Source organism: Mus caroli, unplaced genomic scaffold (assembly GCF_978045245.1).
Source record: "Mus caroli unplaced genomic scaffold, Mus_caroli_1 scaffold_3, whole genome shotgun sequence".
NCBI classification, from domain to species: Eukaryota; Metazoa; Chordata; class Mammalia; order Rodentia; family Muridae; genus Mus; species Mus caroli.
Genome location: NW_028227258.1, coordinates 96,677,831 through 96,966,188, shown reverse-complemented (window position 1 = coordinate 96,966,188; position 288,358 = coordinate 96,677,831). Strand labels below are relative to the sequence as shown.

At 41.4% G+C, this 288,358-nt stretch overlaps 1 protein-coding gene, 1 non-coding gene and 1 pseudogene across 3 annotated transcripts; 2 read left to right on the top strand and 1 right to left on the bottom strand.

The window, feature by feature from the left end:
• The first annotated feature begins 22,286 nt into the window (after positions 1-22,286).
• On the top strand, positions 22,287-23,917 carry LOC110291614 (D-3-phosphoglycerate dehydrogenase pseudogene; annotated as a pseudogene).
• Positions 23,918-76,006: 52,089 nt separating this feature from the next.
• Positions 76,007-262,803, top strand: Lekr1 (leucine, glutamate and lysine rich 1). 2 transcript variants are annotated; one of them, XR_003836153.2, is made up of 15 exons: positions 76,007-76,072; positions 78,868-78,956; positions 101,540-101,760; positions 143,140-143,259; positions 144,928-145,103; positions 157,641-157,826; positions 197,465-197,546; positions 205,925-206,002; positions 208,343-208,546; positions 226,697-226,790; positions 240,334-240,498; positions 243,746-244,045; positions 255,008-255,289; positions 260,881-261,029; positions 262,384-262,803. XR_003836153.2 is itself a non-coding variant. In XM_029474779.1 (13 exons), exons 2-13 carry the CDS (start codon positions 78,909-78,911, stop codon positions 255,410-255,412), a joined length of 2,079 nt encoding a protein of 692 aa, XP_029330639.1. In that variant the 5' UTR covers positions 76,007-76,072; positions 78,868-78,908; the 3' UTR covers positions 255,413-255,770. The 2 variants fall into 2 exon arrangements, 1 of the variants encoding a protein (XP_029330639.1); XM_029474779.1 differs by lacking the exons at positions 260,881-261,029; positions 262,384-262,803 and having other exon boundaries at positions 255,008-255,770.
• On the bottom strand, positions 195,950-196,056 carry LOC115030838 (U6 spliceosomal RNA). Its single transcript, XR_003836398.1, has one exon. It is a non-coding gene; the product is annotated as a U6 spliceosomal RNA (small nuclear RNA).
• Positions 262,804-288,358: the final 25,555 nt, after the last annotated feature.

The following is a 288,358-nucleotide window of genomic DNA, read 5'->3' as shown; positions in this document are numbered from 1 at the left end:
AAAAAAAAAAAAAAAAAAGCAAGAAACAAAAATACAAAAAGAGATCATCAGGCATATAGTAGTTTCAATGGTGCCCCTTCTGAATTCTACCAAACATTTAGTAATGAAGGATACAAACAAATGCCCTAACACAATTGATTCAGAAATAGAAGAGAAGGAAGCTTTACAGTTCATTTTGAGACCAGCATTGCTCTTGTTTTAAAGACAAAATGAGAATAAAGTGACACACACAGTCAGTTCTAGCTACCTGGAAGGCTAAGGCAGAAGGATTGCTTCCTTGTAACAGTTCAGGGTCAATCCCCACACACAGTGAATCTCAGTCCTCTCCTAACCCCACCCTACCCTCCAATGGGATTTCTTCATAGCCTAGACTGGTCCCAAAGTCACGATTCTTCTTTTTCTGACTTCTGAGTGCTGGGATTCTTGAAGTCAGTATTTTTTTTTTTAAAGCAAAGCCAAACAAAAACACAAGAAAAGAAAACTACAGACAAATATCCCCCATGAATATTTAGGATAGGAAAAATCCTCCCTAAAACATTAGCATATTAAATACAGACTGCATAAAAGTAGAAAGTATAACACAGCATGACCACGTGACACTGATGTAAGCAGTGGACAATCTGATCACCTTTAGAAGACCATCGAAGTACAGCAGGATGTTGGCAGATTGAAGGCTACCGTCTGGGCACCACAGTAGTAGAAAGATCAGGTGTTCTAAGCAATTTTCTCAAACACAGAGTTCAAAGCCAGCCTGGGCTACAGAAGACCCTGTATCAAACTACAGTAATAGTAATAATAAAAATAGGTACAGAAAATGCACTTGACAAGATTGCATATGCATTTGTAATTATTTTGTAAATATCATCTGACCTACAAAAAGAGGCCTAAAAAAAAAAAAGCCTATAGAGTTCACACAAAACAGTGTTAAATGACTGAACACTTTCTTCTCCCAAGTGGTGACCATTATAAGGATATGTTCTGCTATTGCCATGGAAATACTAGAATGTCATTATAATTGGACAAAATATAAAAAATAAACATCTCTACACATGAATAACATAACTATCTACATAAACATTCTTAAGCAACCTACACAAGAGCTCTGAGAACTGATAAATAAGTCTAATAAAGTCTCAGGGTACAGTCAATTCACACAAATCAATGGTATGTCTACACACTAACACTGAACAATTAGAATTCAAAGTCTGAAAAACAATACCATTACCACAGTGTTCGGGTACATGCTCGCATGTTTGCTCTTGAGCACTCGAAAGCACCCACCCACACACACCCCCTCGCACACCTGGGGAGTTAGGGAAATCATGTGGCATCTGGAGGCTGAAAACTATAGAACACTGCAGAAAAAAATAATCTAAGAGGAACCAAGCAAGTCGAGAGAGATACTGTGTGTGAAGACTAGAAGGTTCGGTATTGCCACTACACTCAATTCTTCCAAATTTGTTGTGTTAATTTGGGGACATTGCAAGCACAATCCCAGCAGATTTTGTCACTTTAATGAATTTAGTTATTTACTTATTTATCTGTGTGTGTGTGTGATGTGAGGGATGAACACGTGCTATGGCACACATGTGGAAGTCAGAAAACAATTTGCTGGATTCAGGTCTCTCTGTCTGCTCTGAGGGTCCCAGGGGTTGGATTCAGTTGGCCAGGCTCAGCAGCAAGTGAGCCATCTCACTGGTACCCGCAGCTTCTTGTACGGCTATTATTGATGGTAGGTTTAAATTTTTATGTACAAAGGTAAAGGATATAACACTACTAAAATGAATACTCAAAAGCTCATATTATCCCATTTAAAAAAATTTTAGTGGTGTGTGTGTGTGTGTGTGTGTGTGTGTGTGTGTAGGCATGGGGGTGTGTAGGCCAGGCAAGAGGGCACTGGATTCTCTGGAGTTGGAGTTACAAGTGATGGCTGCCTAATATTTGTGCTGGGGCCTGAACTTGGGTCTTCTGAAAGAGCAGCAGGCACTCTTAACCACTGAGCACAGGAGTAACAGCCCTACATGTTGCCCAACTTTAAGCATTACTGTAATGCTGCAATTAATGGATAAAGGATAGATAAAGCACAAATCAGAAGAAGAAAAGCAAACATAAACCCACTTAAACATAGTTGATTGTTTTTAAAAGATTTCTTTTGGTCGGTTGGTTTGTTGTTGTTAACTGAATTTTCACAGTACTGCTGACGGGACAATTGAAGGTCCGAGTCTTTGCTCATCTGTACTACTCTAACAAAATAGCCTAGAAACCCACTGGTGGCCTGTAAGCAACAGACATGGACTGCTCATGATCTGGAGTCTGGGAAAAGCAAGGTGCCGGCAGATTTAGCTCTCCCTAGGTTTTAGACAGTCATCTTTTCACTATTTGACATGGCTGAAGGCCAAGAAGCTTCCTAGGGTCCATTTTACAGAGAGCCCTAATCACTGTCAATACTTACCTGTAAAACCATCACCTGGTGAGTTAGGGCTTCAAAATTTGAATTTGGGGTTGGTCACAGACATTCAGACCATAGAGCATTCAACATGCAAAAGAAAAATAAATCCAAAAGCAAACACTCAATTTATCTTGTATATTGAATACAAAATTTGTGTTAGAGCTGTGTGTGTGTGTGTGTGTGTTGTATTTTATAAAAAGAAAGAGAAGAAAGAAATATGTTTGGTGGAGGCTCCTTATGGTGTGGGGGAAGGGGGTGCCTCTGTGGACCCATGATGAGGCATCCCTTCCTCCTGAAGTACCAGCCATGCGAGTTTATTTAAGGCATGGGGAAGGGAGTTGAGGGGGAGGGGGAGGAGGAGGAGGAGGGGGAGGGGCTGGCCATGAGTACTTGGAGAGGGGGGAGGAGAATGGGGAGAGAGGGGGAAGAGGGTAAGGGAGCAAGTGCAAGAGGAAAGAACAAGAGAGCAAAAGAGCAAGAGAAGCAGGTGGGGGCACGCAGCCCCTTTTATAGTGAGTCAGGCACACCTGGCTGTTGCCAGGTAACTGTGGGGTGGAGCCTAGAAGGGATGCCAACAGGGGTGTGGCTCAGCTGGTCAAGTGCTTGCCTAGCATACACCACATTGGGGGGGGGGTGTTTAGTTCCAAGCACTGTATAAACCAGATATGGTGGTTTAAGCTTGTAAATATAGCACCTAAAAAAGTAGAGGCAGGAGGACAAGAAGTTTAAGGTTGCCCTCAGCTACATAATGAGTTTGTGGCTACAGGAAATCCTGTCTCAAAAAGAAAAGAAAAAAATCTTCTGGATCGTGGAGCTAAATGTAAAACGTAGACTTAAAAAGTTTCTTAAAACGGGAGAACATGATATGCACAGATATGGCTAGGCCACTATTTCTGAATGACAGCCACCATTATACTAGGGGACAATTGACAGTATCTAAAAACGCTTTGAGTTGCCACGGCTGGGGCCCAGGGATGGTAGGAGGTATGTTATGAAGATTTATGGGTAGAGATCAGGCAGGCTATTTCTAAACACCACAAAATGCACAAGATAGCCCTCCACAACAAAAGCTAACCAGTGAACTGTCTTAGAGGATGAACTATTGACATTTCACTGGTTAACTTGGGGAGCAAAAGTCTGGGATTCATATTGTAACAAATGCATTTTGCTATACTGGTAATTAATAGTACAACCACGCAGAAAGAGACCAGAGAAAGGAACCAGCCAAAGTTTCCAAGGCAACTTAGAAAATGTTGCCTTGACTTAGTGTAAAACTGAAGTCCTGAGCAGAAACACTGTACTTCAGCTGTTTCACATAAGGAGACGGTTAGGAATTCTGGCATGATTTCTATTTGTGAACTGAATTTTAAAAAGTCTGTATGTATTACAGATAAAGGCAGCTAGGTTTCTCACTGTTGGAAAAGAAGTTATAACAAAACAGAGGAACTTAGAGTGACTCCTGTGGGGAACTGTTCAGAGGGATTGATATTGATTCACGTTTTCAATTGTAAAAGTAAATTTCAGATGGGGATTGCCGCGGTTTAAAGGTGCCATCCAAAGTCCACGTGTTGGAACCCGCTGCAAATGTTAGATGCTGTCCCTTTAAGAGATCAATAGGAAATCAAGGTTCTTCTCTCACCCATAGATTAACGCCACAGTTGCAAGAATGGGTTTGTTCTCTTAGAAGTGAGTTCCTGAAAGTGTACGTGCGCATGAACATGCGCGTGCACACACACACACACACACACACACACACACACACACTCACACAGAGGCATGTACCAGCCTGCAAAAACCTTTCTGTCTTCCACCACGTTGTAATCTTGGAGCCCTTGGTCCTGGACTTCTGAGACTCTGTAGCCATGAGGCAAATAAATGTCTTGTTCATTATAGATCACCCAGTCTGTGGTATTAGTAACAGGAATAGACTAAGATACATATTCAAATAGTTATAGCAAGATATGTTTATAGTTGTACACAAATGACCATATTTGGCAATGCACCTATATTTCAATCTGCCTGTCTGTCTAACTATCTATCTATCTATCTATCTATCTATCTATCTATCTATCTATCTATGTATCATCCACCATCATAGCCCCCCACTGAGTGGATTAGAGAGTGTATCTAATTCCCACTTACGTATGATTATTTCTAAATATTATTAACCAACTAAAGAAACCAGGAATCTTTAGAGACTTACCTGATTTTAAGACTGAGATAGTAAAACTAAAAATGAATCAGCATATCTTCTGGTAATTTTCTTCAAGGTAAAAACAATTCTTAAAAAAATGAATATTAATGTTATAAAATGTTTTATTTCCTATGTGTCTTAGTTAGGGTTTTACAGACACCATGACCAAGGCAACTCTTATAAGGACAACATTTAATTGGGGCTGGCTTAAAGGTTCAGAGGTTCAGTACACTATCATCCAGGTGGGAACATGGTGGCATCCAGGCAGGCATGGTGCAGGAGGAGCTGAGAGTTCTACATTTTCATCTGAAGGCTGCTAGCAGAATACTGGCTTCCAGGCAGCTAGGAGGAGGGTCTTAAAACCCACATCCACAGTGGTATACTTCCAACAAGGCCACACCTACTTCAACAGTGCCACACCTTCTAATAGTGCCACTTCTTGAGCAGAGCATATACAAACCATTACAATATGTAATATGTAATATGGTATTTTCTCATAAAAGTATAATATTATATTCTGAAGAATAAACTAAAATCTATGAGTCCATCTATACATACCAACTAATAAATAGTTCAATAAGTTGGGAATTAGACACAGATCTGAAGTAGGAGAATTGTAATTTAAAAGCTACTTTGGCTGCATAGTGAGATCCTGCCTTAAAACAGAATCAGAGAAGAAAATAGCAGCAAGATAAACAATTAAAGTACTGTTTTTAAAAGTTTAAACCAAGGGGCTGGAGAGATGGCTCAGCGGTTAAGAGCACTGACTGCTCTTCCAGAGGTTCTGAGTTCCATTCCCAGCACCCACATGGTGGCTCACAACCATCTGTAATAAGATCTGATGCCCTCTTCTGGTGTGTCTGAGAACATGACAGTATACTCATATACATGGAATAAATAAATAAACCTTTAACAAAAAATCTAAACCAAAATGCAGCTCACAGTCATTTCTTAAGTAGTAATAGTGGTGATTTTGGAGTTGTGTTATTATTGTCTCATTGATTTGGTTATTATACTAAATGCTTATTAGTAATTCTAAAGTTGTCTACCATGGACATGAATGAACAAGTACTTGAAATCAAACATGTTTAACATACTCCTTTAAGTCTGCATTACATTTCTTCCCTATTCTGCATGGTGTTGAGGACAATCGTGGGTGCTGTTAGAAGGGGGTGCTGTGACGCTACCCTGCTACTTCTTTTTGAAGAATTGATAACCATTCCCCTCATTTATATTTGTATATAATATCAGATCTTAATGCTTTCACAAAACACTCAGTAATAGCTGAGCGTCCAATATCTGTATTTATATTACTATATACTGAAGAACACCTGGAAAAATAAACAGTATTTTAAGATCTGGTCAATAGAAACCACTGAAAACAAGAAAGCTAAGCATGTCCTAAGCCTGTTACATATGCTAACGCATTCAGTAACCATTTTAATGGGAGGGAGGGACTCTCATATCCAACAATGTGCACAAGTTCCCCCTGTAGCATGCCTTGAGCAGCTTCACAAATCACATCTGTGTTCATTGTTTCAACAGTAACTCCTTGAGTTAGGTGTCATTGTCCCCAGGCCCCCAGAGTCAGATGGAGAAACTCACAAATCACATCTGTGTTCATTGTTTCAACAGTAACTCCTTGAGTTAGGTGTCATTGTTCCCAGGCCCCCAGAGTCAGATGGAGAAACTCAGCCTCAGAACGGTAAGTAACTGGCTGAACTAGAAGCACGGGAGGGGGGGGGGAGGGGGGAGGTGGTGGTGGTGGAGGGGAACGGGAGGCACACTTGATTTCAAAAGGCGTGAGCTTTGGGTTATAGTGTGCTGCCTGGTTCACTAACATGGAGTGTGCAAACCCAAACAGGAAGTTACTGGAGAACTGTCAAAACACATCTCCAGTGGAGAGCTCTGGAGTGGATTAGTCCTTTCCCAAGTCTGCTTAAATTTCACACCATCCACCTGCATGTGTGTGTCTGTTTTCCCCTTCCCTTTCAGCTAAGGATGGTGACATTTTATATTCTCTGGCTTAGAAAGGAAAATCTTATAGGATGGCAATCACCGAAGAAGAAGATATATATTAGCTTACAGGATTCCCCTCCCCCCTTTCCTTTTCTTTACATTTAAGAGGCAGTGAAAGAGAGCGCTTGCTCAGTCTGTGAGAAAGTGGCTGGGGGCATTTTCAAGCAAAAAGGAAAGTAATGTTGTTTAGAGATTAAATGCCCTGTGGACAAATTGGCAGGGCTGCCTTGTTTGGAAAAGAATGTGGAGAAAACATGAATTATAGTTAGTGTGTGGTAACCTAACAGCACGCGGCAGGGCTACCGTGTGCCTGGCACAAGCAGATGTGGCTACATAGTTCATTAGCGCTATACAGTTTTGTTTAGATCCAGTTTAGGAAACTAGAGAAGGTTCTAGAACTTGCCTAGAGCTCCAAAATAGACGGTCTGACTTTAGTAACAGCGGCTTTAAGCTCCACAGTGGGCCCAGGAGATTAGAAGATGGGAATTCCTCACATATGCCTTTCTTGTTCCTTGACAAATAATCTCTTTCTAGAACATTTTCATCTTTCCTCATGCTGTAGTGACCTCCAACCATACTATGGTTAATATAATTATGTCACTGCTACTTCATAACTATTATCCATAAATGCTGTTATGAATCATAATGTAAATATCTGATGTGTAGGATATCTGATATGTGACCCCTGTGGGGTTCATGACCCACAGGTTGAGAACTGCTCTTCTAGACTGTCCCGATTCATCCAAACTCAGAAGTTTAAAGCTAGCTTTCGAGTGCACTCGAGAATGACTGCATGGCTACATTCACTTCTTCACCCATTGTGCTTGTCTCAATTAACATAACAAGAATTCTTGATTTTCACAGAAAAGGTATATTTTAGTCAAAGTGTTTATGAACAGGGCTGAGGATGTAATTCACTCGGTAGACTGTCTGCCTAGTGTGTGTAAAGTCCTTGGTTTGATTCCCAGCACCATAAAACAATAAGTGCAGGTCCGTGATGCCAGAATTTGGGGAGGAGCAATGGGAGGATCAGAAGTTCAGACATGGAGCTAGAGGTCGGTCTGGGCTACATGAGACACTGTTTCAAAAGACCAAATATAGCATATTATATTTTTCTAACAATTTCTTTTTTTTTTTTTTTAAATGAAGCTATGTTTCACTGGGAGTAAAAATAAGGTGCTAGGCAATGCTGGATGCTTTCTGTTCAGAGACAGTGCAGGGCACCGCTCATTACTCTCCTGACCTTGCGGCACCTAGAAACTGCTTCTGGTAAAAAGCACACAGCCCTCACTTGGCCCACAATGTAACTGGAAGCAGGAAGAAAACCTGGGCTTGACTTTTGCTTTGAACCTGTGCTTTGGCTGAAAACATGGAGACAAACTGTGGTTCTTCACTTCCCCTTAAGTCACCCTGAATTTTAGGAAGAGCTAAAACCTGGCAGGACAGATGCCCCAGCCCCCACAATTAGGACATTTACCCATTAGAGTGAAGCTGCGCCCTTGGTGATTAGCAGCTTAAGAGTTGTCTTTGTCTTAGTTAAGGTTCTGTGAAGAGACACCGTGACCACAGCAACTCTTATAAAGGAAAACATTTAATTGGGGCTGGCTTACCGTTTCAGAGGTTTAGTCTATTATCCTCATGGTGGGCAGCATCGCAGTGTGCAGGCAGACATGATGCTGGAGAAGGAGCTGAGAGAGTTCTACATCTTGATCCACAGGCAGCAGAAGGAGACTGTGAGCCACGCTGGGCATAGTTTGAGCGTAGGAGACCTCAGAGCCCACCCCCACAGTGACACATTTCCTTCAAAAAGACCACACCTATTCCAACAAGGCCACACCTCCTAATAGTGCAGTTTCCTATGGGCCTATGGGGGCCACTTTCTTTCAGACCGTGATAATTGTTTAATGGTTTATTGGCGCATCTTGCAGGACTCTTGTTAAATCTACCTGACACCATGATGGGTCAATGATAAATGAGATGAGGCCTTGACCAAGCTGCTTGATGGTGCACATCCCTTTTGCCCCCTATTTAAACCTAAATCTCACACTAGTACCCCCAAGATGAACTGGAGGGGGGGTCACTGCCCCCTTTTATTTATTCCTTTTCCTGGTGTCATCTCATCCAATTTTAAAAAGTCTGTATGTATTACAGATAAAGGCAGCTAGGTTTCTCACTGTTGGAAAAGAAGTTATAACAAAACAGGGGAACTTAGAGTGACTCCTGTGGGGAACTGTTCAGAGGGATTGATATTGATTCACGTTTTCAATTGTAAAAGTAAATTTCAGATGGGGATTGCCGCGGTTTAAAGGTGCCATCCAAAGTCCCTCTCTCCTCACAGTCCTTGCTTCTTTAATTAGCATATCAGTTTGGGTGCCCAAGTTTAGCTTATTGGGGGAAACCATACTTTTGCCCTAAAAACCTCCAGTAATACTTTGAGAATTTACCTATTTCTGTTTCCTTTGTATCTTTCTTCTTTTCCTACTATGCTGGTTAGTTGTGGTTTTGTTTTTGTTGTTATTGTTGTTTTGTTTTGTTTTGCTTTGTCTTGTTTTTTGTCAACTTTGCCTAAGCTAGAATCAATCATCTGGAAAGAGGGAACTTTGATTGAGAAAATATTTCCATCAGATTGGCCTGGAGGCAAGTCTTTGGGGGCATTTTCTGACTAATGATTGTTGTGGGAGGGCCTAGCCCACTGCAGGCATTGCCACCCCTGGGCTATGTATAAGAAAGCAGGCTGAGCAAGACATGGGCAACAAGCCAGTAAGCTGTGTGCCTTCATGTCCTCTGTTTCAATTCCTACCTCAGGTTCCTGCCTGGAATTCCTGATATAAATTCTTTCAGTGATCTAAGCTGATTCTACTTTGTAATTCTCTTATGCAGATGGGACTACATTGTATAAGTTCACTGACTTTGAAATAAATCTATCACATGAGTTTGTTTAGAACACAACCCTTACACCGTGTCCTCTCAGATTTGAGCCAGTGATGGTGATAAAAGCAACCCAACCCGACCGATCAAACCAGAGGTGAGGGTGCTGCTGGAAAGTTTCCAAAAGCCTTCCTCTATGTGGTTAATTGACCCAAAGGTATTTAAGTGTCTTTGGTTCTCCTTTGAAAAAATTAAATAAGGACATATTTTGTTTTCTAAGGCCACACGTATAGTCACAGAGCAGCACAGAACTATTTATGAAGTGCTTGTAGCCCTTGTCTTTAGTGGAAGAAAGAGAACATGTGTGGCTTTTGTTTACAGCTGTGGGTCAGTGTGGAGTGTTATTGATTTGGTCAGCGCTACCGTGACTGGGCACAACTCCAGCCTCCCAGCTAAGGATTGCTGGATCTTGCCAGGACTCTGCATTGAGACAGTGTGTTCTCTTCTTTTACCTGCATTTTCCTCACTGTCTGTGAGGAGAAACCCAGCTTTAACCCCACTTCAATGTGTTTACACACCCACGTGCATTTTTCCATGGAGCAAGTAAGGCAAAGAACTCTAAGATCTCTCTCCCTCTTCAGACAAGTGCAGACCAACGGCCCCATCATAATGCTTATTGCTGGTGTCAGGACGAGTCTGGCATCTCCCTAGTGAAACCAAATAGCTTAGTGAGAATGAGACAGTCACTATCCAAAGCCTGCTCCATTCAGTAAATAGTGTAGCCTTCCTGGCTTCATTCCTCCAGTTCTGGAGTTCATCATGCCATAAACCACAAGGTCTTTGTCTGCATGTTACTCTATTAGCTCCATATGTGGAGAACTCATGGAACTCACATGCAGAATGTGTGATGTCAGACCAGTTTACATGAGTCCAAATTTTGTGCAGCTGTTAGACTCAGATGTTCTCCTTCATTTTTTATGTCAGCACCATCCCAATAAACGCACTGATCTTGAGACTGAAAAGCAAAGTGAGGTCTCTACACTTGAATGTGTTTCAGAGCCTGAAAGGTCTGTACCACTTTTTGTGTGGGTCTCACCAGAGGGTACATCCGAGTGGTGGCTTCAGTTCTCTTGGAAGCAAAACAAAATGAGGGAGATCAATGGAAGAGTAGGCGCAGAACGTGCGAGGACAGCAGTTCTCAGGCAAACTAGAAACCATTACTTAGAATCATATGTGCCCTTGGAAGGAGATCCCACCAGAGGACATCTTCAGTTCTGCATGGACACTGCAGTTTCTCTAAAAGGCATTGAACTGCTTTCTGACAATGAAAGGCATTGGCTAATGAGTGTCCCTGACCCCATGGTGCTGAGACTAGCAAGCTTGTTTTGGGTTTATTTTCTCTGGAGTAAGACAATTCACTACCTTTTATCACTACAAGGGTGCTCAAAGGTTGACACCCGATTAAAATGACAAGGTATTAAAAGATAAGTAGCCCCCAACATTTATGTGGAATGAAGAACAACTTAAAATATGTTTTTAAAACCTAAAATTAGGTCTATATATGCTATTTGGACTCTCCATAATGTGACTCAATGTGTACTTTAAAATAAATGCTGAGAGTTGTAGGTTTTCTGTTCTTCACTTTGGAGAGACCATGAAATTTCGTGGCTGGGTAAGGAAATCAAACTTTGGGAATTTAAAGGAGGGATGTGGGTGGTGGTAAGAATTGTATGGTCTTATTTTGGGACAGAAAGTAAGATTTGGCTTCACCTTTATTCTTCTACCCTTTGTTATTACTTCAGTGACTCTGGCTGTCACCATCTCCTTCCTTTGTGAGAGAACAGAAGAAACTTGCCATCAGTTTCCTGTCTGAAAGGGGCTTTGGCCCAAGAAGTCCTCTTATAGAATTGTCTTGCTTGCCTTTTCTCCTCATCATGTTCTGTAGTAAAGGTTTTTGAAAACCAGGGAAACAAAACTTCTCCAGCTTATCTCCTGAAGATAGAAAACATTCGGTCGCACCACGCTGTGAACACTTTAGGGTTCCCGTCTCATTCCAGAAGCATGGTGTGCATCGCTACTTAAGATAGAAGTTTCCCTGCTGTGTTCCTTCAGCAAGCAAACAGAAGATTTTGTGAGATCCTGGGCTCCGTTTAGACTCTAGCCTTTAATGCTCAGCGGTTGAAACTGCTATGCAAGAAGTCATTCTATTGGGTGTTTGGAAAAGATCCATTGAACAGCATCTTCCTAAATACGGTTGAAAGAAAGCAGGTTCCAAGTTAACAAGGTCAAAGTATGCTTGGAATGAGGCTTAATCAATTGTTTGGAAGCCACCACTTGCTAAACTGAAGGCTGAGGTTCATTGCATTAGTAGCTTCAAGGGTTCCTGAAACCCTCTGGATATGATGACAGATGTTCAAGAACTTAATGCTTCTTGAGTGTGGTGCTGGTCAGATGTTGTAACTCAAGCTAGGTGAGTCATGTAGCAGCACGTGACTGATAGGCAACTTCTGGACATTCTCAGTTAGGAAAAAAAATCTGACAATTTACAAAAAAAAAAAAAAAAAAAAAAAAAAGAGGCCTAGTGGTACTCACAGTCATTCCACAAACACCTCACGTTGTGAAAGTTTCGGTTCTCAGTGAATAAGACCCTTGTGAATGAATGATTTTTCTACTCCTGTGACTCATACTACATAAGACTATCTGTCATAGTTCTATTAACAGTCATACTGTGTTCTCTGGGATAAATATATATCCATTTAATGAGGGCATGGAGGAATGTGCAGCATTAAACAAATCTATAGTAAAAAATACTCCGTGCCATCTGCCTGCTTTCTGGAGGTGGTTTTATTCTTATATTATTGCTGTTTCCTGTATCTTTTACTCTCAACGCCCCGCACTCTGGGAAGATTACTCATCCTTAACTTGAAATAATCCGTTAACTCTGTCACTGCCCAGCATCTTTTAAGCTTCTCCTAACTGAAGGAATGAGACTCCACAACCAGGCACATAAAATTGAAACATACATAAGGTGATTCTCCCTTTTAAAGCCACCATTGACTTTATGCTGAAAATTACGTGTCTGATAGATAACACCTCACTTACTATGAAAATAGCAATTTCAAATCGGTGATCCTATTTTCTGTCTTTTTCTTCCAGTGTTTCAGTTCTGTATGTGTTATCCATTTAGATACCATCTGCAGCTTTTTAAATGTTCTGGAGTTCTTAGTTCTTTCTTTTGTGTTGCAGTTTGGGAAATTTCTATCTGATCATCTGCAAATCACTGGCTCTTTCCCTCACTGTTATCAGTAGATGTCCTGGAAGGCCAAACTCCTGGAATACAGGCCACTGACATCTCAGGGTGGGTCAGAAAACTCTAGGATTTCCCCTCCCCTATACTCTGTCACCTCACAACAATCCTTTAATGGGTTACAATGGAAAGAAATGTAGGAGCCAGACACTCTCTGAGGGGCAGAGAGAGCCAAGGCTAAGAGAGGACTTAGGAACAAGGGCACTAAAATATCTAAATCATTCGGAATTTATACAAGCTCTACGCAAAGTTCTGCTGTAAGCCAGATTAGTAGAAGTGCTCATTGAAGGCTTGTTTTACCTCAGAACCTACTATAGGTACAACCAGGTACCTGGTGTTTAGCCAGAGATTTCAGGTTATACTAAAAGAAAAGAAAAAAGAAAGGAAAAAGAAAGATACACTGTGAAGACACACAGTAGCTACCAAAGCCAGCTTTAGATATGACATAGATGTTGGAATAACCAAAGAACTTAAAACAATTGATTAACATATCAAGGTCATTACTGGAAAAATGGACAGCATGGACCATCTGGTTAGTAATGTATCAGAGACAAAACTTGGGTTGGAGAGATAGCTCAGCAATTAAGAGCACTGGCTACCCTTATACAGGACCCGGTTCCCAGCACCCACATGGTGCCTCACAACTATCTGTAACTCCAGTTCCGGGGGATCTGATGCCTTCTTCTGACTTTCATGGGTACCAGGCACACATGTGGCACATACACAAGAGAATACTCATATATTCTAGATAGGTAGATAGATAGATAGATAGATAGATAGATAGATAGATAGATAGACAGATAGATGATAGATAATAACATTTTTATAAAAGGAAAAAAACTACAAACAACAAAAAAAAGTCCAAAACTAAGGAGACTTTCCAATTTGATGTTGAAAGGAAATGACTCAGTAAAGTACCTACCTCACAAGCATGAAGGCCCGAGTTCAGTTCCCCATATCCCAAGTTAAAAAGACAGATGCTGGGGTGCTGGAGACAGGTAGACCCCTGTGTTGTGGGCCAGTCAGTCTAACTAAACTGATGAGTTTCAAGTTCAGTGAAAGGTCCTGTCTCAAAATATCAGATGGACAGCAGTTGAGGAAGACACTGAACCTGATCTCTGGCCTCCACATATGTACACGCACGTATACCTATATATACACGCATTACACACAAACAAAAAACAGTAGAAGTAATGGGTAAGTGTTTAGATATAAATATTTGTAGCTACCTAGGGGAAACAATGAAAGTATGGATGTTAAGATGCACTTTCATCTCTAGTAAAGATGGGGGGAGGAGTCTCATTTCATGGGAAGTTATCATATTGCAATTCAAGCATGTCTTATGCTTGCAATTTGAAACAGTCAACACAAAGAAGGTGAGTCTTACTCATCCATGAGAGAAAGCTCTCTGGGAAAAGATCTCCTTTAGTTCTTATTTTTAGACAGTTCCGGAGTTGTTAACACATTGCCTTTTGTCCTTGAGGCCTTTGTAAAAGACCTCTTGGGAAGGTAGCATGGTAGGAGAGTCACCTCTCCACCAGTGGGAAGGTAGCATGGTAGGAGAGTCACCTCTCCACCAGTGGGAAGGTAGCATGGTAGGAGAGTCACCTCTCCACCAGTGGGAAGGTAGCATGGTAGGAGAGTCACCTCTCCACCAGTGGGAAGGTAGCATGGTAGGAGAGTCACCTCTCCACCAGTGGGAAGGTAGCATGGTAGGAGAGTCACCTCTCCACCAGTGGGAAGAGTTGGATAACCTTGGCCTGTGCAAGAGTGAGGGTGGGGACTGTGTCCCATCACTCTGGTTTATCACAGCCATTTCAACGTCCACTCTGCTGGGTCCCTGGCCAAGGCTTGGTATATACTGGCTGAATTAGTAGGTTATCCGAAGGAAGTGTCAGTGGCTCTGTGAGGAATCACTGAACTGTAGGCAGTGGGGCTATCCAGCAAGTAATTGATAGGCAATTTCTCTGTTCTTAATGATTATTTTAGAATTTAAACTCCGAGGTTATTAGCCACACAGCAATGCCAAGGAAATTAACCAGACCTATAAAGAGTGTTGTTCCCTGGTGGAGACTCTCTCTAAGACTGAAACAGCCGTAGACATTATTCAAGTTTCCTCTGCCTGTTCACAAAAAGAGTCAGGGAGTGACCTTAAAATTTAACCTCTTAGTTTCCATTTTTGCATTTTAAGTAAAGCTATGTAGTGGCTGGGGCCAGGATTAAGATCACATGGGGGCTGTGATGGCCCGTGGCTTATTACTACAAGCTGGGGAGACGAAAGGAAAAAGGGATCAACAGCTATTGAGCACCCGTCTACCTCATGGGCTCCTCACTGCTCACCGAGACAGTGTTAGCCCCTGAGTACAAAGTACCTCATCAGCCCCACCACAAGCTGGAAACTGTTGTCAGTATTTAATGGGTGATGAAAGTGGACTTAGCTAACTTGTCTGGGGACGTACAGCCTGAAAAATAGTAGGCCTGGGATTTGGGACAGCTGCACACACCTCTAAAACCGAAGCCTACCCTCAGGCTACTAGACTGGGGCCTGTTTGGCTTATCTAAATGCTAACATGACAGCTGTCTCAAACAGGAGACACCTACATATACATGCATTACACACATAAACAAAAAATAAAATGACTAGGAGTGAAAACTTTAATGATATTTTTCTTTGTGGCAATGCCTTTACACTTGTGAATGAATGATTTTCCACTCATGTGACTCTGCTTCCTAACTGATTAAGTAAGAGCAATATGTCTGTAGAACTAATCCAGACTAGTACAGAAGTCACCAGCCCCTCTTCAAGTTCTACACATTGTTAGGACATAACTTAGAGGAAATAATAATGAATACACACAGGTGTGATCTGCGTCCTCTGAAACCTGTTCCAGAATTTAAACACCCACCACCACCACCACCACCACACAGAGCCCGATTGTAGATCCCAGCCTGCTGCTTAATCAGGTCACCCACGGTGCAGAGATAGCCACTTGTCATGAATGCCCTCATGGACTCAAGCTCTCATTTGCCTGCCTGTTGTATTTGCTGACTCGGATGAAATTATTTTCATCTTCATGTTCACGGGGCCAGAAAGTTAGCCCGCAGCCTTCAGCATGTTTCCAGCACCTCTGAGCCCCTTTCTGCGGTATTTTATAGTTGGCTTGACCTCCACCAGTTACTTCATTGACTCTCCTGGATCTTTTGCTCACTGGAGTGTCCTGTGACCCACATCTATTTGCCACTCTCCTCTCCCCCCACACCTCTGTGTGTACCTATACGCTAATCACACTCATTTTTACTCATCTTTTCCCCCAGCCTCGCATCTCCAGTCTGGTGTCCCGTGGACATTAGCTATAAACCAGAGCCGCAAAGAATCACTGAGTCCTAGCTTCAGCTCTAACCTATTGCTCTTCTCCACCTCAACAATTCAATTCCATATCCCAATACATGCCTCGCCTGACCATCTACCTTGTTATTCAAACCTAAACATTTCCCTGGTTGGAGTTGAGTGGTCTTCAGTGACTTTCATGAGCTCTAAAGTCGCTGTGCCTTCACCGTGCCAGTCTCCGGCACGTCATCACATTTGATTTCTTAGAACGCAGAATTATCTAAATGGAGTTTGTTCAATTATCTATGTACTGTTTCTTATCTGCTTTCCTTCATTGAATGACATCATAGGAACAGGAAGCTTTGCTCTCCTATTCAGGGCGGTATCTTTCCAGTTAAGAATCTCTTACTTAACTAGTAGATGTTATTTAAGTAATTTCCTTTCTGCAAGGCCCCAGGGGGAAAAAGTAGATTGCAGGGTCAGAGAGTGACCTAACAGTATAATGCTTCGGTTTTAATTTTTGCATTAAAAATTAGGTGGTGGTTACAGCCAGAATTAGGATATTGAATTAGAAGCCCCCTTGACCACACATCTGTAAACCTGGCTTTATGAGAGGCTGAGGCAGGACGTTTCCTGGAGGCCATGGAATTTGGAGACCAGCCAGGGCAACATGTTGAGACTCCATCTTAAATTTAAAAGCACAAATAAATTAAAGAGCTGCGAGTTAGAATCTTTCAGCAAAAGTCTGCTGAATGAAAGTTAACTCCTTATTGAATATAAAATTGGATGCACGTGATTGTAGAGAAGTGAACGGTTCCTTTACCTGCAGTTACAATTCTGATAAGTAAACATTGCTCTTGTTTTCAGCAGCATTCTAATTAAATGGCAGATTCCAGCTTGTACTTAAGCTATAAGGTACACTGTGTCGTGACTTGCTGGGTCATTTATGATATCTGTTGAGCACTGTGAGGCATTCTCCACTTGAATCCATGCAAAGCCTAGTGCAAAGGAGATCTGTTCTCCTGACAGCAGCCAGCTGCCCTGACTGAGCATTTCTGTTTGATTTTCCAACGCCTAACATCACTTTTAAAGTGCTGAGATGGCCAAATATGGGCTGCCCTGATGAGGGACCTCTGTCTCCCCTTCAAAACAATCCCTCCCAGTCAGTTCAACTGGATTCTGACGGTACTGGCTCCTAGCCAATGAGCCAGCAGAGAAGAGCACTTGCTACCTTTGAACATCACTCTCCTCAGAGACATCTGCTGGGGTGGTCGCGTCAGTTTTTCCCTTCTGCCTCCCTTTTCGGTAGTAATGGAGTCTTTCCTCTCATCACTTTCTCAAAAAACCCTGTCGGAAAGCAAAGATGCTGAGTGCCAAACCCGGCAGAGCTCGAGATTTACTTTTGCCTCCTAAGGAGAACGTCTAAATAGAGGGATGGTTTCTAACCAGCTGCGTGTTCTTTTAGAGAGCTCTTTTAGAGGGCCAGCCTGGATGAAAGAAAGTGAAGCACGGGGGTATGAATGCCCTTTCTTCTGCTAAACTGTGGGTAGACCTTCAGGAGCTGGGGGAGACAGTGGTCCTTTTATTATCTGCAAACTGAGTCCAAGGCATGCGTGAAAGTCTAGAATCTCCACTTAAAGTAAATATTCCTTAACTCCCGACTTAAACAACAACAACAACATAAAATGAAAATCAAGCCTGATGAGCTGGAAGAGGGGCGGGGTCTAAGCCAGGTCTGTAGGTCAGCTCGATTGGGCTCAGACCCCTTTGCATGTTTTGAGAGATTTATTTCAGAGCTCGATATTGACAAAGATTGTAACATGTGTTCAACTCGGGTTCCACACAGATTTAGAGGTCAGAGAATATATGAACCATAATTAATAAAATAAAAAAGATTCTGTGAGGTGTCACAGCAGTTAACTTCTTAATTTTTTTTTTAACAGAGTATTGGGATGGATATGACATGAAAGTAGTAGGGGAGACCATTAGGGGAAGGAAGAGGCCAGGAAGAGCATGAAGAGAGTCCTCAGGAGAGGGAGAGAAAGACAAGTGACAGAGACAGACGAAAATGCCATCATGAAATCACCAAATGCCAACTTAAAGTAAGAGAAAAATGTGTTTTTTTGTTTGTTTGTTTTGTTTTTATCATTTGTTTTTGCCTTGTGACTTGTTCTTTTATAGCTCAGGCTGGCTTTGAATTCCTTATGTACCAAAGGAAGACTTTGAACTCCAGATCTTCCCGATTCTACCTCCCGAGATTGTACGTGGGTAGGGTTGTTTCATGTTATTTTTCACCATGGAAGGTGAAATGCAAAATGGCTTATATCTCCAGGGCAGTTAGGCTGTGCTCTTTGAATTCAGGAAAGCCAAAGGCTAATTTGGACTAATACGTGTAAGGCCCTGGAACTTAGGAAGGAGTTTGGATGTCTTCTACTAAACTGATGGGTGAGGACGCAGGAGGCATTTGTCACTTCACAATACTCACCTCCTCTCTTTCTCTCCCTCCCCATCTCTCTCTGCCTCTCTCGTTTAAATTGATGGACATTCTATAGAAAGATATTTGAAACTACTCGGAAGTCAGAAAACACTACAGGAAATAAAATGGCCTGCACATCTTACTATAGTTGCAAACACATCTCAAATACAAATACAAAATAAAGGCTGGTTAGGGAGACAATGTCCAGTCTAGGAATGTCCAACTTCAAGAAATTGTCACACATGTGTTGTTCCACGCACCAAGACATTCCTGTATTTTTAAGGAGTTTCCAAATAAAAATACTGAAAAGAACTTTGGTTTGCTTCAAGGTGTGTGATTCAAGTTTTAATTTTTATTCCTCAAACCCTCTGCTCCTCAGCCGGATCTTTCTTACCCATTCCTCAGACGTGCTTGGTCTCCAATGGTCAGATGCTCATCTGACTGTAGCTTCTCTGTGTACTCACAGAGATAGAAGCTGGAGATAATGATAGCTCTGCATGTAGACCTGAGAGATACAGTCATTGGCACTGTGATGTGTACATTATTTAGGTAATAGTTCAGGCTATGTAATTGACCTTCTAAAAATACTATGACCCTTCCCCAAATCATTCTGAGGACTTTAGGTCTCCCATCACTGAGAACCAACTTGAAAAAAAAAAAACTTTTCTTTCTTTTTTTTTTTTTTAAATAAAAAGAACAATAACTCCCTTCAGAAGAAGATACCCTATTTAAGATCTGCCTTGTTTGTTAGAATAGAGAAAACTGGAAGCTATCTTAGTAGCCAATAAAGCCTTATAGAAACCCATTATTTTGTAAACTAATTAAAATATAAAAGTAGTAGTTTGAACACAGATAACCTGCATGACTAGAAACGTCCTAGAGAAGTCATGAGTTATTAAATAAAAATCTTACTACAAGGTAGAGTCTACTTCCCCACAAGTTAGTAGCTATTGACTAGAGAGTGTCTTCAGAAATTATTGATTGGCTTGCTCTTAAACAGGTATCCATAGCTACAGTGAGTTCATAAGGGCAATCTCCATGGCCTATCTAGAAAATAGCATTTCTATAGTACTCCTCCCCTTCTCTGGCCCTACTTTTCTGTCCCCTCCCTCTTCCAATGTATTTCCTGAGCCCTGTAGGGGTTAACACTCAACAGTCACTTATTCTCAGTGCTTTGACAAGTTATGAGTCTCTACATTGACTGCCACCCATGGAAACAGAGGTTTCTTTGGGTTTATTCTACAAAGAGGTGCCATTGAAGAGATAGTGACAGGTGATGGCTGCTGGGGAAGGAGAGTCACTTCTCTTTGTGGGTGTGGCAGCTAGTTAGTTGCCCATGCTCGTGTGGGCTGCACTCGCTGGATTCAGTGGCTTATAAAAGAAGAATAAAGAGAAACCAGTTACATAAATGATGATGGAAGGGACATGTGCTGGGTGGGGGGGCGTCTTAGAGAAAAAAGAACAAAAAAACCCCCATATTTTTAAAAGAAAATCATGGCATATAAACCACAGTAAGATGGTGTGCAAAGATCAAAAAGGTAAAGACAGAAAAAGTAGCAAACTAGAAGTGCTTGTTTAATAATTATGCACTACTATCTATTATACCTAAGGTCCTCCAAGAGAGTGGCAAAAAAGGAGTAGCTCAGAAGCTAGAGTGCAGTGCAGAACCCAGGTATGAATAAAGGTTTCATCAAGAAAGAAGAGGATAAAGGAACAGAGTGGACAGCAAGAGCTTTAAGCCATTCGGAGTGACTGGGTGACAAGGGCAGAAGGGAGAGGAGACCACAAAGATAAGCAGTAATCAGATTAAAGAGGTCTTAGGGTTTATTCCACAAAGAGGTGCCATTGTAAGCTTACAGGCCAAGATATACAGCTGTTAACGAGTATGCATATTAGTAAGGCTTTATTCATTGGCTGCCTACATAGCCATGTATTCCTCAATCCATCTTTAAGTCCAAGGGTCACTTATGGAATATGTACTGATTGCAATCGTCACAGGTGTTATAAAGATACACAAAGCATGAACTATACCTCTGAGAGGTTAACAACTCGGTGGTTAGATACTCATCTGAGGAAGTGATAGGCTGTGTAGATAGTTCAAAGGAGCCCTGTACAAGGTGCTACTGAAGCCCAAAAACAAATGCTTTGGCTGAGAGATGGAAAGGGCCAGATAGTCCAAAAAAGGGGCCGTTATCAGTCAGCAAAACAAAAACCATGGAAGAATTTCAACCAAGTTTAGTAGAAGGCACTGGTTAACCAGAACACTGAGGTCCCCCCCCCAAAAAAAAAAGTTAGCAACTTCGGGAAGAGCTGCCCAAACCCCAGATCTGGGTAAACAAAGGGCAGAGATTGAGGTCACCAGAATTTAGCAACCTGAATGAATACGGGCAAAGAAACATAGTTCAGACCTCAGAGGAGGCTACCTTAGCCAGCTGGCTTCTGAAGTTTCACAGTATGGTTGGAAATAGAAATCTCCTAAAGTAAGGAGGCAGGCAGAAAGAAAGGATATTTCAGGCGGAAGGGGACTGTAAGTACACAGGCATGAGGCTCTCCAGCCAAGTGGCTGGTGCTCTTGGGAATTCTAAGTAGGGAAATCAATAGTAGCTAGAACTCAAAATTCATTGGGAAACTGTGGAGAAATGCAGCTGGACCGCTAGGAAGCCTTGGCACTCGGAAGGGCGCATAATTCCATGCTATGCTATAGGGAAGCAGGATATTGTTTTAAAATCTGTCCTTCCTTTTTAGGAATTCAGAAGTTTTTCACTCTGGCAGAGTTAAGCACAGACGGAATCTAAGGTGTTCGTCTTATAGAAGCAATGTCTGCTGCAGATGGAACAAAGAGGTCATTGCTTGGATTTTTGAATTTCAAAATAGTTGTTTAAATCCTTTGGGGGATGAAACAGCCTGAAGGCAAGCGCTCTGATTTTCAAAAGCCTGATTTGAGAAAGAAAAAGATTGACCCAAAGCTCTAAAAGCCAAGTGTGGAGACATGGTCCGTTCTAAGCAACCATGGAGTAGGAACATGGTGGCATAGGATATAAGCAAGTTCCAGGCTCACAGGACAAATGAAAAGCCGCAGGAGTTGAGAGGTAGCTCCAAGCAGAAATGCCAGCCTCTAGTGTTTACCAGATTTCCTTCCCCATTCATCTCTGAAGTCCACCTGGAGGTGGGGTGGGTGGACAGTTGTGTGTGTCTCCCTCTGAGGACTTTCTGAGACGTTTGCCATGAGGACCCAGAACAAAGAGTTCCATCCCCAGCTCTAGCATGTACAAACTGTCTGCTCCCAAGAGGCTCTCTGTGTGTCTCAATGGTCCCTTAAGATGAATCTGAGATAGTGTATTTCTAAATGACACATTAAGCAGTTTTCTTTGCCGTTGCAGTATGCGCATGGGCCTTGATTTTGTTTTTATATCATTGATTTTGTTAACTATATCATTGCACACAGTTGCATTTTACTCATGTATGCTTAGTACATTGTAAAAATATCATTTTTTTTCAAAGACTGGTGATTTGTTCCCCTTAAAGACTGCACTCAGAAATGGAAGCTCTCGCTGCCCAGTCACGGGAGCCAGCCCTGCCTGCAGTTTCCTGAACTAAGTGCTTCTGCCCACCCAGAGCAACTGATTCTAAGGCCTGACTCTAGTAATGGCCTTCGCAAATCTGCGCAAAATACTCATCAGTGACAGCCTGGACCCCTGCTGCCGGAAGATCCTGCAAGATGGAGGGCTTGCAGGTGGTGGAGAAGCAGAACTTGAGCAAGGAGGAGCTGATAGCTGAACTCCGGGATTATGAAGGCCTCATTGTCCGGTCAGCTACTAAGGTCATTGCTGATGTCATCAATGCGGCAGAGAAGCTCCAGGTGGTGGGCAGGGCTGGCACAGGCGTGGACAATGTAGATCTGGAGGCTGCCACGAGGAAGGGCATCCTAGTCATGAACACCCCCAACGGGAACAGCCTCAGTGCTGTGGAGCTTGCCTGAGGGATGATCATGTGCCGGGCCAGGCAGATTCCCAGGGGATGGCTTCGATAAAAGATGGCAAATGGGACCGGAAGAAGTTCATGGGGACAGAACTGAACGGGAAGACACTGGGAATTCTTGGCCTCAGCAGAATCGGAAGAGAGGTGGCCACACAAATGCAGTCCTTTGGAATGAAGACTGTAGGTATGACCCCATCATCTCTCCTGAAGTCGCGGCCTCCTTTGGTGTTCAGCAGCTGCCGCTGGAGGAGATCTGGCCTCTCTGTGACTTCATAACTGTCCATACCCCACTCCTGCCCTCCACCACAGGCTTACTGAATGACATCATCTTTGCTCAGTGCAAGAAAGGGGTGCGAGTGGTGAACTGTGCTCGAGGAGGCATTGTGGATGAAGGTGCCCTGCTGCGTGCTCTGCACTCTGGTCAGTGTGCTGGGGCTTACTGGATGTGTTTACAGAAGAGCCACCACGGGACCGGGCCTTAGTGGATCACGAGAATGTCATCAGCTGTCCCCACCTGGGTGCCAGCACCAAGGAAGCTCAGAGCCGTTGTGGGGGAGGAAATCGCAGTCCAGTTTGTGGACATGGTGAAGGGGAAATCTCTAACAGGCATCGTGAACGCCCAGGCCCTCACCAGTGCCTTCTCTCCACACACCAAGCCTTGGATAGGTCTGGCAGAAGCAGAAGCATTGGGCACGCTGATGCACGCCTGGGCTGGCTCCCCTAAAGGGACCATCCAGGTAGTTACACAAGGAACATCTCTGAAGACTGCTGGGAACTGCCTGAGACCTGCAGTCATTGTCGGCCTTCTGAGAGAAGCATCTAAGCAGGCAGATGTGAACTTGTTGAACGCTAAACTACTGGTGAAAGAGGCTGGCCTCAATGTCACCACCTCCCACAACCCTGGGGTTCCAGGGGAAGAGGGCAGTGGGGAATGCCTCTTGACTGTGGCCCTGGCAGGTGCCCCCTACCAAGCTGCGGGCTTGGTCCAGGGCACCACACCAATGCTGCTCAACGGAGCTGTCTTCAGACCAGAAGTGCCACTACGCAGGGGCCAACCCCTGCTCATATTCCGAGCTCAGCCCTCCGACCCTGTGATGCTGCCCACTATGATCGGCCTCCTGGCAGAGGCGGGTGTACAGCTGCTGTCCTACCAAACCTCCATGGTGTCTGACAGAGAGGCACGTCATGGCCTCTCCTCCCTGCTGCCCAGCCTGGAAACATGGAAGCAGCATTCATTGGAGGCTTTCCAGTTCTGCTTCTGACCCTGGAGCTCAGCACTCTCAGCCCCACAGGCTCTTCTGAAGAAACCCACTCACTGTGACCTATAGGGAGAAGGGATCGAAGAACTAGGGCATCTGTTTGAACTAATACCTAGTAAAGAATCTTAACTCCAAAAACAAAACAAAACAAAACAAAACAACAAAAAACAAAACAAAAACAAAAACCCAACAACAACAACAACAACACCCCAAAACAACAACAAAACAAAAAACAAAACAAAACAAAACAAAAAAGAAATGGAAGCTCTCAGTGAGGACAGCTTGCATCTCTTGTAATCTGTTCCTGGCATTTTTCTTCATTCTCTTGGACTGAAGTTTAGCACATTCTTTAGTGTCCTCCTTGATTTCCTGGGTATTTTGCTTCTTCAGAGCAGCCTGTCAGCATTTGTATACAGGACATGTGGGGTGGGAAGCTGCTGGATCTCCGGTGCTTTGGCCACGGGCTTCTTATCTTCTTTGTTGGAGGGCTTTCTGAAAACCTACTGGCAGATATCATCTTCTTTAAGAGAGATTGAAAAGCTTTCTGATCCTGTTATCTCCTCTGGGCCCTAATCCCCAAGACACAGGAGTATCTTTCAGTCTAGGAATACCTTTTTCTCGTTTGTTTTCTGTTTGGTTGTTTGCTGTTGTTGTTGCTTTTACGATAGCTAACTTGAGAACCCTCAGACTGGCATCTACAATGCATCTGTGAACAGATTTGTGCTTCCTCTCTCCTGGTCCCCTTGGTCTATAACAAGAATGCCCCTTACTCAACTAAGCAGGCCCACCGTGCCATGGTTCAAGACATCTTGCTTCATGGGAAACCTTGCTTGTCCTTCCCACCACTGATCCAGACCACACAAACCTTCCATTCTTCACCCACAGCATCTGGCTACTTCTGGGGCCTTGCGCTTCTCATAGTAAGTATGAAACTTGTGTCCATCTTCCATCCCAATGAGTTTCTGACAGCCAGTGACTATCTAAGAAGGAGCTAGTCAGCTTCATCTTGACACTGCCGACCTCCTAGGAGATGACACAAAAAGGAGCATCTTATAATTTTAAGATTCATTTGTCTGGTTATTGGCTTCCTACGCTATTTCTCTTATTGTGATAAAAGCAAGGTTATAAATGGGGAGTATTTTATTAGGGCATATAACACAGATGAATTCTCTGAGGTCGAGCTTTATGAGCTCATCCAGTTGCATTAGATAATATGAAATTGTTTTCCAAACTGATATGAAGATTAGAATTCTCAGAATTATTTTAAAGAGTTTATGTCTCTGGCTCAGGGGATGACTTAGTGACTCTAGATTCCTCCTACCAAGCTTGATGACCGGAGCCCAGTCCTTGTGACCCATGTATTGGAAGGGAAGAACTGACAGGAGTTGGCCTCTGATTCCCCACGTGTGTATCGTAGCATGTGTGTGCTCATTCAGATAAATATTCAAAATCAGTGAGTGAACTGTAATGACAAATGAGGTGTGTGCGCGACTAACACTTGCTATTGTTTCATCAGCGCAATGCATGCCAAACGACACCCCAAATCATTTTGATTTTCATTTTTATCACTGAAATGTTGAATGTGTTTTTGAGTATGTTTGCCATTTGAAATGTCTTTTGTACAAGCCTTAGTTAGCCTTTTCTATCAAACCTTTGTCTTTCGATGTTGCAGATTGTTAGCTACTCTAGATTCTTATCCTGTTTGTTTTAATTGTAATCATCTCTTCTTAGCAAAGTCTATCTTTTGAGTTTTCACTTTCTTGATAGTGCCTATTAGGAAACATGTATTATAAATTTTGATGTAGTCAAATTAATTGGTCTTTGGTGGTTAGACTGTTACAAAACTTATTTAAGGCATCCTTCTCTACCTTGGCATCATAAAACTTTCAGCTAAAAATGTAAAAATTGGTTCAGCAGGTGGTATACACCTTTGATCCCACCACTTTGGAGGCAGAGGAAGGCAGATCTCTGTGAGGTCAAGGCCAGTTTGCTCCATATAACATCCACACCATCCAGGGCTACGAAGTGAGACATTTTCTCAGACAGAGGAAAAGTGTAACAGTTGTTCCTTTTACATTCTCAGCCCTTGTGGAACTAGTATTTAAGAATATTGTGAAATAGGAATCCAAATCTTTCCATGTCATAACCAATCACACCTTTTATTAAAAGCTCAGCCACGTACTCTGGCCACACACCCACATGCCATTACCCCTATAGTCTATAAGTATATCTTGATATCTGAAATGGAATATTCCATTGTTATCATTGAAGTTTGGCTTTTACTTTATTTTGTGTTGGTTTTGGTCTTTTGCTCTTCAATGTATAATTTAGAACCATCTTGCAAAGAAATATTTTTATTTTTATTTATTTATATTTTTACCGGAATTACAACAAATCCATTGAGTTCTGACCTACTCCTGTACTTGCTAAAACACCACTGCAAGCAATCATGCCTAAATCATCAAAACCTACACGTTATCAAACCCATCGGCTTTTCCTTTGTTCTCTCACCTTAACTGACCCGATAACATCCTGCAAAGCAAGCTGGAGCCCTCTGCTTTCTTATCAGCATGCGCTCTGGACTTTGGTAGCAGCATGCTGTCCTGATTTTCCTCCTAACCTAGGAAGGGAACCCTCAGTTTTCACAGGTGTCCCTTTACCTCTAACTGACCTCTGAGAGCAGGAGTGTCAACAGCCAGCTGTTAATTTCTCTCTTCCAGTTTACTCTCCAGGTTGTGGTTTTTCAAGTCCATGGCTTCCAATGTTACTATGCATTACAGATCCCTCTGAATATATAGAAACATAGACACAGCTGATCTGACCTTCAGAGTTAAGCACCCAATAGTTTCTCTGATATACTTGGCATTCCCAGCAGACATTAAAAATTTTAATGTGCATTTTTTAAAAAAAAACGTTCTACCCTAAATAATGATCCTTTCTGTGGTAGTTTGAATGATTGTGGCCCCATAGGCTCATATATTTGAATGCTTGGTCCCTAGTTGGTGTTTTGGGAAGGATTAGGAGATGTGGCCTTCTTGGAGAAGGTTTGTCATGAGGGATAGACTTAAGGTTTCAAAAACCCATGACAAGCCCAGTCTGAATGTTGCTTGTGGATCAGATGTAAGCTGTCGGCAACTGCTCTAGCACCAAGGACTCCTGCCTGCTGCCATGCACCCTGCCATGATGGTCATGAGCTCACTCTCTGAAATTGTAAACAAGGCCCTAATGAAGTGCTTTCTATGATAAGTTGCCTTGGTCAGGACATCCTTTTCACGGCAATAGAATAGTAAGTAACTAAGACACCTTCCCAGGCTAAATAAATAATGTCGCCACGTATCTATTTTCCTAACTGAAAGGCTGAATAAACAACAGTAAAAAACAAACAGCGACTATGACATAAATCACTCTAGTCTGGATCCATCCATTCTCTGTACCTAATCAATTTACAGGTTTTGGATGTTACCTCCAAAATCTAATTGAAATCCTTCTATTTATGTCTATTTTATCTGCCATTGTCTGAGTTGAAGCCATGATTTGATTCTCTTTTCAATTTGATAACAGAAATAGCCTCCTGAGTAATGTCTCTGCATGTGATCTTGCCTCCCTGTAACTTACTCTTCATCAGGTAATGGGAGTAATCTAAGAGTTAGGACAGAACCAGTGCCATCTTGGCTTAAAATATTCCAAATAGTTCCCACTGTAATTAGACTAAAATCCAAAGTCCATGAAAGGCCTACTAAGGTGACCCTTGTCTACTTCTTGGGCCTTTGCTCACTAAGTCCATCTCCAGCAACCTCCTTTTGCTTTCTCAAACATACTAAGCTCTTTTCTGCTTACAGCCATTGTATATACTGACCCTGATGCCCTCAGTTCACTGCGTGTCTTTTGTTCCTTAATTTACTATCAGCCCAAATGTCTTTAGAGAAGGGACCTTCCCCTAACCTTCTCAGAGTGCCACCCACCATAAAACTTCTGAAATTATTCTAACGTGCTGGCTTAGGTATTTATTCTAGACTAGAATCAGGATCTTTGAAGGCTGGGGCCTTGCCTGTCTTGTTCATCATTGTTCCAGAATCCTCAATAGTGCCTGTCACCTGAGAATCCCTTGACAAATATTTACCGAACGGATAAGAGTTCTCTTAGCAGGATGTTCAGTATGATAAGGAGAGAGGTCAGGTGGCTATGGTCTAATGACATCTTAAAATTTTAAACTACAATTCAAAAATAGTCATGCAAATAGACTTTATACAGAAAGCAACAAGAAAAACAAATTGCACTACTGTGCTAGGGTGTGAGCAGCAGTGGCATGTCTTTCCAGGTATGGCTGTTTGGCTACTGCTCTAATGAATTAAATTAAAGAAAATCAACTCCGAGTTCGTAAATCCTCAAAGTGAAGCAGAGCACCGTTGACTTGTGAGAATAGTTTATTTTTATGATTTTGAAAGAAGAAATGAAACTCCACATGGGTATGTTCTTTTTTTTTCTCCCCTTCGGTGACACTCAAATTTATGCTCCAAATACTAAACTTACATTTATTTTATCATGTGCCTTTCATTTGGAGGCTGCTGAGGATTGAGCCCAGGGTTTTATGTGTCTACACCTGAGTTGTATCTGCCCCTCCCCCCCCAAGCCCTAGAGTTTATTTTAAAACCAAAAAGAATGATTCCTTTCTACCACTGTAATAAATCATAATACATTGTAGATAGTATACCTGACCTGTTTTAGAGAATGAAAAGCCAAACATTTTCAGCAAGTACATGATTTTTCTCTTGGTTTTAAATATTCTTTGTTTTAGTTGGCTGTATAAATAAAAACCAATGACGACCAATACAATACCCTGCATTACAGATGACAAGCAATAGCTTGCCTGTTCATGTCTCTGCAAATCCAAATGCTGACACACAAGTCTAACTGTGTTAGTATTGACTGGCAAGGCCTCCCAGAGGTGACTGGGGCCCTGGGTGGATCACTCACGAATGTGATTAGTGATCCAATGAGAAAAGCCCAGAGCACTAACTAGCCTTCACAGAACTCATCCACATTCATATTCTGACCCCAGACTCCTATACTCTGAGAAATCTTTATTTTATTTTATTTATTTTCCCAAAGTGGTTTTATTTAAGAAAATAAAAGCAACTGATCATGCTCCCCTTTATCCTCTCGTTATAAACAATGCAGTACACCGTACTTAGTGGTTGGTCTCCATTTCTCTTAATAGTATATGTCAGTGATGTTTCATTTCTAGACATGCCATTTTCCTAGTTTCATACAGTTCCATCCCATGGACTATAATATACTATATTTACTTGTAGATGTTAGACTTAATTATTCCTAAATATTACATGTAACCAAGTTCCTTTGGATGAGTGAGGATTGTTTCTGTCATTACAACTATCTAATAAAAAGGATAATCTCAAAGGAGCATCGCTTTGTACTTATGCAACTGTAACCGAGGCAAACCTAAAGGTGAGATTACTGGGCCTGAGGGTAAATATATAGGTAATGTCTTACTCTTGACTTCTCATCCTTAACTCTTCAGTTACCTGCCTGCCTGAAACTGTCATCCATGCCTTTGATGTAAGTATATTCTTGCCTCCAAACAAGGCTTCGACCTCTCCAGTCACTCCTTGGGCTAAATCTAGACCTTCTCCATATTCTTGCAGTTTGCTGGATTCCAGCTTTGTTTAACTCATAGCTGTGAATCACTGTGTTAGTATAATGCATCAAGATAAAGAAGGGTTAAAAAAAAAGATAAGAAGAATTCAATCTAGGAAGAAGCCAGCATATAACCCTGATTCTGGTCCTTGCACCCTTCCACCTGTCTGCTGACCTGCCTAGAACACAGTGCTAATGACAATGACAGCCATCTGTTTACTATAACACACCTCCATGACTGAGTGCAGGAAGACTTACCAACTGATTTTTAAGGAATACCAGCCTAATATGAACGGGGCATAATAGGAAAAAGTAAGATCTTATCAAGTAGGTTTGGGTTTCTGAAAACTGGTGCTAACAATGCCTGCATTCCCTGATAGGAGCTCTTGGGTGCTAGTGTGTCTAGTGCTTCACACCTCTTTGACACATCACTGGTGTTCTGTAAACACAGGGAGCCCTTGACAGGACTAGGACTTCCTTTATTACCTCTCAGTGGAAAGTTACAGAGGCCAGAAGAATAAGTATATTTCTTATGCATAGTTACATTGAAATCAAGTTTTTAAGGGGCTGGATAAATGGCTCAGAGGTTAAGAGTACTGGCTGCTCTTCCAGAAGTCCTGGGTTCAGTTCCCAGCACCCACATGGCAGTTCACAGCTGTCTGTAACCGATGTACTATGAGATTTAATGCCCTCTTCTAGTGTGCATAGTTACATGCTGACAAAATACCCATATATATAATATAAATGAAGGAATAAATAAACAAATCTTTAGTAATAAGAAAGAAAATCTATAAAAGAAACAAATAAGAATCTTTACTTTTGTGGTCTCTTGGTACCCCTCCTGGGTATGTGCCAGAAGAGAAAAAAATCTTATATAATAGATACGCTTATATATTCAAGTTTAATAGTTATAGTTGCATACCCACATTTAATAGTTATATGTATATACTCATATTTATATACCTGTGCTTAATAGATACACTTACATATCCATATTTGATAGATATACTTATAAAACTATGTTTAATAGATTCACTTATATACACATGTTTATTGTGGTGGCATTCACAATAGTCAAGTTATGGAACCTTATGTTCCTGTCAACAATGAAGAGGAACAGAAAATATGGTTATATATATATATATATATATACACATATATAAATATGTATATATTTATACATATATATATGTATATACACACATATATATGTACACACACACACACACACATACATACAATTGCATATATAGCCATAAAGGGATCTAAATAAATGACTTGCAGGAAAATGGATGGAATGGGAGAGATCATTATATCAAAAGAAATAAGACAGACTCAGAAAGACAAGTATCATATGTTTTCTTTCACACATGGAATAATAAAGTTAAGCTAAGTCTGACTTCCCAGAATGGCTGTTGTCTTAGGGTTTGTATTCCTGCACAAACATCATTACCAAGAAGCAAGTTAGGGAGGAAAGGGTTTATTCAGCTTACACTTCCTCATTGCTGTTCATCACTAAAGGAAGTCAGGACTGAAACTCAAGCTGGTCAGGAAACAGGAGCTGATGCAGAGGCCATGGAGGGATGTTTCTTACTGGCTTGCTTCCCCTGGCTTGCTCAGCTTGCTCTCTTATAGAACCTAAGACTAGCAGCCCAGGGATGGCACCACCCACAATGGGTCCTCCCCCATTGATCACCAACTGAGAAAATGCCTTACAGCTGGATCTCATGGAGGCATTTCCCCAACTGAAGCTCCTTCCTCTGCGATAATTCCAGCCTATGTCAAGTTGACACACAAAACCAGCCAGTACAGCTTGCACATTTCTTTCATTTGGCCATGTGATCAGAGGCTGGATAGTCTCACAATGGCCATCTACAGAGTGGAGGGCCAAGGAAGCCAGCAGCTAATCGGTCCAAGAATCTGGAGATCTCAGAGTAAAAGGTACCAATGGCATAGCCTTGGTCCACAGCTGGAGACATAGAAGGCCCCTGAGGAGTCACGGGTGCAGTCAGTATTCAAGTACCATGGGCAACAGTAACATCAAACCAGTGCAGCCGAGGTCAGTGATATTCCTAAGACTGGGGTGGGCTTCCGTGTTCACACAGAGCTCTTGAGCCTCTAGCTGCACCAGATGAGGTAGACAAGCTTGATGCCATACAGGACTTGTCTCTTCCTCCCCACAACACAACAAAATGTGAACCTGGTCTCAGAAGTGTCAGGTCATGATCACCAGGCTCCACTTCTTTGGACATGAGCCAGAATGTTATGGAGTCAGGAACATGGCAGAGTGTGGGCCATATCATCATAGTGTTTTGTTTTAGTAATGTGAACTGACTAGGACAGCTTGCTTTATTTTTTTTAACTTATTACATAACAAAAGTGTGTATATGGTACTTATGATGTGTCAGGTGCTGCTGTAGGCCCTATAAACCATGACTCATTAAGTTCTCACCAAAAGTCTGTCCTCATTTTTTTCGACAAGGAAACAGACACATCGTGTAACAGACATATCGTGGGTGGTAGCATCCTCAAAGCTCATACCACTAGTTCCCACACTAAAGCTAACACTTAGGTACGGACAGTTTTTGCTCCAGATGCTGACTTTAGCTGGATGTGATACTAATTGTAAATAAAAGTATTTTTATACACTATTGAGATAATATTTATAGCTGTTTCATGTTTTTAAATAGTACGTTGTTCCAAAATATGCAAGCTAGGACCACAGCAGACTTCTGAGGAGGAGGAGGATGCTCTGAAGCTTTGCCTGATATTATCTACCTACTGTTCCTTTGCTTGGGCTCCTGAGGAGCACGTGGCAATGTGTGTACGTCACAGCTCCAGAGAGCCCTGTCCACGAAGACTCAATGAGAACGGCATCCCATGAAGTTGTCAGGCTCTCTTCATCTACAGTGGGCCTGCAGATGGCCTACAGGTTTTCTGGTTGTCTAAGAGCATGACTGTCAACCAGGAGACCTGTCTTTTTGTATAACGGTAGTCTGTTTTCAATTATACCTCTGTCAGAGTTTAAGGCTAACAGAACATAATGAAATGCCACTCGGTATTCTTAAAAGAAAAAAAGTGTTGGTTCTTTGTGAATTCTACACCACGCACCCCAATCCCACTTATCTCCTTCTCCTCTTATACCTGCTTTCCACTCTTGCAACCTCCCCACAATGGAGAAAAGCAATCTTGTTGTAGATGCCATAGTGTATCACAGTGTATCCCATGGTATACCCTGTTGCCCACACTTCTTTGCTTGCAGATACTCATTGCAGTGACTGTTGGTTCAAGGCCCCGGGCTTCTGCTATTCTGTCAATACTGGAACCTGACTGAAACTTCTTTCAGATATCCTGTTGTTACCCTGTGTCATGGAGATTCTGTAGATTTGGATCTATAAGACTGGCCCCTTCATGCACTCCAGCAGTTCATTGATGGGGTAGATGTTGGGGTGAGTCAATACAAAGTCCCGGATCTAGGCCTGAGAGGTATCTGAGCTGGGCGGCTCACTAGCTCTCCTGTTCTTATGCCCTCGGTGCTGGCTCACTTACGGCCCCCACATCCAGGGCCAGCTCTACTGTGCTGCCCAGGTGAGGAGCAGGGCCCACTCTCCTGGGTGCTGTAGCAAGTGAGGGGCAGGGGCAGCTCTCCCACTCTCATGACCCCAGGGCCAACTCTTCTGTCTACTGTAGGTGACAATTGGTGATGGTAGGGGAGGGTATCTCTACCTCACCTACACTGCCAAACAGCAGACAAGTTGCAGGGCCAGCTCTCCGATGCTCACTCTCTTGGGGCTAGCTCACCTGTGCTCCAGACAGCAGGATCAACTCTACTCTGCTGCCAAAGGGAGGTACAGGGTCTGCTCTCTGGTATACTTTTAAATGGTTGTGATACATTTTAGTTTTCAGCCCCATACAAAAGGCTTAAATGTATAGATGTCTCCATACACAGTGAAGATTTTTTTTTTTATTTTCAATTCTATATGGGATGTTATGGTTTTATATGACTTTCCAGCTTTGGGGCAAATATCTGACAACAAAAGGCAATGATAAAATGGGAAGAAATCTAATCCAAGATTCTGTGGATGATTCAAGATTCATTCCTTAATCTGTTCGCCTTGAGGCAGTCTTGATACCATTCTATTAAACTATTATTTGTGTTCCACTATACACATGTAGATGTACAATAATGTATTTGTAAGTACGGAGGCCAAAGGACAAGCTCATACTACATATGTTATTTTAAGATCTGCCATTGGCTTGGAGCTTGCTCTTCACCTCTGGGATAATAAGCACACACTACCACACCTAGCTTTTTTTTTTTTCTCACTTTTGAACAAATTTAGGTTCTCCTACATTTTGAAAGTATGTTAGTGGCTGAAGCATTTTCCAAGCCCTATTAATTCTTAATGCAGTTGAGCAGTACTCAACTGACCCTAAAAGATAGGCACTGTCACTCCCAGACAGAACAGGGCTAGAAGAGCCATGTGGGCGTGGGACCTACATAGCCCTCCGTCCTACCCTTTCTTCAGATCACTGAAGCCTCAGCTCAAGAGAGTTGGTACACAAACACAGCTGGTAGATGAGAAGAACAAGATGAAATCTAAGATGTTCTTCCTGTTATATCTCACGGTATCCTGTCCCTATACAGAAAACACAAACTGTTTTGTGTGGCTACTCCAATTTTTCTGCCCCAGTTTTGTGATTTTTCTTTTGACAGTGTTTACTGGCAACCAGTAGAGCCCTCTGAGCATGAATGCTATCTCTTCTGTCTTTAGGTAATTTTTTTATGGAGTTAAAAGTACTGCTTTGTAATACTTGCCATTGTCTACAAGTGCAGGATCTACTACTACTTATGCAAATGAACTGATCTGTCAGTTCTCTTCAGGGGACTTTTTTCAGTGTGAATCAAAAGACTCTGCTATGTGGTCCGCCATGTCCCTTCTTCTAGCACTTGTGTTCATCCTTCTGTGAACACCACTGTTTGCCAGATCATCTTATCCTTAAGTACGTTTGGAGAACATAACAATCTTTCCAGTTCTTGATAAATGAGATAATGTTCTCCACGGCTTAGTCAGTTCTGCAGCCTTGTTTCTCGTAAGCTGCTGTTTGTACATGGCATTCTGACTCGCTCATGTTCTGTTTTCTGTTTCTAAATCACCGCTGAGTATATTGTATGCTGGCTGACCTGTTGTTCTGTTCTAGCTAGGCTAGGTTTACTTTCTGTTTTGTTTTGTTTTGTTTTTAAGCAAGGAGACATGATTGCTGAAAAGGAAAAGCGCCCAGATGGACTTTTCAGAGTTTCAGGAATCTTTCAAGGGTTAAGCTCTTGTAGCTGTGGCTAAGCCAGGAATTAGCCTGATTCAAACATCCCAGAAACAATCACAGGGGATCTGAACTTAGCCCCCAGACAGATGCTCACACCTGGAGAGGGAACAGTAGGCTGAAATATATCATCTTTCTTGGAGCTTTTGAATAGACTGACAAAACTTGGGCTTCAGGCAGAGAATACCTGAGCCAGAGGCATACTGTACAAAAACGCAGTGCTACCAAGAACTGGGGGAAAGTTGTTGGAAGAGGAAGGAAAATAAATGGAACTTGAGAGCAGCTGAGCTGCAATAACAACATAGTGGATTCACTGGAGCAAGGTGAAGTAAACAAATCTGAGGTGATGGCCAGAGGACCAGATGAACAGAACTCCTGTCGTCAGGGCTTCAGAAGCTGCCGCAGAACTCTGCCTCTTTTAGCTCTCTGTGAAACTCAGCCAGGCACAACGTACTTCTTGTAGCCTCATAGCTTTCTGCCACTCCTTCCAAAGTTTCCATCTTCTGCAATAACCTGATTATGTGTCTGTGTCTTGCTGACTGAAAAGGCCAAAAGAACATGGCCTCCTGGTTGATACACACCTGATGCTCTTGAAGTGCCTGAACGGTGCATGCGTAGTCAGGACTCAGCACTCAGTCAATTTTGCTGAATGAAGGGGGAGGGTACAGGATTACTTGAGGGGACCGGTTGAGGCTGTGTTAGACCAATGAGAGACTACTTTCTTGTCTAGATGAAGGTGAAGCCAAAGTCACCTGACAACTTGCAGACTGGAGCTGAGCCAGACCTGGAGTGGAACACATGCAGTCATTTGACCCAAGTCACATCTATTGCTACTGCTGGCTAGAGATTAGGTTTTTCCATAATCTCATGGGTTCCAGATAAAGGATCTGGTTGATGAAGAAAGGCCTTAGGAGAAGTGAATCAGAGAAGGCCACTAACCAAAGACCACTACTGCCACTAGTTGCAGAGGAACACTCTCCTTCCAAGCAAGACTGCAGAGGCAAAAGCACGCAGACTTTCCCATTGACAAGTGACAGCACATGATGCTTAAACCCAGTCCCGTGTGTCTAATGTGATAGAAACTGACTTTTACCCATAGGCGTGAAGAGCAATCATTAGCCTGAGAGTTCTGTGACTTTTTTTTCTTTCTGAAACATCATATTCTATACCTCACTGCTCTCATGAGGGGAGCTGATTTGTTTATGCATCTGAGCCTTTTCAACATGCTCTAAATTGAAACAGAGAACCTATTCTTTCGATCCCTGCCCCCTGCATCTAGTGTAAAATCCAATAAGCAACAGCACACTGCAGGAAGCCAGTCTAGCCACAGTGAGTCTGTCCTTGTGTTTGTGAGAGAGGATGAAGAGAATGAATATTTGCCCTGTGGCATCAATTTCCTGTATAATGTTCTTCAAGAAGCATTTGGAAAATGCTCAGCTACACAGATGTACATAAATACCATACATAACTTGTTTTTGTCCGTGGAAAGAGGAGTCTGTAAATTATGACAAAGGGGCCTTGCCATCACCTCCTGGTAGCTGATGAGTCACTCCACCATTAACTGTATGACTTAGAGGATGGATTATTCCAGAGTTTTACACTGGAAGGACAAACAGGGAGTGTGGCATTTAACTTCTTTGCGATGGTATTCATTTAAGAGCACTTTCATCTAAAAATTTGCATGTTCCTTCCTCCTGGAGATTGTCAGAAACAGCATTCCCCAACAGAAAGCAATCCACAGTACTTAGAGATACAAGTATTTGTTTTCAAACAACAGAAAAATGTATGCACACATTACATAGCATCTCTTTAAGAGTGGCCAGGTGTGTTCACAGTTCTTAGAATCTTACCCCCAGATACTTCAAACATCATCATTGGCCATCTTGTTTAAAAGTTGATGGCTTGGTTTGTGTTTCTGCCACCAACATGTAGAGATGGGATCCAGCTTATGAACTTGACCCACAAAGAAAAGCTCAGGTGTAAACTAAAGCTCCGCCTTCTAGATCAGCTTTGCTGTTTTCTCATTCAGTGCTTGGGATCTAACCCAGGGCCTTAGACAAAACCTGTGCATACTAGGCACGAACTTTAGCAAGGGAACCACATCTCCAGCTCCAAGTTCACCTACCTCCTAATAAAAGGCAAGAGAAGAAGTAATATCCCTGGCCTATTATTTATCACATACGAGGAGCTTTTCCATGTACAAGGGGTAATTCTTTTTTTTTTTTCAGCTTTTTCAACCACTTTTTAAAATTTTTAAAAAAAATTTTTAATTAGGTATTTTCTTCATTTACATTTCAAATGCTATCCCAAAAGTCCCCCATACCCTCCCCCCCCAACTCCCCTACCCACCCACTCCCACTTCTTGGCCCTGGCGTTCCCCTGTACTGAGGCATATAAACCTTGCAAGACCAAGGGGCCTCTCTTCCCAATGATGGCCGACTAGGCCATCTTCTGCTACATATGCAGCTAGAGACACGAGCTCGGGGGGTACTAGTTAGTTAATATTGTTGTTCCACCTATAGGGTTGCAGACCCCTTCAGCTCCTTGGGTACTTTCTCTAGCTCCTCCAGTGGGGGCCCTGTGTTCCATCCAATACCTGACTGTGAGCATCCACTTCTGTGTTTGCCAGGCACTGGCATAGCCCCACAAGCTATACATAGCTATATCAAGGTCCTTTCAGCAAATCTTGCTGGCGTATGCAATGGTGTCTGCGTTTGGAGGCTGATTATGTGATGGATCCCCGGGTGTGGCAGTCACAAGGGGTAATTCTTATAACTTCTGTCTTTGTTCATATCTCCTTGCTTTATAGACAAGGAAATTTGAACACAGAGAATGTAAGTTACAGCTCAGGTGATCACATAGCTATTAATGCTAGAATTCAAACCCAGATTGATCTGGTCCTAATACCTGTAGTCTTTTCTCCAATTTAGAAATTGTAAATCCAGGAACCATAGATGGCCTCAGGTGATTTTCAAAGCCTACACTTTCTTCGTTTCTCTTCAGACAGGGTCTCAGGTAGTTCAGGGTGGCTGCCTCCACTTCTGGAGTGCTTGTATTATAGGCTTTTACCATTGTGCCCTGTTTAATGTGGTACTGAGGCTTAGTACTCACTAAGTGCTGAGGCAAGCATTGTATCAACTGATCTGTCTCCAGACCCTTAGGAGCCTAAAACAAGTAAATCTGACATTGGGTGTGTCTGTATATATGCTGGGGAGAGGGACTAAAACTTCCCAGGTTTCTCAGCTGCATTCCTAGAGCCTAGCAGACTTGTATTTTGTTTTCTGCCCACTGTCACTGATACGCCATTCCCCTGCCTGACTGGCAATCAGCATCTACTCTCTATTTCAACATATTCAACTCTCTAAGATTCCGCATCTACAGTGAGATCATATTGAACTTGCCTCTCTGTGCCTGGTTTAGTTTCACTTAACATAATCACCTACAGGTTTACCCATGTTGTTCCGAATAGTAGAATTTCCTGCTTGTTTGTCTGAAACAGTTTAATAGTATTCCACTGTTTATGTATACCACAGTCAAAAAGCATTAACTCACTTTGTTTCTGTGTCTTGGTTGCTGTGAGCAAAGCTACCAAGAGGGAGCACTAAGAACTCTCAGGCGTGCTCCACCAGTACACGCTCCGTGCTGGGATTGCTGGCTTGTGGGATTGCTCTACACCAGCATTTCTCTTTGAGAAAGCTTTGCAGTGTTTCCCTGAATGCCCAGGATAATCTGCAATCCGACCAGGCGGTCAAGGTTCTCTTTTTGCTCAGCCCTGCCAACAGGTGTTATCTTTCATCTCTTTATAACAGCCAGTCTAACAGGTGTTCGGGAGCTCTTTGTGGCTTGGATTTGCATTTCTCTGAAAATTACTGATATCGAGCAGTTTTTGCTCATCTGTATGCCTTCTTTTGAGAAACGTCTATTAAAGCCCTCATGTCCACTTGTCAACAGAGTTATTTCCTCATTACTGAGTAGTTTGAATATGATTTCTTATCTGATGCATGATTTGCAATTATTTTCTTACAGTTGTCAGTTCTTTCTTCACTGGGCTGTTCCCTCGGCAGAGCGGGTGCCCCTTATTTTGACATAACTCTTCTTATCTATTTATTAAAATATTTATTTATTTACTTATCAGTGTATCATTTCAGTTTATTATCAATCTGTTATTCATAGATATAAAAGCTGATACAGGTCTCTAAAAATAAATCTGGAGTAATGAATAGCAAAAAAATGCTAATATGAAGCCTAGTGGGGCATGAAACTATGCCTTAAAAAAATAAAAAATGAAACAGAAAAAGATAACATACAGGTACAAATGAATGGCCAATAATTCTCATTCCCAGGAGCATGAGATAGGAGGCTCACTCCCAAGTGATAGGCCAGCCTGGGCTACAGAGATCCTGTATTAGAAAACAAAACAACAAAAGGAAAAAACACCCCACTGTGTTGGTAGTGGTGCACTTGGGAGGAGGAGGAGGAGGAGGAGGGAGGAGGAGGAGGGAGGGAGGAGGAGGGAGGAGGAGGGGAAGGGAGGGGAGGGGAGGGGAGGGGAGGGGAGGGAAGGGAAGGGAAGGGAAGGGAAGGGAAGGGAAGGGAAGGGAAGGGAAGGGAAGGGAAGGGAAGGGAAGGGAAGGGAAGGGAAGGGAAGGGAAGGGAAGGGGAAGGGAAGGGACGCTCAGATAAAATAGCACCATGCTATAGGCCTTGTGTAAGTGTAATCAGCCTTTAGTAGGTAGAGGCAGGAGGATCAGGGGGAGTTGAAAGTTGTTCTCTCGTATATATTGAGTTGATGGGTAGCCTGGGGTACAGGTGACCTCACAAAGAAAAACTTCTACAAACAATAAAAGAAAAGAAAACTTGCAGCTACACACCTCCAACTGACCCAGGGTAATCACAGACAGAGAGAGAAATCACAGAGTCAGCCCCCTGGGACATGATCCTGAGGGGTCAGAGGGAACACCTCCCTATGGATTCAGAGACCCTTAAGGCCTGGTTTGTTGTCTGCCATTCCATCTTAGTCCATGCCTTCTCCATCTTGGTAACCAGATATTGAAGGAAAAACTGAGTCTCTGGAAGGCTTGTGGGGAAGTTGGCCTAACCAGGAAAGACCAGGGGGCTATAGCCCTAGATCTGGGTGGCACTATTAGGATAGCAGAATCAGTACTTGCACTCATGGCTCATGGAGGACTCTGTAGGTTTCATGGAAAAGAGCCTGGTCCTCCAGCATTGAGATGGCCAGCAGACAGCCATATGGTAAGCTAGAACACAAAACAGCTGAGGTGGGCACCTGGAGGCCACTGCTCCTCTTAGAGCATGCACCGGATGTACCACACCACAATTTGCTCATTTTAGGGGCACGGGATAAGTCTAGAAGCCAGAACCTTGCAAGCCTCCTAATCCTAGTAGGGCTCCAGCTTGAAATGCTTTTCTAGTTCCCAGTGCTGCCCCTACTGTACTCCTGGTCACAGGAACCTAGGGTTCTTCTATTTTAGGTGAAGCTCCACTGTGTTGAGATTTGGTTCTTGTGCACAGGCTGCTGTGAGAAGCCATATGTGGGTGCTGGGAGAAGACCTTGGGTCCTCTGGGAGAGCAGCAAGTGGTTTGAACTGCTCAAAGTTATCTGCCAGCTCCTTTGTCTAATTTTTGCTTTCTTTATTTTTGTGGGGGGAGGGGGTCCTAGGCAAGAAGCATTGTACCGAATGGGTGCAATGGGTGGGATGGGATGTAGCTGTCTCTTGTGAGGCGATGCTAGTGCCTGGCAAACACAGAAGTGGATGCTCACAGTCAGCTATTGGATGGAACACAGGGCCCCCAATGGAGGAGCTAGAGAAAGTACCCAAAGAACTAAAGGGAACTGCAACCCTATAGGTGGAACAACAATATGAACTAACCAGTACCCCCAGAGCTCGTGTCTCTAGCTGCATATGTAGCAGAAGATGGCCTAGTCGGCCATCACTGGAAAGAGAGGCCCCTTGGTCTTGTAAACTTTATATGCCCCAGTACAGGGGAACGCCAGGGCCAAGAAGTGGGAGTGGGGGGGGGTAGGGGAGTGGGGGGGGAGGGTATGGGGAACTTTTGGGATAGCATTTGAAATGTAAATGAAGAAAATACCTCATAAAACAAACAAAACAAAACATAACAAAAATTTTGTAGTCTCAAGTTTCCTAGTCTTAAATACAGTACACACACGATATCAGTCCAGTGAACAATACAAACCATGATATGGAGAAGAGAAAGAGTCATTGCCAGCCAGGCAGTGGTGGTATAGACCTTTAATCCCAGCACTCGGGAGCCAGAGGCAGGCAGATTTCTGAGTTCTAGGCCAGCCTGGTCTACAAAGTGAGTTCCAGGACAGCCAGGGTTACACAGAGAAACCCTGTCTGGAAAGAACCAAAAAAAACAAACCAACAAAAAAAAAGAACCATTGCCTTTACTGCGTGACTCTGAGTCATTCCACCTCATCCATTATCAATGCTGTGGTTGAACAGATGGATTCCAGCACAACTGGCTTTCCTTTGGATCCAGTCATTCTTTGAAAAGAAGATTTTAAAGCATAAATCCTGACAGAACCTTTGAAACCATTTGGTGTTCCTGTGCATAGATTAAAGAACTGTAGACAATATTACCCAAGGATTTTTTTTTCTTCAGCAAGCCACACTCCTTGTGCAAAGGAATGCAAACTATTTAGACCAGCGCTATAGAAGAGAAATATAATGTAAACAAGCTCAAGCCACATTAGTGATCTTAAGCTTCCAGATAGCCACACTGTAAAAAGCAAAAGGATAAAGTTAAGCTTAATATCTTTTATTTAGTTTGTTACACCCCAAATATTACTATGCTTGCTTATTCACAAGCAATAATCAAGGATCACTGAGCTGCGTGCATTTGGGTTGAGTTTTCAACATGATGTTTTGGAAATATGCTATGTATTTTTAAGACTGGGGATGCAGCTCAGTGGTGGAGTGTTTGCGTGCACTGAGTCCTGCATTTGATTCCTACTACTAGAAAAAGAAAATTCTACTGACTGTATATTTTACATCAGTGCAGAAGACAGACCCCTGTCTCTTCATGGTCAGTAGCTACCAGGGCTTATGGCTGCCCGTACTAGATGGTGCACCTGGAGATGCAAAAGGTTAGAAGATGTGGGCGAGGCTAATGAAGTTGGGAGGAAAGTAGGGACAAATGCAACAGGTTTGGCACACCAGAAATTCTTTGATGATCCAGGAAATGGTGACGTTACCAGGACATCAGCTCATGCTGTCAAAATGGCAGCTCTGCAGGTGATTATTAAGATGCACAAATAACCCAACAGCATGATCCCACTTCAATAAATGTCTTTTTTACTTCTGTTTGCTTGTTTTTCTTTTTTCTCTTTCTTGAAGCAGACTGACAATCCAGTGCAGGGAAAGCTGGGGTGTAGGGTAACACAAATTACGCCCAATGATTATAATCATCTTGCTCTCATAACCACACCTAGAGCAAAGGATCTGGCAATTTTATGGTGTGGAACTGAAGCAGTCTCCGGCCCCTTGGGGGTAGACACACAAAATAGAGGTTTCTGAGGTACATTCCTGTGTTTTACAGATGGAGGAGGAGGAGGCTGCAGAGAGCCTGAGGGCAGAAACCGTCTGGACAGACCATGCTATCAAAGAGCTTTGGAAAGGCTGCTCTGCATCCTGTCCAGTTTCACACACAGTTCCTGGATGTCTCTCTGGGACCCCCAAAGGGCTCTACCACTGGGCTACTGAGATTCTACTTCTAGCTCCAACCCGATTCTCTGAAGTCAGAATCAAGCATATCTTAAAAAAAAGAAAAAAGAAAAAAGAAAAATCCTTTCGTTGGGTGTGATGGTGCATTTCTGTGATCCCAGCCCCCAGGAGATAGTGTCAGGAGAGCCTGGCCAAGCCAAGCCTGATGTCACATGAGATCCTTTTTCATTCCCACCCCCCCCCAAAAAAAAAAACAAAAAAGAAAAAAGAAAACCTAAAAAACAAACAACAACAAAACCAATCCATCCACTGCCAACACCACGCTTAACTGTCTTGGCCACTTGTCAGGACCACTGTGACCTTGAAATGTGATCATGTGAAGCCTTTTTCAGAAAAGCATTTTTTTTTTTTAAAGTTTTTACTCAACAAACGTTCCAAATGTTGTCTTCTTCCAGAAGATACTTATAATCTCCTTACAAACATGCAGCTGGGTCATCTCCATTGCCACATATAGAATTCCCCAAACTGAAATATTATCTGAATCCATAAGTTGAGATCTTGTTAAATGTTAATATGATAAAGTTAAAGAGACCTACTGGGATAGATGCTTTAAATTTTTTTCCATATTTTTTTATTGGGTATTTATTTCATTTACATTTCCAATGCTATCCCAAAAGTCCTCAATACACTCCCCCACCCACTCCCCTACCCACCCATTCCCACTTCTTGGCCCTGGGGTTCCCCTGTACTGAGGCATATAAAGTTTGCACGACCAATGGGCCTCTCTTTCCACTGATGGCCGACTAGGTCATCTTCTGATTCATATGCAGCTAGAGACACAAGCTCCGGGGTACTGGTTAGTTCATATTGTTGTTCTACCTATAGGATTGCAGATCCCTTCAGCTCGTTGAGTACTTTCCCTAGCTCCTCCATTGGGGGCCCTGTGATCCATCCAATAGCTGACTGTGAGCATCCACTTCTGTGTTTGCTAGGCCCCGGCATAGTCTCACAAGAGACAGCCATATCTGGGTCCTTTTAGCAAATCTTGCTAGTGTATGCAATGGTGTCAGCGTTTGGAAGCTGATTATGGGATGGATCCCCGGATATGGCAGTTTCTAGATGGTCCATCTTTTCGTCTCAGCTCCAAACTTTACTACCACTGGAGGATCCCACAATACCTCTCCTGGGCATATATCCAGAAAATGTTCCAACCGGTAAGAAGGACACATGCTCCACTATGTTCATAGCAGCCTTATTTATAATAGCCAGAAGCTGGAAAGAACCCAGATGCCCCTCAACAGAGGAATGGATACAGAAAATGTGGTACATTTACACAACGGAGTACTACTCAGCTATTAAAAAGAATGAATTTATGAAATTCCTAGGCAAATGGATGGACCTGGAGGGCATCATCCTGAGTGAGGTAACCCAATCACAAAAGAACTCACACAATATGTACTCACTGATAAGTGGATATTAGCCCAGAAATTTAGAATACCCAAGATATAAGATACAATTTGCTAAACGCATGAAGCTCAAGAAGAACGAAGACCAAAGTGTGGACACTTTGACCCTTCTTAGAATTGGGAACAAAACACCCATGGAAGGAGTTACAGAGATAAAGATGCTTTAAATTTTAAAGGAAAACAAAACATACAAAGTCTTCTACCACCTGATGAAAACAGAGATGCTGTTTATTTGAGAATCTCATGGTATATTAGTAAATTTTCAATCATTGATAATATAAACTCCAGCTGTCAAGAGACTAGGATGAAATCCTACACACTGGAGCACAAACAACTGGGTGAGTTTGTATGCTATCCATGTCACTAAAGTGTCCCCACAACCATCACCTGCATGACTGCCACCTTCATTATCTCCACTACCAGCATGCCTGCCTTGCCATTAATCTGCTGTTGGGAAAACAGTCCATGAAAGTAACATTTTCTGGGGGCATTTGCTCTGTACTCAGGTCTCTGTCTTCCCAGCAGGTTGTAGAGTCCTGGGGTGGTATAAAATTGGAAAATGCAACATTTGTAAACCAATGCACAATTTAAACAATTTCTTGCTCTTTTTCAAATGATGCAGCAGTACTTGCTGAGCTAGAATAGAAGGATCTAAGAAAGCAATTAACTTAGGAGGGTGAAAAATGTGACCCAAGGACAACAACAATAGCTGAAAACCCACAGGAGTAACTCGATAAAGACGCCTAGGACGTAATTCATAACGGAGAACGTCGGAGTGTGGAGGAGTGTTGGGAAAGGTGATGACTCATATTCCCTGCACAGGGTACAAGCTCAAAATAGTGAGGCTGTTCCTACAGGCACATGGGAGCTGCAACCCCCAGCTAGGGATGATCTTTTGCTTTGTGCTGTCTGCGTCTAATACTACTTTTCATGGCAGTTGTGTGTTGCCCGTGGTCACTTTACAAGCAGAAGGGGCATTCATCTATGTGTGTGATCTGGAGGAAGTTTTCTAATTCCCTGAGCCTGTGTCTGCAAAACAGAGATGTTGTAGATTAAGTTAGAAGTGAGTAATTTATGAGGTGAGTTCTTTAGTATATGTGAGGAGTGCAGATCTAACAACTCTAAATGCTTGTATCTTTATCCACCCTCTCGACTTCCCTAGCAAATACTCACAATTACTTTCTAAAGTGTAGGAATGAAGACACCAAGGCTCCTCAAGGTTTAAAAAAAAAAATCACACAATTTGTAGAAAACTTTCTAGTGTACAACCAGACATCGTTTAATGTGTGAATTGTGTTTTCCAACAGCTTAACATCAATAGAAGTTGAAAGCTGTCAATCCAAACTACAAACACACAGGAAAACCCACAAGTCTGCAGGAACTGGGCCATTTCAAGAGAATGTAGTCATAGAATTTTCAAGTAATACAGTAACCAGAAAAATGAGTAACAAGGGCTGGCCGTTTAGGCCCAGATTTAGTTAATAGATAAAAATGATTAGCATATCTAAGAAGGTCTCATCTTGCCCACACACTGAATAGATGTTTTATAAATAAAAGAAACCTCCAGTATTGAAAAACAAATTATTTTCTCTGCTGAGTAAACCTCCCTTTCAAACATTCTTTGTTCTTCATCTGCTAACTAAGCCTCCCCTTCATGAATACACTTCAGCCCAGTCTCCGTACAAACCATTTTTTTTTAAAGTAGAGATTTAAAATGTCCAAATTAAAAAAGGTTTATTGTAAAGGTTAAAGTTTATAGTCAGCTTGATTTATTTATATTTTAAGTCTTCAGCAAATAATGCTTTGAATAACTGTAAATTCCTAAATATTTTCCAAATTCTAGTTATCCAACTTGACACAAAAGATCTATTCTGGTATTTACTAAGATCTGTGAAGCGTCTGCTATGTCCTTTGTAACTATGCAGAGTTCTTGAGAAATGCAGACCCTTTTAAATATTTACACAATTTAGAACAGAAAGTGGCAGGCAGCAAATAAAGTGTTCAAGCTCTAGGCTTTGACAGGCCTGGTGTGGAGTCGGCTCTCAGTTACAGACCGGCGGCTCCCATTTACTTGGATGGATCAGACACGGCTCGGCTTGAGTGTGGAATCTTTTAGCTATTGCTGTTAATCCATGGAAAATACTTTAGTGTAATGTGTTCTCTTTTAAAGTTAATGAATTATTGCAAAAAAGAACAATGGGATTTATTCAATATGGTGGCCCCGAACCATGCCAAATATTTTGTGGTTTTCTGGGAACACAACAAGGTAGTTATTGGTATCGTAATAAATGAGGGGCTTAGTGTTTCCCAGCTGCTGAACACATGATCATTACTTGGGAGGACAAATAGCAGGATTTTCTGTCCCTAAAGTGTAGCCTGCTCTAGATCTCCCTGCATAACTATAGTGGACAACTGGTGGAGGTAATAAAAACCTATATTTCATTTATTCTCTTGATCAAATGAAGCTCTATTTAGCTGATATCTGTCCAGAGTCAGATTTTCCACAGCATGCAAGCTCTGTTTCAGGACTTTAGCTCCGTTTTGGTGCCTGTCTTCCTTTATAGAAGCTAATAAGCAGCTGACATAAAATTTTTATTGGTTGGTATTTGGTTTTTACTGCAGGTTTATGGATATTACTAGATTTAATATTCAATAAACAAATTCTAATCACTTGCTTTATGCACAGCGAAAGGAAAATACCAGATAATGTTTTTCGAAAACTTACAGTCCAAATAGAAAGATTAAATAATGTGTTTATTGAGAATTTTATAAGTAAAGTTGGAAGTACAGAAATTCTAGTCTTGGGGTTCAGTATTTTCCTCTGGCAGAGGTAATGTCAACAACCATGCGGCGGTCAGTTGGATAACATGTCATGTGAGTACCCATATCCTATGGTAAGGCACAGCTGCTTCATTTCCCTGTGAAAATCCAGCCACACACAAATGCAGGTCTTTTGTTGTATAATGTTTTGATTTTTTTCCCCCAGAGGCATTAGGATTCCAATTTCTCCAAAATTTTCTAATTTTTAAAATATTGCTAGCTAATCTGAGTCTTACTAAGAACCAATGAAGTATATTGGTGAGCACTGTCATTTTACAGATGTGGACTGCCCCAATCTGGATCTGTCACCCAGGAGTTTAAGGCTTCTGGATTTAACTTTACCTTTTCTCAGCGAGGAAGAAATAAAAACACTGCAGTCATAAAGAATGCATTAAGAAGCACAAGGTATCGAAACAAGGGCAGAACAATGGTAGTCTACTAGTGCTAGGTACAGACAGGTAGGTAGATAGACTTGTATTGACAAGCCAAGATTCAGGTTTGTATATGTATTTATACAGGTGACAGAGGAGATAATAACCAATCAGAAAATGACATACGGTACTGTGGCCAGAATAAAACCAAGGAGGGTAACCGGAATCCCTGCTGGAGAGAAAGACCTGGTCCTGTCTGTCACGAACTACAACTAAGTAGGCAGCAGGAAAAAAGTTTAGTCTAAGGGCCTTGGGTGAGAAGGAACAGTGGAATACACACGGCCTAGGCGGACTGCGGTAGAAATACCGTTACCAAGGTAGGCAGATGCCTCTCAGGTCTTGGTAAGAAGGAGGCTGACTGAGTGAGTGCAGAGTTTCCAGCCAGGAGGCAGAGTCATTTGATAGTTGGCAAGAAAAGGAGGCAGATTATGAAGACTCTTGAACTGAAGCTGATGGAACGCAGTTGGTTTCTGATAACGTCATAGACCTCCACGGGCCAACACGTGATGAGGACGACAGATGAGAGTCACTTCAGGCCAAATGCAGAATAGGTTGGGCTGAGGGATACTGCTGTATGCTGCCGCTCCATTCAGGAACACTCTAAGGAATTTGTTCTCAATGACTCAAAATTGTTGTACTTATTTTTCTTGTGAGTATGTGAGTGGGAGAGTGTGTGTGCGTATGTGTGTGCGTTGGTGGAGTGACTATTGCTTTCGTTTAGTGTTCATTAACAGTGTTCACCATGAAGTGCCACTACATGCGTTGTCATAATTAATAGTAGAGACGTGTTATTCAGACAGGAGAATATACAGGGGGAGGAGCTACCGCACAGTAAGGTCAGAGAGAAAGGCTTGTGTGCAGTTTTATTTTGTGGGGCTGAAGTTGGAACACAGGGCCTCACACATGTTAGGCAAGTGGTCTACCATGGAGCTATGTTCCCACCCCCATGCGATTTTACTGTTTTTAATATAGTATATTACATTTAAGACATGGCTCTCCATAGAGAAGGATAAAGAAAAACACAAATTACTGGGGAAAAAAAAAAGGAAGCCATTGCACTGTAGCGTCTAATGCTTACTACTCTTTCTGATTTAGTAGACATTTATTAGCTTTTTGTATGTTGTGTTAAAGGACATGCTCAACACTTCATTTTGATGTATTACCTCATTAACCTTTCATGGTTGGACCAATTTGTTTATAATATATGAGGCAGCTTTGTCCTGTGAGAATATTTTCCACTGACGCAGCAGATGCTGTAAAGATACTGTAATGTGATGGTTAATATTAATTATCAATTTGACAGGTTCTAGAATCGCTTAGAAGACAAGCCCTGGGGTCAGTGAGGGGGGTTCTGGATTGAATTAGCAGATGTGGGAACCGGGGTCTTCGGTTGCAGAGTGCTGGCATTCTCTCTCAGCTTCCTGACTGCAGATGCCATGTGACCACCAACTTCACGATCCTACATCCAGGACATCCCCCCTGACGGACTGCATTGTCCATCAGAGAGCCGGAACAAACCCCTCTTTTCTTAAACGGTTTCCATCGGGTGTCTAGTTACAGCACGGAGAACAGTAACTAATGCATACCCATTCTCTCTGCAAGATTCCGGTGCATGCGAATTTCAGTTCCACGATTCTTTTCTTTTCTTTCTTTTAGGTTTATTTTTAAAGACAGGGTTTCTCTGTGTAGTCCTGGCTGTTCTGGATCTCAATCTGTAGACAAGACTGGCTTTGGCCTCAGAGATCGGCCTGCCTCTGCTTCTCGAGTGCTTGAACTAACAGCGTGTGTCACCACTGCCCACATTTAGTTCCATGTTTTAACTAACAAATGACATTGGTGAATTTTTAGTTGCCATGGTGTATTTTCTCTTAAAGTTTACATACTACAACCAGCCTTGCTAAGTTTTCACTGTGATTTGTGCAAATAACAGGTGCACCTCAGTATCCATGACCATTCCGGTCTCTTCCTTCAGAGACAGTAACGGTTAGTCAGTATGCATCTGTCATTCAGCTCACAGAGAGCTCGGTGTACAGTTGTATTTTCCTTGTCTCTTAGTGGACAGCCCCGGTGCTGATTTTAAAGCAGAGCAATCAAAACAGTGAACTGTCCCATGAAAAGTGATGGTGATAGTAGACGGGGGTGGGGCGTAGGGAGGAAAGGGGGTACAGACCGTAAGTGCGGTTACAGAACAGAGCTGACCGTGGTTGTATTGACACTGCTGAAGCTTGGGGGACTGTGGGTGTGCAGCCAGAGGAACATCATCCATGGAGATGGAGATGTCCCAGGATGGAGATGTCCCAGAGGAAGTAACAATAAACTAATACTGGTGACATCAAAGAGAAGGAAATGGATTATTGAAAAAAATATAATTAAAGAATTTTCATTTTTGTACACCATGGGCCCATTTTGATGAGGAAAGTTCTCAGTTATTTTTGCATGCTTTTCTATGGTAATTTCCATCATTATACTGGTACTTTAAAAACTTTAATAAATATTCTATTTTATGTGTATGAGTTTTGCCTGTGTATGTCTGTGCACCACTTGCATGCCTGATGCCCTTGAAACCCAGAAGGTTTGGATCTGCTAGATTTACAATCTAGAGTAAGAGATAGTTGTGACATGGGAGCTGGGATTTGAACCCAGGTCCTCTGGAAAAGCAACCAGTGCTCTTAACCACTGAACTATCTCTCTAACCCAAAATGGTTTTGTTGTTCTGTTTTCTTTTTTGCTCATTTGTCTTGTTTTGCCCTTTATCAAAAGACACAATTGGAAGCAGTCAATGGAGAGATACATAGCTGGGCAAAGTAAGGACAATCAGATACTGGGTGCTCAGTCCTAATGGGACATGAATATCACTCCCTCACACTATCCCACACACACTCCCCTCCCTTCCCCCGTGCCACCCTCCCACAGGACGCTGAGAACATCTCTGAAGAGAAGGTAGATCAGACTCAAGAGCTGCAGGATGGAATTCCTCTGTGAAATGCTGTCTTCTACACAAGATATAGCTGTCACACAATGAACTCACAGTAGTTGTGGCTTCCACACCTGCCCCTTCCCCTACTAAGGAGCTATTGTCAGCTGATAGTTTCTGGGGAGGAGAATCATTCCTTTTGAGCATATGGCTACTGAAAGGATTCGCATGATCCAGTGCATAGCCCTACACCCTTGCACATACGAGCAGCACCAACCAGCAAAGTGTATTATTAAAAAGAAAAAAATGAGAAGGCATGAAGTTAGGAGGGGAATGTGTTAGGGAGATATGGGAGGAGTTAGATAGGGAAATGGGGATATGTATAAGCACATATACATCATCATATACATGTATAAATTCTCAATCGTGAAGAATATTGTTTAAATCAAAATAACATACTTCTTGCAAAATTATCTTGAATGAGAGTTGCATAATCATTATTTACAAGAGTTTGTTTATTGTTCTTTGGTGGATTTGTTGGTTTTTATTTGACAAAGTCTCACTATGTAGCCTGGGCAGCCTTAAACCTGATATCTTCCAGCGTCAGCTTCTGGAATGCTGGGATTCCAAGTGTGCGTACCACATCACACCTGGATCAGTTTCTGTATTAAGAGGCCACTTTTATAAAACCCTTCTGCTGTATTATAAAGGTGTGTGTGTGTGTGTGTGATACTTCTTACAATTAAACTGTCCAGATTTTAAAAAGCAATTTGTTTTTCCATGTTCCTGTTACTCTCCACAAATACCCTATAGGTGCTTCTGGCTTAAGGGCCTTCTGATGGTAGAGAGCTCTGTCACCATAGTATCACATACAAAATACTTTGTCTTAATTTTTTTTTTTTTTGCTTTTTTAAATTGTTTGTTTTTTGTGTGTTTTTTGTTGTTTTGTTTTGTTTTTGTTTTGGTTTTGGGCAGGGTCTTCCTATGTAGCCCTAGTTGTCCTGGAACTCACTATGTAGATCAGGCTAGCCTTGAACTCACAGAGCTCCACCTACTTCTGCCTCCAAAATTCTGGGATTAAAGGTTTTTACCACTACACCTGGCTTTTTTAAAATTTCTAGTTTGCTAGAATGATAGCCCATCAGTTACAAAAGGCTCTTCCAGGAAATGCTGTGTGACTGTGAACCCTCCAGGCTGTGATGGAGAAGGCAACCAATCCATTTGCAAGTCCTCCTTGGGAGGGCTGTTGTCACTCTTACTAGAGCAAAGGTAATAGAAGCTTTACAATTGTCTTTGTTGATAATAAAATGTGCTTTTGAGAACTCATTTCCCCAACAAATATATGTATATGTGCTATTCAATGGAAGATTTCATTTGAATCCACTGCCAGAGCAGAAGCTATCATGCTTTCTGATACACCCCTCTGTCCCTCCCTCCCTCCCTCCCTTTGCCTTGATAGCCTGAGAATTATGTGTTAAAACTTCATTTTAAAATGTAATGAGATGGATGATAAGGATGAATGGTGTGAAACACTATCTTCCAGGGCATGGCATAGCCATTGTAACCACAGACTCTCAACAGCTGCAATTTTCTGTACTGGGCCTGCACTAGATTGAATGCAGCAATAGTTAGTCAGGGGTAGGGAAGGGTGCACATGGTCCTGCCCTTCCCCTGGGAACTCTTGCCAATTGATGACTTTTTCTGCTTACAAGCTTTTGTTTTGAAAACGTTGTTCCTTGATTTAAAACTGTTGGTTAAGCCGGGCATGGTGGCGCACGCCTTTAATCCCAGCACTCCAGAGGCAGAGGCAGGCAGATTTCTGAGTTCGAGGCCAGCTTGGTCTACAAAGTGAGTTCCAGGACAGCCAGGGCTATACAGAGAAACCTTGTCTTGGAAAAAAAAAAATAAAATAAAAAACTGTTGGTTAAATAGAATTAGCTATAGCCAATTATTGGAGGGATTGGAGGTAGGTGGGCTAGGAGTGACCTGGTTGGAGGAGAGACCAGGAGGAGGAGGAGGAAGAGCAAGAGGAGAGGAGGAAGCCGCCATGAGGGGAGATGGACAAAGGGCACATGGCCAGGAGAAACAGCAAGTATCTGGGGTACACTGCTAGGGAGGAGCCAGGCCACCAGTGAGAAGAGTAGACTAGGGGTTACCCCTCAGTAATTGTCAGACCTAATAAAGTAACTATAGTCTGAGTCTGTCTGTGTAAGGTAGTCGGGGATAAGCTTAGATTGGTTGTACAACAGATGGATGCTGACTGAGAGATGGCCATTGTCTTCAGTTGAGTACGCACGGGTGAACTCATCAGGCACCAAAGGATAATCCCTTAGCCTGTATTAGTTATTATTCTATCGCCATGATAAAAATGTCATAGCCAAGGCAACTTGTAGAAGAGAAAGTTTATTTTGGCTTAGAGTTGACTCAGTGTCCATCACTGTGGGGTGGGGCATGGCAGCAAACAGAGCAAACTAGAAGGGAGGCAAAGCTATATGTTTTCAGAGCCACCCCCAGTGATGTACTTCCTTCAGCACAGCCAAGCTAAACTTTCCCAAAGAGCATCAGTCACTAGAGATCAAGTTGTTCAAATGCCTGACCCTTTGGAGGGACATTTCTCATTCAAACCACAGTAATAACACTCACAGTCACACAGATGCTCTTGGATAAACTCAGTGAGTCACAAGCCAAATGAACAGACATGAATATGGGAAATGGATTTGTAGGGAGGGGGAGGGGGTTGAGATGGGAGGGAGACCAAAGGTCCTGAGGAGAGAGTAGTGAGACTGCATTGCATTCAGGTGTAAAATTGTCAGAGAATAACTATTTTAAAGATAAAATGAAGAAATATAAACATAAACAACGCCAGGCATGATGGCACAGCTTTTAATCCCAACACTCGGGAGACAGAGATGGGTAGTTCTTTGTGAGTTTGAGGCCACATAGGGAATTTCAGGCCAGCCAGGGACTACATAGAGAGACTTTGCCTCAAAACCAAAACCAAACTAACAAACAAGACACCAAAAGAGGACAGGTATTGTGGTTCACACCTTTAGTCTCAGCACTCAAGAGGCAGAGGCATTACAATCTCTGTGAGTTTAGGACAGCCTGGTCTACATAATAACTTCTAGGCCACCTGGTCTATATAAAGAGACTCTTTGTCCAAAATCAATCAATCATGCTGTTTATTCATTGAATTTAATTTTTTTTTTTTTTTTTTTTTTTTTTTTTTTTGGTTTTTCGAGACAAGGTTTCTCTGTGTATCTCTGGCTGTCCTGGAACTCACTTTGTAGACCAGGCTGGCCTCGAACTCAGAAATCTGCCTGCCTCTGCCTCCCGAGTGCTAGGATTAAAGGCGTGTGCCACCACACCCGGCAAATTTAAATTTTTGATATATGTTCTTATTTTAGATTTCTTGCCTTGTGCTATTTACAATGCCCTGGTTATTCACTTGTCTTCCTTCTCTTTAAACTAAGGTCAATTCATTTAGAAGATCAACTGTACTTAGCTAGTGCCCAGGTAACACAGTTCCTGAAACAAATGTGCTTGGGACCTGAGATGAACAATTCTGTTCATAAATGGGACTTTGTTGATATTAGGTCTCCTCCTAGGAGCTTAACCACTCTGTGGATTCAGTCATTTAACAAATATTTATTGAGCACCTGCTATGTGTGAGAGCTGTAGATATGGTGGTGACCAAGATAAATAACCTCATGTTTTCATTGAGGTTACATTTTTTACTTGGAACAATAAACAAAACAGTAAGTAAATGAAATATGAGCCAGGCATGGTGGTTCACAAATGTAATCCCAACATTCTGGAGAAAAAGGCAGGGGAATCATGAGCTCCTGGACAGCTCTTTCTGAATAAATGAATGAAAGAAAGAAAGAAAGAAGAGAAAAGAAAAGAAAAGAAAAGAAAAGAAAAGAAAAGAAAAGAAATATGAATTCTGATAAATGTTATTTTAGGGCCTCAAACAGGAAATTTTTTTTACCACTAATCTCTCACATTGTATATCTGATACCTGAAAATTATCTTGACAAAAATTAAAAATTAAAAATTAAAAAATAAAAAGGAGAAAATAAATGAAAAAGATTAACAGGAAAACAAAGCACACTTTTTATTTTATATTAATATGTTTACATTCCATAGTGGGGTTCTTATTACATTTTTTTATTTGTGTAGGTGTGTTTATTATGTATATAGGTTTTGTAAGTTTCCTCCAAGATCAAACATTCTATCCCGTAGAGAAAGCTCCTTAAACAGAAAGGTAAACAACTGAAAAATAGCTTTAGGAAGTCCCTGAAACTGACTAGATTCACTAGGCCCCCTCTTTGCCAGAGGAAACAATAAAAGCTGAGAGTCCTGCTTAGGGAAAAAACAAAACAAAAAGCTGAACTGAACCGCAGACTCTGAGACACCTTGAGCTGCAAAGAAGACTCTTGAAGCCACACCAACTGCCTGGAAGAGATTTAGACCAACTGAGGCTCCTGGAGAGACTATTCAACATGTTTAGCAGCCTGCAAGCTGTGCAGTGTTCTCCAGGTTCCCAGCTGTGAGCTATCAACTGTGCTGGGTGGGCTTTGATATGCCTCTGGCTTTGAGTCATTTCGGCTAAAAGTAAGTATGAACATGTCTTGCTGATGAAGTAGATACAGAAGAAGAGGGAAGAATAAAAATGCTTACCAAGCTTTTGGCTTGCCTGTTGTGGTATGACTACTAAGATAGGGAGGATCAGGGAAAGACCAGGTCAAGGTCTGAGCACATTCCACAGGAGATGGTTATTACATCTCCTAAGGTAGTGTGAATAGCTTGGAGTTCTCAGGATGTTTGTGTCTCTTGATTTCTGGTTTGGAGACAAAGTTAAAAGTGTAATCAGATTAAGAGAGAGAGAGAGAAAAAAAACCTTCTGTATTGAATGGAGAGTTATACCTTCATTTGTTGATGTTTGAGTCAACTCTCCTTTAGGAGGAAAGGGTGACCTGACCCATTTTGATATTTGACCATCATGATAGACAGTGCTTTCAAAGCATGTGCCTAGGAATGTAACATTTTCCTGTGGCCTCGGAAGCTGGACTGATAGGATTTAATCACAATCCCATCACTTACTTTGCGATTATAGAAAGTCACTTGATAATCCAGGTCTCAGTTCCCTTGTGGCTAAAACGGAGATAATATTTATCTTTTAGGGTAGTTTTCCTCATGAACCCCTTATAGTCTAGATGAAAATTACAGGAAGGAAAAGACAAGAGAGTTGAGGAGGGTACACTGTCTGTGGCTTCCCAAAGTGACCCAGACTGAACTGAACTGGCTCAAGAGGAGCTCACCAGTGTGCTCAGTCCAGTGCTGCAGGAGAGACTGAACCCTCTCTATATCACTTCCATTTGGAGATATACTTAGAAGATAGTAAGGCCCAGCTAGCAGCCTGGAATAGATGGTTTAGCCTTTGAAGCCTTCCTTGGGATACTAAGATTTGCCTTGCATGTCTCACTATGGCTGCTCCTCCTAGATCTTTTCAGAGCCTGTATTGTTCCCCCTGGGAGTGGTGGTCCTTGATACTGAACTGAAATATGTTTTCTGTCTCACTGTGTCAAAAATCCACTTTAACCCTTCTTACTCTGAAATATATGTATTATTTCCCCCTCACCTTTCTAGAATGTGTGATTGCCAAACTAACTTGCAGTAAGAAGCAACTCTGACTGTAGGGTAAAATGTCTCAGCTTAATTCTGGATTTGTAAATCCTTCAAGACCAACCAATCCCTAAGCTTGAAAACCCACCAATCCCAGTGTTGGTCCCAAGTTCAGGATTTGAAGTCCCACCAATCCCCACCTTAGGAAGCCCCCCCACCCCAAGAAACCCTATATAAGCATGCCTCCTGCTCAGTTCCTTGCTGCTTCTCAGGCAGAGGCAGCCATCCTCTTGTGTCACTGCCAATACCCTCCTATATGAGGTTCCTGGTGGGGTGTGACTTTGTGTCATTTTTTTGGCCTGGAACTGGCCAGATACCTTTCCCTCCAGAGCTGTAACATGTGCATAGAGATGTAATCTGTGTTCTGGGGAGACTTTCTACTTAGAGTTGTAACACTTACACTGATATTTTAATGTTTTGTGATGTGTTATTCTCTCATTTATGTGGATTTTTCATTCATGAGAATAGCAGATCAGCTTCGGTTCTGTTTGGGTATAGACATTTCCCCCCTTGTCATCCAAGCCCTGAAACCATCCTACACTGAGAGATAGATAAAGAGAAGAAAGAAGGAAAGAGCACAAAACTAATGTACTCACACAGACATCAGCTAAAGTGTGTTTCTAAGGTAGAATTCATCTGTCACTTGGCACAGACAAATGGCGTTACCAGACATTGCTGGTCATTTCAGCCATTAGTCATGTTCACTTATGACTGGACATAGACTTGGGGAGGCAAACGGACATTTAGCTCATTGTATCCAGAAAGTATAAAGGCCATAAAATTGTGAGAGTTAGTAAGAGGATGCATATGTCTGTGATGGAAACCGAAGTGGCGAGAATAAACATTTTTAAATGAGGAGGAAATGATGAGAGCTGCATGTGTACACAGGATGACGGATTGTTTCACAGAAGGAATGGTTTTGAGGGACAAAGAGAATCAGGCAGCAATTGAAGAGCTGGGCTTTTGCAATCAAGGGTAATCAGCAAGAGATGAGACAAAGCGATTAGCACACTGGAAAGCCTGGCCCAGGGGGCGAGCTGATCAGAATCAACACAGATGTCCTTTAGCCTGCGTTAATGCAGGATGACACCAAGAATTTGTTTGTAGACTTAAAGGCTAAGTATGTTTGTGGTAGGCCAAGGCTGGGCCTGTCTGCAAAATAAGAGGAAACCTCCTACACGCTCTGCCCAGGTGTGGATAAGGAAGAGCTGCCGCAGGCTGGGCACTGGAGGCTTTTCAAGGTCTAGAATCTAGATATTAACCTGAATAAAGTTGCTGGCTGGGTAAAGTTTTTGCCTTATATGGTACTATAAATTGTTTCTGGCTGTTAATGTGGTTGGAAATGTGAAAGAATGAGCCCACACTTTTGAGCAACCCTGACCTCCCAGGACGTCTCACTCTTTGGCTGCCATGATGGTCAAATTTATGGTCACTCCGTGGAAAACAAAGGGGCAATGGCCAGCCACATCTGCCTTCATCCATGCCTACCTTTGGCCCTACTTCAGTGTGGCTTTGGAAGCCAATCAAAGTAAAGCGTCATTGAACTGAACTCCAAACATCATTCTTGCCCATTCTCTCACCTGGACCAGCCTCCGTGGTCTCTATATGTGGTGTGAAAATGCTGCCAGGGAAGCACTTGTTCAAGCCATGAGTGACAGATCTGGCCTGATCGAAACTGCCAAGTGGATAGCAAGTGTGGTTATTATATCTGCGGAGGCCAGTGATTGCTAGCTCAATAGATTTTTTTTTTTCAATGATCTATTAGGGAGGAGAAAATGACTACCAGCCTATTTTTCAGTAGAGAAAGGACAAATACATCTGATTTAAAAGTTTTCACAGCGATCTAACTCCTATTAGGTACAAGTTAGTTCATTTATTATAAATTTAGGCAGGGTTTTTTTTGGGGCGGAGGGGTGTTACATTATACAATGGCAATGAGGATTAAATCCCATGTCCCTCTGTGTGTCTCTCTCTCCCAGGCACATTTGCCTAAGTCTAGGATTCCTTACAGAACTGTCCCATCTACACAATTTTACCCAATTGTGATCCAATCCAAGGGAAGCACCATTAATAACTAAGCCACACAGAGATTGGGAAGGGGGCTGCCTTTATAGATATGCAAATCCAGGTGACCTAGTCACCTTCCAAAGGGAGCCAGGTAGAGAGGCAGGCATAAGCTTATCAAGCTAACCCAGGTCAGCCGTCTGTACTCTATTGAGCATGTGACTTACATGATAATAACCCTGGGTTAGAGACTGGAGAGACCCTGAGGAGACAGGACATGACCTGACAAGCCTGGCCAAGCAAATCTCTTTTGGCTAGAAATAAAAGGGATCGCAGTGTATGTGTGTGTGGGGGTGGGGGGAGGACTGGAAGAGGGGTGGGGGGCTGAGGGTAGTGCTTCTATTTTTTTCCTGCCTCTCCTCTTTACACATGTGAAATACACTCCAATTGTCAGTATCATATGCCATTGCAATCTAACGATTCTCCACCCCTACAGAATGAGAGAGGAAACCAACAATTTGCAAGTCTCCAGCAATGTCCACCTAGCTGGGGGGGTGGAGTGGGCTAGACATTTATTTCACAGATGTGCTTTTACTCTTGTCAAATGATGGACGCAGATGTCATTGATTACAGTAATGTTTCATTTACAAAAGATTGGAGAGGGGGATGAGCAGCAGCAGCCAGAGAAGAGAAAAAAAAATCTAAATGTTGACTAACAAGGGACTGAGCAAGTAAGCTACATAGTGAGGCATGTCCGTGAAAGGTAAAACATGAACGCCGTGAATGCTGTGACTGTCAAGATATGTGACAAAAGCAAGACTCCAAAGAACACGTGTGGCAGTTTACACTTGTGTGGAAATGGGTCCCAGCAACTGTCCACTTTGTTTACACATGGCTAAAACATTGCTGGATGTGAATCAGAGTTTTCAACCTTCCCCCCCCCCCCCCCTGCCACTTGTGGAACATTAAGCAGCATGACTTTAGAATCTATTTTAAAAATCAATAAATCAAAATTAAAGCTATGAGATGTATGACAACTCTTTTGACATGCTTGGAGTAATTTGCTTCAGGGGGGGGGGGGATGACTTTTGCTAGCAGGGATATGGAGAGCCCTTGGGTGAACTGTGGTTAAAGACACCTTTGGGATGTGACATAATGTTCCAGTATTGTGGTCCCCAAAATTCATATGTTGAAATTCTAACCTCCCAGGAAAAGGGGTTAGAAGGTGAGACCTTTGATGTGGTGTTGGTACAGGGGGGACAGAGCTAACTGTCCTGTCCTTGCACTGGAGGAAGCTTCACTCGGAGGTTTCCTGTCTAAAAGCCAAAAGTCAGGCACTGTTAGATACGGAATCTGCAGGAAACTTAATGGACTTCCCTGCTTCCGGAACTGTGAGAAATAAATATGTTGTTTATAAGTTAGCCCCGTTTATTGTATTTTGTTATAGTCATCTAATGGATTAAGACAGATGGTAAACTCCCCCACCTGTCAGCAAACATCTGCTAGGTACTGTGGGGCTTCCAAATGTTAATAAAATAATTTACAATTGCACAGCAAAGTGGCTCTACTTAACACCGGCAAGCTGTACACTTTCAGGGTGGTAAATTTTATGTCTTCTACCACAACTTTCTTTTGCTGTGGTTTGCTAAGGAAAAACCACTGACCTACATCTTAGCCCTACCACAGTTTCTTTTAAGTAATAAAACAAAACAAAAGAATTGCCAATAGAGCTTTTCAATACTTTACCTACAGGAAATGCTCAACTAGCAGCTGGTGAAAGGAACATTGCCATTTGAAGAGCAAAATGAAGAGCATACAGAAGCAAATGAACTCACTGCTGTTTTTAAAACGGGGGTCAGGGGGTAATGGGGGAACAGGACAGTGTGAATACTGGCTCTGTAAAAGCTGGGCCCTGACTTCAGCCTTCGGTAATGAACGTGCACACACACAGGCACACATGTACACTCGAAGGCACACGCTCCAAGACAAATGTCGGTGATATTTCTGCACCCTGGGTGATAGGAAGGAACAAAGTTGACTTTGGATCCTAAGTCCTGGGTTCCATTCATGGTTTGATCCATTGTCTGGTTAAGTGATATGATTCTTGAATTGCACAAAGGGAATGATCACATTCTATTTTCCAAGGCTGACGATTATTAAAATAAAATAAGTCAAGCCGTGCACTTAGGAAGATGCTGGGCAAATAGTAAGTGTTTTCATATGTAGTGAGTCAACAGAGGCGTGTAAGTGCAACCTTGAAAAACGGGTAGAAATTTGGTAGCCTGGAAAAAGCCTAAAATAGGGGATTTCTATTTGAAAAATTATTATAATTAGATTACTTGTGCAAGGGAAACCTTGGGATTAATTAGAATTTTCATGAAAATGGTTCAGGGGAATCTTTTAGTAGCCCTTTAATATAGCTCAGAGGCAGTTCAAAGACCTGGTTTTCCTCTGTTGTTTTGTTTTTCTGTTTGATTTATTTCTTTTAACTTCTTATGGCCTTTAATAATCCTCCTCTTCCTCTTCTTTTACAGTGCTGGGATCTAACAAGAGCCTCAGGCGCAGCAGTAAGGGTTCTATAAATGGGCTACATCCCAGTCTCTCTCTCTCTTTTTATTTTAACCTTAAAAGATAGATTCTATTATGAGGATCATGGTTATTTTTCCAAGACAGTCTTAGAATGTAATCTGGGTGACCGGAAGGACAGCTTAATGGATAAGAGTATTTGTTGCATGAGCATCAAGACCCCGAGTTTGGACCCCAGACCCTATGTTTTAAAAAAAAGAAACTGTCATAGCTTTATATGTGCCTATAACTCCAGAGCTGGGTGAGATAGGGGGAGAGAATCCCTGGGGCTTGCTGGCCACCAGCCTAGCTCCAAGAGCAGGGAGAGAACTACATCTCAGAGGGTACACACACACACACACACACACACACACACACAGGAGAGAGAGAGAGAGAGAGAGAGAGAGAGAGAGAGAGAGAGAGATCCTGTAAGAATTCAACTTTTTCAAATTTCAGCACAGTTGCACATTTTTATTTATACGTGTGTGTGTGTGTGTGTGTGAGAGAGAGAGAGAGAGAGAAATGAACATATGTATATTCACATGCATGAGGTTGCTTTCCACCTTGTTTTTTGAGGTAGTGTCTCTTGCTAAACCCAAAGATCACCAGACCTGTCTAGTGTAGCCAGCTTGCCCCACCGGTCTCCTGCTTCTTCCTCCTCAGTGTTGGCATTACAGTTGTCTGCATTTCTACTCACTTTCATGTGGGGTCTGAAGATCCACACTCTGGTCCTAACCCTTGATACCATCAACAATGAAGACCTGAGCTTAATCTCAGGACCGACATGGTAGAAGGAGAGAACTGACTCTTGAAAATTGTTATCTGCCTTCTGTACCTCTATCACAGGTATGCCCCAGAGTCAGACAAATAATTGAATGTAATTTAATTTTTTATAAAAGCAAGGAGAGTCGTTAGTCCCACCAGGACATTATTTAAAACAAACAAACGCCATGGCATTTGCTTTGTAGCTTGGTAGATACCTCTCCTGCATTTATGAGTGAAAAGGAAGATTCATTAGCCGTTAACTCTTAGCTACCCATGCATAGAGTCAAACCTGAGAGTTGCAGTAAAACTGAGAACTGTTGTTGGAGGATTTCACTTTAAAATGGGAGCTGAAGAGATGGCTCAGCAGTTAGGAGTGATTGCTGCTCCTCTTGCTACGTTTCTATTGTTGAGAAGAGACACAATGGTAAGGCAACTTATAAAGGAAATAGTTTAATTAGGCTTCCAGTTTCAGAAGGTGAGTCTATGATCATTACCGTGGGAAGCATGGCAGCAGGCAAGAAGACATGGGGTAGTAGCTGAGAACTTACATCTTGTTTGCAGGTTCAAAGAACAGTTAGAATTAACTGGAAGCCTCAAAGCTCCCCCTCCCTGACACACCTTCTCCACCAAGGCAACACCTCCTAATTCTTCCCAAAAGTTCCATGTGATTTTCATTTCACCTCCTGCTTTCCCCAAAAGCCCGCTGGCTGGCCATCATCCTTTTACAAATTATGGTAATGAAGCCAAAGCTGTGAAGGTTATGTTAATGTTGTCTTAAGTCACTATTTCCTAGGTGATGTGACAGGTTGGGTCTGCATGTGAGACCCTGTCATGCATACTGGATAGAACTTGACATGTTTTAGATCGTTCAACTTTGTTAGTACACAATTGTTTATTTTATTTTTATGAAACGTTTTTTCTCTTACAGGAAATGAACAGTGCCTGGTTGATTAATGAGAAAGCTGATATCAATGAGAAAAATCAGCTTCCTCATTTAAAATCCTAGTAGGATACTCAACTACCCAACCCACAATCCCAGAAGAGGTCTCCTCCTGATCCTGTGCTCCACGGGGTCAGGAAGTACAGGGCCAGGAAGTACAGGGCTGAGCGAGGGTAGGATGATGATAGCTAAGGTCCATCCCACGCTGTGTTCCCCCCTCCTCCAAAATGAGAGAGAAGGGAAGGGGCTAGATCACATATGAATTTTTTTTTTTCAAACAGAGAAGTCATTTTCCCTTTGGACAGAGAAAATGAGGCAGTTGAGAGGAGCCAAGAGACCCCTGGAGTGGGAAAGCAAGCAAGCACGGCTAACCTATGACTTAACGCAGGTGAAACACTTAAGGCTTGACAGAGTTAGTGTTTGATTAGTGGATGCTGTTTTAATTAGAACTCTGCAGGCTCCTTTCTAGTTCCAGCGCCTCCATTAATTGTGTGATTGGGGCAAGGGAACACATCTGTCTTGTTCATTGCTGAATCTTTAGACCAAGATTAGGGCCTTGCAAATTATTAGTGAGAGTCTATTGCAGGCAATGATCAAATCTTAAGATCTCAGGACAGTTAAGTTTCTTCTAGGTTCCAATGATCTAACCCTGAATCTACTACAAGTCTGAGACTTTGTTTTGGTTCTAACATCAGACAAAAACATTTACAGCCACATTAGTACTTAGTGTTACATATTGAACCCCAATATTCAAAAAGGTCAGTTCACTTAGGAGAGCAATATGTAACTCTTCAATCATGTTAGTGCTAATTAATTTTTCTCTTTTCCACACATGCTGGTCAATTCTATTAAGAGCAACAGTACTCTCCCCCTCCCTTTTATGTGGTTTTAGATATTTCATTTGGGTTAATAAAAAGCCCGTGTGTGTGTGTGTGTGTGTGTGTGTGTGTGTGTGTGTGTGTGTGTTTGCGCGCGGGCGCGTGTGTCAACAGCAACATTGCACCTGAGTCTTTTATCTTTACGTTTTAGTATTTGTAGGGAACAAGTTCAATGTTGTTATGTATTCCCTCCCATTGCTTTGGAAAACAAGCTCTTTCTTACCGAAAAGCGAAACTTTCCCCCAGTTCTTACTACATCAGGACAGAGAAAACAGTCTCAGACTGCCCTGTGGTTGGGTCACAAAGCTAAAGAATTGCACTTTTGAAGATGCCTTTGTGTGGCATCATCATATTAAGGAGTTGGCGCACAAATCATAGCACCCACCATCCCATATTCAGGCAGCCAGCGGGCTAATGTGCTCCAGACACTCCAGAACATTGCCTGCATATAACAGTAGGCAGTAGAAGGTTCTTATTAGAAAATATAAACATTTACATTGGACAATGAAAATGAAATCTAAAGACAAACAAATACTTTTAAAACCAAGTAAGAAAAAAAAAAAGACAGGACCAAAAAAATTAAACCATCTAAAGCAATTTAAAAGGCACCATGAGAAGTATTTCATTTGGGGGAATGACTTTAGCAACTCTCAAAAAGAAGGTTTCTTCGAGACTCAGAAGTCCATTGTGTCCTGCTGTTTCAGTCCACAAGATTCTCTCCTTAGCGTCTGACTTATTTTCCTGTTAAACAGGAACTGGAATTTGAACTTTGCTCTCCAAAAGCCAAAGGCCAACTAATTTAGGAGACGACTCTCAAAATCAATGATGCTTTCTTCTACTTTCATTAGCTCTGTCTACAGTGATTAAAGGATCTGATTTCCAGATAAGCAATGGTCCTGATGGCTATTTTTACAAATCACATTAATTTCGATACTCGGATCTGAGCACCCGCAGCATTGCTGAGGCAAGTCTGGATCCATGCAGCATTCCGACCTAGAGTGCTGTTCAAGTTTCCAGCGGAATCCTGTTCAGATGAGTGATGACGCCTTTATTGTAGTAGCCTCAAGGTGTGGAAGTTGTTTCCTATGGCTTAGGTATAGCCCAGCCCCTCCATTTGGTTGAAACATCTGCAAATACTTTGTTCATTTCAGAGACATCCGATGGAGATGCTGCCATCTGGACTACTTCCTTTTTCCTTATTGCTCACTTAAAGCAAGGACGAGCTGGCAGGCACTCATCAAGAGAGAAATGGGGAAGGCCTGGGGACTATACTGTCCAGAAGTTAATTCTGAAGGGTTTTCTCTCCCACTTACTTAATAATTGATTCCCTCAAGCCATTATCACTCACAGTGGGGTACTGGGAAAGCAAACAGTAGTAACAGTCTCTGTCCTCAAACAAGGACCAATCAACTACAGGCTGTATTTGTCTCAACGTGATAAATTATATTTACTTGCTCTTAGCAGTGAATCATATTTAAAAGCATCTTTTGTGTATGGAGTTCTACGACTGCTTTAATTCCTCCATATCTCTTATTTTCGGTAGCCACAAGGTTTATGGACTACTTCACTCAAACTCTTTGTTCTGTTTCACATTTCTAAAACTACCGAACCTTGAAAGCAACATTCTACCAAGGCTTTTGTAGATGATAACCATTAACATTTAAAACTCCATGGGAAATCAGGAGTAGTGGTTTATATCTGTAACATCTACCCTGAGGAGGCTGAGGCAGGGGGAATTGCCAGGAATTCAAGACGTGGGTTGTGTAGCAAGGCCTAGTTAAAAAGGTAGAGGTAGGAAGGGAGTTCTAGAGAAATGGCTTAGTGGTTAAGTAAGAGCTTTTGCTGCTCTTGCGGGGGACCAGGGTTTGGTTGTTAGCATCTTCACTGTGGTCTACAGCTCAGTTCCAAGAAGATCTGATGCTTTCTTCTGGTCTCTGTGGGCACTGGGCAAACACATGGTGCACATATGTACAAGCAGACAAACACTCATACATATAAAATAAATTAAGGAAAAAATGAAAATTCACTAAAAAGCATCTCTGAGGAATCTTTGCTTGATAAGCAAATGATGAACGGTGCAATGCACCAATCAGATCCCTTCCTGTGCTTTATTTGCTTTCGGCCTAAATGTCAAATTACAAAACCGACTCCTTAATTACCTGCGGGAACTATTTCTTTTAAAAGATGTTAATTCAGTTGGATAATTTTATGCTCTCAGAACATGGCATTAATTCCACATATTTTATATATTTATATATTTACACCATGCACATATTTTAATAAGTTACATAGAAATTCTTCTTTTATGCTAATTAAATCATAAAAAATCAAATTAACTGTTCCTGGAGTTGCTAAGCAATAAATTAAACTTTCAAAAAAAAGTAGGAGATTTAAGGTGCATTCAGGGTGTGGCCCATCCAGAAAAGATTGCACAAGGTCCTGTTGGGGCTCATCTGTTTGTGCCTCATTCCCACAGTTTAAACTAATCAGGTCACTACATCCTGACACAATAGTCTCTGACACTCATTGTTTGGACTGTGACTCAATGTCAGTAGGCTTCAGAGATGTTTGCAACAGGAAAAAGAAAATACTTTAAACTTAAGGCAACCTCAAGGTGCAGCAGGTCATGTATCATGCGCAGATAGCATCATCCGATGGCAGATCCCACCAAAGAGTTCAGCCAAAGGATTGAGGCACACTATTATTCCCCAGTGCAACGCATGGCTCAGACAATGGATTGGTAGCTAAGGCTCTTCTGGTTTGCCCTGTCATTGCTCTTTATTGAACGATCTACACATATTGTCTTGCCTGGGCGGCAATTCATAATGAGACCTTGGAAGGTGACAGCGTTCGATGCACAGCTCCATCAGCCTGGGCCCCTGCACATTTCCGGTCCTAATGTCTTCCTCCCCCTCTTATTAAATGCAATTGGGAACTAAATACAAATCAACCAGCAGAAGGAGCAGATTTGTTCCTGAGGACAAATCACTCTGCTGCAAGCTTCGAGGCGCCTTTGTTCACATTATCAAGAGAGACTTCTCTTCTTGGGAGGAGACTGGAGATCAGTTCCTATTCGCCTCCTCTCCAGGTGTCAGCGTGCAATCCGTAATGTGAACAACAGTGTAGGATCCTGGCCTTAAAGTGACGACAGAGGACATTAAGAAAAATTAGGGTAGCTATGAAGAGAAGAAAGACAGATACTATCATGTGCTTTTTGCTTTGTATTTTAGATTTGACTTTGAACCCAAAGCTCCCCACGAACAGTGCAAGTGTTCCACCAGTGAGTCAAATCCTTGCCCTGCTTTATAATTTTCTAAATGGAAGAGATTGGCTACAGTCTATGGTATCCTCTTTCTGATTCCAGTTAAAATTGGCTAACTACATTGTCTGACGCTTCCGCTCCATTTCAGAAAGCTCCTCTCTGTTGACTGTCCTTTTCTTCTCAAAGGTCCTCTACTGAGAGCTTCAAAAGGAGACAAGATTTTTACATTTACACAAAGATGTGTGCAAGGCATTAGTATTCCTTCTATGCTTTGCATTTCAATAGAGACCATTTACACATTGAGCAATCGGTTTTGTCTGCAAGACGCCCAACTTTAACAATCCCTCACACAGTCAGTCTCAATGGATTTAATACATTTCTAATCCTAGAATTCTAATCCTGATTCTGCTGCATGAAGCAGCAGAAAAGTTTATCAGGAAGGTCTCTTTCCTTTAAGATTCTATGAATCAAAAGACTGATCAAAAACTTGACTGTAAGTCAAATATTTGATGTAATGATATATTCAGCTTCTTATTCCATAAATCAGGTCTTGATAAACCCTATCAAATAAAATTGACATCACAGTCTTAAACGTTATACTTTTTTAGTTTTTTTGAACAGTTTGTAATATTGAATATATGCCCTCTTTCTATAAACATCTCAAAGCACCTGTAATAGGTAATAGTTGCGCCGCCCTGGAATGCTGGGAGTCTAATTTACACTTTACCAGAGAGGCATGATTCACTTACTACAGAGCTGCAATCATCAGAGGGTATCCCCTACACATTCATTCATTCATCCAAGATTTTATTTTGATGCTGTGAGCTAAGCACTTAGGTTCGTCTTTACTGAAGTCGCATCACGTGAACTCGCATCACGTGAACGTCACATCTGCAGAAGAGTCTTTCGAAATTCCAGGTTGCGATTTTTCATGGTGTTTAATCCTACTTCATAACTGACTGACCTACCAGTGAACTGTTAGTATACTAAGAAGATGCCTGAAGTACAAAACTGCCAGATACACTACTTACTCTATGTGTAGATGGTAGTCACATGTCTATAACATAAGGCATTCTTGACGTTTTCCTGGCGTAGAATGCTAGCGTTTTAAAATGCTTAATTAGAAGTTTCCGCCACGTATTGTTGAGCCTGCACAAGATGTTCAAGACCGTGAAAAGCTGAATGTAATGGCCTTGTTAGTTAGAAGCTGGAATTTTTTTCCAGTTCATTGTTCTTTTAAGTAATCCGTTTGTACCCATACGCTTAACTGAATTCATAATTATTTCCTTTGCTAAACCAGGACTCCAGACTTGAGTGCATAAATTAAATTTCACGCACACATCCGAAGGACTGCTTAGCGAAATAGTATAAACAAATTAAAGGCCCCCTTTAATGATCTTTGATTTCCATGATAGTAGTCTTTGAAGTTACCTACTCGGCACAGTGGTTTTTTTCAGCGTGACTAGAAAGCTGCCTAATAGAATCCAGCTTGCTAACTCTGCAGGTTGCGCTTTGTGTGGCTTTCTTCCCCCACTGCCTCACCACTCCCTTGGAATAGTTCTGACGCCTCAGAAGGCCGGAGCCTGGAAGGGGCAGGACCACCCCAGCTCCTGCCACCCGAATCCCGTGGGGCAGCCGTGGCCACCCGGGCAGAGTCTGCGCCGGGTCGGGTGGTGGCTGCGTGACTGGCTGCACTCCCCACCCCGACGCTGTGGTTATGCAAACTGATCTCATCGCTGTTGCTCACGACACGCGCTTCCCGTCGCCTGCACGCGGCGTAACCAGATGCCCGCCCCTGGGTCTCAGAGCAGCGAGCCAGAGCTGCAGATAAACCCGGCCGGGTCGCCACGACCTCCCTCGATTCCCTTTGTCATTCTTCAAGTTACCTCCATCCCGCCCCAAAGGTCACAAGGACAGAAACTTCCCCACCCGATCCTGGTGCTCAGAGATCCTCGGCCCCTCCCCCTGCCCCCTGCACTCGCACAGCTGCCACCCTGTCCCATGTCTGCAGGAGCTCCTCCGGGTTTCCGGGTCCGTCCTCCCTGCCCGTTCTGTCCTTGTCGCCGACTTGCGTGTGCCTTGCAACTTCCGAGCCGGAAACTTCCTGGCCGGCCAAGGAGCAGGGCACCCCCTCCGGCTAGAGAAGGCGTCCGGAATAGGATTCCTCCGCGGATTACGCGGCGCCATCGGCACGCAAGGCCAGCCTGGGCGGCCAGGAAGCCCCGGGAGCGCACGCGAGCGGCGGCTGGAGGCCCTGGCTTGCGTGACCCGCCGGCTCCCAGCTGCACGCACTTCGTGCTGGGGGCACAGGTGCTGCAGGGCGGAGCCGCCGTCCACTTTACAACCCGGGGACCACAGTCACGATAGGTTTGTGGGTGGGGCAGCCAGTTCACCGTGTCTCGGTGTTATCGGAACACCGGTAACCTGGGCAGTAAAACCTGCTCAGACGGATGCAGTAATCCAATCGGGAGCCGGGCTGCTCTGTCAATAGCAATGAGCCGCAGAAACTTTCTAAGGAATGGGTTAGGCCCAGAGGCACAGTTCACAAGTGCGAGTCCCGAGACGTGCTGACAAAGGAAGCAGAACAAGGCAGAGGCGTTGGGATGCAAGTGTTGCTCATTGGGGCAAAACTTCATTTCAGAAAACAGTCGTGATCCTTTGGTCTCATCCCTCCCAGAAGCACTCCACCTCCACCCCACCCCCCCCCCCCCCCGTGCGCCCATTGCCATAACTGGAGAACTCTTCAGTGTGATGACTCAAAAGCTCAAAGGAAATTAAGGGAACACACAGGTTTTAAGAGTGCTGAATCTAAGTAAACTCTTAGGCAAAATTATGTGACCAAAAAGTGTTTTTCATGCAGCTGTCTATTTATGGAGATTTGAAGATTTCAGAAGGAAAACATTGACACCCAGTTTAACACAAAACCACTCCATGAAACTGGAAACGTGGAAAACCTCACACCAGTCTCCTTTCTATAACTTTGACTTTGGTGAACTTGTCTCTTTATTCCCCTGGGGTAGCATTAGGGCCCTATGGTGCCCAGTCCCTCATCTCCCATCCCCTCCACACACACGCATTACTAAGGAAGCAGGGTTCTCCTGGGCTGTCATTAAGTGAACGTAGGTAATGTTTGCCTTCTCCTGGGCACAACTGATCCCTTCCCTGGATTCTGATTCTCCTCTAGCTATGTAATTAGAAGTGTCCGTGTGTCTGGTCTTGCCTTTCCTGGTCCCAAACACTTGGTCAAGAGTTTGACCAAGTTGGCTGAAGTTGAACCAGTTGTGTCACCCAACTCCTAGCCTTAGTGATGAGGTTAAAAGGCCAACATGTGACTCAAAGTGTGTCAAAGAAAGTTACTAAGTTACCTAGGTTGGCCTTGAACTTGTGATCCTCCCAACTCAGCCTCCACTTTACCTGTCCCGCACCAACACTTCTATCAGCTGTACAATCTTGTGGTTTGAACAAGTTTATTTCACATTTTAGTATTTCTAGTTTCCTTTCTCTTGTACTTACTGTTTCAACGAGGCTCGTGTAGCCCAGGCTGGCTTCTAATTTGCTGTAACCTTGGACTTCCGATCTTTCTGCCCAGACATAGATGACTCAAATGACAGACTTGCTATACTATGCCAGCTTTATGTGCTGTTGAAGATCACTCAATCCCAGGGCTTCATGATGGACAGGAACTTAGCTACATGCCCAGACGGTAGTATTTCCAGCTCTAAAGCTTTATAAATAAGACTCTGATGGACACCGAATAACCCTTCCAATAACTTCTTGGAGCTTCTTTATCAGAACTGGGTGGCTGATCTCATAGCAGAGCCTTGTGGAATTGACCAGATCTGAATCCATCCCTGGACTTGGGAAGCCTAAGGGGTGTTTGGGAATCGGCAGGGTAGAGATGAGGGTAAAGAGGCCTAGGTCCTGGAACAAAAGGAAGATGGCAGATCAAATGTCTACTTCCATAGTTTTTGAACATTTCAAAAATTTAAATCCCTTAAAAAGTAATAAATGTGTTAATTCTTTAGCAGCAATGTTGAGGAGCGCTAGTTGCTCTATATCCTGATGAATTGGGCTACTACAGCTATTTTAATAACATCGGATTGATAAGCTGAAAATGATGCTTGGCAATTTTTACTAACAGTTTCCTAGCATGTACTTACGGTGGTATAACTATTTTCCTTTATGGGTCAGAATTTTATGTGGCCGAGGATGGCTTTGAACTAACTGTGGAGCTGAGGATGATCCTGAACTTCTGGTCCTCTTGCCTCCACTTCCCAAGTGCTGGGATTACAGGTATGAGCCAACGCATTGCCATATGTGACATTGGGAGTTGAACCCTGGACCTCAGGCATGCTAGGTAAGTACTCTTCCCTACTGAGCTACAACCCCAGCTGACAATTTAGTGAACGGCATTAAGTCTTTAGTAGAGATATATACAACATCAGGAAAATGACTATACCTCATTTCCTGTAAATTTAGAAGCTATCTAAAATCAAATGTACAGATACATACTTCATCATATAAGGGAAAACAGAATCACTTCTGCCAGGCACACATCAAAATAATGTGACTTAAGGTAACTGTGGACATCTCAGAAATGAAAGTTTTTTTTTTTTTTTTTTTTGTTTTGTTTTGGTTTGTTTTGGTTTGTTTTGGTTTTTTTAGATGGCGTCTTGCTATGTAGTCCAGGGTGACCTACAACTCAAGGTTACCCTGCCTCCTAGTCCCAAGGGTCAGAACTGCAGGGTGCATTACCACTGCCAACGATGAAAGGTTTTGTTTTTTTGTTATTTTTCTATGTATAAGCGACTTCCTAATTTTTGGTTTAGGGTTTTTTTTTTTAAATCCATTTTAATTATTGATATGTGTATGTGTCTCCCTGTGCATTTCTATGTACACGCAAGTGAAGGTGCCCTTGGAGTACAGAAGAGGTTATGAGAGCCTCTGGATTTGAAGTGACAAGTAATGTTAACCTGGCCTAAGTGGGTGGCAGGAACTGAAAGAGGGTCCTCTGCAGAAAGAGCTGTGTGTGCTCTTAACTTCTGAGTCATCTCTCCAGCCCCCAGTTTTCAGTTTTTTTGAAATATCTAATATTTATGAGGTGTTTACTATAGGCCAGATTGGGATCCTTTGAGTTTAGTGGAAGGAATTTGAGTTACTGGGAAGATTAATTTTTAAGAAAGTTATCACTGCCCTAGTTTTGAGTATCAAATTTACAATGGGGGTTAAATTGCTGTCAATAGAGCTTATACCTTCATATTTTAAAAATATATGGATGTAACAAATATTGAATTATATTGACACAATACATTTTTTAAAAAATGAAACACTTACCATTAGTGAGGAGTCCAAAGGAGATACATTTATGGTCATAAAACATTTTGCTGTAGTCTCTTTTTAAAAAAGGATTATTCATTTTTATTTTATGGGCATTGGTGTCTTGCCTGTTTGAACATCTATGTGAGAGTGTCAAATATCCTTGAGTTGGAGTTACAGAGAGCTGTGAGCTGCCATGTAGGTGCTGGGAATTGAACCTTGGGTTCAACTGAACTGAACCTCTGGAAGAGCAGACAGGGCTCTTAACTGGTGGGCCATCTCTCCAGCTCCTGTAGCGGGTGTCTTAATTTTCACATTTGAGAGTAGACAGTTATCATGTAAGGATCTAACTTGTCTCATTAGAAATATGTTCAAAAATTAAAGTCTAAGACTGAAACAAATTCAAATTTGTTACACAGTTTGTTCCTGTACAAACAGCAAAGCCTTGGAAGTTTTTTCTAGAGAGATGCCACTCAAACTCCATGACCTTTATTGTATCACATACTCAACTTTATATTGCATCTATGGGATGAATAAAAAAGATTCAGAGCTCAGGCTTAAAAATAGTATTTTGTGGTCTAACTCATTTCTAGACCGCAGCTTTTGGGGGCTCAGTATGCAAAGCAGCTTTATAAGGCAAGCTGCAGCTTTAAGTGTGACAGCACAGTAGAGGCAAATGTGTTGGGGCGTGTAAAACAAAGCCAAGTGGTCTTTGCAGCTAACCTCTTTTGAAAACTAGAAGCTGTATGGGAAACGTCATGAAGAAACCACGTTTGAGACATGTGTCTCTAACCACAGTAGGCTAACGTCCCAGGAGGACTAGCTGTCTGGCAGAGACAACTAAGACACACGTGAGGCCCAGGTGCTTCCACGTGCACTCACCCTCAATCCAGGGCACTCTTGTGTTTACATGATGGGCCATGCCCTTGGCCACTTCTATCATTTGGGTGAAAGTAAACAGTAAGTAGCGCCTGACAGCATTAGGTTTGGAAGGGTTCTCAAGGAAATGGAGCATTGTGTATGAAGTGCCTGGCAAACAGAGAGAACCCAATAAATGCTGGCGTTTTAAAAATTCTGCACTTGCACTGGATGAAACCCAGAAATAGCAATGAAAGCAGCTGTTGTTTCAAACCTGGGAGGCCCCGTTGGAACCATTTTATTCAAACTTACAAGAGGACAGAGTTGTATTGTACTGTGACTTGCAGGATGAAAATACTGTTGGACTTCAGTGTAATTTTATCATGCTACCTTTGTACCAGCTCACATTGACTTTAAAATCAGCCATCTTGGGTGGACTTCCTGCTGGTTTTTAGCAGATTTATAAACAAAGTACCTATTTTCCTATACTGCTTTTCATAGGTGCATGGGAAAGGTGGGGAGGTTGCATGACACAAGTGTCCCCAAATGACTGTCCCATGTGATAAGTATTTTTGGGAAATCCCTATGACAACAAACACATGGGAGTTCTTATAAACTGTAAGACACCTACAGGACACGTGGAAAACTGAGTCTCATTCATATACAGACACTCTATAAACTAGGAGGGCACCCCCTGGGGGGTTACTGACCCTCAAAGAGAATAACAATGAAAGGTCACAAAGAAATTAAAAGGAATTTAATTTTTAATTTTCTTTTTAAAATGGTGGTTTGTCTTTGAAAGTCATGGTAAAAAGTGAAATAGCTGCCGGGCGTGGTGGCGCACGCCTTTAATTCCAGCACTCAGGAGTTGGAGGCCAGCCTGGTCTACAGAGTGAGTTCTAGGACAGCCAGGGCTATACAGAGAAACCCCGTCTCGAAACAAACAAACAAACAAACAAACAAACAAACAAACAAACAAAAGTGAAATAGCTGACTTACAGTGAGCTGACTGACCAATATAGCTCAATACTAGAGCACTTGCCTAGCACATGTAGGCTCTAGGTTCATTTTGAAGCACAGCACACAGACACACACACAGACACACACAATACACACACACACACAGAGACACATACACAAACAGAGACACATACACAGAGACACACACATACACACACACAGACACGCATACACACACACACACAATACACATACACACAGACACATACACAGAGACACATACACAGAGAGACACACACATACACAGAGAGACACACATATACACACACACTCACACACAGACACCAAAGAACTAAAGGATAGCACAAATTTATATTCAATACACCCTACAATGGGAATATTTTAAATTTAGTTATAGAACAGGCAGTAAAGGGATGGGAAAAGAAAGATGGGAAGAGAGAGGGGGAGAAGTTGAAGTCAATAGATAATAAAGAGAAAAAAAATACCAACACAGAACAGTCTTTGGATCTGTCATTAAAAAAAAAAATACTGAGCCTGGCGTGGTGGCGCACGCCTTTAATCCCAGCACTCGGGAGGCAGAGGCAGGCGGATTTCTGAGTTGGAGGCCAGCCTGGTCTACAAAGTGAGTTCCAGGACAGCCAGGGCTACACAGAGAAACCCTGTCTCGAAAACAAAAACAAAAACAAAATCCTTTTTCTCCAGTACTCAAAAGTTGACCTGTGCTAACCTGATAACCTTTTTTGAAAGTGTACACACACACACACACGTTTAATTTTAGAGGATTTTAAAATTTGCTTTTATATTAAATTACAGCATATAACTCTCTCCACTCTCCTTCAAATTCATGGCCTCTTTTTTCTCTATTCTTCTCTCATACATCCTGACTGCAACCTCCCCTTCCTCCATCCTTCCTAGCCCCTGGCCTCAACCTCCCCTCTTCCCCAGACTTATTGCTCCTCCATTTCTCTTCAGGAAGGAGCAGGCCTCCCAGTGGTATCCACCGAACATGGCATAACAAGATGCAATTAGATTAGGCACAAACTGTCTTTCTTTTACCCAATTGTTCTTGGATTCAAACATGCACTTGCATATACACATGTATTTCCAAATACAACCTGTAGAGGCCACATACTGTTTCTTGTATGCATGTTTTTTTCAGGGCTGACCATTTGGCATAGGCCAATTGGAAATAAACTTATTTCTGTTCTTTCCGAAAAGCTATCCTTTCTTTTTAAATTCTTACTGGGTCTACCACTACCTAAACTGGACTTTATATAATAACGAAAACTTTCTGTAGGGGTGCCACATGTGGCATTCCTACAGAAAGTTAGGCTTGTGGCTAATTAGCAATGGGACTTAGGTTTGAGGGGCATTTATAGTGTCAAGGAAAATGGACTCAAGGTAACGTGTAATGAAGAGGCATAGATGAAAGTGAGTTATAGCATTCCCATGGGATTTCATCCCATTTTCAGAGGGTTGCCTTTCTTTTTAGATATGTGCTCGGTAAATAATATTATTGCCCAAACTGTAGTTATGTGCCCTATAACAATACTTTTGGTATAAAATTCCTAATATCTAGTGATGTTAGTTACCGAGACATTTTGTGTAGTGTATAACTCAAGTGTTCGTGGTGATGCTGTCAGAAGCCTTCTGTTTCTAGCCCTCTAGTATATATTCAATGATATACAGTACATAATACTAGTTACTCAATAATAAGTAACTGTTGTTAGTTTCTGCATTAACTATACCTTTCATGACTTAGGGGAGTATTCACTATTTTCATGCGGTTATTTTCATACTAGGTATAAACCAGCAGCTTCAATAGTTCTGGCACTATTTCAAATCACCTGTTCACCTTCCTCTCTTCAGTGCCTTTTCTTTCTATTCATGCAAACTATTCTTTAACATCAATTACTGTTCTTTTCTCCTAGGAAACCGTGTTTTCTTTAGTTCCTGGAGGATCAGAACTTTGGACCTCAGATGCTCCTGGAAAAGGAGCGGACTATGAAGACACTAATCATACCAGTGACCTGTGTTAGTCACCAAGCATCATCTCATCCTGCTTGCTTGTTGCGTAGTAGGTCATCAATATTTGTTTCATGAATAAAGTATGAATAAAGGGAAGTCGTCAGTGTGTAAAAACAAGAGGCCTTCCATTACTTGAGTGTGCAGTAGCACGTCTCATTAATACTTCATGAACTAAACCCTTCATCTTGACTTCTTTGGACCAGAATGAAATTCTAAGCAAGCCTTCCCCAGTCAATTCCACTTAAAAGCATCTTTTCCTTCCGTTCGACAATAATGATTGCCCCTGCATAGAGCACATGGCCACCCACTTCCCGCCTCTTCATCAGCCTCGGCTGCCCGTCGTCCCCGCCGGTTCCAGAGCCCCCATCCCTGTCCGTCACAGAACCGCGCGTAAATCCGCCCTTTCCTCCGACCCCCGCCACCCTCGCCAGCTTCCGCCTAGCTCGCTTTTGGGACAAATGATGCAAAGAAGCTCCGCTTCCGCGTCGGCGTGTGCTGTGACGTCACCGCGCCTTGACGTCAGGCCAACGTGCAGCGCGGTCGCCCGGGAGACCAGGGAAGCCGTTTTACACCCTGCGGATTCCCGGGCTAGGTGAGGGTCACGGCCTTCCTCAGTCCTCAGAGGACCAGGTCGGCGGGGAGACCGTTCCGGCGCAGAGGCTGGCGGCGCGGGACGGCGGGGCGGCGGGGGCAGGAGGAGGAAGGCGGGAAGGTGGGGCGGCCTCTCGGCGCCCCGGGCGAGGCCTGAGCCAGCGCGGTCCGGTCGGGCGGTTAGTTTCCTGCAGTGACCTCCCGCTCTCTTGCCCCCGACCTGCCCTCCTGTGAATCACGCCCCCGGAATGGTACTTGAGGAAGGGCCTGGAAGCAGAACCAGAGTTAATGACCGGGCGTGACACCGGAGTAAGAATCGGAAATGAACCACCAAGGGCATTTCTGCGTTTAAGAACACACACGTCTATCTCGTGACCAGTGTCACAGAGAAGGTTCTCAAACACGCACGTAGCAGCGGCCACGTACCTCTCTGTACTTTTGCCAAGGACAGTTTCCACATATATAATGGGAAAGACCAAAAGGAACTTGTTTGGTAAAATAATGAATGGGTAACTTAAAAATCACGTTTTCTTCTGCTAAAGAGCAAACAGCTCCACACTTCTTGAAAAGCGGAATTATCCGTGAATTCTACTATTCTTTTCACGAGTAGTCACATCTTTATAAAGACCCAATGGACTTTTCTAATCGGCTTACAAGCTGTTTCCTTAAAATATAGGCAATAACAAAAATAAACGTTAAAGAAAGTAGTGCCCTTCTAGTCACCTTGGGAATTTTAGGTGCCCACCTCTTAGTTGTAACCATCAGCATGCATTGTTTGCAGAAAAGCACCTAGTTACTACAGTCTGCACTCACAGTTTACATGGGTTTACAATGACGTGTCTTTATATGAGGACAAGTTACACATGTTCTTGGGATGAGTCCAATGAATGTATCTTGCCTGTAATCTTGTCTTCTGCGATGTGGGTTGACATCAGTTTCTCCTCCACTTCGTTTTAGAGGTCTTTCAATTTTACCAGGGTGCTTTTTTTTTTTTTGAAAAATTTTCTTTCATAGCCAGAAGCCTGCCACTTCTGGTGACATAGTAATATGTTAAGAGTAGTCACAGCGAAGGCATTAAATAATAAACATCCCACTGGTACCTTGAATTTATAACATTATTTAGGTCCATGCTTGCTAATACTTTTGTGGATGGTACTTTAAGAGGAGATATAGTTGGCTGTTTAAGGGAAAAATATTCCTGTGGAACCCAAGATACTATCATTTCCATTCACCAATGATGGCTTAACTGAAGACAATGAGCCTTCTGGTTTCTTGCCATGTGACTATGACAGTATCAGATTATGTACTTGGTCGCTTGGACCCATGTCCACATAATTACCTTTACTCCCGTGGTTGGCCTCAGTTAACATTACCAAACACACACGTGGGAAGACAGCTCACTAGGTTTGTTTGTTTTAAATAGTAGCTTATTGAAATGAGGGATATTTTGGGCTAACGCAGGGTTGAGGAATCTCTCCTCCACTGATGGTTGCATAGTTTACAAAAATAACACCAGCATTATTTTTTCCTTCAGTCTCTTGCCCTGATTTAACTCAATCTTAGGAAGCCTTTGCTGATTTCCCATCTCCCACCCAGAAGATAGATAGGTCATTATCCTCTCTTGACTCTCACATTGCCTGTGTTTTGCAGACATGTGCCTTAGACCACCTTTTCTACTGTGGAATCTGTGTTTCTTTCACTTGAATCTGCTCCACTCAACCATTCTGGTCTCTCTCTCTCTCTCTCTCTCTCTCTCTCTCTCTGTGACATTTGGTTAGTATGAATCCATGTGTATATTCATGTTCATAGGCACACCTGTGTATGCATGTTTTTGTATGTGTGGAGGCTGGAGTTTGATGCCCAGTGTCTTCATCACTCTCTACCTTACAGGAACTCTCACCTGAGTTCTGAACTGGTCACTCAGTTCAGTGAGCCCAGTTTCCCAGCTTGCTTCTAGGATCCCTGTCTCTGCCTGCCAAAGCTGGTATTTCTACATTTATGGGTACTGGGATTACACTACATGGACTTTAATCAGTAAGCCTTTCTTAGTTCCCTTTACTCTTTCCGTGGACTGATAGATAGACTCTTCATCAATAAGATTGGATTAGGTATTCTTTGTCCAATTTGGAAAAACTCTGAAGAAAGAAAATAATGTCTCTGTTGTCTGTGGTTTCATGAAAGTAATTTTAAAAAGTTTTATATTGAATTGTTGGTATTAGCAAATGAAAATATGTTAAAAGTAAAATCTAGATAAATTTATGTGGATCTCCATCTCTGTTACAGTTGGTATGTTGTCTCTGATGCTTTGGTGGCTCTTCGGTTCAGTGCCTGTATTTCATAACTTAGTAACTCTATTTTTTGTACTCTATAATTTAAGCAAGCCTCGATGGCACAAGCATTTTTTTTTTCTTATCCTGCTGAGCTATAATACGATATTATTTGGTCTTGGTTTCTATAGTTTTTCAGAACAACACCGAAATAAGTCTACTTAAAATCTTATATTTACTCTGCTGCAAAACAAATAATTAGTAAAGCACTGTTGTTATTTTACTATTAGTTTATACATTTCTGAAAGAAAAGGTATATAAGTCAATAATTGAAATATATATCTTTCTGTGTGAGTGGCTTAAAAACTAGCTGAGGAAACTTAAATTGTACCTTCTACTGTGGAGCTGGCGAAACAAGCACCTGTTGAAGCGTTTCTTGCCAGTTCGTCCTCAGATACTAAGAAAGTTTAAGTCATTGGAATTTCCTTGTCATTAAATGAATTCTGACTAAGGCCATCAATGTTTTCAGGCTGTTTTTCTGCAGTGCTCTCTCAGTACGTTTCGGGAACTATGGATCGTCACATTCCCATGCATGCCTTACCTGAAGAAATCCAAAAGGTATGATGTGGCATTATAAGAGTGTAACATTAGGAGAGTCTCAGCGGTTAGATCATTGTAAAATACTGGAGAGTGAACTGAGAAAACTAGAGCAGAACCAGGGATGAGTCTGCGATGGGAGAAGGAGTAACCACGCTGGAACGTTGACTGCACAGAATGTGTAATAAGACAGATGCAGAATCTCACTTCTGGCTTTAGAGTCTCAGTGGAAGCAGATTCTAGAATTGTTTATAACCTTTTGTGATTTTTTTCCATAATGCATTTTCACATACTTTAATTCTCATCAACCACTGTGTACCAGGTGCTGCTTAATTGTGTTTTGTTTTAGATAGGATCTAATTGTATAGCATTGGCTGGCTTAGAACTCATGCATAGACCTGCAGGCCTGGAATTCACAGAGATCTGCCTCCCTTTGCCTCCTGAGAGCTTGGATTAAAGGTGAGCACCACCATAGCTGGTTTAGATACGATTGTAATCAGTTACCAATCCGTGTTGTCCTTTGTTCTATCCAGATGGAGATTGTGGTGGGCAAGGAGATACTTTTCCAGGATTCCTTAGTATTTTGAGTGTTAGTAGCAGGCAGGTGGGAACAAAAGCAGGTAGCCCTCTGCAGTATTCAGCTCTCAGGAAGGCCTCAAGTAGCAGGAGCCTTAGCTTTAGAAGTGTTAGAACTCCTGTACAGGCTTAGAGGTCCAAGACCTTTGGCTTTACAAGTATTTCAGCTCTTGTGTGGACCTAGGGAGTTGGGATTCCTAAGCCCTTGGTGGTAACCAGTTTTAAAACTCCTAGACCTGGGGACTGTTTTGAGGACCCGTGGCTCTAAAGACACTCTACTTTCTGAAACTCTTTGTGACCAAGGCCTGCAGTTCCTCTTGCTGGTCCTTCACAGGCTCCAGTTCTTCAGCTTCCTGCCTTTTCTGTGTTTCCACAGTTCCTCTCATTTTCACTTTGACCACCTTCTTGGATTATCCAGTTGCCTCTTGTTGCTGTGGCCTCTGGTTGAGTTACCACTGCCATTTGGCAGGCCGTATGACCAGACTTTTGCTGCTGCCCTGGGCACATGCACAGTTCAGTGGCTGCACATCTTTGACAGCTGCCACTCTGCAGCTCTGCAGCTTGGCCTGTTGGCTGCCTGGCTCTGCTCTTGCCGCAGTTGTCAGCTGGCTGGCTGCTCTGCTACTTCTGTGGCTCAGTGTGCTCACCTCCCAGCCATGTCTGTGGCTCACTGTGCTGGCTGCTCAGCCGTGACTGCTGCAGCGGGTGAGCCACCGTCTCCACTGTCTGGTTACCAGCTTAGCCTGTGTTATCAAATGTGGGCAAGAAGTCACACAGGGAAGAAACCTTCTCCTGAGCATAGTATTACAAAACGAGGGAGGAAACACAGGAGGGTGTTTCCTATCCAGCCCTCCTAGTGAGCACACAGCCAGTTTATATAGCCAGAGAAAAGGTGTTTACAGGAACCACAGCCAGCCTTCCATGCACCAGAAAAAATGCCCCCTTTGTGCCTGTCCTTAACAGTCACATTACTAGCTAGGACACCATGGAAAATGCTCCCCTACTCTGGTCTAGGTAGAAATAGTTGCAGGGTCATCTGGAGTTTGCTTAGGCCCATAACAGCAGAAACTCTGATACAAATGGTTTCAAACAGTGCTGGCTGTGGCTGTGTATTCAGGGGCCAGAGCAGGCAGCTGTGATGACTGTGTCATTTGTTCAGGGCCTCTCAGAAGTGTTCAGCATGGCAGAGGCTGGCCTAGCTGGCTATCTGACCAAAAGTCCTTTTAACTCAAGGCAGCCAGGACAGCAAGAGACTATCCAACAGCTGCGTCTAGAGAATCAAATGACCATACCCCCACAGCTTTGCTTATTTAATAAGAAACCATACATTTTAAAATAAGAACTTACCATTAACAACTGGTAGTGAATCCAGTAGTACTTCAATAATACTTAGTGCCTGTATAACATCCCAAGAAGTAAATCCCATTTCTCTCAATTTTACATTTAAAACACGGTGTGTGTACTCTTGGGCATATACCCAAATAACTTTTCATTCAGCCACAGAAAGACTTGCTCATCCATGTTCACTGTGGCTCTATTCATAATAGCCAGAAATTAGTGACAGCTTCGATTTCTATGAACCACTAAATGGATAGTGAAATGTGGTACATTTACACAATCGAATATTATTCAGCTATTAAAATATAATGAAATTTGCAGGTAAATGGATGAAGCTAGAAAAAAGTCACAGTGAGTGTCTTAGTCAGGGTTTCTTTTCCTGCACAAACATCATGACCAAGAAGCAAGTTGGGGAGGAAAGGGTTTATTTAGCTTACATTTCTTTATTGCTGTTCATCACCAAAGGAAGTTAGGACTGAAACTCAAGCAGGTCAGGAAACAGGAGCTGATGCAGAAGCCATGGAGGGATGTTACTTACTGGCTTGCTTCCCCTGGCTTGCTCAGCTTGCTCTCTTATAGAACCAAGACTACCAGCCCAGGAATGGCACCACCCACAAGGAGCCTTTCCCCCTTGATCACTAATTGAGAAAATGCCTTACAGCTGGATCTTGTTGAGGCGTTTCCCCAACTGAAGCTTCTTTGTCTGTGATAACTCCAGCTGTGTCAAGTTGACACACAAAACCAGCCAGTAGAGTGTGTGTGCGCGCGCGCGCATGCGCTTTGAACCACAGCATTTGGGGGACTGGTGGGAGTTGTTTCTCTTGTTCTACCATGTGGGTCCTAGAGCTCAAACTTAGGTTGTCAGGCTTGGCAATGAGTATCTCTATTTGCTGAATTATCGTACCAGCTTTGATTTTTTTAATTTATAATTTGTTTACTCTAGTTAACAAGCACTCTATAGCTTTTATACTACCCTCCACTGTATTAGTTTACATCTGTTTTCAGGTAAAGGCATTTCTTCTATATTTAGTTTTTCCAATCCATACATTATAAATATAATAACTTTAACCTCTTAAAAATTGACATAAATTGTGTTACAACTGTATGCTCTAGCTGTCCCTGTTGACATAGCTTCTGTAGCATCATCAACTCCTTCACCCTTTATCCTGCTAAGAAATGAATGTAGGACCTCAATGTGTCTGTAATTTAGCTGTATCCCCAGCCTTACAGTCAGTTCTTCATTAATAATAATTCATTACTCATCACTGGAAGCCATGGTCAGTTCTCAGTGGTGCTTTTGCCTGTGTGTGTGCTGCTGTGGATGGCCTGTTAGCATTAGTCATGGCGTTGACTTGACGTGGTGCTGTTCTTGCTGCCCACCTTCCAGATTTATGGAAACTTTAAAGGGAGTGTGGTTACCAGAAGAGATCCTTTAAATCACCCCATGTCATTCTCTTTACCTCTGAAGTTCACTGTAAAGTGCTAAGCATATAGGAAGCTCAGCTGTGCTGCTGCTTCAGATATGGTACTTCCATGGGTTTGAAAAAATTCAGCGTCTTCTCACCTGAACTGTGTTCCTTTCATGAAATAGCTTGGCTATAATAGAGGTTAAAAGAAATGGTAAAACAAAAGAATATACTAAAAACAAAAAGCCCATATTTCATATCCTAATCACTTGTCAGGAAAAAAAATTAAGTAACATTAAAAGTCTATAAGACAGTGTTATGATTTAAGTTCCATAAGGCAGTGTCCAGGAGGCCAAAGAAGTTGTTCAGCTGGTACAGGCACCAGCTGCCAAGCCTGGTGCTTTCAGTTGGATCCCTGGGACCTATGATAGCGAGAACTGGCTCCTACAAGCTGTGCTTCTGAGAACGAATCCCTGGGTACTGGGCATCATCAAAGGTGGAGTTTTGTATAGAGCAGGACTCTAGAGGTGGTTCCTGAAGCCGAGTATTTCAATAGGCTTAGAGTTGCAGAGTGCTGCTGTTATGTTGGAGGGAGTCGGGAGTAAGGATGGCAGGTACTGTCTTGTCACTGCAGAGAAGGGGACAGTAGGAGAGGGTCAATGTCTAAACCCAGGGACGAGGATACTAGTTATAGCCCTGTCCTGCACAATGGGTAGAAAGTAAAGTATAACTTTGTGCTTTTTCTCAGACTCAAGTTAGATACTCTTATAAGAGAATACTTTTATACCCATTAATGTCTGACGGTTTGACTATAAAGAAGCCAAGATATATATGTGGACATCCCCAAACTTAGGAAATCTTTAAAAGTAAGCATTTATCTTTCAAAACTTTACCTGTGTGTTATCCGCACTGTCCACATTAACTAGTTTAATTAACTAATGACCAGATTGCATCATTCTAATAGATAGAATCATGTTAAATATTTGAATATACATATTAAGCATCCCTAATCTGAAATGCAACATGCTTCAAAAGCTGGAATAACTCAGTGCTTATATTGTGCTATAAATGTAAATGTTACACTATGAATTTGTTACATGCATACATTTATTAAGATGAATAGGATCATATTTAGGCTAGGTGTTTCACACAGATAAAACATGAATGAGGATTGTATTAGACTTGGGTCTGAGCTCAGAGATCTCATCTTATATGTGCATATATTCCAAAGCCTGAGAAAATCTGAAATCTGAACCTCTTGTGTTTGTAAGCACTTTACATAAGGGATAATTATCATGAATAATTTGTAATTACAATAGTAGCAATTCAAATTAGAATCAATTCTTTTTTAGGATGGAGAAAAGGCTATGTTTCATAATGGCTTAGAAAATGTGTTCCACTTTTTTTGGGGAGGAAGAAAGACTGGAGGTGGATGAATCAGTGTTAGTGTACAGTGACTGCCATGGCTTTCAAAGCCTTTTCCTTTTTCCTTCTTTCTTGTCTCTTAACTTTTGTATTACTTTATAGGCTGGTCCTTCTTCCTAAAGATGCCCCTGCTGTGTTTCTTTATTTTCTTTTTCTGTGTATAGGCAAGGAGGGTTTCTGCAGAAATCAGAGAGGAGAGGTGAGAGAGCCCTTTCTTCTTTCTCTCTGTTCTTTTGCTGTGTGATATGATAATGGATGTTCAATGCATTAAAATGTGAAAATGGCTGTGCTTCACTGTACCATTAATAGCAAAAGGAGCAGTAGTGGAGAAATGACAGTTGGAGGAAACTAAAAAGGAGGTGAGAGAGGAGGCCATCAAAGGAAAGAATGGAGAAGAATGATGTGTAATAAGCTGAAGTGAGAGTCTATTGCCCGCTCAGAGGCAAAGATTAAGTTGCCTCTCTCTGATCTTATCTCCTCAGGGAATCTTGGGGAAAGAAGAAATAAGATAATCTTTGACTTTCATTTCCTGGTTCTTTTTGCTTTTTATCATAGTTTCTGGCTGAGCACACAGCACTTCCCAGACTTCCATCTCCAGAAGTGACAAAGAGTGTACAGGAGGCCCATGGGGCATATATGTCCCTGCTGTCTTTTGCTGAACCCTACATTTCACTTCTGTGTGTACTTAACACTATCTCCGAGTCTGTTCTTTCTCTGGGCCGAGCAGATTCCTACCTGTCTCTGGCCTCGGATAACCAGCAGTGTTGTTGGAAGCTTCATCCAGGCTTCTGCAAGTAGAACGCAGTGCAGTTCTGCATTTTTTCACGCTTACAGTTTAAATTGAAAGCAGCACTTAGAGATCAGCAGTCCTAACTGTGTATCTCCTCCTCTCAGAAGTATCGACTCATTTTAGAGACTGATGTCCTCTTGTGAGAAAAAAAATAAAACAAAGTTTTGCTGTTTTTGCTAGGGGATATGAGTAGGTCAAAAAGAACAGCAACAAAGTAGTGGAAAGACAGTTCCCACAGGCAGAGTTAATCCCTTGTTTTTAAAATGGTGACAAAATGAAGACATTACATGATTTTAGCCAGGAGATCTTGATTACCACCCAACACAAAGTAAAGGGAGCAGGGTTGTTTATTTTGCAAAACAGAAGTGTCTGTGCAGGGGCTGGAGAGCACACTGTTCCTTCTGGGTAACAAGCCTTCCTCAGTACTAATGGCTCGTGTTGTCCTGTTTCAGTAAAGTAATTTTAGTATGTTGGAACTTTGAAATTTATTCAGGACAACAGTTTTATATTTCCAAGCACAGGTTGTCACTGCCAGAGAAAATAAACTTAATTTTTCAGGTCCCTTTGGGCCACTGTGGTTAGCTTCAGATTTTGTATTCAGTTAGAGTGGAGAAAGAAAGAAAGTGGTCTCAGAAATGTTAGATTGAGCATTCTGGAAAGGTGTGTGTGTGTGTATTGTGTTATGTATGTGTGTGTGTATGTTGTAAAGCACTTGCAGTTCTGACACCTTATGATGCAAGCTGTGTAATTTATGGGAACATTATTTACTTAATGCTGTGATCCAAAGTATTTCATTAGTAAAAATATTTTGAAAACATGCAATCTTGAAAAATCTTCATTTTGTGATTTGTGGTTAAAAAGTTCTTTTGCTGACTGGCTGTAGAAGGTTATAGAGGTTCCTGGGTTCCTAGGAGAAAGAGAGCTGTTGGAGGAAGTAGGCCTTGCCCTCATGTGGAGGTGGTCATAAAGTGGCATGCATAATTTTTGTAGCACAAATCCAACATTTATTTACTTATTTATCTATTTACTGTTCAATAAAATGTCTTTATATTGATCTGGTATTTTAATTTAAATCAGATTTATTTATTTTTATGGCTTGAAAATTAAACTTACATGCAATTTTCAGAAGTAATATGGAGAGGTTTTATGGGGTAACATTTGGCAGGCTAGAGGGTGATATTATAACCAGAAGATTGACAGTTGATGCAGTCAGTTCAGAGCAGTGATTCCCCACTTTGTCTTTTAAAATCTGTACTTATCTTAACTTTCCCGTTTCTCTTTCCTCCCTCCCTCCATGCTATGACTCCTGGTAACTGTTGATCTGATCGTCAACAATTTAGTTAATTTAAGAATGTTATATAAATGGACATCACATAATATACAACAATTTGGGTGTTATTTTTATTAGGCAATATTTCAGAATTAATTCAGGTTGTTTGGATGAAAAGTTCACTCGTTTTTAATTAAGTAATTACTTTTGTTTGTTTGTTTTTCCTCCTTCCTATATTCCTTTATTTGTAAATTTGCCCTTTTATTTGTCCTAGATTTCCTGGATGTTTTGAGCCTGGATATTTATTTATTTATTGTTTATTTTAGGTTTAATATTACCTTTGGCTGAGGTGTTCATTTCTGGCACCCTGTCTTTAATGCCTGAGATTCTCTCTTCCATGTTTTGTACTATGTGGTTGGAACTTACTTTTGAGGTTTCTCTTTGACTTCCTTTTTTTTTTTTTTAATATTTTTATTACATATTTTCCTCAATTACGTTTCCAATGCTATCCCAAAAGTCCCCCATAGCGCCCCCCCACTTCCCTATCCACCCATTCCCATTCTTTTGGCCCTGGCATTCCCCTATATTGGGGCATATAAAGTTTGCAAGTCCAATGGGCCTCTCTTTCCATTGATGGCTGACTAGGCCATCTTTCGATACATATGCAGCTAGAGACAAGAGCTCCGGGGTTCTAGTTAGTACATCATGTTGTTCCAACAATAGGGTTGCAGATCCCTTTAGCTCCTTGGGTACTTACTCTAGCTTCTCCATTGGGAGCCCTGTGATACATCCAATAGCTGACTGTGAACATCCACTCCTGTGTTTGCTAGGCCCCAGCATCGTCTCACAAGAGACAGCTATATTTGGGTCCTTTCAGCAAAATCTTGCTAGTGTATGCAATGGTGTCAGCGTTTAGAAGTTGATTATGGGATGGATCCCTGGGTACGGCAGTCTCTAAATGGTCCATCCTTTCATCACAGCTACGAACTTTGTCTCTGTAACTCCTTCCCTGGGTGTTTTGTTCCCAATTCTGAGAAGGTGCACAGTGTCCACACTTTGGTCTTCATTCTTCTTGAGTTTCATGCGTTTAGCAAATTGTATCTTAAATCTTGGGTATCCTAAGTTTTGGGCTAATATCCACTTATCAGTGAATACATATTGTGTGAGTTCTTTTGTGATTGTGTTACTTCACTCAAGATGATGCCCTCCACGTCCATCCATTTGGCTAGGAATTTCATAAATTCATTCTTTTTAATAGCTGAGTAGTACTCCATTGTGTAAATGTACCATAATTTCTGTATCCATTCCTCTGTTGAGGGACATCTGGGTTCTTTCCAGCTTCTGGCTATTATAAATAGGGCTGCTATGAACATAGTGGAACATGTGTCCTTTTTACCGGTTGGGACATCTTCTGGATATATGCCCAGGAGAGGTATTGCTGGATCCTCCGGTAGTACTATGTCCAATTTTCTGAGGAACCGCCAGACTGATTTCCAGAGTGGTTGTACAAGCTTGCAATCCCACCAACAATGGAGGAGTGTTCCTCTTTCTCCACATCCTCGCCAGCAACTGCTGTCACCTGAATTTTTGATCTTAGCCATTCTGACTGGTGTGAGGTGGAATCTCAGGGTTGTTTTGATTTGCATTTCCCTGATGATTAAGGATGTTGAACATTTTTTCAGGTGTTTCTCTGCCATTCGGTATTCCTCAGGCGAGAATTCTTTGTTCAGTTCTGAGCCCCATTTTTTAATGGGGTTATTTGACTTTCTGGAGTCCACCTTCTTGAGTTCTTTATATATATTGGATATTAGTCCCTTATCTGATTTAGGATAGGTGAAGATCCTTTCCCAATCTGTTGGTGGTTTTTTTGTCTTATTGATGGTGTCTTTAGCCTTGCAGAAGCTTTGTAGTTTCATGAGGTCCCACTTGTCAATTCTCGATCTTACAGCACAAGCCATTACTGTTCTATTCAGGAATTTTTCCCCTGTGCCCATATCTTCAAGGCTTTTCCCCACTTTCTCCTCTATAAGTTTCAGTGTCTCTGGTTTTATGTGAAGTTCCTTGATCCACTTAGACTTGACCTTAGTACAAGGAGATAGGAATGGATCGATTCGCATTCTTCTACATGTTAACAACCAGTTGTGCCAGCACCATTTGTTGAAAATGCTGTCTTTCTTCCACTGGATGTTTTTAGCTCCCTTGTCGAAGATCAAGTGACCGTAGGTGTGTGGGTTCATTTCTGGGTCTTCAATTCTATTCCATTGGTCTATTTGTCTGTCACTATACCAGTACCATGCAGTTTTTATCACAATTGCTCTGTAGTAGAGCTTTAGGTCCGGCATGGTGATTCCACCAGAGGTTCTTTTATCCTTGAGAAGAGTTTTTGCTATCCTAGGTTTTTTGTTATTCCAGATGAATTTGCAGATTGCACTTTCTAATTCGTTGAAGAATTGAGTTGGAATTTTGATGGGGATTGCATTGAATCTGTAGATTGCTTTTGGCAAGATAGCCATTTTTACAATGTTGATCCTGCCAATCCATGAGCATGGGAGATCTTTCCATCTTCTGAGATCTTCTATTATTTCTTTCTTCAGAGACTTGAAGTTTTTATTATACAGATCTTTCACTTCCTTAGTTAGAGTCACGCCAAGATATTTTATATTATTTGTGACTATTGAGAAGGGTGTTGTTTCCCTAATTTCTTTCTCAGCCTGTTTATTCTTTGTGTAGAGAAAGGCCATTGATTTGTTTGAGTTAATTTTATATCCAGCTACTTCACCGAAGCTGTTTATCAGGCTTAGGAGTTCTCTGGTGGAATTTTTAGGGTCACTTATATATACTATCATATCATCTGCAAAAAGTGATATTTTGACTTCATCTTTTCCAATTTGTATCCCTTTGATCTCCTTTTGTTTTCGAATTGCTCTGGCTAGGACTTCAAGTACAATGTTGAATAGGTATGGAGAAAGTGGACAGCCTTGTCTAGTCCCTGATTTTAGAGGGATTGCTTCAAGCTTCACACCATTTACTTTGATGTTGGCTACTGGTTTGCTGTAGATTGCTTTTATCATGTTTAGGTATGGGCCTTGAATTCCTGATCTTTCCAAGACTTTTATCATGAATGGGTGTTGGATCTTGTCAAATGCTTTTTCCGCATCTAAGGAGATGACCATGTGGTTTTTGTCTTTGAGTTTGTTTATATACTGGATTACGTTGATGGATTTCCGTATATTGAACCATCCCTGCATCCCTGGGATGAAACCTACTTGGTCAGGATGGATGATTGTTTTGATGTGTTCTTGGATTCGGTTAGCAAGAATTTTATTGAGGATTTTTGCATCAATATTCATAAGGGATATTGGTCTGAAGTTTTCTATCTTTGTTGGGTCTTTTTGTGGTTTAGGTATCAGAGTAATTGTGGCTTCATAGAATGAGTTGGGTAGAGTACCTTCTGTTTCTATTTTGTGGAATAGTTTGTGAAGAACTGGGATTAGATCTTCTTTGAAGGTCTGATAGAACTCTGCACTAAACCCATCTGGTCCTGGGCTTTTTTTGGTTGGGAGACTATTAATGACTGCTTCTATTTCTTTGGGGGATATAGGGCTGTTTAGATCATTAACCTGATCTTGATTCAACTTTGGTACCTGGTATCTGTCTAGGAACTTCTCCATTTCATCCAGGTTCTCCAGTTTTGTTGAGTATAGCCTTTGGTAGAAGGATCTGATGGTGTTTTGGATGTCTTCAGGATCTGTTGTTATGTCTCCTTTTTCATTTCTGATTTTGTTAATTAGGATGCTTTCCCTGTGCCCTCTAGTGAGTCTGGCTAAGGGTTTATCTATCTTGTTGATTTTCTCAAAGAACCAGCTCCTTGATTGGTTGATTCTTTGAATAGTTTTTCTTGTTTCCACTTGGTTGATTTCACCCCTGAGTTTGATTATTTCCTGCCGTCTACTCCTCTTGGGTGAATTTGCTTCCTTTTGTTCTAGTGCTTTTAGGTGTGTTGTCAAGCTGCTAATGTGTGCTCTTTCTAGTTTCTTTTTGGAGGCACTCAGAGCTATGAGTTTTCCTCTTAGAAATGCTTTCATTGCGTCCCATAAGTTTGGGTATGTTGTGGCTTCATTTTCATTGAACTCTAAAAAGTCCTTAATTTCTTTCTTTATTCCTTCCTTGACCAAGGTATCATTGAGAAGAGTGTTGTTCAGTTTCCACGTGAAGGTTGGCTTTCTATTATTTATTTTGTTATTGAAGATCAGCCTTAGTCCATGGTGATCTGATAGGATGCATGGGACAATTTCAATGTTTTTGTATCTGTTGAGTCCTGTTTTGTGCCCAATTACGTGGTCAATTTTGGAGAAGGTACCATGAGGTGCTGAGAAGAAGGTGTATCCTTTTGTTTTAGGGTAAAATGTTCTGTAGATATCTGCCAGATCCATTTGATCCATAACTTCTGTTAGTTTCACTGTGTCCCTGTTTAGTTTCTGTTTCCATGATCTGTCCATTGGTGAAAGTGGTGTGTTGAAGTCTCCCACTATTATTGTATGAGGTGCAATGTGTGCTTTGAGATTTACTAAAGTTTCTTTAATGAATGAGGCTGCCTTTGTATTTGGAGCATAGATATTCAGGATTGATAGTTCCTCTTGGAGGATTTTACCTTTGATGAGTATGAAGTGTCCCGCCCTGTCTTTTTTGATAACTTTGGGTTGGAAGTCAATCTTATCAGATATTAGAATGGCTACTCCAGCTTGTTTCTTCCTACCATTTGCTTGGAAAATTGTTTTCCAGCCTTTCATTCTGAGGTAGTGTCTATCTTTTTCTCTGAGATGAGTTTCTTGTAAGCAGCAAAATGTTGGGTCTTGTTTGTGTAGCCAGTTTGTTAGTCTATGTCTTTTTATCGGGGAGTTGAGTCCATTGATATTAAGAGATATTAAGGAAAAGTAATTGTTGTTTCCTGTTATTTTTGTTGTTAAAGTTGGCATTCTGTTCTCGTGGCTGTCTTCTTTTAGGTTTGTTGAGGGATTACCTTCTTGTTGTTTCTAGGGCGTGGTTCCTGTCCTTGTATTGGTTTTTTTCTGTTATTATCCTTAAAAGGGCTGGATTCGTGGAGAGATAATGTGTGAATTTGGCTTTGTCGTGGAGTACTTTGGTTTCTCCATCTCTGTTAATTGAGAGTTTGGCTGGGTATAGTAGCTTGGGCTGGAATTTGTGTTCTTTTAGTGTCTGTATAACATCTGTCCAGGATCTTCTAGCTTTCATAGTCTCTGGTGAAAAATCTGGTGTAATTCTGATAGGCTTGCCTTTATATGTTACTTGGCCTTTTTCTCTTACTGCTTTTAGTATTCTATCTTTATTTAGTGCATTTGTTGTTCTGATTATTATGTGTCGGGAGGTATTTCTTTTCTGGTCCAGCCTATTTGGAGTTCTGTAGGCTTCTTGTATGTTCATGGGCATCTCTTTCTTTAGATTTGGGAAGTTTTCTTCTATAATTTTGTTGAAGATGTTTGCTGGTCCTTTGAGTTGAAAATCTTCATTCTCATCCACTCCTATTATCCGTAGGTTTGGTCTTCTCATTGTGTCCTGTATTTCCTGGATGTTTTGAGTTAGGATCTTTTTGCATTTTCCATTTTCCTTGATTGTTGTGCCCATGTTCTCTATGGAATCTTCTGCACCTGAGATTCTCTCTTCCATCTCTTGTATTCTGTTGCTGATGCTTGCATCTATGGTTCCAGATTTCTTTCCTAGGGTTTCTATCTCCAGTGTTGCCTCATTTTGGGTTTTCTTTATTGTGTCTACTTCCCTTTTTAGGTCTAGTATGGTTTTGTTCATTTCCATCATCTGATTGGATGTGTTTTCCTGTTTCTCTTTAAGGACTTCTACCAGTTTGGTTGTGTTTTCCTGTTTTTCTTTAAGGACTTGTAACTCTTTAGCCATGTTCTCCTGTAGTTCTTTAAAGTCCTTCTTGATGTCCTCTACCATCATCATGAGATATGCTTTTAAATCCAGGTCTAGTTTTTCAGGTGTGTTGGGGTGCCCTGGACTGGGCTAAGTGGGAGTGCTGGGTCCTGATGATGGTGAGTGGTCTTGGTTTCTGTTAGTAAGATTCTTACCTTTACCTCTCGCCATCTGGTAATCTCTGGAGTTGTTATAGTTGTCTCTGTTCAGAGGTTGTTCTTCTGGGGATTCTGAGTATCCTCTGTCAGCAGACCTGTACAGACTAAGTTCGGCGGAGTCCCGGAGCCAAGATGGCGCTCCCTGCAGGGCAGGTCACTGTTCTCCGGCTGGGAGGGTGTCGGATGTCTGCGGCCCCAAAAGGGTGCTGCCTCAGCGGTTCTGTGGCTCCCGCCTGTCCCAGAAGCTGTCTGCCTCTGTGGTCCTCACTCTGACCTGTACAGACTAAGTTCGGCGGAGTCCCGGAGCCAAGATGGCGCTCCCTGCAGGGCAGGTCACTGTCCTCCGACTGGGAGGGTGCCGGATGTCTGCGGCCCCTAAAGGGTGCTGCCTCAGCAGCTCTGTGGCTCCTGCCTGTCCCAGAAGCCGTCTGCCCCCGTGGTCCCCACTCTGACCTGTAGAGACTAAGCTCGGCGGAGTCCCGGAGCCAAGATGGCGTTCCCTGCAGGGCAGGTCACTGTCCTCCGACTGGGAGGGTGCCGGATGTCTGCGGCCCCAAAAGGGTGCTGCCTCAGCGGCTCTGTGGCTCCCGCCTGTCCCAGAAGCTGTCTGCCTCTGTGGTCCTCACTCTAACCTGTAGACTAAGTTCGGTGGAGTCCCGGAGCCAAGATGGCACTCTCTGCAGGGCAGGTCTCTGTCCTCCGGCTGGGAGGGTGCCGGAAGTCTGCGGCCCCAAAAGGGTGCTGCCTCAGCGGCTCTGTGGCTCCTGCCTGTCCCAGAAGCCGTCTGCCCCCGTGGTCCCCACTCTGACCTGTAGAGACTAAGCTCGGCGGAGTCCCGGAGCCAAGATGGCGCTCCCTGCAGGGCAGGTCACTGTCCTCCGACTGGGAGGGTGCCGGATGTCTGCAGCCCCAAAAGGGTGCTGCCTCAGCGGCTCTGTGGCTCCCGCCTGTCCCAGAAGCTGTCTGCCTCTGTGGTCCTCACTCTAACCTGTAGACTAAGTTCGGTGGAGTCCCGGAGCCAAGATGGCGCTCTCTGCAGGGCAGGTCTCTGTCCTCCGGCTGGGAGGGTGCCGGAAGTCTGCGGCCCCAAAAGGGTGCTGCCTCAGCGGCTCTGTGGCTCCTGCCTGTCCCAGAAGCCGTCTGCCCCCGTGGTCCCCACTCTGACCTGTAGAGACTAAGCTCGGCGGAGTCCCGGAGCCAAGATGGCGCTCCCTGCAGGGCAGGTCACTGTCCTCCGACTGGGAGGGTGCCGGATGTCTGCAGCCCCAAAAGGGTGCTGCCTCAGCGGCTCTGTGGCTCCCGCCTGTCCCAGAAGCTGTCTGCCTCTGTGGTCCTCACTCTAACCTGTAGACTAAGTTCGGTGGAGTCCCGGAGCCAAGATGGCGCTCTCTGCAGGGCAGGTCTCTGTCCTCCGGCTGGGAGGGTGCCGGAAGTCTGCGGCCCCAAAAGGGTGCTGCCTCAGCGGCTCTGTGGCTCCTGCCTGTCCCAGAAGCCGTCTGCCCCCGTGGTCCCCACTCTGACCTGTAGAGACTAAGCTCGGCGGAGTCCCGGAGCCAAGATGGCGCTCCCTGCAGGGCAGGTCACTGTCCTCCGACTGGGAGGGTGCCGGATGTCTGCGGCCCCAAAAGGGTGCTGCCTCAGCGGCTCTGTGGCTCCCGCCTGTCCCAGAAGCTGTCTGCCTCTGTGGTCCTCACTCTAACCTGTAGACTAAGTTCGGCGGAGTCCCGGAGCCAAGATGGCGCTCCCTGCAGGGCAGGTCTCTGTCCTCCGACTCTCTCTTTGACTTCCTAAATTGTTCATTTCTAGTTTTATCTCAGTTTGAGTTTTTTTTTTTTTTTTTTTTTTTTTTTTTTTTTTAGTGATTCTGTTTCTTTGTTAAATTCTACTTTCATGTTGTGAATGGTTTTCATTATTTCATTCTACTGTGTTTTTATAGACTCCATTAGGCCTCTCTAAGGTCCTTGAACATACTCATAATTGCTATTTTGAAGTCCTTGTTTTGGGATTCAGCTGTCTTGCATTTCTCAGGGCCTACTGTAGTAGGGTTACTGGGATATAGTGCAGACATATTGTCCTGGCTGTTACTGTGTTTTTGCCCTTGGTCTCTAGGCATCTAAGGTTGAGATGATTGAAATAATTTTAGGAGTTGATATCTGGTCTTTCCTTTGTTTGGCAGGTGTTCTGTTCCTTCATCTCTTTGACCTCCCTGGATCTTAGGAAAGTGTGATGGATGTCAGTTGCCTGGTAGTAAGTGCTTCTGCAGGTCCATGGGTGGCAGAGAGGAAGAAAGATGAGCTGGGAGAAAAGGCTGAGAGGAACTTCAAGAAAGAGCTAAGGGGATCCTGTTCATACCTAGAGGCAGGGTCCCCTGGGAGCTGGAGGTGTAGTGTGACAAGGGAATACTACAAATAGGTTGTAGTAAGGTAAAGAATCTTCTGAAAGCCAGGGATGAAAGGGCTAGGGGACTGTGGGCCTGAACCAAGAGCTGGGGTCCCTAGCGGTGGGAGGAGGGGCATCTGTAAGCAGGTTATCACCATCAGGCTGTGGATGAGAATAGATAGAAAGATGGTAAAGGAGGAGAGGAAGGATAGTGTTTTTCCTTACCTTAGTTCCTGCCGGGTGTGACCATGGGGATCCTGTGGAGAGTGTTTCTAGGTATTTGTAGCTGATGAAAAGTGGTGTGGGGGCGGGGAGGGGGAGAAAGCTGAGTCCTCTGTGGAGTCCCCAGTGAATGGAGGTAGGAGAGGCTCCAGCAAGCAATTACAGGGCTGGGATGAGCCTGGAGAGATAAGAGTGAAGGCAGGAAGGAGAATGGAGGTTCTCTACCCAAGTCTGGTTCTAGTGTGTCAGCTGGAGAGCCTAGGTAGACAGTGTTTCTAGGTATATTTTAACTACTTTGAGTCATTTACATAAACCTATGAGCACAGCATGTCTTTATGATTCCCATATAGCTCAGGATAGTTATGAATGTAGTCCAACACAAAACTGTAAACTTATTTAAAATGTTATGGAAAAATTCCAGTTTTTTTTCCTTGTAAGTCAGTTGTACATTTCTCAAGTATGAACTTTGTAGAAGACCATTTTGTATGACAGTGTCAAAAGATTGGAGAGCCATGATAGTGCTTCAGTTTATCCAGTCAGCATGTTGTGGTTTTCATCATGTAAATCCTGTGCACATTTTGAACAACATTTGATATGTGTGGCTCCACCTTACTCTGCTAGTCCTTCCAGCACTGTATTGAATAAAGACAAGGAGAATGGACGGCTTTGTCTTCTCCCAGTCTAAGGGACAAGTGCTCAGACTTTCCTCCTCCTCCTCCTCCTCGCCCCCTCCTCCTCATCTTCCTCCTCCTCTGCCTTCACCTTCTCTTCTTCCTCTTCCTCCTCCTCCTCTTCCTCCCCCTCTCCTTCCTCTTCATCATCATCATCATCACCACCACCATCAAGTGCAATGCTGTTGTGAGGTCCTTTTATACCTATGCTATGAAATTAATTATAAAGTTGACTTAATAAAGAGGAGTGGTCCCGATTGGTTTAGGAAATGGCCAGCTGGTTTGTCTGGCTAATGGTCACAAGAGCCCACTGTCTTTTTTTTTTTTTTTTAAGCCCACTGTCTTATCTCAAAATTTTTTTGCCAAAAAAATTTGGCCAAAATTTACTATATACCCATGTTTTTTGCTAAAGGCAAAATTTAGTTTACTTATTGTGTTTCCTGGCAGTTGTGCATGTGCCATGGTGTATGTGGAAGTAAGAGGACAGCTTTCAGTAGTTGGTTCTTTCCGTCTACCATGTGGTCCTGGGAATTAAACTCAGATCTTCAGGCTCTGCACCTGGAAAGGCATTTACATGCAAAATATCTGAAGTTTTATACTGCTTATACCTTTGTCTAAAGTTTGTTTCTTTTCTTTATACAAGCAAACTAGAAAGGGCAGCGAATATGCGGTATATTTATCAGAAAAAAGAAAAAGGAGGCCAAGCTTTTGTAGCAGGGAGTGCTCCATCGAGCAGCAGGAGGCGTTAGATGATTTTATAGTTAAGTATGGTCAGGAACGCTGACAAAGGTTTAGCTTAATTTACTTCTTAAAAGTTATCATGTTTTTTTTTTTTATTAAGTAACTATAATTTTAGGACTACAAACTACATTTAAGGAGGTTGTTTATAGTATATATTTTAGGTGGTTCTGTCTCTGTTCTGTGTACTCCACTTGTTAATACTTCCTCCAGCAGAAGAGGCAGAAACTCCCTGGTAATGATGGCCCCGATGTCAGGAATGACAGCGTGCTATTATTTTACTTTGAAATTAAAATGATAGAACACTGAGTTAGAACAAGGAAGCACAAATTATAATTCACAACAAATAGATAACTGACTTCATGTGGATCCATAGTTACAACATCTCATAACTTGTCCAGCTTCAGAAAAGGGTGCCAAGCAAAGTCCACAGACACTAAGACTTGAAAAAGTTATATTCTTTCTGTTACAGTTTGCCTATAGAAAACTATTTATAGTTGAACAAAACTGAGAATCTATGTGCCATATGTGTATTTAGTAGATAATTCAGGGATCCTGGTTATACTTGGCCCAGTTTCAAGACCATTCTTTTAGGCCTATGATTATTTTATTATTTTGTTTCTAGATCACAATGACTATCATATTTTTCCTTGATGAACATTTAGAAAACATCAAAAATGCACTGCTTTACTTATTTTAGCTTTTCATCTCTTTTTTTTTTTGTGATGAGTGCTATTTATTTTAATACCTTTTACAATGTGAAGTTTATGATTTCTGTTTCATACAACCAGCTACAAATCTACTTTAACTATCAAGAATTTTCTTTAGTGCAAAGATAGGGCATTTTCCAGGAGTAGGGAAAATGACAAATGGACAAAGTTTAGGGATAAAGTACCTTAGAGTAAGCAATAGAATGCTCTAATCAATGAGAAGGAATCAAAGGGACTCCAAGGAAATGCCCATCTGTTCTGAATGAGCTCAGGTCTCTTGACTGGGTAGGTGAGCTTCCCAAGGGCTCATAGTATTCTGAATGGGATTGCAGTCACTGTTATCTCTGAGGACTGCTGAGAGGGTAATATGTAAATGTTGTTTCACGTAGGAAATGCTATTGGATAACTCCAGCCAAGGCTTTACAGTATATTATTAAAATGTGGCTTTCAAGAGTTAGGGTTTGTTTGTTTGTTTATCTACTTCGATGGGGTCATAGTGAATAGCCCTGTCTAATCTGGGAACTCAGTCTGTAGAATAGGATGGCTTAACTCATGAGAACCACCACCTGTGCCTCCTGACCGTTGGGATTAAAGGCCTGTACCATTATACCCACACTAAGGTATATTAGTGAAGGCTGTAATCCTTGGACTAATTTTATATTCATTAAGAGATAGCATATTACCCTTGCTATTTCATTTAAACATTTCTTTATTATACTACTTTATTTGTGTTTATGTGCACCTCAAAACATACCCTGATGTCAAAGAATCACTTACAGGAGTTGGTTCTTCTGTCATGTAGGTGCAGGGATTAACTTGAGCTTGGGAGGCTTGGCAGCAAACATCTTTACATGTTGCACTATCTTTCCCATTTCTATTTCAATTCCTCTTAAAAAGGATTTTAAAATTGTACGCATATACAATTTCTGTATAACTATGCATTGCATTTGTTCCTGACTCCCATAGAGGTGAGAAGAGGGCCTCCGATGCTTTTGAACGAGAGTTACAGATTGTTGTGGGTCACCAGTTAGATGCTGAGAACTGAACCTAGGTCCTGGAAAGAGCAGCAAGTACTTTTAACTTCTGGGCCATCTCACCAGCCCTCCTTTCATTTTTGTGTCTGTGGATACAAGCTTTTAAAACTATTTTAGGCATAGAATACATGAACTTTTAAGACAATGGCTGATAAAGTTTGTCTTACTATTATTAAAGTAGCTTTAGGCTATTTGCAGAAGTAATTAGCAGTTTCTTAATGAGATGTATGGGAACAGTATTTAGTAAGTGGAACTAGTACCAACTAAGGTGATGTGGTGTGTGAAGTTCCAGCCTTGACACATATTGAATATACATTTTATATGTGTGTGTGTGTATGTAAGTATAAGCACACACATGTATAATTTATGTACATATACCTATGTGTGACACATGCTATTTTATATGCAAATGTTCGAGTATAGATTATGTAAGCTATATACGTACATGACATTTGTGGCTCTGTCCTTGCATCTGAAAGCAAGTACTCACAGAAAGAATGGGAAACACTGGTCTCTGTAAAGGAATAAGTACAGAACGTCTGGGCAAAGATCCCGAGGTGCGCGTAGGACAGTCAGCTGTCAAGAGGTACTGAAGTTGCCGGGTGTGGTGGTGCACACCTTTGATCCCAGCACTTGGGAGGCAGAGGCAGGCAGATTTCTGAGTTCGAGGCCAGCTTGGTCTACAGAGTGAGTTCCAGGACAGCCAGGGCTATACAGAGAAACCCTGTCTTGAAAAACCAAAATAAATAAATAAATAAATAAATAAATAAAAGAGGGACTGAAGTGAGGAACTGGAAGGCCATCAGGTGTAGGGCATGAGCTTTTCCCACTGTTGTTTCTCTCTTTAGAGCCATAATTTCTTACACTCAGCTTCCTCTGCGTGTATTTCACCCCAGTAGTGTGGCTAATTCTGTACCACACACAGGATGCTTTACCTTTATGGTTGCTAAGAATACCGAACTGCCTAACTCTTCATTACTTTCAGAACTTGTTGGCTTAGTCCTGTCTAGAGGTTGGTTCTTCTGTGTCCAATATCTAACTTGAGGCTCTCAGTCAACCATGGGTAGGGAGGATGGGTAGACAAAGCCATATTATTAAATAGTAGCATGTACAAAATTAAATGGGCATTAATTAACATGATAGTATAACAAAAAATTGCTAAAATATGGAAGAGTGTTGCAGACTTAGGCTCTACTAGAAACTATTGGTAATATTGTGACTAATAGCATGATTAAGTCTTTTCTTGTTCTGTTCTCTATTAGTGGCCACACTGAGCCATTCAGTTCTAGCCATCCTGCAGGAAACACATAGGACAAGTTCAGAGCACGCTAGGATGAGATGGAGACTAGAACGTTTGCTATGTGTGATGGAACTGGAGGTGGTTGTCTGAGGAAGAGGAAATATGACATGTTCCTGATATCTGTTAGAAGACACATGCAGTCTTCAGATCTTAGAATGAGCTCTGTGTGAGAGACAGGTTGTTTTGTATGGTTACTGAGGATTGTTGATGTTGTGGGGAGTGATGGGGTGAACATGAGAGGGTTTCCTAGGAGACATAACTGGCAGAGAGTGGAATAGGCTGCATTGGAAAGGAGTTTCTCATCCTTTGGGATGTCAGGATAGAGGCTGAACAGTATGTCTCAGTCAGAGTAGACCCAAAGAAACATACAAAGCTTAAACCAAATTATTTATGATTTCTTTGAAACCTATTTTTGTAAATCTGTATATTTAGTATCAGTAGCAGGGGATTGACATAATCATTCACCCATTGTATTCTGGCCTTTGAGTTGAAATTGTTAACATTTAAGTGAAACACTTTTATTTTATAACATTTGTTACTCACTTGTTCCAAGTGACACTCATGCAATGGGTTTGATAAGTAGATGTGCTATAACAGTTACAGGGACACTGTCTACCTCCTTGTGCTATAATAGTTACAGGGACACTGTCTACCTCCTTGTGCTATAACAGTTACAGGGACACTGTCTACCTCCTTGTGCTATAACAGTTACAGGGACACTGTCTACCTCTTTGTGCTATAGCAGTTACAGGGACACTGTCTACCTCTTTGTGCTATAGCAGTTACAGGGACACTGTCTACCTCCTTGTGCTATAACAGTTACAGGGACACTGTCTACCTCTTTGTGCTATAGCAGTTACAGGGACACTGTCTACCTCCTTGTGCTATAACAGTTACAGGGACACTGTCTACCTCTTTGTGCTATAGCAGTTACAGGGACACTGTCTACCTCCTTGTGCTATAACAGTTACAGGGACACTGTCTACCTCCTTGTGCTATAGCAGTTACAGGGACACTGTCTACCTCCTTGTGCTATAACAGTTATAGGGACACTGTCTACCTCCTTGTGCTATAACAGTTACAGGGACACTGTCTACCTCTTTGTGCTATAGCAGTTACAGGGACACTGTCTAACACATCAAGGAAGGCTGTATTAAGAAGAAACACTTTGACCACATGTGGTGTGTAGCCTTCAATCCTAGTATTGGAGACAATAGGTAGAAGGATAGTGGGTTGGAGGCCATGGTAGACCAGTCACCAAATTCCAAGCCATGATGAGACACATTTTTTAAAAAGTCCTTATTGAATAATCTAAGAATTAATTTCACTTTGGTGTCCTGGAGGTCTCTTACCTTTATGAAAAGCCAATCAAACATAGACTACCAAGGATTATTTATTCTTAATACAAAAAAAGGGTCTTTTTCCTGTCCTGCTTTTCACTGCCTTCATGTTGAGCAGAGCCACACACACTTTGTCTGAAGGACATGAGAACCCACATACCCATGGTAGGTAAGTACACTATGGCACATAAATACGTAAGTATAGCGTTTTAAAAGGACTTGGGTTTAGTTTTAACATTCTCACCTTTTAGCTGGCCATGGAACTGCAGGAGTCTCAGTTTTAATCTATGATATGAATAAAATGAAGAAGAGAGTAAAGTCAAAATGCTTTTCCTGTTGTAGGTTTGGACAGAATATTAAAATTTCTATTCTATAAAAATCTTTAAATATTGAAGCATTGAAGCTGAGTAAGAGCATAGAGTTCATTTGGTTCAGTACCATAATTTTATAAATGAGTGAAATAAGATCTGAAGAAGTCAGAGGTATCTAGAGCAGTGTCTCTCAGCCTTCCTAATGCTTCGGCCCTTTACCACAGTTTTTCTTGCTGTGGTGACCCTCAACCATAAAATTGTTTTCATTGCTACTTCATAGCTGTAATTTTGCTATTGTTATGGATTGCAATGTAAATATCTGATATGTGGGATATCTATGCCACTGCTGTGAAAGGGTCATTTGACCCCCAAGGGTGTTATGACCCACAGGTTGAGAAGTACTGATCTAGACGGTCAGTGTTGGCAGCAGAAGCCCATGGGTTCCTTTAATATTAGAGACGAAACTTAGAACTAAAGGTGTAAAAATGCTCCCAACATTTTTAGTTTTATCTTGTGAAAGATATTTCTTTTCTTTTTTTTTAAAAGATTTATTTATTTATTACATGTAAGTACACTGTAGCTGTGTTCAGACACACCAGAAGAGGGAGTCAGATCTTGTTACGGATGGTTGTGAGCCACCATGTGGTTGCTGGGATTTGAACTAAGGACCTTTGGAAGAGCAGTCGGGTGCTCTTACCTGCTGAGCCATCTCACCAGCCCGTGAAAGATATTTCAAGGGTAAACAATTCTCAGCTATACTGCAGAGAAATCATTTCTTTGAGAAACTCTTTTCTCTTTCTAAGATTTTGTGTTGGTTTTAAAACTTGTACCCAGCTATAGACAGTGTCTGTCATAGTGACTATCCCAGTGGCTAGCCGACTGTGTATTCCTTTGTCTCCACAGCATGCTTGCAAAACAACTTTGGTTGAACTTTGTCTTTCACAATTAAAAACATAAATTTCAATAAATATGTGTTCTGTTTCCTAGATGTCTCCTGAAGAAACAGTTTGTAAATACTGTGGCGTCAGCTATCTAATTCTTCATGAATTTAAGGCTATGGAAGAAAAACTGAAAGCAGTGCAAGAAGAAATGAAATTTTATCAAGGAAGTGTAGAACGAGAAAAGAAACTTCAAGAAAAGCTGCAGTCTCTTAGCCAGGAGTTTGAACAGTATAAAAGTGCCAGCGAGTCCAAGAAGGCAAGGTCGGGGTATGTTTCCTGTCTCTTATTTAGTTTCAAGGCAAACAGTAGATTTGGGTGGCATGGTGGTACATGCCTGTAATTCCAGTAGTTGGACCTGGGGCAGAAGCGCTGAGAATTCCAGGCCAGCTATATATTTCTCTATATCCTTTGCTGCGCCTTTGCTTACCTTCATTATAAGTAACTTTCTGCTATATTTGTGGCTTAGTATCTTTTGATAGCTATTTAACAATAAATAAAATAGTGTGTTCTGTGACTTTGCCACTTACATGTATGCGCTGGGATTGTTGTACATTGATGCACACACCTTGATCTTTTCTGGGGCAGTGGTTTTTGTTTTTTGTTTTTTGTTTATTTTACATATTTATTTATCATTTCACTTTTCAATATTGATACTATTTCTATGTATTATTATAGGTACTATTTATACTTACGTGCCTTTGAACGTGTTTTTCATAGAATAAGTTCTCGGAAACAAAAATAACAAAAGTAAATTCCAGTTTACAATTTTGATGATTATTAAACCAAAATATCTTTTGAGAAGACAGCATTAATTATGCTTGATGAAGTATTTAGGAATTGTCTATCTTTTACAGCTTTTAAACATCAATATCCTTTTTTTTTTTAGTTCATGAAACCAAAGTTTCCTCCTGGATATTTAGCTTATATATATTTGTTAATGAAAGATAGCCTTTTTTAAAAACCGTGGAAATTGGTTCTTTCTTCCGGTGACTACTTGCACACATCAAGTATCCAATTTTCTACTGGGTCATGTGTTTCCATGTAGCAAAGGATGATTTCGAACTTCTGAATTTCCTGCCTCTACTTCCAAGTGATGGCATGTGTCACCACACCAGGTTTATTTGGTGCTGGGGAATCAAACCCAGGGCTCTGTGTATGCTAGGCAATACTCTACCAATCTGCGGTGTTTCTAATATAATACTGTTCTTACACTTTATATGTGTTAATGTTTTTTCATGGTTGATTATCTTTTTGCCTTGTCTTATAATTTTTGTTGGATGTTTTTCATTTTTAAAATTTTCATACTGTGCCAAATTCTGCCAAGGTCTGTGTCATGATACACAGCCTCAACACAAAAGAGTTCATTGAAAGAACATGGGATGGTTACCTGTTAAAATAAAGGAAAATTCAGGTCCTCTGACTTTGTAAAGGATGGGAAACAGATCCGTTTAAGTCTTTTGCAGTAAATATGCCTCCACCCCACTCTTTCCTTTTTCTGTTCTCTTCAAGTCTGACCACGAATTAGAGTCTCATTATAGTTTCTTTTGTGTTTTGTGACCATCCTGAGCCCCACCTCTGTAGTCTGAGAGAGGAAAGAGCCTTGGCCATCAGTTCTATGAAGACTTTTATAACAAAGGAAGAGAGATCACTAAGAGAAATTAGATTTCTGTTATTAGAAGTAGAAATGTAAATCTGATAAGGAAAATACCCAATTCTGGAAAGAAAAATAGCAAAAATCACAATTTAAAACAACAAGGAAAATGGTATTATTTTATAGTATTGCTTTAGAGTTAGCTGTTTGGTCTATTCGCAGAGAATTTTTATATATGATGTGAGGTAGATTTTTAATTTCATGTTTTTTCTTGTTTTCCAAATGTCTGCTTGGTTATCCTGACATCTTTGATTAAATATGCCCTCCTTTGTCCCCTAATTGGAAATGCAGCTGACACATTTCTGGTTTAATTTGGACCTTCTGTTTTGTGCTAGTGATTCACTGCCTCCCAGTCACTCAGCACCACGCTTTATCTTCAGGATAGCCTTACTGTGATACTTTGCTGGAAGAGTCTCCCCTTTTTAATGTAGTGTGTCTTCTAGAATTCTAGAATCAGCTATCTGATTTTATGTTAAGATTTAGACTGGGGCTGCATTTACTTTCTTAGACTATCTTAGATATCTTCAGATTTGATATTTTTATAAAAACCTTCCTATTTTCCCTCTAATTATTCAGTTGTTCTTAAAACTTCTTAATAAAATTTTATGGTTTTTATACATTTGTTTAATTCTTGTCAATAAAAATTTATATTTACACATTTGTGTGTAATTATTGTTGCTATCGGGGAATGAGATATTTTTCTGCATAATTTGTTCTACTATATCTGAATGCAAGTGATTTTTATACATTGATTACATATCTAGCTCCCTTGCTTAGTTTTATTAGCTGTATGTTTTTCAGTTGGTTTTCTTGAAGATATATAATATGCATAAAACCTCATCATATCATATCCAATGAGATCTTTCCTTTGATTTCATCACTCTTTCTCCCTGTCCCTCCCTCTGCCTTCGTTACGCTGAACTGGTACAGGTGAGTGCTAAACTCGCAGGTGCATGTGTCTTCCTTCTCACCCAGTGTGGAGTTGTCTGCTGGGTTCCTGGGCTATAGATTTTTAAAGATTCTGTTTATCAGGTGAGAAATCCTTCTGTTCCTTGCTTTTTAAAGGTTTAAATCAAGAACGATTACTGCGCTTGAATGGGTGCTATTTGTTCCTCTTTCTTTTGTATGTTGGGGTAATAACGTGATCTCCCCCTCTATGTTGGTTAGTGGTTTTTGTTTGTTTGTTTTTGTTTTGTTTTGTCAACTTGAACACAAGAAAGGGAACTAAACCTGAGGAGCTGTCCCTATCAGAATGGTTTGTTAGGCAAGTCTCTTAGGCAGTTTCTTGACTGATGATTGATGAGGGAGAGTTTAGTGGACAGTGGGTGGTGCCACCCCATAGCAGATGGTCCTGCATTGTATAGGAAAGCAGGCTGAGCAAGCAGTAAGCATGAGTAGCCTTCATGGCCTCTATTTCAGTTCTTGCTTCTAGGTTCCTGCCTTGCGTTCCTGTCCTCCTGACTTCCTGTCATAATGGACTAAACTATAGACTATAAGCCCAAATAAACCCTTTTCTCCCCTGTATTAGTCAGGGTTTTACTGCTGTGAACAGAAACCATGATCAAGGCAATTCTTATGAAAAACAACATTTAATTGGGGCTGGCTTACAGGTTTAGAGGTTCAGTCCATTATCATCAAGGTGGGAGCATGGCAGTATCCAGGCAGGCATGGCGCAGGAGGAGCTGAGAGTTCTATGTCTTCATCCAAAGGCTGCTAGTGGAAGACTGACTTCCAGGCAACTAGAGTGAGGATTTTATACCCACACCCACAGTGACACACTCATTCCAACCAGGTCACACCTATTTTCCAACAAGACCACACCTCCAGATGGTGCCACTCCCTGGTCCAAGGATATACAAACCATCACATCTCCCAAGTTGCTTTTTGTCATGGTCTTCATCACAGGAACAGAAAGCAAACTAGAACTGTGCGTTTTACAGTGTCTCCTATAGCCCATGTTGGCTTCATTATGTAAACCACGCATGACTTTGAACTCCCAATCTTCCTTCTGCTTCCCATGCCTGGTTTTAATTTGTTAGTGCAGTAAATAAAAACATGTTTCCTAATAAAAAGCTATACTTAAATTTTTAGCAAAAAGCATTTTGATCTGGCATATTTCAGGATTTCCTAAATTTTGGAGGTTTACCCTTTGTATAATATATAAGTTGTATATTTTGGGGACCAAAATATATGTATATACAATTTATATATACATAAAAATAGACAAAATATGTTTTTATTATATATATATTATATATATTATATAATATATATATAAATTATCATAGCTATAAGTACTCTTTCTGAGCATAATCACTTAGATATATACATTTCTGTGAGCATAGTAAGTGTAAAAGCATCACTTTCCTTGAGAGTTAAATTGAAAGTTAAAAAATAAATATATAGGGCTTGAGAGATGGCTCATTGGTTAAGAGCACTGACTGCTCTTCCAAAGGTCCTGAGATCAATTCCCAGCAACCACATGGTGGCTCATGTAATAGGATCTGATGCCCTTTTCTGGTATGTCTAAAAACAGCTGCAGTGTACTCATATAAATATAATAAATAAATTCTAAAAATAATTAATTAATACTGGACATGGTAGCCCATGCCTTTAATCCCAGTGCAAGTGGGGGATGCAGTGAATCTACCAAACCAGGGCACTAAACTGCTAAGGCTATCTATCTCTCAGCTGCAAAGAACAGCAGAAGCCTGGCCAGTGTTAAGGAGACATGCTGTGGCAGAGGGATGTGTGTGTGTGTGTGTGTGTGTGTGTGTGTGTGTGTGTGGTGATGGTGGTGTTGGTTGTATGGGAGCCAGAACAGCCTGGAGACTAGCAGGAGGACTTTGATTTGTTGCAGCTTATTTGCTTTAGTCAGGTGCTAGATGCCCACTTGCTGGAGGTAGTAGGGAACAGATAACAGAAATAATGGGTTTTCCTGACAAACAGAAAACAGCTTTCCAAGATTTCTGAGGAATGCTGAGTTTAGGGAGCAATCCTTCTGTTTACTGGTCAGAGTCCAGAGCTGAGCCCAGACTGTCCTTTAGGACATTATCAGCCACCATTTTAGAGGACCACTTTGGTCCTATCACTCAGCACTAGGGAGGCAGAGGCAGGCAAATCTCTGTGTGCCAAGAGGGCACAGGTAAGAAAGGGGCAGTTTGGATTATATAGAGAAGAGCCTCTGGCAGAAGGGCAGTTGGGGAGGGTAAGAGGGCTAGCATGCCTCCATAGCCCTTAGCCATAGCTAAGGGATGCTGGGAAAACTCGGCGGCCACATGTGCTTTGTATGGGAAATAGGCACCTGAACCATTTGTCCCAGGGTTTGAGATTTAACCTGCAGACATGATTGCAGTTGGTAAGATGGAACTTTTGATCACAAGGTGCAGGAAGTGAGAGTATCTTTACTGTCAATAAAACTAACAGTTCAGGGGACTCCCAGAAAACACCTGGGAGAGGAGGGAAACTCTACTCAAGACATACACTTCAGGCCTGAAGCCCTGCTTATTGCTAGGTTAGCATCTTAAGTTTAACATAGAAATCATTGTCCTCACGTTGGTAACTTATAGAACACATGTTAGTTGAGCTGAGATGCTTGATTTTAGCTGGCATGAAGCTTCAGTCCAACTTTAGCCTGGCCTCCCTTGCCGACTCGTGTTTTTGTAATTTCCCATTTTCTTATCTTGCCTTCATTCTGTTCTTTCATTTTATACTGTAAATTTAGTTATAAGCTTCAGTTTTATAACTTCTATTTGTTTTTTTTATAACTTGTATTTCTTTCAAGATTTTCCATTTTGTTTGAAGACATTTTAGATTTTTTTCAGAAGTGTTTTGTATTGGCTGCTGTGTAACTCTTGTCAGATCATTCTAACATCAGTGTTCCATCTTTTCTACCAGTGCTGTGGTTTCCTGATTGTGGCTTGATGACAGATGTCTATAGAGTTGATTTTTATGTCAAACTGACCAATATAGGGGTTATCCTGATAGCTGGCAAATATTTTTTTGATGTGTTTGTGTTTCTTTAAGAGATTGGTACTTGAATTAGTAAAGATGAGTCTTACTCAAGTGTGGTTGCGCCATCTGTTGAGGGTTCACAAAGAGTAAACTGAGAAGAAAGAGCCTTCTCCATGCTTGAACGGTGTAACATTTATTCTCTGCCTTTGGACCAGTGCTGCAGCTGCTTATGCATGTGCAGAGAATAAGAGGGTTGGCTCTTGGTTTTTGGCTCAGACCAGAAGTAAATATACTGCCACCTTCCTAGGTCCACAACTTAACAATAGGCATTATTCAGAAATGTTGAAAGAGCCAGAGGATGGTATGGCAGAGCTGTTACAATCATAAAGACAGAGCAGTTATGCCTATTGCACAAGCACTGTGTGTGTGTGTGTGTGTGTGTGTGTGTGTACATTCCCCCCACCCCGTCTCCATGGGGGAAAGAAGGGATCTCATTGGGAAGAAGGAACCAGAAGAGGATGGGGAGAGTAAGGAGTTGTCTTAGTTTCTTTTCTGTTGCTGTATAGATTACTCTGATAAAAGGAAGTTATGTTAGCTCACTGTTCAAGCTGCAGTCTGTCATGGAGCTTAAAATCCTTAGTCACATTACATCTATAATCAGATGTATATAATGGGATAGATGTAAGCTAGTGCTCAGCTTGTATTCTTCATTTTATACAGTTCAGGCCCCTTGCTGAAGAAATAGTCCTACCCACAGTTAAGTCTTCCCATGCTACTTATCAAAACAAGATAATTCCCCACAAGCATGCCCAGTAACCCATCTCCTAGAAAACTTTAGATTTGAACAAGGGGCAAATATGGTCATAGTATATTTTATTCATGTTGTAATTACTAAATCCCATTGTATCTGAAAAATCCATTTTTAATCAAAAACCTTAAAATATCAAAAAATACTTTAATCATAGTTGGCAGTTATCGTGCTAGACAAACGATAAGGAAGGAAAGCAGTTAGCCCAGGAAAGTACACAGGACTGTAGCAGCTGTCCAGAGCCAGACAGAACCTACAATGTGGGGACAATTAACACAGGAATACTTTTAGTTTATGGGCAGAGAGAACTGGAAGAGGTATGCATATATGGCGTTAGATACTGTGGATCTGGAGTGGCATGTGTGTGCTGAACAACATGTGAATGCTGAACCTGTCCTCTGCTGCTGAGCCATCTCAGCCCCTTAACTTGGGCTTCTGCTGTTTGTATCTCTGAAGTACCTTTTGGCATTCACGGATATAGCAAAGGGACTTACATGTAAAAAATGACAGGACAACTCATTTGGAATAATCAAGGGTACAGAACACAGAACTGATACAGAACTGTAGTTCTCACAGGGTGGGGTTCTAAGAGAACCATTTCAAATCTCTGGTCGTCCTTCTGTAGGGCAAGGTAAGAATCTCGGCAGGAAGATGCAAACTAGCACTGGCTCATGTGTGGCCATGCTTATACAGTTGGGAACCATCTAGAAAAGAATTCATTCCTTTGATGTTGCTCAAAACTTATTCCAGTAGACACATGATCATAAGAACATAATTTAAACCTAGAAGTTTATGTCACATTTTAATTGTAGGCATATAAATATGAACCTATTATATTTGTATTAGCACTATGCATCTCATGAACTCTGAGGAAACTACATATGTTTTATTCGTATGTAGTTCTCAGGTCAGCTAACCCTTTATTATTTCTTAGTCTTCATCCCGTATCATCCACAGGTTGTGCTTCTGAGTCCAAAGGCAGAGAATATACTGTCTTCCTTTATCCCTCCTCTCGGGGGGCACATCTAACCAATAAGCAGAAAGTGACAGGTATTTTTATGATCAGTATAAATAAAGTTTACATGGGTTTCCCCATCACCAGATCTAGCAAGACTATGCAGACTGATATTTATTCACCAATATTAATAGACCTATGTATACATGTATTTATTTTATTACTGGTATAACTGTGAAAGCTCTCTGAGGCTGGTAATGATGTTGCTATAGCAACATGGTTACTAAAATAAACATTTTCCCTTCTACTTCTGTCTTTTTAAAGGTATTCTTTTATCCCTCAAAAATTTAAAATCAACAGTATTTTATATTTTTGTATTTTATATTTGTTTTTATATTTTTTTACCTTAGATTTCTTTTATTTAACCTTAATTATTATCACAACAAAAATATAATTTTTGTTAGGCTGATTCCTACAACTTTTATTAGGTTAAATCTAATTTATTCTGAGAACACAGTAGAATAGAATCAGTGCACGGTGTGAGGTCAGTAGTGCAGGCTCTGCCTTTGCCTGGGCTTAAGATTTGCTTCTTAATTTTTCTGGGCCTTGATTTCTTCATCTTCAAAATCATCAAAGAATAGACCCTTTCCTAGAAATGGAAGGCAGATTGCTTAATGCTTGGAATTCTCACCTCCCTTTTTTTCCTTTCTATGTTTCCTTAAGGTTAATAGTGTGGTGTCTGTGGTAGTATGAATGAGAAATGTCTCCCATAGGCACAGGTATTTGAACACTTGGTTCCCAGTTGGTGATGTTGTTTAGGGAAGTTTAGGAGATGTGGCCTTACTGGAGGAGCTCCGGTGTCGAGAATTTAAAGCCCCACATAGCTTCCAGTTTACTTGCTCTGCTTCAGGCTTGCAGTTGAGGATATAAACTCTCAGATTCATGCTCTGATGACTATGCCTGCCACTTGTTACTGTGCTTCTCCACCATGATGACTCTAGTCTATCTGGAACTGTAAGCCCAAATAAACTATTCCTTGCCTTGGCCATGGCGTTGTCACAGCAATAGGAAAGCAACTAATATACTGTCTTTCTAGTATTGATAGTATCACTTCCACACCTCCTTTCATTATCCAATTATATATTTATACACACAACACACACATATGTATAGCTAGTCACTCCAGGAAAGTTGTAAAACATCTCAGCTTCAGGCATGCACCACACTTCTGTTGCACTTGAGAGGCTGTTCTGCTCTGGCTGTTTCTCTACACACGGTGATCCAGCTCCATGTCACATTAGTCTCGCTCCAGCTCACAGTTCTTGTGGGAATTGTGTCTAGGAGGGGACAGCACCTCCCTGGCAGCTACCGATGACTTTAGTCTGGCAAGCAGCATAGTGTAGTGTGTTTGAGCTTGAATCAGTGGCCATTACTGGCTGTATTTCCCCAGAGAAAATGGTAGACCTCACTTGTACTTACTTTTCTCTGTTACCTGTTTGTATCTTCCCTCACTGTTCTGCCATCCTTGTGTTCCTCATACTGTTAAGCTTTTCTTCTCACAGGAAGTGTCTGGTATTTTTTATTCTGACTTTTCATTTGCTGGTGTTTTAGTTACTTTTTCTGTGGGTATGGTAAGATACACAAGCAGCTTTAAGAAGAAGAGTTTATTATTGGCTTGCAGTTTGAGAGTAAAGTCCATGATGGTGGGAGATCCTGGTGGCAGGAACTTAAAGGACTGGTCACTTGACCTGCAGCCAGGAAGCAGAGGATGATGAATGCTTGTGTTCCTCCTTTGTGTGCAGTCTAGGACCCAAGCTCAGTGGATGTTCTACCAACATTGAGGGTGGGTCTTCCCATCTCAGTCAACCTAACTCAAATATTTTTCTCCAAGGTAATTCTAGATCCTGTCAAGTGAAAATCTGTAGAGGAGTTTTAATCCAGCATCATGGCTGCTCTGGCAAGGTATCACATCCAAAGATATGATCTAGCTGGAATTCAGACATGCCCTGGATTATAGTATGATCTAGTTGGAATACAGACATGCCATTAGTACATACCTTTAATTCTTAACAATGAAATTTGTAGAAGGAAGCAGCCATGTTTAAAATGTGTAGTTGAGGGGCATAAAAAGTAACAAATCAGGGAAAGATTTGACAGAATGTGTCAGAGATAGGATACACCCAACTCATAGAAGTCAGGAAAGAGAGGCTACTTAAGAACAGAGAGACACTGTAGTTTTCTTCAATATGTTTTGCAATATGGAGCTGTATGGTTTATTATTATATTTTTGAACTGTCATTCTTTAGTTTGAGTCATCTTCAAATTAATTTTATGTATATCTTGTCAATCTCCTGAACCTTGCTTGATGTTTAAGGATCTCTCTGTTGAACCAATGGTCAGAGTAATAGATTGTTTGGCATCAATGAAATTTTCAAAATATATAAAAAAAAAAACAGAGAGAAAGAGAGTAAGAGAGAGGTGGAGGGAAAAGGAGAGGGAGGAAAGAGAGAGAGAGGGAGAGAAAGGTTTTGTGTGTGTGTGTGTGTGTGTGTGTGAGAGAGAGAGGGGGGGGGGGAGGGGAGAGTTTTACAGAGACAGGTTGTAGAGAGAACAAGCTAGACACAGGTGAAGAGAGAATGAGCCAGAGTGTGAAAGAGCCAGAAGACTAGAATATATTGCCAAAGTTAGTACGAGGCCAAGCAAAGCAATTCAGTCAGAAGCCACGAGAAGCCAATTGAATTGGTTGGATTGGAAGATTAGATTTTATGGAGGCTAGAAACTTCCAAGCCTAGGCCTAGGGATAGTTAGAACAGAGAAGGCAATGCTCTGGGCTCAGCCCAAGCCCTGCATTTGCACAGCTTGGGAACAGCTCTCATCTCATTACTTCATCTGAGGAGATAAAAGCAGCAATCAATATAAACCATCAATGCTGGGTCACATAAAGACAGCTTGTTATCTGCCATCTTATCCAGTAGTGGGAATTCCTGGTTTTCATCTTAAAGTCTTGAATCTGTATATCTGCTTCCTAGTCATGATCTGTTTAGACATCTGCAAGCCTTCTTGGATGACTTGGTACCCCCGTCCAAACCAGTTCTTACTTGGCAGTCTAGATGACTGAGTACAGTGTACCTGGGCATTGCTCTTTGCTGCTGTACCTGCTGCATGTATACATTTTCTTTAGACTAAACACAACTATTCTCCGTTTTCAGGGCTTGGCTGAGGTAACAGATCCTCAAGAAGACATTTGCCAATTCTGGTGTTTCCCGTGACTTCTTTTGTTGTCCCTTTATGGTGGTCTTTAGCTGTACTTGTTCCATGTTTGCATTTCTGGTTGCAATGTAAGAACTTATGTATGAACAGGTATGAAAGCATGTGATGGCTTGCTGTGGGATTCTCTATTGTCTGCTTTTTTAGTGGGCAGCAGAATGGAACCTTCCTTGTGCATCATGTAAAGCCTGCATTCTTCCCATCTTGCTTTGAAATTAACCATGATTTTCTGTAAAGATCTGACATAATATGTAAGTTAAAGTCTTGGATTTCCACAAAAATATTCACCATCTTTTTCCTTCCTATCACATGTCAAGATGAGGGACATCAACCTTCTTGCAATGGTGAGGTTGCTGTAATGATGACAGTGACCTTCTAATAAAAGAACCTTAGGGTCTAACATCATATCTGTCTGCAACCAGCCCTGAGATGCCTCCCCCTTGAGGCATATATAAGTAATATAATATAGTCACTTTATATGTAATCAAACTATTTTCAGATATACACACTAACTACCTATATGACTTTTTAACAATCTAATATGTGATATTTTGTGATCATGGATTGGTAACTCCTGGATTAATGGCTAACTAGATTGAGAGGTGAGTAGATACATACAAGCAGTGTACTGTAAACTGTTGGAGAAAAGGCTGCACATTATAGAAATGGGTAGCTGCATACAAGCAGTGTACTGTAAACTGTTGGAGAAGAGATCGTATGTTATAGGTTTTTGTTCTTCCTTTCGAGACCTAACTTTATCAATTGGAGCATTGGTCTTTATAGGGCAGCTGCCTGATACGTGTTTGCTTATTCACCCTTTTCTATTTTTGGAGACATGATCTCACTGTTTAGCTTAGACTGGCCTTGAACTTGTAGTGATTTTCCTGCCTCTTCAGGACTGGAATTAAAGCGTGAGCCACTGTCCTCAAGAATTGATGATTATTGGTGATGGTGTTAACTGAGGTAAGAGAAGGTTATTTTCATTAAGGAGGTCTATAAACGCTAGGTTTATTTTGTGTTTGAAAAATGAAATCCCATAAAAGGGTAGGCTTTGGATTCTCATAGTTTAAAGATTCATATACATTTGAATCAGTGTGTGTTATATCCTTTTAAAAGAGAAAATTATTTGTTTATATTTTATGTGTATGCATGAGTGCCTTCATTATGCATATGCCTAGTGCTTTCCAAGGTGAGAGGAAGACATCAACTCCCCGGGAAATGGGGTTACTGCGGAGTGAGCTGCCTGGTCAGTGTGCTGGGAAGATTCTCTGTAGAGATAACTTACTATAAGTGAAATGACCCTGGTTTATAATTCAATTTGGAATGTTTTGAGAGAAAATGGAGGTTCTACTAATAATGATTTGACCAATAGGCTTAACCTGAAATTGTATTGATAGAACTAGCTTTAAGAAAATAACTAATTTCTCTGTATAAAAAGTATAATTCTGACATAAGTTTTACTTAATATGAGGAGGCCATTCTTGTTTAGTATTTTTACAGATCATTTTTTGGCGTTTATTTTTTCCCCCTAACCAAAATAAACTACCCATTTCATTCTTTCCTGGTGGTTATTTATACACTTCTAGAGCTGTCTTCTACATGATGTTATGTCTGGTTTTTGCAACACATAGTGATGTCCTTTTTGATCTTCTATAGCACTTAACAATTGAAAACAGCTGAGTAGTTGAGTGTGTACTACTGAGTGAGTGTTTTGTTTTTCTGCTTGTTTCTATTGTAATAAAGCCCATGACCAAAAGCAATTCGGGGAGGAAAGAGTTTATGTGGCTTACATACCCATTGAAAGAATACAAGATAGGGACTCAAGGCAGGAACCTGGAGTGGGGAGCTGAAGCAGAAGTCATAGAGGAAAACTGCATACTCCCTTGCTCCCTATGGTTTACTTGGCCTGTGTTCTTGTATTATTCAAAACCATCTGCTCAGGGAGGGTACCACCCACAGTGGGCGGGGCCCTCACATCAATCATTAATCTAGAAAATTCCCTACAGTCTTGCCTACTTATGGAGGCATTTTTTTTTCAGTTTTCTTCTTTCCAGGTATGTCTGAGGTTTGTGTTATGTTGATAATAACTGATCAGTCCAATTGGTATTTGCTAAATCTTTTTTTTTTTTAAATTTGTCAGAACTTTTAACAACGAAACTGAAGCTTTAATCTTTCCTTGTGTTATCTACAGGGCGTAGCTCAGTGGTGTGCACATGTTATTTACCAGTTGTTCCATGTTTTGTATCAAATTATAGCTATAGGATTAAAACACAAATGAATCATGAAGCCAAGATTTTCACACTGCATTTCACTGCGACTCTAGGCATAGCTTAGAAATGTTTATCCATCTCCTGGAAGGTACTCAAGCTTACGAATTATATTCTATACTTTAAATGATTTCTATGTCAAGAAAGAAGAAATGGAAGCAATATGTCTCTTGCTGTCACCCGTGTTTCCTATTAACACTAAATGCATGTATGCCTACAGATGGCTCTCTGCCGTGAATTACATCATTTGCACGGGTTTTAACATGTCTCCTGGCTCTTCAGATTCTGTTCTCAGCATGCAGCCTTACTTACGATGGATCATGTCATATTTGTATTCAGTGAATGCTTAGAGAACTGTCTAAGGTGTTTGTGAAAGGTGTTTCTTGCTTTGCATCTTTGTGGATCCAGGTGAATGCCAATGACATTGGGGAATGTCACTGCACTATAATTCAAGGTTGAATCATAATCATTTCCTGGAATTTATATTCCACTTTTCTATGAATGGGCATGCACTTTGTCACCTGTATGTGACTGCTCCTCAGTTTTGTCATTGTCTGTCCTCTGAGGAAGAGGAGGCATGTATTTTACCTGCTGCCAGCCGGGAGCCACCTTGTGATGACTGTTTGACTTTGGAAAAGATCAAAGAAGCACAGAGAATGGGAACATAGAAAATTATTTATTGATACTTCACTAGCATAAATCATTGTAAGATATGACAAGAAGGCAGGAAGAAGGGAAATGCATATTTAAATACAGGATTAGCCCTTATTTCATCAAGAGCAAAAAAGCAAACACAATTTCACTTTGTCATGAATATATACTTTTCTTTTATCTATACTTATATGGGTAACCTTAAAATTTAAGAACTTTATTGTACTGGCTAGTTTTGTGTCAACTTGACAAGCTGGAGTTATCACAGAGAAAGGAGCTTCAGTTGAGGAAATGCCTCCATGAGATCCAACTGTAAGGCATTTCCTCAATTAGTGATCAAGGGGGAAAGGCCCCTTGTGGGTGGAACCATCTCTGGGCTGGTAGCCTTGGGTTCTATAAGAGAGCAGGCTGAGCAAGCCAGGGGAAGCAAGCCAGTAAAGAACATCCCTCCATGGCCTCTGCATCAGCTCCTGCTTCCTGACCTGCTTGAGTTCCAGTCCTGACTTCTTTCAGTGATGAACAGCAATGTGGAAAGGTAAGCTGAATAAACCCTTTCCTCCCCAACTTGCTTCTTGGTCATGATGTTTGTGCAGGAATAGAAACCCTGACTAAGACATTTATGTTTGTCTGTTTGCTTTAAAAAACTTGTACATGAGATAAAAGTTAATAAAAGCCACATTTATTTTCATAGAGAATCTTTATTTTAGGTGGGTTTTCTTTTCTTTTTCTGTCTACAGTGTATGTGTATATGTATATGTATTTTCCATATGTCAAATTCTGATCATGTTTTACAGTTCCCCAGTTGCTACCCCCACACACCATCTCACCTCTTTACCCACCTAACTGTATGTTCTGTTTATCTCTTGTCTTTTAAAGAACAAACAAAAACAAGAAACACACAAACCCTCCATAAAACACAGAAATGGAAATAAAAATAAGCAAGGAAAAGACCAGTAGGACAAAAAAAAATCCTAAACAAAGCAAAATGAGACAAAAAGTCTAAAAAATTATCATTGAGTATGTTTTGTCTTGGCCAACTCCTCCTCTGCATAGGACCTGCCATGAAGTATGGCTAATACACCCAGAGACACTCCACTTTTTCCCTTTGCCAGCAGATAATGAGTTGCAGATAGCTTCTGGGTTAGGGTCAGGAACCTGTGCTCCCTTTCTTCTCACAGTGCTAGCACTGTGTCAGACTGGAACCTGTGCAGGGCTTGTGCATGCTGCCATAGTCTCCATGAGGTCACATGTGCATCAGTCCTGTTGTGTCTGGAAGAGTTTCTTTGGAATCACCCATCACCTCTGGCTCTTGCAGCCTTTCCATCTCCTCTTCCCATGGATCCCTGAGTGGGGTGGGATTTGATGAGGATTTCCATTTAAGACTGAGTGCCTCAAAGCCTCTTTCTATACATTACCCAGTTGTGGGTCTGTGTGTTAATTCCTATTTACTACAAGAAGAAGCTTCTGGGATGAGGGTTGAGCAAGGCACCGACTTACGTGTATAGCAGCATGTCATTAGTCATTTTATTGCTCTGTTCCTTCAGCAGAATGATTGTATTATGTTTTCTTCTAGGCCCATGACCTATCTAGTGTCAGGTTTTTGGCCACTTTATCAGTGTCAGGTATGGATTCCGTCTCACTGAGTGCGTTAAATCCAATTAGAAAGTGGTTGGTTACTCCCATAACACTTGTGTACTATTGTATCAGTTAGATTTTCAGGTAGGTCACTGTTGTAGGTTACAAGGTTTAGATGGGAGATATTGGTAGTTACTTTTTGCTTCTGGTAGTGTGCAGACTAGCTGCTAGTTCCATGAATGCTAGTCGGTAGAGGTAAAGCTTTTAGACAGACACCAGCTCTATTTTTCTGTGTTTAATAACATACGTTAAAGCTTGTCTTCTGGAAGAGGACCAGCAATAGGCACCACGACATGCAGTATTTGTCTTTTAGGTTCTGGGTTGTCTTACTCACTGGTTTTGTGTCAACTTGACACAAGCTGGAGTTATCACAGAGAAAGGAGCTTCAGTTGAGGAAATGCCTCCATGAGATCCAGCTGTAAGGCATTTTCTCAACTAGTGACTAAGAGTGGGAGGGTCCTTTGTGAGTGATGCCATCCCTGGGCTGGTAGTCTTGGGTTTTATAAGAAAGCAAGCTGAGCAAGCCAGGGGATGCAAGCCAATAAGTAACATCCCTCCATGGCCTCTGCATCAGCTCCTGCTTCCTGATCTGCTTGAGTTCCAGTCCTGACTTCCTTTGGTGATGAACAGCAATGAGGAAAGTGTAAGCCGAATAAACCCTTTCTTCCCCAACTGCTTCTTGGTCATGATGTTTGTGCAGGAAAAGATACCATCCGTTTACCTGCAAATTTCATTATATTTTAATAGCTGAATAATATTCGATTGTGTAATTGTACCACGTCTCACTATCCATTTAGTGGCTCATGGAAATCAAAGCTGTCACTAATTCCTGGCTATTATGAATGGAGCCACAGTGCCCATGGATGAGCAGGTCTTTCTGTGGCAGACTGAGAAGTTATTTGGGTATATGCCCAAGAGTAGTTTGATCTTGAGGAAGATGCATTCCCAGCTTCCTGAGAAACAGCCACCCTGATTTTCATTGTGGTTGCACATGTTTGCAATCTCACCAGCAATGGATGATTGTTCCTGTACCCCATAGCCTCACCAGCATGAGCTGTTATTTGTTTTATTGATTGTGTCCATTCTGATTGGTGTAAATTGATGAAATTTCAAAGTAGCTGTTATTTTTATTTCTTTGATGGCAAAGATCTTGAATACATGCTTAATGTTTCTTTGCCATGTGTGTTTCATCTTTTGAAAACTTTCTACTTAATCTCTAATCTACTTTTAGCAGGGTTATTTATTTTCCTGTTGTTCAGTGTTTTTTGTTTGTTTGGTTTTAGTTCTTGTTATAGTTCAGATACTAAACCTCTATTGGATGTATAATTCGTAAAAATCTTTTTTTCTGTAGACTGACACTTTGTCCGAATGATGGTGTCTTTACCATACCAATGCTTTTCAGTTTCATGAGGTTTCATCTATTAATGGTTTATATTAGTGCCTGTGCTAATGGTGGTCTGTTCAGAAAGTCTTTTCCTGTGCAAGTGAATTCAAAGCTATTCATCAATTTCTCTTTTATCAGGTCTTGTTTTATGTTGAGTTCTTTGATGCATTTGGAGTTGTGCAGAGTGTTTAGTATGGATGGATATATTTGGAATCTTTTTTTAAAATTAATTTATTTATTTACTTATTTCATGTATGTGGGTATATTGTCGCTGTATTCAGACACACCAGAAGGTGGCATCGAATGCCCATTACAGATGGTTGTGAGCCACCATGTGGTTGCTGGGAATTGAACTCAGGAACTCTGGAAGAGGAGTCAGTGCTCTTAATCACTGAGCCATCTCTCCAGCCCTATTTGGATTCTTTTAATTCAGTTATTCAATTTGACCAGCACCATTTTTTGAAAATATTTTTTTTCCCAGTGTGCAGATGTGGCTACCTTGTCAAAAATCAGGTATCCATATGTCTGGGTCTTCAATTTGATTCCATTTTACATGTTTGTTTTTATGGGAATATTATGCTATTTTTATTACTATGACACTGTAATGCAACTTGAAATCAGGGATGGTGCACCATTTTCTCTCTGGTGACTGTCTAAGGCGAAACCATCTAGGAGCGCACAGGCTGCAGAAGTGGAAGAGCAGCTGGGTCAGGGTCCTTCCTGACTCCATCTGCACCCAGGAGGTTCTGTAGCCCTCTGTGCACTAGTCTTGCTAGGAGAGAGCTGGTCTCCCAGGAGTGCTGACACAGGTTTACAGATCCACAGGAGGAACAAGCTCCAGCCAGAGACAGCAAGAACATCTAACACCAGAGATTACCAGATGGTGAAAGGCAACTGTAAGAATCTTACCAACAGAAACCAAGACTACTTGGCATCATCAGAACCCAGTACTCCCACTACAGCAAGTCCTGGATACCCCGACACACCAAAAAAGCAAGATTCGGATTTAAAATCATATCTCTTGATGCTGATAGAGGATTTTAAGGAGGACATAAATAACTCCCTTAAAGAAATATAGGCGAACACAGGTAAACAGGAAGAAGCCATTAAAGAGGAAACACAAAAATCCCTTAAAGAATTACAGGAAAACACAACCAAACAGGTGAAGGAATTGAAAAAATCATCCAGGATCTAAAAATGGAAGTAGAAACAATAAAGAAATCACAAAGGGAGAGAACTCTGGAGATAGAAACCCTAGGAAAGAAGTCAGGAGCCACAAGGATCACCAACAGAATATAAGAGATGGAAGAGAGAATCTCAGGTGCAGAAGATAGCATAGAAAGCATTGACACAACAATCAAAGAAAGTGCAAAATGCAAAAAGCTCCTAACCCAAAACATCCAGGAAATCCAGGACACAATGAGAAGACCAAACCTAAGGATAATAGGTATAGAAGAGAGATCAGGGATGGTGTTAACTCCAGCAATTCTTTTGTTTATTCAGGATTATTTAGCTGTCCTGTTTTGTTTGTTTGTGGTGTGTGTTTGTGCTTCCATATGAAGCTGAAACTTGTCCTTTCAATTTCTGTGAAGAATTATGTTAGAATTTTGAATGAGAATTGTGTTGAATTCGTAGATTATTTTTGGTAGGATGGCTGTATTCATAGTATTAGTCAGTCCTACTGACTCATAAGCATGGAAGATCTTTTCATCTTCTGATATTCTCAATTTCTTTATTCAATGTGATGTCTTGAAGTTTTTATTACAAGTCTTTTATATGGTTAGAGTTATCCCAAGTTATTTTATTTTATTTTTTATTTTATTGTGAAAGATGATGTTTCTCTAATTTCTTTCTTTGTCTGTCTGTCGGTTGTAGGAAAGCTGTTGATTTTAGTGTGTTAATATGTACCGCACTACTTTCTTTGTTGGAAGTGTTTTTCAGCTGTAGCAGATTCTTAGTGCTGTTTTCAGGGACATTTATGTATGAAATCCTATCATCTGCAAATAAAGGTAATTGTCTATTTCTTGGGTTCATTTGCTTGGAATATCTTCTTCTGTCCTTTCATATTGAGATGATTCTTATCCCTGATGGTGAGGTGTGTTTCTTGGATGAAATAGAACCTCCTTTCTAATCCAGTCTATTATCTGTGTCTGCTTATTGGGTAACTGAGACCATCTATATAGTAAGAGTTATAAATAAACAGTATTGATGTTTGTTATTTTGTTGTTATGGTGTAGGTTCCCCTCCCCCCTGCTTTTGATTTGATGGTACGGGATTATTTTTTCATTGTGTCTTGGGTATGGATAACTGCTTCAGAGTGAAGCTTTCTTTTAATGCCTTTTGTAAAACTGGTTTAACAGATAGAAATTGTTTAAATTTGGTTTATTATAGAATGTTTTTCTTTCTCTGTTGTTTGTGATTGATAGTTTTTTTTTTAAAGATTTATTTATTTATTATATGTAAGTACACTGTAGCTGTCTTCAGACACTCCAGAAGAGGGCGCCAGACCTCGTTACGGATGGTTGTGAGCCACCATGTGGTTGCTGGGATTTGAACTCTGGACCTTCGGAAGAGCAGTCGGGTGCTCTTACCCACTGAGCCATCTCACCAGCGTGATTGATAGTTTTGCTGGGTATAGTAGTCGGCCTGGTCTTTATGTTTAGAGAATCTGTTCAAGTGGTTTTGGCTTTCAAAAACCTCCATTAAAAAGTCAGGTGTTATTCTAATGCAGCGGTTCTGAGCCTTCCTGATGCTGTGGCCACGTTAATACAGTTCCTCATGTTATGGTGACTCCCAATTATAAAATTATTTTTATTCCTACTTCATAACTATATTTTTACTACTGTTAGAAATATCTGTGTTTTCTGATGGTCTTTTGAGGGTTGTGATTCGGATGTTGAAAACTGCTGTTCTAGTGAGTCTGCCTTTATGTTACTTGGTGTTTTTCCTCTGTGGCTTTTAAAATTCTATCTTTGTTCTGTATATTCAGTGTTTTGATTATTATGTATCATGGGGAATATCTTTTATGTTCTACTCTTTTTTAAGTTTTTTATGCTTCTTGTAGTTTGATAGGCACATCTCTTTTAGATTGGGGAATTTTTCTTCTATGATTTTGTTAAAAAATATATCCTGTGCCTTTGACTTGGTTTCTTCCCTTCCCTCTAGTCCAATAATTTGTAAATTTGGTCTTTTCATATTTTCCTGGATTTCCTGGATTTTTGTGCCTGGATTTTTTTTGTTGTTGTTGTTTTTGTTTTTGTTTTAGTAGACATATCCATTTCTTCTACCTTGTCTTTAAAACATTTTTAATACATATTAGTATAATAGTTTTCTTTTATGCAATATAACTTTATGTTTAGGAATACATTCATAAACACTGCCAACTTTTTTAGGTGTTTGTATAACCATTAGAATGGTGTTTTGAATTCTTTTTTTTTTTCTGGTTTTTCGAGACAGGGTTTCTCTGTGTAGCCCTGGCTATCCTGAAACTCACTTTGTAGACCAGGCTGGCCTCGAACTCAGAAATTCGTCTGCCTCTGCCTCCCAAGTGCTGGGATTAAAGGTGTGTGCCACCATGCTTGACTCAGTGTTTTGAATTCTTGATCCTCCACTGAAAAATATTTGGGTGATTAACTAATATATTCTAAATAATATTTTGATAAAAGTTCTTTGCATTTGATACTAAGCAAATAGCAACTGTATAAAATAAGCTTTAGTTCCACAATTGATCTAATTTGGAGTCATTTTTACCAGGTAAAACATAAAAGCATTTAAACTCTGATACATGTATTGTGGTGAGATCCTGACACTAGTGTAATCTTTCTGTGCTTGCCTCTGCTATTTGAACAAAATTCCAAAGAAATATAAGTTAACTCATTTGAAAATATTTAGTAATTTTTCTAATTTGTTCCAGATGATGTATAAACCTTTGAACAATTGAAGGAAGTTGTTTTATCCATAATCTGTTCTTAGTGTTTGCTTACACTGGTGATACAGATGCTGGGTGTTATGGTGCATGCCTTTGATTCCAGCCCTTGTGCAGCAGAGCCCGGCAGATCTCTGTGATCCTGAGGCCAGCCAGAGCTATGTGGTTAGATCATGTCTCAATAGAAAAAGGAACAACACATCATGCCATAGGGAACATTATGGGATACACTATGGAATGTGAAGAGTGTCTCTCTTCTTATTTTAGTGTTCTGCTTAATTTGTGGTTTCAGCTTTTATAGTTCTTTGCAATGTTTAATGAAACTATATGAATGAACATGATTGTGGAAGAGGTGTTGAAAGAGAACCAGGAGTAGGGGAAGTTTAGAGACAGGTAGGACAATGCCAAATGGCAGTTGGTGATCCTTTCTTTTTAAAATGTGTAATTGGAAGACCATTATTGTAAGACCAGTTTTATCAACAAAATGCACTTCAGCTGCACATTGTTCAGCCTTTCCTAGAGTATTGTTCACTACAGACTAATGTTAAATGCATACTATTCCCTTAGTGAGCCACATAATGTGTCTGTTATTTAGATTTTCCTTTACCTTTTCTTAGTAAGTTTACTTTTGTAAAATAAATAAGTGAAGTTAGTGGCTTTCTTCTATGTTAAGTTTTGAAGAAGCACAGATAAATAGAAATGCATATACTGAAAATGTCTGGCTAGAACTGGCCAGCAAGGGTGGAGGACTGCTGCTGCTGGCTGGAAGAGAGAGCTAACTAGACAGGCTGTATCTGCTGCTAATGTTTGGTTATTTTCTTTGCTGATGTTTGTTTTCTCTTTCCCTGCCCTCTTGCATTTAGACCATCTTTATTTTTTCAAGGTATCTGTTAAAACATCGTTTTCATGAACTATTTACCAACATCATTCTTCCTTCAGTAGTCCCAGGTGTTTGTAGCATCACATGTAAAACATGAGCTCATGTTAGTATATGAAGAGAAAGAGAAAGAGGGGGAGAGGAGGAGAGGGGGAAGGGGGAGAGGGGGAGAGGGAGAGGGAGGAGAAGGAGAGGGAGAGGGGGAGAGAGGGAGGGAGAGAGAGAGAGGGAGGGAGAGAGGGAGAGAGGGAGAGAGGGGGAGAGAGAGAGAGAGAGAGAGAGAGAGAGAGAGAGAGAGAGAGAGAGAGAGAGAGAGAGAGTTTGAGCATAGTGTTAATGCCTTGGAAAAATTAACTCTAGGCAATATGTTCTAATTCTAAATATGTTGTAATATGTTCTAAAAAAGAAAGTTTACTTTCTTGTAAATATGGAATCACAGAGTTCTTTGTTACTAGTCTTGATTTCCTTGGCTGGATATATTATTTCTCATTTGCTTATAGCTAGGAAAAAAGATTAGAGTTTTGTTCATTTCAGGCCAGAGAGATTGTCCAATGATTAAGATCATTTACTGCTCGTACAAAGGAGCTTAGATTCCGAGCACTAACACTGTCTTAGTTACTGTTCTGTTGCTGTGAAGAGACACCATGACAAAGGCAACTCTTACATAAGAAAGCATTTAATTGGGGCTTGCTCATAGTTTCAGGGGTTAGTTATTTCATGAGCATCATGGTCAGAAGCAGGCAGACATGGTTCTGAAGCAGTAGCTGAGAGCTCCACATGGAGCAGGGAGGGAGGGAGAGAGGGAGAGAGGGAGAGAGAGAGAGAGAGAGAGAGAGAGAGAGAGAGAGAGAGAGAGAGAGAGAGAGAGAGAGAAGCTGACAGAGACAGATGGCCTGCTGTGGAATTTTGAAACCTTACAACCCACTCCCAGCAACCGACCTTCTCCAACAAGAACATACTTACTCCAACAAGACCATGCCTCCTTATCCTTCCAAACAGTTCAGCTCCTGGGGACTGAAATGTATGAGCCTGTGGACAGCATTCTTGCTCAAACCACCACAAACACTAAGGGGTTCACAGCCAACTATAACTCCAGTTCCATGGGACCTAATGCTCTGTGTTCTCCAGGGTACTGATGAGGGTAAACTCACAGAGGCACACACATATACACCTAAATAAAGAAATCCTTTAAAAATTGTCTATTACCTATTTTCTTTTCAACTTTACATTTTCTTTAAATTTTTCTTTTTTCTTTAAATTTTTAAATTTACATTTTTCTTTAAATAATTGGTATTGAATCAAAACTTAGACTGTGACTGAATTAGAAAGCAGTCACTTGGCCCAAGGTGGTAGCACATGCCTTTAATGCCATCACTTAGGAGGCAGAGGCAGCTTGATCTTTGAGAGTTCCAGGCTAACCTGATCTACATTGCAATTTCAAGTCAGCCTAGGTTACACAGTGAGACCCTACTTGAAAAGGAAAAAAGCAGAGGGTAGAGAGATGGCTGTATGGTTAGGAGCACTCCCTGCTCTTCCACAGGATCCTGGTTAGTTTCCCAGAAACCACATGGCAGCTCACAACTGTCTGCAGTTCTACTTCCAGAGGATCCGATCCCATCTTCTGTTCTCCTTGGACACCAGTCAAGCACATGGTGTACACATAACCATGCAGGTAAAACACTCATACACAAAAAATTAAAATACATGATTTTTTTAAAAAGCAGTCACTTTCTGGTAAGAAGTGGTAGGTAACTCATGCTCTTAATCTCAGCATGTGGGAGCCAGAGGCAGGGGGATCTTTGTGAGGGCAGTTAGGACTATAGGAGTACACAGAGAAACCCTGTCTCAAAAAAAAGGAAACAAACAGCCGTGGCTTTCTGTGGCACCTAATTATAATATTAGCCTGGTGTTTCAGGCTCCGGTGGGAGTGAAGACTATAGCTATGAAGATTTTAGGATTTGTAGCAAGGATTATCCCCAAAACCCTGTTTTATCGCACATAATTACATTTGTGTTTTGTCTGTTGTAGTGAAAAACAAAGCAAAAGGAACAAATCCAAGCCTTTTCAGCTTACTCTGAAACACAGCAGCAACCACCTCGCACCTCCTTATTCCTTTTTAGTTACTTCCTCTCTCCTGCTTGGCTCGGGAATCCGTTTGGAAGCAAAGAGGCCTGAGAGTGGTCATCTGTGGAAGCTGTTAGTGGTCTGGCAAGCATTTGAGTCTCAGGAGAGAGGCTGAGGACATACCCACTGGGCTTGATTCTGAAAACACCCGTGCCCCTGCAAACAAATGCCTCAGAGAATCACCACAGAGGTCTCTGCTTCTGTGAACCTCTTGGTTTTGCTGTGCGATTTGGAACTGTATTTTGGGAACTTGCTTAGCTTTCCTTTATGCCATAACATGGATGGTGTTTATAATATAACATGGATGGTGTTTATAATATAACATGGATGGTGTTTATAATATAACATGGATGGTGTTTATAATATAACATGGATGGTGTTTATAATATAACATGGATAGTGTTTATAACATAGATGGTGTTTATAACATGGATGGTGTTTATAATATAACATGGATGGTGTTTATAATATAACATGGATGGTGTTTATAACATGGATGGTGCTTATAACATGGAGGGTGTTTAGCTGCAATAGCTCACCTCACGTGCTTTCTGTCATGGTGCTGTTACTTCCTTCTGTGAGTGTCTGTCAGTTCCCATTGGCATTAATTTAATCAAGTAGAAATCAAAGTGCACGATATAAAATGATATGCAAAACAGTAACACAAGGCTCAAAATCAGAGCAAATTGTAGCCCAACCATACAATAGGAGCAGGATAAAGGCATGCTGGCTGCACTCAAAGCCTGCTTTAGTCTTTCCCAGACTGGGTAGCCTTGTACGTTACCTCACTAACTTACCTTTCTGTCTCGTCCTCCATCTCTCAGGTGAAGCTGATAATGATAGCAGAAATATTCTCTGTATCTGAGAGTCAGAATATTGCAGTGTTTAAATATGGCACTTCGTGTAATTCATTCAGCACAGTGTGCGGCACTTAGAAATGTTCAATAGTTGTATTTTTGTTATTTAATATTGTTATAAATTTTTTTTAGTTGTAGAAAATTGATTTGAAATATTTTGTTTGTAAAAGCTGGAGTTGTAGCTCAGTTGATAGAGTTGATAGAGTGCCAACATGCACAAAGCTCTAGTGTTGTTACCTAGTGCTATGTGAAAGTGGACATGTGTCACTGAAATTTCTTCTGAGGGGAACAAGTAAGCAGTGTCTATTTCTTCTCCTATGATCACAACAACAACTACAAAAACAAAAAACTGAGGCTTGACACTGCCCAAGTTCACTCTGGGGAAACAATGAGGATTAATTGATTGACTGATTGATTGATTGATTTGGCTTCCTTACCAATAGGTAAGGTGTGTGGGTGCCCCTCCCTGCAGCAGGCCTCCCTGGGAAGCCTTTACCCTGCAGTGAAGAGGGGTTCCACATAGCTGCAGAGTGGAGCCTCCTCCCCTAGGCTTCCCTGGCTTATATTCTTTTAGGCCTTCCCCAAGGCCACATGCAATAAGGTAGAATTGGGTACAACAGGTGCTAGCTGAGAGCCTTGTGATCCTCCCCACTTCTCCATCAGGGCATGTAAACAGTCACTGGGGCAATTGGGACAATCCTTTATAAGGGGGCCCTGCTGAACCTCCCAAGCGGAGGCCGCATTCCTGGGAGACCAATCACAACAGCACAGAAGCACAGAACTGCTATCTTGACATTTGGGCAATGGAATAGGAAGTTCGGACAGTTCAAAGTCATCTTCACCTGCATTGTAAGCTCAGTCTGGGCTACATGAGGCCTTTTTTCAAATAATCTGAAAAGACAGAAAGGAGAGAAAAATAGTCATTTCTAGTCCCTCCGTATCAGCGAAGAAGTATCAGCAAGCATGCCAAGCACATGTGGAACTAACTTATTTATTTAACTGCCAAAATAAAGGCAATAACGTTTGAAAAGTCACAGCACAGTTGACTCCTTCAGTACTGCATAACCTTTCAGCCCTGCTACTTCCCAAATCTGTCAATATCAGTATTTGACTGAATGATAGGATATTGTATAAATCAGATGTAGTATAAGTCCATACAATTCATAAAATCCAGACAATGAAGTGCTATGTGATTTAATACGTCAAGGATTTGCTTTACTAAGCTCCTAAATCTAATGTTATTTCTATTATAATTTACATTATTTTTCTGAAGTGGATAAACAGAAATGTTTTTGATATTTCTGTCATAAACCATGCACACAACTTCAGTCTGTCTTTGGTTCTGTTGTCTATAATTCCCCATTAGTAAATTTGCAGTAAGACACATAGTGAGGTAGCCTTGCCTTTATCAGCAAGTTCTGATGTGTCTCTGTACTGCTGGTTGAGAATGATCCGATCTGTCTGCTTTCCTTCAACAGAAGGTAGAAGAGAAAAGAGCCAGTGACTTTGGATGCAGACAGTTTTTCCAAAACCATGTTTCTATATAACAAATTGGTCTAAAGGACTTGTGGGAAAGTTGTTGAGCATCTTTTTGTATTTGTGTATACAATGATATTTCAGCAAGATTGTGATTTTGGAAGATATAACCCAGGATTAATTAAGGGCGAGAACAAAGTATATGTGTTTGTCTTTGGGGCAACATGATTCCATATTAAATAAATACTGTAGTAGAGGCCCAGTGCTATCTAGTTTCTCAGAGTAGAGAAATTGGAGGATTTATTATTACTCCTTTTAAATATGGACAAGAAAAGGAAAGACTTAAAGAGCTTTTAAGAGAGAGTTGTGAAAAATTGTTTAGGTATTGGCAGATATCATTCCTGAGAGTCCTGGTCATCATTCTAAGAAAACAGTTAGGGGATTGAGAGATGACTCAGCAGCTAAAGAGTACTGTCTGCTCTTACAGAGGTCCTGAGTTCAATTCCCAGAAACCACATGGTGGCCCACAACCATCTGTAATGGGATCTGATGTTCTCTTCTGGCATGCACTATATATGCACACAGAATACTCATGCATGAATAAAATAAAAACCAAAACAGTTAAACCAAGTGAAGAATTTTTGACACTTCCCAAAATTCAAGTGTATAGCTGGAATTATACGCATCAGTTGCCTGAGGACAGGTGCCAAGATAAAAGTTTTTAGTCTTTTTAGTATTAGTCCATAGTTCATATAGCTACAGTCTTCTTCCTTCCCTTGAGGAGTTGATACAACTACCTTTAACTCCTCCACTCCTAGGAAGGTCTGTCACTCTCTTTTGGCCTCTACAGGCGCTGGACATGCACAAGACACACACACATTTAAGATGATCTGAAGGGATGGATGGATGGATAAATGAATACATTTCAGAAGGAATGAATTAGTATTCTGAAATGAACAAGGACCACTGAACTCAGGATTGGTTTTAGCAAGCAGGAGAGAGGAATGGAAGGAGGGAGGCTGAGGACAGGGGTCTATATGGAGGGTAGAAAGTAGTTTTCAGTGAGAACATAAGAGAAGTCCACTGTTATGGAAAGTTTTTTTTCCTTATAGTTTCAGGAGTGAAACCAAGGGCTTTATGTGTGCCAGGCGAGAATTCTACCCCTGAGCTACATGGCCATGCCAGAAGATTTTTAATAAGAATATTCACTAGGGGATGAATGAATAAAGGAGAGATATTGAATATGACACAAATATTCTTGGACTTCTAATATAAGTGGAAGTTTTATTTCTTGTCGAAATATCTTTCAGAAATGAAGACCTGATTCATTCTTTAGTCATCCTGGAGTCGCAAGGCACTGAGTCATAACTGACAAACATAGTCTCGTTTTCACTAGCTTCTTGTCACTGTCCCTGAACCACTGAAAGCCCCATGCTTCAGCCACTGCTGCTCTGGAGTCGCTCACTTGTTGTGCAGCCTCTTCCTTCATTCTGATTCTGAACTTGGTCTTGACCACTCTGTGCCCTTGACTGAGTCCACTGTACTCAAACAGAACTGTTTACACTCAATGTTAGCACTCACCTTAGTACTTGCCAGTCACCCAGCCGCTCTTCTGTACTGAAGAAGTACTGTACTTTGTTGATGAATGGGCAGGTGCTTAACTCACCTGAGATTGAGAAGAAAAAACTATGCTAGGATTTAGTGTGCCTTGGTAGTAAGACCTATTACTGATGACTTCCTGTTTGAAATGAAGAAGCTATCCAGAAACTTCCAAGCAGCACTTTTTTTTGGGTTTTTTTGTTTGTTTGTTTGTTTGTTTTTGAGAAAGGGTTTCTCTGTGTAGCCCTGGCTGTCCTGGAACTCACTTTGTAGACCAGGCTGGCCTCGAACTCAGAAATCTGCCTGCCTCTGCCTCCCAAGCAGCACTTCTTAACTGGCTTGTATTTCTCAATAGAGCTCTTTGTGGAATAATGGAGCCTTGTAAGTCCTGGATATGTAGGAGACTGTATTCTTGAGAGGCTCTGGAATTCTAATTATACCTTGGGCTGTCAAAGGAGCTTTTACTTTGATATCCTTGAGGGTAGAAATATAAAAAAGTAATGACATAGTCTCTGTCTTTACACTGAGGAGACCTTTCTGGGTGGGAATCTGTATTAATGGCTCTTAAAGTGCACCACCTGAGCTTTTTGGCTGATATCTGAAGATTAGATGACTCAGACTCTGTGAAGTTGATAGTGTTGTGATTAAGGGTATGAGGAAACCCAGCTTCTTAGCTCTTGATGTTTCTTCTGACTTGGTGTTACTGATTTCTTGTGAGAAAAATAATAGCATGAAACAAGATGGTATCAACAGAGTTTTAGGTTATAGGTTTGTCAGTTTCCTCTCAGGGAGGCAGAAACCATAATTGTTTTAGGGGTAGTGAACATTCCCCAAATCTCCCAAGTTGAGATACATTGGCTTTCTCAGGGAGTCTTCTACATTCAAAGCAATGAGCTAAGGGTACACTTAAAGCTAGATAGGAAGGATCAGGAGCTGGAGCGCAAGAAGGTTTGAAATGCCGTGCCCAGGACTGTCTCCTGAAACTGTAGGAAAAGGAAGCCATGGATGGAGCAGACTGTCATGGGCTAAAGTCCCCACTTGAGTCTATAGCTTATGTCCATAGACAGAAGTCTCTATAGGACTCAGGAAGAGTCATTCCTGCTCTTCTTAAGAGTAGTAGGGATTCATTTACCTTTTCTCCTTTCTTTATACTAGCTTGATGGGATTAACATCTTAAGTAAAAGACTTACATAGAACTCTTATAAAATTAATGATAGGAAAAAGCATTTCAACATGTTTCCATAAAGATTCCCAGGATTATCATTTGAGAAAAGTGTTCTCTGGTTAAATCTTGTCTGGAAAATATTCTGTCTTTACCCTCCTCAAGAGTGGCAGTATTAGTAGGGCCTGCAGGGCATGAAGGCTGTGCTCCTTAATGGATTAGTACACTAGAGACTCAGAGCTCTTTTGCCTATACCGCCATTCGAGAAGAAGGCCATATATGGACCAGAAGCAGGTTTCCACTAGATAGTAATTCTGCTGACACCTTCATCTTGGACTTCCCAACCTCAAACCCGTAAGCAGTTTCTGTTGCTCATAAGCCACCCTGCCCATAGTATTTTACTATAGCCCGCAGGCAGTTAAGGCATATATTAATAGTAAAAGTTATGGACACACTGCAGTAAAGCAGCCTACTATTCCAGTTTGACTGAGGCGAGAAGCCATGTCTGGCCAGTCGGGCAGCACTAAGATGAGAGTGAAATGGTACTAAAGCACCTTTTAGTGTCAACAGCGAGGAGAACCCTCTTACAGAGGAAAAGGAAACCAACAGTGGAGCTGGGATTCCTCAGCAGGCTTTAGTGGAAGGACAACAGTAAAGCCTTTGCATGGGCGTTTTCACACAGCTAAGGCAGCATCTGCCGCTGCTGTTACGTCTGCTCCTCTTGTGCTATGGGGAAGGAGACATTCATTGTCAGTTGTGAGATGGAAGTTGCTGTCAGTAGGGTAGACATCAGCTAATCCCAGACAAGAAACGACTGCATTTAGGACAGTCATAGTTTTTTCCTGCATTCAAACTTTTGTATCTTTGTAAGTGTTGGGATACATTGAATTTTTTTCTCTATGATGTTAACCATTCTCCACCTACGACTTTTTCTGTGTCTTTCTATATATTCTTGATAGGCAAAATAAAATAGAATTAATTTATCTTAAAAAACTTCTCAAATGAAATGAATGTCAGGCAGGTTTACTTTTTTAATTTCCACAGAAACAGTATTTTAACTGGTCTTTATATGAATTACTAAACCATGTAAAATCTGGCTAAATTCTAGAAGTAGGTGTGGTGGTGAACTATCTCATGGAGTCAAGTATGCGCCTTGAATAAGGCAGCTGCTTTGTGAGATTAACGTTGTTAGGAGGACTTTATCAAGTTTATTTTTAAAGAGTTGAATTTAATTTCATTATTGTGGCCATGGTGGATGGCCATGGAGACGGAGGACAACTTTGTCGAGTTGGTTCTCTGTTCTCTCTTTCCAGCTTCACATGGGTTCCAGAGACTTAACTCAGCTTATTAGGCTTGCATTCTTAGGTGGCAGGTACTTTACCTCCTAAGCCATGTCACCATCCTAAATTACTTGGTTTGTAAAGATAGAGAATCTAGATTCTTTTTTTTAAATAATAGTAACTTTTCTTCTGATCACATTTTATTTTTTTTGTAATTAATGAATATCAATTGTGCATTTTTTAAGATCTGTTTTTTTTTTAATTGTGTGTATGGGTGTTTTGCCTTACATACATCATGTGTATGTGGTGGCTGAAGAGCCAAAAGAGGACATCAGCTCCCCTCGAGTTATAGCCAGTTGTGAGTGACCATGTGGGTGCTGGGAAATGAACCCAGGTCCTCTGGAAGAGCAGCCACTGCTCTTAACCACTGAGCTATCTCTGCAGTCTCCAGTTGTGCCCGTTAATGTGTTTTACTAGCATTTTTATATGCACATATCTTAGAGAATCTGGGTCTTTATGCAAAACATCTTAAGGTTTAAATCTTGGAGTTTATTTTAAAAAATCTACTCTGCAAATCAAGTAAAACATGTTCAAGGACCAGTTTGTGACTTTTTGTAAGCCATCACATAGCATGACCCAGGTAAGTTTCCTAGCGGCCCATCTCTGGGTCCTGTCTATCACAGTGAGGGTCCTGGTGTTGCTAACTGGCTGCTCACCAGCAACTTTTCTGAAAATTGCTCGGTGTCCACCACATTTGAGATTATGATGCCATTGTTTGATGATCTAGAGACAGTCATTGCTTTTCATATGTCGTTGGCAACAGGCATGAAGCATTGCTGCAGGGTCTGAGTTGGACAATGTTCAGTTAAATTGTGATGACAGGAAGGCTGGCAGTGTAAGGTGGCCTCTCGGCTGCCTGTAGGAGCTCTCCATCCGAACATTATTGCAGGATTTCACAATCTATAGCTGAATGCTTTCCGCAGAGTTTGGCAAATGATAATTTGAACTTTGAATAAATATTTTATCTTCCTTATTCTTAGTTTTGAAGGTGAAATGAAGAATATGTAAATATTTTGTTGAATTATTGTTTGGGTATTGTTGGGTGGCATTTTAAAATGTCATTACAATACTACTCCAACCCTGAAGCATGTTTGATTTAGAAGTAAATATACTAACTCAGATTTTTCCTTTATTATGTTTTAAGAAGGAAATAAAAGTATTTCTAGCAACTTTTCTTTTCCTGTGCTATGCCTGAATAATGCCATTTCTCCTTTTCTCTCCTTGGGCTTCCTTGGCTGCTTGAACAGACCGTATGTTACAAGCAGACCCTTGTAACCAGGAAGGTGTTTAGATCTTCCCAGCAGTACAAAGGCACAGTGCACATGCCTCTTTCTGCCTTCTTCACCAGCATCATCACTCTGTAAGGTGGCTGTCTTCCTCTTTGTTCTCTTTTCTCCTAACCATAACCTGCTTGTTTTCAAAGCCATCATTTCTTGATGTGGCACTGTACTCATAATGGCATGTCATGAATATTTTTTGTTTAAAACATTTACCTTTTTCTACCTACCACATTACAATTTTATCAGAAGGTAAAGATACAGACTGGAAGCTGCCAAATACTCTCTTTTCCATTTATTAGATCAGTTATTACTGCTTCAAATAAAAAGGTAGGGGAAAGAAATCACACATTTTAACAGTTCTTTGAATACTATACAGTTAATTACCTGCATGTTTCTAGAAACTCATGAATCCTTATATTGAGACCATTCAAGGAAAAGAATACATGTTGTTTGGGTTCATTAGCAATTGGCTCATCATATTCTATATCCACACATTCATTTGTTTTCCATAATTTGTGCTATAGTTTGACTGTACCCACCAACATAATCATTGAAACTAAATCCTCCTCCAAGGCATTAGCAGGTGGGACCTTTTAGAGAGTAGTCCTGAGCACTCTGCCCTTGTAAGGAAATGAGCCCAATGGAGGATTATTTGGAGAGTGTGTGTGTTACAAATGCCAAGTGAGACTTCACTTTCCAGGTGATGTCCTGTGCCACTTCAGGGACTTTGTAGTGTTTCCACCACCAAGAAGGCCCTCACCAGATCTGAGTTCTTTACCTTGAAACTCTTAGCCCCTCAGTACCATGAGCTGAGTAACCCTTTATTCTTTATAAATCACACAGTCAGTGGGATTCTCAAAAATGTGCTAAGATATGAAATCGTTGTCAAGAGCAAATGAGCAGAGACTGGAAGAATCTAGAAGAGCACAGAACTGAATGACCTAAATGCCATGAACAGACAGAACAATTAGGTCGACTCTGACGAGGGGTAAGAGTACAGACAACTAAGGAAAGATTTGTAAAGTTTTAGATGGTTCTTTGTTGTGATCATCAGAATGCTGATAAATGTGGAAATGAGGAGATTCCCTAGTTGGAAATTAGAGAAAAAGCTACCCTGAATAACAGCAATTGTGCGTGTCCTGGGATAGTAGAGAAGGCTGAATTTGAGAGTAATGAACTGCTGGAAGAAATGTCTAAACCCCAAGCCATTGAGCTGCTATGCTTACTTCAACCATGCAGTCACTAAAGATAGGAAAAGAATCCTTTAAAGACAGCTTTTAATTTATACATTAAGAAGGGAATGGTGTAAAAATGGGGAACTATGAGGCCACGCCAAGGGTGGAAGCACATTCATTCAGCAGGGAACCTCAGTGTGGTCAAGGACTGTCTAGTAAGTGATAGGTGCCCTTCCAGAAGCAGGTATTTACTGTCATTACAGTAGAATTGAGGTCTTAAAGAGATTCCAGGGGTTCTCTGCAACCCCTTTGTGCTCACTGGATCTGGGCCAAGGTGGAAAGACTGGTTTGAGGGAACAGGCCCATAGTGCCCTTCATACATAGGCTTCTTATTCAGAGCTGTCAGAGAATTCTGTTCTTGCACCTCAGTACAGTGTTGGCCACCCTCTCTGTGGCTCTAACGCACCAAAATATGGCTGCCACTGCTCTCCAGAGAGCACGCAGTCAACCTTGATAGCCATGCTAGCTTCCTACTGTGGCAAAAATTGAATATAACTTATAAGAAGAAAAGTGTTGCTTTGACTTGGTTTTTGTTGGCCCCTCTGCTTTGGTCCTGAAGTGAAGCAGCTCACTATGTGAAGAGAGGGTGGGAGAACAAGGCTGAGTATCTCATGGCCAGAAAGTGGAAAAGAGAACCAGGACATGCCTATAAGGCCTCATCTATTAAAGTGTTCCAATAGTTCCACACTAGTGAGCCCTATTCTTTTAACACATGGACCAGATCTAAACTATAGCAGCAATATTTACATCCATATGATGCTAATTCCATAGAAAAACAGACTATAGGTTATAGGGGTCCATCAACATTTTTGAATGTTTCCCAACTGCCTGGAAGACTAGGCCGATACTGAGTAAGAATCTTTGTAAAGATTCACTACTATGGTGTCAAGAGTTTGACCATAAAGTATCCTCCTTTGGCTTCTGTCTTAGAACACTGGGTGCCTAGTTGATGGTACTGTTTGGGGGAGGTTCTGGCTCCTTTTGGACTATGGCCCACTTGGCATAAGTAGGTTGCTAGAAGGTGATGGATGCCTGCTCTGGCCCACATCTGTGCTTCCAGATCTGCCTAGTGTGAGAGCCTCTCCACATGCCTCTGCTGGCACATACCCCACCATGCTTTGCTTACCTTCAGTTGTCTCTGTTGGGGAGCCAGCACTGAGGGCAGTGCTGTGCAGTGGGATCCCAGAAGCCATAGCCCTGGGCACTGTGTGGCAGCAGCCTAGAAAAGACAGCCAGCCACAGACAGCCTGTGTTACACTGCCCAGGAGTCTGATCCCAGAAACGCTGTGAGGGCAGGGTGCCCAAGACCTTGAAGCTTCATCTAGGGTGTCATGAAATGAGATATGGAGTGAAAGATTATTCTGGAATTCTCTGATTCATGGTCTATCCTGCTGAGATTCAGACTCGCTTTAGCCAGTTATTCCTTTGCTTTCTAATCTTTCTCCCTCTGGAATGGATGTTTATCCCATTCCTGCTCCACTGTTACACATAGATGCTTCCATTGATTTCACAGGTTCAGAGCTGGAATGAGCCTATCATGAACCACTGAGTGGACAGGTAATGTTTGAGTTCATGTTGAAGTGAGTTAAGACTGATGCTTGGGATGGAAATAAATGGCATGTACTTGAGGAGGCCCAAAGTGTTGCCGGCATGGGTAGAATGCTGAGATTTCGATATGGATTGCCTGTGCCAAAACTCAGTTGTGTTTCTTTATTGAGAGGTGGTTAGACAGTTTTGCAGGTGAGTCTTTTGGATGTAATTAATATTGAATTGGTCCCTGAGGCTGGGCTCCTACTTCAGTGGGACTTGTATTTTATCAGCAGAAGAGAAGAGACCTGAGCCAGGACATTCTGCCTCACTATTCCATTCCTTCTAGTACCGTGAGACCGGAAGAGTCTCCACGAACAAGAAAGACCTCACCAGATTTAATAGCACTTGACCTTGAACTTCTCAGAAGTTCAAAGAGTTCTCAGAAATCTTTGTTTATGTGTACACAGACATGTAGTGCACATGCATGCTCATGTAAGTGCACGCTCATATGTATGCACATGGCTGTGCATAATACCCGTGGAGGCTATAGGTGGTTATCAGGTGTTGGATATTACCTACTTTTCTCTCTGTAAACCTGGAGCTCAGCAACTGAGGTGAGCTGGCTGGCCACTGAGCTCCTGTGTCTGTCCCTCCTGCTCAGCTCCCCAGCACTGGGTTACAGACAGCCATGTTCAGCTGTTACATGGATACTGAGTATCCATCCACACTTAGGTCCTCTTGCTTGTTCCACAGACACTTTAGTAACTCCTCTCCCCAGCCCCAGAAATGATTATTCTTTATAAGTTACTCAGACTTGATACTCAGTTACAGCAGTAGCAGCAGCAGCAGCAGCAGCAACAGCCACCAAATGGAACCTAGTTTCAAACGTGATCTTATCCATATTTGCTTAATCAGCATCTATCCTTTAATACAAATCAACATTCTTATTGTTTTCGTGAATATTATGGGATGTTTTGAAATAGATGAAAAATTTCCTTCATATTATTTTCTAAGTGGATTGTTAGTTTTCTAGAATCAGTCTTTTTGAAGGTCCTCATGAATGAATCTCAAAAGTCATATGTGGTTTGGTTTTCTTTTGAGACAGTCTTGATTTGTAGCTGTGCTGGCCTTGAACTAACTGGGTAGGCAGACTGGTCTCCAGCTTGCTGTGGTCCTCCTGCCTCAGCCTCCAAACATCTGTTTCAATAAGAAAGGGCTTTGCAGTCAGAGGGCCTGGCAGCTAAAATAAGTGATTTTCCTTGATAATTTTGTAGTTTTTAATATTGTAAGCATAGTAAACAGGTTTAGTTAAGGGCCACATATATGTATGTATATGTATGTGTATGTGTGTGTGTATGTGTATGTGTATATGTGTATGTATTACAGTGATATCCTGAACAGGATTATAAAATTACATAAAAATTGGGTTTCTAGAAACTCTTATACATTTCATAGCCATCAACAACAAAGGAAAGACAAGGCAGCTAAGCAGGATCCTTAGAGAGCAGCTGTGCTCATGTGGAGTCTAGTAGCCTTTGCTCTTCCTTTAGGGTTCCTGGTAGTGATCACCTCCTTATTAGGGGAAGCCTTCAGTTACAACCCATCCCTGTAAACTATAGGTGATAGATAACTTAAGAACATTTCTGTAGGGGAAGGCCTGAATTATTTTTGTATGTATATACAATCTAAAGACATGTATGCAATTTATTTTAGCTTAAAACGTCTTATACATAATATAAAGATCTACTGTGTTATTATAGAACCACTGTAAATACTATTTTCAATGACAATGCTGTATTGAATAAGCCAGTCATTTCCCAGATTTATTATCCCCAGATTTTCGCTACTGTGAGTTACTGTGATGATTGCCTTGCTTCAGAACCGACCAGGCACCAGGCTTCCAAGTCTATTTCTGTGGGCTAGAATCATAGGACTAGAATTACCACGTCAGAGAATTTGAACAAAGATTTTAGGCTTCTTGATGATAATCTCAGAATGTACTAAGAAGTCTCTGTATAAAAACCTCTGTTTCTTACGAGGAGGTGAGAAAACACTGCTCTGTTGTATTTTGCCAATATTAGCTGTGCTCACTGTTAAAAAATGATCATATTAAGTTACTATGTCAGTTTCCATTTCTCTGCCATTTAGTGATTATCCTCCTCCAATTTTTTATTTAGAATATTGTTTCTCTGAATTGCCTACTTGTCATTTGCTTATTTAAGTAAGTGATTTCCATTCTTTTCAAAATCAAATTTAATGTTTATTTTATTTTTATGTATATGAGAATTTTGTCTGCATGTGTGTATGTGCACTATGTGTGCTCAGAGGTCGCAAGAAGGAGTTGGATTCCGTGGAACTGAAGTTACAGAAAGCTGGGAGCCACCATGTGTCGCTAGGAACCTAGCCCAGGTCCTCCGCAAGAGCAACAAGTGCTCCTAACCAGTAAGCTATCTTGCTAGCCCCTGCTTTTCATTCTCAAGGCCTAAGAGACACATCTAGTTTTCATATGTATAGCAGGACTTTCTCTGACCCACAAGCAGTAATGTCAGAGTCTTCTATATAGTTTAAAGCTTGGGCCTTTTGCTAGGTCAGTCTCCCAGCTACTCCAACCTTAACCATTCTAGCCTACAACCCACCATGTGGCCAGCTCTTTATCTTTCCACCCATCCCCCAATCCATCTGTTCCCTCCCTGTCTGCTCTCTAATCTTCCATCATCGCTTTTTTCTCCCAGCATCCCTTTCTATTGGAAGTTCAGCCACCCTACTTCCTGCCCAGCTACTGGTCGTCAGCTCTTTATTACAACCAATCAGTAGCAAGAAACATCTTTTAGATTGCCTCTAGGCCTAGAGGGGTGGCCTTCAAGTATCTGAGCAGGTGTGGAAAGGCAAGTATTCTCAAATATAAGGCTGGTGCTGGGCCAAAAAAATGACAAGACCAAGCTAGCTTTTTGCTCTCTGCTGACACAGCAACCAACAATTGAAAATACAGAGACATACCTTCATACAAAGTAAAAAAGGTTACCCCAACACATACCAGCCTTTTGTAGTTTAATTGTAAGATTTATATGTGATAGATCATCAACTATGCAGTTATTTAGAACCCTTGCTTTTAAGTAACTAAATACTTAGCTTGAACTAGTGTAGACAGGTATTTAAATGGATCATAGATTTCCAGGAAAAGTTGATTTATGGGATAGGCCTTTGAAGCTGGCCTCAGAATAATCTAAAGGATGCAACCATCCTTCGGATTTTCACACTGCCCTTCATCTCTGCTTCTCTCTGCATGCTGACTTTCTTTTGTCAAACTGAAAATTTCTTTTCTCACAGTTTCTAATTTTACTGTCTGTTTAATGTCTCTACTGCTTCTTGAGAAGGACTGTCTGCTCTTTTCTCAAGGAAAGATTCCTGCCTCCCCAAAATAAAACAAAACCCCCCCAAAACTCTGATTGTCCTAGTTTGGGGTGAGTAATCTGTTTAGCCTTCTCTATTGAGTAGGAGATGATGGCCCTTTCATATGATTGTTTGGAACTGGAAGTGTGGAAGGAAAGAGCTCTTGACTGAAGGATTCATTCTTTTCCAAAGGGAGATAACAGTTGATAGATAAAACACTAGGCACTAGCCAACTACTGGTGGCACTCACCTTTAAATCTTAGCACTTGGGAAGCAGAGGCAGACGGATCTCTGAGTCCTAGGGCAGTCTGGTCTACAGAGCTAGGTACCTGGTGCATGAAAAAGGCTGTCTATCCACCATGGTTGCTTTATGCCTATAATCCTGGCACCTGGGAGGCTAAAGTGAGGAGGATTTCTACATGTTCAGGACCAGCCTTGGCTGTGTAGCAAATTCAGGCTAGCATAAGCTTCAAAGTATCACTGTCTCAAAATATTTTCAAACCCCAGGGATTCCCAAAGAGTATGTATATACACGCTTTCCCACCCTTTATAATTAGTAGATCATTGCTTTATCAGAAATGTGAGAGAACAAGTAGAGACATAACAAAGGTCCTGCTATTGAAAAAGAAATTATGTGATATTGAGTATAGCCACTCCTTGATATCTTGGGGAACTGGTTCCAGGGCTATACTTTGAGATAATGCTCAAGTTCCTATGAAAAAGCACATCTTACTGACAATGTTGCCCAAGTACACCTTTCTCTAAGCTTTAAACTATACTCTATTATATAACTAGTGTAATATAAATGTCATTGTAAGTTGTATTTTTTAGAGAATAATAAGGAAATATATGTATAAATGTTTATATATATATAATACATATTATATATACATATATATGGATGCAACCTGGCAAATATACATACATACATAAGTACATACATACATACAGACAGAAAGACATTATGTGCTGGGAATCTAACCCAGGGCCTGAGCATGCCAGGAAAGTACTCCATTATTCAGATATATTTGCAGTTTACTGAAATATAGTATGATATGAGATTGACTGAATCTACAAAATAGAGTGTAGAAAAAGAGGCCTAAATGTCCCCTAAAATAATAGCAATATTTGAAGAATTGTTTTATATGAACAATGTGATTTTATTAAGAATACTTTAATGTAATAGGGATTTTACTTTCCCCTCAAATTTTCTTCCATTTATAGTAAGCTATTTTGCCTTCAATTTTTGTGTGTAAAATTATCACTCAGTCTCATGATACCAAAATATTTATTTTTAAATTACAGTTAATATTCTAAAACTTGTTTCTACATTGATAATATTTAATTAAAGAAAAATCAGTTATTTTAATAGCCTAACCACATATTAAAGAGATAGTCAAAAAATAAGTGAATAATTTAAAAACTGTCCAGAGAGTTTACATGAAAGAGGTATACTTAAAAAGCAGTATGGATTCAATCCCATGCAAGATGCCTTTCTCTAACCTTGTCTGGTCTTTTAGCTATGTTATTAATATGTGGGAGAATGATAAGGATGATATACTCCACAGTTATATAGGCAAGTTCCACATTATTTTTTTTTAAATGAAAGCAGGTAACATTCAAAAGGGAACTAAATGCTTTCATTATTTAATTTTGTTTAAAATGTTGCTTCTGTTCTCTGTACTGTTGTGCCTGAGACATTTCTGGCCAAGTGCATTCATCCAGATTTTGAAGGTTCAGTTGCTCCTGCTAATATGTAACATGGTTTGGTTTCTGCCCCTAGAGTTTCTCAGAGTGCAGCATAAGTGACTCCTTAGTGACTTATCTGTCTGTCTGTACTCCCCTCTCTCTAGTCCTGCGTTCTTGAAGGGTCATTTAATGCTCTGGATGTACTTAGGTAGGAGTTAATTCTAGAACAGTTCAGACGCCGCTTTTCATAACTGGCAGCTTGTATCCCCTTCAGACACTTGTTTCCCAGGCGCTGAAGACTTGCTTGTTTGATGGGTTTTGTTGCTGTCCTAACTGTCCCCTTGATATTCAGACGCTTGGGATCCTGGGAGCGAGCGTGTGAGCCTGAACACTCACTACTTCACGTTCTTTTCAGGCTCCAAGCTCCCATTTGTCATCTTTGATTGCTGCAAAATCAGTTGGAGGGGAAGAATTTAAAATAAATTAATCTTTAGACTCAAAAGCTTGACAATAATAGAGTGTAGATTACAGGTGGCAAACCCCCCACAGTTTTCTTATATTTCTTGTGTGTTTTTTTTACAGGGTGGAGATAAGTTAAGGGGAATTTAAAAGTACTTTACTTGGAATTGTTTTCATTATGGGTGATATTAATAAGTAATCCAAAAAAATAATTTAGAGGCTAATCCCATTCCCTTCTTTGTTTTTATAACCCAGTGATGCTCATACAGTTTAGTTTAATCATGATGATGAGGGGAAAACTTGGACATAGACAATGGTAATAAATCTGTTCATGGTTGCATAGGCAAGAGGCTTATAGCATAAGTCACCTGTCTCCGAGTTAAAGGTTCTCTCTGTTAGAACATGCTGTTAGTCTCCATTTGCAGGAACACTCTATGACTAGACAACATCATGGCCTCACAACCACGTAGTGTTCAAAGTCTGTGCAGAATTATGACTGCTGGAGAAAACTCTGTGCTTACACAGTACATCCTGTACGGTATCCTGTGACTAATCTTACAAAATGATGTATACAGTAAAAGTGAACACTCATGCTTTTCTAGGCATGTAATGTTTATGCATATTAGTTCTATTTGAAGAGAATAGGTACTGAGCATAGCCAAAGCACCAATCTTCTCAGGGAGTATAGCCAGAGGGCTCCACATATTTACATATAGCATCCATTTAGGAAATATCTTAGAAGATATGATTTTACAAAGGATTTTATCATTTATATTTTAATTAAACAATAAAATATTTTATAAAAACACAGGCTCAGAATTCTTTTCCAGTTGATTTTTGGTAGTTGAAGTGATCTATAAATCAAGACATGTTTAAAGCACATTTTAAAAATATCACAGCATTGTCTTAAGTAAACGTAAATTACTTCTTCATGTTTCTAGGCATTTTCCTGTTTATAAACCCAACTTTGCCTATATACATATAATCTGTAGAACTTACTGTGTATGTTATCAAACTCTCTAGTATTTTATTTTTGAGCAATGTGTAATTATATTTTCACTGTAAATAATCTAAATATTGTAGAAAAAAATCCTAAAGTTTTCTTGTCCATTTGTCTCAGTTCTGGTTCTGCACCTCAGATAACCCTGTTTTAACATTGGCAAAGGTTGTTTCCATTTTTTTTCTAAAGTTTTAATTAGTATACTGTTCTGTAGTTGTGTTAAAATACTATGGCCAAAAGCAACTTAAGAGAAGAAACAGTTTATTTTGCCTTAAAGTTCCACAGGGACAGAGTCAATACTGGAGGGAAAGGCATCCAACAGGCAGACTTGGCAGGAGTAGGCAGCTAAGAGAGCATGTCTCAGCCACATATAGGAGACAGAGTAAGAACACTTATACCGGGGCAAGGCTATGAACTCCCAAAGCCTTTGCCCCGTGACATTACCTACTGTTATACCAGCACATTTTGTTGGTTTTGCAAAAGGTCTTTCTCTGTACCTGTGACAGGCCTAAAACTCACTGTAAAGAGCAACTCTGCCTTAGACTTACTGTGATCCTCTAGCCCCAGCTTCCTGAGTTGTGGGAGAATAGGTATGTGCCACATATGCTGCACGGTTCATGAGAAACTCTGTGTGTGTGTGTGTGTGTGTGTGTGATCTTCAAGTCTTAGTTATATGTAGCAGAACCATTTCTTAACTGTTTTGTATCTAAATTAAAATATTCATGTTACTTAGTAGCATAGAAGTACATACTAGTAAGAACAGGAAAAAAATAAAAGTAATTGCCTTTGGTAGTGGGAATTGGTATAAAAGCAAATGTTACTGTTTTTTCTTATACTAATTTCTGTAATATTTAACATTTTAAATTACATACATTATTAATAAAATTAAATGAACTTTTTCTATTTTGATTAATATTTTATATTTATTGTGCACCTATAAATGCTTCTCTTTTTACTTGGAATAACAAATCATGATTTTCTGCATATTTTTTGTATACAGTAATTTTCTTAGTATAGTGTATATGGTTTTCTTCATCTACTTATTTTTATTAAATTATACTCAATTTTAAATTTAAAATGATATTAGGAAATATTGAAACGTGCAGTGGTATTATTTTTTTATATTTTTAGAGTTCAAGATGCAAGCATGCAGTTAAAAAAGCAACAAAATGAATTTCAGAGTGTACAGAAAGAATTAGGTCATCTACAACTTGAGTTAAAAATTAAACAAAAACAATCCCAAGTCTTCAGGTAAGATTATCTTTAAGAACTGAAAATTATAAATACTAAAAGCACATAGAAAATGTTTACTTTATAAATTAGACATTTAGCAATATGGCTTCTTATCGTGAAAAAAAAATGGAAATGGCTTTACTTTCTTTTTGTCATCTCAACAGAATTGTTTTACTAATGAATGTAACTGAACAGCTTATTGTGTTAACACCTGAGTTTGTTCTTTCTCTGTAGTGCATTTAAAATGAAAGCATAGTAGCCAATGAGGTTTGTGTGTGTGTGTGCAGAGTGTGGTAATTTGTATGTCCGTGTGCCTGTTCACATGTTTGTGTCTACACTCTCTACTGTTCTCTGTGTTATTTCTGAGACAGGTTTTCTGACTAACCCTGGAGCTTACATTTGGCTAGACTTGCTGACCCCAGGCTCCATCCAGGGATCTTCAAGTCTCTGCCTCCCCTAAGCTGGGTTTCTGGCCATGCACCATCAGGCTGGCTTTTTACAGGAGTACAGGCATGGATGGATCTGAGCTGAGGGCTTGTGGCTGTGTGAAAGCTCTATACCTGCTCAGCAGCCCCTCCAGGTTCCTCTTGATTAATAGTTCTTAGTCATTTGATCTGATGGAACAGAAAATCTTTCTGTGTGATAATACAGACCCTTACATTTGGAACTCTCCAGCATAAATGTTAACTTCCTCCCAGAGAGTCTCTGGAAGGTTTATAATGCTTAAAGATAAAATCCAGAGCACCCCCCCCCCCAAAAAAAACCCTAGGATTATATACTGAGAACCTCTGTAAAAATGATCCTTTATTTTGTGTCAGTTAACTTTTAGTACTTAGAAAAAGAAAGATAGTTTAAAATAATATGATAAATGACACAGATTCAGAGTAACTAAAAAAAAGATGCTGAGTAAGTAATTGGATGTTGGGTTTTTGTTTTTTAATTCACTCTAATACCACAAACATTTTTTTAATCTTCTGATTGTTTAATGTATCTGTTAATAATCTGCTGGCCACTTATCTTCCTTTTACAAATGTCTTATGTATAACTGGTAGTCAGTAAAGAATTGTTGAATGGATGCATGAAGAAAGTCTACCTATACTTGTATGTGTGTGTGTGTGTGTGTGTGTGTCTGTATACCACATGCATGTGGTTTCCCCTGAGGTATTATATTCCCCTGAGACTGGGATTATAATGATTGTGAACTAACATGTGGATGCTGGGGAATGAACCTGGGTCTTCTGAAGAGCATCCAGTTCTATTAACCACTTACTCACTGCTCTAGGACCCCAGATGAACATTTTTACCATTACAATTCTCCTTGGCCCATTTTAAGAAAGTCAGTAGTGATCCAGGAGATTCCTAGCACCAGAAAGCTCTGACTTCCAGTTGCTTGGCTCCTGAAGTATTCTTGGCCCATGTCTGGATTGCTGCCTATAAAGATGTCTGGCCTCTTTATAGTTAAAGTAATGAACTAGAAGACCTTTGGCACTGCTGTATACTTGAGTGTGCTCTCACTGTTTTCAGATGATATCTGCTGTCTCTGCAAAGGTGTTGAAGGTTTCCTTTAACTTTCAAAATTACTTCTATTAAACAGTGGATTATATGATCATGATAAACCACTTTTGAAGAAATGTGTTGTTGTGCTTTCTTGTTTAAAAATCCTAATTTTTTGTTTACTAATTGCAGTCAAAGATTGTTGGAACACAAACACTTCTGGAATAAGACTCTTTTATTACTTACTTTCACTAAGAGGGAACTAACAAGTATTAAATATGAGATAGATGATAATTTTCAAAACTGGACTGCACTGAAAGGAGAAGTTTTGCTACAAATTAAATCTATAAGTGATACAGCTTTGGCAGGTTTGTTACATATATTTACAGCCTAATTGCTTTGTCTATAACTGATACATCATAATTTTGCAGTCATAATATTTCCTTGTCTTTTGGGAGTTAGGCTCCACTTTTTAAGCTAATTGCTAGTTGGTACTGTAAATAAACATTAAGGTCCATTCCCTTCCTGGAATTCAGCAGTTATATACTGATCTAACATAAGCTACAATACATCTGTTTTAAGTTATAGTCAAAAGTCTAATTACTCTTGTTAAGCATATGAATTTGTTTAAAATTTTTCTCAGTGGCTGGGTAGTAATGTTAGATCAGCCTCCCTCAAATAATAATTACAAATACTAAACAAAAATACTCAACATTGCTGAGAGACTGGAACCAAGCACAGACAGGTGGAATCGTCGAACATTAAAGATGGTTACCCCGTGAAAAATGCCAGTCTGAAAAGGCAGCATGGTGTATCACATTCATGTGACTGTCGGAAAGGGGAGAACTAGAAAACAGTGAACTTCTGTGACTGAGAGGGGTTAGGAGCAAGGATGAATAAACACATGATACACAGAGGAATTTAAAGATATGGAAAGTATTCTCTAAGATGTGTAGTGGCACACTCACATCATTATGCATTTGCTAAAACTTATAGAACATACAACACCACGTGTGACATCTAATATAAATGGTGAGCTCTGGCTAAAAGTAAAATGTCCCAGTTGATTGTCTTGAAGTGGATATACCCTGTGGTACGGCCTGCCAGTGAGAGGAGGCTGGGGTGGTCTGGGGCAGGAGGCATGTAAGAACTCTCTGCTCTTTCCTCACTTTTACTGTGAACCTAAAACTGCTGTAAAGAATGCTAAGATTATTTTAAATATTGAAAAGAGTATGGAACGTGATTCATTCCTTTCCTTTTTTATTTTTTAAAGGCCAATAGGCTCAGGTCAGGATACTGTTTATTCTGAATAAAAGCAAAAGGTATGAAAGACAAATGTGTTCTTTTAAACCTGAGGATGAGAGGACAGAGATGAAGGTGGCCCCGGCCTCTGGGAAGAGGCAGGTGCAGAGACAGTGGGGACAGCAGGTTCCGCATGGAATGAATGTGTTCCGAATCCTCGGCTGCTCTCTGGAGTGCATGTATACAAGGAAGACTGAGCAGCCCATCGGAGACAAAAGTGATGATACTTAACAGACACCTCCCCTGGGAACAGCCTTTATAGTGTGAATGTAGCTATATTACCTGCTCATTAAACCAGAGCAGAACCAAAACCAAAACAACAAACAAACAAAACACCCTTAAATAATTTAAAAAAAAATTATGTGCATGAATGATTTACTCTGAATATCTGGCACCATTTGTGTGCCTGGGGCCCAAGGAATCTAGAGAGGACTTTGCATGCCATGAAACTAGAAACTAGGTACAGACAGTTGTGAGCCACCATGTGGGTGCTGGGAATCAAATCTGGGTCCTTTGTAAGAACAATCAATGCTCCTAACTGCTGAGCCATTTCTCCAGCCCCTTAATACTCTTCTGAGGAAGCAAAAGGAACCCAGTCTGTGCCATCCACACTGTTCGGTATACAATTCCAATATCTTAATATTTCTGGGAAGAAATATTAAAAATATGGTCCATGTCTCCCCAAATAGAACAGTCAGTACAGAGCAACTCTGAATTTCACTGGACAATTTGTGGGAAGGCATAGCTCTTCCTGTCGTACTATGCTTTGCAGACCTTGCATCGTTTATAGATGGAAAGATTCTGGCCACCCTGGTAAGTTTCTCTGGGTCATGTGCTAATGATATGTGCTCACTTTGGAAAGCACACATTTTCTCACATTTTGGTAATTCTTACAATACTTTTTTTATTTTATCTGCAAACAGTGTTACTATTGTAACTGTTTTAGGACACTATGAACCACACCCATATAAGAAGGTATACTTAGCTTTAACAAGTATTCTGTGTTCTGACTTCATTAAAAGCAGCCATTCCCATGTCTCCCACTCACTTTTGGACCTTCCTAAAAAGCAGACATCAAAATTAGACCAATTAATAACTCTACAGTGGGTGTAAATCTCTTTCCCTTAGATCAAGAGCTAAGATGATTAAGCTTAGTGAGGAAGTCAAAAGCTAAGACAGGTGGGAGGTTAGGCCTCTAGTACCTATGCAGCCCATTATCTTGTAAAATCGAAGGGAAGTTCTTGAGAGAGTGAGGAGTGCTTCTTCAGTGAACATACAGAAGAGAAGAAAACAGCCTTGTTACTGATGTGTTACTAATTAAGCTTTCACCCATAACATTCTCCTAAGTTAAAGGTTAATTTAGAGAAAGTCCCTGACATGGATTCATGAAGGTTGAAAGAAGTGAGAAGCTACAGAAGAAAATGGGAGCTCCCAGAAGTTAGTTCAGGAGGCTTAAGGAAGAATGTCTTCATAAGATACAAAGTGTGCAAGACAAAGCCACAAATGCTGACTTAGAAGCTGCATCAAATTATCTAAAACATCTGCTTAAGATAATTGATGAAGATAGCCTCATTAAGCAGCAGCATTCTTTTGGGGGGCAGAGTTTCTAGCTTGTGTCAGCCCTGAACTCTCGATGTAGCTTAAGGATGGGCTTGAACTTCTGGTCCTCCCTGGTGTACCGTCACACCTGGTCCTTAATACCAGGCTTAAAAGGACTCCATTTAGAACTTTTCATAGCTAGAGAAGACATCGCCTGGCTTCAAAGGCTCAAAAGATAGGCTAACTCTCTTGTTGGTGCCAATAAAAGCTGATTTGATATAGAAGCCCCCTTTCATCTGCCATCCTCAAATCCTGGGACTCTAAGAATCATATGAAGTCTACTCTGCCTGTTCAATATAAATGGAACAACAACAACACCAGGATGACAGCACATCTATTTACAAAGTAGTTTACTGACTTTTTAAAGCCCTCTTTTGATAACTGCTGCTCTGTATAATATCCTCAGCCTGGTGGTGCATGCCTCCTGTTCCAGCTACATGGAGGCTTGGGGAATGATAACTTTATTCAAGGAATTCAAGGCTATCTTGGATAGCATTCTGAGATCCAGTCTTAAAGGAAAAACAAATTCCTTTCAATATAACTTCACCTAAGAACTGTGGTGGAGTTTAATGAGATTAGTAATGCTTTCATGCATGTTAACTGAAAGCCATTTTATAGCCTATGGATTAGGGATTTCGACTTAAGTCCCACTATCTGTATACTTTATATGTTTATTTGCAGATAGTATCCACTATCAAGGATGGCGGTTTCTCCAATTTATCTGGACATAGTAAATTGAAAACCACTGAAAATGATTCTTTACTGTAGATGCCATTAAGATTAAATACTATCATTAGGATTCACCAATATAGACCTCATTAAGAGCATTCATGATTCATTTTTATTGACAAGAATTTAGAAGAAGTTGATTGTAACCAGCATGGCTTTGAAGGCTCAATGCATTAGTGGATAAAGTAGTTGTAGACAATGTAGAAATAGCAGTTGTTCTAGTTTGCTTCCTGTTGCTGTGATAAACACTGTGACCAAAGCAACTTCAAAAGGAAAGGCCTTATTTCATTTGATAGCTTACAACTTCTTAGAAAGGGAAGGAATTCAAGGCAGGACCTCCTGCTGGTGTGGGTCTTGGTGATAAAGCTTCTGCTTTACCCCAGTAAAACTCATGATTCATCAGTGTGGACTTTGGTGGTATCTGTTCTTGGGAGTGCGGTAGCCTCTGTATCTGGAGTGAGACGTGCATGTAACATCTCCCCTGAAGAAGTTTGGTCACACAGCAACCACTGAAACTTGGTGAAAGAAAAGAGCCAAGTTAAATCACAATAAGCGACTTCCTTACTAGAGACAGGGTCTGCAAATGAACTCATTAAGCCAGGGGAGATCTCCACAGGGAAGCAGGCTGGGGTGCTGAGAATCAGACCCAGCTACAGGTCTTCTGTCTTCAGTGACCATCTGGCTGAATCAAGTTACCCCGGGTAGAAGAGTCAAAAACTCAGGGAAATGGCATTCTTCACATAGAGCAGCCCTGGGGCATCAGAAGGCAAGGTGGAGTCATGAATCTGAGGAAGCCACCAGAAAAGAACTGACAACCTCTCCTTTATCACATACCAGAACTACACGGGACACCAAGGATACAGAGGAAATGGCTCCTGCTTGACACAGTAGCATGTGAGTCCTGCTTGAATGACAACAATCTAGGAAGGTGACTTTCAACAAAGCCCTTGTCAGGGATTAACTCCCTAAGTATTCATTTTATTTTATTTTTTTCTGGTTTCTATATTCCATGCCTTCCATTATGTCTCACGGTAGTTTTGCTTTAGTTTGTCTATTGTTTGGTTAGTTTTTGAGATTATTCTGTGTTTCCTTGAGGAAATCAAGAAGTTTAAAAAGCTCCTAGAATTAAATAAAGTAAGCATAGCAAAACCTATAGGACACATGAAAGCAGTTCTGAGAGGGAAGTGTGTATATACATATATATATATATTTTTAAATACATTCATGTATATACATATATATGTGTTTGTATAATATATGTATATATATGTGTATATATATATATACACACACATATACACACATACATTTTAAAAATCAAAGAGTTCAGGTAAATAATGTTCCATCTTAAGGCTTTGTAAGCAAACCAAATCCAAAGTACTAGGTGGGAAGAAATTATAAAGATCAAAGGAGAAACTAATGAAATAGAAGTGAAAAAAAAAATAGGACTCAATGAAATAAGGATTTGGATTAAGTGTGGTGGCACATGGACACATCACATCTCTCTGAGTTTGAGGCCATCCTGGCTTATGTATTGAGTTCCAGGCCAGTCAATACATAATGAGACCATGTCTAATAATAATAATACTTAAAAAACCAAAAAACATAAAATAGACAAAATAGATAATTGTTTCACTTAGTCAAGAGAAACAGAGAAAAATACCCAAATTAATAAAATAATAAAATTAGAGATGAAAAGCAATACATTAGAACAAAAAGCAGTGAGATTCAGGATCATAAGGACATACTTCAGAAACATATATTTCACTAAATTGGAAAAACTTGACATCAATGAATTTATAGACAAGTCTGGCATATCAAAGTTAAACCAAGAAGAAGTCAGTTATTTAAGTAGAACTATACAAAAAGTAATGAGATTGAAGCAGGCTTAGAAACATGTTAAAAGTCTCCCAATTTTTTAAAAAAAGTGCTTAGGTCTAGATGGCTTCACTGCAGAATTCTACCAACCTTTAAAGGAGGCGAAACCAGGGCTTCTCAAGTTCCATAAAACAGAGGAAGCATTTGAGAGTAAGTACCAAAAGAGAGAGAGGTACAAATACAACAAATCTCCCTCATAATAAAACCAGTCCTCCTGATGAATATAGACAAAAAAAATTCTCAATAAAATCTTGCAAACTTTAGACAGGAGTTCCTGAAAAAGAAATCAAATTGAACTCATTCCAGAAATATAGGAATGGCTCACCAAACACAAATCAGTAAATATAACACACCACATAGATAAACTCAAGGCCAGAAACCACATGGTCATTTCATTAGATGCTGAAAAAGCCTTTAACAAAAATTTCATGACAATATGGAGGTACTAAGTAGGGGTTGGAGGACATAACATAAGAGGGAACATAGCTGAAAGGTGGTGTATGATAACGCTGAGCCAACATTGTGCTCTAAGGGGAAGCACATGAAACTTTCTCACTCAAACCAGAAGCAAGACACCGCTGCCACTTCCCCACTCCCAGTCCCTGCAGTGCCCAATCTCAGAGCAGTAAGACAAGAGAAGGAAATGCAGTAGATACAGAGGAGCCCCAGAACCCTTCTTTTCAGGAGATAGAACTACTCAGAAGAGACTCTAAAGTTGTCTCCAGAAAACTCCTGTACCTGATGAACACTTTCAAAAGTGACAGGATGCCAGATTAACATGCAAAATTCAGCAGTAGCCTTTCTATAGACCAATTACAAACATACTGAAAAAGAAGTCAGGGTAGTGACCATGTGCACAATAGATTAGTAACCCACTGGAATAAATCTAAGCCAGGAAGTGAAAGACCTCTACAATGAAAACTTCCAAATGCTCTGAAGGAAGACCTTAGATGGAAAGACAAAAGATAAGGACTGTAAACAAACAAAATTGATAAACTCCGAGAGTAAGAACACCTGCTCATCAAAGGGCGTCATTAAAAACAAGTGTGATGGATAGCTGTCCCAGAGGGAAGCATTGCAGGTTCACGAGGGGGAACTGGTAATGCCCTCCCAACTCTTAGGATTTATGTTTCAGTTTACATGTCACTTCCTCCAAGAGATCTTTGCAGATTATCCCGAAGCCTTCTTTGTCTAAATTTCTTTATCCTTTGCTTCATACTAAATAATGTATGTCACTATTGGGAGTATTCGTGCCCATTTCTTGATTTTTGTTGTTTACTGTCTATCCTCTGGCACCAGGCTGTAGTTTCTTTGTGGAAAAGCACACAGGATCTTCTTCCAAAGCTGAAGGCAGAAATGCACACACAAGGACTGCAGACTTAGTTCTCAAACAAGGAGTGAGTGCGCCCAAGAAAGACATGGGCATATGCAGCTGAGATCCTGCTATAGTAAGAGGTTTTTCCTCCTCACTCCCTACTATCATCCTGATCTCAGCCCCAGGGCACAGGTGTGCCAGCTGAGACAAGTAGGTGCAGAACCTGGAAGGTGCTGACGCTGGTCCTTTACTGCTTCTTTGAATGTATCTCAGACCTAGCAGAAGTTCTAGTGGCTACAGGAACAAACAACTTTCACATCATCAAGCTTTAGAAAATAAGTTGAATATAATATCCTCAGAAGCCAAGACCAGGGAGGCCTGAAAAAGTTTTACAACCACAGTCCAGTATGGTAGCCGCCAGGCACATGTGGCTATCAGTATTTGAAATGTGGGTTTAGCCTCTTAATGAAATAGGGCTGTTTATATAACGAGTTAAATATACCATTAAAATTAATTTCAAATCTTCAAGAGAAAATTTGAATTACACGTATAGTTTTGTAGTATATATTGCTTCAGTGGATATTGCTAGTCTAAATTAGTAGTGAGGTGAACTGTTCCATGCTTTAAAAACTACAACTATTATAATTCTAGCTTGATATTTACAAGATGGTAAGGGTAATGTGAGTTGTAGCAGGGGTGCCTTTGTCACCGCCCCCCATCTCTTTCTCTCCTTCTCTCCCTCCCTTCCTCTCCCTCAGCCCATAGCCCAGATTGTATTGAAACATGTTACCTGTTTTTAAATGCTTATAACAACTCGCAACTGAAAATAGTCCAGATATCTTTCTGTGGATGAAGGACAAATAGTATTATATCTATTCTATATAATCCAAGTCAGCAACAAAAAGGAAAGAATTAATACAAGCAGTAACTTGAATGAACATGAAAGAAATTTTTTCAAGTTTTTTTTTAAAGCCAATTTCGGAATCTTTTCTCAGGGTTCTTTTTTTTTTATGGTTTGAGAATTTCATAACTCATAGTATGTTTTGATCAAATGTCCTCTCCCCTCCAATCTCTCCACTCTCCTCCTCGCCACTGTCCTTGCCCAACCTCAGATACTTTTTGTGTTAAAAGTCACTCAGTTCACTTGGTGCTGACTGGGTATTTGTGGGCATGAGACCATCTACTGGAGCCTGGGAGCCAAATCCCTAAATTAACCTGACTGTCCCATAGAGACCAGTTGACAACAGTTCCCCAGCTTGGATGGGACTTCATAGCTCATCTCCCATTCCTACTGTGCCTTTGCCTGTCCTGACTTTGTCTGTCACAGCCTCTGTGAGTTCATGTGTACAAAGGCCCTGTTGTGTGTGTCTGGTAAATATCTTTAGCTCTTGTAAGTTCTCAACTGCCTCTTCTGTTATGATTCCTGAGTCTTTGAGAGAGGGAATATGACAGAGATGTCTCACTTATGCTGAGCTCTCTACAGTCTCTTATTCTCTTCACACTGACCAGTTTTGGATCTCTGTATAAGTCACCATCTGTTAAAAAAAAGCTTCTCTGGTGAGGATTGAGAGGTGGCACATAGAACTTAGGAAGCAGTTTATTACTACATCAGTCTAGCATAATAATAGTTGTAGGTTCTCCCCTAGGGTTTATGACCTAGCCAGCCATAGGTTAGCTGGTTGGTTTTGGCTCTGCTAATGGAACCAGGCATGAATTCTGTCTTGTGGATTGGGTTTAAATCCAGTCATAAAATGGTTCAATATCAAAATCTACATTTATTGTTCCATTTATACAGCAGTCTTGACATAATGCCATTGTCGGTGTAAACAAGAGCCGAGGACTGTACTTGTAGGCTGGAGAATGATTATGACAGTAAGGAGCGGGGAATGAGCTTAATGGTATACCAACAATCCCATATTTTGACTGCGGTAGTAGCTATGTGAAACTACATGTCCTGGGTGGGTTTTTTGTTAACTTGACATTATACGGTCACCTAGGAAGAGGGAACTTCAGCTGAGGAATTACTCCCATCAGACTGGCCTGAAGCCAAGTCTGTGGGGGCATTTTCTTGATTGTGGGTTGATATGGGAGGGTTCAGCCCACTGAAGGCACTACCATTCTCGGGGCAGTGGTCCTGGGTTGTATAAGAAAGCAGGGAAATGTAATTGAGGAAAATACGTAATAAAAAAATATATATATATAAAAGAAAGAAAGCAGGGTGAGCAAATTATGAGGAGTGAGCCTGTAAGCATTCCTCCGTTCCTCTCTTCAGTTACTGTCTCCAGAATTGTGTGTCAGTTACCCTGCCCTGATTTACCCTTATGATGAACTGTGAACTGTAGTCTGAAATATGCCTTTTCTTCTTCAAGCTGCTTTAGGGTGTTTATCACAGCCATAGAAAGCAATCTAGAATGCTGTTTTTGTGCTAAAATTGCATAGAACAAGCACTCATACGCAAATGAGTTTTGCACACTTGGTTAAAATCAAAATGCTTCTCTGGGGAGTAGAGTGAAGGGGAAATGGAACTTTTCTATACATCTATTTGTTACTGTCTGTAAACTATTTCAAAATAAAAGGTTTTTTTTAAAAAAAATGTAATTTTGTGTTATTCCTCCATTTAATACCTATAGTTTTAAGGCCTTTCCTATTAATGTAATAAAGTTTATGAACTAATGGTCGCATACTGTAACATTGTATTTCCCTGATAATAAGGTTCTGGAACTCTTGTAATAATATAACCCAATACAATTGTATACTCACTTGCCTAAGCTTAGGGCTACAAAGAACAGAAATAAATCTTAATAAGATAAAGAAATTGACTTGTATGAGATTAGTATTTGCTTTAGCTAATGCATTTTGTTGCTGTTCAGTGCTAAGAATTAGATCCAGGACCTCACAAGTATGTACAATGTCCCACCACCAAGCCACAACTCCCCCTTAAGTATCTTCCCTTTTCACTCCTTTGGTTTTTCAAGACAGGGTTTCTCTGTGTACCCCTCAATGTCCTGGAACTTGCTCTGTAGACTAGGCTGGTTTCAAACTGACTGCCTCAGCCTCTCAAGTGCTGGGATTAAATGTGTGCACCATCACCAGGGAATCTCTCTCTCTCTCTCTCTCTCTCTCTCTCTCTCTCTCTGTTTTTCTCTGTGTCTCTATCTCTGTCTCTTTCTCTATTTTATGTTTGTGAGTACCCTATTGCTGTCTTCAGACACACCAGAAGAGGGCATTGGATCCCATTACAGATGGTTGTGAGCTGCCATGTGGTTGCTGGGAATTGAACTCAGGACCTTTGGAAGAGCAGTCAGTGCTCTTAACCACTGAGCCATCTCGCCAGCCCTGAATCTCTTGACCTTTTAGAAATCAAGTACAAAATTATGTTAGAGTTCAGTTTTAATGTAAACAAACATAAATTTGATGACATTAAGAATGAAATAAGCATATTTTATATTACTAAAATTGGGGGGGTGGTCTGTATGACCTAGTCTGACATTAAAAGCATATTCAGCTCAAAATGCCTACCTCCAAAATGAAACTGAAGCAAACACTTACTGGGGATGTTCAAATCCTGGCATATTAGGAAGCAATTGAAGCTCTGCTGTACGAGAAGCCTTTCTGCATTTAACATCTCCTGTTATCGCTAAGGCATGATGGCAGAAACTAATGGAGAATAAAATAGGCTGTTATCTGTGGCCTAATTAACCTATATTCTAATACTAGGTCATGATGCTTACATGTGGTCAGTACCAAGTAAGTGTGCAGATTGATGTGCAGCATCTAGGTTGGCTCAGAAGAGTCTTTCCCAATGGGGTGGAAGATAGCTAGCTATGCAGACCGGATCCATGAGGATGGGATTCTTCTTCAGGCTGTGCTGAAACAAAGAAGTCTCAGTTTAGGTACAGTAACCAGTGTCGGTTGACCTAGTAGGGGTCATAATTCTGAACCCCGGATTAGGACAAATAACTGACAAGCATGAAAGTATATAATGGCAAACTGTAGGATTGTAGGTTAATGCCCTGAGCAATTGATAGAGGAGCATTTAGCTCATCCTGGTTGAGTTAATTCACTGTTGCTGAGTTTAATCTCCTGATACCATGCTGGAAATGTTTAGTTCCCGTTAATTCAGAAAGCTTGCCGTACTTTTCCATGAAGACATGGAAATAGACTATTTCACAAATAAACTTTTATTGCAGATTCTGCCTCTTAATGTCAGATAGAAAGTCACATTGACATTAGTTATTTTAGAGACGATAGTGTTCACTAACAGAATCAGTCAGCTAAACCTAAGCAGAGCCACTTTGGCAAATGATAAATAGGTGGCAGCATTTGTGTCCTGCTCAACGGTGTCATTCTGACTTAAACACTGGCAGGTGTTACAATATGGGACAGTGCATTCAGCGTACAGCAGCCTCTGTGGCTGTAAAAATAGCCAGGGAGCATCCGTACTTGTCTCACTTTGTTAAACTGCACTGCTTTTTGTTCTTGTTCTTTTTAGCTTTATATTACTAGTGTGCTGGTCATTACTCTCACAGAATCAGGCTCATAGTCATACATGTTTATAAGCAGATTAGCTCTTCTCTGTGGGTGAAAAGCCAAGAATGTAACTATTGGACCATGGTAGAAGCATGCCTTTGATCCCTGCCATTTATTTATTTGGGTTTTTCCATTGAAAAGGAACCAAAAGAGAAATGTTAGTGGGACCTCCTGTCCAGCCCCAAGCAGTGGTTAGTGTTGCTTTTTCTTTCCCTCCCAGACATGCTGTGTACCCATCGAAAGAGCACGTCCGTTTCTTCCTTTGGACCACATTCTCCGGCTCTTTCTCACTCACATTCTTGAGCCCCCTCAGGTTTGCTCACTCTCTTACTATCTTGCTCTCTCCTCTCACTAGGTCACTATGTCCCCTCCCATTGGCCTGGAAACTTGCTATGCAGACCAGGCTGGCCTTGAATTCACAAATATCTGCCTACTTTGCCCTCTCAAATGCTGGGATTAAAGGTGTATGCCATCAGCCTGGCTGGATCACATCCTTGGCTGTACTCTGTGCCATCCTTTAAGAGATTCTCTTTCCTGTGACCTGCTGTCATCATCTGCTGGCCATCTTGCTTCTGCTCCCAGGTCTGTCCTGTGCATTTCCACTTTGAGCTTTCCTTCATGTGTAGATGTAGTAACCCCCAAGAGCAATAAACCAGGCCAACATGATGAGACACCCAGTCACACCTGAACCCACTACACAACTTAGAAGGGACTAGCCAAAGAAGGCAGCAGCTCGTAATCGTTCTAGAAAACCGTTGTCCAGAGTTTCAGGGAGGCCACACCCTCATCAATATAATTAGTTGCAGTGACAGTCTTTTTTAATTGTGTGTTTGCTACCTTAGTGGCGGCTTATGTTGGCAGTGCGGAAGACATTGGTGAATGGAAAACTTGATAATTTTTCTGATGAATCATGTGCTCTGGGCCTTCTCCGGGAGGTGATATGAAATTAGCACGTTGAAATGTAAATAGAATCATAAAAAGCCATTTAAAAATTAAATGGAACAAGAGGAATGATATTGAATTGCTACAGTAAATTCTGGTTTCACTTCAGGGGACAGAATACCATTAGAATCCTTAAAATATATTTGTTAAGTATTAAATACTTCCTACTAGCTTGCTAGTTTTAGGTGTTCCATCCTTCCAGTGCTTTCCGCACTTACCACCTAGAAGTAGGCCAGTTGCCATCTTAGAAATACTACCCAACCAGCTCATGCTGTGCATTTAAATTTGCGTTTTCTGTCATACAATGCCAACAAACCCTTCATCACCCCACAGGTATTATAGATTTCATATTTATATGACAATGTAAAAGAAGTCTGTGTTACAGTTTAGTATAATTTAACGCTTTACAAAGTGCATCACTTATCAATCCAGCCCTCTCCTCCTTTCTTTCCAGACTTGCTAATGCATATGAATCTAACTTTTAGCTAGGAGTCATATTCTCAGAAATGTCATCTTATTTTCACATATTAATTTTCTAAAGGAAAATCAATTTTTTTAGAGGAATGTGATTTAATGTCTCCTGCTTATAAACTTTGAATTTTCTTTACAGAGATAGATATGTTAAATAAAAGTCTAACAGTGTCCCAGAGAAATAAGGTGTGCCTGGAAGAGGAAATGAAAAGTCTCAAATTGTTGTCAGATGCAGCCATATTGAGGTCTCAGCAGATGGAGGCATCCAAACAGCATGAAGTGAACTTGCAAGCCAGGTGCTATGAGCTGCAGAAAGAAGCACTAGGTAAAGAGAACCTTCTTGATGTTAGCAGCTGGCCGTAACATGGAAACGGCTGCTTGTTCCTGATGTCCTAACCCATCTTGGGCTACTTAACTTGTCTGCCAATATGCCTAACAGTAACTGCAATAACTGTTTTCTCGGGAGTTTGTGTTCACCCTTGTAGTCTGGTCGTTTAAAGAGGCAGGACTAAGTGGGTATGTGAGAGGCCTCTGAAATACAAGGTAAGATTTCATCAAGACACAGTGGAATTTACTTTGCTATTTCATTATCTCTAGGGGATTGTTGGCTTTGGGGTGCCAAAGAAAAACAGCATTTGGTGTTATGTAAGATGAATCCAGATTTTATTTTCATTTTTAAATGTTTTACTTCTAAAACTTTAACAGCTTATGGAGAAAAGTGTTAAGGTTTTTACAACTTAATGTTGAGTATAAAGCTTAATTGTAATTTTTATTTTTTATAATTCTTGTTGTGATAAGCCATATTACCTTAAATGTACCACTTCAAGCCTTTCTAATTATTTAGTTTAGGAATGTAAAATTATCTTTGCATTTTCTGCAGTAGATGTGTGGCACTTTTTCACATTACAAAACTGAACAGTGATAACCCCTGAGCTCCTCCCCTGCAGCTCTGCAGCTACCTGTCCACTTCGCCTCTGTGAGTTTGATTCTTCTAACATTGTACCCGAAAGTGAGGTGGTACGGTGTTTTATTTTTGTGTGTCGGGGGTGGGGGTAGGGGAAATTACTCAGTGTAATGTCATCTGTGTTGTTAAAGTGTTAGAATTCTCTCAAGTCCTGACTAACCAGTGCTCCAGTGTTTGTAGGCAGTCTTGGGTTACACCTCTTACCCGCTGCACATGGGGCTGTGGAGAAGAGGATGTGTAAGTATCTCCTCAAGCCCTTCTGGATTCTCTGATGAGCACCCAGGGAGGCCGGCTAGGTCACTTAGGCAGTACTGTCTCGCTAGTGACCGTCTCATGTGCCATTCCCAACATAATGGTGCGGGTTGCTGTCTCTGCACCATTAGCATCATTTAATGTTTTGGGTGGTCATTTGTTATCTTCCATAGGGAATTGTCTTTTGGGTCCTTTGCCCATTTTTAATATGTATATTTTATATTTTCACTGTTGAATTATAGAAGTTTCTCATAAATTGCACAGCTTATTATGCATGTGACTTTTCCATGACATAAGTTGCCTTCGCAAACCTATTTATTGTTTTCTTTGAGACACAGATTTTTTTTCTAGTTAACTGGGTTCCCTTCCTGTGTTTTGCTTTTGTTGACTTTATGTCATAATCAAGAAATCATCGCCAAATCCATAGAAAATCTAAAGTTTTTTCTTTCCTTTCTTTTAAAACATGAATTTTAGACAGTTTGGGAATAAATCAAACAAATACATGATTCTACCTGGAAATATCAAAAATTGTTTTATCAAGATAATGATAAAAATCAGTATTTTAGAAAGTATTTTGAACTGTGAATCAATGTGTTATGATGGAATGAATATGGAACTCTAGAGAGAGAGATGAGTGTTAGAAGAAAATAAATGAGCTGTTTATACATTCAGTATTTGGTAGCACAGGGAAGTCAGAAAAAAATGTAAAATTTAATAAAAAATTGTCATTTTTCTGTGTGTTTGATGTGTGTATATGTATGTATATGTACATGTATGTGTGTTTGTGTTTGTGTAGGAGATCAGTTGTGTGCCACAGAGTATATGTGGAGGTCAGAGGACAACTTACTAAATTTGGTTCCATTCTCCTCCTATGTGGGTCCTGGGGCTCAAACTCAAGTAATCTGGCTTGATAACAGGTGCATTTACCCTCTTGCTAGTCCAAAAAACTGTAATTTACAACACTAACACATTATTTTTATTTTGTCTTTAAGTTTCCTATTTAAAGTTGACTTACTGAAGGTTCTCTTGATAGCATTTTATTTTGTTGGAGTTGAGGCTGACCTGGAACTCATGACCTTCTTGCTTGAGCCCCCTGCATGCTGGGACTCCAGATGTGTGTGAACGTTCCAGCCTCTCTTAATTATTTTGTTTGTTTTTAAGTGCTGGCATTAAAAATGGCTACCACCATTACCAGCCTTCCTTTAATACTTTTAGAGAGCTGTTTGTATAATGCAGATGTTAATTTTTTTATATATTCAGTTTTTCCTTTTTTATTTCTTTTTTACTTTTCAGATCTATTTTTTTATTAAGGCATTTTTTATTAGATATTTTTTCTGTCCTTATTTTTCTTTTTTTTAAAATTTTTTATTAGGTATTTTCCTCATTTACATTTCCAGTGCTATCCCAAAAGTCCCCCATACCCTCCCCTCCACTCCCCTACCCACCCACTCCCACTTATTGGCCCTGGCGTACCCCTGTACTGAGGCATATAAAGTTTGCACGACCAATGGGCCTCTCTTTCCACTGATGGCCTACTAGGCCATCTACTGATACATATGCAGCTAGAGTCAAGAGCTCCGGGGTACTGGTTAGTTCATATTATTGTTCCACCTATAGGGTTGCAGATCCCTTTAGCTCCTTGGGTACTTTCTCTAGCTCCTCCATTGGGAGCCCTGTGATCCATCCAATGGCTGACTGTGAGCATCCAGTTCTGTGTTTGCTAGGCCCCGGCATAGTCTCACAAGAGACAGCTCTATCTGGGTCCTTTCAGCAAAATCTTGCTAGTGTATGCAATGGTGTCTGTGTTTGGCGGCTGATTATGGGATGGATCCTCGGATATGGTAGTCTCTAGATGGTCCATCCTTTGTCTCAGCTCCAAACTTTGTCTTTGTAACTCCTTCCATGGGTGTTTTGTTCCCAATTCTAAAAAGGGGCAAAGTGTCCACACTTTGGTCTTCGTTCTTCATGAGTTTCATGTGCTTTGTATCTTGTATCTTGGGTATTCTAAGTTTCTGGGCTAATATCCCCTTATCAGTGAGTACATATCATGTGAGTTCTTTTGTGAATGGGTTACCTCACTCAGGATGATGCCTTCCAGGTCAATCCATTTGCCTAGGAATTTCATAAATTCATTCTTTTTAATAGCTGAGTAGTACTCCATTGTGTAAATGTGCCACATTTTCTGTATCCATTCCTCTGTTGAGGGGCATCTGGTTTCTTTCCAGCTTCTGGCTATTATAAATAAGGCTGCTATGAACATAGTGGAGCATGTGTCCTTCCTACCAGTTGGAACATCTTCTGGATATATGCCCAGGAGAGGTATTGTAGGATCCTCTGGTAGTATTATGTCCAATTTTCTGAGGAAACGCCAGACTGATTTCCAGAGTGGTTGTACAAGCTTGCAATCCCACCAACAATGGAGGAGTGTTCCTCTTTCTCCACATCCTCGCCAGCATCTGCTGTCACCTGAATTTTTGATCTTAGCCATTCTGACTGGTGTGAGATGGAATCTCAGGGCTGTTTTGATTTGCATTTCCCTGATGATTAAGGATGCTGAACATTTTTTTCAGGTGCTTCTCAGCCATTCGGTATTCCTCAGGTGAGAATTCTTTGTTCATTTCTGAGCCCCATTTTTAATGGGGTTATCTGATTTTCTGGAGTCCACCTTCTTGAGTTCTTTATATATATTAGATATTAGTCCACTATCTGATTTAGGATAGGTAAAGATCATTTCCCAGTCTGTTGGTGGCCTTTTTGTCTTATTGACGGTGTCCTTTGCCTTACAGAAGCTTTGCAGTTTTATGAGGTTCCATTTGTCAATTCTTAATCTTACAGCACAAGCCATTGCTGTTCTGTTCAGGAATTTTTCCCCTGTGCCCATATCTTCGAGGCTTTTCCCCACTTTCTCCTCTATAAGTTTCACTGTCTCTGGTTTTATGTGGAGTTCCTTGATCCACTTAGATTTGACCTTAGTACAAGGAGATAGGAATGGATCGATTCCCATTCTTCTACATGATAACCGCCAGTTGTGCCAGCACCATTTGTTGAAAATGCTGTCTTTCTTCCACTGGATGGTTTTAGCTCCCTTGTCAAAGATCAAGTGACCATAGGTGTGTGGGTTCATTTCTGGGTCTTCAATTCTATTCCACTGGTCTACTTGTCTGTCGCTTTACCAGTACCATGCAGTTTTTATCACAATTACTCTGTAGTAAAGCTTTAGGTCAGGCATGGTGATTCCACCAGAGGTTCTTTTATCCTTGAGAAGAGTTTTTGCTATCCTAGGTTTTTTGTTATTCCAGATGAATTTGCAGATTGCTCTTTCTAATTTGTTGAAGAATTGAATTGGAATTTTGATGGGAATTACATTGAATCTGTAGATTGCTTTTGGCAAGATAGCCATTTTTACTATATTAATCCTGCCAATCCATGAGCATGGGAGATCTGTCCATCTTCTGAGATCTTCTTTAATTTCTTTCTTCAGAGACTTGACATTCTTTTCATACAGATCTTTCACTTCCTTAGTTACAGTCACGCCAAGGTATTTTATATTGTTTGTGACTATTGAGCAGAGTGTTGTATCTCTAATATCTTTCTCAGCCTGTTTATTCTTTGTGTAGATAAAGGCCATTGACTTGTTTGAGTTGATTTTATATCCAGCCACTTCACCGAAGCTGTTTATCAGGTTTAGGAGTGCTCTGGTGGAATTTATAGGGTCACTTATATATACTATCATATCATCTGCAAAAAGTGATATTTTGCCTTCTTCCTTTCCAATTTGTATCCCCTTATTCTCTTTTTGTTGTCGAATTGCTCTGGCTAGGACTTCAAGTACAATGTTGAATAGGTAGGGAGAAAATGGGCAGCCTTGTCTAGTCCCTGATTATAGTGAGATTGCTTCCAGCTTCTCACCATTTACTTTGATGTTTGCTACTGGTTTGCTGTAGATTGCTTTTATTATGTTTAGGTATGGGCCTTGAATTCCTGATATTTCCAAGACTTTTATTATGAATGGGTGTTGGATTTTGTCAAATGCTTTCTCTGAGTCTAATGAGATGATCATGCTTTTTTTGTCTTTGAGTTTGTTTATATAAGGGATTACGTTGATGGATTTCCGTATATTAAACCATCCCTGCATCCCTGAAATAAAACCTACATGGTCAGGATGGATGATTGTTTTAACGTGTTCTTGGATTTGGTTAGGGAGAATTTTATTGAGTATTTTTGCATCGATATTCATAAGGGAAATTGGTCTGAAGTTCTCTATCTTTGTTGGATCTTTCTGTGGTTTAGGTATTAGAGTAATTGTGGCTTCATAGAATGAATTGAGTATAGTACCTACTGCTTCTATTTTGTGGAATAGTTTGTGCAAAACTGGAATTAGATCTTCTTTGAAGGTCTGATAGAACTCTGCACTAAACCCATCTGGTCCTGGGCTTTTTTTAGTTGGGAGACTATTAATGACTGCTTCTATTTCTTTAGGGGATATGGGACTGTTTAGATCATTAACTTGATCCTGATTTAACTTTGGTACCTGGTATCTGTCTAGAAATTTGTCCATTTCATCCAGGTTTTCCAGTTTTGTTGAGTATAGCCTTTGGTAGAAGGATCTGATGGTGTTTTGGATTTCTTCAGGATCTGTTGTTATGTCTCCCTTTTCATTTCTGATTTTGTTAATTAGGATGCTGTCCCTGTGCCCTCTAGTGAGTCTGGCTAAGGGTTTATCTATCTTTTTGATTTTCTCAAAGAGCCAGCTCCTTGTTTGGTTGATTCTTTGAATAGTCCTTCTTGTTTCCACTTGGTTGATTTCACCCCTGAGTTTGATTATTTCATGCCATCTACTCCTCTTGGGTGAATTTGCTTCCTTTTTTTCTAGAGCTTTTAGATGTGTTGTCAAGCTGCTAGTGTGTGCTTTCTCCAGTTTCTTTTTGGAGGCACTCAGAGCTATGAGTTTCCCTCTTAGAAATGCTTTCATTGTGTCCCATAGGTTTGGGTATGTTGTGGCTTCATTTTCATTGAACTCTAAAAAGTCCTTAATTTCTTTCTTTATTCCTTCCTTGACCAAGATATCATTGAGAAGACTGTTGTTCAGTTTCCACGTGAATGTTGGCTTTGTATTATTTATGTTGTTATTGAAGATCAGCCTTAGTCCATGGTGATCTGATAGGATGCATGGGACAATTTCAATATTTTTGTATCTGTTGAGGCCTGTTTTGTGACCAATTATATGGTCAATTTTGGAGAAGGTACCATGAGGTGCTGAGAAGAAGGTATATCCTTTTGTTTTAGGATAAAATGTTCTGTAGATATCTGTTAAATCCATTTGTTTCATAACTTCTGTTAGTTTCACTGTGTCCCTGTTTAGTTTCTGTTTCCACGACCTGTGATTGATGAAAGTGGTGTGTTGAAGTCTCCCACTATTATTGTTTGAGGTGCAATGTGTGCTTTGAGCTTTACTAAAGTTTCTTTAATGAATGTGGCTGCTCTTGTATTTGGAGCATAGATAGTCAGAATTGAGAGTACCTCTTGGAGGATTTTACCTTTAATAAGTTTGAAGTGTCCCTCCTTGTCTTTTTTGGTAACTTTGGGTTGGAAGTTGATTTTAATCGATATTAGAATGGCTAGTCCAGCTTGTTTCTTCAGACCATTTGCTTGGAAAATTGTTTTCCAGCCTTTCACTCTGAGGTAGTGTCTGTCTTTTTCCCTGAGATGGGTTTCCTGTAAGCAGCAGAATGTTGGGTCCTGTTAATTAGGATGTTAATTAGGATGCTGTCCCTGTGCCCTCTAGTGAGTCTGGCTAAGGGTTTATCTATCTTTTTGATTTTCTCAAAGAGCCAGCTCCTTGTTTGGTTGATTCTTTGAATAGTCCTTCTTGTTTCCACTTGGTTGATTTCACCCCTGAGTTTGATTATTTCATGCCATCTACTCCTCTTGGGTGAATTTGCTTCCTTTTTTTCTAGAGCTTTTAGATGTGTTGTCAAGCTGCTAGTGTGTGCTTTCTCCAGTTTCTTTTTGGAGGCACTCAGAGCTATGAGTTTCCCTCTTAGAAATGCTTTCATTGTGTCCCATAGGACATACATTGTAACAGGACTGTTAACAGACTGTTGTAGCCAGTCTGTTAGTCTATGTCTTTTTATTGGGGAATTGAGTCCATTGATATTAAGAGATATTAAGGAAAAGTAATTGTTGCTTCCTATTATTTTTGTTGTTAGAGTTGACATTCTGTTCTTGTGGCTGTCTTCTTTTTGGTTTGTTGAAGGATTACTTTCTTGCTTTTTTTTTGTTTTTTTTTTTTTGTTTTTTTGTTTTTGTTTTTGTTTTTTTTTTCTGTTATTATCCTTTGAAGGGCTGGATTCAATGAAAGATAATGTGTGAATTTGGTTTTGTTGCGGAATACTTTGGTTTCTCCAATTATGGTAATTGAGAGTTTGGCTGGGTATAGTAGCCTGGGCTGGCATTTATGTTCTCTTAGTGTCTGTATAACATCTGTCCAGGATCTTCTGGCTTTCATAGTCTCTGGTGAAAAGTCTGGTGTAATTCTGATAGGCCTGCCTTTATATGTTACTTGACCTTTTTCCCTTACTGCTTTTAATATTCTATCTTTATTTAGTGCATTTGTTGTTCTGATTATTATGTGTCGGGAGGAATTTCTTTTCTGGTCCAGTCTATATGGAGTTCTGTAGGCTTCTTGTATGTTTATGGGCATCTCTTTCTTTAAGTTTGGGAAGTTTTCTTCTATTATTTTGTTGAAGATATTTGCTGACCCTTTAAGTTGAAAAATCTTCATTTTCATCTTCATTATCCATAGGTTTGGTCTTCTCATTGTGTGCTGGATTTCCTGGATGTTTTGAGTTAGGATCTTTTTGCATTTTGCATTTTCTTTGATTGTTGTGCTGATGTTCTCTATGGAATCTTCTGCACCTTAGATTCTCTCTTCCATCTCTTGTATTCTGTTGCTGATGCTTGCATCTATGGTTCCAGATTTCTTTCCTAGGGTTTCTATCTCTAGTGTTGCCTCATTTTGGATTTTCTTTATTGTGTCTACTTCCCTTTTTAGGTCTAGTATGGTTTTGTTCATTTCCATCACCTGTTTGGATATGTTTTCCTGTTTTTCTTTAAGGACTTCTACCAGTTTGGTTGTGTTTTCCTGTTTTTCTTTAATGACTTGTAATTCTTTAGCAGTGTTCTCCTGTAGTTCTTTAAAGTCCTTCTTGATGTCCTCTACCATCATCATGAGATATGCTTTTAAATCCGGGTCTAGCTTTTAGGGTGTGTTGGGGTGCCCAGGACTGGGTGAGGTGGGAGTGCTGCGTTCTGAAGATGGTGAGTGGTCTTGGCTTCTGTTAGTAAGATTCTTATGTTTGCCTCTTGCCATCTGGTAATCTCTGGAGTCAGTTGTTATAGTTGTCTCTGGTTAGAGCTTGTTCCTCTTGTGATTCTGTTAGTCTTTATCACCAGACCTGGGAGACAGGCTCTCTCCTGAGTTTCAGTGGTCAGAGCACTCTCTGTAGGCAAGCTCTCCCCTTGCAGCGAAGGTGCCCAGATATCTGGCATTTGAACCTCTCTCCTGGCAGAAGTTGTGTTCCACTCACCAGAGGTCCTAAGATCCTGTGGAGAGTGCTCTGGGGACCTTGGGGGTGTCCACTGACTCCGCGCCCAAGGTGACCCAGTGCTGGAGCTGACTGGAAGGGACCTTTATTAGATATTTTCTTCATTTACATTTCAAATGCTATCCCCAAAGCCCCCTATGCCCTACCCCCACCTGGCTTCCCAATCCATCCACTCCCGCTTCCTGGCCCTGGCATTCCCCTGTACTGGGGCTTAAAAGTCTTTTTTATTGACTTTTTATGGTATCACCATACTAGACATTTGTAGTTTGGTATAACCAGTTATCTTTTATTCTTTCTGATTAGTCTTAGTGAAAACATTACATATCATGCACAGTTTGGGATCATTTTATTTAATGTTTTTATGTAATATGAGATTTAATGATCTACTGTCACTCTTATTCCTACTGTATTAGTATTATATAGTAATTAAATCAACATTTTTAACCATCTAACATGTTAAAATTTTTTGTGTATTAGTATCTATTTCTGCGTTTTGTCTTCTCCTGTAGTAAGAGTTTTATACTTTATATCATTTTTATGCCATTAATGCTGATTTTAGTAGAATGCCTTAGTAAGCCATTCTTATAAGCAGTAATTCTTTTTCTACTATTCTTTCTTTTAAATATATTTGGTATGTAGTTATTTTTCCATTTAAACCTTTTATGTGTGGGGGTAATATGCACATGTATGGAGATAACAGGTCAAATTTCAGTGTATTCCTCAGCTGATTACCATCTTAGTTTTTAATTTTTCATTTTTTATAGTTACTTATCTTAATTTATGTGTATGAATGTCTTGCCTGCATGTGTTTATGTGCACCAAGAGCATGCTTGGCACACTCCATGATCAGAAGAAGGCATTAGATACTCTGAAAATCGGGTTTCAGATAGTTGTGAACCACCATGTAGGTTCTGGGCATCAAATTCTGGTCATCAGGAAGAACAGCCAATGCTCTTAGCCACTAAACCATCCCTTCAGTCTCCACCCCTTGTTCTTTTGATACTGGGTCTTTCATGAACCCTGGAGGTTGCCGCTTGTCTTGACTGCCTGGTCAGTAGCCCTCTGGGGTTCTCTGCATATGCTCTCCAGCCCTGGGTTACATCCAGGTGAGCCACACTGCCACACCCAGCCTTTTTTAATGTTAGTTCTGGGCATCTGAACTTGGGCCTTTATACTTGCAAGGCACACATTTTACTGAGTGATCCGTCTCTTCATCCGTTCTCTCTTTAAACTTTAAGATAATTTTATTAGCAATTTCCAAAGCATCTGACAAATCTCTAGTAAATTTTTTTCTCCAAGCTTTATACCATCTTCTCTACATCATAAGCTGTTATTATTTTACATACACTTAGGGCAATTTTCATTACTTTATAATCCCAGTAGGGATTCTAATTAGAATTGTAGTATATGTTTAAAATTTTAGAGAATTGGTATTCTCATACTAATTCTAGTCATTTCTATCAATAACTCTTGGGTTTTCTACATATTATAAGATTATGCTACCAGTAGCACAATCTCAATGTCTTAACAATTCTAACATTGCTCAAAAGTCTACCATTAGAGTCCCTTGTCAGGTGGCCTGGAGCCTGGAACTGTGAACAAGACAATCCCTTTCTTCTTTGAATTGCTTTTGTCATTGAATTTTATCACAGTCACAGAAAACAAAACTAAAACAACCTTGATGGCTGAACTTGGAAATACACTTTCTCAGGCAGTATTTTGAAGCCGGAGGCCCAGTTCAGTCCCTTTCCTTTCAAGTGAATTTCCCTGAGTCATGCGAGGGTAGGGTCTTTCTGTTGAAGCACTGCCCTACTCTTCTAGTACAGAGTTTCTCTTAAACAATGACATCTGCCTTGTCTCCAGCTTAAAACTTGTTAACTCTTACTTTCTCACCAAACTGCAAATTTTTTCATATTTTTCTTTACCTTATCTTGTAGATCTAAGAGCAGTAAACAGTTAGTTACAATGGTACAGCCTGGATGTGTCCTATGACACTGTCCCTTGGGAGCAATGAATAAACACTACTCACCCTCAACAGGGAATATTCTGATGGAAGACCTAAGTCAAAATCCGGCTTGTAAACCAGTTACATTGTTGGGCCTACATACAGGAGTGTGGGTGAGAGGTTACTTCCAGGAGCATGGGTAACTCAAGGGCAGCTGCCTCAACAAATGTCCTTTCTGGTGTAGTTTCTGACTCACAAAAGCTGGAGCCCAGGAGTTCACTACCTGACTTGCAGGTAGCATCACAGGCCAAAGACTCTCCTCTCCCCAGCTTCCCAACATCAACCTGGGGCATCTACATGAGTGTGCGTGAACACACACACACATATGCATGCATACCTACACATGTACACCCACATACATGCAACATGTTTGCATACTGTATACAAATTAAAGAAGGAAAAATGGGGAAAATATATCCTATAACTTACTTCAAAAAGCTAAAAGTATCATAATTTAAAAAGAAAAGCATCATCTTGTACAGGACAAGCCAAAAGATATTGTAAGCAAATTCCCAAACTTTCAAACCGCAGATCCTAACTTTACAAAAACATTTTCCCATACTCGGGTCTGAATGTCAGGACTTGTGCTTAGTAAGTAAGTACTGAGCTAAGTCTCCAACGCTTACATAGTATTTTTAAAAGAAATAAAAATTGAGTGCATTTCTCAGTTCATTCTGCAAGGCTCACACTGTTCTCAGAACCCCACAAAGGGATTAGAAGAAAGAAATGCAATAAGCTTCTTTAGATTATGAATATTGATGTAACAATTTTCATTAAATGTGAGTAAATTAAAACAGCATTGGTTTTTGCTGAGCACACAATCAATTCTTGTAAGTTTCTTTGAGATACAAAATGCAGTGTTTTCAGATTTCCCCAAGCACATGGTGTTGAAGGCAGGCTTTGTCCCTCTCAGGTCTCTTGCAGCTGCTTGCACTCACGGTGCCACGTATCCTGATGGTTTCTGACATCTACGGAGCACTAGCTGCTTGTCCATCATGCACTAAGCATTAGCTGTTCTTCATTTCATTCTCAGATAGCCCCAGGGGTTAATTATCATCATTATGCTCTTGTTACTGGTGAAGAAACTCAGCATTAGTCAAGTTAAGTAATTTGTATTAAGTTACAAAGCTAGTAAGTAACAAAGATAGGGTATGCCTTAACTGTGACAGAGGCCAGATTAAAGGAATGACATGTAGCATTTCATTTGATAGTCTGTCTATAACTGAAGCCATGTGGACAGTTATTGTTAACAAATTCCACCAAACTGAATACTCGTCCTAATGGAAGTTTCTGGTTTAAAGTCTGAACATCATTTTTTAGAGTACTTTGGAGGAAAGAGAAATTTGAGCCATTTATAAGAAAAGTTGCTGCCATTTCTTAAAGGGTTTCCATATAGAAAAGGGAATAGATCTTGTTTCTTCACAACCACCTCAACTATGACCAGATGCTTAAGATTTTGGCAAGCAGATGTCAGAATGATATTGTCACAGCTTTTTAACAGTACATGGCTGCCTTAAAAGAAGTGTGCTGAGTCTGGACAGGTAACTTCAGGTATGTCATGAAGGGCTTGGGAGGAAGTCAGGAAACATTTTAAGCTGGTTTTTTTTTGCTAGTGATTTATTTATTTTTTAAATTTATTTTCTTAAATTAGGTATTTTCTTCATCTACATTTCAAATGCTATCCCAAAAGTCCCCCAGACCCTGCCCCCCTGCTCCCCTACCCACCCACTCCCACTTCTTAGCCCTGGCGTTCCCCTGTACTGAGGCATATAAAGTTTGCAAGACCAAGGGGCCTCTCTTCCCAATGATGGCCGACTAGGCCATCTTCTGCTACATATGCAGCTAGAGACACGAGCTGGGGAGGGGGCAGTACTGGTTAGTTCATATTGTTGTTCCACCTTTAGAGGTGCAGACCCCCTCAGCTCTTTGGGTACTTTCTCTAGCTCCTCCATTGGGGGCCCTGTGCTTCATCCAATAGCTGACTGTGAGCATCCACTTCTGTGTTTGCCAGGCCCCGGCATATGAAGTTTTTATATTTGGGGCCTGAAATATATTACTCCAGTATATAGTGTGTTGATTTTATGAACTGGAAAAGCAGGCCAGTGGTGGTGGCAAGTTCTGCCTAAGAGATGCTCTGACATTCCTTCCAACAATTAAATTCCTCTCTCTTATAGTGGATTATTTTCCTGACCTTGAACTGCTGCAATGGATATCGGCCAGGGTGTAGATTCCTGGACACTGCTTGAACCAAGTGCTGATTCTGGCTGAGAAGGACACACTAAAAACACAGAAGTAACACAAAAATAATTTTATGGAACTTACCACACCAGAAACTAATAATGTATAAATTGTTGTGAGATTCTTTACTGTATGAATAATTAATCCTCTTACAAGGCCTAATGTTTTGCAGTTCAGTTGCAGTATTTCTTCTCTTAAAATATGGCACTATCAAAGTTAACTATTGTAAAGAAGATCAAAGAAAAGAAAAGCAGTCAGTGGACCAGTTTTCCATGTATTCACACACCCCCAAAATGCAACAGGCAGTTGACATGGTGAAACATTTTCATATATTGCTAGGGGCACTGATACAGCTCCCAAAATTAGTTTGTATCTGTCTGAACTACAAATGCACCCCCACTTTGAGGTTGTAGTTCTAGTCTAGGATTAACATGTAGCATCTTCCTTAGCAAGTGAGATAATAATATGTGAAGTGTGCAAAGTTATTCCTTGCAGCATAGTAATAACAAGAGAGCAAGCCACCTCACTGTGTAAGTTACCAGTTAGAGAGTTAGTGCAGCAGACAGAGTTTCCAGGCCACTGCAAGAGAGGAGCAAACTGTCTTGTCAGGCAAGGAGAGCAAGAGGTACAGTCTGCATCTGTGCTGTGGTGCTGTTTATATAGAAACGAGGCCATATAACATGTGTATTTAACAATATGCCTTCAAAGCCTTCTCATACATGCACACACACATCTTTACATATGTGTGTGTGTGTGTGTGTACAAGAAACTAGAAACAATGTTTACCTGCTTGCGAGTGATGGTACCTAGATGAGAGGTAATGGGGAAGCCCTTTAAAACTAGGCTTTCCTCCACAGCAAGTTCATCTATGTAAAGAAAAAAAAAGAAAAAAAAGAAACCCAGAATGTAGACTTCTGGGTGGCATCTTTCTTCAGTTTCCCCGTAGTGTTGCAGCACCTTTGCTCTAACTGAGGAGCTGATCTCAACAAGTTCATGTCTCCATAATTCTACCTGAGTTTTCTGTTCTCCTTCCCAAGGTACACATTATATTTAGTTATCATGACTTCTTAGACTCCTCTTGATTCTAACATTTCTCAAACTTTTTTCTTTCTGACCTCCTTGGACATTTGAAGGACTACTAGTCAGGTATGTTGTAGGGGCCCCTCTGTTCGATTATCTAATGTTTTTCCTACAGTTACACCGAGTTCTGTGGGCTGGGAAAGGAGAAGCACGGGACAGAGGGTGTTGCTATCATATGTCTTGTCAAAAGTAAACACTGGCAGCACAGTATGATTTATGACTGCTGATGTCAGTTGACCTTGGTCACCTAGTTTCAGCACTACTTGTCTGGCTCCCCTGGGAAGGTGGTGGCCTTCCCTCCCATGCTGTCCTCTTTGAAAGGAGCCTTCTACAAACAGCTCAGATTGGAATGCAAACTTCAGCTTTCCCTCATTAGGGAATAAATCTGCAAAACTTATTCGAAATTGTCCTGCATGATAGATTAGCCTCTTCTCCCCATTTCTTAATTTATCATTTACATGACTATTGACTCACTGATATTTGTATTTAGGTTATAATCCAATAGTATTTTTTTCTCAAACAACATAGCTTTTAGCTGAGTGAGGTGTTTTCAGTTGGTTGCTCTGTCTCTTTGACATATTCCTGTCAATATGGGATGTTGTTCTTACTTTCTAGAACCATTAAGAAAGCTCTTCGTATCCGTTTTGTACTAGAATCAGCCACTTCTCCAAGGAGCCGTGATTCCTTTCGTTGCAAGATAGCACTTCCAAATCAGGGACTCAGTGTATTTATTAATATGGGATAGTATTTGCTGTGCTCTCAGGTGACAAAGCAAAGACGTAAGTATGCCTGTGCTAATGTGTATACATACATATCCATAAGTTCATCTGTATGTAAAACCATCTATACCTGTATTTAGCCCAATATGGGTTCTTATTAATATTGGAATTCTAATTTATTGCTGCATGAATCATTCTAGTGGGAAAATTATGTATTTTTTGTATTTTGAAAACTACTTCAAATTAAATGTGTTTTTATAAAATTAAATAAATTTTAAAATAAAACAGTAAGCAATGCTGCTTAACTTAGGCTTATACAGTTAGCACAGACTTGCTGAAATACACACTGTATCCTTAAAACCACTTTCTCAAAGTAAAATTTTTTCCCTAAGTCAAAGCATATTTCAAATGTTTTTCTTTGAATTTGACTTATAAAATAAGCAATTTAGTTTAATATTTTAGTTTTCTAGAAGAAACTAAACCTGCCAAGACCATGGTATTTCATGTCCCCAGAGTGAATTTTCCTGAATGAAAGAAGTCTTAGTGAACATGGGGTTTGTGGATATAGGGAAGGGAAGAGAAGGAAGTCCTTTCTGTACTCCGTGACTGATGTAGGCGCCATCAGTACACACCCTCTCCTGGGGTCCTCACATTGCCATTCTGTGACTCATTTGCATGCTTTTATCATCTACTAGACATATAATAGTCCCTTGCTCTGCAGCTGAGATCCAAACCCAGGTCTTCATCAAGCAAGGCAAAGCCTGTGCATGCCGTTAGTCATTACACTGAATTCCAAAAGGGCACCTGGAAATACCTAACTCTTCTTCCGTAATTAAAAGGAAAAAGGTTTCTTCCCCTTACAAAATAATTGGCTGCTGACCTAGCTGATCCCTGAATTTGTCCTATGGTGGTGCTGTCCAGTTACCTGCCTGCAAGAACAACATCTGGGACTGTATTACTGGTAAATGTGGTAGCTTGGAGGGTTGGGTAAGTAAAGGGATTTGTTTTAAAAAGTATATTCTTGTACCCCTGTCCTATGTCTGAGTTACAATCACCAATATGCGGAAAACTCTTTGGTTTCGTTAAGTGCTCCAGGTGGTTCCTATAACCAGGACAGTTTGATTTTAGCTTAAAAATTAATTAGGAATTTAAGAAAAAAGGAGTCTACACGGTAACATAGCGGGTTACAGTGGTGGCACGAGCTTCTGTTTTGAACCAGAAGTGCAGTTTTTCAGTTAACAGTTGCCATGTACAATTTAAGCCACAAAAGAAGTTATTGAAAGAATAATTTTAGGAAGTCAGAATCTTTGAGAAGTTTGAAGAACCAAGCTTAGGAAGTAGCTAGGAATCTGCTAGCTACCAGCCGAAATCATGCCACAGATCTCTTTAGTGAACACACAGTGACTGTGTCCAAAGCAGTGAAGCCCTCTGACCTGCCATCTCCTGTGGTCATGCAGGCCACTGGACCTGGGATTCTGCATGGATTTCTCTATGGTTTCAATATTTGGAACTGGTTGTTAACAGATCATAAGTAGTTAGTCTAGAAATGAGCAGCTAGAATGGCCACCCAGCCTTCCCAGATGTAGTTACTTCCTACTACTGTCTTGCTGCTGTAAATGGCCATGAATTGCAGAGTAGGATTTCAGCAAATCCAGAAGTGGAGTCAGAGTGAAATTCTTTAATCCATGTTTAGGGATAATAAAGAAAAGTCAGTGACATGTATGAAAGCCAAGTTCAGAGAACACATGAAATCAGGAAAGCTGCACATTGCAGAGGACAGAGGTGCATCTGCCATGGGGCAGAGCAAGCAGAGGACAGAGGTAATTGGCTAGGTTTATAGTATTAGACAGGAATCCTGTTGGTTAGGCCTTAAATCCGTTAGACAGTTGTTGACTCTTGTCAGGACAAAGATGCCACTGTTGCACCAACTGGGATCATTGTTGTGGGTCCTGGTTTGTAGGCTTTACAGCTGGGTAGGACCATCTATTGCTTTCCTCTTTTTGGTGGTGTGCATAACAATGTTTAAGGAAGGAGGCTCCTAGGTCAATTCCAGCTCAACTTCTCCAAGTCCTGTTTCCAAAGAGTGCCTTCTCTTCACCAATAGGGTTTTACCTTCAAGTTCCAGAAGGCAAGCAAAGGCCATAGCAATAGCGTATATTGTCTGGGGATGACTCTTGGGCTCCTCCTACCCAACTACTCTTCAGGAAGTCTCCTATGCCTGGTACAGGGATTCTTTTTAAACAGATTATGGCTCTTGTGGAAAAATGTACAGTAACTCTATATAAACTGTGTGCATATGCATGAAGGCAGGTATTATAAAATATACTGTTTACCTATGGCTTTTCTAACATCCTTAGTGTTATTTATCCCTTGCCTCCCTCTACCTCTGCATTCCCATCTTCCCACTTCCCTATAACCCCCCCCCCATTTCCCCATTTCCCCCGTGTCTCTTACTTTCAGAACTCATCTTTACTGTGGACTTTTCTTCATTTTAAACTGTCACTCTGTTTTATCTTCTACCTCAGCTGCAGTTTCTTGTTTCTCACCAATGTGATATTAATTACTGACATCCTAAGCAAGTGTAAGGCGATGACCCTACTGCCACACACCACACAGGTGGTTCTGACATGCCATCTGTCAGCATTGACTGTGGGGCAGGCCTACAGCCTGGTGGGTCCCTTCAGGCTCTGACACTATTTCTACTGGACACTATTGTTTCCAAGGATAAATGTTTATATTTGTGTTCATTTTTTTCTTTTAAAATGTCACTGAACATTTTCAACTTTGGTTCAAGTATATAGTTTCTATGGTAATTACTTTTCTACATAAAAAACTTGTAACTTTGGTTTCCCATTGTTTTCTTTTGCTTATCTTTTGAAATACGCATGCTTGATATTTAAATGAATATGTTAATTCTGCTCTGTATAGTTGTAAGATTGATAATGGGCTGTTAATGGCAGCCTAATCTTTATGCTAAAGTTTAGTTCTTTCCAGAAAAAATAAACATGCATAATAAAAATTTGAGGACTAAATTCTTAACTCCCTTTTAGAAAAGATTTATTTACATGGGTTTTGTAATTTTATGTTTAGCGCACACTAATATTACTTCCAAAATGCACAATTTATCTCAATTGATTATAGTCCTCTCAGAGGTCACTGTGACCCACAAATCAGTCCACTTACATGATTTTCCTTCTACCTGGTAGAATAAAGTGTCCTTTGCTCTTTGTCAGAGCTCACAAATACGGGAAGACACAGTTCAGATAAATCATCTTGGTATTGTTACTTCTCTTTGGATCTATTTAACCAACTTTCAAATTTATCTCAAGTAAAAAAACTTTGAAACTTTTTTCTTTTAGTACACTGTTTGGTTTAATAAATAATACAGCCTTTTAATGATGTTATTTTACATAAAATACTTGAACATCCTAATTAAATGTTTTAAAAATAGCATTATTGAGGTATAATCTATATATTTTCAGATTCACCTATTTTAGGTATGCGATTTATTGATTTTAGGCTATGCACAGGATTATGTGACAATTGATTGCCATGATCACAACCTTCCCAACCTGAGATCTTTAATACACTTCCTCGTGCTGTGGGGACCCAACCACAACAGAATTTTTGTTGCTATTTCATAACTGTAATTTGCTACTGTTATGAATTATACTGTAAATATTTGTATTTTCCAACTATCTTAGGAGATCCCTGTGAAAGGGTGGTTTGACCCCAAAGGAGTCACACCCCACAGGTTGAAAACCTCTGTTTTAGAGCATTTCTGTCCTTATCATAATATTTTGAGAGTCTGGAGAGATGGCTCAGTGGTTAAGAGCACTGGTTGCTCTTGCAGAAGACCTGAGTTTGATTCCCAGAACCCATACGACAGCTCACAACCACCATAACTCCGGTCCCAAGGAATTTGCTGCTTTCTTCTTCCCTCCATGGGTACTGGGCATGCATGTGGTACACATACATTCAGGCAAAACACTCATACACATAGAATAATGCAATTAGTAAATGTAGAAAACTCTTCAAAAGAAAGAAAAGTTTCAAGGGATATCAAGATGACTCAGCAGATTAAAAATGCTTGCCTAAAGGATGACATTTGAATCTTGAAGAAGTGAACCAAATCCACAAAATGTTCACTTACTTTCACACATATGCTGTGGCATGTGTATACCTGCCTATCACACACACACACACACACACACACACACACACACACAAACACACCCTGAGACTGAGACAATTAGCTGCCACTCCTTTTGTGTCCCTGCACCCACCCCCACTCCAATCACTATTGTATGCCCATTCTGGACATTTCTTAAAATAGAACCATGCAATGTGTGGTCTTTTTGTTTGCTAGCATAGTGTCTGTGTGTCTCATCTATGCAGAAATATGTGCAAACACTGTGCTTCTTAAATCTCTAGTAAAGTGGGAAATTCAGCTGGGGATGGGGTGGGGACAACAGATGAACCGAATCTAGGGGTCAGCATCTGCTTCCTGTGCCTGCATGTTTCTGCTGCTGGCTCTTTCCTTACCTGTTTTCCTACAACCACCATGGGCCATCTGTTAGGTAGAATATTCCTGTAGATCTCTAGGGTTTTGCTCTGAAGTTTCTGTGGACTCTTCTTGCTGCTGTTGTCAGCTTTATTCTACCATGATCTGATATGTTACAAGGAACCATTTCACTTCATTTGTATTTGTTAATGCTTCCTTAATAGCCTATCACGTCATCTCTCTGTCTCTTTTTGTTTTGTGTGTGTGTGTTTCTTTTTTCTTTTCTTTTTCTTTTTTCTTTTCTTTCGTTCATGTATGTATGTATGTATGTATGTATGTGTTTTTTGAGACAGGGTTTCTCTGTGTAGCCCTGGCTGTCCTAAAACTCACTCTGTAGAGCAGGCTGGTCTTGACCTCAAAGAAATCTGTCTACCTGCTTCTCCTTCCCAAGTTCTGGGATTAAAGGTGTGCATCACCACTCCCTGTTTCAGTCATTAGTTTTCAAGAGAGTTCCATGTTCTATAGACCACCAAGAAGAATCTGTATTCTTTATCTGTTAGGTGGAATATCCTGTGGAGCTATAGGGTTTCCCTCTGAAGTTTCTCTGTCGATTTTCAGTTTGGAGAACTATCTGAAGGTGAGGATGCTGTATGTAATCTCATGCTACCTCATCCTTTATGTCTTCCATTGCTTAATTCCACTAATACATTGGTGCATAGTGTCTATCATCGCTAGATACCTGTCAAATTGTTCCCTTTATTCATATGTAGTTGGCTGCTTTGTCTCTTCTGATTCATTGTGATTTGGAATCTACTTTTTCAGGTATCAGAATAGCTAATATCAAGTTGGTGGAAGCTTCTGTTTTGTGGTTTTATTTCTGACCTTTGACTCCCCCCCCCCATTTGTTGAAAATAATCTTTTCGTATATATTATGTTCTGATCAGGGTTTCTTCTCCTACTCCTCCAACTTCCTCCTTACCTCCTGTCCTATCTCTTTTCTGTCTTCCATTAGAAACGATAATAATAGTAAAATAAGATAACAAAAACTAACACATGGGAATGAGACATACAAATGGAGGGGAAGAGCCCACGATGGGAAGGTACAGGAAGCAGAGAGCCTCTCTTTCCCACACTCAGGAGTCCCATAAATGGGAAGCCGTACTATATATGTGTAGTGGCTATTCTTGGTTGTCAACTTGACTATATTTGGAATGAACTACAATCCAGAATTGGAAGGCTCACCAGTGACCCTTATCTGGAGGCTTGGAGATCCTTATCTGGATCTTGGTATGGAGATCTTGAGACATAGTGGCTATGGATTCCAGAAGATTAAATCTCCGAGTTTAAGGAGATTTAATCTGGGCTACACCTTTCATCTGGGATTAAAGGTGTGGTGGAACACACCTTTAATCTGGGCTACACCTTCTGCTGGAGACAATATAAGGACATTGGAAGAAGGGAGTCTAGCTCTTGCTCCTTCGCCTGCTTGCCGTGTGAGACTGAGTAACTGCTAGATCCTTGAACTTCCATTCACAGCTGCGACTGAACCATTGTTGGGAATTGGGCTGCTGACTGTAAGTCATCAATAAATTCTTTTACTGTATAGAGACTATCCATAAGTTCTGTGACTCTAGAGAACCCTGACTAATACAGAATTTGGTACCAGGAGTGGTTCTAGAGTAACAGAAGTACAAGGATGAATCTTTTAAAATACTGGAATTGGCTTGTTGAGCCACCAGCACTTTCAACTACTGAAACCTCTCCAGATTCTCTCCCTCCTGGGAGCTCAGAGAATTTTGAAGACCCATGGTTGAAACTATATTTCAAACTTAAAGAAGCTAATGCCCTTGATTTTCTTAATGAATTAGGTGATTCAGTGCACAAAGCTTTCTACAAGATGGGGAAAAAATCAGAAAATGATTTTACTGGCTGGCTGCTCTTAGTATCTGGGGAAAAAATGATGAATGAAAGGAAGGAGTTGTGTGATAAAATCGAAAGGCTCCAGACATAAGTAAACGATCTAAAAGTTGCTAAGTGTGTCCTTGAAGAGAATCTTCTCTCTTGCAGCAAAAGAGCTCAAGTTGCAGAAAATCAAACTGAAACCCTCATTGTAAGGTTGGCTGAACTACAGCGAAAATTTAAGTCTCAGCCTCAGAATGTGTCGACAGTTAAAGTAAGGGCACTAATTGGCAAAGAATGGGATCCTATAACTTGGGACGGGGATGTGTGGGAAGACCATGTTGAAGCTGAGAATTTTGAATCTTCAGATTCTCAAGGGTTTGCCCCACCTGAGGAAGTAGTACCCTCAGCCCCACCCCTTGAAATAATGCCTTCCCCACATGAGGAAATTAATTTTGCAGAGTCTGATAAACCAGCAATGACTTTCACTACTGATGTTTCTCAAGGCCCACCAATAGTTTCTTCTAGACCTGTAACCAGACTCAAAGCAAAACAGGCTCCTAGAGGGGAGGTAGAAAGTGTAGTCCATGAGGAAATTCGCTACACTACTAAGGAGCTTAATGAGTTTGCTCTTTCATTCAAACAGCAACCTGGTGAATATGTGTGGGAATGGATTTTAAGGGTGTGGGATAAGGGTGGAAGGAACATAAAACTAGAGCAGGCTGAGTTTATTGACATAGGCCCTCTGAGTAGAGATTCTAGGTTTAATACGGAAGCTCGCATGGTTAAAAAAGGTGTCAAAAGTTTGTTTGAATGGTTGGCTGAGGTGTTTATCAAAAGATGGCCTACTGGAAATGACTTGGAGATGCCTGATATTCCATGGCTTAGTGTTGATGAAGGGATTTTTAAGACTTAGGGAAATTGCAATGCTAGAGTGGATATATTGTGTAAAGCCTAATTGTCCACAATGGGAAGGTCCAGAAGATATGCCCTTCACCAGCTCTATAAGACGCAAATTGGTGAGAGGGGCACCAGCACATTTGAAGGGTTTTGTTCTTTCCCTTTTCCTTGTGCCAGATCTTAGCATTGGAGATGCTTCTGCTCAATTAGATGAATTAAATTCACTGGGTTTAGTTGGATTCCGAGGTAACAAGGGCCAGGTGGAGGGCCAGGTGGCAGCATTGAATCGCCAGAGACAAGGTGATCCTAGTTATTATAATGGACAGCGTAGGCAAAAGAATGTTTATAATGACAGACCCAGTAACGGTCAGCACAGGAAAGGTGAAATTTATAATGGCATGACTCGCTTGGACCTTTGGTACTGGCTAGTCAATCATGGTGTTTCCAGGAATGAAATACATAAGAAGCCTACTGCATATTTGTTTGATTTGTATAAGCAAAAAAATTCTCAAACAAATGAAAGAAAGGCTACATTAGATCGTAAACAGCAATCTCGGCCAGTGAATCAATTTCCAGACTTGAGCCAGTTTGCAGATCCGGAACCCCTTGAATGAAGGGGTGGCCAGGTTCCCCTGAGGAAGGATCCTGATAAGATACCCAAAGGTTTTGCTGTTACCCTTTCTCCAGTTCTTCCCCAGAGGGACCTACGGCCTTTTACAAGGGTAACTGTACACTGGGGAAAAGGAAATAATCAGACTTTTCGGGGTCTGCTGGATACTGGTTCTGAGTTGACACTGATCCCAGGAGATCCCAAGAAACGTGGCCCTCCAGTTAAAGTAGGGGCCTATGGAGGGCAGGTGATTAATGGAGTTTTGACTGATGTCCGACTTACAGTAGGTCCAGTAGGTCCCCGGACACATCCTGTGGTGATTTCCCCAGTTCCAGAATGTATAATTGGGATAGATATACTCAGAAACTGGCAGAATTCTCATATTGGTTCCCTGAACTGTAGAGTGAGGGCTATTATGGTTGGAAAGGCAAAATGGAAGCCTTTATAGTTGCCTCTGCCAAAGAAAATAGTGAATCAAAAACAGTATCGTATTCCTGGAGGCATTGCAGAAATTACTGCCACTATCAAGGACTTGAAAGATGCAGGGGTGGTGGTTCCCACCACATCTCCACTTAACTCTCCTATCTGGCCAGTGCAGAAAACAGATGGATCATGGAGAATGACAGTTGATTATCGAAAACTAAATCAGGTAGTAACTCCAATTGCAGCTGCTGTACCAGATGTAGTTTCGTTACTTGAGCAAATTAACACATCTCTTGGCACCTGGTATGCGGCTATTGATCTGGCAAATGCCTTCTTCTCAGTACCTGTCCATAAGGACCACCAGAAGCAATTTGCTTTCAGTTGGCAAGGCCAACAGTATACCTTCACAGTTTTGCCTCAAGGATATATTAACTCTCCTGCCCTGTGTCATAATTTAGTTAGAAGGGATCTTGATCGTTTGGATATTCCACAAAATATCACATTGGTGCACTATATTGATGACATTGTGCTGATTGGACCAAGTGAGCGGGAAGTAGCAACCACTTTGGACTCATTGGTAACACATATGCGTATCAGAGGATGGGAAATAAATCCAACCAAAATTCAAGGACCATCTACCTCAGTGAAATTCTTAGGAGTCCAGTGGTGTGGGGCATGCAGAGATATTCCTTCTAAGGTGAAAGATAAGTTATTGCACCTGGCCCCTCCTACAACCAAGAAAGAAGCACAACGTTTAGTGGGTCTATTTGGATTCTGGAGACAACACATCCCTCACTTGGGTGTGTTACTTAGGCCTATTTACCAAGTGACTCGGAAAGCTGCTAGCTTTGTGTGGGGCTTGGAACAGGAGAAGGCCCTTCAACAGGTCCAGGCTGCTGTGCAGGCTGCTCTACCACTTGGACCATATGACCCAGCAGACCCGATGGTACTTGAGGTGTCTGTGGCTGATAGAGATGCTGTTTGGAGCCTCTGGCAGGCCCCTGTAGGTGAATCACAGAAAAGACCTTTGGGATTTTGGAGCAAAGCTCTACCATCATCTGCAGACAACTATTCTCCCTTTGAAAAACAGCTCTTGGCCTGCTATTGGGCCTTAGTGGAAACTGAACATTTGACAATAGGACACCAAGTTACTATGCGACCTGAATTACCCATTATGAGCTGGGTACTATCAGACCCTGCAAGTCATAAAGTGGGATGCGCACAGCAGCAGTCTATTATCAAATGGAAGTGGTATATACGTGATCGGGCCAGAGCAGGTCCTGAAGGCACAAGCAAGTTACATGAAGAAGTTGCTCAAATGCCTATGGTTTCTACTCCTGTTACAATGCCATCTGCTGCCAAGCATGCGCCTATAGCCTCATGGGGTGTTCCCTATGATCAACTGACCGAAGAGGAAAAGACTAGGGCCTGGTTTACTGATAGCTCTGCACGTTATGCAGGCACCACCCAGAAGTGGACAGCTGCAGCATTACAACCCCTTTCTGGGACAACTCTGAAAGACGCAGGTGAAGGGAAATCTTCACAGTGGGCAGAACTTCGGGCAGTACACATGGTATTACAGTTTGTTTGCAAGAAGAAATGGCCAGATGTACGGATTATTCACTGACTCATGGGCTGTAGCCAATGGATTGGCTGGTTGGTCAGGGACTTGGAAAGATCACAATTGGAAAATTGGTGAAAAAGACATCTGGGGAAGAAGTATGTGGATAGATCTCTCCAAATGGGCAAAGGATGTGAAGATATTTGTGTCCCATGTAAATGCTCACCAAAAGGTGACTTCAGCCGAGGAGGAGTTCAATAATCAAGTGGATAAGATGACCCGTTCTGTGGACAGTCAGCCTCTCTCCCCAGCCATCCCTGTCATTGCTCAATGGGCACATGAACAAAGTGGCCATGGTGGTCGAGATGGAGGTTATGCTTGGGCTCAGCAACACGGGCTTCCACTCACCAAGGCTGACCTGGCTACAGCTGCTGCTGATTGCCAGATCTGCCAACAGCAGAAACCAACACTGAGCCCCAGATATGGCACCATTCCTCGAGGTGACCAGCCAGCAACCTGGTGGCAGGTTGACTACATTGGACCACTTCCTTCATGGAAAGGACAGCGTTTTGTTCTTACTGGAGTAGATACTTATTCTGGTTATGGATTTGCCTTTCCTGCACGTAATGCCTCTGCTAAAACCACCATTCATGGACTGACAGAATGCCTTATCTATCGTCATGGTATTCCACACAGTATTGCTTCTGACCAAGGAACTCATTTCACAGCCAGAGAAGTACGACAGTGGGCCCACGATCATGGAATTCACTGGTCTTACCACATTCCCCATCATCCTGAAGCAGCTGGCCTGATAGAAAGATGGAATGGCCTTTTGAAGACGCAGTTACAGCGCCAATTAGGTGGTAACAGCTTGGAAGGCTGGGGTAGAGTTCTTCAGAAGGTAGTATATGCTTTGAATCAGCGCTCGATATATGGTACAGTTTCACCCATAGCCAGGATTCATGGGTCCAGGAATCAAGGGGTGGAAAAGGGAATAGTTCCACTTACTATCACTCCTAGTGACCCTCTAGGAAAATTTTTGCTTCCTGTCCCCATAACTCTAGGTTCTGCTGGCCTAGAAGTTTTGGCTCCAGAGAGGGGAGTGCTCCTACCAGGAGCTACAACAAACATTCCATTGAATTGGAAGCTCAGACTTCCCCCTGGTCATTTTGGGCTTCTAATGCCCTTAAACCAACAGGCTAAAAAAGGAATAACCGTGTTAGGAGGAGTGATAGATCCAGATTACCATGGGGAAATTGGATTACCTCTTCACAATGGAGGTAAGCAAGATTATGTCTGGAGTGTAGGAGATCCCTTAGGGCGTCTCCTAGTACTACCATGTCCTGTGATTAAAGTCAATGGGAAACTACAACAGCCTAATCCAAGCAGGATGACAAAGGACGAAGACCCATCAGGAATGAAGGTATGGGTCAATCCTCCAGGAAAAGAGCCAAGACCTGCTGAGGTGCTGGCTGAAGGTGAAGGAAATACAGAATGGGTAGTAGAGGAAGGTAGTTATAAATACCAATTAAGGCCACGTAACCAGTTGCAGAAACGAGGATTATAAAGTAATATGAATGCCCCATTGTAAATTTACAAATGCGTTTGCGATTGTACAAGGGATAGTTATATCATGTTAGGCGTATTCACAACCTTGTTATTGTTTCATGTAAACATGGGATATTATTTGTGTCAAGTTGACAAGGGGTGGATTGTAGTGGCTATTCTTGGTTGTCAACTTGACTATATTTGGAATGAACTACAATCCAGAATTGGAAGGCTCACCAGTGACCCTTATCTGGAGGCTTGGAGATCCTTATCTGGATCTTGGTATGGAGATCTTGAGACATAGTGGCTATGGATTCCAGAAGATTAAATCTCCGAGTTTAAGGAGATTTAATCTGGGCTACACCTTTCATCTGGGATTAAAGGTGTGGTGGAACCTTCTGCTGGAGACAATATAAGGACATTGGAAGAAGGGAGTCTAGCTCTTGCTCCTTCGCCTGCTTGCCGTGTGAGACTGAGTAACTGCTAGATCCTTGAACTTCCATTCACAGCTGCGACTGAACCATTGTTGGGAATTGGGCTGCTGACTGTAAGTCATCAATAAATTCTTTTACTGTATAGAGACTATCCATAAGTTCTGTGACTCTAGAGAACCCTGACATACAATATGCAAAGAACATGGAGGGTAAAGAGAGAGAAGATACATTTAAGTAGAATAAAAATTAAAAACAAGAAGATAAAGTTAAAACAAAATGAAACAGGAAGAGTACTGACAAGACATTCTGAGACACGGAAGCTCCAGAGACTTTGCTGAGCTCGCTGTCGTGGGCATGCACGGCTAGGCGCACGGCTAGGCGGGACTCTGCTGAGCTTGTTGGTGGTGGCATGCACCGCTAGGCGGGCAGCCTGCCCGTAGGAGCAGTTTGCTTTCCCAGCATTTTATCCCTTGGAGGCAAATGAAATTTTCATTGTGAGTAGCATCAGTTGGAGATTGTTTTTGGGCTAGGGATAAGAAGCATGCATCCCCTTTTCCTTTCAGCTCTAAGACCCCAACCTGTGCATTCACATGTGCACAGATTCTCTTGTTTCCTGGGGATCCTTCACCCCAATCTGGCTCTCACACTCTTCCCACTTCATCTTCTGCAGGGTTCCCTGAGCCCTGCGGGAGGAGATTGATGGAGACATCCCATTCAGGGCTGAGTGTTCTAAGCTTTCTCATTCTCTCCATAATGAATACATGGCTGTGGGTCTCTGTATGTGTTCACATTGGCTGCAGCAGGAAGCTTCTCTGATGGCTGAGTAAGGCACTGATCTATGAGTATAGCAGAATATCATTAGAAATCATTTTCTTGCTAGTGTATGCAATGGTGTCAGCGTTTGGAAGCTGATTATGGGGTGGATCCCTGGATATGGCAGTCTTAAGATTTTGCTGAAAGGACCCAGATATAGCTGTCTCTTGTGAGACTATGCCGGGGCCTAGCAAACACAGAAGTGGATGCTCACAGTCAGCTAGTGGATGGATCACAGGGCTCCCAATGGAGGAGCTAGAGAAAGTACCCAAGGAGCTAAAAGGATCTGCAACCCTATAGGTGGAACAACATTATGAACTAACCAGTACCCCGGAGCTCTTGACTCTAGCTGCATATGTATCAAAAGATGGCCTAGTCGGCCATCACTGGAAAGAGAGGCCCATTGGACACACAAACTTTATATGCCCCAGTACAGGGGAATGCCAGGGCCAAAAAAAAAAAAAAAAAAAAAAAAAATGAGAATGGGTGGGTAGGGAAGTGGTGGGGGGAGGGTATGGGGGACTTTTGGGATAGCATTTGAAATGTAATTGAGGAAATTATGTAATAAAAATATTAAAAAATAAATAAATAAATAAATAAATAAAAAAAAATATTAAAAATTTAAAAAAAATAAAAATGAAAGGAGTGGGAAAAAAAGAATTCATTTTCTTTCATTTTCTTGCTGTGTTGTTGTTGTTTGTTTTAAGGTTTTTTTTTTATAGTAGTATTTGGTTTTACTCTAGGTCTTTGGACTATCTAGTGTCAGGTTCTTGGACACCTAAGCAGTGTCATGCATGGGTTCCATCTTGTAGAGTGAGCCTACAGGTATTGGTTGGTTACTCTCACATGTTTTGCTACCATTGTACTAGCATATCTTGCAGGCTGGAAGCCTTCGTCCATCTAACAGTTCATGGCTGGCGTGATCTTTATATTTTCCCTTGGTGGCATGCAGAACACTGTAGTCTACCTTATGTACTACCAGTTCAACTTCTCCACATTCAATGAATTGTGTCTATGTCTTCGGCATGAGGCCTTGCCATCAGTTTGTGGACAGAAACCTACAGACTTGGCAACAGACTCAAGAGTTTCCATGGGATCCCTTTGTCCAACAATCAAATATCTGTAACCCATTCCCAGAACTGGAAGCTTCATTTGGTGACAAGGGATGGCCAGTTGGGCCTCTGTCACTTATTTGGTGATTTCAGTTAGATCATCTTCATATAGGTATATATTTTAGGAAGCTTCTACTTGTATTAGGTTTTCATACTACCCCTCAACTGATCCTTAGTATTAGCTGTCTGACTTCATACTTCCTGATCCCCCTCTTCACTCCTCCTCTCCACTTGATACTCCTATTACACCCCCCCAACCCCCACCCATCCATAGCTATCTATTCCACTTCTCTTTCCTAGGGAGAGATATCTGCCCCTCCCTACCCCAGTACTTTATCATATAACTACCTCGGTAGCTTGATTATCATTGACTTAACAGCTAATATCCATGTATAAGTGAATAGATCGTGTGGTGGATTTAATAGGAATTGTTCCCATAGATTTATGTGTATGAATGCTTGGCCAGAGGGAGTGGCACTATTAGGAGATGTGGCCTTGTTGGAGTAGATGTGGCCTTATTGGAGGAAGTGTGTCACCAGAGGCAGGCTTTTAGGCCTAAAAGCTCAAGTCTGGCCAGTGTGTCACATTCTCCTTCTGCTGTCTTTGGATCAAGATGTAGAACTCTCAGCTACCTCTTCAGCACCATGTCTGCCTGCACACTGCCGTGTTTCCTGCTATGATGATAATGGACTAAACCTCTGAACTATAAGCCAGCCCCAATTAAATAATTTCTTTTAGAAAAAAATTCCATGGTCATGGTGTCTTTTCACAACAATAAAACTCTAACTAAGACACATACCATATTTGTCTTTCTGATTTTTTCCTAATTCCTTTGATTTACCTGTGAATTTCATTTCCAGACCCTTTTAGCTTTTTGAGTCTCCTTTGAGATGGCATGTATAATTCTAATATGTCTGCCTGTATTTGTTAGTTGGCCTTTTTCCCTTACAGTTTGTCTTAGTTAGGGTTTTATTGCTGAGAAAAGACATCAGGACCACAGCAACTCTTATAAAAGCAAACATTTAATTGGGGCTTACTTGCGGTTTCAGAAGTTTAGTCCATTACTGTTATGGAGGGAAGCATGGCAGCGTGCAGGCAGGCATGGTGCTGGAGACAGAGCTGAGAGTCTACATCTTGATCTGAAGGCAACAGAATAAGACTGAGCTCCATACTGGGTAGAGCCAGAACACAGGAGACCTCTCAAAGCCTGCCCCAGCAGTGACACACTTCCTCCAACAAGACCACACCTCCTAATAGTGCCACTCCCCATGGGCTAAGCATTCATACACATGAGTCTTGGGTGTGTGTGTGTGTGTAATCCTATTCAAACTACCACACAGCTTTAACACCCTTTCCTTGTTCTGTATGTGTCCTAGGGAATATCTGTTCTGGTTCAGTGTACTTAGTGTAACCCATGAGTCTTACACCTTAATAGGCATCACCTTCTTTAGGGTATGGAAATTTTCTTCTTTGATTTTGTTGAAAGTATTTTCTCTGACTTTGAGATGGGTTGTTTCTTCCTCTTCCTTCTCCTTTTCCTCTTGCTCTTTCTCCTCCTCCTCCTCCTCCTCTTCTTCCTTCTTCTTCTATTCTTATTATTCATAGATTTGTTCTTTTCATGGTGTCCTGGATTTCCTGGATGCTTTGTGCTCGGAATTTCTTAGATTTAACATTTTTTTTTTTTTGATGGAAGTGTCTGTCTTTTTATCTTAATTGTGTCTTCAATGTCTGAGATTCTCTCCTCCATCTTTTGTATTCTGCTGGTGAGGCTAGCCCCTGAGTTTCCTGTTTGCATTCCTAAAAAATTTATTTTCAGATTTCCCTCACTTTGGGTTTTCTCTGTTCTCTTTCTCTCTTCAGGTCTTCAGCTGTTTTATTCCCTTCCTCCCTCTGTTTATGTATTCATAGATTTCTTTGAGGGATTTATTCACCTCCCTTTAAGGACCACTGTCATCTTCATAAAGGCTATGCTTCAGTTGTGCTGCGGTGCTCAGGACAGACCATGTTTGGGATGGATGCTGGCCAGTGCAGACACAATGTCCTGGATGTTTGCTGACTGTGTTTTTATGCTGACATCCAGGCACCTGAATTTGGGAAGTTTGTAATTCTAGTTCCTGATAACTGGCCTCATCTTTGTTGGTTGGGTGTTCTTTGTTTACTGTTGCCCTCTCTGGTTCTTATGAGAGGGTGTTGGTTGTGTGTTGCCTGGTAGGAAATTCTCCTGGGAATCCTGATAGAGATGGTCACTGGGGATTCTGGGTAAAATGTGTTTCTAGGGATTGGGAGTTAACACTTAAGGCATGGGGATGGGCTAAGAGAGGGTGTTGGAGGGATCCACAGAATGGAGAAAAGCAGGGTGGCCCACCAGGACCAGTTCACTCTAGTGGGACGAGGAGCAGAGAGTGAGGATAGCCCACAGCAGGTGATATAGAGCTAGAACCAGGGATGAGACAGGGCGGCTGGTTGGATTGGAGTGTAGAGGAAGGAAAGGGGGAAGTTCTGCAGTTAGCTTACCTGCTTCCTTGGCTTCAGTGTGTTTTGAGTTTTTAGTGATGCTTTTTGCTGTGCATCCCCCATGCCGTAGGTTGACTCTTCAATTTCCCCTCTGTACTTGTTAAAAAACTTCATTTCCTTACTGATTTTTTTCTCCCTTTTTTTTTTTTAATTCTCCTCCAAACAGTTAACTACTTTTTTTTTTTGCCAACATTCTTATTTATATGCTAAATTTATTTTCTTCTTCCTTTATTTGCTAATCCGAGTCTTCTTTGTGGCCATTGGTCCTTTTAAAAAATAGGACCTTTCTCTTGCATTTCACCAATGTTTCTTATGGTTAACTTCCGCCTCTAGTAATGAGGAGCTGTGAGCACATCACAAGTGAATGTTCTTTCATTATCTCTATTTCTTTGTTGTGCTTTGCATGTCTTTCAGGCTGGGTATGTTCTCCAGTGTTTTTATTTTTCTTGTTTCTTCACTGTTTTGGTTTCATTTCACACAAGTCCTCCTGGTAAGTTATGTCGACTTGAACTTATTACGCTCCCCACTGCTCTTCAGGGTGTAGCAACTGCGGAGGCAAACTTTCTGTAGAAGACCCGTCTGTGCCCTTCTTTTGTGTGCCCAGGAAGGCTCAGATGTATGAGACACGGATCTGGGGAAATGTCGTTTATAATCTCCAGTGATCTCCAGGTGTTTTCTTAATTAATAATTAAGTCACAAAGCAAGGAAAGAATGTGAAAGCAGCAAAGGTGACTGATGTGTGAACGAGGGGAATGGGCATGGGCTGGACGACAGGAAGTTAACTGAGTCAGCACTGTAGAGTGGGGAGAGGTGAAGGAAGGCGCTGAACGCCTGTTTGAGACGCAGGCTAAAACAGAATAACTAAACAAAATTTAAAAAATAATGCACATTAAAACAAAGTAGGAAAATGTTGCCTCCTGGACAGACTCTTTCTTTTTAGTTGGGATGACTGGCTTCTTGCTCACCCCTTTTGTAGCAGTTTTTTTGTAGCAGTTTTTTTGTAGTCTTTTGTAGCAGTTTCTGCAGCTGGGGGAAGGGCTGCTAGTCTCAGTAAGCCATCTAGTCACTTGGTATGTCCTTCCTGCCAAGGGCTTCTGCAGGAGTTCTCTTGTCTGATGCCAGTTACAATTTCATCTCTGATGTTTTATGCATCATTATTTCCATGACCCTTTCTGTGACTGTGGCTCTGTGCACTAAGAAGACCTGCCCACTCAGCCCACGCAGCCCACTCAACCCACGCAGCCCACATAGCCCACACCGCCCACTCCGCCCACTCTGCCCACTCCACCCTCTCATACTTGCCTTTTCCCCTCGGTTTTCTCTTCCAGCCATGCCTAGAAGCAGTCTGCCGCACCACCAAATTCAGCAGTGCACGGCTTCCTTCCCATGTCGCCACCTGCTCGGGCCCTGTTGGAGCCAGTTCCTTCCCAGATGTTCACTGCAGGGTACTAATGGAGAATCCCAGTTTCACATCCACTTCACACTTAAGTCCCACAGCCTGTGCTGCTCTTGCAGTCTGGGTACCCACTGTATATCCAGGCCTTAATGAACACATCTAAGTATCACATCTCAACAGCCTGCTCAGTCTTTCTCTTCTTTGCTGTTCTTTATCCTTCATTTTTTCAGGACAAAGTTATTTAAGCCCAAGCAATTTGTGTAATTAAAAAACAACAACATCAGCAGCAACAACAACAAAACCCCCACCTACAAGGGGTGTACTTTTCTTGTCATATATAAGATAAAAGTTATGAGTCATACATTAAATTCACAGCACAGATGCTAGAATGAACCTTCTACAAATGAACACACCTAAGTATCACTGCCTTCAAAACAAACAAACAAACAAACAAAAAAACACCCATCCTTGTTAACATTTTCCTCTCCAACTACAGTTAAAGCCTCTGTCCCACCCATAGGATCAGACAATGTTTGTCTGTTTTGTGCTTCAACCTCATTTGGTTCTTCCCCACAACAAGTGTTCTCCTTTTTCCTTTGCTTGCTTTCTGCTTTATATTTTGCTTACACAGAACAGAACTTATTAGTCTTCATGACACAGAAGATACTCATTTGTGACTCACAAAAACAAGACCAGTCTCTAAACCAGTGGTTCTCAGCTGGGGATAGTTGACCCCCTTTAAGGTGGCACATCAGATATTTACATTTTGATTCGGAACAGAAGCAAGATTACAGCTATGAAGTAGCAACATAAATAATTCTATGGTTGAAGGTCATCACAACATAGGAAGGTTAAGGACCACTGCTCTGACAATATGTCTCCATAAACATTTTCAATCAGAAAAAAAAAAACTGTAACAAGTATGTAAAGTGCGCCTGAACAAATGCCGCGATCTCATTACATGTATCTAACAAATGATAACAATTTATCTTAGTTCCCCCAAGAAACTGTTAAGGAAAACAAACTAAGACGCCACACCCTTGTTGTACAAGAGCAAGGAAGGTCTGTAAGGTGGGAAATGATGACCTTCGTTTCAGAGTGAAATTGGAAGAGATGGCTTAATTCTAGCACAACAATAGGTGGCACATAATGTACCTGTCGCTGCTGTCCTTCCTGTGCACCTATGAAGTCACTGAAGGCTGGGAGCCCTGTGCAGGGTTCCTGAAGCCATACTGTCTAGAACAAGCAGAGCCAGGATTTGTAGCTAGGCAATGTGGCTTTAACACGCATACACAGCACCTCTGGAATGTTAAGTGTTGAATTGCTTAGAAGCTTCAAAGTTAGCTTGGGTTTCTTTATCTCTAACATTAAAAAAATGTTTAGAGCCATTGTTTTTTTTTTTAATTGTTGAAATTCATGTATTGTTCTTGAGATGAGTAATTTTTGTGACTCAGAATCATCAGTGAAGTCACCTTAACCCTTTAAAATTGCAATTCCATCTATGGCCAAACTGCCCTGAACATGCCCCATCTCATCTGATCTTAGAAATTACAACTGTCAGATCAAACTCTAGAAATTTAAAATTTTTTTACCCTGTGTCTTTGAGTGCCTTTATGCCTGTTTATTTTTTCCATCTTGCTACTTTGAACCTTGACTTATATTCTTTCCTCCAAATAGCACTTTGAGCCAAAATTTAAGATTGCATGTGTTTTCTTTATATTAGGAAACTTCTTTCTACCCTTTGAGGTGTATTTATTATTGTCTTCTCTGATATTATCGTATGCCTATTATTATACTTTCCAAGTGACTACTAAAGCTTTCTATCTTCCTATAAAATAGTTAACCATGAATACCTTTTGTATGTGCAGTTTCTCAAAGCCTTTCAGAATCACAGGATTCTTTCAAATGACTAATTACTGCAAATCTGGTGCCTGTGTAATGCTATCCAGCAAGCAGCTGCTTCATGTTGAAGAGAAGCTAAGAGCTCTTTTTGGTTTTGTTCATTTAAAATCATTTGCTTCTTATTTAATATCTGCAAAGAAGGCAGTCACATCATCATAGAATGTGCTGTTGTAAATTCTGGATTGTTTCCATGGGTTCCGCCTTACATCTGCATGGTGTTTAAAGCCACCGCTTCCTTTCTCTTCCTAGTCATTCAGGCCCTTTCGCCTCATAATCCAATGTCATGCTGAATGACAGAAAATTGAAGTTGAATTTATTTGACTATAGAGAAGGACTACTCAGAACAATGCACTTATTTAAGAACTCCTTGCCTCAGAAACTGAAGGAGCTGTTTTGTGCAGGTGGCTTAGACTCTCTGCTGCTTCTCCTGACTGTGTTCCTTTATTTCTTAGGAACAGGAACTGGGCATTCTGCTTCTGGAAACAAAGGACCCTGCTAGTCTACGCCAACCTTTAATAAGATCATTCAGAACCACAGAGACCATCCTATGTTTTTGTTTTTTAAAATATCCCTTAGCACTTCTTGATTACAAAAAAAAAAAAAATACAACAAAAAATGAAAAGCAGCCATGAAAATATATAAATCATCTTCCAGTAACACACCAGGGGGCTTTTTACATTGTGAGATTTTCATAATGAATTATGTTTCCTCAGCTCTATGAAATGCTTTTTTCTGCTTAAAGAAAATGCTTTCTTGGTAGGTGCTGCTTACATTTCTGTTTCTGTTTACTTAATGTGACAACCTTCATGGGTTCTTGTTTTTAAAGGTAAAACATTCATTTACTTTACCAATATTCAGAGCTGTTGTAAGACACATGGCACACAATCATGGTGGCAGTGTCTCCTCTGCTGGTTCTACACTGTGAACCAAAGACTAACCTGTGTTTATTCTGAAGAGGGGAAGAGAAACATGTGGAGAAAGAATAACCCTTTGTAAAGCACACACTAGCTTTGCCGTTATTCCTGTGCAGGGGTGTGTGGCATAGCCTGTTTTATTTGGAACCTGGTAAATGCTGGAACTCTGATGCAGCTGTATACTGACATGTGAGCCTCAGAACACTTTCTGGTTTTATTTTATGTGCATTGGTGTTTTGCCTGCCTGTATGTCTAGGCAAGGGTGTCAGATCTTGGAGTTACAGACATTTGTGAGCTGCCGTGTCCTCTGGAAGTGCAGTTAGTGCTCAACTACTGAGCCATCTATCCAGCCCTGTTTTCTTTTCCTTCCTTCCTTCCTTCCTTCCTTCCTTCCTTCCTTCCTTCCTTCCTTCCTTCCTTCCTTCCTTCCTTCCTCCCTCCCTCCCTCCCTCCCTCCCTCCCTCCCTCCCTCCCTTCCTTCTTTCCTTCCTTCCTTCTAGTATAGTACTTTTTAATGTTACTGAAATGAGCTTGATTTAGTGACTATTTTTAGCATATGCTACTCTACTAGTTCTCAGATAATTGAGAATTAATTACATAAAATTTACATTCCAACTAACAGTTCTCTGTGAACTGTTTAAAGCTAATCAATTTTAACTGTTGCCTTAGAAATACTAACAAACTTTTATCACATGGACTCAGATCCACTCATGATTATATCCTGACAGAAGCACCAAGGAGCATCCAGCAAGAAAGCAGGATGGTTGTCTGTATTGCTTGCTCCATGAAATTAGTTACAAGGGCACCACATTTGTCTTTATTCTTTCACCAGTAATGCTTCTCATTTTGTAATGTATATCTCTTTAAAAGTTAAGAGACTGCAACTGGCCTAGAACAAGGCTCACCACACTTCTCTGACAAACAGTATTTGCTTGTGAGTTTTCTGTTTCAGGAGTCATCATGAGCAAGAAAAACTTTGGGATCAGGCAGAACAACTCAGTTTGAGCCATTAGATCACTTGGCAGCTTGCTGAATGAGCCTACTTTCATCTTTCCTCTTTCCATTTACAATAATCAAAATACCTGCGTTCCCTTCCTGGAAACTATGACCACAAATGAACAAAGGCAGGGTGAGCGTAGCATCCACCAGTGAACACCAGCTCCTCCCTCTTCGGAGGGGAGCACTATGCTCAGCACATGGGCATAGCATCCCATCAGTGAACACCCGCTCCTCCCTCATCAGAGCCAACCCTGCCAGCAGCCGTCTGCAGCCTGCTGTGCTTAGTTACGCAATCACATGCTACAGAACATTCAAAATAAGGTTTCTGGGTTTTGAAAGATTTTCTAAAAAAACTATATTTCATATTATTTTCTCTTTTGTTCCTGGGAAAAGGTGTACCCTGAAAATATCATTAGTAAGTCCATAGTTGGATCTTGTTTTGAGGGGCTGTCCCCTCAGCAGACTTAAACTTCTTCAGAAAGATTGCCTGCTGGCTGGCTGGCTGGCTGATTTCCTGATTTCAAGAATGGAACAATGCACTCAGAGAGGGTCTCATTTTTTTTCTCTTCATCTGAAAAATGAGACAATTGGAACCAGTCTGGCATTTCGAAGGAATGACGTTAAATAATGCATGTGGGGAGATATTGCTCAAAGAACACAAACATCTCATGTAGATAGGTGGGGAATTTAATAACTCTGTTGTATAACATGATGATTATTAGTCAACAGAATTATTTTAAAAACTTTAAGAGTAAATTTGAAGTGTATTGGTGTGTTAATAAGCTTGTTATCCATTCCATAATGTATACATGTTTCAAAGTGTGATATACATGACGTAAAATTTTACATGTTCATTAAAATAATTAAAATCTAAAAATGAAGGTATTATATTTTTCTAGGTATTTATATCTTTATATAAATACCTAGAAAACTCTTTTTTTGTTGTTTTTTTTCGGTCAGGGTTTCTCTGTGTAGCACTGGCTGTCCTGGAACTCACTCTGTAGACCAGGCTGGCCTCTAACCCAGAAGTCTGCCTGCCTCTGCCTCCCAAGTACTGGGATTAAAGGTGTGTGCCACCACTGCCCGGCGAAAACTTTTTTTTAAATTTTTTATTTTATTTATCTACATTTCAAATTCTATCCCTTTTCCCAGTTTCCCCTCTGCAAGCCCCTTATCCTGTCCCCCCTTACCCTGCTTCTATGAGGGTGCTCCCTCACCCATCCACCCACTCCTGCCTCACCACCCTAACATTCCTCTACACTGGGGCATCAAGCCTTCATGGAGCCAAGGGCCTCCCCTCACATTGATGCTGCATAAAGTACCTTCAGCTCCTTCAGTCCTTCCCCTAACTCCTCCATCGGGGTCCCTGTGCTCAGTCCAGTGGTTGGCTGCAAGCCTCCGCATCTGAACTGGTCAGAATCTGGCAGAGCATCTCAGGAGACAGCTATATCAGGCTCCTGTCAGTAAGCACTTCTTATCATCTGCAATAGTATCTGGGTTTGGTGTCTGCATGTGGGATGGATTCCCAGGTGAGGCAGTCTCTGGATGGCCTTTCCTTCAGTCTCTGCTCCATTCTTTGTCCCTGTATTTCCTTTAGACAGGAGCAATTCTGGGTTAAAATTTTGGAGATGGGTAGGTGGCCCCATCCTTCAACCAGGGGGCCATGCCTAACCTCTGGATATGGTCTTGACAGATTCTCCCTCTCCTTTGTGGGGTATTCAGCTAATGTCATCCCTGTGGGGTCCTGGGAGGCTCTTGCTTTTCTGGTATCTAGGGCTTTCTGGTTGCTTCCCCCAGTTCCCCATCCCCCATTGCTACAGACTTCAATTTCCTGACCCGCTGCACATCTCCTCCATCTCCTCCCATACCTGATTGAACTTCCCCTCTTTTTCCCCTCTCCCTCCTCTCTTCTTCCCCAGTCTCTCCCATCCTCTACTTCCCTTGATTTTTTTTGTTCCCCCTTCTAAGTAGGACTGAAGTATATACTCTTTGGTGCTCCTTCCTCTTGAGCTTCATGTGGTCCATGAGTTGTATTATAGGTATTCCATGCTCTTAAAAATATGGAACACTTCACGAGTTTCCGTGTCATCCTTGCACGGGGGCCATGCTAATCTTCTGTGTATCGTTCCAATTTTAATATATGTGCTGCTGAAGCGAGCACCCTAGAAAATTCTTATGAGAACATTTGTTTAGAGTGAATTTGCTTTTTGATTGAGGAACTAGCTCATCAGATAGATAGATAGATAGATAGATAGATAGATAGATAGATAGATAGATAGATAGATATAGATAGATAGGAAGGAAGGAAGGAAGGAAGGAAAGCATGCTATAGATTTACATAGAAGTTTGGCTCATGTATATAGCTTCATTAAAATATGTCAAATTTACTATTAAAAGGGATATTAAAATGTTTGATATAGCTAGAATATAAAAATTTGATAATTCCCTTGTTTTGAATGACTTTTTCTGTATAAACTGGCTAGTTCATTTGTGTGGTTTCCTTTTGTACCTTAAATGCTCCTGGGGAGTGAGGTGGAGTCAGGCTTCAGCCCACAATCCTCACAACAGCCTTCTGGCAGGACTGAGATAAGCCAAGGCTCAACACGCACTACACATGGCTTCTGGAATAATCCTTCTCAAATACTCCCTAAATTTCCTAGATGACAGCTGTGTGGAAACCAGTTGCCTGTGCGGTGTTCTCTTGCCTTTTGAAGCTATTAAAATGCCTTGTAGATGCTACTCAGAGTTAAGCTATCAACCATGAGCCTGGCATGTGATTATGTCTTTCATTTCTATCCAGAAGCCTCAGTAGGTTTGGGAAGAGAAGTACAGACAGCCAAACGTTTTAAGAAGTGAGCCACATGATCAGAAATGTATGGAGTGTGCCAGCAACATAAATTTCCTTGAAAACACTAGAAAGGTTACCCTGTTAGGAGCTTGCAAATAAGCCTGACAAGTGAAGGGGGGCAAAGGCCCGTTGAGTGGGCTGTTGTGAGGTCTCGGGCATCTTGCATAGAACAATACAGGCAAAGTGGAAGGAACACCTGTATCATTCTTAGGAAGCTCGAGGGGACTTCAGAGGGGTCCGGTTGAGTTTATAAAAGCACCTAGGCACTAGTGTAGCAGTAGCTTTTAGCTACACCACTTTGGCTCCCAGCTGGTCACATGTGTGCACCCGTCCAGGAGTTATTTGGATTCACAAGTGGAACACACACACGCACACACACACACACAGACACACACACACACAGACACACACACACGTTAGTTTTTGACAATCTGTGACTAGTTCGAAGACTGGGTATTCCTAAACCTTCCCTTGCTAGCAAATCCTCCCCTCTGGCACTCCTGAGACTCCTAAACCTTCCCCTGCTACCTTATGCCCAATTGGAGAAGTGCCCAATGGCCACTTACCCGAATTCTTATGTGGCTGGTTGGCTTTCTCTCCTGCAGCTTTTAGTTCCCATCCTTCTCCCCGAGTCATGGTAACTACCCATTCTTTCCAAAGCAGTGTAGCTAAAAACTCTCGCTACACACAGTACACTAATGACCATGCTGTGTCGTTTCAGATTTACAGTGTCAAGTAGAGGCACTTGGGTTGAGACTTCAGAAGACAGCAAAGGAGCTGGACAACTGTAAGGAGATGCTCATGTAAGGGGCAACACTAAACAGCTGTAAGAAGAGCTTGCCATTGATGTGTCACAAATCTAAGCCTTTGGAAAGACCCCAGAGTGTCATCTTTAGGCAATGCTTTAGTTGTAGGTGATGGTCTGCTGTGGCTTCCTGTGGCTCTGTTGTAGCCTGAAATGATTATTGATGGACCTGTTACTCTTTTAACTCAGTAAAGTGTTTCTGTCCCCCAGGAAAGAACCTAGGAGTTGTTTCTTGACCTCTAGGCTGGGATCAAGTAGAGAAGGTTACCTTAGCTATGTGGCTGATTTCTCCTGATGTTCAAATGAAGGAATTCTCTCATTTTTTTTAATATTCATTTCTTTACTGTCCACAACATTTCACTTAAATTTTATGAATTGTTGTTTCTTAAAATATCTAATTTCAAGTTCAAAACAGAGTGCTTTTGAAATGTTGAGTATGTTTTATGATAATGAGTAAGAAATATTGGAAATCAAATGATAAGAAAATGGCCTATAAAATACCCAATGGTGGGGAAGTGGCCAAGCACTTACTGTGTAAAATCCTGCATTTTGAATGTCCAGTGCCCAGTTAAAGCCAGGCATGTAGCACCTGGCTATAACCTTAGTGTTTCTGTGATGAGAGCTAGGCAGGAGAGCCTTTAGAATCCATAGCCAGCCTGACATACGTGAATGCAAAGCAACAGATGCTATGGAAAACATGGTAAAAGACAAGGACCTCCACATGTACACTATGACACATACATACCCCCCCCCACACACGCGCGCGCGCGCACACACACACACACACACCCATCTTAGAGAGAGAAACAGAGAGAGGGGGGAAAGAGAGGTAATACACACATATAAAAAGTACCCAGGGCAGTATTTGTTTTAAAAAATAATTTACTTCAGGAATTTGAAGACTACTTTATATGTAAACATGGTATATCTATAATTATAATGCTAAAATAAAATGCACATGATCTTTGAAAAAAAAGTACACCATTTTACTCCTTGATGTACAATCTGGGAGGCTGGTTTCAGTTCCTGTAGTCACAAGGCTCAGCCTCATAAATATAAATATTAGGATGCTTAGCAACCAAATGTTTGTGTTGACCATGGCTGTGCCTAAGAACAATGTGTTTAATCAAATATTGAACAACATAAAAAGGAGCAAATTCCAGAAATGCCTAATGAAATTAGTGTATAGTTAGATTATTTGTAGCAAGTGCTTTGTTTTAGAAAAACAAGAAGTTAATAGTACAGTAAGGTCAGAGGTTTGGTGACCTGGGTAGGATGCTAGGGTAAGCGATGAGAAAGCAGGGAATCCTTGGTGCCTTTTCTTCCTCAGGTACAAGAAGTAAGTTTCTGTGAGATAAGAAACATGAAAAAGAAACATGAGAGCAATTGCAAAAATAAAAAAGTCCCTGTTCTGTCTATAATATCAGAGGACTGTGTCCATATGGAAGTCTTGTGGAGGCACAGCCTCATCAGACCACAGCTACTGTGTGACGTTTGCTTCTTTTGTTATTACCATTGTTATTGTTGCTATTATCGTGTGTGTATGTACGTACGTATGTATGTGTGTGTGTGTATGCGTGTGCATGCACTCAAGCATGGCTGTTCAAAGCACATACATACTATGGCACATGTACAGACATCAGAGACCAGCTTATGAGACTCAGTTCTCTCCTTCCATCATACATGTGCAAGGACTTAAACTCGGATCTGCAGGGTTGGAGACATATGTTTTTACCTCTGAGTTGACCCAACTTGACCTTGCTGACCCAACCCTTGCTCCTTGGAGCTCAGGCAGTGGTGAGGGGAGGGGACTGGAGTGATACTGCTCTTTCAGAGGACCCAAATTTGGCTCCCAGCCCTCACATCAAGCAGCTCTGAACTGTTTTTAGGTAGGATCTTGGATAAGTAAGATGGATACAAAAGGAAAGAACAAGATTAAAACTTATTGGTTGATGCACAATCTGAGTTGTTGTGTTGTTGTTGTTGTTGTTTTTTGGAGTAGTTTTGCACAGAATCTTTGTTTAATCAAGGAGTCATTTTATTTAACATTAACATAAGCCTTGTGCTGTTTTGCTAAATGTACTTTCTCTGATATTTGAACCTGAGTACTGAAAAATGGTAGGAGTCAAGGCAGAGCAGGTTGAGGAGGAAACATGCCACCTCCTGACAGTCCATCATACTAACTGCTCACGAGGGAATTGCCCTAGTATTGCAGGAATACTGTGCTGTCCTATCAGCTTACAGAAGTGCTGCTTCCCACCCACAGGAGAGCTGCTTCAATGAAAACTTGGAGTGAGTGCCCACTTTTAGAAAACATGGGTTCTTAACAAGCCACTTAAAAGGGTCTCTGGTGCTAGAGACCTTGTTCTATGCACGTCTGTACCTCCTCCAGTCTATGCTCCACCTGCATTCTGTCTGCTGTGTGGAGTAAATGGGGTGGGGGCTGGGGAGCACTTGGGATCAAATCCCAGGAGACTCACTGTGCTCAGAGATCACCAGCTCTCTACACATTATTATTTAATAGGTATGAATTTGTGCTTTGACCAATGATAAATTTGAATTGAAAGTAATTTACTCAAAAATTTGACGTACAGGAAGCAGGAAAGATGGCTCAGCAATTAGCAGCAATGATTGTTCTTGCAAAGGACCAGGGTTCAGTTCTACACAGTGCCTCACCACCATGTTAATTTCAGTTCCAGGGGATGCAGAACCCTCTCCTGACCTCTGAAGACATACAGGTGGCATGCATACATGCAAACATGCATGCATACATACATACATAACATACATACATAACATACATACATTACATACATACATACATACATACATACATACATGTAAAACACTCATCTGATAATAAGAGAGTTTCTATTCATACTCAAACATCTTTGGTCTTTTAGAAATTAGAAAATATTGTAGAATCTTCGTTCTTTAAATTTTTAATTCTGACTTCTGTGGGTACTGGTGACCTTTCTCAATTCAATTTGATGTAATTTTTGTGTTGTTTAAAATTTCTAGAGCTGGGGAGGAGATAGTTAAATGGTAGAGAACTTGCCTTACATGTGGGAGGCCCTGCACTTAATCCCCACCACTACAAATAAAACAAAAATAAAATAAAACATATGCATTTAAAATAAGATTTCTCATACATAGATAGAATTGGCTAGCTTTTCCCACATAAGATTTTTAAGAATGGTTTATCCACATTGTTATGTTCTTTTATGTGTTTTTGAGATGGGGTCTCCTATAGCCCAGGCTAGCCTGAAACATGCTACTTGACAAAGAATGACCTTAAACTTCTGATCCTCCTACTCCCATCTCCCAAATGCTAAGTACTGGGGTGACAAGCATAGACCACCATGCTCAGTTTTATGTGGTGATGGGGATAGACCCCAAGGCTTCATGCATGCTAGACATGTATATATGTATATGTATATATATATATATATATATATATATATATATATATATATAGAGAGAGAGAGAGAGAGAGAGAGAGAGAGAGAGAGAGGAGAGGAGAGAGAATGAGAGAGAATCCAGTAGTTCCTCAGTCCACAAGACTGTGTGTCTCTCAGCTGGTATTCAGTATATGTTGGCATCCTGAAGAAGTAAGCTCTAATGCCAGTGAGGCTATGGACTTGCTAGAAAGATGAGGGCAAGCAAACAAATATTAAAGGCTTTCTTCTTTCATGTCCTTACAAAGGCTACCAACACAAGGTATGGCCCAGATTAAAGGTGTGTCTTCCAAAATCCAGATTAAAGGCCTGTGTTTTCCTATCTCAAAGATATGAATTAAAAATGAATCTACCTACTTCAAATTAAGCAAAAATCCCTCACAGGTTTGCTCCCATTTTTGGATTTTAGTTAATTCCAGATGTAGTCAAGTTGGCAACTAAAAATAGCCATCACATGTGATCTTCCTCTTCCACGTAGCTCAGCTTGTTTGAAAATGTCTTTCCATCCTTATGGTTTATATATTCTTGGGAAGGGTGCTAGTGAATCTGGTCAGTTTCAGGGACTTCCTGAAACTTTTGAGTTGTTTACTTCCTGAGCTTAACTAGTTTCCCTGAAGGATGGAATAGTCCTGTTAGAACATCCTATATTTTAAGGAACTTCCTTTCAAGATGGAATGTTTTACTTGGAAGCAAATTGGTGTGCAACAGTGGGCTACAGAATGTGTTTAAGACCAGCCTGAACAATTTAGAAAGACTGTGTCTCAAAATGAAAAAGGGCTGAAGTTAATGCATAGTGGTAAAGAATTATCTGGCATGCAAAATATGCTAGACATTATTTTTAATATATTTATATGGGGATGTGAAATATATTTGCATTATGTTCATACATTACCAGCAATATTATGAGGGGTTTTGATGTTCTTGTAAATATTAACTGTGTACACATATATCAGGATAAAATAGATAGATACAGATATACTGAGTGTGTGTGTATGTGTGTATTAGCATAGAGACAGGTAAATAAGACAAGAAAAACTACCATAGACAGAACTTTCCAGGAACTTTGAAAGCTGATGCAAAGAAAGGACAGTAAAAGGTTTGACCTTAATGAGCCATGAGAAAGAAGAAAGCCAGTCATGTACTGCCAGTGTTAGACTACAGTAGGGAAGCTTTCTTTCTTTCTTTCTTTCTTTCTTTCTTTCTTTCTTTCTTTCTTTCTTTCTTTCTTTCTTTCTTTCTTTCTTTCTTTCTTTCTCTCTCTCTCTCTCTCTCCCTCCCTCCCTCCCTCCCTCCCTCCCTCCCTTCCTTCCTTCCTTCCTTTCTTTCTTTCTTTCTCTCTCTCTCTCTCCCTTTCTTTCTTTCTTTCTTTCTTTCTTTCTTTCTTTCTTTCTTTCTTTCTTATTGGATATTTTCTGTATTTACATTTCAAATGTTATCCCCTTTCCTGGTCCTCCTGTAGGCAAGCTTGTTCTCCAGTTCATTAGGACTTCAAGAGCATGAATCCCGAGGAGTTGGTAAAAACTCGTCTAGATACTCTCATGCCAGATCCGTTTTGGTATATAATTTGGAGTAATCGTATACTCTGCATATTCTGATGGTTATATAAGGAAAGCCCCTCTGAGGAATCACAATTGGATCACTTAAGCCAGATGGCCCATCATCAAAAGCTTCCTATCAGTCAAACTAGGGTTTACAGAGGCTTCCCTACCTGCTTAGACGAAAGCAATGCATGTAGGGATTCATTGCCCAAGACAAAGCTCAAACCACACAGCAGGTAGCAAACTCTGTGCCTTACCACATTTCCAAAATTTAACAGGAAAGCAGACAGACAGAGAATTGGAAAGCCAACTATGAACACGACAAAAATTTACAAAGTATATGACAAAAACTAATCTAAGCCCCATACTACTCCTCAAAGTGACTAGGAATCAATTAGAAATTTGACCTAATTTGACCTAAGAAATTCAAATTATCAACAGAAGACATTTAAACTAGTAAAATTGATATTTATATATCCAGAATTGTATATATAAAAGAAAAAATAACAGTTATGAAAAACAAGCTATTAGGAATTGAAGGATTAAACATGTGACCATAAAAATTATCCCTTTCATATTAGATATGAATGCACACACTTGACATGGGTTTAAATGAACTGAATAAATAATTGATACAATTATTAAGTTACCTGCCAAGAATATACAGGAATGAGAGTGAGGTTTGTGCAGTATGCTTATATATCTCCTGAAGATTTTATTTTCATGAATACAGTAAGAGGAATAACTTCATTTAAATATTTTGGAATTTGTCAATTAGTAATTAATATAGTAGTTGTCAATCCCTTATCCACAATGGCTATGCTTCAAGACTCAGTGCCAGCCGGGCATGGTGGCACATGCCTTTAATCCCAGCACTCGGGAGGCAGAGGCAGGCGGATTTCTGAGTTTGAGGCTAGCCTGGTCTACCAAGTGAGTTCCAGGACAGCCAGGGCTACAAACCTTATCTCAAAAAACCAAAAAAAAAAAAAAAAAAAAAAAAAAAAAAAAAAGGTCAGTGCCTAGCAAGATATAGTAGCATATTCTTTTAATCACGGCAACAGAAAGCAGAGGTACATGGATCTCTGAGCTCTAGGCCTTTCTGGTCTACATAGTGAATTCCAGGACAGCCAGAGTTACATAGTGCACCCTGTTTCAAACAAAACAAAAATCCTCCTTCAGTCCTAAACCACCATAGGTAGTATTAAACCGTACACACACAGTTTTTCCTGTACCTTCTTTAGTTACTTTTCTATTGTTGTGTTAAAAGATCATGACCAAGGCAATTCATGAAAGAAAGCATTTAATTGGGGCTTACAGTCTCAGAGGGTTGGAGTCCATGATGGCAGAACAAAAGCATGGCAGCAGGAACAGCTGAGAACTCACATCTTTATCCACAAGCAGGAGTAGAGAAAGGGCATATTAGGAATGGCAGTAGCCTTTTGAGACCTCAAAGTCTACTCCACCCCTCTCCAGTGACATACCTCCTTCAACAAGACTGTATCTCCCAATCCCTCCCAAACAATTCCACCAACTAGGGACCATGAATTCACTTATCTAAGCCTTTGGGGGTACATTCTCAGTTTTAAATTGCTCACAATTCTGACAACTGTTATGAACTCTACTGCCCTACCCCATCCCACCAAGGTTAGCCATCACTTTGCTCTGTGTGCTCACATTCTAGAAGCTATACTGCTCAGCAATCAGATCTACTCCTGTTTCACACCGTGTCTGCTTTTAAGTACTCTTTACATAGCAGCCCTAGGACCATAGTACATAGTCACTTACCGCGCTTCATCAGGTAGACCTTGTAAGTATCTCATTAGACAGCGAACACAGTATAATAGGATATGAAAGAGAGCTTATTCCTTCAACTTTCATTGCATTATGACTATCTTATCATTTGCTTAATATGTAAATTAAACTTTGGGCACACAGATGTGGTGGACTGAGAATGCCCCCCAAAAGGCTTAGATGAACGAATACATGGTCCCCAGTTGGTGGAATTGTATGTCTAAAATGGTTACCCAAAACACATTTTCTAACCTCTGGCCCCTGGTGGCATGCTTATACTTGATTAGCAGCTACCGCTCATCACTTAACAGTCTGTGCCACAATAGGCTTCTATCTATTGGGGGTATTAATGTGTGAAGCCCTTTAACACGGCTGGACACTCTATTAGAGCTTTTGCTCTTATTAGCATATAACTGTTAATGTTCTGATTTCCCAGTACCTCTGTGATGACTTGTGAGAATTTTTTTGTCTGGATATAACCTGGTGACATTTTGCTGTATGATGTCACTACTTGTTACATGGTCTGATCTCAAGTAGTGTCTAGTTTGCTTTCTACTGCTGTGACAAACAACATGACCAGAAGTGACTTATGGAGGAAAGGGTTTATTTGAACTTCTGGCATACAGTCCATTATACAAGAGAGTCAGGGCAGGAAATCAGGCCAGGAACCTGGAAGTAGGAATTGATCCAGAGACCATGAAGGAATGTTGCTAATTGGCTTGCTCCCCCTGACTTGCTCAGCCACAACTCAGGACTACCTGCTAAGGGGTAGCTCCACCCACAGTGGGCTAGGCCTTCTCACATTAATGTTAATCAAGAAATGCCACAGGTCAGTCAGATGGGAGCATTTCCTCTACCCAGATGACCCCAGCTTGTGCCAAGTTGACAAAAAACAAAACAAAACACCCAACCAAACCAAACCAAAACCGAAAAACAAACAAACAAACAAAAAACAACTAATGGTAAGGGTGGTATCAGGAAACAGGCAAGAAACTGAGTGTCTTACCCTGCAGACCTTCTCCAGGGCAGCAGCTCTATTTCCCTCTAGTGATTCTGTCTTCACCAGTGCTGTGTGGAATCTGCCCTATGCACTTGAAGTTTGGAAACCAGCAGAGCTCCTACCTGGGGCTCCCTCTACTAAGCTATATCCTATTCGGGTTTAACCCTTCTCTTCCCAGAAGTTGAGTTTGCTCTGGTTCTTAGGGACAGAAAGACTAGCATTTTCTGCCAGAGTTTTAATTCCTCTGCATGGTTCTTACTGAGACTGTCCCCAGGCTTAAAATGACATGAGAAACAACCAGACTCTATAGTGTCATTTCATTCCAAGGTCATTTTGAATCTCCCCACTTTTGGTCAGTTCCCCAAACTGTAAGATGGGATCCCACTTGGTTTTTGTGGGGTTTGTTTGAAAATGTTCAGAGCATAACCTTCTTAGCTAAATATGACCCACCTGGCCAATATGAGTCCTGGTAGGTGTTCACTTGGCTAAGTACATCTTTAAATAATAACAATGTAAATATTTTAAGATATGGAAAATATTTTATTTTGAAATAATGAATTTTAACTATTTCAAAATACTTTTGCCTTAGGAAAAAATCTAATGATGCTGAAAGCTGTGAAAGAGAACTTAGAAAACTGAAGTTTGAATCCATTATCTCTGAGTCAAGGTATATACTGAAAAATTTTAATAAACATTTTAATAACTGAATTTAAACTATATTTAAAGATCATCTTACTAAGAGTGCGCATCCTGCTATTTTCTTGCTTACATATGTAATACCTAGTTGTACCCCTAATACCTCGCAGTTGCTCCCTGCTTTTGTCTCTGCCTACAGTGGCATCACTACTATTTTCTTTGCGGTGGCAAAAGCAACTTAAGGGGAGAAGAGTTTGTGTTTGGTTCATGAGTTAAGAAGGAAAGGAGTCAGGTCCATAGAATGGCGGACACATGAAGCTCACAGTCATGTAGGCAGGAAACAGATAAATGCTGGTGCTCTATGCTTTTCCTTCTCGCTCAGCGTGATATGACAGTGCTGAGGCAGTTCTTCCCCCTCTTTTAAACCTCTCTCAGAGCCGCCTTATAGATAATCCCAAAGAAGTATTTCTACGATGAGTCTAAGTCCTGCCACCCTGATGTGGAGATACACAGAGCAGCCCCCACCCCTTGCCAACTTGACTTCCAAACACATTACATCTGATCACTCCACCCTGGCCATCTTGGGAGGCATACCCATAGTCTTTAAAATCCCAACTTTCCCAAAACCCAAAGTTTCTCCTCAGACCTAAGGTAGTTAAATTTCTCCCCTAAGGTAGACCTAAGGGGAGAAATGAATTGTAGCATGGTAAAATCTAACCAAAGCAACTCAAGACCCTTCAGGACAAATGCCAAATCCTGAAGCACCAGGTCACACGTCCAGGGCTTGTGAAAGAATGACCCCGCCTTCCACAGCACCCGTCCCTCCAAGCCCGCCTCCTATGGTACTTATAACCTTTCTCTTAGGCTATCTTCTTGCCAGGCTTGTAACCTCCTCAGGATCCCTAGGATGCTGGCCTCTCTAATACCATGTCATCTCCATGGCAACATAGGCTCCACCAGCACAGCTTTAAGAAGAGCCTCTTGGTGAGACCTCCTGAGAACCCTTGTATTTTGCATGCCTCTAAGCCCAGCACCAGGTAGATGGCACTGCCTAGTTCTGCTGCCAACTTTTTATCACAACATGTCTAAATCTGAGAAAGTGCTTTCCAAAACTGTTCAGTCCAGTCTCTCATCTAAGTGAGTGTGCATGTATGCATTTTCACCATTTGACACCTTTGATGAGGAGGTGGTGGAGGCACCGTTCCCATTTTCCATGAGTATAGTTTGAGGCTTGTCTTGAATGGTTTGAATCTGTGAAGTTGCAACTATTTCATCTGCCCTCGCCTGGTCAGCAACTTTAAACTGGCAGTCCTTCACAAAAGTGCATGTTTTTCTTATCATTCTGCTTGACTTATCACTCCTTGTCACAGTGAGCAGTGACCACGGCACAGCCTGACTCTTCTTCTGCCCTCGCATTGCAACCAAATGAGTCCTTCGGTTTTGAATCCAGTCTCATTCAAGTACATGGGACATGAGGGGAGCCGTGTTCTTTTCCAGAACATTACATGAATGGCCCAAATGATCCCTTGTTCTCTTCTGAGGAGTCTCATGATCCACAGTTCCATTGTCTGCATTTCTCTCAGCATTTTGAGAGTTTTATTTTCTGCTACAATGGCTTATTACAAGAAAAGCATTCACAGGCTTCTCTTGCCCCAACCTCCAGACCCTTTCACATTCTGTGCACAAACCAGTCCCCAAGGCCTAAGAGCCACATGCTCAGTGTATCTCACTCTTTGAATCCAATTTTCTGTTCCTTTTCTCTTCATGACCAGGGTAAGCCTTCCCATTCCCCTTCTCATTCCAAAGGTGAGGAACAGAATTGTAGCAAGGTAAGATCTAACTAAGGCATCTCAAACTCACCCAAACACCAAATCAGGGGTTTGTTTTAGCTCAATTTTAAGAACACAGCTCATTATGACAGGGAAGACATGGTAGTAATAGCGTAAGGGAACTAGTTACATCTTACACAGTCAGGAACTAGAGAGCACTGACTATGTGAACCCAGATTCCTCTTTTCTTTTTTTTTTTTTAAATTCAGCCTGGACCTCAGGCTGTGGGATTGTGTTGCCTATGTTCATAGTGTTCTCTATGTATCTTCCCTCCTTGCTTAAACCTTTCAGAAAGACCCCCATAGACACATGCAGAATCCATAGTGAGTCTCAGTCCAGCCAAGTTGGTAAGGAAGATTAGTAATCACAGCGGGGAAAATTTAGCATCATAGCACTATCCATGTTTTTAACATCTTTGTTTTGTTTTTTTAGTTATATTATGATCAAAGTTCAAATGAAAGTTCTACAAAATATAAAATCATACTCTAACTTTAAAATCATCTAATGCATGTTCGAGATATTTTGTTTCTTATTCCTTTTAGGCACAAAAGGCTACTTAAAGAAAAAGAAGACTCTTTAATTACTTGCCAACAATTATATAAAACCATACAGGAAGAGCTGACAACAAAAGAAAGACAAGAGGAAGATGTAAAACGAAGAATCAACCTCACAGAAAATGAACTAGAGATCACTAAATCTCTCCTGCTTCAGACACAGGAAGAAATCTTAACACTGAAAAATGAAAGGTACAGTCAAGAATAATTCCTTAGAAAATGTTATCTTTAAATAAGCATTCACTATATATTTAAAACGCCAATATGGATATTATAATAATATTAAAGTCGGGACTTCTGACACATTTCACAAGTAAGTTTACTGAACGTCGTTGCCTCACTCCCAAGTGATCAGGCTGAGTCTCATAACTGCTGTGTGAGCCTTGCAGATGGACAAGGCAGAGATGGTGTTCCGCTTGCATGGCTCTCAGGATTTTATTCAAATTTGATCATTTGTGAATATTTATAACCTTACCCAAACATGGGTGGATTTTGGGTTTTGACGTAAAAATGTTTGCTGGCTTTTTACCATTCTTCCTTTTTACTGACTCCTCATTAACTGTCTTTCTGAGCTCCATGAAGGCAGTGTCAATGGTACTACTGAAGCATTCCGGCGCAGACAAAGGCTCTCACGATGCTTTGTTCTCATCACTTACCTTTGTCTTAGCATTTTCTGAAATAACATTTCAGCTCTGCTTTCTTTCTTGTTTAATTTGCCTAGAATGTCTTCGACTCCTTCTTTTGTTTTAATTGTATATCTAACATATAGCATAAAATTTGGTATTTCCCTGTTGATTTTTTAAAAAAGAGGCAAAGAGAATATTCTGCTTATATGTATTGATTGAATTATTACATTCTAAAATATAGTAAGCCTTATAAGGACAGAAGAGGGCCAGCAAGATGGTTGGTAAAGGCTGGGCAATCTGGAGGTGGTGTCAATGGGACTGATTTTTCTTTTCATTATTCTCTGTACATAGGAAGCTGATGATTGATTAGCTATTTGTTATTATATAATTTAAAAGAAACGTTATTTGTTGCTTTGGTGTGTGTGTGCTGGCACACACACCACAGTGTACGGGTGAAGGTCAGAGGACAACTTTGTGGCACTGGTTCTCTCCTTCTACCCTTATGCAGGCTTGGTGGATGAATTCAGATTGCCAGGCCCTTACCAACCATGTTGCTGGCCATCTTCTATCAATTTATTCTCATTAAAAATATTTGTTAGTCTTATGAGTACCATTTACACACACACACACACACACATACACACACACACATATAGTTCTCCTTCATAATGATAGCTCTTTCCTGAGAATAGCTCTGGGGTAGGGCTGCAGCAGTAGATGGCAGACATATCATAATTAGGTAGCTGGGTTTGTTGCTCAGAACTCTTTCACCCCAGTTCTTGCATGGACTATGGGAGTCATCGGTTTGTACTGCTGGCTGGCAGATCTTCAAGACACAAGGCTTATCTTTGTGCTTCCTGGGCTGATTTTGTTTCTTCTTCTCTTTAAGCCACAACTGCAGAACTAATGTCACCCACATTTCTTCCTCACTTTGAGATATCAGTAACCCGACTCTTGCAACAATGTTGTCTTTGTACCTACCTAACATAAACCTCTTTTCTTCTTCCTTTTATAATTATATAGTATATGTAGAGCTCATATGTCAGATGCCACATATAACAGCAGATAGCATGTTAGAAGCTGCAATCTAATAAGCAAGAAATTTAGAAAAGCCAGGCTTTCTCAAGGATGACCCGCTGGAAGACTGAGCATGCGTAAGGGTTTACACATACAATTATAGTATAATTAGAGCTATATTAGAAATACATACCGATGACCCTAGGCATATCAATGACTTCAGAACTTTCCTGTATGTATATGTAATATGGGTTGACAACCAGTGGCCATAATGATTGACAATCTTCTGAAAACAATTAATGTATTCTATAGAGAACATACATAATTACAATCCTGAAAAAGATACATTGTAATAAATAAAATGCTCAGAAGTCTTTGGTTTAGAACCTTGGTCATTTGAATAATTCATGCTATCTAGGACTCCATTTTTGATGATGCTGGAGCAAGGCTTATCTGTGTACTCAGGTGAACTCTATCTGCCATGGTGGGCACTGAGCTCCTCCCATCTTCTAAGTGTTTCTGAAATTCTTCTTTGAGGATCAGTCTAAGTACACGTGATCTACATTATCTTTGGTGTGATGAACATTCTCCCCTTAGGAACAAATCAATATAACTTACAAGCAACGGGAAGTAATAAGACATATTTAGTATTAGATACACTGAAAAGACTCATAGCTGCCCATGGTGGTACACACCTGTACTCCCAGCATGGAAGAGGCCAAGGCAGGAGCATCACTGTAAGTTTGAAGTGAGACCAGGCCAGCCAAAGCTACATAATATGACCCTGCCTCAAAAACCAATAAGGAACACACTGGTGAAGCAAGGACTCTGTACTTTGTGTGCTTCTGAGTTGAACAAACATAGATTTGCCTCCCAGCTTGGCCACCGTCAAGCTTGGGTAACCCAACATTATTAACTCATTTCCTTATGTGCAAACCGGGCATGCTAATACCAGTTTCTGTGCATGATAAAGCATGTAGCAGTATGCCTTCTAGGTTGCAGACACTTTGAAGTATTATTTCTTTTAGTTCTTTTTTTTTTTTTTTTTTGTAGCTCCTTGGAGCATCATTTTTATAGTCTGTTGTCACTATTTAGGTACTCAGCAAATATCTGTTGAATTCAGTTTGTCTGGTTATTCATGATATGTAACAATTAATCCTTGGGGTGATTCCATTTTGATGTCATTATCAGCGCATAGCATTACCAAAGGATGAGCTCAATACTATCTTCAATAATATAACAAAATTTTCTCCCCAGACTCACTATCTTCTCTGGTTTCCTATTCATCAACAGCTTCGAGAACAGCACACTTGCCCAGCTTCTTATGCCATAATAGCATACTTGCTGTTTTTAATGGAGGCAGGAGCTGTAGCAAAATCAAAATTATCTCTTTGATTGACAATGTGAAGACATCTCTAAAAGAACAACTTGTGAAATGGGACTCAAAGCTGTTGTTTTGGCATTCTGGTTTGACGTTTGTTTGCAGTTACATTTTTAACTATAATTAAGGGAATCTAAAATTTTGCATTTATATAAGAAATTAAAGTCTCATTTTCTCTTGGGGTTGAGAATTTAAAAGTTAGCTTTTAAAATAAATATCCTTAATTGCAAGTATATCCTAATTTGCCTATTGTGTCAACTCTGAAAATGTTAATTAAAAGAAAACTCTGGTGAGATTGTAACATGTTAGAGATAGCCATAGTTGTGTTTGAGAAGCTTGCAGAAGAAAGGCAACATGACACACTACAGAAATCCCTACATTGGCACAACTGGCACTAGCTTGGCCACGTGTGAATTATATCACCTAATGGTTTGCTCTCTGGCCTTCAATTGTTCTAACATTGGGAGAATTGTACAAACATATTTCTAAGGAATGATAACCATTGCATCCCCAGAAACACGAGCAGCTCCTGACACACAGCAGGCACTCGGTACTGCTAGGCAGCTAGGTATCTGATAGCTGGATGTGGGCGTATTTCATCCCCATCAAACCACTGATCACAAGATTTGAAACTGGGAAGCTCCTCCCAAATTTTCTAGGGCTCCTGACTTGCTGAAAATAGGAGCTAGGCGTACAATAGCTGTGCAAGATTCGCATGGAAATCTCCATTATTTGATTCTTAATAAACACAAGTTTAGGACTTAAATCTGTGGCATTTCCTATAATTCTAAGACACCATTATCTCTGGAACCAGTTCTGAAGATGTTCAGTATCTACATGAATGTAGCTTTAACTTTTTGAGACGTGAATAGATCTTTATAATTAATGTTATTATCTTCCCCAATTCCTCTAGGTTTCTAATAAACTGTAATCAGAGTTAGTCCTTTTAGCTTGTTTCTATACAAGAATGCTTTCTCTTATCACTGTATTGTAATCTTAGTGTGCAAGTCCTTCCATGGGTATCCTGCCTGAGTGTGGTTCTCATTTGGGGAATCAGGATTAATCATCACTGTATACATTATTCATTGTCAATTCTATTCTAATCCAGTGAGTTCTTAGAATACCATGCATATGCCATCTCTCTCTCTTATCCCATTAAAGACTTCTTTCATAAAGGCTCAGAAAGGACTCAGAGAGGTAGAAAGATCTTTGTTTTTTGTGGGACTGTCCTAACAGACTTAACAATTCCTTGTAGATTTAGTGCGCAATGCTCACTTTTAACCCATGTTTGAACCTAGTCCTATGTCAGCTGCTGCAGCCTACCAGGCCTGGAGTTTTTATTCCAGTAAACAGTGTTTTCTGCATGAGGATACTGAATAGGGAGTGTATTTTACATCCCATGGTTTCAAAATGAAAAGATATTCAGATATTCAGTATTCTATAAACTGATGATGTGACTGGTTTATGGTATGGGAAAGGGAAGGGCTTTTGTTGGAGAGAGAGAGAGAGAGAGAGAGAGAGAGAGAGAGAGATATCCAGAGGCCTTTGGAGGAATCCAGAGAATAGAGAGAGAAAGTAGCAGACTGAACATGGTCAGCAGAGTAAGCTTGACCATGAGGGAGGGAGGAGCATGGGGACATAGAGAAAGAGAGAGTAAGACAAGATAAAGAGAGAAAACTGTGGGAGAGACAGAGGAGACAAAGGGAGGGAGAGGGAGGCACAGAGGGAGCATAGCCACTCATAGCTAGCCATGTGCTCTCTTTGGTTCTGGAGACCTCACTTGTAGCCAGCACAAGTGGCCTCGCACCACAGCCTGCCAGACAGACTTGCCTTGAGAAATCCTGTTCCCAGCAGGCCTCCACAGGTGCCAAGACCCATCTGATCACTTTTAATGAACACATTAAATCACTTTTAATGAACACTTTAATGGACATAAAAGTCCAGCCATGTCTATTCTATGATCCTGGCCCTTTTAATATTCAGTGCCATTTTAATTGAAGTGCTTCTTTATTCCTATTGATAGCTGTTCATTTTCTTGATCAAATTTACTATAGTAAGATTTTAGGGTTTTACCAGTTGAATAATATTACTTCAAATTAGACCAGTATACTTGTGTACTGTTGATTTAATTACAAATAATCATAGTTTTAGTGGCTAAGGAAACATAAATATGTTATCTTACACTTCTATCTTATTAGAAGTCCAAATAACTTAACCACTATTAAAAACGTTCATTGGAAAACTAAGAAGAGACTTAAAAGACAACTCATAGATTGAAGTAATATATTTGTAAAAGATATATCTAATAAGGGATTTTTTTCCAGAATACAAAAAGAATATTAGAAACTCAGCTTTATGAACATAAACAGCCAGTGAGCAAAAGAGTTGTGCAGACATCTTACCAAACAAGGCTAGTCAGTACATAAAGAAATGAGACATCCTATGTCTATACATTTACCCAAGAGAAGTGAACCATACAAACATGCATGGGTACAGTGACTTTGTTTGTAATAGTCAAAGTCTGTGATCAATCTAAGTATCCATCAGTAGATGACTAGAGAAAATGGTGTGGTTGCATTTGTACAATGGAACACTACTCAGGGTAAAAATAAATGGACTAATTAATGATGCACAGTACAGCATAGATAAATTTAGACATAATTGTGCTGAATTAAAGATGCTACAACAAAAAAGAACACACTATGTTTCCATCCATATAGAAAGCATAGATGTATTCTAAAAATGGAAAATCAACAGCAAATACACTGTAGACTCACAGGAGGCAATTCAAGAAACAGTAGATTACAAGGGAGTGGGGATGGGGAAATGGCTATGCTATTTACACTCAGTTCTTACCAGACTTGGTCACTTACCATTGAGATGTGAACAGAAGTTTTCAAATATCTGTTTTGATCATTCTTCTTTTCTGTCTGCTGCAAAAGCACCATCCTCAGGTAGAACTTGCTCCTAACGTGGGGTTCGAAAACAGGACCTGTGGAGGAGAACAGCAGATAGCACATTCTGTGAGCAAAACATAAGCATTTGTATTGTAGGACATGAGGATTCAGGTGTAAGGCCTGAGGAATTATTTCAATAAAACAGCAGTCGGGTGGAAAGTTGGGTCCATGAGTCATACTCAAATTTGTCTGAGCTGCAGATAAAATTTAGGAATTGTCAGGGCCTGAATCAAATTAGGAGGTGAGTCTGCACCTGAGAAATGTCCAGAGACACACACCACACACACATACACACACACACACACACACACACACACACACACACGCTCCTGTGTTTCCTGTTGTCACCTCTCTTTGCCACCCTGAACTTGCCCGTTTAGGTTTACTTCCTCTGCTCCAGCTCAAAGATGGCTGTGTGTATGCCTCTGCCTCACACCCAAAGACGATTTTCTTTTTTAATTCTCTAGACTTTAAACCACAACTGTAGTGACTAATTTGCCTGTCACCAGGAACAGAGAGCAGTGACACTCTCTGCTCAGGCAGCACCTTGGTCTTGACCTGGAAGTCTCCTCCTCCCACAGAACCTTCTCCTTTGTACTTCTCCTTTGTCAGTGATTTTTTTTTTCTTCTCAAGTTCCTAAAAGACCTGTAGATAGCTTAATGGACATCATCCCCAACCACTCAGTCCAGAAAAGAGAACCTTCCTTTTAGCTTTGAAGTCCCCTTGTGCTTCTCCACAGGCCCATGCAGTCTTCTCTTCTGCTGTGGTAATCATCCCAGCAATCTCGGATAAAAAGGAACACCTGCAAATTGATAAAGAACCTTTTCTAACCTACAAACCTGTTATGCCCCTGCTTTTCTGTAATTTTTAATCAATTATGCTTCTAGTCCTAAAGATGCTAGACTTTACACATGATTTATCTTGATAGAGTTAGACTCATGGGGCTTGGGATACAGATTAGGGGACGGCTCGGCCTTAGCATATGTGGAATCCTGGGTTTGATGCCCAGTGCGCACCCTGAACTCATACTCCATGCATTGTTCTGTGGTTTTGCCTTTGTGCTCAGTGTTCAGTTGCAGAGATTTGAGCAGTGTGTAAAGGGCCTTCTGATTCCTGATCTCTGTTGTAACCTGAGAGACACCACAATTTATCAGTCTGTTCCAACTTTCTCTCATAGTTTTTGACATATGCAGAAATATCATTTGTTTAGTTCTAAGTATATCCAAATACTAATTATGACTTTTAGTTTGATCTATAGCTAATTCAGAAACATTTAAATTTTTGAAGTACATGGAGGTATCTTATTTATACTTTGTAACTGACGTGTTTTTACAGAATGTAAACTCTCTGTTAGGAATGTAATCTAAGGTATATACATTTTAAAAAATTGGTTGCCATGTTCACAACATAAAATAAATAGATGAAATAAAATGTAATGGTATTTTATTTAACCTTATATATCCACAACATATATCATCAAATCTTTTGCAGGCAATGAGCAAGAGTTATGAAAGAGGATATAAAGCCAATTGTTTTTTTCTAGTAATAACTCTATTATGGATTTTTAATTTTTGGTAGTGGATAAGTACATAAAAATATATTATATAGTGACAATATAAAATCCAGTGGGAGGCCCCACAGCTTTTGTTCCCAATGGCTCCAACTATAGAGAAGTTCATTGAGTTGTATAGTCTTTGGGTATGTCTGGTTAATTTTAGTGTGTGCTTTTTTAAATTTTGCTATGTTTTTATAATATTTAAAATAAAAAAATAAATGTGCAGACTTTAAAAGTTGTTGTAGGTACTTTAGATTATCAGTCTAAATTTTCAAATCTGACATGTCTGTCATACAGCCCATCTCAGCCGTATTTAAATGTCTAGTACTCTATGATATTGGACAATACAAATTATAGTAAAATGGCTGCCTAAAATTTTTAGATTTGATAAAATTTATTTTTGGGCCTAGTGTATAGTCAATGTCATATGAACTAGAAAATAATTAGGAGATTTTTACAACTTGCATGCAAGGTTTTACATACTAACTTCAAGTCAGCCTTCTTATTTGCATTCAGTCTCCTCTCTTCCCCACACTACCTCTCTCTGTGACCCTCCCTTGCTCCATTACAGCTCCTGGAGCGTGAGTCAGTTCTAATGCAGCCTGCAGCTGCACAGTGTATGTTTGCATGGCTATTTGCAGCAGTCCTGGAATGGAGTTTTATAACTAAGGGAGCTGTGTTGCCTTTTTTTGTGAGTTTGTCCACAGTGCTGTAGAGTTGTTAGTTTTGCTTTAGAGCTATGCTAATTTCTTTAATTTGAACCTATTTTAAGTTGAAAAAACAAGTTTAAGATATTCATAGTAAAATAAGCCGATTATCATTTTAGCCCCCAGAGAAAGGCTTTGTTCTAAAAGTCTGTTTGCCTGGTAGCACTGCTCACATTCTTCCCTTTAATATGCAGCTGTAAAGTGTCCCCACACATTCCATCTCCATCTTTACCTGCCCTTGTTTTAGGGCATTTTGTGTGAAGAACACAGAAGTACAGTTGCTTATTTAGTTTGTATTGCTTTCTCTCTCCTTCTACCATTGCAGGTATTGTTATTTTATTCTTCCTAGTCCCCACCTTTTTCTGTTCAGTATAGGCTTTTTAGGGAAAGGATTGTTGGAGTTTTGTGTATTTTCTCAGTAATTTTTTTCACTAGCAATATATTTCATCTCTATTTCATCTCTATTATTTTAGTTGTTACTATTAAAATTCTATGATGCATATTTAATGAGGACAAAAAAATTAATATCTTGAATTCAGTTCAAACAATGCAAAGAGCAAGGCATACTTGAGCTCTGATATCTTCTTGACACAGCCTACATTTTCCCCAGTTTGCTAGAGATTTTTTTGTTAGCCTCTCTAATTACATATAATCAAAGTTACTTTATACAGATAATATTAACTTGCACATACTACATGCCAGCCTACTACATAACTTTCAGGGCAAAGTGCAAAATAAATGTAGGCCCTTTTGTTTAAACTGAAAGTTTTTTCCTGTGACAGTCTTCCCCTCAACTTGTTAGGGTGGATTTTGTTTTTATTTAATGTCACACTCCCTCAGACATGGCACTACCAGAGTATAAGAATAGACTCTTGACTGGTTTGGTTCCCTAGTATGAGTCCTGCTCCACTGAAGCAGACCGTGGCAGCAGTGGGTAAAAATGGAGAATGTAGGGAGCTGGCAAGGCTGAGATGGGGTTGGAATTGAGGCTCCAAGACGCTAGCACATGCTTAGTTGACCTACTGTCTTAGTTAGTATTATGGCACTGTGAAGAGACACATGACCGTGGCAACTCTTATAAAGGAAAACATTTAATTGAGGCTGGCTTACAGTTCAGGGGTTTAGTCTATCCTTGTCATGGCAGAAAGCATGGCAGCATGCAGGCAGACATGGTACTGGAGAAGTAGCTAGAGTTCTACATCTGGATCAACAGGCAGCAGAAGTGACAGCCACCGAGCCTGGGTTTGGGCTTCTGAGGCCTTAAAGCACACCCCCTAGTGATGCACTTCCTCCACACCTCCTAATAGTGTCACTCACTGTGGATCTGTGAGTGTGGGTTGTTTTTACTCCAGCCACCACATTCCATTCCCCGGTACCCATAGGCTTGTAGCCATGTCATAATGTGAAATGCATTTAGTCCAACTTCAAAAGTCCCCATAGTCTATCATAGCATCAGCACTGTTTAAAAGTCTAAAGTTCAAAGTCTCTTCTGAGACTCATGCAGTCTCTTAACTGTAATCCCTGTAAAAATCAAAATGAAAAACAGACCACATACTTCCATCATACAGTGGCACAGGATATACACTACAGTTTCCAAAAGGGGGCATACTGAGGAAATACTAGACCAAAACAAGACTGAAAACTAGCTGAGCAAACTCCAAACTCCGCATCTCCGTATCTGATGTCAAAATGCTCTTCAGATCTCCACCTTCTTTCATCTCTTTGACTGCAACATACTTCTTTCTCTTTGGCTGGTTCCACTCCCTGTTAGCAGCTCTCCTCAGCAGGTAGCATGACTCTAGAATCTCTTACATCATTGGGTCTCCAAGGCATTTCAGGCTTCACCTTCCCAGCTACACACAATAGCCACTCTAGGCCTCCATGCAGGAGCACACCTGACACATGCCTGGATTCGGCAGCTTCTCTTAGCCGAGGAGGGAACTTCTATAACCCCTTTCTTCTGTCCATGACTCTAAAACTAGAACCACATGGCCTAAGCTGCCAAGTTCTGTTGTTCACTGAGGCTGGAACATAGCCCTTCATTCAAGCCCCTCATTCAATTATATCTTCACTGGTTTTTGTTTTCAGTGGTTAACTCCACTGCCTAAGCTTGGCTATTGTAGTACAAGCTGGCTTTGAACTCAGAGATCTGCTTGCCTCTATCTCCAGAGTATTGGAACTAAAGGCATATACCACCACCCTATTCTTTAATTCTTTTTCATAAGTTGGAAGCCTCACTGGGTAGGATCTTGCCCTAAGGTCACTACTCCCTTTATTCCCTTTAATGCCAGGCTTTAATCTGTTTATCTCCTTGAACACAGGATTTAGCTTCATTCCACTTCCTGGTGCCTTTTTTCTCTGTTTTGTATTTTTCGTGGTTCAGCATGCTCCTTTTCGTTACAGTTATTCATAAGAGTGAACACTAAAAAACACACAACAGAGTCAATACTACGTTGTTTTGAGATTTCCTCTGCCAACAGAATTAATACAAAACTCTTCACTTTAGCCTCAGGCAGATTTTTCAAACAAGCAAAAAGCAGCCACATTTGTTAGCCAAAATATTATAAGAATAGTCTTTAGGACACATAGAACACATAGAAATATTCTTTTCCTCTGAAACCTCAAGCCTGGACCCTGCAGTTCAGATCACCCTCAGCACCACTGTCTTCCATGTTCCTACTGTGCTCGCCCTTTAACGCCCACTTAGTGTTCAACTACATTTCTAAAAGTCCAAAGTTCCAGAGTCCACATTCCTCCAAACAAAAGCATGGCTGGGCCTACCACAGCAATACCCCACTCCTGGTGTCAACTTGTCGTAGTGAGGTTTCTTTGGCTGTGAAGAAGCACCATGACCACAGCAACTCTAATAAAGGAAAACATTTAATTTGAGCTGGTTTACAGTTTCAGGGGTCCATTGTTGTTATGGAGGAAAACATGAAAGAGTGCAAGCAGGCATGGTGCTGGGGGAGGAGCTGAGAGTTTTACATCTTGATCCACAGGTGGAAGGAGACTGTGTGCCACACTTTAGCATAGGAGACCTCAAAGCCCGCCCCCACATGACATACTTCCTCCAGCAAGGCTACACCCACTCTGACAAGGCTATGCCTCCTTTTAAGTGCCACTCCCTATGGACCAATGGGGGTCATTTTATTCAAACCACCATATTATCTCATCTCACTTTAAAAACACAAATTAAGTTCTTATAAATTTCAGAATGGTGACTTAAAAGCATAAAAATGGGCTTTGGGCATTAGAAAGGACAGGGAAAATATAAGGAAATAGTCTGTGGAGAACTGCTGAAGTCTGCAGAACCTTAACATAGAATTACATCATTCCCCCTTTCCTCCTTCCTATCCTATGTCTCCTCTCCCTCCCAAATTCATGGCCTTCTCCTCTTTAACCATTGTGTGTGTGTGTGTGTGTGTGTGTGTGTGCGTGCATGCATGCGCGCACGCACATACCCATGCACATGCATAAAACAAATATATAATAAATACATCTTGCTTGCTGAATCTGTTCAGCTTTGCCTATATGTATGTTTCTAGGGTAAGCACTTGGTAGTGGATAATGATTTAGGGGACTTATCCCTAAGGAAACTAATTCTCCCTCTCTCATCAGTTATTAAATGCTTGTATCTCTTTATATAGGAGTGAGGCTTTATGAAATTCCTGCCCTTCCCACATCCCATCTACAGTGGGTTGTCAACTAATGTTGGAATTGTTCAAGTTCTATTTAGGCAGCCATGTTTAGATTTATGGGTGTGGCTTCCCATAACTAGAAGGCACAATCTCACAACAGACTTGCTGGCTCTCTGCCTCTTACAATCTTACTAGCTGTACCTTTGGTACAGGAGTTGTGCTGTGGATGTATCAGTTGTGGCTGGGTAACCCACAGTCAGTTGTTGTCTGTATTTTTGGCTAGTTATGGTTTTCTGTAATGATCTCCTTCTGCTTCAAAGAGAAGCTTTTTTGAGGGGTATGAGTTACATTATCTGTGGGTGTAAGGATAAATATTTAGAGTGAAGCTAGGAATTATATTGGTTTAAGAGAGTGGAAGTAAAGAGGAAGGGGAATAAATAATGCTTAGGATGCTTGAAAAACATATAGAGAATCATCGTTTTATATTTACCTAAACTCACATACAATACATATATGTGAATATATATATATATACACACATATACACATATATACATATATACATACACACACACACACACACACACACACACACATATATATGTAGCTAAGTAAAGTTATACCCCCTTGCGATGATAAGACTCCTCCGAAGAGCCATAGATTGTCTAATCTAATAATCTCCCCCAGCCCGGTACCTGATGTGAGAAACCTCCTTTCATCGGCCAGGAGAATCTAAGAGGGTCTCCAAACAATATAAGCTATTGCTGTTGTGCTTGGTTGCTTCCCCAGAAATTTACTAAGGACACTGTGTACTGTGGACATAGAACTGTGGGGAGGAGTGAGCCAGAACTGACTTAAATGCCCCCCGAGGACTAGCTTTCACAAGTACCATGAAGTGAAAGCTACAAAGGGAGGAAATCGTCATAGTTCCATGCAGCTGTGGCCGTTATGAACCATAATAGACACCATCACGTAAGATATCCCTAAAGGGGCAGTAGTGATGCTGTGTGTCGGCAATAACTAGCTGATAGCTTTACAACTGAACCTAAGGCTGGCTTAAAAGAGGGAGATCATACCTAGGGAAATTAGAACCCTACCCAGTGCACGTGGATAGCAAGACCATGGTACTAGAGCAGATTCCACCTACCCTTTTACCTTTGGTTTTAGCTATATGGCTCGGTTAAACACAGCACTGTCTTCAAACATTTATCATGTCCTTGTGATGAAAATATTCAGAATACTTTCTTCAAGCTTTTGGAAGTGTGGCACACAGTTAACATTAGAACACCAGACCCTCTTACTCCTAACTGTAATCAGTCCTCCTGAGCAAGTGTTTCACCTCTCTCTACCCCCAGCCTCTCCCACCTTTAGTAACTGTAATTCTATCCTTAAACTTTACGCGATCAACTCTTTGTAAACCACATATGCGTGAGATCATGCAGTGTTTAGCTTGTCTTTCTGTGCCTAGCTTATTTCACTTAACATAGTGCTCTCCAGTTCTAACCACATTGTCACAAATGGCAGGAATTCCTTCTTTGTAATTGCCATAATATGCTGTTGTTTCACCAAACTTTTCTGTATTCCCATGATGGATACTAGCTTCCATTTCTTGGCTATTGCTGCAGTACACATGGGAGTGCAGATGTCTCCTTGACATACAATTCCCCACCCCCTTTGATATGTACCCAGCAGTGAGATTGCTGGACCAGATGGTAGTTCTATTTTTAGATCTTTAAGGACCTCCCATCATGTTCTCCAAAATGGCTACACTAATTTACATTCCCAACAACAGTGCTCCCTTTTCTCCTATTCTGCAGCATTTCTCATTTTGGAGTAGCCATTCTTATTGGATAAAGTGATATAGCAGCTCATATAAGCTTTGATTTGAACTTCCCAGTGTTTGGTGGTGTTGAGCATTTTTCACGTACCTGTTGAGTCATTTACCTGTCTTCTCTTCAGAGAGGTTTACTGTGCATCGTATTAGGATTTTGCTGTTATTTGAATTTCTTATATTTGGATGTTGACTCCTTGTTAAGCTGTGTGGTTTACCAGTATGGCCTCCCATGTGGCAGCTTGCCTCCTCAGCCCGATGGCTGCTTCCTTTGCTCTGCACAAGGTTTTTGCTTTGTCATGATCACATTTGTCGATTTATGCTTCTGTTTGCTGTGATTTTTATGTCTTCTCTAAAAAACACCTTGCCCATTCAGATGCCTAGTCTCCTCCATAGTCTCTTCCAGGAGCCTCATTTTTTCAGGTCTTACCTGTGAGCCTTTAATTCTCTTTTAGTTTGATTTGGCATCTGGTCAGTTAAGGAATCTAATTTCATTCTCTGTCTACTCAATTTTCTGATCATTATTTATTGAAGTAACTGCCCTTCCTTTCCTGCACGCTGAGTGTTTGTTAGAAGTACGTGGTCATAGTGTGGACTCACACACCCATTCCCTGTCCTATCCCAATGGTGCTTGTGTCTGTCCTGCCAGTTTCCTCCTGTTTGATTATTTTGAAATTATTTAGCATAATTCCCTGCTTTTCTTCCCTTTGGTAAACACTGGTTTGTCTATTAATGCTCTTGTAGGTACACATATGTGTGTGCATGTACACGGGCGTATGTGAGTGTGCATGTATGTGTGTGTGCGTGTGCGTGTGCGTGTGCGTGTGCGTGTGTGTGTGTGTGTGTGTGTGCATATGCACACATGCATGTGGTCCAGAGAACTTTTAGGATTGTTTTCCTTGGTTCTCTGAAGTATGTCTTTGGTAGGGATTATAATGACTCTATAAACAGTGTTTGGCAATATGTACATTTTAATAGTATTGATTCATCTAATTTATAAACACAGAATGTATTTCAATTTGTGTGTTCTCTTCAATTTTTTAAATTCAATTTTATATAGTTTCAGTGTGGAGATCTTTCACCCTTTTAGTTAGATGTTTTATTTTTCATAGTTACTGAAAAAATGGGATTACTTTCTTGGTTTCTATTTTAGATAATTTACTATTGGTGTTTAACAGCAGTCATTTTTACATTTTGTATCCTGCAAATGTTTTCTGTAATGCATCCTATAATGTTTCCTAAATTTGTGTATTAATCTCTGTAGGTGTTTGGTGGAGTCCCAGTTTTGATTTTTTCTTCTGTATAAGAGCATACCATCTGCAAATCGCGACAATTTCACATCCTCGTTTCCAGTTGAGATGCCTTCCTTTCTCTCCTTTGCTTGATTGCTCTGCCTGGGGCTTTCAGTGCTATGCTGAATACAACTGGTGGTCTTGCTCTGGATATTATGGGAGAATGTTCTCAGCTTTTTCTTATGCAGTACAAGATTAGATGCTGGCTTACTGTATTCTGTTGAAGTATATGTATGTTCCTTCTACACCTAAGTTGTTCAGGGTTGAGTGTTAAATTTTGTCCAAGGCATTTTCATGAATTGAGGTGATAAAATAGCTTTTGTCCTTCCTTTTGATGGTGTGCTTTATTTTGCTTATTGATTTATACATGTTTACCTATTATGGGTAATGCTAATCTTCTTAAATTTTGCTAATGTTTTATTGAGGATTTTTGTATCTGTGTTCATCAGGGTTATCAACCTATTACAACTGAGGTGTTCTTGTGTGGTTGTGGTAACAGTGGGATAAGGCTGGCATCAGGGACTGCCCTCATATTGAATTTTGTGGGGTAGTGTTAGAAGAACCTGACATAAGTTCTGCTTTAAATGTTTGGTAGAATTAAGCACTGCAGTCATCTTGTCCTGGGCTTTTCTTTGATGGAAGACTTGGTTTTTAAATCACAGATTCAGTTTCATTACCTGTTATTGTTCTCTTTGGTTTTCTTCTACATCCTGGTTCAGCCTCTGGAAAGCGTGCGAGTTCAGGAAATTATCAGTTTCTGTGTTAACCATTGTGATGTTTCTTTTCTTCTCTGAATTCTTTTTGTTTTGTTTTGATTTTTGTTTTTTGTTTTGTTAGGGACTCACTATGTAGCCCTAGCTGCTGTCCTGGAACTTGCTATGTAGCAAGGCTGGCCTCAACCTCACAGAAATTCATCTGCCTCTGTTAGGATTAAAAGATCATGCTACCACATATGGTCATATCTCATATTTTAAAAAAAGTCTTTCCTATGTGTACATAGGGTGGGTAGGGGTGTACACTTAAGTCAAAGGCCCTCATGGGGGAGCAGAGCCAGACATTGAATATTATGCAGCTGTAGTTACAGGCAGTTGTGAGGCACCTTATGTTGATTTTAGAGCCAGCTCGGGGCTTCTGTATAAGCAGTACATGTTTAACAGCCCCCAGATGTTCATACTTTGATTTTTTTGCATTTGTGATGATTAATTTTTGTCAACCTGACACACAATCAGGTCATCCAAGAAAAGGAAACCTCAATTGAAAAAAAAAAAAAAAACAAACAAAAATGTCTCTATCATATTGGCCTATAATCAAGTCTGTGAAACGTTTTCTTTTTTCCCCCAACATAATATTTTTCTTAATTATTTGAGAATTTCATACAATGCACCCTGATCACACTCACTTCCCATTCCTCCCAAGTCCACTTTCCCACCCTTATGCCCACCCCCACCCCAAAATACACCAAGTCCAATTTGTGTTGCACAGACCATATGTAGCATGGCCTCCAGCAGCAGCATGGTCCTCTGGTATCAACATGAACTACAGACATCAGCATGGCTTCTGCCGCAGCATGAACCATAGAGGTCTTTGAGGAGACTTAATTCAGAAAATAAACCAGTCTTCATCTTGAATATCTTAGTGTTCAGAATCAGGAGCAGGACCTGTGCGAGCTTCAGGCTGCTGTACACCACACTGCCCTTGACACCAGCTGTTGTGCAGGTACCCCAAGCATGAGAACTGTGTGTGCAGCAGCACTGCCCTGTGCTCTCCCCTCCCCCTATGCTCCTACCATGGCTCTGCTCCCACTGTGCAGTGCACCCTCACCTGTTGCCACCGTGTCTCTAGTTCCACTTCTCGGCTGTACATGTCACCCCTTCCACCACTTTTTTCCCCCAATTCCATGAAACCACCTTTAAAAGGCATCTTCCCATAAGTCTTCCTTCTATTTTTTTTTAAGTTGTTCCAGAGATACCAAGCACTCTGCAGGCTAATCCTCCATGGCAGCATCTCCCCTCAGAGCCTCTGTGAGTCTTCCAGACTCCTTGGAGCTGTGCACAGCCCTGCAGATGGTAGTGCCTGCAGCTGTGCTAAACCAAGGCTCGCATTTTCTAGCTTAGTTATTGGTATATGCAGTGTATTTCCGGGAGTAATGAGACTGGTTGTGTAAGGAAGAAAACTGACCAGTCCATAAGGAACACAAGAGGAACCAGCCTTCCTCCAAGGTCTTGGCTTCAGTTTCTGCCTCCAGTTCCTATTCTGCTTGAGTTCCTGCCCTGGCTTTGCTCAGTGATGGACTGTGATTAGGGCATATGTATCAAGTAAACCCTTCCCCCACAGGTTACTCTGACTTATGGTCCTCATCATAGCAACAGAAAACAAACTATAACTGCATTTATTATTACCTATTTCATTTTCTTATGATCTGAAATGTGTTCTCTTTCCTTCCTCTAATTTTGGGTTTGGCTTCTTCTCATTTGTTATTTGACATATAGCCATGAGTTGCATATTTGAGCTTTTCTGTGTCTGTCACCTGGCTATTGACTATAGTGAACTTGACTCTTGATTCTTTTTGCCCTGTCACAGAGTTTTGATGTATGTGCCTCCACTTTCATTTGTTTCAAGAAAAAATTAATTTCTTGATCATTGGTTGCTCCAGAATAAGTTATTTAACATTCACTTGCATGTATAGCGTTGAAATTTTTCTTACTGATTTCTGGTTTTATTGCAATATGATTGAAAAAGATACTTGATATGACTTTGAGGCTTTTAAAAATCTTGTGTACATGGTGGGAGGTTTGTGTGTGTGTGTGTGTGTGTGTGTGTGTGTGTGTGTGTGTGTGAATGTGGGCATGCACATGCCATTGCACATATATAGAGGACAGCCTCAGGTATTGAACCTCACCTTCTACTTCTGAGGCAGTGCCCTCTGTTTACCACAGTGTATATGAGACTAGCAGGTTTAAGAGCTTCTGGGATTCCCATGTCTCAGCTTCCCATCTAGCTGTAGGAGCTCTGATATTACAGAAGCCTGCTACCACACCTGGATTCTTGTGGGCTCTGAGGCTCTAAACTTAGCTTCTCACTCTTGTATGGCAAACACTTTACCCACTGGGTATCTCCTCGGCCCTTGACTTCTGGCCAACTGCTCTTAAATGGATGTGACAGAGCAAGGGAATGACCCGTCAAAGGTGACTGGGCTTTCACTCCGAAGCAATATCTATGTTGTTAAAGAGTAAGCATATTATGTTGTGAAGGAATACCATCCGAGGAGCCGGAATTGCAACTTTGGAGGATCCTGAGGGCTGAGTCCCAACTCATCTGTCGGGTTTGTGGTTTTCAGGGAATTGATGCTGGTTTCTCATCAGAAAAGCATCGAGCAGCTGCAGGAAACCCTGAGACAGAAGCTGCTGAGCGATGACAGCTGGAGGGAGAAGGTAAGGCTGTGGCTCGTCTGCATGTGTCTGGCTTGCTTTTGAAACATTGTATCCATCTGCCTGAAGACTATTCCAGATAGGTGTCTTTGCTTTGGCGAATTCTTTTGTTTCCGTCTGGAAATGTCCAACTCCAAATATGCTTAAGATATATGTACTTTCCAAAATATTAGAATGTGGTAAGAAGTAAAAAGGGAAAATGGAAAAATAGATTTTGTAATCCTATAATCTTAGGATATTTCCTGGTTCTTATGCAGAATACATTTTAATCTTTAAATATTTACTTTTTTCTAGCAAGTATCAGAACCTAAATTTAATCGTATTTGTTAAACCATAGATATACTAGTAACTCTAATTTCTTTGCTTCTAAGATAGAGAATAGAGATGATTGTAAATTATTAGTTATGAAATTTTGACCATCTTACTCTGGTAAAGTTAAATGAACAAATATTTCTCTTTCTACTACTAAGAACTGTTTTCTCTCGGAGCATGAAAACACTCCACTGTCATCTTTGGAATTTGCTATATTTTTCAAGATGTCAACAAAGAATGACTTAAATATGTCTAAATATCACAAGTCGGACTCTTTAAGCAGTTAGTTCCTTTCTCAGCAGCACAGAGCCTTCCTGGCAACAAGCTTCAGTTCCCCTCACTGACCTATGGGAACCGACCTGCACACAGAGCCTGAGCCTTCCCACTTTCGCTCCAGCTGCGTCTGTATGCAGCACAGCTGTCTCCCTCAGCTGTATCGTTTGTTGCAGCAAACTGGGGTAGTGTTGGGTTTGGAACCCAAGGCCATGAACATGCTAAGCCAAGCCCTGCCTGAGAACTACACGTACAGTGATTTCCTATGGCTTACACTTTCTCCATAACTGGAGCTTTCTGCTGAAATTCAGGTGGTGTAGTTGTACTCGTCATAATTTGTTCACCTATTAGATTCTTCTTGGGGACTGGATCCTTTGCTTGTAACCTCAGCCACTTTCCAGCTGTTGCCTTCTCTTATAGTGCCTCCCTGTGCCACCCTGAATATTGAAACCCCTTACACACTGTTAATGGCTCTGCTGGAATCTAAATTTGTCAGTTCCATTTCTTGTTATCAGACTCTCTCAACCAGTACTTGCTTGCTATGAATCAATACTTTCTCCTTTGTCGTTAGTCAGATTATAACTATAAAATGACCATCTGGTCATGGTATTAACACACCTGTTAACCCCAATGTTAAGGCTGACACACAAAGACTCTGAGGCCAGCCTGGACTGAAGAGAGCCTGTGTGAGGAAGAAAAATCACTGTTCAGTATAGTTGTACATAGGTGGGAGTAAAATTTGAGACTATGGGCTGGAGTTGCTGTGTGTCAGTCTGACTTCATACAGTAGACCTATTCCTTCTCATGTAAAGCTCCCACTTAGAGTTTTTGGTGATTCTTTGTCTAGTTAATTAGCTGGTCTGCTCTTATTCATCCTCCTGAGCCTTATCGTTCGAATGTCTTAATACTCAAAAAGATGACCTTAGAGCACATAAAAAGCCTTGGGTTCCATTCCAGCACCACCCAAACTATCAACCAAACTGTCCAAAACAGGGGGCACTTTAATAACCAGAAGTTAGAGTAGTTTGGGCACTGTGGTGAAGGCCTGGAAAAATAGTCTGTCATGATCATGAGTCTTTGAGATGAAAGCAGCTCTTTGGAAAGTGGTTTGTGGATATTTGTTATGAGATTGCCTAACCTCAGACTGTGGTGATAGAGTGAACCAGGCTAGAGAGATGGCGGCCATTTTCTCCAGCCCCTAGGGTCTGATGGAGTGAATGTTCCTGTCTTCCCTGAGACGCTTTCCCTGCTCACGCCCAACTGGGGTCTTTTGGGTGCATTCTATTGAAGAAGAGTCTTTATGGACCATTCTAGTCTTGCTCAGAGACTAAGAAATGCTAGCATCTGATATTAAAAATTCACTGCTCTCACTTTGTACAAAGTTAGTGAAAAGAATCCAGTGCACTACCAAGATGGCTCCTCCTCAGTGCTTACTTTCTCTAGTACGTGTCGCCGACCTCATAGATGTCCTCTGGTGTGTATAATCTCCTATTGTATAAAGTTGGGGAAACATCACTTCATAATAAATTTTACTGTTTAACCAGCAGGAAATCATGATCAGACCAGTAAAACCAGAGAAAAATAAGAACGCCTTGACTGTGTTAGCTATTAAGACTGTGAATAAAAAGTTCCTTCAAAGTCTTCTCAGGAGAAAGGAGAGCCACTCGCATGACATTGTCATCTCTCGTGGGTCACTGTGCCTCTGCCTGCGTAGGAATGAAATGTTCTCTTTACAAATGTGTAACACACAAATTAGAATAAACTTAATATCTTAAATGCTTTTAATGTTTTTAAAAAGTAGAAAGCAATTTGTGCCCATGCTTAATTATTTTAGAGTATGTAAAAAACACATAATAGGATCAATAGTTGCTATGCAACAAAGCAGGCACATTTTAAAATAACTGTTTACCGATTGTCATGAATTTTTGTTTATTTTAACTATTGCTTGGATACAAAGAAAGCAAATTAATGGGCAGGATGAACCTTTAAAATTGGTTCCAAATGCACAATATTGTTACTATTCATTTAAAATTTTGTTATGAAAAAAACCCTCTTGCAGCTTGAATAATTGTGTAACTAATTCATCTCACTTGTTGACACTCACTTTTCAGTATGGGAGTCAAATTACAACCAAATATTTTCTTAGATTATCATTAACATGTTACAGTCTAGAAACATTTTGGGAGTGTATTAATGACCTCATTTTTAGTATGTACACTTTTTGAAAACAAATAAAAGCCTTATTTCCTGGCTAGAATAACCAGATTGACAGTGGAGTAAACTTGACTTCAAGAACTAATCAATTTCAAATTTGCCAGGTTGATGGCTCACATCTTTAATCCAACACTGGAGAGCTAGAAGCAGGAGAACCTCTGTGAATTTGCCGCAGGTATGGCCTACACAGATGAGTTCCAGGTCAGCCAGGGATATGTAGTGGGACCCTGCTCAACAAGCAAACAAATAGTGAGATAAGAAATTCCAAATTAGAAAGCATACAAACAAACTCCCAATAGACAGTCCGGGTGTCCTGATGATTGCTAATGTGTCGTAATGTGCTATCAATGCACAAAATGCAAAGTTTGACAAGGGTGAAGTTATTTATATATAATGTCACCTTTAATTTACCTAATAAACATGACTAAAATATTGAGGGCATAGTTTAATTTTTAAAATTATTTTATGTAATTTTAATGATTGACTTAATAAAAATCTAAACATTTTAGATCTAGAATCATCTGCAAGGAATGTCTGATACAAGCCATTAATCCAGATGACGAAATGGTCCCCATTCTTAGAGTGTTTAATGTACACCGGGCTTTGTGCGTAGTGCTTTTTATAAGTGTAAGTTTTATAATTGTAAGTTTTATGACACCATTGTTCCAGTTTTACAGATGAAAAATAAACAAGTCTGGGAGAAGTCCTGTAATGTATGTATCAAGGCTATAGAGCAAGGACATGAGCTGACGTTAGCTGTGTCTTCCAGTGTTAAGTGCAAAGTCTGGGACATCTGCATTTCACCAGGGTACAGTCACAGTGATCAGATTTACTCTTCCATCTGAACAAATAAAGCCCCAGAGGGGGTCACAAAACAGAAAACAGTGACAGGATGCTGGTGACAGTCCTGTGACTATGGACTATGACAGTCTGCATGCTGTGACACAGGAGACTGGGAACAGGTTAGGCTTGGCATTTGCTTTGAACTGAGGAGTCCACGGAGATTAAAGTAGCAACAACTCTCAAAGTAGTGTTGCAGAAGAACATTCTAAAGAGGAGGAGTGTGGGTGAGTGGTCTAGAGCGTTCGTGTGGGCAAGCTTTAGCCAGGGAAGGCCAATCTGAGAGAAATAAAGAACTGAACACTCACATACAACCAGGCCTTAGCCTCTTTTCACCAGACAGACCAGAAAACCTGTAATCTACAGGACACGCAGAAGGCTTTTCCATAGCTGGCATTCTATTATTAGACATTGTTAGGCCTGGATTCAGTGATAGTCTGATCCTAACAAATGTCAAAAGGAAGACCTAAAGTAAGTTGACTCTAAGACATGCTGCCATTCCCCAAGTAGATCTACACATATTCACAGGAATACTAACATCCAGATTCGGGAAGACAAACAGAAATGAGCACAAGCAGCACAAGCAGTTACCAAGGTCAAAGTCACAGTGCCTGGTGTCTAATCCATAGTTTCCATACACAGAAAGAACTAGAAGAATAGAACTCATAATGAAAAGAAAAGTCAGCGACTAAAGACATCAACTGAGATGGGCTGCAGAGTTGGCCCAGTCTCCCGGAGGACCCAGGTTCAGTTCCCAGCGCCCACATGGTAGCTCACAGCTGTCTGTAACTCTGTACCAAGGGATTGGATGCTTTCTTCCGGCATCTATGGGTACTGTACTTACATGATACACTGACATAGTGCAGTACAACACTATAGCCATAACATAAAAATAAATATTTTAAATGACTCAGGAAGACAAAGATGCTAAGATTAGAAGATAACGTTAACACAGTTGATGTGAGTGTTTGCCATGTCCAAGAAGTAAAGGAAAATTTTATCATGTTAAGTTAGTTTATCGTGTTTAAGTTTAGTCATGCAGGCTATAAACAGGATGTAAACTGAGAGCTGTAAGAGCAGTCAGACAGGAGTATTGAATGAATAGAAAGTGAGACGTCGGACAGGACAAGTACAGGGCACCTAAAAACACAGGGAACAGAGGGAAACACTTTTCTATTAAAGCAAGATTTTCTTTTAAAGTCTCAGAAAGAAAAAAACAGAGTGTCGGTGGGGTGGGGCTGTGAGAGGAGCCCAGGTGTGCTGACACATGCAGTTAGAATCCCTGAAGGTCAGGGAAGAGAGTGGAGACACAAGTATCTGAATAGATGATGGTGAAATGTTGATGAGTTAAATGGAAATAGATTTACAAAGCTGAACAAACCACAAGCACAAGAAAGCAAACACACCAAAGGGCATTGTAATCCAAATTCTCAAAAATAGAAACAAAAAACAAAAAACAAAAAAACTTTCTCTTTCTCTCTCTCTCTCTCTCTCTCTCTATTTCTTTCTTCCTTCCTCTCTTTTTCTTTTTCTTTCTTTCTTTCTTCTTTTCTTTCTTTCTTTCTTCCTTTCTTCCTCTTTCTTTCTTTCTTTCTTTCTTCTTTTCTTTCTTTCTTCCTTTCTTTCTTTCTTTCTTTCTTTCTTTCTTTCTTTCTTTCTTTCTTTCTTTCTTCCTTCCTTCCTTCCTTCCTTCCTTCCTTCCTTTCTTTCTTTCTTTCTTTCTTTCTTTCTTTCTTTCTTTCTTTCTTTCTTTCTATCAAGAGGCTGGACAGATGGAGAGAGGTAAAGATTATGTGCCACTCTTATAGAGGGCCCAAGTTCAGTTCCCAGCACCAGTGATTGGCTGCTCACCACCATCGGATCGGATGTCTGTGGCCTCTGCAGGCTTTCATGTTTATGCAGACAACCCCACATGCAGACACATATACATAATTAAAAATAAAATAATTTTTTTCTTACACAGTATGGATTAATTACAGTTCCCTTCCCTCTACTCCTCCCAGTTTCTCCCCACTTCCCATCCAGATGTGATCCCTTTCTCACTCTCATTAGTAAAACAGGCGTCTACGAGAGTATAATGCAATATGATATATAAAACAAAAACTAACTCTTTGGAATTAGACAAAACAAACAAACAAAAGGAAAAGAGCCCAAGAGAGACCCCAAAATCAGAGCTCTACTAAGTTCAGCTCTTCAGGAATCCAATAACAACACTAAGCTGGAGGACCTGTGCAGGGCAAGACCTGCGCATGCTTTCTCAGCCTCTGTGAGTTCATCTGAGCTTTGCTCATGTTGATTAAGAAGGACTTATTTTCCTGGTATCCTCTGTGCCCTCTGGCTCTTACACTCTTTCCACCTCATCTTCCTGAGGGTTCCGGGAGCCCTGAGGAGAGGGATTTGCTAGGGCCATCCCATTTAGGACCTAGTGTTACAAGGTCTCTCCTCTGCATAATGCCCAGCTGTGGGTCTCTGTACACTTTGTCTCCAGCTGCTGCAGGAGGAAGCTCCTCTGATGATAACCGAGCAAGGTGTTGATCTAGGACTCTGGCATTAGGAGTCGTTGTTATCACTACAGTTGGTTTTAGTTTAGCCTATGTCCCTGAGCTGTCTTGTGTCAGGCTTTTGGTCACCCTGGCAGTACTGGACATGAGTTCCATCTCGGGGAGTGGGCCTTAAGTCAAATCAGATGTGGTAGTTTGAATAAAAATGGCTCCCACAGACTCATATTTGAATGCCTGGACAGCAGGGAATGGTATTATTTTAAAGAATTAAGAGGTGTGGCCTTATAGGAATAGGTGTGGCCTTATTAGAGGAAGAGCATCGCTGGGGATAGGCTTTGGGTTTCAGAAGCCCATACTGGGTCTCGTGGCTTTCTTTCAGCTGCCTGCCGAGCCGGTGTAGAACTCTCAAGCCTCTTTTTCAGCACCAGTCTGCCTGCTTGCTGCCTTCCCACTCTGATGACAAATGGACGAAGCCTTTGAAACTGTAAGCAAGGCCCAACCAAATGCTTCCTGTTATAAGAGTGGCCTTCACCTTGGTGTCTCTCCATAACAACTGAACACGGATGGTGGCAGTTAGTTAGTCACACAAGCATTGTGCCACCATTGCACTAGCACATCTTACAGGCAGGGCACCATTGTCAATCTAAGGGTTGGCGACAGGGTTGATTTTTATGTTTCTCTTTTGGTAGTGAACAGAGCTCCTTCCTGTACCAAAGATGCTAGAATGTACGAGTGAAGGTTCTAAGTAGGCACCAGGTCAACTTCTCCATGCTCAAAGAATTGTATGTGTTGTCTTCAACAATAGAGCGTGGCCATCAATTTGTGGAGAGCAACCTATAGTCTTGGCAACAGCCTTTGTTTATCAGTTCCATGGGACCCTTTTGGCCAACAACTCAATTAGCTGTAACCCAGTCCTGTAACCAGAAGATTCATTTGGTGGCAAGAGATGGTCAGTTGTGACTCTTGTTCCCCCCGACACCCACACACACTATTTGGTGATTTTAGTTAAATCACCTTCATATAAGTCTACATTTTAGGAAGCTTCCCCTCCATTAAGTTTCCATACTACCCCTCAAATGCACCTTAGTTTATCTGTCTCTAACCATATTCCCTCCTTCATCTCCACTCTTCCCAGCCCCTCCTGCACATCCATTCTACTTCTCCTTTCTAATGAGAGCTACCTTCCCCGCCCCCAGTCCCTTACTCTATATCTAGTTTCTTGGGTCTACAGATTGTAGTTTGTTATCATTGACTTAGTAGATAATATCCACATCTGAGTGAATACATACCATGTTTGCCTTTCTGGGTCTGGGATACCTCACTAAGGATGATTTTTTTTCTAGTTCTATTTACTTGAGAATTTACAATTACTCTGTTGTGTTAAGGTACCACATTTTTTATCCATTCTTCTGTTGAGGAGCATCTAGGTTGTTTTTAATTTCTGACTATTACAAATATAGCAACAATGAATATGGCTGATTTGTCTGTGTGGCAGGAGGAAGCATCCTTTGGGTATATGCCCAGGAGTTGTGTAGCTGGGTCTTAAGATAGATTGAGTCCCATCTTCCTAAGAAACCACCACACTGATTTCTACAGTGCCTGTATGAGTTTGCACTCCCACCAGAAATGGAGGTAGTGTTTCTTTACTCCATATCCTCACCAGCATGAACTGTCACTTGTTCTATTGATCTTATCCATCCTGACAGGTATAAAATAAATTTTCAAAGTGGTTTTGATTTGCATTTTCCTGATGGCCAAGGTTGTTATATTTCTCAGCCATTTGAAATTCCTCTTTTGAGAATTCTGTTTAGATCTCTGCCCCATTTTTTAAGTGGGTTACTTGTTTTCTTGATATCTAGTTTTTTTAATGCTGTATATATTTTGGATATTAGTTAACCATCTATGTGATGTATACTGGTAAAGAATCTTTTCCCATTCTGTAGGCAGCCACTTTGTCTGGATGAGTGTCCTTTGCCGAAGCGTCTCAGTTTAATGAGGTTCCATTTGTTAATTATTGATGTAAGTGCCTATGTTAATGATATCCTGTTCAGAAAGGCTTTTCCTGTTCTAGTGAATTCAAAGCTATTTTCCACTTTCTCTTCTGTTCTTCTATCAGGTTCAGTGTATCTGGTTTTGTGTTGAGGTCTTTGGTCCATTTAGTGTTGAGTTTTGTGCATGGTAGTAAGTATGGATCTATTTGAATTCTTTTACATGTAGTGTCCCAGTTTGACCAGCACCATTTGTTGAAGATGCTGGCCTTTCCCAATGTGTGTATCTGGCTTCTCTGCCAAAACTCATGTGTCCATAGATGTATGGATTTATGTCCAGATCTTCGATTCTATTTTGTTGACATGTCTGGTTTTATGCCAATATCATGTTGTTTTTGTTACTATAGCTCTGTAGTACAACTTAAAATTGGGAATTGTGATATCTCCTGAACTTCTTTTATTATTCAGTATTGTTTTAGCCAGCTTTGATTTTTTGTATTTACATTTAAAAATTATTTTTAAAAAGACAAACATCAGAAGACTAGGGGTACCGCTCAGTAGTAGAGCACTTACCTAGAAAGACCAAGAGCCTGCATTTGATCCACAAAAGATATTACCAGGGACAAAAATCATTTCATAATAATAAAGGGTCTTTTTAGTAAAAGGACATAATAATCCTAAATGCTCAAATGAGTTTAAATTCCTAGTACCCATGTTAAAAGCTATGCATGGCTTCTCACTGTGTGGGAAATAGAGACAGGTATTTGCTTCAGTTTGGTGCTGCCATCGTAGCTCCAAATTCATTGAAGGGTCCTGCATCAAGGGAATAAGATGGAGAGCAGGACACTCAACGTCTCTCTCTGGCTTCTGCATGTGTTTTCATGGGTGCACATATATACCACACACAGTCACACAGTATATATAAAATTACATATAAAATTATATATACAATATATAAATACATGAAGCAAAACCTGGTAGAACTATAAGGAGAAAATGAGATGCACAGTTTAGAAGTTAGCATCTTTCTCTTAATAATATAAAATGATTTATACAAATTTAAAAACAACCAAAAACCAGAAAGAATAAATAGTTTGGAAATTGCATATTAATTCATTTTTAAAAGCTACACTGAAGTAACTAGTAATACTAATAACAAACTTGAGACAAGACATGTGTAGTGCCTCTACTACCTAATACTATACACATTCTTCTCATGTACACATGAAGCATTTATCAAAAAATGGACCATAGTTTGTGTTACACATTTTAAAGGAATTAAGACATACAAAGTATTTTCTCTGACCACATTGAAATTAAATGAGTCATTTATTGAAACAAAAAACAAAACAAAACAAAACATTGAATCCATGTCCTTAATGGCTGTGCTGTGTAGGATGTGGAAAGACAGACTTTATGGAAGAACCAAGGCCCTGGAGCCATTGAGTCCAGGAACAGTGGTGTACATACCTGCCCTCTGTGCTGGTGATCATCTTGGTGGATTGCTTAAGCTCCTTGAAGCTGTTTCACTTGCTTTTCTCCGTTTACCATTTTTTTTTACTAGTATGCAAAATAATGGGTTTCATTATGGCAGGTCATGCTCCCTCCGAGCCTCCTCCTCGGTCTAAACAATGGGAAACGATGGCTCCAAACAGTATTTGATCTGAATACTTGGAAAGTAGTGCAACACTTTATTTTTGGAAGTTATATTTTCACAATGAAATGATTGGTCTGACTCCTGGTTTAGCATCTGAAATTCTAACTGGTTTGAAAGGTAATGGTGAATAACCGTTAGTTATATCCTCCCATGGGAATTGCCTCTGTGGATGGCAGAGTAACAGAGTCAGCCACAGAATTTCCACTTAGAAATTCTGTGAAATCCACTTAGAAATCGTTTCACTAATAGTGAAACGATAGTACTTTGTACATCAATATTAGATACAGATTGTTACAAAATACCAATAATGTGTTTCAGTAACAAACACAAAAGGAATTCCAGGAGAACGTCTAGAGTGTTCTGGAGTTCCTCAGAAGCCACTAGCAAGGATGGGGTTGTACCAGGAAAGGACACAGATGAATGAAAAACAAAATTAAAGCCTGGGCGTTATACCCAGGGTTTACTTTGTGAAATTTCTGAGCTTGCATAATAGTTATGCTTTTTAAAAAGAAGTCTGTTTCCCCACAATTGCTAAAATAACTTAGTTATTCCATATAAAGTAGTTTGTGCTTTATCTGAGCACCATCAGCCAAATAATTTAATTTGTACAAAGCTTGTCTTGCCTTCTAAGCAACTCTGTTCATTTATATAAAATCATAAGCAGACACTTGCCTGACTTCATCTTCTCAATGGTAAGTAAGTAATATAGTTAAGTAATTCACTGTGACCATATTCTTCTCATGACAGAATTGGTAGCCTTGTGCTATGATGACACCCGGTCACAGCTTCCCTCGAGTTTTGGAGATTCCACCAGAAGAGAATCACTTTCCTTGTCTTTCTCAGTTTGTGCACACTGAAAGCAAACTGGCACTGCTCGGCCACTCTTCCTCTTTTCCACTCCCCCCTTTAGTCCTTTCTTTCTGTCCTCCCTTTCCTGTAATAGCCCTAAGGTGAGAGGCCCCACGTGCTGAGACATGACGGAGCCCTCTGCTCACTAAGGGGCTGGCCACCTCACCCTCTCCTTCCTGCACCAGCTCTGTATCTCATCTACACTTGGGTGGGACCCACTCATCTCCTAAGGAACCCCTTGTCCATGAACAGAATTAAGGAACTCCATCTTTTAAAGGCTCTTCCTAAGCCCCTTCATCTAGTTTGTTGTTTATCCTGCCCCACATACTTTATGTAAATGTACAAGATACAGTCTGTCCTAACATAATTTCTGGTATCTACCCATCAACCATACCAGTTCTTTTTCAATTTACCACTTGGTACTTAAATGCCTTGGCACATCTTTTGTCCCAGAGTACTCCAAAGTTGTTTAAAGTGCTGAAGATGCAGTTTAGTGGCAGAGCTCTTTGTAACTCACATGGAGTCATAGATTCAACCCCCAGCCCCAGTGCAAAAATTGGAGAAGAGTGGGAAGGGAAAAGGAGAAGGAGCATGGAGAAAGATAAAGAGGGAGAAAGAAAAACATTGGGCAATAAAGGAGCCAGGTTGCTTACAAACAAACAAACAAACAAACAAACAAAAAAGTGCTTGCTTCATCAGCACATACTAAAAAAAAAAAAAAAAAAAAATCCCAAAACCCAAACACAACAAAACACCAGTGTCTGAGCAACTTATAAACTGTTAATGCTTTAAGTTCTGCCTGGAACTTCTCACTCTCTTCCTCACCAGTTGTTGGCTTCTCCATCCCCACCCAAACTTGCTGAAGCACAGTAGTCAATGGTTAAAGCACTGGGAGTCAGGATGGAAAAGCCAAAAGATACAGAGTTCAGGCTGCATCTAGCAGAGTCCTGGCCAGGGAAAAGAGAGCGGGAGTCCAGCCTGCACGTGCTTAACAAGCACACCCAGTGTGGAATTTTTATCACTTAAGGAAAGGAGTTCCCGTCAGTCCACACAAAGGTGCCCTGTAGGCTGGTGGTAGCCTAGTAAAAAGTTCATATGAGAAGTTTTGGGACTTTTTTTTAAAATTAATGCGTGGAGAAACCATTAATAAACCATTGTAAAATAACTTATACTTTGTGAAGAATGCTATGTCATACAGAACATGGATTGGAGAATGGCCTTTTTTTCAGGAGAATTAGTGTAGTGGAAAGAGAGGCATAGGAGAATGGGCCAAAGATTTATTTTGTTTGGTGTGGAGGGGAGGGAATAGCTGGGAATATGCTGTTCTGTGTGCAGACGTAGGGAAAGTGAGGGAGAAATAGTCTTTAGGGCCATTGTTGAGACTCTTACCTGGGAGTTGTCCACCTGGAGGCAGGCAGTCATGCGCGTCTGACCTTCAGCGAGTGCTCTTTCCCCTCAAGGTCACTAGTAACCTGTCCCCAAACAATGGAGAACTGCGTTTTGAGAGAGACAGAATATCTCCTCTTGTTGTGTCTACACTTTTGCAGTTCTGTCCTCCAGGCTGTAAATCCTACTGAGCCAGGGGCGAGTCTCCTTGCTCACATTATGTAATCCAAAGGGCTTCCTATAAAGTTGTGAGTAAACTTTCTGTGTCCTGGTATCTCAGTTTCAGGGATCCTGTGAGAAACCCAGGTTGACCTCGTTCCTTCTTTAAATGACCAGAAACAGAGTCAGAAACAGTAGGGGTCAACAGTCTCTTCCCAGTTTAGCTGGCATTCACCACACCCCATAGAATTTGCGTCTTAGCATGGCACAGTGTAGAGCTGGAGCTGATCTGCTGCAGGGATCTCATGTCTGATCTCAGAAGATGGAATCTGCAGTGAGTTACTCGGTTACTTACAGGTTTTTTGTCTCTTGCTCTATTAGGCAGAGCCAAAGCCAATAGTTAAAAGCCACATTGAGGAAGATTTTGGCTGAACTACAGGAAAAACTGCTTAATGCTTAGAAATGGAAACTCCTGCTGGGGAAGAAGTGAGTTATGGTTCCATGATGTGTGAGGCACTGTGGGACATCCTTCCATGTCAGTTCTGTGGCAGAGACTGCAGGGCTTTCCCGTGGAGGCCGTCTCCACGGGCTGTTGAATTCTTGCCCATGCATCAGCCTTACATGGATGCTTTGCCTCATTTAATCCTCATAAAGGCCCCCAAAGGAACTAGTTACAACCCCACCAGGACAGCTTATGGTCACAAACTTAAGGACACAGCCAGCAAGTGTCAAGGCCATCTCAAATTAAAGTCCTTACTGTTTTTTCCACAGTTGATGAGGCATGAGAGACTGAACCAGGGTTTTCTAAAGGCCCTTCCAGCACTGGGATTCCTCAGGAGTCTATGTGGGGATGTGGATGGCTGTTGTCCATTCATTCTAGTCTCACTCGCATTAACATGTCAGCCTGTGACCAGCCATGTGACAGAGACACTTGGCACTTCGGCTTCTGTTCTGTTTTCAGCTGAGCATAGTCTAACCTCAGTTTGGGGGTAGAAGGTATTTGTTTTGTTTTTTTATTTTGTTTTGTTTTTCAGGTCTCCTGATGAGGATTGAGTTAGCAGTGTAAATGCTTTTAGTAGTTTAGTCTTCAGTTTTAGATCTTTTAGTCGTTTTAAGTATAAATGACTCAGCTTTAGTTCTAAGAACTGTCATCTCTACTAAGTTTTCAGTTTTAGTTACTACAATATTTGACCCAAGGTCAACTTGGAGAAGAGAACTTCTAAGTTAACATTTTTAATACTAAAAATTTTAAATGCCTTAATTAAAAACTTGATATTTGGCTATTTTAAAGATTAGTCTGAGAATACATTGAATGTACTTATTTCGAGGTAAAATAGCTTTGTATATTTTGACATGCTGTTTTCCAGATTGAAGCTGAGCTTAGCAAGGAAAGAGCCCGGCATCTCATTGAGTTCCAGGATCAAGCTCTTCTCTTTAAGGAGGAAGCTAAACTGGAACTTGACATTGAAAAAGAAAAGCACCAGGAAATAATCCGGAAGTATCAGCAAGAACATGAGGACCTGCAGAGGAAGGTTCGTCAGCACCGCTGGTGCTATGCTCTGGGACACGCCGGCGTGCTCCCCTCGGGCATGCTCAGTGACACACTCTCCATGACACACTCTCCACTCTCCCCTTGGGCATGCTCTGACATGCACTGCATGCTCCCCTCGGGCGTGCTCTGTGACACACACTGCATGTTCCCCTCCTCGGGCATGCTCTGTGACACGTGCTGCATGTTCCCCTCGGGCGTGCCTTCTTTTCCACGCGTTTGTTCTACCCACACAGATAAATCGTTTGCTTTACCTGTTCTTCAGAAAGGATGCTGGAGATAAATTACAGAGGCACACAACCAAGCTCTGTATGCATCTGCTTTCTTCTGACATCAGCTTACCTCTAAAACTGACTACACTGCATGACTCATAACTAGCATGGCTACATAGTCCAACATCAAAAGATAATAAAGTATTTCACACAATTAAAACTTTCCTTCCTAGAGTTTAACCTTCTTAACTGAAGATATTTTGTTTTTGTTTGTTGTTTTGTTGTGGTTTTTTGGTTTTTGGTTTTTTGAGACAGGGTTTCTCTGTGTAGCCCTGACTGTCCTGGAACTCACTTTGTAGACCAGGCTGGCCTCAAACTCAGAAATCCGCCTGCCTCTGCCTCCCCAGTGCTGGGATTAAAGGCGTGTGCCACCACTGCCCGGCTAACTGAAGATATTTTAATTCTAATTAATTCTAAGCATTTTTGGATGAGTTAAAATACTATAAAAAGCAGAGTCTGTTGAAGTACCCCTGCTTTGTTGCTTGATTGTTGGTTTTACATCCTCCTGCCTCAGCCTCCCAAGGGTTGGGGTTACAGATGTGTACCACCAAGCTAGGCAAGGTATTCCTGCTTTTATATGACTTAAGTGTAAAGATGGAGAAAAGGATGGGGAGGAAGGGAGGGACAGGGAGGCAGAGAGCAAGAGAATGAATCAAAATTCAGTGTGAAACATATTTTGAAAATACTCATTAAGAATCCATGTTAGGGCTCAGCAGGTGAAGGCACTTGCCACTATTAAAAACATGAAATCAACTCCTGAGACACCATGGTGCGATTAGAGAGCCAGCTTCTACATGGTATTCTCTGATGTCCCCATATACACCAAGGCATACAAGTTCCTGTACACACACACACACACACACACACACACAGATAATGTCACTAAGATATTAATTTTTATTTTTTAACCTGTTTTAAAATCCATGTTAGGGGCTAGAGAGGGTGAGTTCTGCAGTAAGAGCATTTATTGTGACAGAGGACTGAGGTTCAAACTCAAGTACCTCCACGAGGGCTCACAACACCCTGCAACTCCAGGCCCGTAGGCACTGACCTTAGGCAGCACATGGTACACGTAATAAAGAAATCTAATCAAGCGTCCAGCAGCCCAAGGGCCTCTGTTTCTGTGTGAAGATGGAGAGTTTAGCCATCCCAGAGGGCTCTGCAGGTGCTCTGTCCTGAAATTCTTGATGATTTCATCTTTGAATTTGTGAATTTTTAAAGTGAATTTCTATTAAAACAGTGAAGTATATGCTGGGAACTTGGTGCCACCGCTCCCCTGATGGTCTGGTCTGTCTGGGACAGGTCCTCACATCTTCCCGCAGAGCTCCTGGCACCAAAGGCTCCCAGAGTAGCCATTCCTTCCTTCCTTCAGCTCACGACTACGGTTGTCCTGAATAGTCTGGAACTTCATGGGCAGAGAAATGCAAACAAAATAATTCCATTACTTAAAAAAGCTCTAAATTCAAGTGTTTTAGGTGAAGTCTGATTTTTAAACATTAACTCCTATTTTTAAAATCCAAACTTATATTTTTGTGGCCCTGTGAAGCTCCTGTCACAAGGACAGCTTGCTCTGTGTCTTTGTCACTTCTGTCAGGGGTGGGGGTGGAAGGAAACCATTGTTTAGACACAAGTGACCCTCTCTTCCTTCTTCTGGATTAGTTGAAAATAATAGAATATTAATTTCTGAAATGACTCATGGTGGTGAATAGATTTCCTCCCAAAGCTATTCCTTATGTAAATTTAACATGTGAAACACATTTTCGATGCACACTGTTTTGAAGCAGTGGTCCAGCGCGCTCTGGGAGCTCTCCCCTGTGCCATTTCCAGATTTCCATGGCTCGTTTGCTACTGGAGTGTAAGTAGGGACCTTAGATGAGCTTCTGCAAGGCTGCTCTTGTGTGCTCTTGTTCTACTGCTGTTTGCTTGCCGATGGTTTGTTTCCGTTTTCATTTTATAACCCAATAGCTCACACTGATCTGTCACTCCCCACAAAGCTGTGGCTGCCCGTAGACCCACAGTGGCTCTTGCCTTGCTTAGGATTTCAGGCATGAGCCATCAAGCTAAACTTTCTCTTTTCTAAGGAGAAAAAGCCTTTTCCATTCTGAAGGGATGATTTGGGCAGAAGGTCCCCTGAATTATTGTCTAATGTTCTTGTGTAAGGTGAGAAGCGATACCTTTGCACCGTCGTGTCCTGGCATTCTCTAGAACCGCCATAATGACACCAGAGTGGCCACTTGTCTTTCAGTTCAGTTCACTCAAATGTGATACTTCTTCCAACATATTGGTTCAATTGCCAATGCTCTGTAGCCAGTCCTGGCTTTCCAGAGCCTACTATGCTCATCCCAGCTAAATCACCAGCTGTGACAGATCAGCCATAGTGGTAAAGGGATTTCACTGTTAAAATTAGATACAAAGTTGACCTGAGAGAGATGGGGGTGGGGGGCCGGTATTTTTAAACATTTACTGGCACCCCACTGTCATTACATGTAGAACAGTACAGAATGTCTATGATCACAAGATGTGGGAGAGTGCAGCTATAGAAGACTGAGCTAGTGTCTGGGGTACTTCTGTCTATATATAAGAAAGAAAAAATATGTCCCAGGAGAACTTGGTGTTCTGGTGTGAATGGGGCACAACTGTGGTGTTCTCTTTCTGTGTCTCCAAAAACCAGTCAGGCACCTGGAGGTTCCAGAGCCCAGCCATGCCCTCTCCCATCTGTTTGTGAAAACTTGAGTTACTTTTGGCAGCTGGATTCAATCACAGAGATTTAAATATTTCCAAAGATGCCCAAGTAGTTAATAGGATACCATTTTTGGGAAATAAATAAATAAAACTCTGTGTTGCCTTAAAACAATCTGAAGGCCTATATATGACATGGGATGCAAGCACACTGGTTTATTAGAAGAAACTTAACAACAGCACACTTGTCTGTATACTAACGTGAGACTTATCTTATAGATAGGTGACCTAATCGCAGATGCTACAAAAGACCTGAGGCTGGAAGTGGCCTCTCTCCAAGAAAAACTCCATGAATCCCATGCACGATACACAGAAGAGTCTGAATCAAAGAAAAAAGAAATTGAAGACCTGAAAAATCTGGTTGCAGAATTCCAGTGTCGTTTGAAAAAGGAAACTGGCTATGATGATTCAATTTCCGAAGAGTTGAAGAAGGAAATGAAACAGAAGTCAGACGAGCTGGAAAGAGTAAGGCTGGCCCAGACACAGCTGCTGCAGCAGTTCAACCAGTCACAGGAAGAGGTAGGAAGCAGATAGCCCCCACTGAGGAGCATGGCCAGTTAAAAAGCAGGCAGGCAGACAGGCAGACAGACAGGCAGACAGACAGACAGACGCAAATGTGACAGGCAGTTGGAGGTCAAGAAGAGAGTACACAGCCTGGCTCCCAGGCATCCCTTGGCTTCATAGGACAGTTCTCTTCTTAAGTATCATTTATTCTTTGAGAATCTCATACATACAAACTGTGTATCTCTGTTAGTCATAATCATACACATCCCTTCCCTTATTTCAACTATGGAATCCCCCTATGCCCTCTTCCCAACCTGATGTCTAGTGTTTTGTTTTGTTTTGTTTTGTTTAATAATAGTCCCATGTATCCATGAGTGTGCAGCCATCTACTGGGGCCTGGTCCATCTACCAGGGGCCACACCCTAAAGAAAAGCTGACTGTCTTTCCCCTAGTAGCCATCAGTTGTCAGCACTGCTTCTCAGCTAGGGTTGGGAGGCTCATGTGGCCTGATCCTATGTGGTTCTTATATATACAGTCTCAGCCTCCTCAGAGTTCAGAAGTACAAGGGTCTTGTCGTGTCCTGGAGAATACCCAACCCTATTTCTTAGACTCTTTCTGTTCCCTCTTCCACCAAGTTCCATGGACCCTGGGGGGATTGGTGTGATATTGATGTCCCATTTTTGGCTGAGCCCTTTCTAGAAACCAGTTCTGTGCAGCAAATAATCACTTAAAAGCTCCACGCCTAGAAGTCTTACAATTAGATCTTACTTGCTTTAATAATAAATCTTCACCTAAGAAAATGTCAGAGCACATGTTGCTTACATTTAAAAAAATATGGACAACATAAAGATAATTTGAGTTTCATGTTTTACAGCTCTGTCAGCCTGACTTGTAAAGCAACTTATATGCTTTCGTCTTCTGCCTTACATATGCACAGTTATATCAGTAGTGTTTTCTTGTTCTGAAGTAGGCTTATTTCTATTGAGAAATTTTTATCTCTGGCTTATTTATGATGAATTGCTAAACATGTTAGAAAGAGTGTAACAATTGATCATAATACTTGATCGCATAATAGCGATATAGCATATAAGGAAGAGTGAACGGTTTTGAATGTCAGTGAGAAATAAGATTTTGGTCTGCCATATTGGCACGTTAATGAAGAAGCAAATAAAAAGTGCTAGCAATAATATTGTTTATTAATAATAAACACTATTTTTTGCTATATTTAAATTGCCAACCAAAACTGAGAGCTTATATCACCATAAATGTGAACTACGGGGTGGAAAAAGTGCTAAATAAGAACAGTGTCTACCTTTAGATGTAGCCTTATTTATGTGTCACAGGTGAGACGCTAACAAACAAGCTTGGAGAGTTTCACAGGCTCGCACAGTGAGAGAGGCAAGACTCAGACTCGAGTCTCAGAGGGACAAAGATTCCTATTCCAGGAAGACTTTTTACATTTTATTTATTTATTTATTTATTTATTTATTTATTTTTAAGACGGTTTCTCTGTATAGCCCTGGCTGTCCTGGAACTCACTTTGTAGACCAGGCTGGCCTCGAACTCAGAAATCCGCCTGCCTCTGCCTCCCAAGTGCTGGGATTAAAGGTGTACGCCACCACCGCCCAGCCCAGGAAGACTTTTTGATTCTAAATTTCAGGGCAACCTCAGGCTTAGCCCATAATATCTCCTAGTCAAGATTACTTACTTTTACTCTAAAAGCAAACAAAACCAAAACAAACAAACAGAAAAGAGTAAATCCAATCCAGCCTGGGCTGGGGAGGAGGGGCCCCCAGAGGGCAGCCAGTGAGCTCGTGAGGGACAGCAGCTCAGGCCAGGCAGGAGAGGAGCACACTGGAGAAACTGAGGAAAGAGGAGCTGCTCACTCACTTCTACTGGGTCCATACTAACATTCCCATGGACAACAGTGGGCGAAGGGAGAGAAAGGCCAAGTCACTGGACTAGCAAGTCTGAAGCCAAAAAAAAAAAAAAAAAATGGCAGTGCAAAAAGAGTAAGAAGTGACCCATCCAGAGGACAAGTAAACAGAAAAAAGAAGAAGGCCAATTTTTAAAAATGCAAGTTATCATCTATGTAGGTTTTGAGCACTATGCTAGATAAAACAGTGGTATAATTATGAAAAAATGGTAACTAACTCCTGGGAAATGTTAAAGAAATGACCTACACAGAAATTTATCACATGAAACCTTACACGGAAGGGTAGAGACACCCTATATTACAAGTCTATAATTTATCGCTACTTGCTAAATTGCCCTCAAAGACAGTGACTTCAAACAATAAGAGTTCATAGTCTCACTTCTTTTTCGAAAGATTTATTTACTTATATTTATGTGTGCATTTGTGTCTGTGTGAGTATATGTCTATAGGTCCTGCTGCACACAACTGTGCTCACCAGTGAAGGTCGGAAGAGGGTGTCAGGTGTTCTTGTCTGTCATTCTTAGTCTGTTTTAGACAGAATGTCTCCCTGTACCTGGGGCTGTCAAGGAGGTGTCCTCAGCTAAGCCAACAAGCCCCGACCTTCCTCCTGTCTCTGCCACCACAGTGATGGAGTTACAGCTGTGTGCAAACCATCTAGCTTGTTGCATGGATGATAGGGTTCAAACTGAAGTCCTCGTGATGGTACAGAAGGCCTGCCGAGCCACCCAGACATCTCTCCAGCCCCTCCTGTCTGTGGATAAAGAAGCTGTTATAGTCTAGCTGGATCTGGTTCGGTATCTCTTATGAGGTTGGTGTGAGGGTGCCTAAGTTGTAATAATCTCAGCTAGAGGCTCAGCGATGATAAGCTGGGCTTCTAGCTCACTGGTATGGGCAAAGTTATATTAACAGGTTAATAGTCTCATGGGCTATTAATAGAGAACATGTGGCTTTTGGTCATGGCATCCCTCAATGCTGTGCCACATGGGCATCTCCATAGAAGAACTCACATTGTCTGCTGGCTTCCCTCAGAACCAGTAGAGAAAGGGTGCCAAGACAGAAGCCACAGTCCTTAGGTAACCCAGAAGGGACAGCTCATGCCTTTCTTCATGTTCTATTTATTACAAATGAGCCAGTAAGTCCAACTCACATGCATAGTGAGCAAGTACCCAAGATGTGACTATCAGACAAGTAGTCCTGGACCATCGAAAGCTCCTTTATGTGTTGCTTTTGCTGTGATTTGTTATCTGTTGCTGTAATTAAACACCATGATCAGAGCAATAAAAGAATAAGTTTAGTTGACCTTACACCTTCAGAGACCTTACACTTATGGTGGTGGAGCAAGGGCATGGAGATACTGTTAAGCCATCTGCAACCTCAAATTTTCCATCCATCTACTTTGTTCCCAGAAATAACAACTCTGAGACTTTTTTATATATGAAAAAAAATGTTTAAGCCAATAGCTTTGGCTCTGTTCTCCAACTAACTCATATCTTAATTACCCTTTTTTCTTTTTAATTCTAACTCGTGGTTGTCAATTTCATATGACAGTCTTATTCTGTGTCTAGGGCAAAATCTCCACTCTGACTCAATCCCAGAATCCCTCTCTTCCCCTGCCAGATGTCCCACCTTCCATTCCTGCCTCAGCTCTTTTGCCAATCAGACTTTTATTGACAACGTTTGATTTGTTCCATGCAGTACAAGAGATATCTCTATAAGACAGATGGCTGGAGCAGCAGCTGAAGGCTCAGATCTTGATCCACAAGCAGGAGGTAGAAAGAGACATTGGGAATGGCACAAATCTTTAGAAACCTCAAAGCCTACCCTGTAGTGACACATCTTCTCCAGGCCACACCTCCTCAAACAATTGTTTGAGAAGGGCCATCCTTCTCAAAAATTCCACCAACTAGAAACCAGCTATTCAAACGCAAGTCTACACTGCATCTTCTGACCACACCATCTGGAGGTGATGTTAGCAAAACTAAAAAGGAAAGGTGGATTTCTTTCCAGATCAGAGAGCTAAGGAGAGCTCATCTCACAAGACTCCTAGCTGTGAAAGGTATTAAGACAGATGTCATTTTCAAAAATATGGCTTCTGGGCCTGGAGAAGTCCATGACTCAGCAGTGAAAAGCCAAGGTTGTTCGTCCAGATGACAGGGGTCAATTCCCAGCACTCAGGCGCAGCTCACAACTGCCTGTAACTCTGGTTCCAGTGGATCTGATGCCTCTTTTGACCTTCAAGGACGCCTACACACATGGAGTGCACAGACACACACTAAAACAAAATAAAATATGAATTTCTACAATATAAAAAGATATTAGGTTTGTGTGAAAATAGTCATGGCTCGTTACTAGAGGGGAGAAACTGTTGTTCATAAAATAAAAATAATGAAAGAATCCCACAGGACAGTTTCCTTCCAGGGGAGGGACAAGTAGACTAAGTTTTCCATCAGAGGTTACCAAAATGTCACCTCAAATTAAATAACGAGAACTGAAATATAAGTAAATATCTAAGGCTGTTTCTCTAGGTAAACATGCCAAAGTACAGAATATGCTTATAAAACAGGGAATGAGCCAATGAAAGTAGTAGAGTTTATGAGCAGAAAGAATGTGAGCTGTAAATAAAGTCATATGAAACGGAAAGTTCTGTGTGTTTTTCATCATGTTCTTCAGACACTTTAAGTTCCTTGGATTCTGGAGATTTAAAAGCTGTAATTACTTGGAGAAAGAAATCCCATTAGAATAAAGATAAGTTAGTGCCCTCCTAAGGAGGCGAATGAAGGTCAGGAAGTCCTGTGCTCTCTCAAGAGGCCAGAGAGTGAGTGGAATTTGTTTCAATTGTGGAAAGGGTAAGGAGGAAGCTGAAGCCTCTGACAGGCAAGCTGGGCCTTCCTCAGTGTAGGGACTTGAAAAGTGACACAGTAACAGAAGGTGAAGAAGGGATGGAAAACAAAAGCACCGGAAATGTGAGTCTAAACAAGACTTCAGGAAGTTCTTACTGGGAAAAAGACACACACAGTAAAAAAGTGAAACAGCAAAAACAAAACAAACAAGAACAGGAAGTTAACGTTAGCAAGTAGCTCATTGTCATTAACACCAAATTAAAACAAGGCGTGCTTTTGGTAACAGTGGTCCTTGGGTCATGTAAATTCCACAGGGATTCCTTTAAGACAATGTGGCCCAATATAAGAAGCTTCATGGTGATCTTGGGATTTAGAGAAAGAGTGCAATTGTTTAAAGGAAATCCAAAGGAAAACAGAGAACTCAACCTTTTTGTTGTTTGAAGACCATAGAAAAGAAAGTAAGAGGGTGCACTGGCTAATTTTGTGTCAACTTGACACAGCTGAAGTTATCACAGAGAAAGGAGCTTCAGTTGAGGAAATGCCTCCATGAGATCCAACTGTAAGGCATTTTCTCAATTAGTGATCAAGGGGGATAGGCCCCTTGTGGGTGGGACCATCTCTGGGCTGGTAGTCTTGGGTTCTATAAGAGAGCAAGCTGAGTAAGCCAGAGGAGGCAAGCCAGTAAAGAACATCCCTCCATGGCCTCTGCATCAGCTCCTGCATTCTGACCTGCTTGAGTTCCAGTCCTGACTTCCTTTGGTGATGAACAGCAGTGTGGAAGTGTAAGCCGAATAAACCCTTTCCTCCCCAACTTGCTTCTTGGTCATGATGTTTGTGCAGGAATAGAAACCCTGACTAAGACAGAGGAGCAGAGGTGTCAAATTTTGCAGTTCTTATGGCCCATCTAATGGTAGTTTAACAAGTTTAAAAATAGAAAACAGCACTGCTGGTTAAACATGGAGAATTCCACGAAGAATGGAATGGCTGTGTTTGTCCCTACCTTACCGCACTGCCACAAAATAAAAAGTGAAATCTATTGCCCGTTGTCAATGAGGGGATCCCAAAGAAGAAACGTAATTACATGGAACTACTACAGGGAGACTCAGAAAAGGGAGACACAAAATATCTCTGAAAACAGGATTAAAGAATGGAGCCCAAAATAGGACTGATTGAGAGTAAAAGGAGCAAAATGACTTTTAGGGACACACAGCCCCCCAGTGCCACTACCCAGTGCCTAGGAAGACACCTGATGTGTTCTCTCTAGCAGAATGAGAAATGCACTGTGTGTGAGAATACATCAGAGCAAAGACTAGAACAAGAGCTGTAGGGAACAGGTGGGAGATAGCCGGTCCTTGTCACAAACTCCTTTCCCACAGTCCAAACAGCCAAGAACTTAGAAGAGTCCATGTGTGCTGGCAGTTGGGGTATTAAGACAATGGCTATATCCATGTCCAGTCTACCAGCCCAGAAATGTGCTAGCCCATAACCCTACAGTACAAACACACACACACCATGTGCCATTTGGGAACTCATTCTTTAATCATAAACAGGCAAAGACCACTTAATATTTTAGAACTGTCTCTAATATGAAGGACAGCAACCAGCAATAAATGAAAGCATAGTTAGTCCAGCCAGATTTAGTCACCAAGTGTGTTGACTTGCAGTGTTTTCCTTTTGAGAGCATTCACATGTCATAGTTGTGGCTGAAGGGTTGACAGTCAATATTTGCAGCAACACACCTGTTTTTATTGTTAGGTTGCTTCTCCTCGGCACCCTGTGTTTGCTTTCACTTAAGAAACAATAAGAGAAATTATAAATCAAAGCTATGTGCTGCAGACTCGGGAGACGGTGTCTCCAGACTGTTAGCACAGTAGTGAGCTGTGGGGCGTCAGAGGAACTGAGTACGGATCTTATGTAACCTTCTAAAATATTGGGATCGTGAGTGATCTTAAGCCTTTTGATATCTAAAACTGCTTCCAAATATGAAATCTGCTTCAAAAAGCATTTACATGGGAAAAATTTGACAAAGCTTTGATGATGATGGATTTATGTAAACCTGCAAAGTGGAATTTTATGAATACATAGCATTTGCAAGCACAAATGGCTTATTTTCAGAAGGGATTTTCTTCATCTGGGAGTACGTATTTATGCACTTCAAATGCATATGTAATTGATATAGAAAAAACCAGCATGCTCCTCTCTGATAATTCTATGTAGGAGAATAAGAAACCCAAGTCCAGTCAGTAAGTTATCCAACAAGTGATTCTCAACCCTGAGACGTGAAATCACAGCATCGCTTTCTCTTTCAAAGAGTAAAGTGTTTAAGGATCAGGCTTAGGCCTGGCTGGCTGACAGCGGGGAACAGATGAGCTGAGAACCCAAGAATTTGGCCACAGAGCATGCGCAGATGTGGGCTCAGCAAGGGCATCTCTGCCTGTAAAGAAGGAAGGCGATGTCGGGACAGTGACACATTGGGAAGAAATATGGAGACATTGCTTTGTTTTACTTAATTAATGGTGAGAAGATATTAAAAGTGGATTGTTGATTTAGAACAGGAAATCCTAAATTATGTGTGTTTTAGGCTCTTCTCCCTCATCTTGAAAAACTGGCTCTCGAAGACCATTATTCTGAGGTATTTTATTATTTCTATGACTTTTATTCTGAGAAGCTTATAATAGTTGGTTTTATTGTGTTTGTAAGCATGGGTATATAATTTTAATACTTCTTCCTGACATTCCTAAAATTTTATTTAGTTTCTCATTCCTAGTTTACCAAAAAGCCATTTCCATTGTTAATCTGCAGTGTTGGGCTGACTGGCTGGGTGGAGGCGGGGCACATCCTTTGCTAGCTCTTACTCATCTGTCTAGTTTCCACACCTTGTCCACCAAACCTCCATCACCTCAGGTGCCCCCCATCCTCCCCGACCCAGCTGGCTGGACACCCACTGTCCTGAGTTCTTTCTGGTTAGAGCTGGCAAAAACTGTGTCCTCTATCATCGTGTGACTGGGCAGGACCTCGTGTAAACCATGAACAAGACCATCTGTGCCTCTTCTTCAATGAAGCCTTCTTTCCTGGCATCCCCCATCTCTGCCCCGCTCTGCCAAATACAGCTGATTCAGAAACTCCACAACCAGGATTCTCACCTTCACAATAATCAGGCCACTCAGCAAAGCCTTCTCTTGCTTCTTCTCTGTGTTTGAAACTCAAAACACTCAGCTGTTTCTAAGGGTAAAAATGGCAACACATATAAACCAGTCACTCATACCTTTCAAAATGTGGGAAATTGGCCACTTTTAATATTAGAAAGTTTAAGTACATGGGTAAGCTGATTTACATTTTAATCTTTTACCTACAGACTCAGTGGGAGTGCAATTAGGCAGTGAATTATTTTAAGTCCAATTGAATTGGCTTTTTGTCTGAGGCAGCGGGTAGACAGTGCTCAACACCAATGGATGGGCCTTAGGACCAGAGCAGTAATTCTCTCTTCCCTAGGCCACACTCACCCAGGGCTCAGGACAGAACCTCCTCTATGAAAGCTTTGAGTCCCTGCTGTACTCTGTTTCCCACCCTGCAATGACTTTCACAAAGCTGGCCTGGCGAGCTTCTTTCCATGCCAGTGTGACCGTGCCAGTGCCCTGCTTGAAATATCTTCCCATGATCCAGCTGGCCCTCTCAGAGCCAAGTAAAATCTCTAGCAATAACACACTGCCAAGGTTCTTATGTGCCTCGCTCACTTCCTCCTACCTCAGTGCTGATCTCTCCTCCTGTGTCTATACGCTGAGTCTTCTAGCTGCCGTGTTCCATTGTGGATGTGTCTCTCTTGCTGCCCTCTCGGCTTGGGAACCCCACTTTGCCTTCTTTACCTGGTACATGCCTGCCATTTCATTTTGACTTCCAGGTCTGTTGCAATCTAGTAATAACTACTTGACCATGCTATGGTAAAATGTAGCTCAAGATCATCTTATCTCAGACTCGTCGAGAACAGTGGCCTCACTGGCCATTCTCATGTCGGCTGGGGAGTTCCAGCCTCATCAAGCATACTCTAGCTTACAGATATTTTCATGTTAGTCAATAAAACTACATATTACAAGTCTGCCACAGCCAGATGTAATAACACATGCACGTATGCCTTTGGTGCCGGCATTTGGGAAGGGGGGGGGGGGAGGGCACAGGCACAGGCACAGAAGCAGATGGTGATCTCTGAGTCTGAGGCCAGCCTTGTCTACAGAGTGAGTTTCAGGACAGGCAGAGATGGTACAAAGTAAGAGTCTGTCTCAAAACCAAACCAACCAACCAATCAACCAGAGACATAGACAGACAAAAGAGTCTGCATACCCCAGCCCTCTTGCCTAAGTTCTGAAAACAATGTAGCCTCAGCAGTGATGCTCCTCACACAGGATGGAATTTTCCACTAATGTGTCTGCTGTGTCATGTCCACGTCACCTTCATGTGCTGGCACACTCCATTCCTCAAATAACAATTTCCTAAACTTTCCAATGTTCTGTTTCCATATTTTACCCTATAATTGAAGAAATTATGATGCCTAAAACTGCGATGTAGTATTTATTTAGGGGAAGACTTGGTAAAGTCAGCAGAGAAAACTAGGCAGAGAAAATGAGGGTATTAGGATATCCACCCAAAAAATCAGTGTTGGCACAGGTGGAAGTCCCAGTTGTGGAGCCTGTCTTCAGTTCCGAGGCCCCCCTGGTTTGGGAAATAATAGAAAGAATTAATGCTTTGTTCTGAAAGCTAATGGTGGTGAAGGATGAGTTGCAGAGTGGCTGGCCTCACACTGAGACAGTCAGCAGCCCTTTCCCTCCCTCCCTCGCTGATCTTCCTCTCAGCTGGACCATGGCCAGGAGTCATTGGAACGTGCAAGCTGAGAGCTTGCTGGCTGGTTCAGCCCTCTCTGACTGGAAAGCAGTCTGCTGGCTCTGCACTGTGCTCAGCTGCACCTGCTGTTGCCAATGCCTTTCTCTTCCTCTACCTTTCCAGTCCCCTTGCCACTTGCCCGAAGCCATTTTCTAAGGGACTTGCCTCGGGTCTGTAGAGTATTACTTTCCTTTGAAGCTCAAATTCAAGTGCAGTAAGTTGATAAGATCTTACTTTTCTCTAATGAGCACCCCTGCCATCCCCATCTTGACTTTTCATATTATACACCTGTTACTCCTGCATATCCCCGTGTGTGTGTGTGTGTGTATGTGTGTGTGTGTGTGTGTGTATGAATGAAACCTGACTCTTCAAAGTTTGCTTAAGCTAGGGTACTTTATACTAATTAATTGAAAACAACTTAAATTTGATTACTTCTACACATTTTGCCCGCGTATTGAATGTATAAATAATGTGTATACATATAGATAAATATCGATGTATATAGTACTTTACATATATGTAGATACTGTAAATAAATTTTAAAAATACAGTAGACTCCTTTTTAAAAGAAAGGTCAAATTAATAGCGTTTAGAATTCTTGAGGAAATCAGATGAAAACATCTTCCCAGTTTCTATCTCCTTGATGTCCTAGACATGAAGTGTATATGCCTGCAATATTAATGAAGCACGTGCCTCATACAGGCACAGGGCTAGGAGGCAGCAGGCCTCCACCACTTCAGAGCCGGTTGCTCTGAACAAGTTATGTAACAAACCGGGGCTTCTGGGTCTTTCTGTGTTGAATATGTCAGGAGCAGTGAACATGATGGCTCTAACACAGCACCTTATCAATCAATCTGCCTCGCTAGCGGCTTGATACTTCCCCCACCCCTGACTTCCAACAACTATTCAGGTTGAGTTGATGAAAGCCAGACGACAAAGTCACAAATGCCAATAGTTTCCAATTCCTCTAAAAAAATTAAAAACAAGCAGAGGCAAATACTAGACCAATTGCTTAAAATATATATGAATGGGAACTATGTGTGTATGCAGGGCAAATACAGATGAGGACTCAGTCCCACCGTACCATCTACGGAATCCCTGGACAGTCATTCCACCTCACCTACAAGGGCAAGGGGCTGAATGTTCTGTTAGTGTCCTTTCCAGTCTCACACTCTATTTTTCATTTCTCTGTCTCATGGGGTAGAGTATTAAAAGAGACAGAGAATACAGCCTCTGACCTGCAGCTCAGTTCTGATTTAAATTGTCAGTAACGCTCCACTTACATAAACTGTTTAAAGTCAGGGGTGCTTTTTCCTCATCTCTTTTCAGAACACTTTTCTCCAGGAAACCGTGCGCAGAGAGTGTGAAGAACGCTTTGAACTAACGGAGGCTTTGAGTCAAGCCAAAGAACAGCTCCTGGAGCTCAGGAGGAGCGGAGGAAACTTACCGTGTTCCCTCAATAAGGGCACCCTAACCTACCCTGCCTCGGCAGTCAGTAATCACCGCGAGCTAAGCAGTGGGAGACAGAACTGTGGACGAGGCACCGGCACACCCAGCCTGCGTGGACTGCCAAAACCCACAGCTTCCCCGACCCCAGATAAGCTCAAGAAGGTCAGCAGCTCGGGACTGCCCGCCCTTTCCCAGGCATATCCTCCCAGGGGCCGAGCAATTTCAGTAAACGAGGCCAGGCAGAGGTTGACAGCCATCCTTCGCAGGAGGTTGAGTCAGCAGTGATGACCTGCTTCAGGAGGGTCCCACCCACGGGACACACACCCTTTCACAGCAGGGCAGAGACTCACTGTAACCGGGTACCGGGAAACAAACATAGCTGTAGATATAGTTAACAAGAAATGTACAAAGCTAGGAACTGTGAAGCCACAGTTTTCAAAGGGCCTTGGAAATTGCAACAGATAATGAAGTTGGTACTCCAGAGGTCTGATTTCTACGTTCATGTATGTATTTTATGCTCCTCGAGTCTGGCCCTTAGAGACAGCAGGGAAAAGCATCTCAGCCTGGCGAGTTTTTCCTCTTCCTCCCTCACTTCCTGTCTTTCATCCTCCCCTTTCTCTCCTTTTCCTACCATAGCAAGTAGATTATCACCACAAAATAGATTATATTGGTTTTATGGTATCTTTTTCATTTGTTTATTGAGCTAAACAGATGTAAGTATTCCAATTAGAAAAAGAAAGTCCTTGATTTCCAAAGTCCTTACTTCCAGTATTTACAGAGCTGATAGTCACCATCAAATGCTCCTCATAGCTGAGTCAAAAGGAAGGAGAGCCTTTAGAAGACCATCTGCTGGGAGGCTGGGACCTGCTACAAAAGATGGGGATTCCCATTCAGGGGAAAGTAGTTTGAACCTCTATCAATATTTTAGAAAGCGACATGACCATGAAAATATCTCTTGGTGGATATTTTCTCATTGAATACTTTTTGGTACACAGCCGAGTTCTATTGTACTTGCATTCTCCAGTCATTGGGAAGAGAACTAACACAAGGTCACTTAGTAAAAAGAATATAATGCTAATTTGGATTCAAAATTGATTGCCCTTGGAAATGTCTAACTGATTAACAGTTTCTATTCTCAGTGTGAGAATGTAAAACAAGATATGCTATTTAAAGTTATCAAGCTTCTGGCTCATCTAGCTGATCTTACCTAAGGCTAACACTCATCTGTCCTCTCTCCATGTGATAGGACTGTATTTGTCTTTCTAATGGTGGCGGGGGGGGGGGTGCTAAATCGGATGTATCATGGACTTTAAACTTTCCCCTTCTCATATAGGAATACTAGTGACACGTGATTATAGCACATTTAATTATCTATTTGGCTGCAGTGTTGATGAGAGAAACCAGTGATACCTAGCATCCTAACTACTGCTAAAGAAATAGCATTGATAAACAAAATCATGGTTATCTCCCATCTTTTTAAGGCTGTTTTAACCTTAAAATAATTCCACATTAGGTCCCTGGCTTCCTGGCTACCTTAGGTAAAGTCATCTTTGTGTTACGTATTAGAGTGCTTTCTTTTGGTTACAGAGGTGGCCGTTCTTCATAATGGCATTCCACAAGAGAGCACAAACCGCAGAAGAGTGGCTCAATGATTGCCCTGGCCCTCTCTGCAGATAAGAAGCAGATGAAAAGCATGCGACTTAGCTGAAGGAGTATACTTAGGGATAGAGTTGAACCAGAACCACTCCCTCAATCCCAGCCTTTCCAGCCTTCAAAGGTTCCCAGGGCTCCACCAGGACTGGTGTCAACAGCACCCACACTGTAGCTAATTAACGTCGTTCCTCTTGAAGTGCTCTGGCTTTTCAAACCTGAGTTTGTATAAGAAGGAAAGTTGATTCAGGGAAGAATAACTACAAAGTAACAAATGTCCTTTTACTAATTATATTTTTCTAGAGAACTCTAATAGAAGTGTGCATCTATGAAAATAAGAAACGTTAACTGGTATTCCCCTTCCTTGGTATCATCATGTGTAATGCAACAGGGGCCACAGCACCAGACCTCCTTGCCCTGAGCTTTTGTTTGCACTTTGAATTATAAATACCTGTGACATAAGGCAGACGGTAAAGTGAGCAAAGGCACGGACTGGCTTGCGCCGTGATCTCTGTCATCAGGTCCCACATGCTTTTTCACTGTTTTGCAATTTCAGCAGGAGTCATAGGTATACAATGAGTTTATTTTACTGGGAATACAGGTTAATAAGAAAAGTCACGTGTAAGCTTTTCTAAACTGATAGAAGGACTACTATTGCAAAATATGGCTTCTTAGTTTGTTGATATACTCCTGCGTTACAATGAATAACTCTGTAACTCAGAATGGAACCATTGTTTGCCACGAGGCTGTGTTATATGCTACAAAGATATCAGAGAAGCATAAACAGAAAAATGGTTTACATTAATTTAACCTACACCATCTGAAGAATACAGCTTGAGCTATAGGAATATGTAGTTGAAGAAACAAATCCCTAGAAGTGACACAAGAACTGGAAACTTAGAGGTTAAAACATAGCTCCTTTATTTTTTGAGTGATGAACTCTAAGCATGAAAGAGTATCAAGAATGTTAAGAAAGTAGTGAAGGGCTAGATACATGGCTCAACAATTAGGAGCGCTTGCATCTCTTGCAGAGAATTCTGGTTTGGATCCTGTCTGCAACTCCATCCTCCATCAGAACCTGATGCCCTCCTCTTACTTCTAGGGGCACTGCACACAGGTGACACACATACATATATCCTGGCAAACTACCAATACACATAAAGTAAAGAAATAATTTAAAATAATAAATAATTTAGGATTCTGAAGTATTAGAGCATCTTGAACTACAGGTTAATCCTAAAGCTATCATAAAAAAGTGATGGTGAGAGCTAGAAAAAGGAAAAATGGGAAAACAGCATAGATCTTCAAGAATTATACAGTAGGGGCCAAGAATAAAGTATATGCAAGATGTGAAATGGAAGGGAGTATTGACCAAGTGTATTAGTCAGGGTTCTCTAGAGTCACAGAACTTATGGATAGTCTCTATATAGTAAAAGAATTTATTGATGACTTACAGTCGGCAGCCCAATTCCCAACAATGGTTCAGTCACAGCTGTGAATGGAAGTCCAAGGATCTAGCAGTTACTCAGTCTCACACGGCAAGCAGGCGAAGGAGCAAGAGCTAGACTCCCTTCTTCCAGTGTCCTTATATTGTCTCCAGCAGAAGGTGTAGCCCAGATTAAAGGTGTGTTCCACCACACCTTTAATCCCAGATGAAAGGTGTAGCCCAGATTAAATCTCCTTAAACTCGGAGATTTAATCTTCTGAAATCCATAGCCACTATGTCTCAAGATCTCCATACCAAGATCCAGATAAGGATCTCCAAGCCTCCAGATAAGGGTCACTGGTGAGCCTTCCAATTCTGGATTGTAGTTCATTCCAAATATAGTCAAGTTGACAACCAAGAATAGCCACTACACCAAGGAGTTGAGAGCAAAATAGTAATGAAATCTTAGAGGAATCAGGGATGCTTTAAAAACAGAACTGGTCTATTCAACAAGTCTTCAAAAGGAGGAGTAGAATTGTACAGAAAAAGGGTATTCTAGGTAGAGAAGTGTGTAAATGGAGGCACAGACGTAGGAATCATAAGAGCATTTGATGGGAGTTAGCAGCAGCCTGAGTCCCAGGTAAGCTGATGTCATTGCTAGGGGTGTTGAGTAAGGGCCGGTGCATGCTTTTAGCTGGAAGTGGATTGCCTTGCTGGAATTGGGAGCCCTGCCCTGGCAAGGCTGTGCTGGGTTATTGTGGAATGGGAAGGTGGGGAATACAAGAGCAGCTGGCAGACAATGAGTAGTCCAGACGAGTTAATGAAGTTCTAATGAAGATATTTGTGTTGGGAATAAATAATAGGCATCAGATTAAAAATCTATTCAGAGTAGAGAAAGGATTTTTGTTTCTCCTGCTAACTGCAGCTTGACACTATTGCCAGCCCTTGACACATTGGCAGGAGTTCATTTGATGAACCTGGCTCTAATCAGAGGATCATCTCTATTTAAGAATATTATAACCTCTCTGAATAATGTGAACTCGGAGGAGCTGCATCCCGCTTGGGAGATGCACGAGCTCATAGACTGCTACACATAAGAACCCTCCTTACAGGTCTGAAGAGTGTTCTGAGAATTATGGGAAGAGTGAGAAATGGACATAAACCAGAAATAATTATCGTCTTAAGTCAAAGGATGCAAGAACAGCTAAACAGGAAGATTCTGGAGTGACGCTGTGCAATAAAACCTTGCTTTCTAGAATACTTGTGAAGGGAAATATAAAAGACAATGCTCAAATTAAAGTAAGGGTTATCTTAATATCTTTACATTTTATAGAACTGAAGAGACCTGATGCATCACCTGGTCCAGATTTATAGCTTATGTGAGCAGATAATAGTTGACTTAGTTGATTAGTTTTCTATTTGCATAACTGTGTAACATTAGACCGAATGAAAGAACCCGGGCTTCAGCTTCTGGCTTACATGTCTCATTTCCAGACAAAGAATATGACCAGTGTGCCAGGTTGTAGCTACTCAGAGTTTGCCTTCCAGCAAGATGAGACCTGCTAGCACATTCTAGAAATGCAGAGTTTCAGGCCTCACACCCAAACCTATTACCTGAACTATCCTCTTCCTCCTCTTCCTCCTCTCCCTTCTCTCCCTCTTCTCCCTCCTTCCCCTCCTCCCTGTCCACCCTTCCTCTCCTCCTGTTTCCTTCCCCTCCCCTCCTCTCCTCTCCCCCCATCTCCTCTGCTGTCCTCTCCCCTTCTCTCCCCGACTCCTTGTGCATGCTAAGTAATCAGTCTTAGCCCTGAGCTTGACCCCCAGCCTGAGGTCTTAAAGAGATGCTCAGGTGCTTTGTGTTTGCATTAGGTATGTTGCTTGCGGTCCAGTATTCCATATCTACTTACCACAAGTTAAACAAAATAGCTTTGCCTTATTTAGTCCCTAGTGCCTAAGTGACAACAGTGGGCTAATGAGATCTGCCCCCCATGTGTCACATTGACCCACTTAACACCTACTCACAGTGCATTAAGATTCTTCTGTGTGACCATTGATTCTGAATCCATAACTCTCTAGGAAAGCTAGTGGTTTAAAAAAAATCAATATTCATCCTGAAAATCCTAAAACACATCTCAACACCCAAAGCTGTGAGCCTCAGAACAGTTGGAGATTTTATTGTTTTAATCCAATAGAGGAATCTTGGTTCTAATAATTGGCAGCACATTGAATAATCATAAACTTTAATCTCATAATAACATGTATTTGAACATCTGTTTACATTTATAATGGTGATGCTCATTGTCTTCTGAGACCTGTGAAATACAGAATTTGGGGGAAATTTTCTAGGGAGATAAAGTAAATGCATTGAGATGATCTCTCCTGGAAGTAGTTTTGAACCACTTAAATATAAAACTAACTTGGGCATTAGACCTGGATTAATATGATTTAAAGACAGAATTCACACTGGCTAAATGGAATTCAGTTCAGATTCTCAGTTTCACAAATCTGGATATCACAATGAGGTGTTAAACGCACTTGCCTGTGAGCACCGCTAGCTCATCTCATGATACCCAGGACAGCCATCTTCTTTAAATATGTTGTCCTTTCTTGTCAGCATTGTGCTGTGCGAGAGAGCCTGAGAGCAACCCAGAACTCTTGTCCCCTGTGCTCTTCCCAGCTCTTCTGCTGAGCCACATCTCCCATCCATTCTCTGAATGTTTTTAATGAAGAATGAAAGAAGAAAGAAAGAAGAAAGAATGAAAGAAGCCAGTCAATAACACACAACTGTGATAACAGCACCAGGGAGGTAGAGGCAGGAGGATCACTGTAAGTTCAAAGCCAACCTGGGTTACATAGTACATTTGAGGCCAGCCAAGGCTGCATATAGATACTCTCTCTGTCAATCAATCAATGTAAAGATGATAATGAGACAGATTGCTATTTAAATTTTTAATACCTCATATTAGTATATTCAGTGCTGATACTTGTATAGTTATAGTTAAAAATACTTCTCTGAGTTAAGTGAGTCAAACTCAACAATTAGACTGTATAGCTTAGGACAGCGAAGCATTTTATAGGCTTTTGTGAGGCATCTGCACAAGGAGGATTAGCTTTGGCAGTAGATTTATTTGCTGAAGATGTGAGCAGCTGGCCCTGCCTCGCTGCCAGCGCTGTCTCCATCTCCCAGGCGAGCTCGATGCAGCCTACCACATTAATCTAGAAAGATCTATCTGTCCTCTGTCTTCTTGAAGCAAATGAATTCTCCAGTCATAATTTTCTATCCAGAGCTTTAAATTTCTAGGGAATTAAGGTCCCTGCCAAAATTCAAGTGACTCCTTTTTACTTCTCAAAAGCAGGATTTCTGAAAGCCCCAGGGTAGTCAACTATTCCAGCCGTAATTTCCAAACTTTAAAATAGTATATTGGAGGCCTAAGCTTGGGTTGCAAGGATCTCGAAGCTGAGATCATCTCCTTTCCCTGTGTAGCATACAATGCTTAATATAGAAACTGAGATACGTACTTTTAGGAAGCTAGAGAAAAAGACCTTACTTGAACAGCCCCGGCAGAGGCCTAAGACAGATGTTTTCTCCAGACTCAGAACATTGGCTAATGCTCTCTAAATTAAACAGGAGGAATATGTATCTCTTGCATGTTTTAGGTTGGATTCTTAAATAACCAGAAGTCTGAGTAGCTGTTTTGGGGTATTTTAAAGATAGCCAGAATGTTATAAATATTGGCCCTTGTAAAAAAAATTATGACTGTAAAATCTTTATTGAACTACCACATTAAGTTACTATAAGTGCACAGATAACTTTTTGTAGTTTTTCTATTTTGAGCTGTTATAATAGTTATTATTTCTATATCAGCCTTAGGGTGACATAAATATATATTTTAATGAATAATTATAAATCATAAAAATTAAATTTTATTCATAGTACATTTTTTTTAATTTAGTATATGCAGCTATATGATGTGTGTGTGTGTGTGTGTGTGTGTGTGTGTACCATGGTGTGTGAGTAGAGGTCAGAGGTCAACTTTGGGAATTGAGTTCTCTGCTTCCACTGTGGAATCTTGTCCTCAGGCTTGCCTAGCAGTCGCTCTCATCCACTGAGTCACCTTACTGGCCTTGATAGCACTTCTGTGATGTGTTGGATCATACATATCCTTTTCTTTATATTTAGTGGGAAATTAAAATCTGTCTAGGGACTTCTGCCTATCATCCCAGCAGATGAAAAGCTGAAGCAAGAAGATGCTGAGTTCCAGGCCAGCATGGACTACAGAATGAGTTATTGGCCAGGCTGAACTTTGAAACCCTGTCTTCCAAAGACTATAATGACATAAGGAGAAGAACAGGAGGGAAAAAGGAAGAAAGACCTTTATAGGAAAAAAGACAGTTGGCAGGTCCTTATGTAGGACATTAGTTATTTTGAGACAAGTTCGACTATTGTAGCCAAGCCTGAACTCCCGATCTTCCTGCCTCAGCCTCCCAACTGCTGGAATCACAGCTGTGTTCCATCATGCTGATAATTTTTTATGTCTTATTAGTTGGTGAAAAAAAACAGTTCAATGTTTCAAAAACCTTTCTCTGGCATATCTGTAATCTCAATAAAAGTATATCAATAAATGGTGATTAATTTATATATCTAAATGATACTTTAAAATTGATGATACTAATGTTTACTACATCTGTAATGATTCTGTATAGCTAGTTTGTGCTCTGGGCACACATCCCAAGGAAAAATGAAGAGTATGTGTAAGTATACTGTGGGAAGAGATGGCTGCAGCCTCTCTCCCTCACGTCAGTTTGCCGTGCTGTAACGAAGCTGCCTCAGACACATTTGGCATGGGACAGCAGGAAGATAATCACAGTGTCCAGAGTTGTTTTGTTTCCACCACTATACTTTATATTGAATCCGAACGTAGGAAATCCAACCATAGACCAACATGTTGCATGTCTAAACTGCACCTCCATAGGGATGTCTGTGTAAGGGAAATACTGCAGCCCGTATGTGTACATACTGCAAGCTAAAGACTGCTGACCAAGTCAGGTTAGCCAGGGTCCTGTTTGCACCAAATATTAAACCTGGGCAATGCTCCCAGACCCACAATCCAGTTGGGAGGCTGTTCTGCCCTCTCTCAACCTCCTACTACTTGGGAGTGTCAGACGACATTGCACTATATAGATTTAGTTTTGAGATCCAGCAACTCAAAAGTTTTCCCTGCCTCATCTGAGTCGATTCCTAGAGAACCACAGAGGGAACAGTCAAAGGAAGTACTGATATTGTCCCTGTGTTTCTCCAGAACCACACCTCTGTGGAAATCCTGGTGATACTTTTAGCTAGAGAGATCCCACAGCTAGCCAAGCCTGTCCATTTACAGTCTTCAGGTATACCAGAAATCACAGATGAAGTTGTACTTCCAGCCACTTGCAGTAGGAAGAGACGTATAGTCATGAAAATTGAATTTGAGGTCAGTCTTAAATCTTTTGTGGCCTACGTAGTGTGAATTCTAAGCCAATTATAGTTACTGTCATCAAATTCTTATTTTTACAAATCATCTTGGAGCAAAGACATTGTCTATTCCCTCCATGCCCTGAATATAGTACGTAGAGCAGAAATGTTACAGGGTTTGGTTTAACGATTTAGGTGTAGTTTGAAGGCCTTTAGAAGTGTTTTTCTAACCATCCAGTATTTTTTTTCTGCCATCAGGGATTGGATGTAGGGCGTGCTGATCAAGTGCTTTGCCACTGAACCAGTCCTGTAGCAATTAGCGATTTCTACTTTAATGCTTTAAATTGCCTGACACATTTAAGTGGCACTTGTGGATAGTCTGTGTTCCTTGGTTCTGATGTTCTAAACAGCCTGACTTTAAATTCACAGGCAGATTCTTAATTGTCCGTGGTCCTTGGATACCTTGGGCTCCTACAGCCATCGCCACCTTCCTGGGAGCTAGGACAGCATGCTCTTGCTAGGGCACAGGACAAGCCACCTCACTGGCTCTGAGGACATGTGCCCCAGTTAAATGTTCACATACTGACTGCACCTCAACCCAAAGCCTTTACAAATTAGTAGTTTTTATTCTTCTGGCCTTGGCAGTGTGAAAGCAGCTAACCCTTTTTTAATGAAGACAATTCTATGTTCATGTACTATTGAAGTCCAGCCGCTAAAGATGTACCAGAAAGCCCTTTTCCAAGTTCAGTGCCACAGCTTTAACACAGAGCTCTCGTTAGGGTTCTGAATTTTCTAGAAACATGGCAAGGGTTTTGTCTTAGCCATCTTCTTTTGTCTTTGGATTTAGTTCTAGCCTCCAGTCTCCCAATTTATCTAAATATATCTAGAAAGTGGGCCCTACTACACTCTCTAGCTGACTCAGGCTAGCATCAGAGTGTCCCTACAGGTCACAGAGGAACTTCCCTTTATTATCAAAAATTGTGAATGAAGAGGCCAGGGGCCCTCCCTGTCTGGTGGAAGGGCTGTGTCCCTGCTCTGTTTTGTTGTTTAAGTTTAAAAGCAGAATTGAATTTCCCATGTAAATGGTGTAATGATTTCTGGTTAAAAACCCGGTAGTGAGAAGGGAAAGGGTCAGACATTCAGAACAGGCAGTCAACAAGGCAGCAGCAAGAATTTGGGTCGCTCTGTTATACCACATGGTTCTGCACCTCTAGGTGCCAAGGGTACTTTGCTCAGAATATGTAGAAATGACATTACTGTAAGCTGGCTGGAGGGACCGTTTGTGATTGGCAGTGGACAGAGAAAGAAAGCCGAAAGTGTCACAGCCTGGGCAGTGGAACTCTCCAGAGTGGCACAAAGAAACCCCAAGAGTGAAGCTTTCTGTGGCAGGATGGTACCACACCATCACGGCATTAACAGAAACAGCCACAGGTAATATTTCTAGTTATAAGGGGGCACAGCCCATTGCCAGAGGTCTGAAATCCACCAGAGCCCAGGAACTAGCTATATTAGCTTCTTTCTTAAGATGAGAAGACAGAGGCACAGAGAGGCTAATCAATCCTCTAGCACAGCTAGAAAATAGCAATTCTCAGCCTCGGAGACTAGGCAGGACAGGTAAGGAATGGCAGTGTGGTCTCTGCATGTCACATCCCAGAACAATCTGAACACTGTCTCTGTGCTTGCTCTGCTGACAAAAAAAGCCTTCAGCCTCGTCCAAAGACAAGTGTTCAATAAAGGACAGTAAAGCCAGCTTCAAATGAACAGAGAATACATTAATGGAACAGAAGAATATAGACAGGCCTGGAAAACATCTTAGAATCCTTTAGGGGGTCCTAGCGAAGATTATTTATATCCTATAAAAATGAAATGTTGTAGTCTTTATATTCCATTTAAAAATAATTTCCAGTATTAAATATTTAGGTACTGTATTTCATATGTCTTTCTACACAACACTCACAAGGGAATAATGCTTCTTCGAGAAGCCATGAGGTTTTCAGCAAAATTCTCAGTGCCGGGTGAGCAATACTCGCCCCCTCCCGCCCCCCCCCCCCCAGTTGTCAAAGAGGTCCCAGAGGGCCTCCAACAAGTACCATTGTTCTCAGTTGTCTACTTAAACCTGGTGGTAAGACTTTGCTGCGGAAGACACCACCCACAGTCACGGGATATGGAGAAACCACGCTGGAACGGAACTGGGTGCTCTCCCATCTAGATAGGTATCATACGGTGAATGCTACGGAGGCTGCTACAGGAGATGCCCATGAACTGCCTCGCCTAGCTGTGAGTTACAGTGATGAGCAGCCTGGAAAGGCACACCCATTGGCGCAAGCAGTATGTAGCAACCAGTCTCTTCCTAATTGGACCTAAGCCCTTCCACAAAAGGGAACGCATGCTGGGAGCTATAAGCCTGGCTTATCACCAGCTTGAAACTGTGACCTGGGGTTGGTATGGTCGCAGGCTCCAGGGAAGAATCTACTAACTAGTGCTTTACTAACTGCAAATACCTTCTACCTAATCACCTTTATGTTCATAATAGTGAAACTCTCAGCTTTCATCAAAGACGCTTCTTTGCTTCTTTTTGCAGTGGACTGTCTATTTTAAAAAATTAAAAAAAAAAAACTGTTGGGGAAAGTGCAGAAAATGGAGTGCTTGCCCCTAAATGGGACATCTATGTTGCCTATCACACCCTCCTCCAAGGCTTAGGACCATTGTAGAAGAGCGTGGAAAGATTGTGAGAGTCACAGGTTGGGAAGGACTGATGCAGTCTTCTGAACATGCCGGGGCCATGGCTAATGGGCTCACAAACTCAGCAGACCTGTACAACATCAGGTTTCCTCGTCTCATGAAGGGAGGGGAAGGGCTGTGAGGGCCCATCTCGTCCTGCGAGACAATTCACAGTTAATGGAGACTGGAGGGGATGTCACTTTAGTGTTAAAACCACTGATAGTTACCCAATGAAAAACTAAAGCTCGCATCCACTCTCATTCGGGCAGCCCTATTTAAACACTGAGAGTCACACAGGAAGAAACAAAGCAGAAGGGAACCTGTCGGGAAGATGGTTTCAGCATGAGAAAGAAATAAGGCCGCATCATTATCTACATGTGTGAGACTGCTCCTCCCGAAGGCCTGAAGTCAGCTCCCAGCACCCAAATCAAATAGCTCACAATCACTTGTAATGCCAGTTCAAGGGTATCTAACACCCTCTCCTAGCCTCCGTGGGGACCTACGCGCGTGCTCGCACTCGCACGCGCGCACACACACACACACACATATTTTTAAAGAATATATATATATAATATACATGTATATTAAAAATAGAAGCAAACAAAGCAGTATATGGCTATGGGTATGTTCAATGGGTGTACATATGCTCTCTGTCAATCCCCACATTGGGGACAATAAAAAAAAAATAATGAAAACTGACAAGGGATATAACCATCACCACCCACCAAAAAGGAAAGCCAGGTCCTCTAAACTACAAAGTCACCTCCTAGCACCATAACCAAAGGCATGCACTGCCCTTTTTCTTTCTTCAGGGACCACACCACGGCCTTGAAATTGAACCAGCCAGCTGGGCTGGGTATCTCAATGTGACTGTCCTTGAAGTATTGCAGCATCCGTGTTTCCCATTTCCAAGAAGCTGGGCATTAGTCTTGTACATAAACACACTTGAAGCTACAGTGTAGATGCAGCAGAGATCACTGAAAACGTTAATGCATCTTTTGCTTGGCTTGGAGAGATATCAAGCATTCACTTGCCACCTGTAGATCAGTAATATTTTGATCTTTATTACTTTACGTGGCAATTGGGCAAGAAGCTCTATTGTCGGTCCCTACCTTTTCACATGCTGAAGGCTGTTGCATCAGGACATGAGTTTCCCTTTTAAGCTTAGGCCTGTGATACTGAGCATATTGATTCTCCTTTATGAGCAGAGACGGGAGTGAACTCTGTGCCCCATAGTGAAATGACTGCATTTAAAAAACAAGACAAAACAAACAAGAAAACCACTCAGAACTTCCTGCATCTGTGACTTTGCTGTGCTGGAGATAAACAGAATCTCCTTTATTAACCTCTGCACAATTTAAAAGGAATGAAAGCCCGAGTTTATCAAGTTCATGTTACTATCTTTATGTGCTGGCATTTGGCAATGTCTTCAGTCATTGTTTTTCATTATCGCTCTGGCTTTCAGAGCCTCCAGTGCAGTCACTTTGGCAAACTCGTGAATGCCAGCAGCCGTGTGAAGACAATGAGCGTCACTCTGTAATGTGACATGGGGAAATATTTTTCAATTTCCTAGCAGGTGCTGAGCTATGATTCTGACTCATAAAGGTGGTGATTATCTGTCTTTTCTGAAGTGAAGCAGCAGAGGGAAAAAAGCATACTAAAACTAATGAAGAAAGCAAAACTTGGGTCTATTCTCTCTAGCTGGAGGATCTCTGGTCCTGGGAGTTGTTTTTCTCTCCTGTAAATGGATTGTTGTCTTGTGAAAGATAGCATCAGAGGGGATATTTGACTTAAGCAGGGACTGTTGGTGAACTGTATCCCTATACCTTTGGACAATTCAAGAAAGATAAAAAGCACGAGGGCTTTATAGTTCTGAGTGTGGATGAAGCTTCTCGCAGACGGAAAAGAAATTCTTACCAGCTGCAGCACAAATACTGTTCAGAAAGGATTTTACATCAAGAGTTTTTTAACATCAGTATGCTTCACACAGGGAGGTCGGTGATCCTATAGATGTGGTGTGTTAAGTAGAAACAGGAGTTGATTGATTCCTGTACAGCATGCATTGGTGATACAATGAATTAGACCCCATAATGGTTCTCCCTAGGTGTGGTGGAAGGGAAGGATACAAGGGTGGTGGAGAGGGCTGATTTGACAGTGAGATGATGTGAGAAGACCAGCTGACAGCAAAGGGAAGATGTTGCAGGATACATGTGCATGAAGTATCAGAGGCCAGATACAGGACCAGAATATTTCCTCTATGCCTTCCTTCAGCATAGACATTATGTATCTCTATAAAATTTAGGAATCACAAACTTAAGAAATTATCTCAGAAGAGACAGCATTTATTTAAATGTCCTTGATCCATCCGGGGACCCGTAGCCTTATCTATCAGTCAGTGGAGCCAAACTCCAGGCAGAGCTCAGGGAGTCATCTCCACAGCAAAGGTTACAGCGGCCCCGCCCATATCATCAGAGACGTATAAAGGCGTCAGCGGCCCCGCCCATATCATCAGAGACGTATAAAGGCGTCAGCAGCCCCACCCATATCATCAGAGACGTATAAAGGCGTCAGCACAGTTCTCTTCCAACGGACGCATTTTTTCTCCAAAATTTGCTCCTTGCTTTCCACTGCTTTGCTTAGTCTTCTGTAAGTAGATTTTGGGGTGTGGTCGCAGGAGGCCCAGCCTGGAGGACTTCAGCGATGGAAGTGGCCCTGTGAGTCTCACAGCAAGAATGAAGAGCCTCCTGCCTAAAGACGTTAGTCACTGGAAGTCATTCCTTTCTACCCACAGTGCGTCACAAGCCCCTCAGCCTCGCCTGTGGCGCAGAGGCTAAAGAACCAAGAACAGTTCATGCACATGTAAAGCTACATTCGGGATGAATGACCCGTGACTGACGGTCTGCTCCTGAGCCCAGCTTCCTCCAGCATCCTTAGTCGGGGGGTGGGTGTGGGTGGGTGTGTGTGTGTGGACCAAGCAGGAAAGTTCTTGCCCCTGTCCATCCTTCCCTCCCCCTGAATATCTTTCCCACACACTGCACACACACCTGACCACTGCAGCCAGCAGTCTGCTTCTACCATCTGCATTTACAAGGCTTTTTAACGTCTTCTGACCTGTCAGATGTGCTGTTTATCCTCTCAGTTTCAACGGCTGATTTCATTTAATGTCATGTCCAAAAGGTGCTGTCTGCTGCAGAGGGCCAAAAGTCACATTTTCTACTTATTTTTTTCCCCTGTGAGTCTCACACAGCAAGTGTTCCTTTGACTTCCAAAGTTCTTGCTGGCCATAGTTTAACTGGATGCTTACAGTCACACATCCATACGGTTCCCAAGCAGTGATTCTTAACCTTGTTAAAGTGCCAAGGTTCTTTGAAATTGCAGTAGAAGGCAGGGCCTAGGCCCTCCTCAAGAGGACACATGTAAATACGTACAAGTGCTTCATGAAAATGCCAGGCTTTACAGACCCTCTTGAAGCCTGTTCAGACAGTAACTTCAACCTAATGACCCCTGTTTCTCTTGTTCTGTGAGGTCATTGTATTGTGACCCATGGGAAAAACAAGGGCTGGTGAGTGGGACTCTCGGCTGTCTGTGACTTGCCTGAAGTGGCTTCTGGCCAGGTTCCAAGTCTCCTCTGAAGCCTGTTTTGTGGACTTGTGTTTAGAAGAACAAATCCAACACGGGAAGTACTTCTTCCAACAGGGTCTGCGTGTCAGAGCAGAGACTGGCATTCTTGGCGTTCTTGCCCATGCGATGATAGCTCCTGTCTGACTAAACCAACCTACAGAGTCCCACTTCGCCTCCTGAAGCAAGGTACCTTGCTATGGTTAGAGAGACACATATAAGAACAACAACCTCCTTGTTGTTGCAAATCTTTGACTTTCTCATGAGTAGTCCCCAGCTGTCTCCCCAAATCTGCCTGTACTGCCATGAGGGTGCAACCATACTGGGTCACTGTTGGGCAAGCAAGCTTTCTCTGTCAGCAGCCATGACTGTCATTCTCATGTCTTAACCTAACGTGTTCCACACAAATCCTGGCCCCCTTACTCAACTTTCCCCATGGATCTAAAGGCCTCTCTGTGTTCTAGCATGTGAATGATGTGTTGAGAAAGAGTCTCTGAAAGACATTGAGTGAATGCTTTATGTAACAGCTCCAGTTTCAACTGTCAATACATGAGATTTGAAATGAAAATCTCCATAATGCATAATACCTCAGTCACTGCCTCAGAGATCCATCTTTTATTGCCTCACTGCAGGGGCAGGAAGGAGGGGGACAACTACCAATCCCATGGTTCCCCCAGGCCCTGGACTGTGAGTTTACCACTGCCTCTTGGCCATCCTTGGGCTCAGCTCTCTGACATGACAAAGGATAATAGCTTCAAAGGAAATTGAGGAAGGTGGCTTTTTTCAAACACCATTTTCCATGTTTGAACAAATGTGTTTCATCACAACTCTGTCTGCTAGTAGGATGCTCTGTGGCTGACAGATGGCTCCAGCCAAGGAGACCTGGGTAATGATGCTGGGAACTACCTCCCTGCACACCAGAACCATTTGTATCAGGGAATGCCACAGCACCAGGGCTCACAGCATCCTAGGAATGCACCTTCCATGTGTGTTCCTGAGTGAGTGGTTCCTGTACCACCATCCTCCATACCCTAATCCCATTAAGCCCAATCGTACTGCCTTCCTGGTGTCTCAAATGTGTTATTACACTATTTAAATATTTTTTTTCTATCATGAAAGTTAGTAAAGGTTCTGTGCTCTGGAGGGAAACGTTCCTAGTCCTACTGGAACAGTTCACCAGCAGTGAGGCCCCGAGGAATAAGTCAGAGGGAAAAAAGCTTTGTGAGCCAAAGGTCCTGGTTTGAAGGGTATGGAGAAGTTTCTCAAATGGTGCAGGAAAAGTGTTTCTGATATAAATATGACTCAAATGCACACAACACCATGGTTTACTAAAATATATGTCTTTCATATCGTCTTCTTCTTTATTTTCTTCCCTGTGGTTTTCCTGGTATGACCCCAGACACTTATTAGTGTTAACCTCAAGATTACAGTTTCCCAAACAAGATATTCTTATTTCAAAGGGTGTAAGACCTTACCCTGTTCCCTTTACCCCCATTTACTTTCAACCTAATAGCATTTGACAGGAGGCAAATATTTTTGGTGAAATATTTGGCGAGGTGTGAGTTACTGCTTTATATTATATTAAAATGTATTATGTAAGGGGAAATTTTATGGAACCTTCACTGGGCAAAGTCTCAGTCCTCTTATGCTTCTTCGTCATTGATTCTCAACCAGGGGCAATTCTATCCCTGGAGGATATTAGCAATGTCGGCAGCTAGATTCTTGGGAGGAGAAGGTGCTACTGACATATTTTGGGGAGAGGTCAGGGATGCTGTTAAACATCTTCCAAAGCACAGAACAGCCAGGAATTGCCTAGGCCCGAAGTCAGGGTGCCAAGGCTGAGAAACAGTGACTGTACCACTTAAGGTCCCCCTGCTTCCGCACAGCAGCCAAGAAATCTGTGGTGTTGCTATACATGTCTGCATGGGGGCGGGCTATGGGGGAATGCCAGCTTTTTCCAACTCACTTAAAACTCATACAACTGTATTGACTATCCAACTGTAAGGGCTTATGGGGGGCAGATGGCCTTCAGTAATGGCTCCATATTCCAGAAGCTCAGGGCCAGCAGAGGAGAGGCCCAAGTGTGGACAATGGGGGCAGACAGGAGAGTGCTCTCAAGTCAACAGGGCTGGGGAAGAGGAACTCCAGGGAGTGCTCAAGAGGACAGGCAGGCACTGGTCTTCAGAAGGATGTAATGTCACACGGGGATCTTCAGAGGACATGCCAATGATGTGTGGAAGCCTGGGGAAGGTCAGGAGCAAAGTAGAGATGCTGTGCAGTAGGGAGACCCTTGGGCTGTCCTAGGTGCTCACCCATAACTCTGATGGAAACTGAGGCCAGCCTCTTGCTTTTACTGCACTTGCTTTTTAGAAATAATCGTCTGGCCCCATGCAGCCTGGGGGGACGGGGCCAGAAAAAAGACCCCACCCACCCACTCCCAACCCCCACCCCAGCACACTCATTGCAATGAACATTTGCAAGTAAAGCTGTTTGGGCAAAAGGGTAACACTGTGTGACACACACTGTGACACACCACAGCTTCCATGGCCAGATATTTTGTTTTGTTCGTTTGTATTTATTATTTTATTTTTTAATTTAATTTTTATTCACTTTACATTCCAGTGAGAGCTTGCCTCCCTCCTCTCTTCCCAATCCCACCCAGCCCCACAAATCTCTTCCCCTATGGGTACCACCCCACCCTGGGGCATCTTGTCCCAACAGGACTAGCCACATCCTTTCCCACCGAGGCCCAATCAGGCAGCCCAGTTAAAGGAAAGAGGATCCAATCTCAGGGAACAGAGACTGAGACAGCCCCTGCTCTACTTGTTATGGGACCTACGCGAAGACCAAGCAGCATATTTACTACGAATGTGTAGGGGGTCTAGATCCAGCTCCTTCATGCTCCCTGGTTGGTGGCCCAGGTTCTGTGAGTCCCCATGGTGCCAGGTTAATTGGCTCTGTGAGTCTTCTTGGGGTGTCCTTGACCCTTCCAACTTTCTCACTTCTATCCCCCACTCTTCCTCTAGACTCCCCTGACTCCACTTAATGTTTGGCTGTGAGTCTCTGCATCTACCTCCATCTGCTGGTAGATGAAGCCTCTTAGGAGACAGTTATGCTATGTTCCTGTCTGCAAGCATAGCAAAGGATCATTAATAGTGTCAGGGGTTGGCTCTTTCACATGGCCTGGGCCTCAAGTTAGGGCAGTCATTGATTGGCCATTCCCTCAGTCTCTGCTCTATCTTTATGCCTGCACATCTTGTAGGCAAGATGAATTTGGGGTTAAAGGTTTTGTAGGTAGATTGATGTCTCCTTCCTTCCTCTGGAAGTCCTGCCTAGTTACAAAAAGTATTCCTCTTTGGTAGGAATCTCAGCCAAGGTCACCCTCATAAACTCCCTGTATCCTCCCCCATCCCAGACCTCCAGTTAGTCACTAGAGATGCCCCCCCGCCACTGATTTCCATTCTCACTCCCAACACTCTCCTGCCCCATCTCTCCCCACATCTGATCAAAATTTCCCTCTCCTACCCAGTTCCCTCTCTCTACCCACCTTCAATGACTATTTAGTTTCCCTGTCTAAGTGAGATTTAAGCATCCTTCCTTGGAACCTCCTTATTACCCAGTTTCTTTGGGTCTGTGGATTGTAGCATGATTGTCCTGAACTTTATGGCTAATGTCCACTTATAAGTGAGTACCTACTATGTGTGTCTTTCTGGCTCTGAGTTATCTCACTCAGGATGATATTCTCAAGTTCCATCGATTTGCCTGAAAATTTCATGATGACTTTGTTTTTAATAGTTGAACAGTATTCCATTGTGTAGATATACCACATTTTCTTTGTCAATTCTTCAGTTGAGGGACATCTAGGTTGTTTCCAGCTTCTGGCAATTACAAATAAAGCTGTTATGAGCATAATTGAACAAGTGTCCTTGTGGTGTAGTGGGGTATCTTTTGGTGTAGTGGGGTATCTTTTGGGTATATGCACAGGTATATGCTGGGTCTTAAGTTAGAATTACTCCCAGTTTTCTGAGACACCACCAAATTGATTTCCAAAGGGGTTGTACAAGCTTGCACTCCCTCCAGCAATGGAGGAGTGTTCCCCTTGCCCCACATCCTGGCCAGCATGTACTATCACTTCTGATGTGGAATCTCAGGGTCATTTGGATATCCTTGATGACTAAAGACATTGAACATTTCTTTAAGTGCTTCTCAGCCATTTGGGATTCCTCTGTTGACAATTCTCTGTTTAGCTCCATACCACATTTTTCAATGGGTTATTTGGATTGTTGATGTGTAATTTCTTTAGTTCTTTATATATTCTGGATATTAGCCCTCTAAGATCCTTTCCTAATCTGTGGGCTATCGATTTGTCCTATTGGCGTTGTCCTTTGCCTTGCAGAAGCTTCTCAGTTTCATGGGGTCCCATTTATCAATTGTTGATCTTAGAGCCTGAGCCATTGGTGTTCTGTTCAGGAAGCTGTCTCCTGTACCAAAGTATTTAAGGTCATTAGGTTTAGTGTATCTGGTATTATATTGAGGTCTTCCATCCACTGGGACTTTATTGGCTTGCTGTATATGGTTTTTAAAAATGTGTGTGTGTGTGTGTGTGTGTGTGTGTATATATATATATATATATATATATATATATATATATGCCTTGAATCACTGAACTCTTCAAAACCTTTATCATGAAAAGGTGTTGGATTTTGTCAAAGGCTTTTTCAGTATCCAATGAGATGATCATGTGATTTTTTTTCTTTCAGTTTGTTTATATAGTGGATTATGTTGATAGATTTTTATATATTGAACCATCCCTGTATCCCTAGGATGAAGCCTGATTGTTCATGGTGAATGACGTTTTGGATGTGTTCCTGGATTCAGTTTCTGAGTATTTTATTAAGTATTTTCATATCAATGTTCATAAGAGAAATTGGTCCTAAACTTTTTTTCTTTGTTGAGTCTTTGTATGGCTTAGGCATCATGGTGACTGGCTTCATAGAATGAGTTTGGCAGAGTTCCTTATTTTGTGGAATAGTTTGAGGAATATTGATATTAGCTCTTTAAAAGTCTAGTAGAATTCTGCACTAAAACCATCTGGTCCTGGGCTTCTTTTGGTTGGGAGAATTTAGTGACTGCTTCTATTTCCTTAAGGGTTATAGAATTATTTAAGTAGTTTACATGATCTTGATTTAATTTTGGCAAGTGGTATCTTTCTAGAAAATCATCCATTTTGTTTAGACTTTCCAATTTTGTAGAGTACAGGCTGTTGAAGTAAGATCTAATGATTCTTTAAATTTTCTCATTGTCTGTTGTTATGTCTCCCTTTTCATTTCTGATCTTGTTTATTTGGATGTCTCCTGTCTTTTAGTTAGTTTGGCTAAAGGTTTGTCTATCGTGTTGATTTTCTCAAAGAACCAGCTCTTGGTTTCATTGATTCTTTGTATTGTTTTGATTTCAGCCCTGAGTTTGATTATTTCCTACTGTCTGTTCCTCTTGGGTGTGTTTCCATTTTCTTATATCTGTTGAGGGTTACTTTGTGACAGACTATGGTCAATTTGGAGAAGAATCCATGAGGCATTGGGAAGAGTGTATATCCTTTTCTGTCTGGGTCAAACGTTCTGTAGATATCTGTTAGATCCATTTGAGTAATGATAGCTGTTAGCTCCATTATGTCTCTGTTTTGTTTCTATCTGGATGACTTGTCGACTGTTTAGAGTCTCCCACTATTAATGTATGGGTTTTGATGTGCAATTTAAGCTTTGGCATTGTTTCTTTTACAAATGTGGGTGCCCTTGCATTTGGGGCATAGATGTTCAGAATTGATATGTCATCTTGGTAGATTTTTTTGCTTTGATGAGTATGATGTGTTCTTCCCCAGTTAATTTTGGTTGAAAATCTGTTTGATTAGATATTAGAATGGCTACTCCACCTTGCTTCTTAGGTCCATTTGCTTGGAACACTTTTTCCCAGCCCTTTACTCCTCTGAGGTAATTGCTTTCTTTATTGCTGATGTGTGTTTCTAGTATGCAGCAGAAAGATGGATCCTGTTTTTGCATCCATAATGTTAGCTGTGTCTTTTTCTTAATTGGGGAATTGAGTCAACTGAAATTGAGAAATATTACTGACCAATGATTGTTAATTACTGTTGTTTTGATGTTGTTGATGATGATGATGATATGTAGGTGTGTGTGTGTACTTCCCTTGTTTTGTTTTTGCTGGTATGGAATTACTTATTACCTTTGTTTTCTTGCATGTAGTTATTCTCCTTGGCTTGGAGTTTTTCTTCTAGTATTTTCTGTAGGGCTAAATTTGTCAATAGATATTGTTTAAATTTGGGTTTGTCCAAAGAATTCTCACCTGAGGAATACCAAATGGCTGAGAAGCACCTGAAAAAAATGTTCAGCATCCTTAATCATCAGGGAAATGCAAATCAAAACAACCCTGAGATTCCACCTCACACCAGCCAGAATGGCTAAGATCAAAAATTCAGCTGACAGCAGATGCTGGCGAGAATGTAGAGAAAGAGGAACCTCCTCCATTGTGGGAAGCCACATATGCCATTACAAGGTGGCGCTGGCTACTGCTGGCCACCACCTATAAGTTTGGGTAAACAACCAATGTGCACATGTGCAGTAGAGTTTTTTGCTAAGTCACTGCCTGGCCCAGGGCATGTAAATGAGGTACTGAATGCATAACCAATCAGGTGTAGATATGTAAACGAGGTATGTAAATGAGGTACTGAGAGCATAACCAATCGGGTGTAGACATGTAAATGAGGTACTGAAAGCATAACCGATTGGGTGTGGACACGCCTCTCCTAGGCCTATATAAGCAGCGCCAGTTCTGGGCTCAGGGTCTTTTTGCCTCTGCAATCAAGCTCTTCCAATAAACATGTGCAGAAGGATCCTGTTGTGGCGTCTGTTTTGCTGGCGAGTCGGGTGCTCACAATCCATTGTTGGTGGAATCACAAGCTTGTACAACCACTCTGGAAATCAGTCTGGCAGTTCCTCAGAAAATTGGACATACTACTACCCTCCTGGGAAGATATCCAGAAGATGTTCCAACCGGTAAGAAGGACACATGCTCAACTATGTTCATAGCAGCCTTATTTGTAAGAGCCAGAAGCTGGAAAGAACCCAGATGCCCCTCAACAGAGGAATGGATACAGAAAATGTGGTACATTTACACAATGGAGTACTACTCAGCTATTAAAAAGAATGAATTTATGAAATTCCTAGGCAAATGGATGGACCTGGAGGGCATCATCCTGAGTGAGGTAACCCAATCACAAAAGAACTCACATGATATGTACTCACTGATAAGTGGATATTAGCCCAGAAACTTAGAATACCCAAGATACAAGATACAATTTGCAAAACACATGAAACTCAAGAAGAATGAAGACAAAAGTGTGGACACTTTTCTCCTTCTTAGAATTGGGAACAAAACACCCATGGAAGGAGTTACAGAGACAAAGATTGGAGCTGAGACCAAAGGATGGACCATCTAGAGATGCCATACCGGGGGATCCAGCCCATAATCAGCTTCCAAACGCTGACACCATTGCACACACTAGCAAGATGTTGCTGAAAGGACCCTGATATAACTGTCTCTTGCGAAGCTCTGCCGGGGCCTAGCAAACACATAAGTGGATGCTCATAGTCAGCTATTGGATGGATCACAGGGCCCCCAATGGAGGAGCTAGAGAAAGTACCTAAGGAGCTAAAGGGGTCTGCAACCCTATAGGTGGAACAAAAATATGAACTAACCAGTACTTCCCCCCCCCCCGGAGCTCGTGTCTCTAGCTGCATATGTATCAGAAGATGATCTAGTCGGCCATCAGTGGAAAGAGGCCCATTGGTCTTGCAAACTTTATATGCCTCAGTACAGGGGAATGCCAGGGCCAAGAAGTGGGAGTGGGGGAGGTGGGGGGGAGGGTTTGGGGGACTTTTGGGGTAGCATTGGAAATGTAGATGAAGAAAATATCTAATTAATAAAAAATAAATAAAAAAATTTGGGTTTGTCTTGAAATATCTTGTTTTCTTCATCTATGGTGATTGAGAGTTTTGCTGGGTATAGTAGTCTAGGTTGGCACCTGTGGTTTTTTAGAGGTGGCAAGATACCTGTCCAAAACATTCTAGGTTTTAGAGTCTCTGTTGAGAAATCAGGTGTAATTCTGATAGGTCTGACTTTGTATGTTATCTGGCCTTTTTCCCTTGCAGAATTTAATATTTTTGTCATTCTGTAGATTTATTGTTGTGATTATTACATGGCAGAAGGATTTTCTGTTCTGGTCCTATCTAATTGGTGTCTATAAGCTTCTTGTATATATATACACACATCTCTTTCTTTAGGTTTGGAAGGTTTTCTTCTATGATTTTGTTGAAAATATTTTCTGGGCCTTGAAGCTGGGACCCTTCACCTTCTTCTAGTTCTATTATTCTTAGGTTGGGTCTTTTCATTGTTGTCCAGATTTCCTGGATGTTTTGAGTCACGAATTTTTTAGACTTGACATTTTCTGGGACTGTTGTATCAAATTCTTCTATAGTATCTTCTAAGCCTGGGGTTCTCTCTCCCATCTCCTGCATTCTGTTGGTGATACTTGTGTCTATTGTTTCTGTTCTCTTCCCTCCATTTTCCCTCTCCAGGATTCTTTCAGTTTGGGTTTTCTTTTTTGCTTCTATTTTCATTTTCAGGTCTTGAACCGTTTTATTTCTTTCATTCACCTGCTTGATTTTATGTCCTGTATTCCTTTAAGAGATTCATTCATTTCCTCTTTAAAGTCCTCTATGATCTATAAAAGATTGGATTTAAGGTCTTTTTCTTGTGCTCCAGTTGTGTTAGGATATCCAGGGCTTGCTATTATAGGATAGCTGTGATCTGAGGGTGTCACTTTGCCCTGGCTTTTGTTGATTGTGTTCTTATGCTACCCTTTAGCCATCTGATTGTCCCTGGATGTTCCTAAGATAGCAGGTATTGGAAGGGGACTTAACCTAGATGTTTCTGGTTTGGCAGGCCTCTGGGGTGGATGTCCTTGGGCTGGACAATGGAACTCAGGGGGCAGTCTCCCAGCAGTTAGGTGTGCCCCTGGGGACATAGAGGGTAGGGGATTGGGCAGGGGAAGCAAGCAGAGATGAATCAGTACAATGGAACTCTGGGGGACAGTATACTACTCTGGGCAGTTGGGCATTCATCACAGGATTCTGAAGGCAGGGAAGTGGGTGCAGTGAGGAGTTCTAACCTATACAGTTCCAGATCAGCAGGTCTGATGAAGGTGGGTGGAGAAATGACTAGACATTGAGCAGTGGGGGGTGGGTGGGATCAAGCAGGCTGCTCAGGGCAGCTGGGCATGCCCCAGAGGACTCCAAAGGCAGGGAAATGGGTACAAGGAGGGAATCTCTATTTTTAATTTTTTTAAAGTTTACTTATTTTTACTTTTTTTTTCTTTTGATGGGGAGGTTTCAAGGGCAGAGGGCAGATATGAGGGATGGGGAAATGAATGGGGTTGGGGTACATGATGTGAAATTCACAAAGAATCAACAAAAAGTTTAAAAAAGAAGAGGAGGAGGGAAAGAAAAACAAGGAAGAGAAAAACAAGGAGAAAAAGAATGGGCCATATATTTCTATTTCAATGTCCAGATACGCTTTGGCATCACTGTGCACATGGGAAACAACAATATTTCTGCATATTTGAGACAGAGCATGAACTCCTTATGTTGTTTTTTTTTAATCTCATGCATTTGCATTTGCTGGGTGGGTAGAGGTTTCCATGTTTGGGAGTGGCAGAGCAACTATTGCCCCAGACCTTCTGCCCAGATTTCATCGCTCAGGTCTCGAGGGGATCGTGTTGAGGTGGGTATGTGATTTAAGTCTAAAAGGCCTAAACATGATTAGGTTGTAGAAGGATTCAGGCTGGCAAGATCTGGAAGCAGAAAGCTGACCTGAAATCAGAAGTCTGACTTCCCTGGCAGCGAGCATCTCTCTGGGGACTCCAGGGCAAGTTGGAATGCTTTACGAAGCGCAAGCTTTATGTGGAACAGGTCCTTCCCTGGGGTTGGAGCTGGCAGTGAATCTCCTTGGGGGATCCTGGCTGACATTAACCTTTAGAAACAATCATTTCCAGATTTATCTAAATCTGGGTTTCCTGGTGACCTCCTCTTCCCCCCCCCCCCCCAGTTCAGAATCTCTGCCTTGATCTCATCAAAAATGGACCCTTTCATGCCCACACCTGTGTGTGTGTGTGTGTGTGTGTGTGTGTGTGTGTGTGTGAGAGAGAGAGAGAGAGAGAGAGAGAGAGAGAGAGAGAGAGAGAGAGAGATTTGGTCCCCTCTAGCACCAAGCACAATCAGGACCAAGCCTGGTTCCCTTCCTTGGGACGACCCTGATTTATAACAGGAAGTGAGCATGCTCCTCCCTCCATACACATCCCCCTGGTGTGTGACTTGGCTTTCCTTTCACAGGCATCTGAGATGAAGGAGGAACCAGGATGTGGTGATTCCCAAGGCCTTGGCTGCCCATTTCCTAAGGCCAGCCTGAGCCCTGGCATCCTAAGTGACTCTGGCAGCTTTTTACCTGCAACAAATGAACAGAAAAGCCAGCTGTGCAGAAGCCAGCTCCTGTTCGTGGGTTAACATAAGTGCTTGACGAGATCCTTTTCCGGCTGCAAGCAATCATTGGCTCATATCATGCTCAAGCTAGAGATGGTCCCTCTTGCTCAGAAGAAAGGCGACTTCGTATAAAACAAGCTGAAACAAGCTGGAAGACTGTGCCTGAGCATGGCTTCCGGGGATAGATCATGATATTCTTGCAGATAACACTGCAGAGGGGCACAGCAGTGGCTGGGAGGTTCCTCCTTCCACCTAAAACTATGGGCCTCCCAGAAGACTTTCAGGCCCCTGACCATGGGCTTCAGGAAGAAAGTTTATTGAGTACTTACACTTGAAGCAAATGTACAACTATCACTGAGTGGCTTTATTAAAACATGGAGATGTTTGTGCCTTCTTTTAACTCAGCTGCCGTTACATCCTTCAAACTTCCTAGCTCATTATATACTCCCCAAACTTCTAGCATTTGTAGGACTCTGGAATGACTTGCCAAAGGCTAAGGACCTCTGCTAGTCCCAAGGGTTTTGTTCTTAAATGGGTTTGTTTCCTTATTTTCAGAAAAAACCAAAACCAAAACCAAAAAACAATCCCAATGACACCCCGTCCTCAAACTGATCCTTGAAGGGACTCAGCTAGCCAACAGATGTGACATTTGTCATCACTGGGAACTGTAGAGCATCCTTATGGTGATGGCACGGCTGACTGGGAGACAGGTTTCACAGTGTCTGGGGAAAGATCAAAAATCGTACTGTCTGTATCTGGGAAAAGATCAAAACTTTAAATTCCTTATCATTTCAGCACCGTTGTAAAGTCAAATCATCAAAGAGAGTTCTTCCATCCTAAGGTAGAGGCCATTTGTAGTGATAACCGTTGGCAGATGACTTAAAAGGAAAACAAACCTTGTTTAGTACTCTACACTGAGCTTTTCTGAACTCCTTGGCAACTTCTGGGGTGTGCTTTCCCGCTAGATAGAAACACTAATTCAGGATGTAGTAGGACCAAGGCTGCTGCTGTTTGTTTTCCCGAAAAGATGCTGTTTTATTAAAACATAGTAAAATTCCCTCAAGTTAAAAACAACTCTTAAGAGTTACAGCTGCTTAGGTATTTCTGTCACTACGTTCAGTATTCATATTAATACCTTCTATTCATACATCGATTTGCATAGAGATTTGAGTCCCTGAATATGAAACCATCCCCCAGCTCCTCAGGCAGCTGTGGGTGGTAACTGTATGTATAAGGAAACAGAGGCTGAGAAAAGATCAGAAACTAGGACCCATGACCGGCAAGAAGACCCTACCAGCCAACTGAGTCTGGAGGACCCATGACTGACAAGACAGACCCTACCAGCCAAGTTGAGTCTGGCTGCTCTTTGCATTCAATAAACCTCATCTTGTAGCTTCCCCTAGCAGTACCACTACACCAATGGTGTTCTTTCCCTCACACATAATATTCCCTGATCTTCCCAGGATGGGAAAACCTGTGTTGGTTGGAGTTTAGTCCTTGGTCTTTATTGATTCTGAGTTGTAATCGAAGCAACATCCCTAAATCTGCAAATTGCTTCTAAAACTATTTCACCTGGTTACTTTGGCTATATAACCAGTCACCAGCAACTAATGTTCAAATCCTCTGTCACTGATGCCTTGCTACCATTGACAATGCGTGACTTCCTTCGGGACAGGCCTCAGCAGTCTTTCCAGATAGCACTCTATTGTACGGCCCTCTGACTCTGCTTGGCTCCTTCTTAGAAGACCCTGTTTTCCTTGCAAGGAGCATTGCAAAACCAGTCTGTGAGGCAACAGTCACCTCATGTAAACAATTACATGTCAGGAACTTGTAAAGTTGATTGTTTCTCAGTAACTAATAGTAAGAATAAAGAGTGCTACTTTTGTTAAGAAAGCCCTCTGGGTTGTACAAGAATATTTGAACAGCAAGGGCCTCTTAGCAGAGGTTACAAAGAGCATGGGCTGCAGGCTCACTTGCTGCGTTTCCCTTGATTCCCTGCATGGGAAACAGCATGCAGAGAATTGTTATGATGGAGATGCAAGGAGGACAGAAGGGACCACATTGGAGGTGTGGAGTCAGGTGCCCTGGCCCATGGTGAAACTGACGTCCAAGTCATCTTACCTTCCCCTGCCCTGAGCAACTTGTTTCTTAGAAAAAGAAAATGCTCCGGAAGGGTGAAAACAAGCGTAAGCAATATCCTTTGAGAACCTACTGTGCCGCCAGGTTCCATCCTCGTCCAAGGAAACCTGACGTTGATGGGAGGCAGCCTGACCAGAACCAACCCTGGGTCAATCAGACCCTAAAATCAAGCACCTTCAAAATCCAGTGTTTCTCAGAGCAGACCCAGCAGAAGAGAAGCACGCCGAGTCACAAGCTAGGAGGCCGAAAGCAATGGCCATGCAGTGTGCACAAGTCCAGAAATCCAAAACCAATGTGTGGGCGGGGTGGGTTCCTGGAGAAGTATCTGCTCTAGGCTTCTGAACCCAATTCTGACGGTTTGTCGAGAATCTTGGGTACCCTTTGCCTCACCTGTTCCTCCTGTGTCTATGTCTACTCCTGATCTCTATTTGTGTAAAGACACACACCAGTCATATCAGATAGGGCTCTTCCCCCCCCCCCCCCGCCGTCACCCCCAAAATAAATTCTCTAAGCTCAATTAATTGTATCTGCGATGACTGTTGTCTCCAAATAAGTTCATGTTCTGAAGCGGTAGCACAGCAGCACATTTTGGGACGGCATGATTCTATCCAGAACACCACCCATCTAAGGGTCTGAGGGAATTACCTCATGACCTTTGATGTAAGTATGATGGGTTTCATGTTCTTTTTTAAGGTTGGAGCAAACCAAACACTCCAGTCCATAATTGGATCACTGTAATAGCTCACATATCCCTGAAGTGTGAAACACACACACACACACACACACACACACACACACACACCTACTGGGTGAAGTTAGGAATCCAGAAAGCTCCTTCACACCGACTCTCAGGGTGCAGTATGAAGGTGCCAAGTCCCTCACCTTTTCATGCTTCTGAGGGTGTTCTTGCCAAGTGTAAAGAAGGTGGCGAGGTTAGAAGACTCCTGTAGCTGTGCAGGTAACCTAAGTGGTCCAGACAGTGTTGCCTTGGGGCTCAACAGAGAGCTATAGCTCAGAAAATCTGGGTAGTCTCTGGCCAAAGAAACAGATCAGTAACACACACAGACACACACACACACAAACAGAGAGAGAGAAAGAGAGAAAGAGAGAGAGAGAGAGAGAGGGAGAGAGAGAGAGAGAGAGGGAGGGAGAGAGAGAGGGAGAGAGGGGCCTCTCTACCTCTTCTCTTTTAAAGGAAACTAGAACTGTACAAGCACTGCTCATCCTGTTTCCCCAACACAATGGCTCTAAAGAATAAGTTTTTGAAGGGTAGGTGCCATGGTGTTTGGGGACAAAGAAGATGGCCCTGGTATAGTAGCAGGCTTCCTAACACACTGATCAGATTCATATTTCTCTATGACAGCAGATGTGCCTCACGTAAGAGAACTTACCGGCAGCACTAACTGTGGTCGTACTGTTCTTTTATTTCCTAAGAAATAACACTTTCAAAAGTGACAAAGGACTCTCTGACAAAGTCCCTGCGATGAGAGTACAAATGACTCAGGTGACAAAAGGAACACTCAGTGCGGTTAGCTTATTACCCCACTTGATTCGTGACACAAAAGCAGGTTGAGCCAAGGCATTTCCTCATCCTGAGAGTATCAGCTGCCAGCCCAGCCAGGAAGCCCTCTGAAATGACCCAAAGGACGGGCAGGAGTCACAAACAACACCAGGTACCTTTAGCCACTCCCTGAAAAGATGGTTCTCCCACGCCTTGGCTGCAAACACGAGTTCATAGCACTGCTTCTTTTCCCATCTCACGATTAGGAAATGCGAACTTTCCAAAGGCAGTTGCTATCTACAAAACTATCTCTCAGCTGCAGCTACACGCAAAGAAAAGTAGCTCTAAAGAAAGGGAGGCCTTTGGAGAACTCTGTGGCCATGGTCACCACTCAGGGGCAAGAAGGAACTGTAGCTTCTCTTAGGGAGAGACTTGTGGAGTATGCAGGCTTTAAAAGCTAAGTAAGCACTCAGGGGGTTGGGCATTCATATGAGCATGGGATGACAAAGGAGAGGAGCCCACAGGGAGGGGTGCAAGAACAAACTCTAGCAAGAGAGGCTCAGCCCCGTCAGCCGTCAGCCGTGAAGAGGCTCCCATCTCTGGGGACATGCTATTTCAAAAGGGTTTTCAAAGTCTGGAGAGACTGTCTCAAGAGACTGCACCGTACCCTCTGTCCTGATTCCACCTCTGCCTGGGCATGACAGTCTCTCGTCCTCCCTCCTGAGAATAGACGGTGCCCAGGAGGGAGGGACGAGGGCGCTCTATCCCCGGACACTGAAATTTCAAGGAAGCAGCAATACAAATGATTTCTGAAGACTGTGCAAGTCTTTAACTCTGTCTTCTTTTCCCTGCCCCCAGCCAGACTTAGACCAGGTCACAGGGTCATCCCCGTGGCAGCTGAGATAGGCAGAAAGCGCCAGACACTGACCAGAGACTGGAGCCTACTGGCCTGGGGGCCCTGTGTGCACTCTGGACCACATTCCGTGCTGCCTGCCAGAGCCTAGCGAGAGCTCTGGGGAGAATCAGTACTGTAACATCTGGTTTGTAGCCAGGTGTCCTGTGAGTTCAGGTTATGTGATTATTGTTCCCAAATGTTTATGAATCCTCGGGGAAGAAGAGAGTAAAAAAATCTAGTTCCTAGGTCAAGATAGTGGAGGAATGAAGCCCCAAATACTGTTTTCAACACAGGAGTTGCCCAGCTGTTTCCTCTGCCCGGGGTTCATCCTGTTCCTGGTCGAGTTTTCAGCCAGCCACAGGGTTCCTGAAGCAAGATGAATCCAAACCCAAGGCTGAAGGATCCATCCCAGGAGCAGCAACTTTAAAAAAAAAAAATGGCCCCGGGTAGAAAATTAAAGCAGAACGCTAAACTACTATATAATTTAAGTCCATTTAGAGAGACTTCCTCCCTCAAACTGGCTAAGACAGAGCATCACACTGGTTATATTAAAAACAAAAACAAACCAAGAGTCAGCGAGATGGCTCAGTGGGAAAGGGTGCCTGCCACCAAGCCTGAAGTCCGGAGTTCAATCCTACCCAATGGTGGAAAGAGACAAGTGACTCCTTCAAGTAGTCGTCTGACCTCCACGCACAAATGAATAAATGTCTAGAAAGAAAACCTCCTAGAGAAGAAGAAAGCCCTCTGGTTCTGAGGGTACCATCCCCTCCCCAACCCTACTCCCTGGCTGCGGCTTCGAACTGCATGCCCAGAGACCATCAGTCTGTCCCCACTTGGACTCTAGAGACATTTTATTGGTAATGACTAGAGCAGGTCTCAGCTGCCACAGATGGGGGTTGCTACTGGAATTTCGAAGCTAGAGATAAGGACTGTTGTAAACCTACCTTAGGCAGCATGGACTGCCATTGTCAAAGAGCTGAAGTTTAAGAAGCCTTGCCTAGAGCATGTCTTAGCCTCTCACCAGCCCAGCTGTTGCTGACTAAACAGAAATAAGCAGAACAGAGCAAGAACAACCTGAAAACCAGCACGGAGTCCTCGACCATCAACACTTAATGTAGTAGCCAGGAATGAGAGCAGTACTTGTCTGTGATCCCAGCACTGGAAAATCAGAAGCAGGAGAACCAGGGGTCTGACACAATGCTGGACTTACATGCAAAATTTGAGGCCAGCCTGAAGTTAATAATTAATAATAATAATAATAATAATAAATCAGTCCTAGTGACTCCCTTTGAAGAGTATGAAATCCACTGGGTATCTAGCCTCTCTGTGTCACTTCCAGTGACGAAAAGCATTAAGTGGAATCCCAGTCCCCTGAAAGCTGCCCATCTGAGATGGGCAGCCATGACTGGGCAGAGGTAGAAAGGTGATGTAGACACATAACTAAATAAGAAGTAAAGGAACTCAAGCCCTGTGCACGCCAGGAGCTGAGCATGATGAGGGACAATGAGGGGGAGGGGGGAGGGGGAGTCAGGTTATCCCAGGGGACTAGGTGGCATTAAAGGAATATAAGAGAAAAGCTGGGCGAGCATCCATACGCACCTCCATTATTCTCTTACTCTCACTCAAATATTCAACCCGTGCTTCCAGGCACAGGAAGATAAAGGCGGCATATTCCCACTCTCTGAGTGCTAGCAGCCAAGCCAGGATGATGAAATTCAAACACAAAGAAGTAGAATACAAAAATGCCTTTTGGAGAGAGAGGTACAGCAGGTGCCGGTCACAATGTTTAGAAAAAGAAGGAAAGCTCCCACATGGTGGAACCACATGGAGATTGGACCTTAGCCAGCTGATGGCCCTGCTGGGACTGACCTGAGCTTGCCCAGGAGCCCAGGGCAGGGTCACAGCAGGGGTCAGCCATCCTACTGACAAGAATTTCCATGGATGGGTAAGGAGCAGGCAGCAGGCAGGGAGTTCTGGCTCAAAGCATCCTTCCTGGCTGGTCTTTGGCTACTCAACAAAACTCTCTGAGCTGTGCTTTCTTGTTCATTTCTCTTTCCAAGCAACAAAAGTCTGATCAATCACCATTCAGAACCTCACACTGCAGGAAGCCTCGAGGACATTAATGACAAGATGATCAGTATCCAATCGGTTCCAGGAGAACCAGCAACCCTCCCTCACTCACAAGCTTCATCCAGCAACAGCAGCTACCTAGGTGAAAAGCCACTGGCTTTGAAGACTTGCTAACAATTTCAGTGGCCGAGCTGTTTTCCAGGGCTGCTAACAAGCATTGGGACTGACTGCCCCGTGAGCTTTCTCCTCTGACAATGAAGCAACAGAAAGGTCAGCGGCCGGACACAGAAAGAGGAGAAGGGTCCTGAATAAACACAGACAGTTTAATCAACCATGAAGAAACCCAAGAGTGGACTGAAAGTGTTTTGTCAGGGCAGAAGGGAGGCCTCTGCCCTCGGAGAAAGGCGAGGAAGGTTGGAGGTCACCTCCCTGACCACAGAGGCTGCCTTGGTGCAAATGTTAGTGGGAAGACTCACAAAACCCAGAAGGGCTTAGAGAGAGAAAGGGAGGGGGGAGAGAGGCAGCAAGAGAGAGGGAGGGAAAGGGGAAGCCAGCATTTGGGCGTTTTCCAGAGGACTGGGCAAACAAATGTTCCCTGGAAAGAAGACAAAAATATCTTAGCTCAATAGGAAGAGAAGACACATCTACCGTGAGGACTGGAGAATCCGTTAGCCCTTCGGGTTTTCGTCCTTCAGGCCTGTCTTCTCTGATTCCTGATTCCTTGGGGTATTTGAAAAATTGCTTTATTTGAATTACATCCGTGTCTTTTACTTACATTTAAAACCATCAAGGTCAAACTATGTTGATATGTGGAAGGGAATTTAGATGAAGAGGGGGTGAGTCCTCTCTCTGGCCCTGTAATTACTTTCTTTGTAAGCCTGAATACCCAATCAGATGAATGTCTTCTCCACACATCTTGTCAGTTAGAAAACACCTTTAAACAAAGGAATCTGGAAGCCACAGCAACATCTGTGTCCAAATATAGCCAAGCCTGTTTATTTTATTTTAATTGAAAATCAAATGACTTTAGATGAACAAATCATTTAAAAACAGCACATTTTTAGGTAATTCTTAAGATCATTTTGCCAACCATGAAAGCAGCTTGATGTCAGGCTCTGTCTTCATAGGATATTTCTGAGCTGTGATGCTATCAGCATG

Coding starts and splice junctions, on each gene's coding strand:
- Lekr1 (XM_029474779.1), top strand. CDS start 78,909: ATGGATCGTCACATTCCCATGCATGCCTTACCTGAAGAAATCCAAAAG. Junction 145,104..157,640: donor AAGTGATACAGCTTTGGCAG/GTTTGTTACATA, acceptor TTTTCTTTACAG/AGATAGATATGTTAAATAAA. Junction 226,791..240,333: donor ATGACAGCTGGAGGGAGAAG/GTAAGGCTGTGG, acceptor GCTGTTTTCCAG/ATTGAAGCTGAGCTTAGCAA.